The sequence below is a fragment of the Episyrphus balteatus genome, chromosome 4, assembly GCF_945859705.1.
Source record: "Episyrphus balteatus chromosome 4, idEpiBalt1.1, whole genome shotgun sequence".
NCBI lineage: Eukaryota > Metazoa > Arthropoda > Insecta > Diptera > Syrphidae > Episyrphus > Episyrphus balteatus.
Window position 1 is genome coordinate 3,154,822 of NC_079137.1, and position 288,358 is coordinate 3,443,179.

The 288,358-nt window shown below is 29.5% G+C and overlaps 3 protein-coding genes and 1 long non-coding RNA gene across 7 annotated transcripts; 1 reads left to right on the forward strand and 3 right to left on the reverse strand.

Moving 5' to 3' along the window:
* Window positions 1-28,425: 28,425 nt before the first annotated feature.
* On the reverse strand, window positions 28,426-191,137 carry LOC129920075 (uncharacterized). The gene is made up of 3 exons (XR_008773183.1): window positions 190,994-191,137; window positions 42,864-43,093; window positions 28,426-28,536 (listed from the first exon to the last, which is right to left on the reverse strand). It is a non-coding gene; the product is annotated as an uncharacterized LOC129920075 (long non-coding RNA).
* LOC129920072 (uncharacterized) lies at window positions 102,918-227,922 on the forward strand. Of its 3 annotated transcripts, XM_056001238.1 has the most exons (8): window positions 102,918-103,079; window positions 129,429-129,491; window positions 202,996-204,412; window positions 211,053-211,204; window positions 213,170-213,380; window positions 218,217-218,328; window positions 218,425-218,810; window positions 227,441-227,921. In XM_056001238.1, exons 3-8 carry the CDS (start codon window positions 204,217-204,219, stop codon window positions 227,707-227,709), a joined length of 1,326 nt encoding a protein of 441 aa, XP_055857213.1. In that variant the 5' UTR covers window positions 102,918-103,079; window positions 129,429-129,491; window positions 202,996-204,216; the 3' UTR covers window positions 227,710-227,921. The 3 variants fall into 3 exon arrangements, with proteins under 3 accessions (XP_055857213.1, XP_055857214.1, XP_055857215.1); XM_056001239.1 differs by lacking the exons at window positions 102,918-103,079; window positions 129,429-129,491 and adding an exon at window positions 149,797-149,812; XM_056001240.1 differs by lacking the exons at window positions 102,918-103,079; window positions 129,429-129,491; window positions 202,996-204,412 and adding an exon at window positions 210,841-210,929 and having other exon boundaries at window positions 227,441-227,922.
* Window positions 160,990-165,389, reverse strand: LOC129920073 (uncharacterized). 2 transcript variants are annotated; one of them, XM_056001242.1, is made up of 6 exons: window positions 165,197-165,389; window positions 163,122-163,271; window positions 162,978-163,052; window positions 162,482-162,771; window positions 161,496-161,761; window positions 160,994-161,438 (listed from the first exon to the last, which is right to left on the reverse strand). In XM_056001242.1, exons 1-6 carry the CDS (start codon window positions 165,387-165,389, stop codon window positions 161,384-161,386), a joined length of 1,029 nt encoding a protein of 342 aa, XP_055857217.1. In that variant the 3' UTR covers window positions 160,994-161,383. The 2 variants fall into 2 exon arrangements, with proteins under 2 accessions (XP_055857216.1, XP_055857217.1); XM_056001241.1 differs by having other exon boundaries at window positions 160,990-161,438; window positions 162,978-163,271.
* Window positions 227,923-240,629: 12,707 nt separating the features above from the next.
* LOC129918005 (uncharacterized) lies at window positions 240,630-241,489 on the reverse strand. The gene is made up of 2 exons (XM_055998293.1): window positions 241,013-241,489; window positions 240,630-240,955 (listed from the first exon to the last, which is right to left on the reverse strand). The coding sequence occupies exons 1-2, from the start codon at window positions 241,377-241,379 to the stop codon at window positions 240,630-240,632; spliced, it is 693 nt and encodes a 230-aa protein (XP_055854268.1). The 5' UTR covers window positions 241,380-241,489.
* Between the last annotated feature and the right edge of the window lie 46,869 nt (window positions 241,490-288,358).

A 288,358-nucleotide genomic window follows, 5' to 3' on the forward strand; every position in this document is an offset into this window, starting at 1 on the left:
TTAGGTATTAACGGAATCTTTCGGAACTTATTGCAAACGACAAAATCTGTTTTAATGAAAATTTGTATACCTACAGAATTGCCTTTACTAGCCTCAATATTAAAATGATGCAAATTTTTTTTGTATTTTCTATAGGTAAAAATTATTTTTTTTTTTTTTTTTTTCAAAAAAATCAGTTTTTTGAGAATGGGTCAGTGATTTTTTTTTTAATTTAGGTATAATTTCTAAAGGCATGCATTTTTTGACAAGTTTTCAAAAATGTTAGAAAGACTTCTCTGGAGAGGATTATTTTTAGTCGTTGTTATAATATATTTTTTTTAAATTAATTAAACTTTTTTCCAAAAAAAATTTCGAACTCATAAAAAATGAAGTAAAAAAATTGGTCAAAAGATAACCAAAGTGATGACATTTTCTCAATTTATTTGTTTTTCTTTTTTTACATTCATATAAATGAGATAAAAAAAAAAAAATTTGTTCCATATTTGTGTAGACACGTTTTCCTCTTTGTTTTTATATTTTGTTTGATTTTTTTTTATTTCGTATACATATTTGAAAAAAATATATAGATACAATGTAGGTCAACCTTACAATAATTACTTTTCGATTCTTTTTTTTTTTTTTTTCTCATCTGGCATATTAAAACTTATGTTTGTTTGTTCTCGTTGTTTTCTTTTTTTTTTTTTATTTTGTTATATTTTATTATTGTAAGAGGAAAAAAATAAATGAAAGATGTGAATGTTGAGATAAATGAACACGAATGCAAATAGAAAATAAATAAAAAACTTAAAAAAAGGCTAAAAATCAATTTAAATTTAATTAAAATCTGTATTTGTGTATTTATTTTTTTAATAACTGAAGAGTAGAATGTCATATAAAATGATTTTTGTATTTTTTTGTGTGTGTCTTTTTTTTTGTATGGTCAGATGCTAAAGAAAATCAATAAAAATAGATAACTACACACCATCCGTCTCTTATTCGTTCAACCTGTGGATACAACAGAATTTTAGTTGAAATTAGAAAGAATAAAGAGATTCTTAAAACATACAAACTTGGATTTCATAAAATTTCCAGAGGAATAAAGAATGTTATTCATTTGAAACTAAATAAAATACCGTTACTAACGATTACTGTCATAGAACAGATTTTTTTTTATTTATGAATTTTTCGTAAACGACATAGTCGATTTGAACTAAAATTTTTATACAGAAATCGTCGCCTGAGAATTGTTTTGTCGTATACGCCAATTTTGGAATTTTGGGAAATCGCATTTTAAGGTTTGAGCTTTTATAAAAAAAAAACTGGCCGATAGATTTTTTTCAATTTTTAATAGAATATTTTGTGCGATATCTTCTTTATATTTATGTTGTCACAATTGTCACATCAATTTTAGTTTTCAAATTATCAAGGTTTTTATCCAAAATCAGTTTGTCGTAAACGCCACCAAAATCAACTTTTTTTTACATCCCGTACACGTACGACAAAGTAGGCGCACGTACAACATTCCAATACTAAAAAATAAATAAAAAAATTTTCACAGTTCGTTTTTATTTATTAATTAAATATTTAAAAAATAGTTTCTTATTACATAGAAGTAGTATTGGTTTGACTTAGAGGCTCAATTATTAAAATAAATATATCTAAAATAAAGAAAAACCAAAAAAATGACCATAAACATAAAAAAAAATTTAAAAAATGTCTTAACAAAAAATAAAAGTCATCCTATGGCTATGAAATATGAAAGAAATAAAATAAAAATAAACCAAGTTTGGTTAAATTAATATATGGTCATAAATAAAAGTAAATTAAATAAATATCAAACTAAAGAATTTATTCTAATTTTTTGATTTGACGCTTCATAATATTTTTGGTCTGATTTAGGCATAAATATGAAAAGGCTTTTAATATCAATAATCTTATCCTTAGTTATCGAGTTAGATTTTTTAGTAATTTGAAGACTTTGGCTGAAAAAATTTACAGGAGTTGCTATGGTAGACTTTTTATATGTTTTAAATATTGATGAGCTTTTATATTCCACTTTTCTACCGCTCGCTTTATAAAATAGTGTAAAAGTATCATCAGTATCATCAATTTGCAAAACAATAACGCAAATTTAGCGAAGAACAATGGCGCCTTAAAAAAATAATTTTCGACCAGCAGGTGTTTTTTGCGAGCGGGTGCAATAACAAAACTCACAGCAACCCTTTTCCGCTTCGTTCACGACAACGCGCGTGAACGAAGAGGCGCCACGGGCTCGGCGCCCACGACTACAGTCGACTTGTTGATCTTGTGTGTTCGATACAAGATCAATAAGTATACAGCAATAAAACAGCAACCTTTTTTCACTTTACTTCGTTGAAGACAGCGCGCGCGAACGAAGTGACAAGATCAATAAGTGTACAACAATAAAACAATAAAACTGCGACCTTTTTTCACTTCGCTCAAGACAATGCGCTTGAACGAAGCGGCGCCCTCGACCGACGGTCGACTTCTCGATCTTGTGTTCGATAGAAGATCAACAAGTGTACATATTTATAAGCGGTACTTGTGACCGAGGATGAGGTCAAGTATCTAGCGGCAGGAACAAACGACAAGAACCATGACAAAATTAAATACAACATTTGAAATGTCTCTCAGATGCACATTTTTCTTCCTTGCACCTCTAGGAATAGTGCAAAACCTCAAGTAGCGCAAAGCTTAATGCAGCCCTTAGTTTTTAAATTCATTGTCCTTATAGCACATGAAGTTCTTATTTTCAATAAATACTTTTCTAGCAGGTTTATTATATTTGTTTATATTCTATTTGGGTCATATACCTACATACATGTAAGGCAAAACAAGTTCGAAATTTTCTACTCTATCTGTTTTGTACGACGTACGACAAACCAATACTGAAGAAAAAAAAGCTGAAAAATACATAGAATTTTTGTCGTAAACGCCAAAAGTTGGCGCTTACGACAAACCAACGCTAATCCGATGCTTATTTTGTGGATATACGACAAAATGCACACTAATTATCTCAGTAACGGTAAACGATAGGACAAATCTGATAACAGAAATGAAAAGAGAACGTTCTAAAACCTATTACTACATATCCAGTTTAAAAAAGTGCATTTTGGCGTTTACGACAAAACAACTCTCGGGCGACGAAATGTCAAAGTAGTCGCTATACAAAAATTTAAAAAATTAAAAAAAAACACATTTTTGGATTTGTAAAAACTATTTCAATTTTTGTTTTGTTTTGAAAAATCATTATTTTGAAAACAGGCTGATGAAAATTATTGAAGTTGAATAATATTTTCTTAATAAATTTTATATATTATAAATTTTTTTTTTTTAAACGACTGTAACGATTTTCAAAATATATGTCCTATTACTTGGTTTTATGTAAAAGATAATTTAAAAAGGTGTTTAATTAATGAAATAAAAAACAGGTTTAATTCACCGGCACACAAAAAAAAAAAAATGTCATGAACCAGAAACCAGACCTATCTTTCTATATGTTTTTGGGCACGCTGAATCCGAATTTCAAGTCCGTTTGGCCCCATCACCCTCCAGTTTTGAGCTGTGAGTGCATTTTGTTTGAATTTTTATGACTTTTTTGGAGTTTTTTGCATTTTTCTCAAAACTGAAGGGTGACCGGGCAAAACGGACTTGAAAATCGGATTCAGCGGTCCCAAAAACATATAGAAAGATAGGTCTGCTTCCTGGTACATGAAACTTTTTTTTTTGTGTGCCGGGTATGACAGCGACATGTCGCGACAGTGCTAGCACACAAAAAAAAAAGTTGTATGAACCAGAAACCAGACCTATCTTTCTATATGTTTTTGGGACCGCTGAATCCGAATTTCAAGTCCGTTTTTCCCGGTCACCCTCCAGTTTTGAGAAAAGTGTAAAAAAGACCCCAAAAACTACCCTTTTTTGAGTTTTTTGCATATTACTCAAAACTGGAGGGTGACAGGGCCAAACGGACTTGAAATTCGGATTCAGCGGTCCCAAAAACATATAGAAAGATAGGTCTGGTTTCTGGTTCATGACACTTTTTTTTTTTGTGTGCCGGTGTTATTTTTTTAATTACTTATGAAATTCCTTAAAAAAATATATGTAATTATAAATTTCCCTTATTTTGTTTGATAAAAATATTAATATTAGATTATTTTTTACCATATTAAGAGCAAGTACGTGAGATTCAGTCGTGCATTTTATCTATCTTGCTAGGATTATTTATTATTTTATTATTTTATTATTTTTATTTTTGTAGTTTTTAACAAATTTCCGGCGGCTTCCAGTTCCAGTTGACTTAGAAACTTGAAATTTTACACACTATCTGTTTTTGGCCCAATTAGAGGAAATCTGAAAAAAAAATTTTGGAAAAGCTTTTGGTTTTCCAGAAAATTCACGTTGCGTTTTCGCAACGTTAGCCGAAAGGGGTATCAAAATTTTTGAAATAATTTATTTTTACATGGAGTATGAATCAATTTTATTTGAGTATTTTTATGAATAAATTAACCAAATAAAGGTATACTGGGTAATAAATGGTTGTTGAAAATAAAATAACAAAATTTCTAATAAGTTAAACATTATATTTTGATATTTTATGCTTACTAAGAAAGGTTTTTTGTGAGGTACTAATCGATGCATTTTGGATATGAATCAAGATATTACATTTCTTGCAGAAAAAAAACGTATTTTCTGAAACACTTGCGACATCGTTTTGGTGACAGTATGTTTGATGTTGTCAAAAAAATGATAAAAGTTACTACTTCATTCAATTCTTATCGTAGTGCAATTACTTAGTGATAACTTCTCTGAATTGATTCCTTTCAAAAATCGATAAACCAAATCAGCACCCGCCAACAATCGACAATTTATCGGATTCGAACTGATCAATTATATTTGACTATAAAGAAATGTTATATCCCGATTCATCAAAAATACTTCCATGAATACCGCACAAAATCCCATTCTTTGAAAGCATAAAATTACCAAATTGTAATGTATAACTTATAACAAATTTTGTTATTTTATTTTCAACAATCTTTCATTACCCAGTGTATCTTTATTTGGTTAATTTCTTCATAAAAATACTCAAATAAAATTTATTCATACTCCATGTAAAAAAAAATTATTTCAAAAATTTTGATACCCCTTTCTGCTAACGTTGCGAAAACGCAACGTAATGCTTTCATCTTACCTGACAAGCAGGCAACTCAAATAAATTACTTCAGCACTATTTTAGAATATAATTTGAACTCTTATTTACCTGTAGTTGAGACTATTTAGAAAAATTATAATTTTGACTATATTTTTCAAAAGTTCAAAAATTTTACCTCAAAATTTTGAAAAACTCGAATTTTCATAGCCCCAAAAAATCTCGAAAAAACTTTTTTACAAAAAAATCCAAAAACAGGTCGATTAGATAATTTGACTATCTTTCCAAATAATTTTTTAGTTTATTTAAAAATATAATCAGTTATGTTCCACTTTCTATCCTCCTACGCTTTTATGAACTCGTCATTGTTTTTCTATTGACAAATGGACTCTTTTCAGTTTTGTAAGAAATCAAATTTTTTTCTTATTAATGTTTTTTTTTAAAAGAAACCTGGCAACCCTTTTTTCTCTTCGGTAAGACCAAGATTTGATTTCGCTTTTCTAACAACCAGCCTTTAAATTTTTTGTTGCTAGCTCGTACACTTTTATAATTGTTTTTTTTTTTTTTCTGTGGTCATACTAATTCATGAGAATCAACAAGAACGAATAAATTTCAACTATTAGTTCACTCAAGTATTTAAAAACGACTTCCAAAGACGTATTTCTTTTCACTTGTAGTTCTTATTGTATGGAAAGTACTTAGTAAAAGTTGAGGGGCTAAAGGTATTGATTGATAGCCTGAAAGTAATTGAATTCCACAAATACCCTCTAGGTAAAAAATGTTTTAAATTTTCACTTGTTTTTCAAAAAAAAAAAAAAAAAACAAGCTGGCAGACATTACATTAGAATTACAATTAATGAAACCAAATCTATTTTGATGTCTGGCATCAAACGAAAAATTAAGAATATTTACCTCTTAAAAATCTTCACCATAGAATAGCGAGACTCTCTCCAATAATAAATAACAAATTAAAATGTTTTTAACCCTTTTCAATCAACACCATCACCACCATACACTTGCGCTGCAAACCTAATTATTGCCGCAAGTAAATTTATATAATATTAACTAAGTACCCTATTGGCTTAATGGGTTTATATATATCCACCCACGTGTGCTCATTAAAATACATTTCCATCAATTTAATTGGAAACATTCTAAAATTTCCAAAGGCAACATTCGAGTGCATTGACTTCACTTCACTCTGCTGTGACGATGACGATGATCATGATGATGTCTTCACTTCACTCAAAATTTAAGAGCCGCTAGCTCTCGCTATGCTTGTGGTAGAAATAAGGTATGTAGGATAGGGTACTATAACACAGAGCCCTTGAACTCGTAGTAATCAAAATATAGATTCTCTCGTAGTGAAGAAGATTCTTCTTATCCCTTTGAATAATGATATCTGTGTTTGTATACAAAACTCTGCAGAGTATATTGCACTCTTCTGTTCGCATACATAGATTGTTGAAATTCTTTACTTTACCTCCAGCCAGCAGCATCGTGTGTCTTCTATATTCTATGCATATAATTTTGTGGAGAGAAAGATGACTTTGAATGTAGAGTAGAGAGTATATATTGATATAGAAGGATGATGACACTCTAGGGTTCCCACATTTCCAAGTATCATCGATATATAAAAAACAGCGCTAGGGATATAAAAAGGTTTTGTCGCTCGTTAAGGATTAAGTTATCACAATAATTCCTTTTGTGCAGCATCAAAACCATATACCTTAGATTATCGATGGTTATGGTTTTTACATGAAACTTCTTTCGTTTTCATTATTTTTTGAGCAAAATAGCAATTGAAACTTTTACAGGAAATTCTTTAGTTAATTCAATTTACAGAGTAAAAGAAGGAATTAGTTGCAAAAAAGGAAATACCACTTGATACATTTTTGAAGCTAAAGTTACAACATGAAATTGATGCAGCTTATAAGTAGTTGCAACAACCACGAATGGAAATTGACACTAATGAATTTTGTAAAGGATTTTAATGTCATGCTACTAAATTTTCCAGGCAGCACCGAAGAACCGCTACACAATACCAGAATATCAACATCACTATGCCAATACCAAGATTGTAAGATAAAACATGAAACTTATTGGAAGTCTTATCGAAGCTTCAACTTCTTTTGAATTATGCCTTTATTTCTCAGTTTGAAAGTTTCTACTTTCAAATGTTTCATTATTGTAAGTCAAAACATTAAAAAACAGATTGGAAGCCTTATGGAAGCTTCAACTTCTTTTGAAGTTTGCGTTTATTTCTTAGAATTCTTACGGTTATAAGCTCAATGCATTTTGTGTGATATTTTGAAATGTTCCTATTTTAAAATGTTGACTTATTGTAAGTAAAAACATGAAAAGAAATTATTGTAAGTCTTATACAAGCTTCAACTTCTTTTGAGTTATGCGTTTAAATATCAGAATTCTTACGGTTATCGATTAAATGCAGTTTTTGTAATATTTCAAAAAGATTCTACTTTAAAATGTTGACCTATTGTAAGTTAAAACGATAAAAAAATTGAGTGGAAGCCTTATAGAAGCTTCAACTACTTTTTAATTCTACGTTTATTTTTCAGAATTCTTAAAGTGATTGACAAAATGCAGATTTTGTGATATTTCGAAAAGTTTCTACTTACAAATGATGACTTATAGTAAGTTAAAACATTAAAAAACTGATTGGAAGCCTTATAGAAGCTTCAACTTCCTTTAAATTATGCCTGTTAGTTTTATTAACTTAAAATTCAAAATAGTATATGTCAATTAATTGACTCCACTCTTTTATTAAACAAATGAAACGTTTATCTAAAAATCAAACTTTATAGAAGCCTTACAGAAACTTGAATTTGGAAATATCAGCAATTTGCGTGAAAAATAATTCAATAAAGTGGCTAGTGGCTCACAGATTCCCGTGAGATTTATAAAAATGTAGACTCCATGAAAATTTTTAAGATTTTGGTTAAGTGCAGTTCAAAACAAAGAAAAAATTATTGAAGCTTTATAGAAGCTTCAACTTCTTTTAATTTCTGCAAGTTAATTTTGATAGATCTTTAAACATATCCAACCATTAGGTAAATCTATTTGCTTTACACACTTATGAGAAAATTGTCTAAAAATAAAACCTTATAGAGACCTTAAGGAAGCTTTAATTTGCAAATATCAGTAATGTGCCTTTAAAGTAGGTAACTCAATAAAACAGAGATTTTTATAATTGAACTCCTTCTCTCCAAAATTAAACTATAATGGCACATTAGTAACTAAAACAATATTTTTATTTAAGGAAACCTTATAAAAGTCTTATAGAAAATGAGTTTTTTAATAGATTTTCCCCTCTCACTTTCACAAAATTTTATATTCAATCAAGTCATTTTTTAATGACTTATGACAAATGACAAATGATGACTTATAGTAAGTTAAAACATTAAAAAACTGATTGGAAGCCTTATAGAAGCTTCAACTTCTTTTGAATTATGCGTTTATTTCTCAGAATTCTTACTATGATCGAATAAATGTAGTTCTTGTGATATTTCGAAAAGTTTCAACTTTAAAATGTTTACCTTTTGTAATTTAAAACATAAAACAAACTGATTGGAAGCCTTATAGAAGCTTCAACTTCTTTTTAATTCTGCGTTTATTTTTCAAAATTTTTACAGTGATTGACAAAATGCAGTTTTTGTGATATTTCGAAAAGTTTCTACTTACAATTGATAGTAAGTTAAAACATTAAAAAAACTGATTGGAAGCCTTATAGAAGCTTGAACTTCTTTTAAATTATGCAAGTTTATTTACTAACTTAAAATTCGAAATATATGTCATTTAATTGACTCCACTCTTTTATTAAACAAATGAAACATTTAGCTAAAAATCAAATTTTATAGAAGCCTTACAGAAACTTGAATTTGGAAATATCAGCAATTTGCGTGAAAAATAATTCAATAAAGTGGCTAGTGGCTCACAGATTCCCGTGAGATTTATAAAAGTGTAGACTCTTAAAGATTAAGATTTTGGTCCAGTGTAGTTCAAAACAAAGAAAAAATTACTGAAGCCTTATAGAAGCTTTCACTTCTTTTAATTTCTGCAAGTTAATTTTGATAGATCTTTAAACATATCCAACCATTAGGTAAATCTATTTGTTTTACAAACTAATGAGAAACTTTTCTGAAAAAAAAAACTTTATAGAGACCTTAAGGAAGCTTTAATTTGCAAATATCAGTAATGTGCCTTTAAAGTAGGTAACTCAATAAAACAGAGATTTTTATAATTGAACTCCTTCTCTCCAAAATTAAACTATAATGGCACATTAGTAACTAAAACAATATTTTTATTTAAGGAAACCTTATAAAAGTCTTATAGAAAATGAGTTTTTTAATAGATTTTCCCCTCTCACTTTCACAAAATTTTATATTCAATCAAGTCATTTTTTAATGACTTATGACAAATGACAAATGACAAATGATGACTTATAGTAAGTTAAAACATTAAAAAACTGATTGGAAGCCTTATAGAAGCTTCAACTTCTTTTGAATTATGCGTTTATTTCTCAGAATTCTTACTATGATCGAATAAATGTAGTTCTTGTGATATTTCGAAAAGTTTCAACTTTAAAATGTTTACCTTTTGTAATTTAAAACATAAAACAAACTGATTGGAAGCCTTATAGAAGCTTCAACTTCTTTTTAATTCTGCGTTTATTTTTCAGAATTTTTACAGTGATTGACAAAATGCAGTTTTTGTGATATTTCGAAAAGTTTCTACTTACAATTGATAGTAAGTTAAAACATTAAAAAAACTGATTGGAAGCCTTATAGAAGCTTGAACTTCTTTTAAATTATGCAAGTTTATTTACTAACTTAAAATTCGAAATATATGTCATTTAATTGACTCCACTCTTTTATTAAACAAATGGAACATTTAGCTAAAAATCAAATTTTATAGAAGCCTTACAGAAACTTGAATTTGGAAATATCAGCAATTTGCGTGAAAAATAATTCAATAAAGTGGCTAGTGGCTCACAGATTCCCGTGAGATTTATAAAAGTGTAGACTCTTAAAGATTAAGATTTTGGTCCAGTGTAGTTCAAAACAAAGAAAAAATTACTGAAGCCTTATAGAAGCTTTCACTTCTTTTAATTTCTGCAAGTTAATTTTGATAGATCTTTAAACATATCCAACCATTAGGTAAATCTATTTGTTTTACAAACTAATGAGAAACTTTTCTGAAAAAAAAAAACTTTATAGAGACCTTAAGGAAGCTTTAATTTGCAAATATCAGTAATGTGCCTTTAAAGTAGGTAACTCAATAAAACAGAGATTTTTATAATTGAACTCCTTCTCTCCAAAATTAAACTATAATGGCACATTAGTAACTAAAACAATATTTTTATTTAAGGAAACCTTATAAAAGTCTTATAGAAAATGAGTTTTTTAATAGATTTTCCCCTCTCACTTTCACAAAATTTTATATTCAATCAAGTCATTTTTTAATGACTTATGACAAATGACAAATGACAAATGATGACTTATAGTAAGTTAAAACATTAAAAAACTGATTGGAAGCCTTATAGAAGCTTCAACTTCTTTTGAATTATGCGTTTATTTCTCAGAATTCTTACTATGATCGAATAAATGTAGTTCTTGTGATATTTCGAAAAGTTTCAACTTTAAAATGTTTACCTTTTGTAATTTAAAACATAAAACAAACTGATTGAAAGCCTTATAGAAGCTTCAACTTCTTTTTAATTCTGCGTTTATTTTTCAGAATTTTTACAGTGATTGACAAAATGCAGTTTTTGTGATATTTCGAAAAGTTTCTACACAGAGAAAAAATAAGGCTGGGATGACTATGCTTTTGGTATATTTAACTTTATTTCTGGTATATTCAACTTTATTCTGATTAAATATACTAGAAGTAAAGTTATCCCTGGCGTTATGTTTTCTCCGTGTACTTACAATTGATAGTAAGTTAAAACATTAAAAAAACTGATTGGAAGCCTTATAGAAGCTTGAACTTCTTTTAAATTATGCAAGTTTATTTACTAACTTAAAATTCGAAATTTATGTCATTTAATTGACTCCACTCTTTTATTAAACAAATGAAACATTTAGCTAAAAATCAAATTTTATAGAAGCCTTACAGAAACTTGAATTTGGAAATATCAGCAATGTGCGTGAAAACATTCAATAAAGTGGCACAGATTCCCGTGAGATTTATAAAAATGTAGACTCCATGAAAATCTTTAAGATTTTGGTCCAGTGTAGTTCAAAACAAAGAAAAAATTACTGAAGCTTTATAGAAGCTTTAACTTCTTTTAATTTCTGCAAGTTAATTTTGATAGATCTTTAAACATATCCAACCATTAGGTAAATCTATTTGTTTTACAAACTAATGAGAAACTTTTCTGAAAAAAAAAAACTTTATAGAGACCTTAAGGAAGCTTTAATTTGCAAATATCAGTAATTTGGCTTAAAGTAGGTAACTTAATAAAGCAGAGATTTTTATAAATAAACTCCTTCTCTCCAAATCAAACTATAACTGCACATTAGTAACTAAAACAATATTGAAAATGAGTTTTTTAATAGATTTTCCCCTCTGACTTTCACGAAATTTTATATTCAATCAAGTCAAACCCCATAAAATTTTAATGACTTATGCAATTTTTTTGACACAATGTTCTTCAAACATAAAAACAAACCAAATCTTCCCTTATATTTTATTGAATTAGATACCTAAGTCGTATATGAGTAGTAAAAGATTTAAGCACGCACACTCGTTTGCACAATATAATTAGATCCAGCTACGTGTGTTAATTCGTATTCTTGGTGGTTATGAAGACAATTCAATCTTCCCAACATCCATATATCTCACTTTAAGAATTTATAGTACTTATACGTTTGATTGGGTGTGGGCGGTATAGGTAAGCCTGCAACCGAAAACCGTGTGGTAGTAAATAAAATCAAATGTGCTTTATATCGTGTTGCCAAAAGTAGGAATGACTTCCATTAAATCTTTAGCATCTCCCCGGTTTATATTATATACCTCACATCACAAATTGTATAATATTGGACCGATCCAAACGATATGTTGGTAACCTAACATACAAACATATCTTTCAATGTGCGAACAACAACACAATTTCACACACAAAAACACCCCCAAGTGAACGAAATTAATTCACTGTGTCATCAGACTAATAAATTTGATTGTTGTAGATGAAGACCTCATTCACCAGTATCACCATCAACGCCATTATTATCTGTGCCACCTTTTGCAATTTATTGCTACATGCTACATCGTCTCATTCTCTCTCTGACTTTATATAACCCAGAGAGAGATTTTCACATAAAATCGTATCGGTAGTTTCATTTGCAAAATTCCAAAAGGCAAGGCGTTCAATCTCTTGCGGGTAATTAATAGAGACTGAGTTTTTTTTTTTTTTTTACTATCCTACCACCCTCTTATACCCGGAATGGAATATTGGTTCATGTCAAAACCCCAATTCAATGCATATTCTTAAAATGGCAATGTGGGGTAGTGGTGGGCAATCTGCATCATTCCTGTGGTCGTCAAATAAATTTTGGACTTGGCCGTCGTCACTGCCCGTAAAACTTTCTGTTGGATGTGGGTGTGAAATGTCTGTGGCAAAAGTGTGGTAGTGCCTTGCACTTTGTCACATAAGACTTTTGGGGTTAAAGCTAATAGAGCTCGACTCTACGATGACTCTTCTTCTCTTCTAGAAAATAATTTACCCCACATTCACTTCCTAGCCACATGCCTTTAGAATGCAGAAGATTTCATGAACAAAAAAAAAAAAACAATAAATAAATCTCTATCGAATTTCCCAAAGGTAGGATGTCTTCGAATGAAATCGTTATTAAAACCCATTTTTGGTCTTCTTTGATGTAGGACGTAGGAGTATTAAGGATGTGTTGCCATGCCTTGTGCTGTGGGTGGATGATATCGATTGGATTTACTTTATTTTCAAGACCTACTATTAACCCCACTTTAATTAAGGTAACCATCTTAGACGTTTTTACAGATCGTAGTTTGGCATTGATGGAATTTACCAGTTTCGCCCAATAAGTCTGTCCAGCCAACAAGGTCTCTAACTAGTGGACTCCAGGGGCGAATATCAAGATGGCGAATTCTTCTAAAACAGGCTCTCTTCCTGATTTAAAAAACCAACCCTAAAAATCTGATCAAGATCGACCCGTTTCAAATGGGTTGGGGTCCCCCAAAAAAGCGAAAACCCAGAATCCCGAAAATCTAACATCCCGAAAACTAGAATCACGAATAATACCAAAAATCCAGTATCCAGCAAACTCATAATCTTGAAAATACAAAATCCCGAAAGCCCAAAATCCTGAGAATCCAAAATCCAGAAAACAAAAATGTCCCGAACGTGTCCCAACTTATCCTGAATGTAACCCGAACGTGTCCTGAATGTGTCCCGAACGTGTCCCGAACGTTTTCCAAAAGTGTCCCGAATGTGTCCCAAGCATGTTCCGAGCATGTCCCGAAGATGTCCCGAGCATGTCCCGAGCATGTCCCGAGCATGTCCCTACGATGTCCCGACGATGTAACGACGATGCCCCGAGCATGTCCCGAAGATGTCCCGAAGATGTTCCGAGCATGTCCCGAGCATGTCCCGAGCATGTCCCGAGCATGTCCCGAGCATGTCCCCACGATGTCCCCACGATGTCCCGATCATGTCCCGACGATGTCCCGACGATGTAACGACGATGCCCCGAGCATGTCCCGAAGATGTCCCGAAGATGTCCCGAGCATGTCCCGAAGATGTCCCGAGCATGTCCCGAAGATGTCCCGAAGATGTCTCGAAGATGTCCCGAAGATGTCCCGAGCATGTCCCGACGATGTCCCGAGCATGTCCCGAGCATGTCCCGACGATTTCCCGACGATGTCCCGAGCATGTCCCGAAGATGTCCCAAAGATGTCCCAAGCATGTCCCGAGCATGTCCCGAGCATGTCCCGAGCATGTCCCAGCATGTCCCGAGCATGTCCCGAGCATGTCCCGAGCATGTCCCGAGCATGTCCCGAGCATGTCCCGAAGATGTCCCAAAGATGTCCCGAGCATGTCTCGAAGATGTCCCAAGCATGTCCCGAGCATGTCCCGAGCATGTCCCGAGCATGTCCCGAAGATGTCCCGAGCATGTCCCGAGCATGTCCCGAAGATGTCCCGAAGATGTCCCGAGCATGTCCCGAAGATGTCCCGAAGATGTCCCGAGCATGTCCCGAGCATGTCCCGAAGATGTCCCGAGCATGTCCCGAGCATGTCCCGAAGATGTCCCGAAGATGTCCCGAGCATGTCCCGAAGATGTCCCGAAGATGTCCCGAAGATGTCCCGAGCATGTCCCGAGCATGTCCTGAAGATGTCCCGAAGATGTCCCGAAGATGTCCCGGTACATGCTCGGGACATCTTCGGGATATCTTCGGGACATGCTCGGGACATCTTCGGGATATGCTCGGGACATCTTCGGGACATGCTCGGGACATCTTCGGGAAATCTTCGGGACATCTTCGGGACATCTTCGGGACATCTTCGGGACATCTTCGGGACATGCTTGGGACATCTTCGGGACATCTTCGGGACATGCTCGGGACATGCTCGGGACATGCTCGGGACATGCTCGGGACATCTTTGGGACATCTTCGGGACATGCTCGGGACATCTTCGGGACATCTTCGGGACATCTTCGGGACATGCTCGGGACATGCTCGGGACATGCTCGGGACATGCTCGGGACATCTTTGGGACATCTTCGGGACATGCTCAGGACATCTTCGGGACATCTTCGGGACATCTTCGGGACATGCTCGGGACATGCTCGGGACATCTTCGGGAGATCTTCGGGACATGCTCGGGACATCTTCGGGACATGCTCGGGACATCTTCGGGACATGCTCGGGACATCTTCGGGAAATCTTCATTTTCGGGACATCTACGGGACAAGCTCATGACATCTTCGGGACATTCTCGGGACATGCTCGGGACATCTTTGGGACAAGCTCGGGACATCTTCGGGACATGCTCGGGACATCTTCGGGACATGCTAGGGACATCTTCGGGACATGCTCGGGACATGCTCGGGACATCTTCGGCACATTCTCGGGACATGCTCGGGACATCTTCGGGACATGCTCGGGACATCTTCGGGACATGCTCGGGACATCTTCGGGACAAGCTAGGGACATCTACGGGACATGCTCGGGACATGCTCGGGACATCTTCGGGACATGCTCGGGACATCTTCGGGACATGCTAGGGACATCTTCGGGACATGCTCGGGACATGCTCGGGACATCTTCGGCACATTCTCGGGACATGCTCGGGACATCTTCGGGACATGCTCGGGACATCTTCGTAACATCTGCTTACATCAGCATGTCCCGAAGATGTCCCGAAGATGTCCCGAAGATGTCCCGAAGATGTCCCGAAGATGTCCCGAGCATGTCCCGAGCATGTCCCGAAGATATCCCGAGCATGTCCCGAAGATGTCCCGAAGATGTCCCGAGCATTTCCCGAGCATGTCCCGAGCATGTCCCGAGCATGTCCCGAGCATGTCCCGAGCATGTCCCGAAGATGTCCCAAGCATGTCCCAAGCATGTCTCGAAGATGTCCCGAGCATGTCCTGAAGATGTCCCGAGCTTGTCCTGAAGATGTCCCGAGCATGTCCCGAATAGGTCCCGAGCATGTCCCGAAGATGTCCCGAGCATGTCCCGATGATGTCCCAAGCATGTCCCGAAGATGTCCCGAGCATGTCCCGAAGGTGTCCCGAAGATGTCCCGAGCATGTCCCGAAGATGTCCCGAGCATGTCCCGAGCATGTCCCGAGCATGTCCCGAAGATATCCCGAAGATGTCCCGAGCATGTCCCGAAGATGTCCCGAAGATGTCCCTAGCATGTCCCGAGCATGTCCCGAAGATATCCCTAGCATGTCCCGAAGATGTCCCGAGCATGTCCCGAGCATGTCCTGAGCATATTCCGAGCATGTCCCGAAGATGTCCCGAGCATGTCCCGAGCATGTCCCGAGCATGTTCCGAGCATGTCCCGAAGATGTCCCAAGCATGTCCCGAAGATGTCCCGAAGATGTCCCGAGCATGTCCCGACGATCTCCCGAAGATGTCCAGAAGATGTCCCGAGCATGTCCCGAAGATGTCCTGAGCATGTCCCGAGCATGTCCCGAAGATGTCCCGAGCATGTCCCGAGCATGTCCTGAGCATATTCCGAGCATGTCCCGAAGATGTCCCGAGCATGTCCCGAGCATGTCCCGAGCATGTTCCGAGCATGTCCCGAAGATGTCCCAAGCATGTCCCGAAGATGTCCCGAAGATGTCCCGAGCATGTCCCGACGATCTCCCGAAGATGTCCAGAAGATGTCCCGAGCATGTCCCGAAGATGTCCTGAGCATGTCCCGAGCATGTCCCGAAGATGTCCCGAGCATGTCCCGAGCATGTCCCGAAGATGTCCCGAGCATGTCCCGAGCATGTCCTGAGCATATTCCGAGCATGTCCCGAAGATGTCCCGAGCATGTCCCGAGCATGTCCCGAGCATGTTCCGAGCATGTCCCGAAGATGTCCCGAGCATGTCCCGAAGATGTCCCGAGCATGTCCTGAGCATGTCCCGAGCATGTCCCGAAGATGTCCCGAAGATGTCCCGAAGATGTCCCGAAGATGTCCCGAAGATGTCCCGATCATGTCCCGAAGATGTCCCGAAGATATCCTGAAGATGTCCCGAAGATGTCCCGAAGATATCCTGAAGATGTCCCGAGCATGTCCCGAGCATGTCCCGAAGATGTCCCGAGCATGTCCCGAAGATGTCCCGAGCATGTCCCGAGCATGTAACGAAAGTGTCCCGAACGTTACGCGAATACAATCCCGAATGTGTTCCGATCGGATTTTCGAGAAAAATCAAGGTTGCCTAAAAAAAATACATTTTCAAAAATTTCCTCAAATCCATCGAGTGAGACATCAAAAGAAATGTCTCTTTAAAGTCTATTTATAACTGCATTCAGAATTTCAAAATCTACTTCTTAAATGTTTGAATTGAAAACCCATAAAAACTTTTTCAAGGAACCAAAAACTGTCTGCTAAAAAAAAGTTAGAACTGGTCACCCTAACTTGAGCAATTTCAACAAAGAGGTAAGTGAAACGAATATAGCTTTTTTGGGTTTTAATTGTTTTTTGATTTTGTGACAGAATGTGTTTGATAAAGAGGCAAAGAATGAGATGATAGCTATCTTTATCACAAACAAAATGCCTGAGGGCGATTGATTTGTTTAATGGGGAGACTTCTGTACAATTTCTTTGAAATTTTTTTACTCTTCAAGTTTTAAAGCCTAATAATTAAAACACTTGTGATCTCTGGAAAGTCATAAATATTAATTGTTTGGGTAAAAGGACATGGGTGAGTCATTTCGTGAAAAGGTCATAGTGGAAAGTGCTCACCAATTCAATGGTCAAAGTTTATAATGTTATGTCAAACAAAGTCTGTTTTGACACATTTTCGCGGTATCAACTAATAGGTGGTTGACTTAAAATGGACAAAATTAAATTCTGAAAATAAATTTCTAAAAATATCGGCAACAAAAGCCTCCTCAAAATTGTTTGTTTTCATCTATTAAATTTATCATTATGAGTATTATCCTAGACACCTGTACAAATATCAATGAGAAAACCCACTCAAAAAAAATGGCAAACCAAAATTGGAAAAAAAAAAATACAATTTCCGGTATAAATAAAGTTCAAATGCTATTTCCGTGTTTTTCCTTACAAAAAAAAAACGAACAACAAAATAAAATAAATAAACCAAAAAATATTTGAAATCACATATCCCTAAAAATATCAACGCACAACAACGAGCAAAAACGACACAAGAACGGGATGAAAATAAATTGAATTTTACTTGCCTTGAAAAAAAAAAAAGTCCTTGAATTGTTGCGTAGGTAGGATATAAGTACGGTATACGAGTAGACAATAAAATTATGCAAAATTACCACAGCTTCAATTTTAGGTTTCGCATCTTCGCCTTTTGTGGAAATAAGAATACAAAATTGAAATAATGTTGTTAATTTGAAATTTCCCCATAAAATGGCAAAATAAAGCGTAAAATTGCACCAGCTACTACCACCAGCACAACTAATACAACCAAAAAATAAAAGCAAGTGATAATAATACAACGACGTCCTTATATTTTAAAATGTATTTTAAGAAAATAAAGGAAACTCGTAAAACATAGCCTCAATGGCAATTCTAGGGTCCTTGTGGATTGTAGCTCAGCTCTCGTTTGTCTCTGTGCCTTCGTAAAGCTTGCATTTCCTTTAGAGTTCTCCTTATAAGAATATGGTAACCAGTCTTAATTCTTTCAAAATTCAATTACCACTAAGCAGCAGCAGTATAGATACTAAAAAGTAGTAGCAAGGGCAAAAGCAAAATCAGCAACAGCAGCAATGGCAGTAAAAAAAATACCACAAAATCCTTCACGATGAAAACGGAAATTGAAGAAAGTCTTGTTTTTTTTTTTCATTGTATTTGCTTTCTCTCAACGCGAATCTTGAAATCGATTGAAAATTTATTCGCTTTTGAGGGGTGAAATCTTTAAACGGTTTCTCAAATCCTTATAACTTGAACATCAATGTTGTTAAGGAGATTTTAAATCCCCAAAATTGTGTATTAAATCTTTCGGCAGATAATTCGGCCGTAAAGAGAGTTAAGGCAAAAGGATCAATATAAATAAAATAAAGTTGTTTGAGGAAGTTATTTCAAAGTGACAAAAATTTGAAGATATTTTTTTTATTTAATTTTCAACAGACTTTGAAGGACAGTAGTTGGACTATTGAGAGATTCAATCAGAATTTAAGAAGATTGTCTGCATTTTTTGGTTTAAACGAATTAATATTGATTGATAATTTCTAAAACCCTCTCAGTTAAAAAAAAAAATACCTGCATACACTGTTTTAAATGACTAATTAGAGGATGATGGATCCAATTGACAAGGAGGACCTCCGATTTGACGCTGATTATCTTCATCACTTAATCATGCCTTAAAACCTCCTTCGGAGTCCATTCTGGGAAATCTAATGAAATTAGCTTCTTTCTATCTAGGATTTAACCTAATTTTTCAGCTGCACGAGTCCTGTCCAAATTGACAGTTTGACTTTGTCATCAAAAATACATTTCATTCCACTTCATTAGAAAATGTCAATTTAAATTTTCTCAATAAAAGAAATTAATAATAATAAAAAATGTAATTTTTTTTCCTCATACTCGTTCTATTTAATTACATTGTAATGAATGAGTTGGGTATTTGTGTCTCGTTTTTTTCAGATATTTTACGAAAACAAAACATTTGTTTTTTTTCTTCTCAATTTGATATCTTTCGTCCACAAAAGAAAAACAAATTGGATTCAATCCCATATGGCAAATACGAGTATGCGTCATTCTCTATGTGCCATTTTGCAAAGGACTCATTTCCTTTCAAGTTTATTTATTGGTTAAGAAAAAAACAAAAAAATAATAAAAATAAAATAAAACTCAAACGCACACAGACATATTGGTCTGAGAGAAGATTCACTCATTCACTATAGAAAAAAAAAAAAAAAAAAAAAAAATATGTGTATTTTCCAATTTGAAAACGCCAGAGTCGGACTTTGAATAAAAGAAGGCCACAATGTGAAATAAAAATAAAAAAAAAATAAGACTTGCGGTTCAAAATTGTTGATCGGTTTCTTTTATTTTCAAACGAAAATTTAAAACATTTTTATTTTATTAAACTTTAATCCTAGCATAAAGGGTTCCAAGATCTTAGAATCGCACATGTTTACTCTACAACTAATCTAATATTGATACTGAGTAAAAATTTTTAATTAAAGTAATTATTCCATGATTAATATAAAGGAAACTTTTAGGGTCACCGTGGCGTATGCGTAACATTTTTTTAAAGAAATTCTTTAGGTATCCAGTTTTTTTTTGAATAATTAATTTTACGAACGAAAACCACTTCGTTAACCATTTTGTAAGTTTTCAAATAGTTTAAACAGAATACCAAGGTAGTAAATGCGATTCAACAGTCAACACGGCCTCAGATTAATGAAAATTACAAAAAAAAAAAGTCAGAAAAAATATTTTTTTTTTGTATTATTGGCTTATTATATGAAAAGTGATCTTTTTTTACCAACACATATTGAATACAAATAAAGAATAATGTATTTCTTACCAAATTATTTATCTCACTCAAAAAAAAAGAGTGTTAAAAAAAATGGAATCAGAATTCCTTTTTATGAAAAAAAAAATCTCTGAAAAAGGTACTTTGATTTTTATTTTAGTGCTGGTCAGCAAGATTTTTATATAATTTTCTCAAGCCTCAGTTTTTGAAATATTACCGATATAAAAATCAGTTTTTGAGGTTATGATTTCATGTGTGGTAATTTATTTCAATATAATTTGTAACCGTGTCAATAAGAACTGTTTTTTTTTTTTTTCAAAAACTGTATAGATCTTTCTAAAAAAAAATACGAACAGCGATTTTCTTCAAATTTGGTAGTAAACAGTTTTGGGCGATTAAATATTTTTTGTACCTTTATTTAAAGTGAATTTCTCGTTAACGACATAGCTGATTTCAACCAAAACTTTTATACAGAAACGTTAAAACAATCATTATAAAAAAATTTTACAAAATTTTCATCACAAAAATTGGTATTTTTAAAAAATATTGCAAACAATTTTTCTTTAAACAGTTATTGGTTGAAAACAATTTGATGATTTTATCGAAATTTTGTTTTCCTGTGTTGAATATTTTCTTTAAAATGGCATAACAATTTTTTTTGAAAAATGTAAAAAAAAAAATTGTATAGGTACCTACATACAAAGTTATTTTTTTTTTATAAACGATTTTCGATTTTGTTTTTCTAAAAAATTTCTTTTCATACAAGAATTCGAGTGGCAAACTTGGTTTTGCTTAAAAGATTATTTAAACTTTGTCTAATTAATTATTATAAAAACCGATTTCATTTTTTTTCCATTACGAATTTTTTTAAAAATAAAATTATAAAGGAGAATGGGCAATTTTGTATGGAACTTGGACTTTCCGTGGCCAAGAACGATTTTGTTATTTTTTGACGTAGTTAAGTCTTACATACATTGTGCAGAAGTTTTATCCTTCTAACGTTCTTCACAAACGGATAAAATGCATTTTTGCATTTAAAAGTTAATGCAAATTGTCTCAATGTTTAAAATTGAACGTGTATTTTAAGTGCAAGATATGATAATCTGTCATTTTCCCTGAGCCTGGAGAACTTAATCTTGGATATCCAACCAATAGAACCCAAAATATTGGCTTTTTAAAACATCAATTTCGAGTCTATTTTAAAACTTTTTTTCAATTTTTTGTTTGTTTTTTTCCTTTTGAAAACTCAAAAATAAAATCTTGAAGTGGTTGGCTTAAAAAGCTTTTATTTTGAGTTCCATTGGTCGGATATTTAAGATTGATGTTTTAAATCATAGAAAAAATGACATAACATCATATTTCATAATTTAATTTAAATAGTAATTCAATTTGCCCTTCGCACATTGCTCGATGCATTAACAACACTAATATTGCAATATCTTCCATTCCAAATGCAATACAACGAAACGGCCGTAGTAAAAAAATTTCCTACGTTAAAGTTCATTCATTTGATACCAATTTCATTACTGGCCGCCAAACGTCCAATATGCCCATTCTCCTTTTGCCTAATTTTTTTCAACAGAAAGAAAAAGTTTTATTTCACTCGAAAAATTTCAAAAAATGGAAATTATTTATCTTTACAAAAGCGGTCATAACATGTCTCGAAAACGTATCCAATAAATTTTTTGAAAGTGGTATAGGTAGTGTCAATTTTAGCTGTAAATCAGTGTGTTGAAATAAACAGGTACCTGGCTCATTATAGCTTAAAGGTGTGTTTTAAAGAAGAAAAATCACTTTGAAAATAGCTTTATCACCATCATACAAAGAAATTATACAATATGGTAACACGAAACCCTAGGATAACAATTTTCGTGTTTCTACCAGCACTCAGTTCGAGCCTCCGCACAGTGTGGTAATTCGCCAATCTGACTGGACAAAATAGAAAAAAAAAAGTTTAGCCACATGATTTTAAATCATGCGTTGAGCTTCTCAATACAATGGGTAACTGTAATTCATGTTTTGTTTTTTTTGTTTTCATCTCGGATTAGCGTAAGCTAAGCTTGAAAGTTGGTTCTTGTCAACAGTTGGATGGAGATAATACAAAGTATTCAATTTTTCGCTTGAGTTTGGTTGCCGATTAAAAACGCTGTGGTACTTTTTTTGTTGTAATTGTTTTTTTTTTATTGTTAATCTACATTTGGAGGTAAAGTATTATAATTTTTATTTATTAATTACCATTGCAACTATTTAAAAAAAAATAAGTTCTGTAAGAAGGCTAGGAAGTGCAAAAAAAAAAAATCTTTGTTTTTCAAATAGAGGTAAAGTTAATTTTTCCGCATTTTTCCGGTCTGAAATTAATTAATTAATGTTTTGTGGAGTGTTGTCATTAAGATTAGCTATTTACATGTCTCGCGTTTTCTCGACCGCCATACAACTTTTTTCACTTTACAAAATGAAGTCAAGATTTTCAAAAAAAACAAATTTTCGAAAAATGTGTCAAAACTGCCAAATAAGATCGAAAAGACAGTTTGTTTTATCTTTTAATGAGCAGGTATGATCTTTGGAACATTTTTGACGATAAACAAAAATTAAAAACATACCTATATAAAAGTTTTGTGCTTCAAATTAAGCGAAAAAAAGACAAAAAAAAGGTGGAAGACACATTGGACCGCTCTTTAAACATGAATTTCATTTTACCTGACCAATATTATGTGGTAACTAAATAAACAAAAACAGTAGATAGTGAAACAAAAGTAGAAAAGAATTTTTAAAAATTAAAAAACGGGAAATATATAACAAACGGCACCGAAAAAAAAATTTGATAATAACAGCTATCAAATTAACATTTTTCAGTGACAAAAGTCGTCCAACAATTAAAATATCAATTTTGATATTTTATCATATCATTTTGACATTTTTTAATTTCAGATGGGATAGTGAAAATTTCACTTTGAAAATTAAAATATCATATTGACATTTTTTTAAGTTTAAGTGGATAGTGAAAATTTCACTTTGACAATTAAAATATCAATGTTGACTAGATTTTACGTTTTAGTTTATTATAATGAAACCTATTTCTTACTTTTTCTTTTTTATTATTTTTATTATGTTAAGTATTTTCTTTCTTTTTTCAAAACATTACTAAAAGTGATTATTCTTTACAAAATGGTGGTGATATTATTTTTTCTATTATAGGTGATATAATTGTTTTGTTATTTTCTCCCAAACTATGTGAAGTAAAATCTTATTGCCGATCAAATTTTCTCAGTAAATCATACATTTTACTTCGAAAATACACAAAGCGCCTTTAAATTAGTACACATTAAGAATTTTGTATTTAATATTTTTCAATAATTTGGAATGAGAAATTGATATGAAAAAATGATAATAAAATATCAAAAAATATTTCCAAAATGTGACATTTGAATATCATCCTGATAATAAAAATGTTGTTTTAACATTTTAAATATCATAAAACACATTTTATAGAGCATTTTTGGCTGATATTTAAAAAATGTTAATTTGATATTTAAAAAATGTTAAATTGATATTGGTTTTTTTTTTTCGGTGGGAAGGTTAAAAGTCTCCTTAGTGCACCTATCCATTAGAAAATAGTTAAAATCAGTAGAATCGCTCTCCGCAAATTTGAAAAAGCATATTCCAATAAAACCGTAAAGGATTTATCGAAATTTTCTTTGAGTGAAGGATCAAAATGTATAAAAGATTAAGTTTTGATCCTCTGGAACCACTAAACCACTGAAGTTTTCAACTTATGAATCATTATCATTTATGAATGATGCTTTTCTGTCGGAACATCTTAAACAAGTTCAATACAAAAAGCAAGCAAGTGTAAAAGGCCAGAAATAGGGTCACGAAGAAATTTAGAGAATTATTAGCTTGAAAAACATCGAAGGTAATATAAACACAGCTGTTTTTAATAGGCCCTTATGTTTCAAGTTTGCATTGCACAAAAAGGAGTAACTTTTTTAAATTATCTGCAGATATTTTTAAAGGTGATGCCATTTTGTATAATTGTGAAACATATTTAATTAAAATCATTGCTAAAATTTTAATTTAAAGCATGATATTGAGAAAATAAATCATGTATGTCACCTGTCAAAAACGTGTGTAAAAGTTCTATTTCTTAATAAAAACTAATTAGCTATTCTGCCTCTCTTTTTTCGTAAATAGCAATAGAATTTTTATTTATTGAGATTTTTCAAGCGTTTTTTAAAATAATTAAGTATATCCAATCATAGAATATGTTTATGGAAACACAGGTTCAAATACTATAAAAATGCATTTTCTTCATCACTATTTTGACCCACTTTTTGCAGAAATTATAGATTTCTTTTTAAAAAATCTTTCTTTTTTATAGAATTTTATCTATTCACATTCATTTGTTTAAAACTGTTTACAAAAAAAGTCGATTTAACGCGAGTTATTAATTTTGTCCAGCTAGATTCGTGATTGGCCACACTGTGCTCCGTAATGATATGATGACAAATCCGACTCTGTTCCCAGCATCATAAAGAACGGGACATGGCCTATATGAAACACAAAAAAGTTTTATAGGAAATACAAATGTGAACTACCTATATCTCGGTACCTCTTATACCCCCTCACAATCCATACAATTTTTGTGTGGTTTTAATGGTAAGTGGGGTTGTTTATATTTTTTTTTTGTATTATTTGCAATCGAATCGACTCTATCAAATTTTTCATGTTGCTATTTTTTTCTTGATTTATAGAAAGCAGGTGGAGCGATTGATGAAACTCATAAAAATTTCATATAACTTTTATGAAATTAAAATAAGCAACAGCCAGAATGAAGCCCACAACCAGAATCCAGGAATCATCAGAAATATAGTGAAGTGAGAGAGACCCGGAGTGAATGTACCTTTCATCCTTTTGACGTTATTTGGTTCCTATTGAAGAGAGTAAAATCCCTCTGTATAATATTTATGATGCCGTAGTGGGAGTTGTAGGAGTTTCTTTGGTTTGCGTTTGCGAAACCATCATTTTTATTCATCAAATTTGATATTATAAGCTGGCAGGAAGAAAGCAAGAGTGACAGCTGCAAGACATCTCTATAGAAGCGAAAGCGAACCAAATAAATACATATATTAATGAACATGGATTCTGTTCGTTTTTTTTTTTTGAAAATATGTTTAGCTACTAAATAGAAAGCGGAAAAGATTTTCGTTTCCGGAAATTGCGCCTTTGGGATCCTAACACTTAAATATGGCGCAAATAATTACAAAGCCTTACTGAAGACTGGTGTGATACTGTGGCACGCAGTGTGTAAATTCTGATTTTTTTTTTTTTTTTGTTGTTGTTTTATTTCAGCGTGTGTTTGATTATACCTAATGAATTTTATGTCTGCACGTGGGTGGAAGATTCTGGAAATACTGGCAATGAATTAATTACGGAAGGAATGGTGGTATGTAGGTGGATATACGCCATCATGATGGTCGTTGACGCTGTTGTGGGGGGGGGTTAATGAAAGTAAATTTAATCAGTAAGACAAATATTAGAAGAAATGTGTTTTTGACAGAAGACAAGATGCACAGAAGACAACCTTAAGTAAATTCTAATGGCTATATAGTGTAAATGTTAAAGTTCAGGTATTTAATTGTTTGTCCTCTTTAATGGGTGCCAGCTAAGAGTAATTTTTGGGGCTTTGAATACCGGTGTCTAATCTTTAAGATAGTTGTTAAGAATTCTTCTTATGGTAGACTTGTTTTTGCTTTAATTTAATGCAGACTGAACTTTGACCATAAAAATAAAAGTCTGCTTGATATCATCTATAGGACCTTAAATGTGGTTGAAGTCTTTTTTTTTCCATGACATTTTCAACTCAAACAAAAATGCTAGACAAATCAACAGTGGGCGTTAATAAAAAACATATGTTTGAAGAAATAAATTGAATTAAAGGTCGATATTTATCTATTAGGACCGAAATGGTAACGGAGTTACGAATAACAGAGTTACGCGCGACAGAGTTACGGCCGTCAAAGTTACGCGATACCGAAGTTACGAAAAACTAGAGTTACGAATTCTAAAGTTATGTTAAGCTATGACATGTGATTTTTGGGTTGGAAACAATTGCAACAACAGTTCACCACACCAAAATAACGTCTGTAAAAAAAGGGGTGGTTTGGTTATTATTATAATATAAATAATAACAAAGTGGGTATTACAAAATACGCTATGAATAATTATATTAATTAGTTGGACAAATAAGAAGTTAAATTCAATTATGTCCCCCAAACTTACATAAGTATACTCATGTTTTTTTTTTTTATTTCAACGTTTTTGCGATCTTCTCACAAAAACAAAACCATATATTGTATATCTATACCTATCCAATCAAAATTTTACAAGATTAAATAACACCCATTTTCGCTTTACTCATTTAGTTCTGACCAATGAGAAAAATGTTTATCTCTTGTTTGTATTTCCATAATTCCATGTCGTTCCTCGCAATTGTTGCCAACCCAAAAATCACATGTCATAGCTTAACATAAGTTTAGAATTCGTAACTCTAGTTTTTCGTAACTTCGGTTTCTCGTAACTTTGACGCTCGTAACTCTGTCGCCCGTAACTCTGGTATTCGTAACTTCGTCGGTTTCCCATTAGGACCTATATCTACATATTTCCAAAAAGCCAGTGAGAAGCTGAAGTATAGACATCACGTTAAAGAATCTATTAAGTTCAGTTTTATTTTTCGACAAAAATTAAAAAAAAAAATTGACACGCAAAGTCCTTTATTTAAAAATTTTCTTGCAGCCAGGGTATTTATAAGGGCGTTTGTTATTTAAGGATTTTGGCAGAATCATATTCAAAAGTGAAAAAACTATTTCAAAATAATTAAAACAAAATCCCCTTATTTTTGTAGGTTTTTAATTTGGCGGTAGATGGCGCCCCACGATATTTAAATTGTTTTTCTCATTTGAAATAGGTACCTATGTAAGGTAATTTTTTTTTTCGTTTTTTTAGGCTGATAAGTAATCAGATAAAAACATTGAATTTTTCAATTAAGAAAGATCACTAAAGTTAGCTATTCTAAAGAATAACAAAAAAAAAATGTTAAATTCAAAAATATTCAAAATTAAACGTCATTTTTCTCAAAATTTCTTTCAAAACTGCTAAAGATTTAATACAACGTATTTAATTCTGATTACAAATTTTAAAATTTTTTGAGAAAAAAACCCAAAATTTGCTGTTTTTTTTTTCAAAATTTTGAATTGTGGTAGTGACCCCTGGAACTTGTTTAACCTGGAATAAATTTTACCCAATTATTATTTAAGGCAGGAAGAACAAAATGAAAGGGTGTCCCATTAAAACTTTGAAATTAAAAAAAAAATGTGATTTTTGTCGCATTTTTAAAGCGCACATCCTGCTTTCTTATGACGTTATCACGTAAAATTACACTGTGTTACAAAATAAAAATCATGTCAATTACTTTGGAAATGACCTAGCAACGGTTGTAGGTATAACTGAATACATCATACATATTTCGGCACTTGAAATTTTTCCTAGACCCTCAAAATTTCAAGTTATCGTCAAAAAACCGTTTTTTCATCGTTTTGAGATTTCAACGATTTTTTACTCAGCCATTTTTCGGTCAATTTCAGATTTTTTACTGTTCTTTTTGAAATGGAACAATAAAACTGTGTATAAAAAAAAAATTTTTAAACACAAAATGTAGCTTAAAACGGTCTCCGAACTCTAAAAAACTGTGAAAAAATGTTTTACTTTTAGATTGAGCCCATAAAATCTATGCTTGAGCATACATAATAAAATAAATATAAACCAACTTTACAGATAACCAATTTTTAATATTAAGGAACAAAATAACAAATATAGGAAATTTACTGCCTTTAATATCTCAAACAATTTTTAAACAACTAACGGAAAATGAGATTAAAACAAAAAAATTCCAAAACTGCCAAAAAGAGTTTTTCGCAATAGCAAGAAACCAGGGTTTGGGGGTGCTACAAACTTTTATATACAATAACATAAACGCCCTGAACTATTATTCATCGAACTGGTTTTTAAAATAAATAAAAATGATCTACTTGGATTGATAAGAAGGGTGTATTAAATGATTTTAATTTAAAATATTAATTTAAAAGTATAAATAAACTAAATACAAACGTCACTTACCGTACGAAAAAAACAAAATTAAAGAAAATTTCGGCCAACCTGCAAAAAAAAATTCACATTAAAAAATCATTTTCATCACTTCAAAGAATTATTTTATAATAAACATAATAAAATAAAAAAAAAATTATAATAATAAAAATTAATCATTTTTAAACAAAGATTACAAAATACAGACGTACTTAAGTACAAAATGCATAAGCCTGTTCACTGTGAACTCATATCTGCAAACCAAAACTTATTTCAAGACCTTGCTTCCAAGTTATCTGCCTGCGAAAGGGTCCTTTGAAAAATTGCTTATGTAACTAAAATTCTTAAGAAACTATAAGCTCTACAATTCTCTTTTAGGAATCCTATACGACAAATTTCGGTCGTCTTTCAATAATTCAAAAAGTGTTTTTTTTTTTCTTTTCAGCCAAAAACATCCCTTTTTCATAATAACGAAAAAAAAGAGTTTTTAAAAATACCCAACAAACTGGGAACAAAAAAAAAAAAAAAAATAAAAACAACACAAACATTTTTCTAAAAACCACTTTAAACAAAAATTATTTTTGAATTAAATTTCAATTCTAATCTTCTCCATAAATAAAAATATTAATTTAAAGATAAAAAACTAAAATTATTTAATTTTTAAAACACATAACCTGGATTTGAATATCAACCCTTTAGGCAAGAATATTTAAATATTTTACACACTATAAAATAGACCAAAAAAACAATTTAATTCCATACTTTATGTTTCACAAATAAAAATATGTTGATTGCATATCCGGAAGCTAAACTGTTTTTTTAGTTTTCTCAAAACATTACTTTATGTAATCAGATTTAAAAAAATCTTAACACAAAAATATTGTTTTTTTTTTCTCAACTCACATCTTAAACCCAGTTGTCAGGTATATCTCCATTCATAATCTTAAACCCATAACTAAAAGAAAGCACAATTCCTTAAGGGCGTACACAAAATAAGAATATTCTTCATTCTTTTTTTTTGGGCTTTTATTTTTGCCTATACCCTTGGGACACTCATACTTTCTTTCACACACTTAAAAAAAGTAAGCCTATGTGCGCATCATAAATAATATGGGCCATGAACATTATTGACCGTGACATTGTTATCTTTAATTTCACACTGCTGCTGGATAAGGCACATGATCATACGCATGAAGAATTTGAACACCAACAAAACCCTACCCTTCGAATAAATAGCAAAGTATTACTCTTATCAACCCCCCATTTTACACCACTGCATGGATGGATAAGTTATATCCACTGTTTAGACTCTTTGAGGGTAATTTTAATCAAGTCCAGAACATGGTAACTCTGAGTACCTATGTACTTAAAAAAAAAATCATAGAAATCTGCCAAGAAATAGCAGAGGCAAAATGGAGGAAGTCCCCATTTTAAAAGTTCCCTGTTAGATTTAAAAAAATCCTCTTTCCAGCAATTGGATCAAGAAACCTGAGAAAATAAGGACCTCCAAGGACATTTTTTATGATTTTTCTTGAGCTATTTTTTTATATTATTTTGTTGTTTGTTTCGACAAATCACTTTCTCCAGTTTTGAAGCAAACCATACGGTGTATAGTTACATTGGAGATTTGTTATAGAGATAACAGTCCACTACCATGCCGACGGGCATAAACGATTTATAACCATATCCCCAGTATAGCCACCTTTAAGCTAAGTATAATGTGTGTTAAAGTATTGATCATGAAGTTTTTCACGGATTTCCTATGTGGAAGAACGTGAAGGTAAGATTTTTATTTTTTTTTCCTCCTTTCTTATCCTGGATCTCTGTTTCCGAATGAAAAAGGATTACAAAACAACCCTGGTCGACTATATACTTTTTAAGTATAAAAAAATACATATTCCTGATGGTGGGGAGATAGGTAAAGGAAGATACAAAAAAATGGCAAAATAATGGTGCATGACTGGACTGTGTTTGTGTTTTAGCTATATCGTTTTTAAGGAAAACCAAAACAAAAATAAGGTCCTTCAGTATACAGACTGTGTTGTGTTTTCCTCTCTCCTGGTTGGTTTCCTATGGGAATTTCGGTCATAGCACACAGTACACAGGGATAAATACAACTATCTAGTAAATTTTATTAAAGCTTAAACGAGATATTAGCTTCAGACAAAAAAAAGAAGAGAACTTGGATATCTTTTAATGTGTCGTATATATGTTAGATGCGATATTTTGTTGTCGTAAGTACTTGTAATATGGCTTATGAGATATAAATGCAGCAATGTGCCTATAAATCCATGAGATTATTTTCTGATTTTTTTTTTTTCTTTTCGTTGTTGTTGTGTGTGTTTTCTGTCGTTGTTGGTTAAGTAATCTTGATGGAAAATTTGGTATGTGTAAGAAAAGTATTGATAAATTTACCACTAAAGACATTGGTTGTGACCTTTTAAAAATAGAATAACTTAAAGAGTTCTTTAGAAAATATTGGGACTGAAACTATTAAAATATTATTGATTGAATCAGAAACAAGTTGTATGAAAAAAGTTAGTTTTTATTTATAAAGAAAGGGTTCGATTGAATAAAACCAATTATATTCAAAAGCCTATAAGAACCTCTGTGAAATGAAATCTTATTGCTGATAAATTATTTTTCAGCAATTCATACATTTAACTTCGAAAAAACACAAAGCACCTTCAAATTAGTACAAATTTACAAATTAAAAAAAAAAAAAAATCCATCAAAAGAAGGGGTTACCAAATGCATTTTTTTTAACAAAATGTTTTTATGTACCTATACTTTTTCAGGTTAGGGTAACCCTCAAACCATGGACAGACTAGACTTTTTTTTATTAAAATGGCAACTGCTTTCATTTAGGTTTTTAATGTAATATGATTAAAATTTAATATTCTTGTATTAAAAATAAAATGCACGACTGGGTCGCACGAACTTGCTCTTATAGTTAAAGTAGCTTAAATTTTTAAGACTTTTTATATAGAAATTTGGAAAAAAAATAAAATTCGTTTTTTTTTTTTTTTAAATAAAATAAAATCTGAAACCAAGATGCATTTTTACAAAGAAAAATTTTTAAAATCGTTGGAGCCGTTTTTTAAAAAACTAATTTTTTATAAATAATTTTTTGGAAAAAAAGTTTTAAAGCCATTTTTCAACATCTAAAAACAAAATTTCAAAAAAATTCAATGTCCCGTTTTCGAAAATTTGATTTTTCAAAAAAAAATTTTCAAAATTATTTTAAAAATCCAAAAATTATTTTCCAATCTTCCATCGTTTAAGCGATAAATGCAATTTTCTAACGAACTGACACAAAAAAAAATATTTTGAACACAACGGCAACACCTACAATATTTACAGACACGTTTTTAAAAAGTCAGAATCTTATTTCTATCTGTAAAATTTAAATTCACTAAATTTAATCAAGAGTTTTTGAAAGAATAGTGCTAAACTCAAAATTTTGGAAAAAAACGTTTTTAAAAAATTTTAAATGGTTTTTTTTTACTTTTTCGTAGTAAAATATGAATTTATTTTTTGGCCATAAATATTATCAGTTGAATTCCGAAGAGGAAAAGGTAATAAATGTTACAGTTTTGAAAAAAAAAAATATAAAAATTACTTCAATTTCATCGAATTTTCTTGATAAAAACTGAATTTTTGCATTGAAATGATTGAATTTCTCAAAGACTTTGGCAAATAAGAACTTTTGCTATATAACTTTCATGAATAAGGGTAGGTATTGAATGCATAAAAAATAACTTTATATTTAAATGTTGAACTTTAAAAAAAAAAAACAAGTTAAATTTTTTTTTTAAACTTCTATTAAAAAAAATTTCTTCGAAAATGAAATACTTTTTAATTTTTTTCATAAACCGTAATACATTTTGACATTTCCTTTTATAATTTCAAATCATAATAAATTTGGCCAAAAATATTTGAAAATAAATACATTTTATAATACGAAAAAAAATTTTTAAAACGACACGTTAAAATTTTGTCAATAATTTTTTTTTTTTTCAAAAATCTGAGTTCAATTACCATTCTTTCAAAAGCCCTTCATTCAATTAACTTAATTTTAATTTAACAAATATGACTAAGCTTCTAGCTTTTTAAAAATGTATATTTAAATATTGTAGGTGTTGCCGTTGTGTTAAATTTTTTTTTGTTTAAAGTCAATTAATAAGAGAATTGCATCTATCGCTTGAACGATGGAAGCTTGTCCCTCACTCCCATATATTTTTTTTCCTTGAATTTCCTTGAAAATCTTTTGGCATCAATTAATTTATTAAATTTAAGATACATTTTTGAAAAACAATTTTTTTTGTTCACAAAAATCTATAATCTATAGCCTTTAAAGTATTTTTAATTACCTACGTTTAAAAAAAAAGATCATCAAAATCTAAGCTGGGTTCCCTAATATTGCCATTTTTGAGCTTTAGTTACTCCACTATACCTACGAAGATTTTGTGTTTCACTACAACGCACTACAAATTCTCTGTAGGTAGGTACTTAAAGCTGAAAAATTGTTCAAAATTATGATCATTTTCAAAAAATACTTCCTCCAATATTTCAGAACAGCTGTCATTCCATTAAAAACGTTTCAATACTACCGCACATGTTGGTGTATAATTTATAAATCGCTGCTAAATGTGTCACAGACTATTAAATCAATTCCATAACTCTAAATTCCATTCCCCCACAGTTTCGCTGCTTCTGCTCCGCACTGATGGACACATTAAAAGGCATTTCCTCTTCACATCCATGCGATGTGTGCGTTAATCCTTGCTTCAAACACAGGAAGCCAAATTGTCACGATCGTAAAACTCATCTTTAAAATGCCATCAGAGAAAATCCTTTAGATCCCTCACGCTCCAAACATTCATCCATCGTGTTGGTGTCTTTCAAATGTGTTATCGTTTTTTTTTTTTTTTCTTATATTTTTTGTCGGTTGTCTATCCCCAGAGTCCCGATCCCGGTCCCGAACAACTTAAAACTATAATCAGACACCCACAGTGAGCCTGAACAAGTTTAAGGTTGACCTAAAATGACGACAAAAACTAAAGATGAGGCTTTGTTCCTGAAGGCCTCAGCAATAATAATCCGTTTTTCCCAAAATCGGATTAGCTTCCTTTTTCGAGATACCTCCCGTAAACGTGTTTTTATCGAAAAAAATTCATATCAGGGCAAGGCTCTAGTACGATAACTTAGGCGCCGAGAATTGAAAACGGTTTTTAGTAGAGGTAGAAAGTAGTTTCCCTATTTTTCAATTTTCTCAAAAACTAGAAGGCATAGAAACATGTGGTTTTCAGTATTTGATAAGGAATTTATTGAGGTAGTTTACTTTATCAATTTATCCCGTAATGAAACCCAAAGTCTTGACAAAAATAGTATTCAATGTATTTTTTTAAACTTCTTTTTCACAATTGTTGACTTTGAAATCGATTATTTCGAAAACAACTGTTTAAAATAACTTGGTTTAAAAACTATAGTTAAGTGTACAATTCTAGCTTTTGAAAAAGGTATCATTCATAACTGTTAGTGTTGCCATTGTTTTTTAATAATTTTTTATTTGATTTTTTAGAAAATTGCCCCTCCCGCCTAAAGGGGGGGACATAGACCCTCCCTCCCAAAACAAAAAATGATTGTATTGAATACCTCTACTAAAAACCGTTTTAAATTGTCGGCGCCTTAGTTATCGTACTCGAGCCTTGCGTTGATATGAATTTTTCTCGAAAAAAACACGTTTACGGGGGGTATCTCAAAAAAGGAAGCTAATCCGATTTTGGGAAAAACGGATTATTATTGCTGAGGCCTTCAGGAACAAAGCCTCATCTTTAGTTTTTGTCGTCATTTTAGGTCAACCTTGAACTTGTTCAGGCTCACTGTGCACCATTACTAATTTGTTTTTACTTTCGGTGTCCTCATTTTTAGGTTGTTGGTGACAACTTACATTTTCTATTCCATAAATTAATCATATTTTTTAAGGAATGCATTTTCGAGAGAGTGGGAATCTGGGGATAACCATAACTTTACCCTTTTCATTTTTGAGTGTTGGAAGTTTTTCAAAGCAGTAGTGTGGTGGTGTGTTGGATCTGAATGGTTTTTGTATTTTTAGTTTTATTTTCGTTTTCTCTGTGTTTTCAATTAATCCCACCATTTGTTGGTGTTGCCGTCAAAAATGAACATTTTAATAGTCAAATTGTCTGAATATTAAATTTGGTCATGGTAGATTAAAATTAATGTTTCATAAATGCGTATAGTAGTCGTATAGTCGTTGGGTTCGTAGTGGATGGTGCGCGGATGTTTGAATAAGAGAGGTGGCTTTGGAATGTTCATTTATTCTCCTTGTTTCATTGTGTTTTTTGTTGTTGTTTTTTTTTTAAATATAGAGAAGATTTATTTTATTTTGTTTTTGTTTTTTTTTTCTGGTGATGAGATGAGCCCGTAAATTGGATTATTTATTTATTTTTCCACTTTTACACACATTTTATTTTATTTTTATTAAGTTTTTTGCTTGAATACATTTTAATTTATGTTTTGAGAATTGTTATGAGAGGGTTGAAATAATGGGGGCGAATAGGTATATATTGGTTATCCACATGTTATCAACGCTTGGATGGATCATAAAAATTTAAATGTGAATATTTGTAATTCAAAAATTTATAGCTCGATAGATATGAGGCAATGTTTCGAAGCTATATGAATTATATAAGTTTTTATACCGATTGAATATCAGATTTTTAATTGAATTGAATATTTATGATATATGTATAAAATGAACTAATAGAGAATTTTATACTTCATTTAAACAACAGCCATTGTTTTAGCGGTCCTTCAGTCAATTTAATTTTTTGAGTTTTTTTCCTAACAACTTCAACAGATTTGAGCGAGCCAAAAAAAAACGATATTATGATTTTTTTTTTACATTAGTGGAGTAACTAAAGCTCAAAAATTGGCAATATTAGGGAACCCGGCCGAACAGCTTAGATTTTGATGATCTTTTTTTTCAAACGTCGGTAATTCAAAATACTTTAAAGTCTATAGATTAAAAATTGCCGGTGTTGCCGTTTTGATTTTTTAAATTTAATTGAAGATTTTTGTGAACAAAAACAAATTTTTTTCAAAATTTTTTCTTAGATTTCATAAATTAATTGATGCTTAAAGATTGTCTAGGAAATTCAAGGAAAAAAAATGTATGGGAGTGAGGGACAATCTTCCATAGTTCTTATTAATTGACTTCAAACACAAAAAAAAATATTTGAACACAACGGCAACACCTACAATATTCAAATATACATTTTTTAAAAGCTAGAAGCTTATTCATATATGTAAAATTAAAATTAAGTTCATTGAATGAACGGCTTTTGAAAGAATGGTAATTGAACTCAGATTTTTGAAAAAAAAAAATATTGAAAAAATTTTAAAATGTCGTTTTTTAAACTTGGTCGAACTTGGTCGTAATGTAAAATGCATTTATTTTCAAATTTTTTTGGCCGCATTTATTATGATTTCAAATTATAAAAGGAATAACAATATGTATTACGGTTTATGAAAAAAAATAAAAAGTAGGTATTTCATTTTCGACGAACTTTTTTTAATAAAAGTTTTGAAAAAAAATGTAACTTATTTTTTTTTGTTAAAGTTCAACACTTAAACATAAAATTATTTTTTATTCATTTAATAACCCTTACTGTTGAAAGTTAAATAGCAAAAATTAAAAGTTCCTATTTACCACAGTCTTTGAGAAAATTAATTATTTCAATGCAAACATTCAGTTTTAATAAAAAAAAACCATTGAAATTGAAGTGATTTTTCATTTTTTTTTGCTTCGAAATTCAAATGATAATATTCACGGCCAAAAATTTTTTTTAAATAAATTCATATTTTATTAGAAAAAGTTTGGAAAAAAGTCATTTTAAATTTTTCTAATAACATTTTTTTTTTTAATTCTTAGTTTGAGGACCATTTTTTCAAAAAGTCTTGATTAAATTTAGTGGATTTAAAATTAAGAGATATGAATGAGCTTCTGGCTTTTTAAAAATGTATTTTAAAATATTGTAGGTGTTGCCGTTGTTTTCAAAATATTTTTTTTGTGTTTGAGGTCAGAATGTTAGAAAATTGCATTTATCGCTTAAACGATGGAAGATTGTCCCTTACTGCCTTTTATATATTTTCCTTAAATTACCTAGAGAATCTTTTGCTATCATTTGTTTTATGAAATTTAAGCAAAAAAATGGTTTTGTTAAAAAAAAATTAATTTTAATTTTAAAAAACAATATGGCAACACCGGCAATTTTTAATATATAGACTTTAAAGTATTTTTAATTACCTACGTTTGAAAAAAAAAAAATCGTCGAAATCAGAGCTGTTCGGCCGGGTTCCCTAATAATTTGCTTTAGTTACTCTACTAATTATTAAACCTTGGACCCTAATAAAGCTTTTGACCACTATTACATAGCAAAATTAGAGTACTTTTTTTCGGCCATACAAAAGTGACACACCCTAATGTGCATAGAGAAAAAAAGGGCACCTTAAAATAAAGTGCCTTAAAACTATACGATTTCCGCATAAAATAAGTGGAATCCTATTAAATTCTGTAAAATTTAGGGTGCACTTTATTCATTGCAATATATGAATTTTCATCTTAAAAAAACAAAAAAAAATAAATTTTTTAATATATCTTCAGACTTCAGCTTAGTTGCAGTTTATCATACTTTTTTCGAGCAATGAGATATGCTGATGGTAAAGCACTCGCCCAGAGATCCAACAGTTGTTAGATTGATCCCCAGTTGCTGCTAGTTTTTTTTTTTTTTTATTAAAATGTCTCCACATAAAAATGAGATGATTTTCCGCTTAAATTTAGCGGATTTCTTTTAAATATGCGCATTCTAGAAATTAAGATTTTTCCGCTTAATTTAAGACGGAAGTCATCTTATCAAAAAAAAAAACAAACATGAAGAAATCCGCTTAATTTAATGCGGAATCCGCCAGAAGCAGCAGAATACTACCAGAGGCTGCCAAATGTCGTTCACCGGAGCAAGTAACGAAAATGCGAAATAGTTTTGCCTTTTCTCTTAAAAAAGATTACTGAGCCTAGGATCTTCTGGTAAATTAAAAAATCTTTTTTGCCTGGACTGCGTCTCGTAGACCAAAAATTAAATTGTCTAGCTAAACTGCTTTTCGAAATTTAAAAACCTGCGTTAAAATAAACCCCCAAAAATAGACGATACACCGTCAAAATGAAAATATTCTCACAAGCAAAAAAAAATAAAAGTAGAAATTTTGTAGTCTCTTGAAAAAGGACTCAAGTCATAATCTACCAACCCTTAAAATATGCTAAATGAAATTTTCATGCTTGTCAATCAACCTGTTTGTCTCTAAAAAGAAAATCAACTTTTATTAGCAAAACGAAAAACCCGCAGTGCAATTTAATTCCGTAACTTTATCTTTTTTTCCCCTATTTGTACACCATAAACCCTCCAAAGTAACCTTCACACACACACCAAGACTCATTCAAATATAACTCGTAAAGGTGTCAAATATTTATAATTCGCAATTTCATGCCCGTTCCGTGACAACTGCCAACTTTCTTTGCAATTACCTTTATACCGAACGATAGAAGAAAAAACGCCGGGACACATTGTCTGGGGTGAATTTATCATAACACACACACAGCAATACGTAAGATAGAATAATATCACAAGGGTCTATGGGCTTACATGTTTGATTACGCATATGGAAATTACCATTTACAAGTTGGCTTAGCTTATAGTTATTTTTTTTGGGGGGGATCTTGAGAAGTTTCTCACAAAAGCAATTGAACGTAACCAAACTAGAAGACCGGAACAAAGTGAAATAACAGAAAAGATAACTACACACAAACAGACACATACAAAAAAAAAAGAAATACAAAAACCACCCACCCATCACCCTCAATAGTGATAGTGAAGTGAAAAATTAGAACTTTTTCCCCCTTTATTTTTTTTTTTTTGTCAAAAGACATCAAGTGACATTTTGACTGACAAGTTATATATCCTTCTTTTTCTCTCTCGTATTAGTCCTTATGGGTGCTTTGAAAAAAAAAATCCAAATACTTCAAAAGCTATTGGGAACAGCAAAAGCAACAACAAAAATACAAAAAAAAAAAAAAATAAATAAACAAACGAAACCAAAAACAAGCTACCCGAGCTGGATTAGCCCACCCTTCGTGCGTGACACGAATGACAATAAACAAGGATTACGAATACCGTTATTTTTTGTGTGTTATGAACCCCTTAGCCATAAGCCTACAGGCGAAAAATAACGTTCTAAGCTCTTAAACTCGTGTGCGTAGTAATAATGTGTGTGTTTGTAATAGACAAAAAAAAGGGTGTTTTGGTATATCCCACCGCATCATCATTTATCCCAAAATGCACAGGTGAGTTTAGTTTTTTTTTTTTTTTTTTGGCAAGGTGTTTTAGATTTATGTAAAAGATTGTGTGGAATTTGTAAGAATTTGGAAAATATGAGAAACATGTTCCAAAGACACATGTCTCAAAGAATTATGTTCCCGAGACTCAAACCTCCAAGACTCATGTTCCCAAGACCAATGAATGTCTCCAAGATACATGTTTCCAAGGTAGAAGATATAATTCTCCAAGCCACATGTCCCCCAGAAACTTGTCCCAAACACACATGTCTTCAAGACAAGTTTCCCCAAGACACATGTTGCCAAGACAAATGTACCTAGGACACGCGTTACCAAAACCTATGTCAGCAAAACACAATGTTCCTTAAGACACATGTTCCCAAGACGTATGTTCCCAAGACACATGTCCTCAAGTCACGGATCCATACGGAACATGTTCCTAAGTTCCAATGCGTTAAATGTGTGTTGCGAATACTTTTTCTATCTGTACTGTACGAATGTTTATCAACAAATCCCCATTAAATAGAAACACCCTGTTGATAATCTAGACTAGGAAAAAGTTAACTATATACATAGTTCAAAAACATAGAATCAGAAGCAACGTTAAAATTTATAACCATTGTGTATTTTATTTTTGCATGTTAAACTTTAGAGAATCATGTGGCTTGTGTTTAAATCTAGGTACCTACATAATAACAAAAAAAAAAGTTCTACCTTAAGTTACACAAAGAAGATGATTGTTTGTTTGGTAGAGTGGTTTATACCCACTTTTGAAAATATGTTGGTCGCTGAGGAAAATTGTCCTGAGTTTATTATTATTATTACCATTTTTTTTTTTTTTTTTTTTTTTCAAAGTTGCGCCTCCAACTCAAGTCTTCTCTTTTATTTATATAAAATATTTTCCAACCTCTCAAACCCTTTATCTATATATGTAGGTATATTATGTTGCTATCGTATAATGATTTTAAATGGAGCGAAAAGATTTTTGTACTTCCGCATGGATAAAGTGTTGAAACTACTCTCGACATAACTTTCCATTATCAAGAGAGTTCCAGACTGGTGCACAGCAGAAGCAGCAGCAGCAGTGGCAGCAGCAGCGCACACATCAGTTGTGGTTTGGGTTGGAAAGTGGCGATGTCTGTAATTGACAGGACAGTCATTTATGGGTTTTGTTGCAATCCGATGGGGTATTTTTTTTTTTTTTCTTTTTTGAAAAAAAAAAAAATCTAGGAGGAATATGGGTGAGTTGATACTATAGAGATGGGTGAGAAAAAAAAAAAAAGGTATAGACTCTGGTCAAAGTTTGTGAGCTGGGTTGGATTAACAAGTGAAGAGTGATAGAGTTGGACATTGGCGTAGGTTACTGACGTTTATGTCGACACTTGGAAAGATTTGTATTGACTTTTAGAGATTTGACTGTCGGTATATTTCGAAATACTATCTAGAATTTTTTTTCCATTTGGTTACCATAGAATTTAATACAGTAAAACCCGCTTAAGAGAAACCCTCTTAAGAGAAAAATCCGCTTATCTGAAACACTTTTGTCATCCCCAAAAATCTTTTTTTCATTTAAAAGAGGTTCGTTTAGGAGAAAACCCGCTTAAGTGAAAGAGAAATTGTGACATTTTGCCGTTTCACTTAAGCGGGTTTGACTGTAATGGGAAAAAATTGTACATATCGAATCACTGAAACGTCGATATTCATTCGCTCAAAGAGTCTTAGACATTCTAAAGGCTTAATGCGTATTATATTGATAATAGTAAAAATCTGACCGTCTCGTCTTTGCAAAACTCATCAATCTGCTTCACCAGATAGTAGATATGCCGTCTATTGAAGTAAACGGAGAAAGTTATAGAATTTTTCTTGGTGACATACCAAGTGAACTTTAATCCGCCCTTAAAAAAGCTTTTTCACAAAACAGGAGGACCGAAATGACGAATGCGTTTTTTTTTTTTTGGTTTTTCAAGATAAGGTTTTTTTTTACAATAGTTTTTCAGCAAACAAAAAAAAATTTTTAATAATTTTTTACTCATTTTAAACATGTTTTTGTATTAAAAAACCATATTTTGAATACAAAAATATTAAAAAATGGGAAATTTAAATTAAAAACTAATTCGTAGAGTCCTAAATTATAACTTTATCTTGGTTTGAATTACGGTATAAAATAAAGAACAGTGTTTTACCTCCCAAGCCCTTCAAAGCCAAACAAACCATTATTATGAAACAAAAAATTAAAAATGTCTCAAATTTTGTATTGATCAAAACTTCTACCCTTTTAAATATTAGATACTTACACTTTCTCAATACTCTAGACCTAACCATTTTGTATTTTCATTTCTTTAACGCGAAGTCAAAGCTTATCCGGATATTGCCTACAGCTGGTGCGTTTATTCCCCTGGGCAGGTCAAAAGAGGGTGAAAATTTTGCACATAGCAAAAAAAAAAGAAAGAAAAGAATCCATTCTGCAATTGAGTGCCATCGCCAAATTGGAACTGTCACTTGCAGCAATGAGGGATGAGGTGTATTTTTTTTTTTTTGTGTTTTGCTCAAGAAACTCAGTCGGTCAGATATCACCAAATCACTTTTTCCCTTGTGCTCCAAATATGTATATATCCAAAAACCTCCCTCTTTGGTGGCAGGCCAAAGCCAGACATCAGAGAGTGGAATTTATTGATACGGTTCCAAGAGTGTTTTTTTTGTTAGTTGTGTTGTTCAACACAAAACTGTACCTACCAACAAAGCTAGGATTTTTTGGGGGTGAGGGGTGGTATGGAATAGTGGCGCAGCTGTGAGTTTTGTCGCTTTCAAGTGATAAAGCGCATTGATTGAAAAATACGTAACCACTGAAGTGTGACATTGGTATATAAAAGGCTCAGTCACGGAAACAGGGGTAAGCAAACACAAAAAGGTGGTCAACCAAATGGCACACTTCCGGTGTCAAGCATTGATTTCTCTTGATTTGCATTTTTTTCGATTGATTTTTTTTTTTTTGTTAATTTTTTTTTTTTCAATTTTCTTATTTTTTAATTCGTGGGAAGGTGATGATGACGAACTTTGATCAAATTTAAAAACAAATGTTTTATTTTTAATAATAGCTTCCATGCGATTTTTTTTTCTCAACAACTATGCACGTAACAAAACCGAAATGGTTACGTATTTAATTTTTTTCATATCTGGGAACGTGCGTTCTCTCATATCTTCTAAACTACTTGTCACAATTTGTCAAATAAGGTATTATTTAGATCGTCTTTCTTGTCCGCTGGTTATAGGTTTCATAAAAATTGTTAAGATGTCACAACTTAGATGAAAAAGTCACGAACTAAATAGTTAATTTTTAGTCTGTAGTTTTTTAAAGGAGTATTCTATTCCGCGAAGGCTTCCTCTTTTTTTTTTTCGTCAATATCTACTATTTGTTGTATTTTTGAAATTCCTAGACTAATCTCAATTGTTTGTCTTCTTCAAATGCTATCAATTTCTATCAAGAAATTATTTCAAACATTGATTGTAATCTCTTAACCTTTACTACTTCCTCTTTATCTTCATTACTTTATCGTCAATTAATTACTTTGCTAAAACAAGTCTCAATTAAAAAGAAATCAACATAAAAACCCGAAAAACATTAAACCCTCTTCCATACACAAAAAAAAATTAAAAAAAATAACCCTCAAGACCGGAAAGGCCAAACAAAATGAAGTCTTCAGTCTTTATATTTTCTTTCTAAAAATCCTTAATTTGCACAAACTTTTAATACAGGAAGGGACTGACTACCCATCAGTAACCACCCTAATATCTGTATCTTATACCATTCGAATGGAACCATTGGCCTACAAATGCCCAATTTCTTCCGTATTTCCATTAACTCTCATTAAGTAAATAATTTCTATTCGTTCCTTTGATCTGTCATCCATTGCATGCCATTTCAAGGCGTATAGCGTACAGTACACCAAAGACAAAACAAATAAAGAAAAACCAAAAAAAAAAAACTTACCACTCTTTCTCTTATACACAAACTCCCACAAAATACTCTCTAACGTCTTTAATTGACTTCAGTGCTAATTATCCTTCAGCAGCGTTTGTGTTGAATTTCGTATCTCTCTGACATTATGCATCCAAATGACAATGCCACTGAACCGAAGGAGCATGATCCTTGAGAGAAAACCTAGCAACCTCGTCCTCGACAGAAGTCCATGATGTCGTCCAAATATACACACACTATACCTACGAATATATCACACAGTTAACCATTTTTAGAGAGAAACACAATCAAGCAGGAGTGTATGTTGTGTGATGTAGATAGTATGTAGTAGTTTGGTCGTAGTATAGAGTACACATAGTGATGCTTTCTCCCTCACTAAATGCATTAGCATAATTAATGCAGCGAAACAGAATCCTGTTCAGCATACGTAATTTAATCCTTCGGCTGGGAGATAAAAATGAAACTGTGAAAAGGATTAACACACAGGAACCAGGCCAAATAGAAACAACAAAGAAAGGAAATGAAAAAAAAAAAAACGAAACTAAAAGGAGTAAAAACCGGGTTGAAAAAAACTACAAATACCCCAATGGATAGAAGTGAGTATGGTATTACAAGAAGCGTTGCCATATCCTCAAAATACAGGAGCGTTATCTTGATTGATGATATTTCTCAAATTTTCGTCCTGAAAAAGAAATCCAAAATGCGATAAAAATCACGTTAATAATGAATAATGAATAATTAATGAATGAATAATGAATAATGAATAATGAATAATGAATAATGAATAATGAATAATGAATAATGAATAATGAATAATGAATAATGAATAATGAATAATGAATAATGAATAATGAATAATGAATAATGAATAATGAATAATGAATAATGAATAATGAATAATGAATAATGAATAATGAATAATGAATAATGAATAATGAATAATGAATGATGAATAATGAATAATGAATAATGAGTAATGAGTAATGAATAATGAATAATGAACGAGGAACTAGTCATACTGTGAATTTCAGAGAACGGAAAGGAACATAATTGAAGCAACATTTGTTAAACAAGCAACTTGAAATGAGAATAAAATAAAGCTGTAAAATGAATCATTAAAAATTCACGTGCATTCATTTCTGCTAAGTTTTGAAATACTTGAATTCTTCTAAATAAAGAACTTTTTTTTCGAAGAAGGTTGAAAAATTCACAGAAATGATTTCCTATAAATTTTTTCACTTCCACTTTAACTGAGAGGAATTCTAAGAAATAAGAATTGTGCAATAAAAAGTTTTGATTATCGCTCTTTATTTGATATTTCATAAAAAACAGAAATTCCAAGAATAAGAAACACTTTTTCGCTTTCTAATAATTCATAATATAAAAGTTTATTGTACGAAGCTGGCATTGCTCAACACCGCTACTGCAAGAAAGTAGGTAAGTTCATTTTATTCGACACGAATTGAATAAGTAGCTGTGGGATTGACATCCGCATACCTACTTCACCCAGGATTTTAAAAATGATGTTAAGACAAACAACAGTTGTTGGAAGATTTACCCACCCAGGAAAAACCTACGACCATCAACAAAACGAACTATACGCAAAAAAGGACACTCTGAATATTAGAACAAACATCAACAAAACAAAAAAATGAAAAAATTTGGTTTTGTGTCCAAGACGACAACATTGCTATCGAGGCTAACCATCACACAATGATGACTATGACAATGAATTTCATGATGATGATGATGATGCCTCCAGATGAGTCATTGTTCTAAGGTTTTCTTTCATCATCATCGTCAATTTTTTTTCACTCTGGCATAGTGCATCCAGATAGTTAGGGAGAGAGATTTAACAAAAAAAAAAAAAAAAAAAAATACCCTTTCGAATGCTATTAGGGCAGTTTAATCCTTCCACGAAAGAGCTTTAGTTTTCTTTTATTCATCATCAACATAGTTTTCCTTGCTTCTTGGTTGCACTTCTTCTTCGTTCGTATAGAAATAATCCCGTGTTGTCAGGAATTTTATGTTCTTTTCATTTTCAAATTATTTCAGCACGAATCTTTTAAGAAATCTCTCAGCCGAGGATTTTTTTTTTTTTTGTTTTAATTTTGTTTTTTTGTTCTGAGGTATGTTTATTTTACATAAGTTTTACAACAAAAAACATTAATCTGGATTTATTCAATTCAATTTTTTATTTTTTTTTTTCAATTTAATTCTTATAATTCTTTTGTTTGTGGAAAAAGAAAAGGATTTTATAGAGTAAATTGTTTTGAATTATTGACAAGTTTATGAAACTTTTGTTTTTATTTTTTTTTTTTCCCTTGAAATGAACAAAGGATTATAAAAAGCTATGAATTTAAATATCTCACTTGTTGAATGGATCAATCCAAGTCAGAATTTAAGTTCTTAGAAATAAACTGAATGATTTGCGTTAAATGCTTTCAAAACAAAAATTCTTTGAAGATAATTCTTCAGATTACAATTTTTCCGGGCAGGGAAATAAGGCCCAGGGCCATTAAAACCACTCTTAATTTGTGGGGAATGTTGCTTATGTTCCATTAGAGTAGGACATAAGCCCCACAAACAAAATGTAATAGTTATGTCCCACAAACTAGGAATTTTCCAGTTATAAAATTATTTCCGGCGCAGAAACATTAGGACTAGGGACAAAACGTCCACTTTTCATTTAAGAAGCTTATGTGCCACTTGAGTTAAACATAAGGCCTACATTTAATATGTAGCTTATGTTAAACTAAAGTGGGACAAATTTCCACATGGTTTTTTTTAGCTGGGACATAAGTCCCACTCAACTAGGAAATAAGCCCTACATTAATATAAGCCCTTATACCTTGGCAACTAAAATGGCGTTTTTGTTCCCAGTAAAATCCAACAAATTATGCGTCAAAGTTAAAGTCTCTTTATAATTTATTGCTCTTGAAAAAATAATGCTCTTAAATTCACATACTCCAATATTATATGCCATGAATTTTTTAACAAGAAGATAAAATTTGATTTTTTCTGATATTTAATTTAATCTCATTTCCTTTGATTAAATTCATTTTTAAATTAATACACGTGTGGTTGAAGAAAAAAAAAATTTCAAACTGCGAGGTCATAAAGATTTTGACATCTACCGCAATCTTCTTGCTAGCTACCACTCATTCTATTTCTCTCAACGTGACAATCGTTTGAAGGATGCGTCGTCGTCATCGTCATCGTCAAGATTGTTGCTAAGATCGTGCCTAATCAACTCAATCTCGAAAAAAAAATGAAAAAGAAAAACACATTGCGGTTTTCTTCTTGTTGAATACCTTCTTATTAGATATTATTATTATGGCCTTGTTCTGCGAGATTGATTTTTTTTTCCTTAAAAATTCAATTGTTTCTGTCTGTAAAAATCTACTTGTGAGATGTTTTCTCTCTGTGTTGTCAGTTCGATAAGAAATTTGTTCTTTGAATCTTTTTTTCTTAGTCAACAGATTTTTTGTTTTTATTTTTTTTTGTGTGTTTTAAAAGAGATACGAGATATTCAAACTTGAACCATGAAAAAAGGATATTATATTAGATTGTTGCTATGGAGAGAGTTGATTTTATGATAAATAAGCAGAAAATCGTTTTAAGTAAAAATTTAAAAATTGAAAAAGTCGTTGTCAATGGTTACTTCTTTTCATTTTTATTTGTAAAAATGAATGATTAAATCTATATTTTGGATTTATGGTTCCGGGTAAGTATGGACCCTTTATTAGATAACTTTACATAGCCTATAACCAGTGGACAAGCAAGACGCTTCTAATGGTACCTAATTTGTCAAATTATGATAAGTAACTTAGAAGTTATGAGGGAACAAACAAAGTTCATAGAAGTTAAATGGATATCATGAGCAATCGAATTCTTAACAAATCACCGGATAAACATTTTTCGTTGGGTAAATCGATATAAACTTATATCGGATGTAGAATGTAATTTTATAATTGATGAAGTATTTTGTCTGTCGTGACCTTTATTCAAATTTTTTATTTAAATTTCGAAAAAAAAAGAAATCTCACACAAAAAGTTGTATTTCCTATAAAAGTTAGTTTAATAAACACACGCCATCTTTTAGCAATCTTTTTTTCTCTTTTTACTCATTTTTTGTATAAAAAAACTAGCAACCAAGCTATCATCTATCTTGGCTGCAATTTCAACGATTTGCAAAACTTTCATCTTGATAGTAAAGTCCTTAGCATGTTTGTTTATCCATCCAACTTGATGGATTACCAAACTTATTTACATCACATCTTTTCTCGCATCCATCGTTATAGCTATACAGCCGGATACAAGGCATGCTGTTACCGCTTCTATATACAGTTGCGGCGCGCGATGTTGCATTGAAAGAACTCTCTAGAGCCATAATGCATTCTCTATGCACTTAGAGAATAATTTTTCATCCGTCTTGTAGAGATAGATCTACTGATTCTGTTCCTCATTTTTTTTTTTCTACTTTTTCGTACTTTTCCTTCGAAATCTGGATAAAAAAGAGCGAGAAGAAAAGACAAAATCAACAACAATTACAACAAACGAGTATCTATCATATACATATAATGTATCTTTTCACTCAATCTGCACGTTCTATAACTCCCACTTGACGAATTACAATAATTTATCAGACATTTTCTGTTTGAATAAGAAAGGAAAATAAAGAAAAAAAAAAATAAAAAGAACAACAAACAAGACCTTGTGTCTGCTTAACAATAATAATGGTTGCCATATTTTTCCCCATATATAAATTCCAGAAAAAAAAAAAATAAGATAGAAATAGTTTTACGAACAAATGAAAGTTAAAATTAGTTTCATCGTAGTTTTCAGTTTGTTGCAAACTGGTTTCAAATCACTTTTTTTCATAAAATAAAAATTTTAAAAGAAAAATTAATGACTAAAAAGTTTTATGAGCAAACGAATTTTTAAAATTTGTTTCAAACTAGTTGCTAATTGGTTGCAAATTGGTTTCAAATCGATTTTTTACTTTAAATACAAATTTTAATTGAAATTAAAAAATTTCACGAACTAACGAAAGTTGAAATTGGGTTCCAGCTAGTTTCGAACTGGTTGCAAACTGCTTTCAAATCAATTTAAAAGAAAACAATACGATAGAAAAAGGTGTGTAAATAATAAACTATTTTAATTGATTTCGAACTTGTTTCAAATTGGTGTTGCAAATTGGTTTCAAATCTATTATTTTTTTTTTTTTTTTCAAAAAAAAAGTAAGAGTAAGTATGTTTGACGAATAAACGAAAGTAAAAATTAGTTCAAGTTATTATTTTTTTTTTTTCAAGATAAAAAAAAAAATGAAAATTTTTGACCAAAAAAAGCGAGGGCTAAAATTGGTTTCCATCTCATTTCCAAGTGGTTACAAATTGGTTTCAAATCGCTTTTTTTCATAATATACAAAATTTAAGGAAAGAAATAATAACTAAAGAGTTTTACAAACAAACGAATTTTTAAAATTTATTTCAAGCTAGTATCTATTTGGTTGCAATATGGTTTCAAATTGATTTTTCTCATTTAAAAAAAAAAAATTAAAACAAAACAAGTTAAAATTAATAGCAAGCTTATTTCAAATTGGTTGCAAAGTAGTTCCAAGTCTATTGGGAGCTTGTTTCAAATCAATTGCAAATTAATTTCAAGTTAATTCAAAACATTTTGTATTCAATTGATTAAAATTGTATTCAAAATCGGTTGCAAATCAGTTTTTTTTTTTATATATGTTAAAAAATAAGAAAGAAACAAAAGAAAGTTAAAAGTGGTTTCGTACTAGTTTCAAAGTGGTTACAAACTGGTTTTTAATCATTTTTATTCCATTAAATCAAAAATTCAAAAGAAACAATTATAAGAGAAATACCTACATTTTTGAGAAGAAACTCCAATTAATATTGGTTTGAACTAGTTGATTGCAAACTGGTTTCAAATCTTTTTTTTTTTTTTCATGAAATAAAAATTCATACAAAAAAAATATTAAAAAAGCAAGTTTTTGACAAACAACGAAAATTTAAATTGTTTTCATTCTAGTTTCAAAAAGGTTGCAAACTGGTTTTCAATAAATTTTTTTCTTTTAATAAAAAATGCAGAAGAAAAAAAATAAGAAAAATAATTTTTTGAGAAACTAGTTTCAAATTTTAAATGAAATTAAAAATCTCAGAAGTTTAAGTTAGTTTCAAAATGGTTGCAAACTGGTTTCTAATCGATTGTGTTCAAACAAATTGGTCAGTATATTTTTCAATTTGATTGCAAAAAAACAAGTGAAATTTTCTATAAAAAGACAGCTGGTCACCATAACTATTAGCTGTAATTCCAACTTGGTAATATCCTTCCTTCAGACCAGTTTTCGCTCTCGTATAGTTCTGCAACTTGTTTAAGTATCAGAATCTGATCATTCTTTCAAGATATGTTACTTAAAAAAACAAAAAAAATAAGAAAATTCTTTTGGGAAAAATCAGAAAACTCCCAGAAGCTAAGAGTTGCTCTGAACCTCTTTCTTTATACGTTCGTATACCAGTAACATAGCTCTTGTTTTATAATCCGTTTTCTTCTAAGAAACATCATATTTTATACCTCGCAGCTTAGAAAGAAAAGAACTCATCTGCTGCAATGCGAATCCTTTAAGTCGCCACTTGTAATGAGGATATGAGGACGAGATGATGATATCGCTTGCTTGCTGTTATTTTCCACACAGATGATGCTATATACACACAAATCCTCAACATTTTCTAGAAATATAACCATTTTCTAGGAATAACCAAAACATGCGTGTTTGTATATAGAAAAGCTTTTAAAAGCATTTAGCATTCCAAGGGATTATAAAATTTTATGATGATAAAAGTCCATCACCTCAAAAACTCAACTTAACTCATATAAGTATGCATGAGAAACGAAGACAAGTCGAGTTATATGCAAGACTTATAAGAATTTTGAAATAATAATAATTTTAGAAAGTAGCAATGAATAAATAGGATCACCAGACTGTGATAAGTTATCATTTGTTTTTGGGTAGACAGTTGTGTTTTGTGGGTGTAGGGGTGTAAGTAATTCGTCTGACACAATGAATAAATTATTAGGAATGGTAAATTGTATAAATGCGACAACAGTGTTAACATTTTTTATCTGATGAATGAATGACACAAACAAATAAATTGACATTGTAAACACCTTCAAGGAGACTAAGGCACAAACTTGCTTATAAATAGTTTATGAAGATGACATTTATGGCGAGACTTAAGAGCAAACAAAACTTACTTGAGACCCGAGTTGTAAAAAATCATTTTATTATCAATGCATTTGCTCTTCATTACAAATATAAAAAAAAAATATTTATTGCAAATAAAAAAAAATCCATTGAAAAAAAAAAAATACTTATTGCAACTGAAAAATATTTGCATTAAAAAAAAGAATATTTTGCATTAAAAAAAAATTTATTGCAAATGAAAAAAAATGCATAGAAAATAAAATTTTTATTGCAAATAAAAATATTTTCCATTGAAAAAAAAAATGTATTGCAAATAAAATAAAATGCACGACTGGGTCGCACGAACTTGCTCTTAGAGTTAAAGTTGCTTTAATTTAAAAGACTTTTTATATAGAAATTTGGAAAAAAAAAAAAATAAAATTCGTTTTTTTTTTTTTAATAAAATAAAATCTCAAATCAAATTGCCCTCCAAAACAAGTATGCAGTTTTGATTGATATACTAACATGCATTTTTAGAAAAAAAAAAATTCAAAATCGTTAGAGCCGTTTTTTAAAAAACTAATTTTTTATAAATAATTTTTTGGAAAAAATTTTTAAAAATAAAATTGGTATGCCATTTTGTAGAAATCAGTAATCAAAATCTAAAAACAAAATTTCAAAAAAATTCAATGTCCCGTTTTCGAAAATTTGATTTTTCAAAAAAAAATTTTCAAAATTTTTTTAAAAATCCAAAAACTATTTTTTTGGAAATCAAAAAAAGTTTCGTTAAAATCAAATAAGCAGTTTCGGAGGTAATCGGATTTGAAAATAAACGGTTCTTTGGCAGGTACCGTTAATAATGATTTTCCAAAAAAAAATTGTTTATTAGAAGATAACCCTTAGCTTAAAACTAATATATGAATTTTTTAAACAAAATCGTTGGAGCCGTTTTTGAGATATTTCAATTTTACTAAAATCGGTATATGAAAAGTACCGTTATTTTTGGTCCAAAAAAATTAATTCCAAAAATCCCTCTGGAGAGTCGCCAAATAACGCTTCATACCAAGTTTGACATTAATCGGTCCATCCGTTTAGGCTGTAGCTCCTTATACAGACAGACAGACAGACGGACTTCCGGGACACACTTTTTTAGCATTCTCTACCATCGTAATGTCATGGAAAAATGTTATCTCAACTTTTTTTTTTTGTACGAATGCATAACTTGATATATGTATATAGTACCTATATCGCAAGTAAAAATTTCTGTATTGAAAAAAAAAAAATCAGTGCCAATTCGTCGAATTCCCTAAAATTTGGAATATTTGACCATACATTAGGTTCAATTTTTTAGTTTAAATAGATTATATATTTTAAATGCTAAATATTTTTATTTTTATTCCGAAGCCGATATCTTTTGACCAAAGTATCGAAACAAGTTTTGGTTTACAGATATTTTTTTTTTTTTTTCACTTCAGATTCTTTGATGTAGTTAGCTTAGAACAAACTTTTATCTACGAGATTTGAATTCACAGTGAACATGCCTATGCATTACGATAAAAAAAATTACAAATTTATTTTTTTCAAATTTTTGAGAAAAAATCAAGGTTAGCCCCTTGCCAAAAAAAAACTCAATTTTTTTTTGTTTTCTCCAAATTTATCGAGTGAGACCTCAAAATAAAGGTCTCTTGTAGCTATATTCATGGCTGAAAACCAAAAGTTTCTTGGATGTCTTGTTGCTGAGTTATTGGCAGGGATAGGATCTTGTGGACCTAAAAACTTAAAAAAAGGCAAAATAAAACTCCCAAAAAGGCATAAAAAGGCATTTATTGAGAAAAGAATGAAATATAAAAATTAATTGCAGTAATTTTGAACAATCATGAGTTTTTTTTTTAAATTTTCAGTTAACAAGCGCCTGCGATTGTCCCTTAAGAGTGCTCTAAAGGAGCTAAAATATCTCTCTACATCTGTAGAGACGACTGGACCCCAATTAAAGAACTCGACATCGCCCACTTCAACATTCGCCGGGAGCTCTGGGGTCGAACTACGGCATACGTTCGTTAACGTTTTGACTATTTCTTTCTCTATTTAATTAGAAGAAAATGATAGAAACATAGAGCGTCAATACGTTAATGTACGTATGCCGTAGTTCGACCCCTGGATTTGTGCTCCAATGTATTACGCAATTTATTTGTTCAACTCTTTCGAGTCCCTTATTTGCCAAACAAAATTGATATGTTTTTCTCAAAAACATCTTTTGCGACTGCCCCTTTCGCAGCTTCCAAATCTCTCTTGATTATGTCCAAAATCTGGAGAACTTCTTCAAATCGAGTATTGTAAATTGAGTAAGTTAGCTTTTGAACTCTAACACGTGTTGGTTGTCGGCCGCGCAATAGAACGTAGAAGACAATAAATGGTAGCAATAGCAGACAAACAAGCTGCATAGGTAGATCTTTTCATTCGAATTTTGTTTGTGTGGGGGTAATAAGTGAATTTTTAATATAGAATAGATATATTGAGCAAGTAATATACTGAGTAAAATAGCTTTTTGTTTGTATATTTGAGTGTTTTGTGTGTAGGCATTACCTTTAAGACGCTAAAAAGATAAAAAAAACATAGGAAAAGACAAAAAAAGGCAATAACAAGAGAAAAGGCAAAAAAAAGGCAATAACGAAAGAAAAGGCAAAAAAAAGGCAAAATAAAATACATATATTTGGCACTAGGGGGACGTGAAACGTTTTTGTTTTTAATCTATAATGTCGTACGATTAAGCAAAAAAAAAAAAGAGTGTGTGTACACATGTACACGCGACTGAAGTTATACTTCTCATTCGGTATATGTAAATGAATTTCATTTGATATTTTTAACTTCTATTATTAAATTAATTAATCCACAATTCGTTTTTTTACATTTTTATCAAGTGAACAATAAATTAATTCTTTCATCCTCCTTGCGTCCATGTAGTTTTCAATTTATTCTGTGAAATTTACTCATGTTGTGCGGTTCAGAACGTACGGTATATGGTTAACGAAAGTAAATGAATTGCTCATAAAATGTGCGATATGGTAATTTTATGAGAATTGTGTGTGCTTCAGCACTAGTAGTAGCAATATGGAACTTGCAGGGTTGCCACAAAGCTCAAAAGTTAGCTGAGCTCAGCTCACAGCTCAGCTCAAATTTTGAGCTAGCTCACTTTTGAGCTTTGTACTATAGCTCAGCTCATTTGAGCTGAGCTGATGGTTGAGCTGAGCCGTTGGGTGAGCTGAGCTGTCGGTGAGCTGAGCTGAGCTGTTGGGTGAGCTAAGGTAAAGTGAGCTGAGCTGAGCTGTGATGGGTGAGAGGATACATTGATTTTTATTTGGAAAGTACAATGAAATATGAAGATATTTTAAACTTTTATAAAACACCATAGCTTAAGATGTTTGGTTCTAGTTATAAATGGAATTATTTTAACACATGGATATTTTTATAAATAAGACAGATAATTTTTCGTGATCTTTTCTCTTGGTTTTTTTAATGGTAAATATATTTCTATTTTTTTAGTGGTTTTTCGATTTTTTTCAAAATTCCGAGAAAATCGCGTTTGAAAGTTGGGGTAAAATTTTTTTTTCGAAAAATCCCCGTATCTTTGAACGCTCCTGGAAGCTAAACCGCTTCAGAGCAATTTTTAGGAGTGATGCTAAATGATAGCTTGTGTCATAGGCCTACGCTTTGCACATTGTCAGATTTTTAAAAAATCGCCTTCCATGTTAAACCGCCACATCATGCCTATTTTTTCAGAATCGTGCCTATTTTCTTTTTAACTTTTAAGTTCTCCCGGTTTGAGAACGCGTGGACCTACAGGGATGGGAGTTGTACCCAAATGTAGGTTTGAGTCCCCGCTACCTTTTGGCATCAAAAATTTTATTTTCATTTTCTTCAAAATTCCGCGATATAGGCGTGGAACGCTTTGATCTAGAGACAGGAGAGTGGTGCCATATGAAAGGTTATATTCTCAGCTACCCGATAGTGGTATAGTCCGGTTTTTCGATTTTTTTCAAAATTCCGAGAAAATCGTGTTTGAAAGTTTGGGTAAAATTTTTTTTCGAAAAATCCCCGAATCTTTGAACGCTCCTGGAAGCTAAACGGCTTAAGAGCAATTTTTGGGAGTGATGCCAAATGATAGCTTTTGTCATGGGCCTACGCTTTGCACACTTTCAGATTTTTAGAAAATCGCCTTCCATGTTAAACCGCCACATCATGCCTATTTTTTCAGAATCGTGCCTATTTTCTTTTTAACTTTTAAGTTCTCCCGGTTTGAGAACGCGTGGACCTACAGGGATGAGAGTTGTACCCAAATGTAGGTTAGAGTCCCCGCTACCTTTTGGCATCAAAAAATTTTTTTTCATTTTCTTCAAAATTCCGAGATATAGGCGTTGGAAGTTGGGGCACTCACTTTCAGCTCAGCTCAAATGAGCTAAGCTATGGTACCTAGCTCAAATTTGAGCTGAGCTGTGAGCTGAGCTGAAATGTGAGCTTTTTGCAACCCTGGCAACTTGCCACATGTAATTTACCACATGCAACTTGCCACATACAACTTGCCACATGCAACTTGCCACATGCAACTTGCCACATGCAACTTGCCACATGCAACTTGCCACATACAACTTGCCACATGCAACTTGCCACATGCAACTTGCCACATGCAACTTGCCACAGGCAACTTGCCACAGGCAACTTGACACATACAACTTGCCACACGCAACTTGCCACATGCAACTTGCCACATACAACTTGCCACATGCAACTTGCCACATGAAAATGTTACTTGCAACGTGTTGTGTGTTTTATGTTTGCCGTACTGCGGCGTACTGCATTTTTAAATACTAAAGTACTGCCTACTCCAAAGGTAAAACGACAGCCCTGCTACCCAGGGTGATCGCGTCATAATCCCTTTGACATTCTTGTCAAAAAGTAAATTTTCATACCCACCCTCCCATAAGAAGTATAACTTCAAAAAAGGCAAATTCCACAACATCCTATCCCTGGTTATTAGCATCCAAACATGCGTTTTTTAAGCTTTTTTTTCATCAGTTCCACCATAACTTCTAAACTACTAATCATAATTTCACAAATGAGATATCGTTGGAACTGTCTTCTTTGTCCGCTAGTTATAGGTATCGTTACCTAAAATTGAAAAATAGCGCCCTTAAAATGCTGAAGTCCTCTCTTACATCTAGCAGAAAAAAAAAAATGCATTTTTAAAAAACGTCCTCCAAATTCATTGTCTTAGGTATCAATAGGTTTATTTAAGCTCTATTTATGACTGAAAACCAGTCGAACTTTCAAGATAGGAAAGGCTTATTGGCTTAGACCGAGAAGGGTTCAATTTTTCGTCGTAGTTCTAAGGTAATAGGTACCAAGCACAAAAATAAGAAACAGAGTTTTTGTCTATTTTTGATTTCCATTTAAAAATTGTTGAAAATTGATTTCTTCCTGAATTATGACAATAACTGGTTGGGGATAACACTCTTAGAAAACTCGAAACTTGAAAAACAACTACCTAGCTAATTTTCTTCGAATTAAAGACTATTCTAGTCGCTCCTTCCTGATATCCTCGTGTACAGATAGACATCACAGGAAAACAAAAAAGACACAAGTTTCTATTTTTACTTTCAAAAGTAATTTCCCGCAAAATTTATATCAATCAGAAAAATAGGTTCACAAATCTACGTAGGTTGGTATTCAAGTATAATTTTCTGTTATTATTGTTATTTTTAGATAAAAGCTAATTTTACTATTATCTTTTACCTTTTTCTTTTATATTTTGGTATCCTTGCATTTGAAATGAAGAAAGAAGTCACGAACCTTTTGTTTCTCACTTTTTGAGTTTGAGACAATTAGAGGCAAACCGCCGCCGCCGCCGCTATCGAATTCAACACTCAAACAACAGCTCCTATATTCCATTTAATTAAGTTTCTACAATTTCATTGGTATATCCATCAAGTCGGTATCTATAAATGTCTAACCACCACCAGATCCGAAAATAACATGTGTGTCATGGTTTTTCCTTTTGTCTTTGCATCATAAGATGGATTTGATTTTCGGTATCCAAAATCACTTAAACTCTGTGTCTCTCTCTCTGACCTCATTCAATATTATGATGGCGCACATATAGAATAGCTAGCTAGAGCTTGTGGAAGTCTCCAGTAGTTGGTTGGTAGATGGGGTAATTAATTCTTAATCGAGGGCAAGTGGATGAACAACATTCATATTTTATTTTTGGTCCTTTTGTGTTTTTCCTTTGGCTCTCTCACACAAAATTTATCTTTCAATCTGGGATTAAATGGTTATTGGGTCAGACATTGAATGAGCAGATAATAAATATAATATATATTATATATTTTCTGTATATTTATATATAAGGGCGGATGGCATTTATATATAGGATATTTGATTTCGATTTCATGATGAATTTCATTTTCATCTCTTCTCTCTTTTATGGAAAATCCAAAAATCTCTTAACTATTTGTGGCAAAGGAGGGAAAGGTTAAGTGAAAGCAGGTAAAGAAGCTTGAAAGGATTTATGTCAGTGAATATTCTTCATCAAAAAATTGGTACCTATACAAAAATAAATGAAATGTTGCGAAATGATGGAAATTTTACTTTTCTGGCTTAACCGATAAGAAAGTTTTTTTTTTTTTTTTTTTTTTTAATTATTAATAAAGATTAGGTACGAAAGATTGATGTTTAGTTAACCTTGAGAAATCAGTTTTAAAAAGGGATTTTGGTTTTTTTTTGTATGATGATGATGACTTACGACAAGGAATCCAGGAAAGTAGATTGGGTATATATAAGCATTTTGCTATATCAATTTACATTGAAAAGTTAAGAACTGAAACAAAACAAAAATACCAACAAATTGAGTTTTCTTCCACGCGGTTCGTAAGGGGTGGAATTTATAGAAGAAAAGACATTTTGATGGTCAGGATTTCTTTGTGGTTCAAGAGTTTGTTTTGCTAAATCATTACTGTGGTATAAGATTGGAAGAACTTTAAGTATTACCTAAGTAATTCCCCTTTTAACCTCAAACTCTCTGTAGGTTTTAATATTGCAATATTAATTTTAAGGGGGGTTTATAATGCAAAACTTTTAAGTTTACTGGGCTTAGAAATGTTGGGAGTTCGAGTAATCGAGAAAATTATTCAATTTGGGTGCCTTATCGAGCAGGACAAAGTTGATAATTTCTTATGATGGTAAAAACAATTTTTTAATTTACAATTTCTTTGACATACCTATTATCTATTATGTATCACTGAAATGCATTGTAAATATACTCTTGTGTTCCAAAAAGTAAAAAAAAATCGCTTAAAAAAAATAAAAAGTACTTTTTCTTCACAGTTTCACTCGAATTGGTTCTATTTCTTTTTCTTCCACTTTAACACTTCTCTCAGATTACTTCAGAAATTTTGTTTTCGATCATTGTATGTAGATATATTAGTTGAAACATCTTACTCTAGCAACAATTTCTGAAACATCCTGTTAAACTCACCATTGATAAATTTAGAAATTTCCTGCAAGATTAAATTGTGGCGAATTGATTTTTTTTTTTTTTTTAAATATAAATTCACTTCATGTTATTCCAGAAATATTCAAAATTTTTGAAAACTTAAGATTTTTTAGACTTAACTCTTCTATGATAAAAAAAACTCCTCATAATGATGTTCTTAACAATTTAAAAAAAAAAATGCATTTTTTTGCATTGAAATTAAAATAAATTGCACGACTGGGGTAGCACGTACTTGCTCTTATGCTTAAAGTGACTTTAATGTTACCGCTTTTTATTCAAGAATATTTGGGAAAATTAAAATAAAATAAAATCTGTTTTTATATATAATTAAACACCGTTTTAAATAATCAAGTACGCCAGTTTATGTCTTGTATAAAAAGGAATTTAAAAAAAAAATTTTCCAAAATCGTTAAAGCCGTTTTTTAAAAAAATAATTTTTTATATATAAAAATTTTCTAACATTTTTCAAAAAAAAGTTGGTATGCCATTATGAAGAAATAATTGATTTACACATAAAAACGAAATTTAAAAATTTTTTACAAACGTGTTTTCAAAAAATTCAAATTCAAATATTTTTTAAAAATCCAAAAATGTGTTTTTTGAAAATATTCTAAAATTTTAATATTACCTTTACTTGAACGCTTTTGTATTAAAATTTTAGTTAAAATCGGGTTAGTCTTGTACGAGATATTCATAAATCAAAAAAAACGTTCAGTGACAGGTACCGTTAATAACGGTACAAAAAATATTTTTTTTATTTCAAAAGTTGTATCTTATGTGTTTCACTATACACAATCAAAATCGTTAGAGCCGTTTTCGAAAAAAATTTACTTTTCTATTTCCGTTATATGGCAGGTACCGTTAGTTTTGGTCATAAAAAAAAATTTCAATTTCTCCTCTAGGGAATCACCAAAAACTGCTAACTACCAAGTTTGAAGAAAATCGCTCCATTAGCTTAGGCTGCAGCTCGAGGTACTTACAGACGGACAGACAGACAGACAGAATTGCCGGACCCACTTTTTTGGCATTCTCCATCATCGTAATGTCATGTAAAATTGTTATCTCGAGTTCAATTTTTTTTCGCAAGTAAAAAATATATTTATTGCAAATAATAAAAAAACAAATTTGCATAAAAAAAAAAAATATTTATTGCAACTGAAAATATTTGCATCGAAAAAAAAATGTATGGCAACTGAAAAATATTTGCATTGAAAGTAAAATTTTGATTGCAAATAAAAATAATTTTCATTGAAAAGAACATTTTATTGCAAATAAAAAATTTTCTGCATTGAAAATAAAAATCAATGCACTAAATATTTTTTTTTTTAATATTCGTAGAATTTCCTATAATTTTGAATATTAGACCATACCTACATTAGATTCAGTTTTATAGTTGAAATAGCGATATGGTCAAATATGAAGTCAAAATTGTAAGAAATTCGACTAATATTAAAAAAAAAAAATACTTAATGCACACAATTTGCATTAAATTTTTTTTAATGCAGAAAATTTTGTATGTACAATAAAATTTTATTTTTCGATCCAAAATATTTTCAATTGCAATAAAAATTTTTCTTTCAATGCAAATATTTTTCACTTGCCATACATTTTTTTTTATGCAAATATTTTTTTTTTTTTATTTGCAATAAATATATTTTTTAAATTTTTTTTCATTTGTACCTAATAAATTTTTTTTTAATGTAAAATATTTTTTTTTATGCAAATTTTTTTTTTATTATTTTCAATAAATATATTTTTTTAAATTTTTTTCATTTGTAATAAATTTTTTTTAATGCAAAATATTTTTAGTTGCAATAAATATTTTTTTTTTTTTAATGCAAATATTTTTCAGTTAATTGCAACAATTTTTTTTTTATGCAAATTTTTTTTATTTGCAATAAATATTTTTTAAAAAAATTGTAATGGATAGCAAATGCATTAATAATAAAACGATTTTTTACAACCCTGGTTCTGATCCTCTCAAAAGTATTATCTAACAAATTTAACAATTTTACTTTAAGAAAACTTAGTCACGCGAAAATTTTCTTAAACCGTCAAATCGCTAAAAGGTATTGGATTCTTGTATGTAATTTTGTAATAAAATATCCTCTTAAATGCTCAAAGCAGTCATTTTTTTGAATTATGATGAAAATACATATAAAACTCCCATATAACCATATCAAGCTCCCTCATTTCCATTTGAAAGTGATTTATCCATATTAAGCTATGCTACCATAGTGAAATGTTGAAACAACAAGCATTTTGTTATGACATATATTATAATAGAAGACACACACAAAAAAAATAATAATAATAATAAACCGTTTAAAAGCTCTGCATAGAGACGATATGACAACGGGGGCGGCGGCGACGACTTTTGGCGTTGACAGTCCTAATTCAAATTATTCTGCATAATATCTTCCTTCAGAGTCCTTATAACTTCAAGAATACAGTAGAACCCCTCATTCTTCTGTTTACGCAAACAAAACAAAATATTCTTCACTTCGAATTTATTTTAATAAATTTTTTCTTCCAACCCTCCATCACTCTACGCACAGACTTGAATAATATAGGTATCCTGAATATGAAATTAACTGCATTAAGTCAGGCAAAAATGTCATAAATTTGAATAAAATTAATCCTGTTTCTATTTTTGTTTGAATATATTTTGAAGCCCCAAAACATAATCGTCTATAAGATTCTTCTTTTGTTTTCGTTATCGCATTGGGGTGTTACTAATTGGAGTTTCTTTAAATGTATAGCTGCCAAATAATATTTATGAGCCATTTTTTTTAAAATTTATAAACATTTCAAAACAATAAAAAAAGAGGAAGAAAAATAAGTAAAACCATTTACACAAAAGATCCTCGATAGTTAAAAGGGTTTAGGAGAGGGCACACAGCTGAGTTGTTATAGGATGAGTCCTTCAGAATTTCATAATTTATTCTAGTGAGCATCCAAGGTCTCCATTTAAAAAATACACCTTTTTTAGTGTGAGAAACAAGTGAAAAAGGCAACGAAACTCTTAGCCACCACCTCCTGGAGGACTTTATGAAAAAAATTAAAAAAAAAAGAACAATCAAGGGTTGCCATCACTACCTCACCTCAGAGTATGGAAGGAACAAAAGTCATTGCCGAGTGAAGAAGACCTCTTTTTTAATTTCTTTTTGTTTTTTTTTTTGAGAGAGAAAGAGAAAAGATCCTTTAAAATGCTAATTATAAAGTTAAATCCTGCAACAACAGCATTTTTTTCGTGTAACTAAAAAAATAAAAAGGAAACGGAAATGGTGATTAAAAAAAAATTATAACAAACTTTCTATAAGGAAAATTTTCTATGTCTAAAACTGTAAAAGGACGACGACGACGACGGACGAGATTGTGTGGGACGTTGAAACGGAACATAACCGATGACGATGGTGATGATGATGATGATGCTGACTATACACGATGACTACGACGATGGAAAGGACGACTACAAAAACAACAACAACAACAAGAACATCAACGACACGACTACGATGAAGAGAAAGAAACGTTAAACGAACAAGTTGTATCATCTTCAGTTCTTAAATAATTCTATAATTAAGGATCCCTGCCTGGTTGCCTTTTGAATTTAATATTCAGGATAATTAACACGAAGGTTGAACACTGAGTTTGTCTTGTAGCCTTCCGTATTTTTTTTTTTTTTTTTTTTTAATTTTTCCAAAGGGAAGTATTTCTCACCATAATCCTTATCATTTCTATCATTTGATGTGTCTCATAGAACAAAAACTGAAAAGCAAATTGGTGAAGAAGAGAAAATATCCATGAAGCTGTAATGAAGATGGTTTACTTCTTTTTCTTCTTTTTATTTTATTTTTGTTATATATTTTTTAAAATTAGAAAATTTGTGTCTTTGACAGAATCCTTTGATAGTGAAGACATCTTTATAAAGTTAAACGATGGTTGTTTTTTTTTTTTTTGTTGTTAGTGCATCATCAAAGATTTATAGCTATCAAGAGAGAAGTTAAGAGATGCAACAAGAGTTGCTTGCTTTTCTTATAGATGCCTACAAAACTAAGTATTTCACGTTAATGGTATCTTCAATTCATTTTAGTCCCTAAATAAGCTATCTTTAACTGCATACTTTTATTTTTAATACGTTCTTGTTCTGACAAATATGTTTCGGAAGTGTTTTTACCGACCAAGGAAAATTTTAAATGGTATTAATCTGAGATTTTTTTTTTTTTTGAATTTTTTTCGGAGCGATTTCTGTCAAAGTGGTTTTTGGCATTTTGAAAAAGTGATATTTGTAACTTTTTTCACTGTGTTTATGTTTGCCCATTTCTTTCTCGATTTTAACAAATTTAATTACATAATTTATTTTTTACTTTATTAATTAATGGTACTTGCCAAATGACAGAAATGGAAAAGGTTATTGAATTCTTGAAAACTGCTCTAAGAATCTTGATTAAAATATAAGGCACGACTGGGTTGGAACTACTTCCTTCCAGGTTAAGAGTTGCTCAGAATGTTGGAGCTTTTTATAGAAATAAAAAATTTAATGTATTGCAATCCCCAAATAAAGTGTGCTATTAGTACGGTGACCATCCGTCCCGGTTTACCCGGGACTGTCCCGTATTTCTACAGCTTGTCCCGTGTTTTTATTTAAGAAACCAGGGACGTGTAAGTGTCCCGTATTTTGTAATTTGTCCCGTGATTGTCCCGTATTTGCAAATTCTCTGATTTTTTCATTCAAAATTTTAAAAACTTTATACGAAAAACAACAGTGGTTGCAAATTAAAAGTTTTTCTATTTTTTCGTATAAAAACGTCAAGCCTAGTTTGCTGCCAAAGCAAAACGAACATTTTTTTTGAGTATCCCAAAGTAAAAAAAATAAAATGCACGACTGGGTCGCACGAACTTGCTCTTAGAGTTAAAGTTGCTTAAATTTTTAAGACTTTTTATATAGAAATTTGGAAAATGTAGGTACCTACTATATAGGTAAAAAAAAAAAAAAATAAAATTAGTTTTTTAAGAAAGTAAAATAAAATCTGAAATCAAATTGCCCTCCAAAACAAGTATGCAATTTTTATTGATATATTAACATGCATTTTTAGAAAAAAAATTTTCAAAATCGTTAGAGCTAATTTTTTATAAATAATTTTTTGGAAAAAAGTTTTAAAATAATATTGGTATGCCATTTTGTAGAAATCACTAATCAACATCTAAAAAAAAATTTCAAAAAAATTCAATGTCCCGTTTTCGAAAATTTGATTTTTGAAAAAATAATTTTCAACATTTTTTTAAAAATCCAAAAATTATTTTTTTTGAAATTTTGTTTTTGGTTTATATTTAAATTATATAAATGCTTCTTCACAAAAAGTTTCGTTGAAATCGAATAAGCTCTTTCAGAGATAATTGGATTTGAAAAAAACGGTTCTATGGCAGGTAGGTACCGTTAATAATGATTTTCAAAAAAAAATTTTTTTTATTGAAAGATAGACCTTGTCTTAAAAGTAACATTTGAATTTTTTAAACAAAATCGTTGGAGCCGTTTTTGAGAAATTTCAATTTTACTAAAATCGGTATATGACAAGTACCGTTATTTTTGGTACAAAAAAATTAATTCCAAAAACCCCTCTGGAGAGGCGCCAAATAATTCTACATACCAAGTTTGACATCAATCGGTTCATCCGTTTAAGCTGTAGCTTCGTTTACAGACAGACAGACTGACAGACTGACAGACGGACAGACAGACGGACTTCCGGGACCCACTTTTTTGGCATTCTCTACCATCGTAATGTCATGGAAAAATGCTATCTCAACTTTTTTTTTTGTACGAATGCATAACTTGATATACAGGGTGTCCCAAAAGTAATGGATCAAACGAAATATGCTGATAGGCCAACTTAAGGGCTCTCAGAATTTGGTAACTTAGTCATCCCAAATCCTTACGGTTTTCGATTTAATGCAGTTTTTGTGAAATTTCGATAAATCCCGACTTTGCAACAGTATTTTGCTTCCTCCGCTCATAATTGATTTTTGTTTTTTACAATTCTTTCACTAAAACATTGCCTAATAATAAGAAATAATAAATTAATCAAAATATTTTTTATTTCACTCGCCATTTTGCTGCAATCGAATTAACAGTTCCATGTTTTATGAAAACTTAATTTCTCACTTTTATTTCAGAGCAACACCCTGGACAAAATTTTTATGGTGTGACCCTGGTTTATTATTTTGAAAACTTGCCGTGTTATTGCAGATTTCAAAAATGTATAAAAGTTTCCAAAGATGAAATTAGAACGAAAGATATTACAATTTGAATGCAAAAAAACAGAGGTTTTCAGAGCAAAATAACAAACAAAAATCGAGGCTTTTGTTCAAAGAGAAATAAACAAACAACAGTTCGAGAAAATGTGTTTATTTTTGTTTGTATTTTTCTCTGAAAAACCCTGTTTTGTTGAATTAAAATTGTAATATTTTTCGATCTAACTACAACTTTGGAAACTTGTATACCTTTTTGAAAACTGCAATAACGGACCAAGTTTTTAAAGTAATAAACCAGTGTCACACCATACAAATTTTTTTCGGTGTGTTGCTTTGAAATAAATGTAAGAAATTGAATTTTGAGAAAACTTGGAACTGTTAGTTAACTTGCAGCAAAATGGAGTATGAAATAAAAAATGTTTTGATTAATTAATTGTTTCTTATTATTGGACAATGTTTTAGTGAAAGAATAATAAAAAACAAAAATCCATTGGGAGCGGAGGAAGCAAAATACTGTTGCAAAGTAGGAATTTTTCGAAATTTCACAAAAAATGCATTAAATCGAAAACCGTAAGGATTTGGGATGAACAAGTTACCAAATTCTGAGAGCCCTTAAGTTGGCCTATCAGCATATTTCGTTTGATCCATTACTTTTGGGACACCCTGTATAGTACCTATATCGCAAGTAAAAAACTCTTTTGGAGCAAGAAAAATTACCTGCACCGTTAAGCATGAGTGACAAACGATTGAAAACCCTCCAATTATTCTTGCACATTTACGAACAATTATTTAACTCCAGTTTATATTTGCCAGTTTGAAAAGCTCTATCAGGGAAAGTTTTTTCGGATAAAGAACAGAAGAGTTAAGAACCCAGCTAAAATTCAAAAATTTTAAGCACATGTTAGAAGTTTATTTAAAGATTATACAATTTTAAAATCATTTTAAATAAAATTAAAATGTTAAAAAATAGCTCTCACGATTTTGATTGAAAAAATATTTTTTTTTTAGAAGTGATTAACAGTACTTATTAGGTATAAAAGCGCTTTCTTTATTTTGTATACGACTTAAATGATTTCAACGAAAATGCTCCCATAAAATTGTTTAAGAAATTTTTATATCAAAATGAAGCAAAAATTATGAAAACGCATTTTAAAAAATTTAAATTTGTTTTTATTTTTATGTTTTTGAAGAATCAATATTTTTAAAACGATCCGAAAAATTTTGAATGTGTCCCGAGTTTTGCTTCTGAAATATGGTCACCGTAGCTATTAGATTTCTTGACAAAAAATTTATGATTTATTTTTTTTTTTTGGAAAATTTTCAGAGCCGTTTTAAAAAAAAAATATTATTTTAATTTCTTATAATTTTTGTATTTAAAAATTTTCAAAATGTGCCATTTTCGAAAAAAAAATAATGTTTCGAAGACTAAATTATATGTAAAATCATTTGTACAAAAAAAATTCGTTAGGGAGAAAGTCAAAATTAAAAAAAAATACCTTTTATTGCTTTTTGCATCAATAGATGGACCTATAACCAGCGAACGAGCAAGACGCTTCCAACGATACCTCATTTGCCAAATTACAGTAAGAAGTTTAGTAACTATAATGGATGAGAAAATAATACATAATTTTGTTCAAATAGCCGTCAAACATTCCGGAAAATGAAATAGGTACTTCTCGATTTTGGCACTTGTTTCCGCTACTACTTATTATTTTTTACCGACTCTAAAAAATTAGGAGGTATTCAATTCGTCTGCATTTTTTTTTTTTATGTTTGTTACCTCATAACTTTGTACTAAGTGAACCAATTTCGTCCGGTTCGGGATGTATAAACTATGAGAAAAACCATAAAACTCAGTTTCGATCCATGGAAGTCGGTTTTGTTTTTTTTTGATAAAAATGATTATTATTTTTTTAAGTTACATATTAAAGACTGAACCCACTTAACCAAATATTGCCATTTCTGAAAATCTATTCCAATTGCTTAATCTTTATCTCATTTATGCGTAGGGTTTTGCTTCCTGTTCTTGGTACATAAAATGGAAAACAATTTTTCCTTAGAAAAACAGTTTATTATATTTGTTTTTTTGCAATCAATTTTCGATGCTGTCAAAAGCAGTATGTTTTTAGTTATTTAAATTTGTGTGATAAAAATAAAAATACCTCAAATTAATATTTTACTTCATAAAATGGACAAAATATTGTTCATACATCTCGAATATATTCCATATATAAACCGCCTTGGGGTGAATCAATTATTTTTGTTCAGTCATGGTCAAGTCCAATATTAAATTCAAAACTAGTTGATTCCAAATTGTTTTATTTATTCTGTATGGTTTTAAGATTCTGTCTAGAACAGAAATAATTTCTCTCGAAACCTTAAGTTCCTGAAATCACATTTAACTATTGAGAAATTCGAATCCGACGTCAGAAACACTAAAATTGCATTTAAGATTAAATCCGGCCTTTGACCATAAAATATATAAAAATAAAGATCAGAAACAGGTTTGGAGCCATCGTATCGCCTTTGGCATGTGAATTTCATTTTAATCAAAAGCACCACCCTCCTTTTGATATTGATGATGCGGGATTGAATATGCTGAATTTATGAGAACACAAAAAATATAAAAATTCTCTTTCCCAAAAGTTAAGTTTGGACTTGACGTTCAATTTTGAAATTTTTTTTTGTTTTTTTTGGTGCAACAAATTAAATTAAATATAAAATTCAAAATAAAACAAAATATAAAGAAAAAAAAATTGGATGAGAGAAAATACTCATAGTACTCAAAATAAAATGATTCATTTTCGTTTCATTTTTTGACTCAAAAAGAGAATGGGTTAATTTTATAACCCACTTAAAACGAAAAGTGGTTCACCAGCAACATTTAAATTCATTATAGTCATAAAAAAGTTTAAACGGCTCAGGTCGCCCATACTTGTGTTGTTTTTAATGAGTGTGGATCCTTATCAAAAAAATGTTTTCTTATTTCTCTTTTGTATACATTTATTTTTTTTATTTACGTAAATGGTTGTTTTGTTTTAGTCTTGAACTATAAAAATATTTTAAAAGCCAGGAAGTTTTACTTTGTTTATAGCTTATTTTTAGTGCGTGTTCTTTGTTGATGGTACTTTGATGGGTAGCCAGATAACGGATGTGGTCGTAGGTGTTACAAGCTGTATGAAAAAAGAGTGTGTGTACACATGTACACGCGACTGAAGTTATACTTCTCATTCAGTATATATAAATGAATTTCATTTGATATTTTTAATTTCTATTATTAAATTAATTAATCCACACTTCGTTTTTTTACATTTTTATTTATGAACAATAATAGTACAGGAAAGTTAGTAAAAAAACAAGCATATTGTGGAACGAAATATAGGACGGCTGAATTTTTCAAATCTGAAAGAGGGACACTAGAAAAGCTTAAGTCCTGGTTTTCGGGACGCCACCCCCCTGGCGAAATCCGCCATTTTGGAAAACGCGAATCGCTCTATATATCCAAAACTATTTATCCTAGAGAAATGATTTTTGGACCAAAGTTCTTTGAAATTTAATTATCTTTTTCTTTGTAATACATTATTCTTCTGAGCGGCCAATAGTTTTAAGGTTATGTTGTTTTAATTTATTTTTTTTTTCGGTTTTTTTAAGATTTTATCATTCCCGGTATTAGTTACATAAATTTTAATAATGTTAAAGTTATAGACCATCAAATTTCCAATAATTTGGTATATTTTTGAAAGTCATGCGATGTAGAAGTCGAAAGTTATTGATCTGAAAACTATAGTCTAAGTACAGGAAAGTTAAAGTTAGTTGAGAGGATACATTGATTTTTATTTGGAAAGTATAATGAAATATGAAGATATTTTAAACTTTTATAAAACACCATAGCTTAAGTTGTTTGTTTCTAGTTATTAATGGAATTATTTTAACACATAGATATTTTTATAAATAAGACAGATAATTTTTCGTGATCTTTTCTCTTGGTGTTTTTGATAGTAAATATATTTCTATTTTTTTAGTAAAATATTTATTTTTTTATCATAAAAAAAAATTCCGGTACAATCCGGTTTTTCGACTTTTTTTAAAATTCCGAGAAAATCAGTTTTGAAAGTTGGGATAAATTTTTTTTTCGAAAAATCCCCGAATCTTTAAACGCTCCTGGAAGTTAAACCGCTTGAGAGTAATTTTTGGGAGTGATGCCAAATGATAGCTTGTGTCATGGGCCTACGCTTTGCACATTGTCAGATTTTTAAAAAATCGCCTTCCATGTTAAACCGCCACATCATGCCTATTTTTTCAGAATCGTGCCTATTTTTTTTTTACTTTTAAGTTCTCCCGGTTTGAGAACGCGTGGACCTACAGGGATGAGAGTTGTACCCAAATGTAGGTTAGAGTCCCCGCTACCTTTTGGCATCAAACAAATTTTTTTCATTTTTTTCAAAATTCCGAGATATAGGCGTTGGAACGCTTTGATCTAGAGACAGGGGAGTGGTGCCATATGAAAGCTTATATTCTCAGCTACCCGATAGTGGTATAATCCGGTTTTTCGACTTTTTTTAAAATTCCGAGAAAATCAGTTTTGAAAGTTGGGGTAAATTTTTTTTTCGAAAAATCCCCGAATCTTTAAACGCTCCTGGAAGCTTAACCGCTTGAGAGTAATTTTTGGGAGTGATGCCAAATGATAGCTTGTGTCATGGGCCTACGCTTTGCACATTGTCAGATTTTTTAAAAATCGCCTTCCATGTTAAACCGCCACATCATGCCTATTTTTTCAGAATCGTGCCTATTTTTTTTTTTACTTTTAAGTTCTCCCGGTTTGAGAACGCGTGGACCTACAGGGATGAGAGTTGTACCCAAATGTAGGTTAGAGTCCCCGCTACCTTTTGGCATCAGAAAAATTTTTTTCATTTTTTTCAAAATTCCGAGATATAGGCGTTGGAAGTTGGGGCGCTCACTTTCAGCTCAGCTCACTTTCAACTCAGCTCAAATGAGCTAAGCTATGGTACCTAGCTCAAATTTGAGCTGAGCTGTGAGCTGAGCTGAAATGTGAGCTTTTTGCAACCCTGGCAACTTGCCACATGAAAATTACCACATGCAACTTGCCACATGCAACTTGCCACATGTAACTTGCCACATGCAACTTGCCACACGCAACTTGCCACATGCAACTTGCCACACGCAACTTGCCACATACAACTTGCCACATGCAACTTGCCACATACGACTTGCCACATGCAACTTGCCACATGAAACATGTAACTTGCAACGTGTTGTGTGTTTTATGTTTGCCGTACTGCGGCGTACTGCATTTTTAAATACTAAAGTACTGCCTACTCTAAAGGTGAAACGACAGCCCTGCTACCCAGGGTGATCGCGTCATAATCCCTTTGACATTCTTGTCAAAAAGTAAATTTTCATACCCACCCTCCCATAAGAAGTATAACTTCAAAAATGTTATATTGGATTTAAAGATACGGAAGTTTAAAATTTAGGATTTGGTAGTTAAAATTATTTATGCAAACATCTAGAGGGTGAAAACACAAATCACTTGAAAGGTTTCATGGTACATGTTCTAGTCTGTACGTCGAGGTTAGAATATGGGCAAACCTACAGGGTATTACATAAGGAAGAAGACGAAAGTTTAATTTAAAGTGCGGTCTAATTTCGATTGCACTGTAATGAATTAAATTTTGGTTGGACCTTTTCTAAAATAGTTTCTTACACACTAAATAATCTTTTTTTTTTAAATTTATTATAATTTTTGTTAAAAAAAAAAATGATTTAAAAAAAAAAAATTTTTTCAAAAAAAAATAATTTTTTTTCAAAAAAAAATAATTTTTTTTCAAAAAAAAAATTAATTTTTTTTCCAAAAAAAAAAATGAATTTTTTTCAAAAAAAATTTTTTTTTCAAAAAAAAAAAAAAAATTCAAAAAAAAAAAAAATGGTAAGAGCCGTTTGTTCTTTAATAATTTGTTTTGTAAACAAAATTTTTCACTTCATATGCATTTTTAAAAAACAAAAAATAAGCTTTGAAAAAAAAGTTAATTTTTTCGAAAAAAAATTTTTTTAGTAATTTTTTTTTTTAACTTTTCACAATTTTTATATTACTACTCAAACGATTCTGTACAAGAATGTTTGATAAAATAAGTTGAGTCGTTCCCAAGAAAGGGAAAAATTTAGAACAGTTTATCTCAATTTCTGACTTTCTCCCAAACGACTACACTGATTTCTACAATTTTTTTAAAAATAAGGATTTATAGACCATAATGTTTAAACTAAAGAACTGTCAAGAATAATTTTTGATTTTTTTACGTGACGATTAAAATGTTTTGTACATTTTTGTAGAATAATTTTTATATTTTTTTCTAAATTTTGTTTGCTATAGGTAATACAATTTATTTATTCTTATTGGATTTATATTAGGTATGTTCTAAAAGTTTCGCAAAAGTAAGCTACTGAAAAATTTCAGACCATTTAGAAGCTTGTGTTCGGTGTAGACAAAATCAACACTATACCTACTTCTAAATCAAGAGTTAAAGTGGAAATAAACTGAAAAATGTGCTGATGATGCCCTCTCATACTAATAAGTATGTACTTACTTTACATCATTACTTCATGAGAGTAAAGTATACACTTATCTACAAAATAGGTACGATCTAAATTAAGAGCGCACAGTTCTGGAGTTTCATACTATCCAGTTCCAGTATCCACTTACAAAATATAAAAAAAAAAAAAACTATACAAACATAGAAAGTACACCAGATGGCCATTCATCATAAATATTAGCTGCGTTCGTCGTCGTCGTGGGAGTAACAGTAAGTACGTACATCGTACATAAATGAAGTATATATCTTACCCCTTTTTATTTTTTTTTTGAATGAAAATGAAATTTAATCGTTAATGAGTCCAAGAGAGAGAAATAGACTGCAACTTTTATATTTTCTTTTCTTTTTTTTTTTTTAATTTATTTTCTCCAGCTGTATACTTTTGGTATTTTTGAGTTTAGTTGAAAAGAAAAACAAACCGGGTGTTGATTGGAAATTCTATACTGCTGAGAAACGGATATAAGGGTAATTATTATCAAAAGGGGTAATTAAATGCATTTCTAGAAATTGATCCATTTTAAGCGAGTCACTTAATGGTTATAGTGCAGTTTTTGTTGGTGTGTGCGGGTGTATCGGATATTATTTTTATAAAATTTGGGGTTGACTTTTTGTTGATAAGAAGTATAAAAACAAAATGTTTTTTGTTTGTTTTGATATTAAACAAGATGATATGAACATAAGAACCAGAGATGAAAATTCAGTATCAACAATGCAATAACACTGGTCGGCAACGGATAAAGAGCAAGAACCAAACCCTACTTTTCGAGAGGAATTTTGTGTGCTGAGTCCGAATCTGAAGTCAAAATTTCACTGGCACGTCACGTTTTTGAAATAATTGAATATTAATAGGTCAAAAACGCGTTTTTTTGGGTACATTTGACATCAAATTACATCACCGTTAATTATTTTTTTGTAAAACTACTTATGCAATCTCAAAACGCCATATTAAAACGTCCTAAAGGTATTTATATTTTTTCAAAATTATTTTTTTTTTCTCAAAGATATTGAAAAAAGAAATTTATGATAGATATCTCAAAATCTTGATTATTTTTTTTTTCAAAGTAATGAATGGTTTTTTGAATCAAATTTCATCTTGCGTCTTCTGATTTGGACTTATAAAGAGCAACATATTACGGAAAATATATATTTTTGACTAAACATAAAAAAAAACTCAATTAAAAATTAGTTTTTGAAGCATTATAGCGAAAATAGTGATGAGTATAGCTCAAAAACTAGACGTGATAGAAAAAATCTGTAAGCAGTTTTAAATTCAGCACACTAAAGTCAATTCAAATCACATTATAAAGTTCTTGCTCCCGACTTTTTTTAGTTTTTTGCCGACCAGTGTAATTATTTCCAACAGACAGCTTCCACTTGCAATACAAAAAATATTTTCAAAAATTTCGTCAAAATTCGTCGAGTGACACATCAAAACATTGGTCTTTTTTAATTCTATTCATGACTGAAAACCAAAAGTTTGTTGGAGGTCTGGTTGTTGAGTTATGCCTTTAATTAGAAAAAAATCAAATTAGTAGTAATTTCGAAAAAATATAATTTGAAAAAATTCAAGGGGTAGGATCTTTTTTCGAAAAAAATTAATACATCTAAAAAAAATGTTTTGCTCAACTTGTTTTTGATGGAACCTCTACCGTTTCCGAGTTAAATCCAAAAAAAAACGATATTTTCGACACTCAACCTTAAATAACTTTTGTCGCAGGCTTGGGATTGATAAGAATTTTATGGAATTCTAAGGTTTGTACAAATTTTTGGCCTGGTGTAAATTTTATTTATTTATGTAGATATCTTTGACTGAACATTAAATATATCTTCTAATAGACGGTACCTTCAGATACTGGCCTCAATCCCATTCCCATAACTACTCTTTTTTTCTGACGTCTAAAAGATTTTTTCTAAAACTTTGGCTAATACAAAAAAAAAAAACTGGTAAAATATTCAGCAGCTATTTTTCTGCTCCTGCACCTGAATTCCAACTTAATCAACAAAATTTTTATCTGAAAATTAAAAAAAATAAAACTTTTTTTGTAAGGACACTCTTATGCAAAAGATCCCTAAGTATTAAGTTTCTAGGAAAAGAAATTTATAACATGTAGACACAATTAATTTTTCAAAGAATTTATTGTCAGAAATTAATATTTGAAAAATTCATAATTTTTGAAAAATTGGAAATTTTATTTCTTAGAAGAATTCGAAACTCAAAGAAAATTAAAATTCGTCCTTGTTTTTAGGATAGCAAGAAAAATATTTACCCGAATTGAATTGGCCACCTATTGATGTGACTATTCTTTGAAAAAAATTAATTGCGCAAACAATTAAAAAGAACGAAGACGTTGGATAGAAAGAAACTAAGGAAAAAAAAAAAAAAACTAACTGGAGAAAATTCAATGAAGGTAATTCAGAACTTTTTATTAATTTTATATTATTGCGTCAAATTGTCCTTTTCACAAGTTTTTTAAATTTATCTCTACCAAATAAGTTCTTTCAATTAAACAATATTCTATTGCCCAAATTCTAATTTTAGTCCTTGTCTATTTTAAGACTCATTCAAAAAATCAAAATTATATCCTCCCCTCAATTAACAATAATTTCTTGTGTTCCTGGGGTAAACGGGGATGTGTTTCTGAGTGATGCAGATAAGAATAATAATTATAAACAATTTTCCTAAATCACACGACTTAAGTTATGTCACGTTTCTAATTTTTCGTTTCTGGTTGTGAAGCAGAAGAACTTCTTCCATTGCAGAGTTGTGTTGTATGTCCTTTTTGCTCTATTCTTCCTGTGTGTATACAATAACAAAAACACTTTGGCTGGGTACTTGACACTAAATTATCATAAAATATCTAATTTTAAATTTGTCCCCTAAACCCCGACAAGAGCAGAGCATAGCAAGAGAATAGAGTGTATTAATGAGGGAGGAAATATGACATTTTTTTCTTTTCCTATAGGATGCTTATAATTTTCATTACTATATATACTTTACTAGATAGCAAACCTAAAGTTAAGACGGGTGAGATGGTCTTACTACTATACAACACAATGACAGTCCAATCTGTTGAGGCATTTATTTTATTTTTGCCAAGGAAAAGTAGGAAGAAGAAAAAAAATTAACAATGAACATTTCTTGTCATGACACTTTATGCGGGGTGTGACGTATGTGTAGTAAAAGCGACGTGATAAGGATAGAACGGAAACTAAGTATGAATGGGCAATGTATAGTTTAGCATTGTGACGAAAGTAGGAGTTTTATTTTTGCTTCGAATTCTCATGCTCTCTTCTGATTAAAACACAAAGTTTTCCTTCCTAGGGATATTTTTTTTTTTTTGAAGTTATAACTTCTTTAGCGGCGTTGGAGAGTATTGAATTGAATTGAATTTTATTGAGTCTTCAAAGTTAGGTTACATTTTATATCTTATTCTAACAATAGCTTAGATTGTACTGAAGTGGCTATAAAGTATTGCCTTCTTTTTCGAGTATTTTTTTTGTAAAGCCTCGTGGCAGTCTATATTTATATAAAGCTAAATATATGGTTGGTCTGCTCTTGCTCATAAGCATTAAATTGAATTTGTTTGTGACGGGAGTCACGTATACAAATATACAATAAACTTAACCTATCTTAAAACTACATACATACGAATACTGGCCAGTGCAGTGATATGCTTAATATCTAACATATTGCTTTAGATTTCTTTTTTTTTTTTTTTTCGTTTCTTTTTCTTTTTAAATTTTTTTCTTTTGAGTTTATGAAGCGAGAGCGTCATATATACATTAAAAATACAAGTAAAATCACAGTATACGAGAGTGTATGAGCAACATTTTAATATTGAGATATACATTTAAGGTGACTGAGTGAAAGATTCGATTAATGGTGTAGAGAGGAAGATACATTTTGGTATACATTGATGTTGTTTCTCTATCTTTACGAGCGATAGCTCTTCTTAAGTTATAGAATAAAATAGATACATTTAGTAGGAGATACAAAATGAAATAGTCAGTAAAGAAGTATGAATGTGCTCAACACTAATACAAAATAGATCACAGAATTTTAATTACATAAATACTAGGATGAGAACAATAACATTGTAGCAAACAATAAAACATTCAATTTAGATGAAATTAAATCAATTAACTGGCGAATATGTTTTAAAGTATTTTCGGTTTACTAGGGAATAACTTAACCTAAGGGTGTAAGTACTGCCCTCCCATTTATGGAAATGTAAAGTATTTTGATGTGAATGTTTTTTTTTTTTTTTTTTTTTTTTTTTTTTTCCCTTTTGCTGTTTGGTTTTGATTTGTTTTTTTTTTGCTTTGTATTGTTTTTTATTTTTTGTTTTGTTTTTTGTTTTGTTTTTTTTTTTTTTTTTTTTAACGATTTGATAACATTTGTTTTAAAATTCTAAAATTTCGTACGAAATCATGTGGTGGCAGTTATAGTAGGGTGTTAAAAAAAGTCAATTTCTAATTTGGATTAGCCACGATTTTGATTTGGCATGGCAGTTAAGTAAAATTGTGGAGGGGAGATCTCGGTGGGATCAAAATCCGTTGAGAAGATACCGAGTGGCGATAGATAGTTCACGCTGTCCCAAGAGAACCCAGTCTGAGACGAAATGATGTGTTCCACCAGATCATTATCCGAAAGCTCGAGTCTAGAAATGGTCTTCTTCATTTGAAGGAGAGCATATCTTAGAAACGGAATGGTGTTAGTTTCATTATGTAGGTGTACGTTGGAAAATCTCTTCGTTTGATTTTCATAATTTATACCCGCGCAGAGCCTCAGAATCTTTCTCTCCAGCAGCTCCAACTCCGACGCTGCCGTAGGCGAGATGGAGAACCAGATGGGAAACGCGTAAGTCATGATTGGCCTGATCAAGGTTTTATAGAAGAGCAACTTGGATTTTTTATTCAAATCTTTATGTTTTAGGTATGGCATAAGCATATTGGAAGCTTTTCTGGATTTTCCTAGGATGATCCGAGCATGAGTATTGAATTTGAAAAGTTTGTTAAAGTTGACACCGAGATACTTTAAGCTGTTTTTGGGTTGAATGGTATTTCCATCAAGTCTGATGGAGATATTTTTACTTTCTCGGACAACCCCTTCTGGCCCCTTGCCACTAGCGTTTCTGAAACAGATAAATTCAGTTTTTGGGATATTTAGTTTAATACCCCAGGTATTGTAATAATCGTTAATTGTTTTAAGATGCTTTTCAAGTTGGCGAGAGGCAATAATGGGATACTCATGACTGGAATACGCAATGGTGTCATCCGCGTATAGAAGACCCGTTGAAACTTGATTATTATCTGATATGTAATGGGGGAAATCATGCAAGAAGATGTTAAAGAGATGGGGCCCAAGGATGGAGCCTTGCGGCACACCACTGTTGCACTCACAGATTTGGGATTTAGTGCCTTGGATTTGCACAAAGAAGCGCCTGTTTGTGAGAAAACTTTCCAGAATGTTGATTATGTGACGGGGGATATTGAGAGCCACAATTTTGGAGAGGAGACCGTCCCTCCACACGCTGTCGAAGGCTTTTTCGACGTCGAGAGAACAAGCCACAGTACAGCACTTGTTTCTAAGGTTCAGTACCACATCGTTATGTAATTTGAGAAGCGCGTGAAGGGTCGAGTGTCCTCTGCGGAAGCCAAATTGGTAATCTGAGATTGGGTCAACAGGATTTTCTGAGGGAGATTGCATTTTATTCAGAATAATACGTTCTAGGATCTTCCCTACGTTGGAGAGGAGGGAAATCGGCCTAAAGTTGTTAATATCGACATTGTTTTGTTTTTTGCTAATGGGAAGGATTCTAGCCTCCTTCCATTTGTCAGGAAAGTATCCATTATTGATACAGTTATTGAATAAAACTGTAAGAAAGTTGATGGCTAAGTTGGATAGTTTTTTTAAGGCAAAGTTGGTGATGTCATCTGGACCAGAGGATTTTTTAGGTCTGAATTGCGAAATGATATTTTTCACGCTGTCCGGGTTGGTGAAAATTTCAGAGGCTAGTGGATTTAAGGCCGAGTTGTCGGCGTCAAAAATGAAAATGTGCTCAGGTTTGGAATTTCTAACCCTCGCAGCTGATAGTTTAGCAGATTCAGTGACTCTGGAGTTGAAATCAGGTACTCTTTCGCGATAAACATTCTTAAAATGGTTCTCGAAGGCTGAGACAATGTCTGCTTCATTAGTGAACAAGTTATTGTTCACTGAAACTTTGTTGCACGAGAATTTTTTCTTGTTACCAACTAGCTTGAAAATTTCTTTAAAGGCTTGAGGGCCTGGGACGATGTTGGCGAGTCTATCACCGAGCTGTTTATTAAGCCATATGTTAACTTTGTCTTTTATAATGATATTGAGAAGAGCAATTTGAGATGAGAGTTCTCTATACTGAGTATTAACTCTGTTAAATGATTGATGGTATATAATTTTGAGGCGTTTTTGCCATTGATGTTTGATCTTGTACAAATTCTCAATGTCATTCGGAAGATTTCGGTATTTTTTGAAGGAAAAAACATTTCTGGACGAATTGCTCTCAATACAAGCCTCGAGCGAGGTGGTGAAGCTAGAGATGTAACTATCAATATCAGAGTTGGATAGACAGGAGTGGTGAGGGAGGAAGATATCCTGGAGGGAATCATCCAGCTCCTCTTTGAAGGTGTCCCAGTTAGTGCCTTTGAAAGACCTGTTATAATGAGGCTCTTTAATACAAATGTTGGCTTCGTTAAGGCTGATTGAAAGCAAAAGCGGACAGTGATCTGAAAAGGTCGACAGAGTTTTGATCGTGAAGTTAGAATCGATGAAGTTAAGTAGGTGGCTTGAAATTAGAAAATGATCCAGAAATGATGAGCTTCGAGGAAAGGTCGGTGTGTCAGAGGTGATATGAGTTAACGAAGGAAGATGTGATTGTGACCAATTAATTAGGGTATTTCCGTTGGAGTTTTGCCAAGAGTCCCCCCACATGGGGCTTTTGGCGTTTAAGTCTCCGCCGATGATTGCGCCTTCGAAAGTGGATGCTAGCGATTCTATTTTAATAAGTTCGGCTGTCAAGAGTGAAGGTGGACTATTGGTGGGAAAGTATACGGAGCCCAAGAGATACTTTTTGAAGGTGTTGTTGACTTTAAATTTAATAGAGATGAAAACGGCCGGTATGAGCGTAGATTGGAAGTTAATTGTTTCATAAATGATGTCTTTTTTGATGAGAAGGGCGACCCCCTGAAGCTCATCATTTCTGAGAACATTATAATTGTCGATGAAAACTTTATGCCTATTGTTTAAGTGGGTTTCCTGGATAAACGCCACTGAACAGTTGCTGGCTAAGAGAATTTTCAATAATTCTATTCTCCTAGCTTGATTTATTAGGGACGAAATGTTAAAAGTTATGAGGTGTAAAAACATTATTTCGAACTAATAAGGAGCTGGTTTACCAGCTCAAGGTAAGCTAAACGTTTGCTGACTATTGAGTCGAAATTCCCAAGATTAGACATAAAGTGCTCGATTTTCGCAATGAGTTTGCTCATTTCAATACCAAAGAGGTCTTTGGAAAGGTTCATAAAATCGCTTATCAGACCAGCTCCCGATGAGTTGTGATTAGCTTTCGGTGGTTTGGAGCCGCTAGAGAGGTTGAAACCAGGAATCTGCGCATCCTGAAGGTGACTGGCGAAAGAGACACCAGGGGCAACAAGGTTGCCATTGGCAATTGCTTTTGTAAAGGCTTTGGCATTATTGATTTTTTCGTTAGCTGTCCTAAGTTTTAATTTTCTAAGGCTTTCGTATTGTTTGTAAGCCGAGCAGCCCTTGAAATTGGCTGGATGATTTTCTTTACAGTTAATGCATACTGCCTTGCTCCCCTCCTGTTTGGAGACGGTGCAGCAACCTGGCTCGTGGTTGTTTGTGCATTTCACACAGTTGTATTTATTGGCGCAATTTTTAGCCAAATGCCCGAATTGCTGACACCGTCTGCACTGAAGGGAGCCCTTGTTGCCCCTGGGCCTCTCCCAATACACTCGCGTGTTGAAAAGATAGCGAATTTTAATCAATTCGTCGGGGCTAGTACCGGGTTTTAATCGAACGAGAAAAAGATTGTAACGCGTTTTGGCCGCCTTAGACCTTAAGGTTTCAAAAATAGAAACGTTTTCTACGTTGGGGATTTTAACTTTTAACTCGGCCAAAATTTCCGATTCAACAAAGTCAGAGGTGAGACCTCTAAGGACAATGTTTGAAGTACGATCTTCCTTCAGAGTGAAGGAGTGCGCCTCAACATTTTCGGTTTTTCTCAACAGTTCCATCAATTCCCGATGAACTCCGTTGTTATCTACATAAAGTCTACTAGAACTACCACGGTTAATGATTTTGTATGAAAAATGAACCGAATTTTCTCTAAAATCGTCTACTAATTTTTTAACATTAACATTTCGCATAAAAATAGGAGGGCAGTACTTACCCCTCGAGCTCAGAGGCTCGCCTTCGGTATTTCTACTGTTGCCATCCGCTGCTGCTGCTGCTGAGGTTGATGTTGCTGACGTTGTTGCGGTTGAAGATGGTCCCTCGCTGCTGTCCATTTGTCTTATGAGATTTTGAGGCTCTTGAGCGTCAATTTCAATATCCTCATCGTTGAAGGTTGACTGGTTGGCTTGGAGTGCCAAGTTGGGGCACATGGTGGCACTCTTCGAAGGGTGAATTTTTATCCCACAGTTCAAAATGGAGAACTTGTTTTCACTCTGCTCAGCACCCTGAACAGTGTTGCGTTGCGAATTGTTCTTAGCAGAGAACAAAAGTTTGTTACGAGGGGTGAGCCACGAGTATTCATGTTGCTGTGAATCGGGCGAGTCCGTGGTGCGTGGACGCTTCGGAGGTACAATTCCCGAGTTGGAGTTTCTCAGTGCGAGCAACTGTAATGCTGCAGCAACTTTTTTCCTTCCAGGCTTTTTGCCTTTCAGTTTGTCATCGACTTGCCTCATAGGGCAGCTGGTGTCAAATTGGTTTTACTTCGTAAAACTGGTGTCAAAATGTTTTTACTTCGTAAAATTTACTTCGTAAAAAGTTACTAAAGTACGTCTTGTACTAATTTGATTTTGGTTGGATGTAAAACCAGTAAAATGGCGGGATACAGCCAGAGCACGCTTCTTTTTAATTCCAAAATGGCGGGTGATTTTGGTTCTTTTTGATTTTTATTTAATTTTAAGTGAAATTTCAGTAAAACTTTGCAAATTAATTACTTTAAAACTTTTTAGTTAATTAATTCAGTTAAATTTAATAACTTTCGTTTGTAATTTTTAGTTTTAATAAAAAAATTTTAATTATTTTTAATTTTCTTTGCAGAGAGGAAGAACCATCACGTGTCGCCGCCAAAAATCCGGCGTTGGAGAGTAAAAATTTCTTTTTTGACAAGAATGTCAAAGGGATTAACGGTGCTCCTAGTCACATGAAATCAAAACAAAAAACTGTCGGCGAGGTAGTAACTATACAGGGTGATTCAAATAATATTTTTGAGATTAAGGCTGGACCACATGGGAAGGTACGCGGTAGCGGTACGGGTAACGGTATGGGTATGAAAAAAATTCCAAACTGACACAACAACGTTCAGATGTGAAATTTTTTGTATACAAATATCGTTACCGCTACTGCATACCTTCCGATGTGGTCAAGCCTTTACACTTCTTTAGCGGCGACGGATGAAAATTTACTCTTCTGTAAAGAACTTTCACAAGGATTAACTCGTAGTGCCATCTAGGTTATTAGATGGTAGGTACCTATTACAAAATTTTGTTTATTATTTTTTTTTACGACAAAAATTTCAATTGTAAAATAATAAAACAAAACATTTTACTATTTATTTTGGAAATATGTATTAAGCCTTAACTACAATGACCTAAAAAGTGAAAAAGTGGGAAATTTACAAAAGTAACAAATTTGATTTCTCTCTATTGCTATTTGTTTTTGGAAAAAACTACAAAAATTGTTTTTCAAACCAGAAAATAAGCTTTCTGCATCATTATTTTTAATTTTGTTGTCGGAAAAACTGTCACAAAATGAGTTTGAAAATTTTTTGACTTTTTGCAAAAAGTGGCCGTTGTAGTTATACACGGAGAAAAATGAATCTAGTATTTTATACTCCATATGACTAGTAAGGAAATTAAAGTAAAAAGCCCTAGATTTTAAGTAAAATTTACCTTACGTATTGAACATTTCTTGGTTCCGTAAAGTAATTTGTACAAGAAAATTATGGTGAACAAAATAAAGTAGTATATACCTTACGAGTAGCAATATTTTCTTTACGTAGAGTAAAATAAACCTTCATCCGAAAAAGTGTATGACTCTTTTCACTTTAAGATTCTAGTAAAACATATTTTACAAATTTAACTATTCTGTGAATAAGTTTTACCTTACACTAAGGTAATAATATTACCTAATTCTAGGAATTTTCCCCTATACATAGTAATAACTCTTAATTGCTGTCATTGAAAAGTCTGCCATTTTGTCTTCCATGTGTTTTGGAAATTTTTTTTGTCAAAGCTTTTAGGTGTCCGGGTGCGGAATAATTAATAAAGAAATAAAATCTGTGTTTTTCTTTTGGAAGTGAAATGGTTTCATTACTTTTTGTGTTCCTTTATGCGTTGTTATTGGCTCCGTATTTACGGATAGCATATTTTTTTCTTGTGTTAGAATAATATATAGGTATCCATATGAATTAACATCATTCAATCTAATTAATTCATGAAGAATTAGATAAAAATTGGATCAAATAAAGTCAATTCCATTTTTATTGATGATGATGATATTTTCCTAAATAAAATTGTTTGTTTGCACCTTACAAAATTATAATAAACTAGGTAATTTATTTAATTATTGAAAAACATAACAGGGTCATACGTTACTTACTTCTAAATAGCTTTGAGGATTAAGTACGTGATACCTAGTTATGCTTTTCAATAATTACAAAATTCAACATTTTTATTTTAATTTTTGTAAGATAAATGCATACAATTTTATTTAGAAAAATGTCATCAATAAAAATGAAATTGACTTTATTTGATCCAATCTGGAACTTAATTATATACCTTCCATAGAGAAGTTCAATTTACTTTAAAAATCAGTATTTTCAGCCTTATAGTAAGGTAAAATATGTACCTAACTTTCTAGTAATTTCTATTAGAAAGTCATACAAAAAAAGGCTTTACTGTAAAGTTAATCCTAAGCTATAAATTTACTAGAAAAGTAAGGTAAATTCCATTTTATTGGGGAGTCATCCCTATTTAAACTTTACATTAAAGTTAAATATACCAGAAATAAGGTAGTTCATACCTTATTTTTTCTCCGTGTACCTTAACTTTGCACACCAAATTCTTTTTAAATTAAAATCAATAAGACCAACGCACATAGTAGACAGACAATAGAAAAAATAAATGACTGACTTTTTTTCCTTAGTTCAGCTTAAGAAAAAAATCGCTTTGATTTTTTTTCCTTCTCTTTTATTTCGTGGTTTGGAACTTTTTAAAACGTAATTTACACTAAAACTATAGAAAATTCCATCATTAATTTTAACATCGGAAAGCTATTTTTTTCGCTTTAAGGCATGGTCACACCAGAGGGTATGCGGTAGCGGTACGGGTAGCGGTAACGATATTTGTATTTAAAAAAATCCAAATCTGAACGTTGATGTGTCACTGACACTTCAACGTTCAGATGTGGAAATTTTTTCATTCAATTACCCGTACCGCTACCGCATATACCCTTCGGTGTGGCCAAGCCTTTAAGGGTTGACCACACCGAAGGGTACACGCGGTAGCGTTGCGGGTAATTGTATGAAAAAAATTCCACATGTGAACGTTGATGTGTCAGTTTGGAATTTTTTTCATACAAGTACCCGTACCGCTACCGCATGTACCCTTCGGTGTGGCCAAGCCTTTATAGTTTTACACATAACACACTTTTTCTTTCATGAAAAATACTTTTTAAACAAACATGGTAGGTTTCCTCTTGTTTGTGGTGCGCAAACTGCAAACAGTACATTACAATTGACAATCGAATGAGTGACAGTCAAAGTAATTACACAGGGATGTCATATGAAATGTTTGACTTGGTTTACACTGTTTAATAATTCAGTCAGGTTCCATTGCATTATTTTGAAGAACATTCAATTTGGATAAAATATTTTATCTGTGATGATTAATAGGCTGTTTTCACTATAGCTAAAATGTGATAAATCCGCAAATTATCTAATTTCGAAAAATGTCAAATCGTATAGAAATAAAATTATTACCTAATTTGTGAAATTATCTCAAATGGGTACTAGAAGTTTTATAAAATTTATTTTTGGCAAAATCACTGCTTAACATTAATTTTCAATGCATTTGAGTGAAATCCGCTCAAAGCATGCACGATTGTACTAGAAGATTTATAAAACTAATTTTTAGTAAAATCACGGATAAAAAGTAATTTTCAATGCATTCCAAACAAACAATTTTGGTTCTATAAAGCTTCACAGATGCAATCCCGACTAACAAATTTGCTCCTATAAAGCTTTACAGGTGTTAATATTGCTCCTGTAAAGCTTTATAGAAGGGATAATGTTTGTTGGGATTGTTGCTTCTTTAAAGCATTATAGAAGCAAAATTGTTAGTAAGGTTTGTCTGAAACCGGCTTAAAACAATTCACGATTAAATAAAAATTATACAAAAACTGTTTTTTCCAAAAGCACAGTTTAAAGATCATTTTCAAAAGTCCCCTTCTATTGAAGGTGGTCGTTAACTGTAGTCCATTAATTAACTATTCATGCTTTTTTGGCGAGTAGAGGGGAATTCCCAAGTAACAATTTAGCTTTCATAAGGGTCAATGCAAGCTATTTTTTGGCTTTCATAACAAGAAGGACAGATCTTATGCAAATCATTTTGGCGCATTTTACCGAAATTGCATAGGACTTTCTCTCACAGGTAATCCACAAGCTAATAGCTTGTGGCAAACCTCTTAAAATGGCCATACGGAGGTCTTCCGCACAGGGTTTATCAAATGCACTAACCGGATTACTTGCCTAGGATGTTATAATAAGGCTTTATAGAAGTTGTTGAAGGTGTTGTAGAAGAAATTGAATTTATGCATAAAAAAAAAAGAATTTATTGAATTTTATTTCATTTTTTTTTTCTTTATTTCCTTTTGATTTTTTCTGTTTTGCATTTTCTACATATTATTTTATTTATTTTTTTTTTTTTTTTGTTTTTTTTTTCCTTTTTTGGAAATTCCACTGCTTTTTCTGTTGTTCTGAAATAATGAGAATATTATTTTAATTGAAAAAGAACACATTTTTTTATTTTCATCACATGGCCCGGCCAGGAATCGATCCCACGTACCTCTGCATACCAAGCCAGCACCTTACCAGTAGACCATGCTCGAATATTAAAGATAAGTGGAAAATTGGGAGCTAATTGAAACCTCATATTGAAATGCAATGTTTTTTCTAATGCGTTACAAACATTGCATATCTGCAGGATAAAAACTTTGCATACTTACAGGTGAAAACATTGCATACTTACAAGAACCTCTTGGAACAGGTCTTATAGAGGCCTTCTGTCACTTGAAAATAAAAGGCTTCTTTAGAACGGTTCAAACAGGTCTTAGCCCTGTGCCATTGGAGGTGGTAGTTTACTCATGAGTAGATCTAGTACTACAAATAACACACGATCTTCTACTCGAGGAGATACGAAAGTGTAGTTGTTGTAGTAGATTTCTACTCACGAGTAAACTACCACCTCCAATGGAACAGGGCTCTTATAAAGGTCTTCTTTAACTGATATTTACAAGGCTTCTTCTTAACACTTAAGGAGACCTCCTTTCTTTCCAAAATGGATGACTTGCGTAAGTAAGCCTTAAACTAAACGTATACAAACTATAACTTGTCGAAACAAAAAGGACCTTATGCAAGTAAAATTGTTACTTGGGTTGTATTGATTCGTTGAAAGTGCGGTCCATTGAAAAGCTTTAGTGAGCTAAGCTACTGCCTTGCCACCTCCCAAAGTAACAGGGCTAATGCATTTGAAAATAACTTTTAATCCGTAATTTCGCCAAAAACAAGTTTAATAAAACATTAAGTACAATCGTGAAATGTTTTTTACGGATTTCACTCATATGCATTAAAAATGACTTTCAACCCGTGATTTTGCAAGAACAAGTTTTGTAAAACTTTTAGTACAATCGCGAATTATTTTAAGCAGGTTTCAGGTAAATGGATTGAAAATGACTTGTAACCCGTGATTTTGCCAAAAACAAGTTTTGAAAAACTTCTTTTACCCATATGAGATAATTTCAGGTCAGTTCAAATATTAAAATAATTTATTTTTCTATACGATTCGACACTCGAAATTAGAAAATTTGAGAATTTATTTCATCTTATACTATGTTTCCACCTACGCTAAATCCGAGATTTAGCTAAGTAGATTTAGAATAAATCTCGGGATTTATTTTAAATCTACTTCGCTTAATCTCAGACTTGGGTTCAGCTACCCTAAATCTAAGATTTTCACCTACTTTTAAATCCGAGATTTAGAATAAGACTCGAGATTTGTGCTAAATCTACTTAGCTAAATCTTGGATTTAGGCTAGATGGAAACGTAGTATTAGTTTAGTTATAGTGAAAAAAGGTTTTTAGTTTTTGAAGAAAATGAGCATCCTCATATTTCACAGCTATTCAGCTATTTTTGAACACACAGAGCGCGCTCTGAACATGATCAGAACGAAAAATGAGATAAAAAGGAACACAATTTTTTGACTGTTCAGGGTTTCATTTCTGAATTAAATAAGAAAAAAACAAATAACTGACAAAAGGAATCAAATGGGTAATAAAAAAGAATGTATTTAATACTGGGAAATAAAGAAAACAAACCCAGGGTCTACGTTGCAAATGAAAATTGAGAGGAGTAAAAGACTTATAAAAATGACCGCTTTACTTCTTTTGCAGCGTTGGAGTATGAGAAACAAACAAAATTATTGTTAATCACAAGCTCCATACAATTTTTTGAAATAATCCAACCACAATTAAAAAAAAAAAAAACAGAAAAAAATTAGAGTCACCCTGTCGTGCGTCGATAACACAGTTCAAATTGACGTATGGCAAAAAAAACTATTGACAGTTCACAGTTAACAGTTAATTTGTTTGAAAAAAAGTCATATAGAAGACTCCTGCGAAAATTATTAGTTTTGTTATTTCCTCTCCCTTCTTTTTTCGCAAAAAAAAAAAACAATAAAAGAAGAAAAAACAAAAAGCATGGTGAAATGGAATGGTAGCTTTTGGCTACCACTGGCATTGACTTCCCTTCTCCTTCCATCATACATTAACTGCTACGATCCAAATGACATGAAAATCGCAGCCGTCCTTTCACCCGAAGGCATGTTCGAAGCTTTTTATCCACGTGAAATGGACGGAATCCCAAATGGTTCATCGAGGCCAGCTCATGGCCATGGCAGTTTCTTCAAACATCGCAATCCAGCTTAGGTTGATACAAAAAATGCATAGAATACGTTGCATGGCGGATTTTCTTGCTGAATGTGACTAAGTAAGTAAAAAGTAAAAAGTTTTGGCTCAACTTTCCTTTTTATTATTCTGTAGAATGAATTATTCAATGTTGTTATCTTATTGTTAATGAGCCTTATAACTTTATTCGTCGAACAGTTAACTGACTGTTTATTAGAAGATTGAAAAATCTATTGAGACCCTAAGCTGACTGTAAAAAATAAAATCAGAACTCTAGGTGTGCGCCCTTAATGGAAAGTCGCCCCAAAGTTTTTAACTATTTATAGCTGTTCTTTTTTTTTAATAAAATGCGCTACTAGATTTCACATAGGTACTTGCTCTTCAGTTAAAAACAATTTTAATAACATTATACCTAAGTTGTAGGAATTACTGCGGCATTATAAAATTGAATTCTACAACAGAATTCAGATGTATCATTGATACAAATCGCCATCTCCGAGATTGAGTGAGAGTTATAACTTCAGTCGCGTGTACACAGTACACACACGCTTTTTTTTTTTTTTTTTGTCTGCTAAGAAAAAGTTTTTTCCTCTACAATTTCCGGTTTCAGTTTGATAACGATAAATTGATGTTTGTATACGGAATAAAAGCAATGTAGCAACATGTTTCATTGTTGTGTAATATGGTAAGGTTTATTTCACAAGCATTCTAAGAGTTCTAACAAAAAATTCTGCATTTAAAGTTATGCATTTCTTTAACAAATTTCCGCACATAATTTTGTGTTTCCGTAACTAGGGTTTGGGATTTAGGTTTGAGTTGAAGATTAGATAAATGTTTTTTTCTTTAAAAGAGTTCATAGAAAAGTGTCTAATTGAGAAAAATTTTTGTAGAAAACGGATTTAACTAAACGAAATAGAGTCCTCAAATTACTTAGACCGCAAACTTAGCTCAATTTTGAAAAATATGTCCTTTAAAACAAAATAAAACCCAGGTGACAATTAAAAATTTAATACTCCTATTCCATACAAAAATTATTACTAAAAACATTACTTAAAAAAAATTGTTCCATGTGACATATTTTTTATTGAGGACCTTTCTTGTAGCTCCTTTTGGAGTGTCAATTTGATCATTTGCATGATTTTTAAAATTTGTACCAGATAGTTTCCGAATGTTCCAAAGAAATTTTATTAATAAAAAAAAATTGTATATTTTTTTTAACGATGCTAAACGATTTTAATTCATTTTTCTCTAGGTAATTATTTTAAAAATTCAAAAAATTTTTGAATTCAAAAATTTGTTTCAACTTTTTAATATTTATTTATATTAATATTTAATTTAAATGCTCCAATTTTGAATTTCAGTTTTTGTAAAAAAAAGGAAGCCTATGGAAATTGTTGACAATGTACAATGTAAACACTCTATAGTCTTTTATGAATATTTTGTTAAATATTCGAATTCAAAACATATTTTTGGAAAAAAGATCCGAAAATTTTTTTTCGAAAGCGGTATCTATACCTACCAATTGAACGTTACAAATTCCACGACCTTAATTTTTGGAACTTTTGAAAGTTAAAAAATATACACACATGTAAATAAAAAAATTGAAAAAAAAGTGTGCTAGAATTTGGTTTGTTTTCGGCCCAAACTTTCGAAATATGTATTGAACTTAGAGATCCAAAAATTTATAACATTGCTAGGAACAACCTTTAAAAAAAAAAAAAAAAGTTTACCGAAAATTTAATTAAATTTCGAGAAAGGGTCTTCATAGGGCAAAAATATTTTTGGCTCTTAAAACTCTATTTTTGAATGTTTTTGGAAACAAATAAATAAAATTCCGAATAGATCGCGAACAACTTTCAAAAATTGTATTTTTCGGGAATGGATATTGCTATATTCAATGCCTTGTTTCAACGATACGAAACAATTGCTTTTGGTTGTGACAAATTCGCTTACGTAGATTTATTGACTGATTTCAACTATCAGTATTTTCGAAAGCTGTCACAAATAAGGCTCAGATTACAGTTTTTATGGCTGTTTTCGATATTTTTTCCACCATCAAAAAACATATTCGATATTCAATATTATAAGACGCTGCATCAACAACAACATCATTAAAAAATATGGATAGTTTTCAAAATTATTTATTTTTCAATTTTCTCAAAAACTAAGAAACGTTTAAACATGTGGACTTCAGTATTTGATAAGGAATCAATTGTGACACTTTATTTTATCAGCCATTTTTTGTATTGCAATCCACAACCTTGACAAAAATAGTATTTAATGTGTTTTTTTAAACTTTTTTTCCCAATTTTTTACTTTTAAATCGATTATTTCAAAAACAATTGATTGAAATAACTACACTTTAAAATTAGAATAAAGTGTACAGTTCTAGCTTTTGAAAAAAGTATCATTCATAACTGTAAGTGTTGCCATTGTTTTTTAATATTTTTTTTATTATTTAAAGTCATTTTTTAGAAAATTGCCATTCCCGCCTAAACGGAGCCAGATAGACCACCCCTCCCATAGTAAAAAATGATCGTATTCAACTCCTCTACAAAATACTGTTATCAAATCTCGGCTCCTAAGATATAGTACCCTCCCCCATTTTTCCTTCACTTGTTTTGGTACGATCTTTTTTAAAAATTATTTTTCTTTTATCAATTTAAGAAGAATTGAGCAATATAAAACCACTGTTTTTATAGTAAATTTGATTAGGAATACGATAAAAATAATTTTAATTGTTATAAAAAACAGTAAAACATAGTTTTAAGGCTTTTTTCCCAGCATATATCAGTAATTTCGACTTCTAACGCCTGGTAATTAGTCAAAAATATTTTTTTTTTTTTGAAAAAAGAAAAATTGATGTAAGAAGATCTATTGAAACTCAACACTTTTTACTCAAACAGCTTTTCGATTAAAAAATTATTTAAGCTATAAAAAAAATAAAAACTAAAAGAGCTTATTTTATTTATAAAAGGGGTGCGCGCAACCCCTAAACATCATCGAAAAATTCTGAAAAAATTAGGGAAGCATTATTTTGTGTCGAGAAAACAAGTTATCGGTAGAGCAAATTAAAATAATGAAAAAATGATTTTTTTTGGTCCACCCTAATGTGAAGTTTGCAACCGTAAATACTAATTTTGGTAAATTGAAAAAAGTTTTGTTCGTGAACTGAAAAAGAAATCACTTCACACCAGTTTTTAATTAATTGCTACTTTTGAAAAATGTTTGGATATATTTAACTAAGCATGAAGCTTTTCTAGGTGCTTTTATGGCAAACCAAAAAAATTAATGATTTTTACACTTGAAAAAATATTTGTATGTTGTAGTTTTTAAGATGAAATTTCAACTTAAGCTTCTTAACAGGAATGTTATATGAATAACATTCAATCAAGTAAAAAATTTTAAGTCATATTAAATAACACCAGTAGATTTAATTGTTCTTATTTATAAATTTAAAAAAAGATCACTGTGGTGTATGAGTACTCTTTTTTTGGTGTGATCAATACAAACTAATTTTTCTATAATTTTTAAACTAAGAATTAGATAGCAAAAATAAAAATTGGGATATCCTGGGATAGTTTTGGGCAAACAAACCACTAACAATTTTTCACAGGATAAAAAAAATCCTAATTTTCTTTTTTCGGTTTCTAATATGAAAAAAAGTTTTTTGTTGTATCTTTTGAAAAAATAGTGGAATAAAGAAAAAAAAGTTGGGCTATCCTGGACTTTCCTGAACAAACGTTGAGCATATTTTACCATAAAATAGGTTTAAAAACTATCAATTGATAGTTGACATTCGATTGTTTGAGCTAATAATAATAATACCTCCTAGAAATTATTTTTCCATAAATATCTCCAAAAACATGCTTGAATTTATATGAAAACACTAAATAATACTCCAATGTTCTTTTCTGTTAATTAGTCTGAAGTGTGGGCTTAATAAAATACCAAAATTTAGTGTTAACACTCATTTCTGAGTAAAACCATATAAGAATCAATAAAAACAAAACTAATGATTCTTTTTCATAACCACACCATATCCCCCCGTATAACAGAAATATTGTTACAAATACTTTTAAAAACCCATATATCCAGAAAGTTGTTGTAGGTACACCTTCTGGTGAAATTTATTTCCCTCTAAGGAATCAAGTTTCAGAGAGGAATATTTTTCTCCGGGTTGATTGGTGGCTCTGGTTGTTTATATTTTTTTCATATACGAAAGAATGAAAACAGAATTATGATTTGTTGGTCCACCGAAAGGCCCAAAACATCACAACTTAATTATTTATTTCTGGTATATGTATTTCTGCAGGCCAGTTTTTGGATATTTTGTAGTAGATTGGCATTTTTTTTTTTTTTCAAAGAAAAGCATCACCCATTCAGAATTCTTGTGTGTTTCCTTCCTTCCTTTTCGGTATGGAATAGGGAATATTCACCACACAATGAAACATATCCGTTTAATAAATGAAGAAACTTCAATGTTGATGATGAACGTACGACGTACGAAAATGTAGAATTGGACGGGCCTAACAATGCGAGAAAGGAGAAAGAAGTTCGTTATCGTTCATTTTGCTTTTTGCCAGGTTATTAGTAGAGTGTGTTGATAATTTCTTGTCAAATTGTTTTTTTGTGTTTTTTTTTTTTCTATTTTTCTTGTATTTTTCGGGACGTTAACAACACCTTCTTCTAACCTTCTTATATAGAAACCTATAAGTTGGTACAATATGCGGGAAACTAGATTAGAACGATAACGACGAAGAAAGTGATGTGTGTTTGTGTTCCGTTTTCATGAATCATGATTAACACATTTCTAAGGATTTCTCCTATAACTATGTATAACCAACCACACACAAAATCTACCACAGTTTTGCTGCTGGGGGATATTAGTTTTAATTGAGGTTATGCCAAATTATGAGGGAATTTAGGTAAGCAGTTTGGATATAACTTATGTATGTTATTGCCCTATCTTATAGGTAGGCACATTATAGAGGTATAGTGATTATTAGAAGTGAAAAGAGGATTAAAGATCTATGAAAACTGGAGGTTATTGAATTTGGTTGAGTTTTTAATCCTTTCAATTACCACAAAATTTAAAAGTTTCGGAAGAATATTGGTTTCAGTCTTTGGTTTAATGGTTTTAAGTTAAAGTATTTTTTATGTGAAAACTTATTTTTCAAAAAATATTGAATATCACAATGAAAGGTTTAAAAATTCTTATAAGAGTTTCCGACATGTTGATGTTAATCCGCACTCACAATCAAAATCACTTTCTTACCAGGACTGTAAAAAATAATTTTGTTTATTATTAAAAAAAAATATTTATTGCAACAGAAAAAAAAAATTGCATTGTAAAAAAAAATATTTATTGCAACTGGAGAAAATTTGCATTAAACAAAAATTCACTGCCATTTACTGACAAATATTTGCATTAAAAAAAGAAAATTTTTTATTTGCAATAAAATTTTTTAATGCAAAATATTTTTATTTGCAATACAAAGTTTATTTCCAATGCAAATATTTTACAGTTGCAATAAAATTTTTTTTTTTAATGCAAATTTTTTTCAGTAGCAAAAACTTTTTTTTTAATGCAAAACATTTTTCAATTGCAATAACATTTTTTATTAATGCAAATATTTTTCAGTTGCAGCAACAAATGTTTTTTTTTTAATTTCAAATGAATTTTTTTAATTGATATTTTTACAACCCTGTTTTTAAGGGTGACCAGTGCCTTAAGGTGACGCTACAATCAATTTTGGATTCGGGTCTAATCAAAAATCAGAAATCACATTCTCTCCATTGGAACTCCAAATTCCACATCCAATAAATCATTCTTTATAAAATCCTACAACACGATCTTTTTCTAAAAATCGATCGATTAAACCATTTTTGTACCAGGCGCTCAAAGAATAAACAAACTAACACAAAACCGTATGAATTTGTGTGGGAAACTTAATTGTGTTTGGTTTCCCGTTTTTTTTTTCTACCTGTTAAAGAATTTACTGTTCCTCCGCCCTTTTGATCAATAAACATAAATTTTGTATGTTTTATTCTTTTCTCCGCCCTTTTTTTTATTTTGAATGTGTGTGTGTCTTACTTGACCTTTTACTTTAACCATTTCTATTTATTTCTTGAACTATCCCTTCTATTTCGAAAAATATTTTCTAATGCGTTAGAAAGTGACAGAAAAAAAAACTCACTGATACTTTCTGAGAAGGTAAACCAAAAAATAAACATATACTTGCTGGATATTCTGTTCGCTTGGTAATATTACTCGAATAATTAACTCGTTTTTTCGAAGATCTTCGGAGGTCTTTATGATTGATCTATGACAAATATGCATTTTATAATTACCTAAGCAGCTATTAAATGCAAAAAGAATATTTTTTAATGGCTTTGTCACACCAAAAATTATAAAAGTGAGAGTAAGTAAGGTTATGGTTTTTGTTATGCTCCAGTTAAATTAAACAAATTATTAAATGCATTAGGTGAACAGAAAAAATTGTAGGGCTTTAAAATAAAGAAAAAAATAGTAAAAAATGTGTGATTTTAAGAAATTTTGGAGAAAGTGTGTGAGTAGAGAAAAGAGAAAAACTATACACCTCTGAATAACCACACGAAAGACTTTATGGAGAGAGGTAGGTACCTATTATAAAAAATGGACTTACGGGCTCAGTAGAAAAAAATAATTTTGAAAAATGGCGTAGAACCTATGAAGATTTCGAGTAGGTTTTATTATTAGTCGGACACGCCCTATGGGATTTTACGAATATCTAATAATGATATTCTGCAGCCAGTAAAATAGCTTGTGATATTTTGGGAATGGGATCTTTTAGGAATAGTTAGGATAGGAATTAGATTTAACGTCAGCGTCATTTTCTGAATGGAAATTTAGTTAGACGATTTTTTGTTTGATAACTAAATACTAGACACCCAGAACTTGATTTTCTTTGTAGTTCCTAACGTTTCTGAACCTGGAAAATGTAGGTATTTATGTATTTATAAATATCAGTTGAATTCGTGATAGTTAATTCGATTTCGATTTTTTCATAATGTTTACAATCACAAGGTATTGTTCACAATAAGCTGCAATTTTCACCTCAGAAGCCTTTAATCAACAAGTAGAGTAAGGTGGTCCACGCTTGTATGGGAAAAATCGGGCCACCCCCTTGTTTGGTTCATACTGTTGAATTTTCAGCCTTCTATCTTACATAGAAGGGGGTGCTGATCGATATTGAAAAATTGTAATATTTTAGAAAAAAAGAAAAAAAGTAAAACAAAAAAATATTATTTTTATTTTTTTAAGTTAAAAATTTCTTTAAAGTTGTTTTTGTTGTTCTTATTCTGAACAAAAAAAAAAACATCGAAATAATAATTTCTGACGCCACTTTCAAGTAAATTTAGTCAACAGGTAGAAGGTACACCAGACTTTTTATTTGCACTTTTTGCTTATTATTTAATATTAGAATAATACCTAAGCATTTTTTTTTTAGAAAAAAAGGCTCCCGGAAATTACGCCATAGGAAATTGCACCGGATTTTTTTTTTTTTTTTAAATCCCAGAATATTTCTTTTGATCAAAATTGGAAAAAACATCCTGTCTTAATTTCCACAAAAAATTCTGGTTTATTTTCCATTTTCATTTTGGAAAAAAGGCCAAAAAAGTTTTTTTTTTTAATTCTAACAAAAAACTGAAAAAATAAGTAAAAATAAAACTAGCTTTAATCTGAAGTGAGTGATTGTGTACCTACTACGATGGGAGAATGGGGGGCCGGGTCGCGGGGTGCAACTGCTTTGGTTTCACAAAAAGCCGCTGCGTAATCGCACTTCGCGACGCTCCCAGTTTATTTTCTTTAAAAAAATATCTCTTTTTTTCATAAAAAAGCCTACTGAAAGTAATTTAAAAAAATAAACAAACTGAGTGAATTAAAAAAAAAATATTTTTAAATAAAAAATTAATTCAAATGAATTAAAAACCTTTTCTGAGCTATTGTGGTTAAGAAAAATTCATTTAAACTAATTTTGTATTTAAAAATTGTTATTTTTTTTAAATTCACTCAGTTTGTTTATTGTTGAAATTACTTTCAGTAGGCTTTTTTATGAAAAAGAAGTTATTTATTTTTAAGAAAATAAACTGGGCTTTTATAATAAGTGAACTAAATTAATATACTTATTCAGATGTTTTTTTGAATAAAATGATATGAAAGTGAAAAAAAACAACTGAAAAAAACAAAGAAAATTGGGTTTGATGCAAAATTGCGGAGAAACAGTTGTTCGCAAAAAAAAAAGTTTTGGAACAAACATAAACTGTAATAAATTCTTGATTGGTTGTAAAAAATATCTTTCAAATCAGACGTAGTTTGGGGAAGATCTTCTTCTTCCTTTTTCTCGGCGCTGTTATGATCTCGATGTCGAGGGGATCATAACCTTCCCACGTTACTGCTTCACACTAGTGATCCGCCTGTGGGGTTCGCCGGGTTGACCTCAGAAATCGGCGGCAAGCCTCCCGGTTTTGTATTGTTCCGTTTCTGAGGCCAACTGAATGCTGGTGTTTTTGCATTTGCTTGTACCAGGAGTTTTTAGGCCTACCTTTCTTTTTATTTTACGTAGTTTGGGGAAGATAAAGCCAGTTAAAGGAAAAGGGAGCAAAAATTAAAAAAAACCGTAATAAGTCGAAAACGGGACGAAAACGAGAAAATTACCTCTTAAAAAAAACCGTAATAAGTCGAAAACGGGACGAAAACGATAAAATTACCTCTTAAGTTTTTCGACTTAAAATGACCTCCGGAATCCATTATTTTCGTTTGGGGCGGTGACTGTGGGACACCCTGTATATGATCAAAAACCAATATACAAATCTTGAATTTTTATTCTTAAATAATTTATTTATGTTAAGTTTTTATGAAATTTAATAAAAAACAATGATTGAATTAAAAATTGCTGTCCGTAGTAAAATTATTTGGGTTTGTGCTTAGGTATGCCATAATGCCCTAATTTACCCTATTTAAAGTATTTTTTTTCTGGCTCTTTTTCCAAAACAAAAAAGGAAAAAGCACAAGAATTTTTTTTGGAAAAAATGCCAGAAATCTGGAAATATTCCCAGAAAAGTTTTGTACTTTTTGCCTATAGGAAAAAAAGCCAGATTTTGTATGAAAAATGTTTGGGCTTTTTTTCCAAAAAAAATCTGGCGTAATTTCCGGGAGCCAAAAAAAAACTTAAAAAAAAATTTGATCTTCAAAAAAACTTAAAAATATCAAGATTCCGTATACCTAAAACCTAAAAATTGAACTGTTATCAGCACTCTCTTTCGTTTAACGGAGCAAATAGAAATTTCACAACGTTAATGTTATAGAAGTTTAACAAATTTAGCCAAAAATCGAAAAAAAAAATAAATATTTTTTGTACAGTAAAAAGTTTAGAAATTTAAATTTTTAAAGAACAAAATTCGTTTCAAAATATTGAAATATGTACCTATGTATTCTTAAAAGTTCATGTAAAGTCAGTAGAAAAATATAAAAATTTATGGAATAGCAACTTATACCAGTACACTCTAAGTAGGTTGCAGTAATTCAATATATTTCAGTATAAATCTAAGATATATCGACCTACTCTCCATAAGATATGAAAAGAACTTAAAACTTCTGAATCAGAACATAACGTGTGAGGTTTTAAACTTTGTCATGTACAAATGCTGTGCTTTGATGTAGCTACTCGAATCTGGCTCTGTCGTGCAATGCCACTATAGGGTTGGCTTTGGCATATCAGCTATGCATTTCTATTGAAAATGTTTGACATATTGAGTTCAAATTGGTTGATATAATTCTTTTTTTCTCTGAAAATAGTATGTTTCGGTGACAAATCGTCTTTCTTATAAAAGAACTTTTATTTCCATATTAAATTCGAGTTTTTTAAGTAAACTTGAATATATTTTTAAAATTGTGAAAACAAATATAATACAATAAAACATGCTTTGATATTGCCAAAAAAATCACAGTTTTGAGAACTGATTTACAAGTTGTGGCAAGTAGTAGAGAATCAGGCTGATAACATTGGTTAACAAAATTTTTACCAAACATACTAAAATATGTATGATTTTTTTTCAATATTTTTGGAGATGATGAGCTCGAACAAAAGTCAAAAATATTCTATTAGCCTTCATTTTTGAAATATTGCCCTAATATAACGGTAATATATAAAAATTTAAAGCTAATAGAATATTTCTCACCTCGAATTCAAGTTCAACACCCTTAAAACATTCAGAAAACAATATTTTGGTTTTGAGATTTTTTCTCAACATCATGCCTGGTAAAAGACTCATTCAACACATTTCGTCGCCGTTAAGCAAAATTGTTGTAAGTCACAAAAAGCAAATTTTACAGGGGACGATTTTTAAGTTTCAAATTGTTTTAAAACGATAATTTTCTTGTCTCTTGAATAAAATATACAAGTTTACCTCATTAGTAGGTGCATACTATTATTAAATATTTTTTTAAACTAAAAACCAAAAATTGTACATAGAACAATAATTCCTATACAAGTACGTTTTTTCCTTAAATAAAAAGTGGACTTAGAACAAAATATGATGGGACTTAGAACAATCAAGAATACTTGGGCTTATTTTCAAAAGGCTACGTGACTGTTTTTGTCGTTATATGTCCCATTAAATTATATTATCTGCGGAATGAATTTTTTTTTTGACAAAAACGGTTTTCAAATTCGGAAAATTAGTAAAACTGCATCATTAACTCATTTTCGGTAAAAAGTGGATTTAGAACAATTTTGCTTTACGCCGACGCACGATTTGTCGTTTGAATCCGCAGAGGCCTATTTTATTAGATATAGGTACTATAGGGCAAGTTTAGGATTCGTAAAAAAAATCGAACTCGAGATAACAATTTTGCATGACATTACGATGATGGAGAATGCCAAAAAAGTCGGTCTGGCAATTCTGTCTGTCTGTATATATATCTCGAGCTACAGCCTAAACGAGTGAAGTGATTTTCTTCAAACTTGGTAGTTAGCAGTTTTTGGTGATTCCCTAGAGGGGAAATTGAAATTTTTTTTATGACCAAAACTAACGGTACCTGCCATATAACGGAAATAGAAAAGAAAGTTTTTTTCAAAAACGGCTCTAACGATTTTGATTAAAATTTTTATGTGTAGTACTACACATAAGAGCCAACTTTTTAAATAAAAAAAATATTTTTTGTACCGTTATTAACGGTACCTGTCATAGAATGGTTTTTTTGGTTTCTGAATGTCTCGTACAAAATTAACCTGATTTCAGCGAAAATTTTTATGCAAAAGCGTTTAGATAAAGGTAATATTAAAATTTTAGAAAATTTTCAAAAAGTGCATTTTTGGATTTTTAAAAAATATTTCAAAATTTTTTTTTGAAAAATCAATTTTTTGAAAACGGGTTGGTGAAAAATTTTGAATTTTCGTTTTTATGTGTAATTTAATTATTTCTTTCTTGGCATACCAACTTTATTTTTAAAAAATGTTAGAAATTTTTTATATATAAAAAATTATTTTTTTAAAAAACGGCTCTAACGATTTTGGAAAATTTTTTTCTAAAAATGCCTTTTTATTCAAGTAATAAAATCGCATACTTGGTTTTTTGTAAAACATAATTTAAAACGGTGTTTCTTGAATAAAAAGCTTTAACATTAGAGTTACTTTTAGCATAAGAGCAAGAACGTGCGACCCAGTCGTGCATTTTATTTTATTTTGTCAAAGTAAATACCGTAGACTTCAACTCTAAATTAAATATGCATCTTTTAACTTTTTTTTCTTAAGGCTATACAAAGCAAAGTCAAAATGTAAGAGTCTCAATTATTATACATAAAAATAAAAGATCAATATAAGAGCCAAATTTAATAAAAACAAAAATACAGAAAACAAATTTATGTATCCTTATACAAAATAAGTAACTTTTTTTTTGGTAGGTATATTTTTGTGGTGACAAGAAGCCATGAAAACCATTTCGGTCTGTTCATTCGCATTTGTCACTTTGAATTAATTTCAAATAACTTAAAGGTTGACAATTTCTGCCTCTAAGAGTGGTTTATCGTGAGTCACGCTAACTCATTATATCGGTGGCGGTGACGACGACGACGACGGTAAAAAGAACAATAATGTACAATTTGACATGACAAGTCGACAGTTATTTTCAGAGACTTGCATTAAACCTTCAAATTATTCCAAAATAAAAAAAAAAAAACTTAATTCTTTTTTACCTAACAACAGTGAACTTTTTTTTGGAAATTCTTTTATAATTGTTGTTTATATTTGTATACGCATCAAAAGTTACCAAGGACAACATTAATTTAAGTATCCATCTATTTGTTATGTGTATACAGCCATTTAATGCATAAGAATGAAAGTCCTTAAATTAAGCACTGAACTTGAAACTTTAGACCTTTTATTTTTCCATTGTTTTTTTTTTCAGTTTAAGTTAATTGATTGACAGGGTAAAAGGTGCAATCAAGTTTGAAGGCCATTGTCTAATTGCTTTGGGTTTGGAGGATACCTAATCACTTAATTATATTATAGATACCAATTACAGACCGGATGGATAAGAGAGAAGGTGCCTATAAACAAACAGGAAGGATTTACAAAACCTTTTTATAAATAATTGATTAGTGTCAGAAGTGTCGAAGGTGAGAAATTTTTTACTCATTGGTTCCATGAAAAACCGTTAAATAAAATACAATACTCGAAAAAGATCAAATAAGATAATTCTAAGAACTCGATTGAAATGATATATTTGTTTTACTGTATGACATTAGGGTGGTTCTTGTACACTTAAAAATTTCACCTTGATGTGATATAGGTACTGTCGAAAAATCATCTTCATCAAATTTGTCTTGTAAACCATACTGTCAGTCAGTATTCTCAATCACACATTGTTCCACATTCTTTTCGTCCTTATTTTCTCTAATTCGTACAACAAAAATCTAATTTCATCCAATTTCTTTCATATTTTCCCTGTGGTTTTTGTGACAAAAATAAAATCCCTTATATGCTTCAATAAAAGATTTGTTGTTGTGAATTATGATGACCCTTTGCAAAAGATAATATTTGTTGTATATGTGCCTTCACATAATTGACCAGGGAGGATGTTTCTTGAAAAAAAAAAACCAAGAGAAGGGAAGGAAAAAAATTAACAAAGCAATCAAGTTTCGACTCATGTTTTCTTTAAATTCAGTTTACACTCTTAGTATCAAGTGGAAATTGATTTAATGAGACTAACACAGAGCCTTGAAGTTCCTTTACGTGACAGTAAATTACATGTTTCAGTTAGAAAATATATGATACAAAAAATAGCATTTTTGAGAGGTTATAGTACCTAAGTAGTTCCTTTTTTGAAGGCCTCAGTTTTTTTTTACAAGAATAACTCATGTTTATGTAGTTTTTGATAGGTTCTAATAGGTATAGGTTTTTTAATACACCGTTTAGTATTGAACTATTGAGTTAACAGGTTTTTATTACTAATTATTCTTTTGATCAATTTTTTGACAATTTTTCAAAAACTGGAATTTGAGTTTTTTGAAAAAAGATGTTGATGAATAATTCCTACAAAATGATTTTTTTTAATTTTTAAGTTCTTGTTAATAAAAATAGCAGGTATAAAAATAAAATGCACGACTGGGTCGCACGAACTTGCTCCTTGGAAGTTACTAAAATTTTAAGACTTTTTGTATTCAATTTTGGTAAAAAAATTATAAAATTAAAAAAAAATTAAAATTATGGTATTTTGTAGAAATTACTTTGTTTTTAGTTCAAAAACTATTTTTTTTTAATTTAAAATTAAAATTATATAAATGCTTTGGTATAAAAAATTTGGTTGAAATTGAGTTTGAAGTTTGGAAGAAAATCAGAATTAAAAGACAATCGGTTGGCAAGTAGGTACAGTGTTAATAGTGGTCAGGGTTTTAAAAATACCAATTTAAAAAAGAATGCATTTGAAATAAAAAAAAGTATTGCAAATAAAAAAAATTGCATTGAAAAAAAAATTTATTACAACTGAAAAATATAATTTTGCATAAAAAAAAATATTTATTGCAAAGAAAAATATTTTGCATTGAAAAAAAAAATTTTTATTGCAAATAAAAAATTTTCTACATGGAAAAAATAATTCAATGCAAAATGTGTAAGTATACATTAAATTTTTTTTAATACTTGTCGAATTTCTTACAAATTGGACTTTTTGACCTTACATTATCTTCAATATTATAGTTGAAAAAGTTTATGTATGGTCATAGCCAAAATTGTAAGAAATTTGATGAATATTAAAAAAAATATATTTAATGCAAACATTTGCAATAGAGTTTTTTTTTTCAATGCAAAAAATTTTGTATTTCCAACAATTTTTTTTGTTAATGTAAAATACCTATTTTTAGTTGAAATGTCAAACCAAATCTTGTTGCTAAGTAAATAATAGCTCAATTTTGCATTTTCTAGATTTTTTGCTCGTTTATCTATTTATTTTTTAAATTTTTAATTTTTTAAATTTTCATTATTTTATCTTAATAATTTAAAAAAAAATTTTTTATTACTGTTTGTTGTATTTACTCGCCAACACTTTAATTTTACTTCGCTTATTTAAAAATTTATCAGCAGATACAAACAGTTATATCTTTTACGAGAATTATCTCATAAGACAATCTAAACAAATAAATACAAAAAATTTTTTTTTTAAATAATTTTTTTTTTTTTAATAAATAAATTAAAAAAAAAACATTTTTTTTCAATGCAATACAAATTTTTTTTTAATGCAAATATTTTTCAGTTTCAATAAATATTTTTTTTAATGCAAACTTTTTTTATTCGCAAAAAATGTTTTTTTTTTTTTTTAATTTGTAATGGAGAGCAAATGCATTAAAAATAAAATGATTTTTTACAAGCCTGATAGTGGTTTTCGAAAAAAAAATTTTCTAACAAGTAGAAATTGTTTAAAAGCTGTCATTTGAATTTTTTTAACAAAATCGTTGTTACCGTTTTTGAGAAAAAATAATGTATACCGTTATTTTCGTTTAAAAATTAATTCCAAAAACGCCTTCTAAAACCGCCAATCGTGCAATCTACAAGCAGGACTGAAAAGTAAAAATAAAATTGTTCCAAAAAAATTTATTATTATTCTTCAAAAAGATTAAAAATGCATTAATAAAAAATGACCTATTTCTGTGATTCTGTCTGAAAAAAAAATAAAAAAAATTACCTAAATACGTCATTCTTCATTATCTTCAACAAATTGCTCTTCCATCATTCATGTCTAGATGGCTACTAAAAAAGAAACCAAACGCATTTTTCTCTATTCACCCCAGAATCTTTAAATATAGTTCACCAACAGAGTTTTTTTTTTCTCAGATTCTTATTGGAAATGAAAAATTAAATTTTAAACACGCATACTCTCCACGGTTCCAAAAAAAATATATGAAACACAACTACGAGAATGAAAACGAGCCACCCTTATAAGAATGAGAGAATTCCATGAAAATTTCTCTTTTCACCAATGATTTTCTTCAATGTTCTAATTGGAAAAGAGAGAAGTTTCCAACTGGAAAAGAGAAAAATGCAGCAAATATACATTTTTCAACTATAGAATGTAAAATACACTAAAAAATGCCTGGGAGTTTCTTGTGTGGCCAATGACATAGTAAAATGAAAATTCGTAGTAAATTCATTTAAGAGAAATGGAAAACTTGAAAATCAATCCAAAACTCACGCATTTACCTACTCTCTCTCTCATTTTTCATATCCGCCCCAAAAAAAAAAAAAAAAATTCACCCACTACGGCATCAGATACTCTGCCAAAAAAGATACACAATGTTAAGGCGGCACTATAGGGCAAACCATTTATGTTTACCACACTTTAGTTGATGGAAAATGTTTAGTCTCCCGGAGACGTCCTGTACGTAAAGACGTTGCTATTGTAATTCTGTGTACTGACTTTTTCTCTGTGTGTATTAAATGAAAATATACAATCGTCGCGCGAAGTATTCACATTCTTCCAATCTAACGAAATTCGATCGTATATGTACCACAGGAGGTGATACACACTCCATGAATATTAATTAAATTGAAAGAAATTGCGTTTTATGGTTTAAAAAATAAAAAAATATCATTCAAAGGATATTGGTGGAAAAAAATCCAAGGATTTGAATTTTTTTTCTTTGGCGTTCATTGTTTAGTGACAAGTGAAGGCACTTTTATTATGATAAACGGTTCTCGCCTTGTCGGTAAAGTGCAGGAAAGAAATTTATTTTTCCTTACATAACGTCCTGTTGTTGTATATCCTTGCGGTTGTGTATTTTCTTACCACCATTCACCATTATCTTCATCATCTTAACCGCATATATACACACCATCCTTAACCAACCAACAAGAAAATAAAAAAAAAATATATATATATAAAAAAGTGCACACAAATCGTCATTCTTGTTGTATCCTTTTTTTTTTTTTGGGTGGATGACAATCATATAATATTTTTTTCGTCCTTCTTTTGTGAGGGGGCACAAGAAATTATACGATCTGTTCTTTTACACTGCTGACACCCAATCCCAAAAGTTGTATCTATGTTGTTTTCCTTGAAAGGATATTAATTGCCCTAATTAAGTGAAAACACAAAAAAAAAAAAATAATAACGTTGTGCGTGAGATAATTTAATTGTGCTATAAAGTTACACCAACAAAGTAATAAAATAATAAAAAAAAAAAATGTATAATAATGACCAGTGAAAAAATTTAAGGATATTTGAGTGCACAGATGAAGTAATATAAAGGCGAGTTTTTTTTATACTACCCCACACAAGAAATTATATCCTTAGGAAAAAGTTATTTAAAAATTAATTAATAACAAGAAGAGAGTGTTTCCTTTTTTTGTGTGTTTTTTTTTTTTATTGTGTGTGTTCCTTTTTCGGTGTCAAGTGCTAAGGCATAATTATAAAAAAATATATATAAATTAAAAAAAAAAGGAGGAATACTTTTTTCCTTTTTTTTCAATCAATTTGTTTGAAAAAAAAAAAAAAATAAGGATTATTATTAAGCAAAAAAAAAAAACTTGAGAAGGATTGATATCTCGCAATAAACATTTGGAAGCAGAACGAGGATTATATTTTCGTCACAGGACGTTGAACGAGAGCGAAAAGGTTTGCAAATATACAAATATAAATATATTTTTTTTAACCTTCAAATATTTTTATTTTTGTTGTGGACTTAATTGACCTCCATTTTTTTTGCTTTTTTTTTTTTGTTTTTTGAATTCATCAAAAATATTGACAAGGACGAAATACCATCCAATTCCTACCTCCCATGTTCCTTTTTGTACGATTTATGTGACCTGAAGTGAAGAAAGGTTGTGAGTGTTTCAAATGAAGGAAAGGTATTTTTGCGGCAAGTTTGTGCTAACCCTTTTTTTTTTATGAGGGGTAAAAGTGTTGTAACATTTTGTGACCCTTGATATCATTAATAGCACCTGAGTATACGAAATTGTTTCTTTCTTTTTTTGCTGTTCGTCCTTTTGGGTTTTCGTGTGGATGTGTATGCAAAATGACAGATTGCGATGGTTAACCAAAAATAAAGGGTGAATTTTGAAATTCTTTGGTAGGTTAGGAGCTTTCAGTTCTTTTTTTTTATCTTGTGGGAAATTTTGGATTTATGTTAAGGGTTTTCGGAATGGGTCAGAGCTTAATGGATTTGTTGATACAGTGGTGGAAAAATAATTAGAAACACGCTCTTTCTTTTCAAAATGTTTGTATGTTCTTAATATGAATAAAAAATATTAGAAATATTTTTTAAGAGAGGTATTTGAAAAGCTTGATGTTTTACTAAGGATCTCATCTTTATTGCACCTTCTTTTTCTAAAATATAAGGGGTTGGTGTGTCAGGAATATTGTTAAGGACGTTTTATTATTTTTTTGGAACATGTGACATTTTTCGAGAACTGCAACCACGATAACCAACTAATAGAAATTAGTTAGTGATAGTCCTTTTTATTAATTGTACGTTTAATTAATTGACCAAGTTTGGCAAATGTAAATGCTAAAAATCAAAAACATGATATTTCTTAGTAATTTTTCCTCAGTGTTTCTAATTATATTTCCACACAAAATTGGACTATATTTTAGATTTTTTGCAATATTTTTCTTTTGTTGGATAAATTCTAAAATTTTTTTCTTAAAATGTTACAAGGATTATATCATCACTTGTGTTTGCTAAAAATGTGTTAAATATTTTGTATTTATAGTAAGAAAAAAATAACATTTTGTAAACAAAGGACGATGTTTCTAATTATTTTGCCACCACTGTATATCTTCTTTTATTTTTTTGTGTTTCCTCATTTTTGATTTAAGTCACATTAATTACTCATTTTTTAGGATGATTTTGAATATTTATTTAGGTTTTTTAAAGACACATATATATTTTTTTTTTTTTTTCATTGTGAGGTTATCATTCTTATTTAAATGGGTATTTCTGCGCACTTATAATGTACCAACAAATTTGAAACGTAAATTTTATTAGATATACCTTATAGAGAATATAAATGTAAGTACCTACACAGTTTAAGGAAAATAAAATGCACGACTGGGGTCGCACGTACTTGCTCTTGCAGTTCAAAGCACTTTTATGTTAGTCTACTTGTAGATTTTAAAAGCTGGCTCTAAATTTAAAAAAAAAATTGATATTGAGGAAGAGCCGACATTTAGGGCATGAAAAAATTTTTTTTTTGTTATTTGACTTTTTTGAGAAAAAATAAAAATGCAATTTTATTGCCACTGCTTTAAATATTACGTATACAAAGTTTAATCAAAATCGTTAGAGCCGTTTTCGAGAAATTCGCAATATCGTATTTTTTTGTATGGGAGGTATACGTTCTAAACGAGATATAAAAAAACAAAAAAAAACCAACTTTCAGAATTCTATAAAAATCATCTGTACCAAATTTTAAGAAAATCCGTCCACCCGTTTAGGCTGTGGAAATGTGTACAGATGGACGCACAACCGCACAGACGCACAGACGCACAGACGCACAGACGTACAGACGCACGGACGGAATTGCGAGACCCACTTTTTTGTAATTCTCCATCATCGTAATGTTGGTTTTGATTAAAACCTCAAATTTTTTTTTCGACACGAAACCAATACTTGCCCTATAGAGCAAGTAAAAATATTAAATTTTGCATACTTTTTAGTATCAAATAAATACAGGTCGGTACACTGAGGGAAAAGTTGCCATAAAACAACGTAAAATCAATGAAAACCACATTGATTTAACGATTATTCGGAATGATTTTGCTTTGAAGATGAACATTTTAAAATCAACGTGGAAAAAAGGTTAATTTATCATGGTTTCGTTTCTTAAAGTCACATAAATCAAAGTAGTTCATCTTTGAAACAAAGATGTTTCAACTTCAATTTATTTTTTCCCTCAGTGTATAATGGGCAAAATATTGACTTAGCTAAAGCCAAGCTTTTGGAATTTAAATGTTTCAACGAACGCATGGAAATATTCTCCTACCTTAAATCTATTTTTTGTATTTATACAAGAATCTCTATGAAATTAGTTTCTGCTAACAAAAGCTATACTTTAAAAGACAAGAAACGCAAGTGGGCTGTTCAATATAAGAAAAAAAGAAAAACTTGTGGAGGAAACAATAACTAAACTTTTTATATGTATAAAAAATAATTTTCTAAGTCTAATTGGGACAAAGCCACAACAAAATAAAATACAAAAGAATAGTTAGTGTCAACGATTTTCGAGAAGCAATCACTAATTTCTTAGACTGAAACTAGGTTCCTTAGATTTAGAAATGCAGTTTTTGAATAATAAAAAATTGATAATTGTGTCCTCTACAAGTTTTATTTTGAAGTGTTCCTTCAAAAATAGCTCTTAAAAATAACTTCCTGCACGAAAAATAGACTTATGCCCATATAAAAAAATTGAAACTCATCGAGACCTTTTCTGTGATGTTGATCAATATGCGGAAAATAGTGTCCATTTTCCTTTAACCTTTTGATTTGTTAAAAAAAAAAATTTATTACGTCAGTTTTTAAATTATCAGCCGGGGATAGCAATTTCACAGACCAAGAGTTGGGTAATTTTTGTGTTCAAAGCAGAAAAAATGTCCGAAATCTGAAAGGGATTTGTTAAAGATGCCTGATAAAACCAATTCAACCAATTTTCTGGCAGGTTTTTCTCGAGACAAAAATAAATTGTATTGAAATTTTGAATACCTATATGAAATTATGCTTCGTCATTTTAACTCAGTTTGATGAGCTGAATCTTGAAGATCGGATCAATATTAAAAAAGAAATAACCCTTTTAAAAAGAAACATGTTTAATTTTTAGATTGTTTGGTTATTTAGGAACGCTTCAAAAAGATCCGAAATTTTTAATTTTAACAGGTTATATCTTAAGTTATACTGGCTGTATTTTCAAGTTAGTAAGTATTTTATTAGAATGTATTCTGAAATTTATTTCGACTTGAAGTTGGAGCTGATTTTTATTTGAAAGGGTGAGATGGAATTGATAATTTTTAAGGAAAGTGTTCGGCCTTTAATCGCAAAGCTTATTTACGTTTGTAAGAAGGGAGCCCTTTATCAGCAAAACTATTTCAGAAATGACTGAAAAATTGTAAAATCGACAAAAGTACCTAGCTATTTAAAAAACAATCAACAAAATTTTAGAAAAAAAGTCTAAGACATGACGTTGTCAAAAGACACTTGGGTTGTTTGCTTTTTTTCGTTGAATATTAACCTATTTTGGGTATTTTTGACGGTTTGAATTTGATTTTAGGTTTTTTCAATTAAAGTTTTGTATTTAAAGGATTATCAGCTCCTCCAGGGATACGAACAGAAACAACCAAAACACTAAGATTTATAGATTAGCTACGCATAATTATTTTCATTACACGCTTAAAATCGTTAGGCCCGTTTTCGAGAAAAATGAAATTACTCGAAAAATTTCACTTTTTAAAAAAGTTATTAAATAACAAAAAATAAAAAAAACAACCTTGGAAATTAGGAAAAAAATCATCCGTACCAAGTTTCAAGAAAATCCATTCACCCGTTTAGACTGTGGTATCATGTACAGATGGACGCCGCCGCCGCCGACGAAAACCACTTTTTTGAACTTCTCCATTGTTGTAATAATGTTATTTTTGATTAAAACCTCAAAATTTGTATTGGCACGAAACCATTACTTGCCTTTATAAATCAAGTAAGGATACGTATGTGATAAAAACAAGAGTAGGTACCTATTTTGGTATAAGTAAGTTAGACCAGTTGACCTTTAAATGTAGCAAAATTGAAATTATAACCTTGTAATTTCTTATAGGATTGTTAAATGGAATCTATTTTTGTATTATAAAAACAAACAAATTTTTTTCAATTCAACTGTTTTTTATCTCAACCCATTTAAATTCGTACTCATCATAAACAAAAGCTACGACATTATACCCACTTAAAAAGAAACAAAAATCATTTGACCGATAATGCCGCAGGGCACGTTAAATGGTTAATTTCACGGAACATAAACTTTCCCCTCGAATTGTTTTTTAAATGGAAAAAAATAAAAAAGTAATACAATTTTTTTTATCATTTCAGAGAAGATGATTTTCTTTTTAAATAAAATTTAAATTTTGTTGGTATTAAAATCGATTGTTTTGGTCCTTAACTGTTGCAAATCACTTTGATCACATTTTTGCACTATACACAATCTTGCTTTGTCGTCAAATGTCAAACGACGATATTTGGTATACGAATAGAACTCGAGGTGGACAAACGACAGAAATTTGAATTTTTGAAAAAATGTAATTTTTGAGAATTTTAGGGGACTCTGAACTTTTTAGTACAAAATGTCTTTTTTGAATATCTCCTAAATTTAGGGTGGACAAACGATGAATTTTTATTTGTATCCATTTCTCGAGGTGGACAAACGATTGCCATTTGAATTTTTGGAAAAAAAAGTAGTTTTTTTTTATTTGGATACTGTGGTGTATGCGTAACTTTTTTTGCGAATTTTTAAAATTTGTTTTTTAAAAAATATATCCTAAACGCACCATGATTTTTTGTTTGTAACCATTTCTCGAGATGGACAAACGATGGCTGTTAAAATTTTTGAAAAATTAATTTTTGAAAAAAAACAATTAATTTTTAGGAATTTAAAAAACAAAATGATTTTTGAATGAGAGTTGCTATAAAAAAATTCTTTTTTTGAATATCTCCTAAACGGAGGGTGGATAAATAAAATTTTGGGTGGACAAACATGGACAAAAGGTAGACAAGCGAATTAGACAAGTTTGGTTCAAAATTTTTGAGGTCGCAGTTCTGGCTGCACGAAGCTGAAACAATTTAATAATTTCTCCAAAACTTTGGTTAGTTCTTGTTGTTTCGGTGATTTAATTTCATGAAGAAAAAATTTACCAAACATTAGAATCGTGCTTAAATTCAGGTCAAAATTTTTCTTATCACAAAACTCCCAAATGTTAAAATTGCAACAATAGTTATGAGGTCAGGTATAGTTCTGCCTAAAATGTCCTTAGATTCAGTTTAATTTGAAAATGAAACAATTTAAATGAAAAATTTCGTGGGGTCAAAATTTTTGTTTTGCACAGAGTAAAAACAAAAAACATGTCTAATTAATTAATTTTGAAAGTAGGCCTTCCTAAGTTTCCCCAGGAAATTTCTTTTATCAGAGACCATATTAATCGATTTAATAACAGGTATATTCGTGATATTTCCTCATATGTCAACTTTTCATTACCATCAAGCTTAAATAATATTTTTAATCATAACTTCGTATAGACTCCGGATGACACTTAAATGTAATTGAAACACCTTTTCATTGTGACATGTCATTTTACAAAGTGTCAAATCATCTTCCCCCCTCTGCATATGTCAACAACATTAATTGCTACAACCAGAGTGTGGTGTATTGGACTAGAGACACTCCTTTCTTTTGACTAATAGAATATATGAATATCATTTTCAAAGTTTTTTTTTCTATATTTTTCTGTCAAAGTTTATCTATACATGCGAGATAGACTTTAATATTTTTTTTTTTTTTTTTTTTTTCTAAGATCCTTAATGTCCTGTGTGGCTACCTTGATAGGGTTTAATATTCCTCCCTTTTTTGACCTATCGACCATTCGACAAAACCTATTTGCATTCATAGCCTTTGCGGAATTACTCCCTCCTCCTGCCAAGTCCCTCTCTCTCACCTCTCTTGTCGAAATCTTATCCATAATATCAATCTCTCTCTCCATAAACGTGGGCTGTGTTTGTTGTTGTTGTAGGAAGGTATTGTATATGTCCTCCTCCATGTCCTAGTCCTATGTCTTCGTAAACATTATTACTAGTTTGGCAAACTATAGAGACTGAACTCTTCCAATATAATAATAGTGGCTGAACCGAAAGCTCATTGAAGTATGTCGATTGCCTTCTTGATGATGATGATGGGCTCGGCCTGGTTTTACGATCCTAATAACCTACGACAAGGCGATTTGTTTTCATGTACATGTTTGCACACACAGATCCTCAGTAAAAGGATATATCTATGTGTGTAAGTAGTGTGTGACGCGATTGTGTTTTCGTCATCGCTCACTCTATAGCCCGCCGCAATTGCCATTTGCTCCCATAAAAGAAATTATCAAGGATATTGGTTATAAGGCAGATGGACAAAGGGCGACACAGTGTGTGTGGTGGGCCTCATATGAAACTGATGGTAAAATAAAAAGGGAAAAGGTTTTGTTTTCCTTTCTCATTTGCCCATATGTACATGTAGTAGTTTGGTTAGGTAGATATGTGTTTGTTTAGTTAGTCTCAGTGGAATATACCTATGTCCAGTTTTTTGTTTCCTTATTTCTTCTTCTATCTGCCTGGGTTATTTCCTCCTGACGTTGTGGTGGATTTGGGACCGTTTTTTATGCCTTTTGGCGCAAAAGACTGAGTACGGTGGTGTTGACAGAGGTTTTGTTGGTGAAAATTCTTGCGAAACCGAAAGAGAGAATTAGTCGTAGTTATGCAATGCGGGGATAGGGAATTATTTTGTTTTCTTGGTTTTATTTCGTTTGCTTAACTAACATTGATTTATACTTGTATGTATATAGAAATGTCAATACTTTTTCGGTCGGTCAAAGAGGATTAGAGATTTTGTGCTCACTAAGGGATTTACTGGCATACTAGGTGTTTAAGGAAGCAAAAGTAATTTGCTTTAGTTTTATATAGAAATGTTGTGATGAATGATGGATGGTATTAAAAGGGGTTTGCAAATTCGTCAGTTTTATGAGAATTGAAAGTCTGTTGTAGGTCAAACAAATAAACTTTATATTTCTTCAGAGAATTTTCGAAGTATGTTTAAGATGATTTCTGGGTAATTTTTGGCATTTAATGCCAATATGGAGTTGGTTTTTCAATATAAGATCAGCATTTCTAAGGATAATTACAAGTAGAAATGCTTTTAACAATTTCAAATTCGAAGAACTCCCGAAAATTGAAAATTTCTCTTTTGTACCTTCAAATTGCTTATTTACTGTTTAAATGACCATCAACAATAATCTCAACTTTAATTATGGTATTTGTGGTATAGTGGCTAGATATAATTCTTATTAAGTAATTTTGTACTATTACTAACTTCTTCGAATTCAGGTCTGCTCTGCCTCTTATAGTTAAAATTCTAATTAAATTTTAGATTCTTATAATATCTAAGGAACTCATATTCAAGGACTATTTACCTCTACAATTTATATTAAAATTAATGCCAGGTTACCATATAATAACATACTTGATTAAAATCCTGGAATGACCACATTATAATTAAACAATATTTGATTTAATTTTATGTTCTGAAACGTACAATAACTGATTTAAGGTTTTTGAGAACATGCTTTTTTGTGGTTAAAACAAACGAATTGCGACCAGTTTCAGAATTAAGTACTTGAAAATGTGAAAGGTCATCATTTCTTCCGGGAAATTAATTCGATTCATGTTACAAAGTGAAAATTTTTAGTTACGAAGAAAGTAACCAACAATACATCATCCACCACTTAGTCAAAAATCATGATTTTTGGATTTTTCGTGGAGATTGTCCAACAACAAATCTAAGTTTTTTGATTCTGGTAAGATATTGACAAGATTGATATTGAGCTAAAAATCACGTGACTGTTCAAAATACTCTAGTAATAATTTTTTTTTATGTTTTTAAATGTGTTATTGTCTGATTGAGTAAGGAAAAACTTTTTTTTTTAATAGAGCAATTTTTCCTTACGAGCGATAAGTTAAAAGATGCAAAGCGAAATATCCGTATTTTTTAAGACGAAGGTATTTGCAATGTCTGAAGATAAAAAAGTTTTATGTTTCAAAATCTAGATTTTAAAATTATCTAAATAAGTAAGTAAGTTAGTAGTTTATTTTATTTATATCAATATTTCAAAACAAGGTTTGAATACAAATAAAGAATTTTAAAGCTTTGACATAGCAGTCAGCTTAGTTGGAAAATTTTTATTTGAGGTAATTTTACTTTACATATAATAAAATTAAAATGAATTGATTTAAGGGGTTATACCTAGTTGTAATTTTGAAAAAAAATCAAATATTTTTTTTTGTCATATTTTGAATGTACATGCATATAAGAATGTTGTCCAAAAATTTAAATACGAAAATACGTATTTGTAAAGACATTTTAAGTAAGTTTACATGGTTCCCAACATTTTTAAACGAGTTTTTCTCGAAACTGTGTTTTCAAAGTCGGTGAGCAAAATTTCTCCGAAGCGGCTGCAGTGATCGGCTTGAAATATTTACACAATTTTCTTAGATACTTTTTTCAGGTAATGAACGAAGGAATACGGTTTTTGACAAAAATATCGAAACCCAATATTTTTTTAAATACACTGCGAATTCTTTTTATACACAAAATTTTCTATATGTACAAACGTTCTACAAATATTTCCTTGGCATCATATTGATTGCTTTAACCGTTAAGAAGATATTCGTATCCAAATCGCAATGCATACGGTTCATAAGAAAACTATTGAAATCAGTGGGCATTGGTTTGGATACAAATATCTTCTAAACGGTTAAAGAAATCAATATGATGCCAAGGAATTATTTGTAGAACGTTTAAGCCCTTACAAGAATATATTTCGTTAATTTGAAAGTAATGAATTTTAAGTGAATTGGAAAATTTTTTAAAGTAAAAAATGTTTTTATAATTTTTTTTAACTTTGACCTCAAATATCTTTAGAATGGTTAGATTAATGAAAAAAGTTATTAAGACTTTTTTTGTGGAACAATCTATTTCCTACAAGAATATGTCTTGCGCGTTTGATTATTATAATATTTCAACTTGTTACAAAATTAAGAACAAAAAACGAATTTTTAAAGATTTTCTCGATTTTTTTAAACTTAAATATCTATTAAACGGTTAGATAAACGAAAAAAGTTTATAAGGCCTTTTTTTTAAAGCGTTCAATTTCCTACAAGAATATGTAAAGAAATTTGACTAAAAAGTCAATTAATAAAAAAAAAGATTTTTTTTAGTAGAAGAGCTCATATTTGGTGTGTTTATTCTAGAGGTGTCTAGCAATCGATTTTTTGGAGTACAAAATAAAAAAAAAGAATTTCGATTTTTTTTGACCCAACCTAATGGACATGTATTCTTTATGTTTATATAATTAAATGTCTCTTCACAAAAATTCCACAAAAAAGAACGTTTTTTTACACTTACAACTAGATATAACCAGTTAAACGTATTCAGTTGTTATTAGTGGTTTTCTATACTTATAAATTGAGTTTAAAAAACAGTACAATAATTTTCAATTTGAACCATTTACCTAATAATTTAATTGTTTCTTGCATTGTTAACCAATTTTTTCTGAAAAAAGTTCTTCTTTGATGTTTTTAAACTAGACAAATTCTTATAAATTGGAAGGCAATCTTCTTTAGCTCTATATGTTGCAAAGTGTACAAAATTGCTGGAAAATTTCTGTTGTATGGACTGCCATTTAAGGTTAGGAATTCACATCTATGTTAACCTTTTTCTAAATTCATGTCTGTTTACTCAATAAAAATTTCAAATTTTAAAAAATCCTAAATATTAAAATTTTTAAGTTTACCTTTAGTTAAGAAAATATACTAGCCCAAAAAATTAAGGGAACAAAAAAAAATTGTGATTTTTTTTTAGTGATTTTCGACAGGCTGTATCTCATTTAAAAATGATCGCATAATGACAAATCAAAAAGGATATGAAAGCTACATTTTTCTAGTTTTAGGATTTTATTACCAAATATTTTATTTTTAACAGTAAAATAAGTTAATCGTTGGAACTGTTCAAAAACCAACATTTTCAAATTTTTTTGTTTGTTTTTACTTTTCTCATAAAAAAGTGGGAAAATTTTTTGTGTTAAAATGATAATAATTTTTAGAAAGGCTATTTATTTGGCTTCAAGATTATTTTTGTTTCAAAATTCTACGATTTTTTTTAGACTACAATATCAGTCCTCGAACCAAAAAATCTAAAGTTTGCTTTTTAAAAAAAATTTTTTTTCACATTTGATATCAATTTAGAAAATCTATCAAAATAGGCCTTTTTACAGTTTTTTTTTTAGAAAATGTGCTGCTATTTCATAACTATGGGTGATAAGATTAAACTGAGGCTTAATTTATTGAAGCTTAATAGAACTAAAATAAATTTGCAAAGTTTCAGACTTATTCATCAAACAGTTTTCCTGTTGTGAGGGTTTGAATTTTTGAGATAATTTAAAACACCACATTTTTGCAGCTGTAAATGACATACTTCTAATCATTTTTTTATGAGCAAAATCAAATTCTTTTGAGTCTATTTGAACATTTTATTAATAAATACCTTTTAAATTTTAGATAAACCAAATAAAAATCCAAAATTATCCAAAAACGGTATGAATTTTTTTTTTTCAAAATTTAAATTTTTTTGAAAACTTTTAATTTCCTTTGGTTTATCTAAAATTTAAACGGTATTTATTAATAATATGTTCAAATAAACTCAAAAGAATTTGATTTTGCTTTTAGCTGATATAACGATAATGGTAGGTCGTCCTTTGGTGGAATTAAGACTTTTAGTATTTGGGCTATATCTTGAGTAAGAAATGTTCCATTTAAAAGAAAAACCAGCACCTGAATGCCAAAGTTTAAATCCAATGGGTCAAATTTTTTTTGAAAAATCGACTTTTTAAGGAAATTTTTATGATGCTGAACTTTGCACTGGTTTTGAAGCTTCTGTCGCTGCTTTAAAACTCAACCGATTTTTTAAAATTGTTACTACGAAGATTCGACCAAAAGAGTCAGAAAGGCTAAAAACAATGTCGTCTAAAACTTTAGACTTCTGCTACTCCCGTAAAACTCATCCGATTTTCAAAAACTCAACTGTAATCGCTTTTTCTGAATAAATATTTGATACTACGTTTGCCTTTTTTTTTTTGTAGAACACTTTATGATTTTATGAAGAAAAAAAATTAAATTACAGAATACTGCCAAGTGTCTTTTGAAGATTTCCTCCTGTCAAAAAAAAAAAAAAAGTTTCCATTTATCTTTTATAAAAAAAAATATTTAAAAAATAAAGTGGTAACACTATAATACTTTCTGTGACACTTTTCCAATAAAAATCCTAACAACAAACTCTTTTTAAAAACATAAACATAAATTTATAACAATACGCATTACTTTGGTAATAAAATATAATACTTAAATGGCAACACTGACGAGTACTTAGTGTATGTTTGGGTTTTTGTTTTATTTTGTCCTTTGTGCATCGTTATCCTGAAGCTCCTTTGTAGCTCTTAGGTTAACAGTATTTATACTTAAACATCCTGGAATGGGTCTCATTTTCATCCACCTGATTCTATTTTCAAGGACGATTTTTCTTTCTATTTTTTTTTTTTTTTTTTGTTAAGTTTGATGTTGTTATGAGTTTCACGAGGCTCTACTTCTTTCTTACATCAGTTTCAGTAGGTAGGTATACATAAATAAAAGGCAGGAAGGGAATATTTATGAAAAATTTATGCGTAGAGATGAAAATGGATGGCTGTTAGATTGTCTTGATGGTAAAAGATTTACTTTTTTGTTGGTGTTGTTTTTTCTTTGTGTCTCCTCCATTTTATATGTACACATCACAAACATAGGTAACTTTAATGTTTGCAAAAGGTGCAAAGACGAATGAAAATGTTTACCTAAATAAAACGAAAGCCAGAAGGTTGCTTGAGGCACATAGAGTGGTTAGAGAGGTTTGCCTTTAAGCTTCGAGGTTGACAGAAAAACAAATTTTTTTGTAAAAGTCCTTTTAATAAAAATGTAAACAAAATGTGGCATTTTAGGAATCTTTTTTTTTGTAATATTGTTGTTGTTGTTGTCATACGTCCATGTAACTCAGTATGACAAGCTTTAAGAGGTTATTTGCCGACCTTTGCGGGCACATCATTTATTCAAGGCGACCAGGTTTATGACTGATTTTCAATACTGGCGAAGCACCTTTCCTGCTGTTGTTTTTCAGGAGATGGTGAGAATTTTTTGCTGACTCTTAAAGTCACAAAGTATATTTAACTCGTGGAGCTTATGACAGGTCGTAAAATGATGAGATTGACATAAATATGTAACGAGTGTGTTGTGCGTTAAAAAGGGCGAGGAGGCTCTTCTATGTTGGAGGAGTTAAGTGCAAGGCAAACCGCATAAAAAAATTACTTTTTATTCACTGGGATAAAATTTGAACTACAGAAAAAAACCATCGGAATACTCCCTTTACTCACATTGGGGGTAGACGATATCAGCATCAACAACCACACACCATCATAACATACATTTGGTTATCTTTTTTGGAGGGTATAAGGTATCTTTATGGGGCTTTTATGAGTAATGTAATAAAAAAAAAAAGTGCCATGTTGACTTGGTAAAGTAAAATATATGCTGAACAGTTGCGACAGGAAATTGTTGGTGGCTTCTGTTTGAGGCTATATTATATATTGTATATGAGATGAAATGCGCGCGGATATGAGGTGCTTTAAGTTGAGAGTAAAATTTCAATTTCCTTGCATCACATACGGTGAGTCTAATACGCACGTAACTATACCCTATCTAAAAGGTTTTTATTGCGTCGTGGGTAAGAATTATTTTACAAGCGCGAATAAAATTTGACTTTGTATTTATACGAAAAATTTACAGGGCGATTCAGTATGGTGGGGTGGTCACGAAAATGCAATTTAAAAATTACACATAAAGGAAGGTCAATTGTCCTTTTTGTTATACTGAGGACAATTTTTATTAGAAACCGTCTATTGGTTTCAACCTCTCTGAGACATCAGTTTACCTATTTAAAATTTAACTAAACTACCCTGTTTTTTTTTACATTTTGGATGTGGTGTTGTTGAACCTCTGCATTTTTTTATGACTCAAAGATTTATTTTTTTTGTCAAATTTAATGTTCAAGTTCTTTTTAAGTAAAAGCATTTTATACATAAAAATGGTTTAATAAAATATGCATTACGCTGTTTATCTACTCCAGACTCAAGAGATATTAAAATTTGGCAATAAATTGAAAATAGAAACAGATTTAAAAAAAAAATAAAAAAAAGCAGTTAATTTTGATGAATAATAAAACATTAGTGGGAGAATAACAAGTTTTAAAATAGAATGAAATTCTTGAAAACAAAATATTGGCCAAAATCTTTAACTGAAGTTGTTGAATGTGGAAAAAAAGAGAAAAAAGTAAAATATAACAATTTTATCATTTTGATAATTTTCAGAAAGTTCAGCATTGATTTTTTTAATAGGTAGATAATTGTTTATTTTTATTTGTAGGGTATCCGTGGTGTATGAGTAACTTTTTTTTATTAATAGAAATATATTTGACCTTTAAGGGAGTTGAAAGGCAGTTAGGAATTTTTGATTAATATAACTATTTGGTGAACACAATATGGTCGAAAAAAAAAACAAATCGTGATATAGTTGCAACGCCATCAATTTAATAGGAATATCGTTCAAGATCACAATTTCTTAAATCGTAAATAATTCTAAAATTGAAAGAAATTTTGCTTAATTTATGGAAGAAAATAATGAAAAATTTTTCGCCATAAATATTTACAAGTGCAACAGGTGAGGATTTTTAAAGGGACAGCTTGACATCTGTCTAAATTTTGTACCATAACAAATTGACAACTTTGTATTTTTTTGATTTTTGGAAAATTTGTCACAGTTTTCAAGATTTAGATTTATACACAAAAATTTTACGAGGAAACGAAAAATAAAGAAAATGGACATGAATTGTTAATAACAATTCAAAAATCGTAGATGCAACCGATTTCATAAAACGATGTTGTACAATATTTTCGAGTATTTCAGTAATTCAATTTTAAAATGAAGACAAATTTTCAAAAAAAAAAAAATAATTTTTGGAGTAGGTACATACATCTACATTATTTTGAAACTTTGTCAATTTTATTTCTTAGCATAGAATTTAAATGAAAGAAAAAGAAATTAAATGGCATAAGTCCTTCGGAGGTCGAAACTGTTTGAAGAGATGTTTTTGGAATTTGAAATCAAATTTTAGGTATGTTATTTTTTTTTTTTATTACATATTTTCATAATATTTTTTGTATGTTATTTTTTTAAGTTTAAATTAAAAGTATTCATTTATAATTTTTTAAAGTCGTGTTTTTTTAATCAGTTTTCTGAAATTTTAGTTTTAAGTGTTCATTGATAACACTGGTTTACAAGGGTTTTGTTGCCGAAACAAAAATATACTTTTCTGAAGGTTTTCGGTGTGCTGAACTCGAATCCGAAGTCAGAAACAACTAATCAGCTCCCGTTTTTGAGATATTACCGTTAGAAAATGCAGTAAAACGTTTTTTTTTTTTAGTTCTTCGGACCTAATTCTTTTGTAGGTATAAGGAAAATTGTTTGAGCATATTTAGTTACGGTTTCTATAAGAACTGTTTTCCATCTTTCGATACCTTTTGTATTGCCCGAGATATCTTAAAATGAAGTAAGTGGGTTTGGCTTCATATATCATAAAGGAGATAATGACGTTATTAAATTTATAAAAATACCAAACAACTGAGGATATCTCGGGCAGTAAAAAAGATATCGGAAATATTTAAACAGATTTAAAAATGTGGGGAATAGTTCTTATAAAGACCGTTACTAAATATGGTCAAACAATTTTACGTATATAAATGAATAAGGTCCGAAGTACTGCATTTTCTAACGGTAATATTTCAAAAACGGGAGCTGATAAATTTTGTTTTGACTTCGGATTCGAGTTCAGCACACCGAAAACCTTCAGAAAAGTATATTTTTGTTTCGGCAAAAAAAAAGTTTAATTTTATTAACCAGTGTAAATTTTTAATAGTAGAATACTATTTTTTTAATGTTAGAAAATTTTATTACAAATATAAAAAAAAAAACAAAAATAAAATATTACGAGCGATTTGAAAACAAAATATTTGTTATTAGTGGAGTAACTAAAGCTCAAAAATTGGCAATATTAGGGAACCCTGCCGAACAGCTTAGATTTTGATGATCTTTTTTTTCAAACGTCGGTAATTAAAAATACTTTAAAGTCTATAGATTAAAAATTGCCGGTGTTGCCGTTTTGATTTTTTAAATTTAATTGAAGTTTTTTGTGAACAAAAACAAATTTTTTTCAAAAATTTTTCTTAAATTTTATAAATTAATTGATGCCAAAAGATTTTCTAGGAAATTCAAGGAAAAAAAATATATGGGAGTGAGGGACAATCTTCCACAGTTCAAGCTATAGATGCAATTTTCTTATTAATTGAATTCAAACACAAAAAAAAATATTTGAACACAACGGCAACACCTACAATATTCAAATATACATTTTTTAAAAGCTAGAAGCTTAGTCATATATGTAAAATTAAAATTAAGTTAATTGAATGAACTGCTTTTGAAAGAATGGTAATTGAACTCAGATTTTTGAAAAAAAAAATTATTGAAAAAATTTTAAAATGTCGTTTTTAAACTTGGTCGTAATATAAAATGCATTTATTTTCAAATTTTTTTGGCCGCATTTATAATGATTTCAAATTATAAAAGGAAATGTCAATATGTATTACGGTTTATGAAAAAAATTAAAAAGTATTTCATTTTCGAAGAACTTTTTTTAATAAAAGTTTTGAAAAAAAATGTAACTTATTTTTTTTTTTAAAGTTCAACATCTAAACATAAAATTATTTTTTATTCATTTAATAACCCTTACTGTTGAAAGTTAAATAGCAAAAATTTAAAGTTCCTATTTACCACAGTCTTTGAGAAAATTAATTATTTCAATGCAAAAATTCAGTTTTAATAAAAAAAAACCATTGAAATTGAAGTAATTTTTCATTTTTTTTTTCAAAAGTGTGATATATTTTACCTTTTTTGCTTCGAAATTCAACTGATTATATTTATGGCCAAAAATTTTTTTAAATAAATTCATATTTTATTAGAAAAAGTTTGGAAAAATGTCATTTTAAATTTTTCTAATAACATTTTTTTTTTTAATTCTGAGTTTGAGGACCATTTTTTCAAAAAGTCTTGATTAAATTTAGTGGATTTAAATTTAAGAGATAAGAATGAGCTTCTGGCTTTTTAAAAATGTATTTTAAAATATTGTAGGTGTTGCCGTTGTTTTCAAAATATTTTTTTTGTGTTTGAGGTCAGAATGTTAGAAAATTGCATTTATCGCTTAAACGATGGAAGATTGTCCCTTACAGCCTTTTATATATTTTCCTTAAATTACCTAGAGAATCTTTTGCTATCATTTGTTTTATGAAATTTAAGCAAAAAAAATGGTTTTGTTAAAAAAAATTTTAAAAAACAATACGGCAACACCGGCAATTTTTAATCTATAGACTTTAAAGTATTTTTAATTACCTACCTACGTTTGAAAAAAAAAAAATCGTCAAAATCAGAGCTGTTCGGCCGGGTTCCCTAATAATTTGCTTTAGTTACTCTACTATATTCGAGAAATTTATTTTGTAGATTTAAACCATTTAAAAAAATTTTTTCGTCCTTTTTCTATTATTAAATTATATTGAAATCATTCATTTATTAATGTTTACATGAAAAGCTCTGCCTTTCTAAGCATCTTTTACCAGTCGTAGATTTTATCTTTTTAACCAACTATTAGACAAATTTAAATAACTCTTACAACTGCGCAAACTTTCAAAATTATACTTATTTTGGGTAATAGGGTATTTTTTTTTTTTTTTGATAAGGATGGAAAAATCTAGAATTGGTTCTAAAATGCGAATGATTAAAATAATACGCTTAAAAAATAAATACATGCATATTACAAAATATTGTATTGTTTAAAAATATTTTATATTTATATGAACAAGTGCAGTGCAAAAAATTATTTTTGTTTTTAATAATCCAATTTTTTTTCTTAACATATAAAAAAAAATGTAATAACATTTTATTATAAAGCTCATTTACTCATTTACCTAAAGATCAATAAGAAATCATAAATTCTTTAATGTATAAGAATATGTGTTTGTATTAGAAAAACCTGATTATAATGTTCAAAACTGCGTTCAAAATTATCATTAATAATCCGCATATCCCTATTACCTACCTAGCCTTATACCTGTTAAATATCCTACTTTTCAATTCCTCCCTTTTCTCTTATCAAATCATAAAAACGTTTTTCCCAACTTTCCAAATCCCAACCCGACCTATATTATCCACAAAAAACTCTCTCTTTTCTCTCTCTTAACTTGCAATTGCCATAATTGTTAATGATCTACCATAAAAACAAACTATACAAATAACTTGAAAGGATCTAAAATAAAACTCCACCCACACAACATTAAACTTGCATTAAGCAATGCCTCATTATCGTTAATCATGTACCCCGAAAAAAAAAAAACAACAACCAACAACGCTTTTAGCTTCGCACTTTAACTTAACGCATAGGTATTTATACAAAATATGTATATCTTTATACCCAACTTCCTCTCTCTACCTTAGGGTATTTTATACCAAGAAGTGATACAAAAAAATAAAAACAAAAATTCGAATTTCGTTGGGGAAAAAGAAAATGCGAGAGTTCAGCCTCAATTTCTTTGAAATAATAATAATTTAGGTTGCAATAAGTACTTTTTCCGTGTTGTTCTTTTTTTTTTTTTTTGGGATGGAAAATGGTAAATGGAAGAAAAGAAGGTCCCATAATTGCTAGGTCCAGTTTCATATTATACAAAATAGGTACTTATCTTAAGCTTGATTTATATATTTCAGGGCGTCGCGGTCTATGAAATTATTTCTATTAATATCCCCAAAGTGCCTTTTACTTGCGCTAGTAATACAGTACACAAGAGATAGAAAAATAATTATTTCCAAGTTAAAATGGGGGGTGAATCTTTTGGGTATATTGCGTGAGTAGGTGTATAATGTAGGTTTATCTATGTTTTTAGGGAAGTAGGAAGAACTTCTAGGGAAAAAAACACTTTCATTCTTATTTTACTTTGTCTTTCTTTGGAAATTATTGACGACGTAAAAATAACTTTTTTCCTATCTTAACCGGGTAATTGGCCTTACAATATGATACAGTTTTTTTTGAATATACAGAAAAATGGACTTTATTCGATGAAAACTTATTTTTCTATGAAGTCATCATCAATAAAAAAATGTCATCTGTCAATAAGATACATTTCAAAACCATCGTCTCCCTTAAATTTAATAAATTATATAATTTGTCAAAAACCAAAATAACAAATTACATCAACCAAAATGTAATAAAATTAAGAAATTGATCCAACACAATATATATAAATAACAAGACTAATTAATATAATTATTATTATTAGTCCTCCAAAAGACATTTATAAAAAAAAAAAGAGGAAAGGTATCCTTTTATGTAAATTATGAACAAAATTTTACATAAATTTAACATATTTTATCCTCTGTTAGGCAATTTAATTTGATATATTTGTCTTTTCTTGCGAAATATAATCACAGTATCTTTCTATCTCTTCTTGGTAAATTAATTGAATTTTCTTATACTACTTAAGTCCTTTAAAATTATAAATGACACTTTATAAATATTTTTGTAAAATATAACCAAGAAAAATAAACGAGAGAATTTATTTGTTTTTTCTACTTTTAAGAGAAAAATTTACATAAATCATTTTGGATTGGAGTAATAATTTCTTGGAACAATTCATTTTAAACAGTATTTCCATTGCAGTGTAAATGCCAAAGGCATTATTTGCAATTCCACAAACCGTGACATGAATTGAATATTATTTATTTTATGCTTCATTCCTATGAAAAAAAATAAACAATTTAATATTACAAGGACACGGGTAAATAAAGGGTTCAAATTTCTTCGTAATTCCTTGAACTGCTCATTAGCATGTAGGCTTGCAACCTATACTAACACCTCTTTCATACATATATTTTTGTGAAAAATACTACTGACCGAAAAGAAGAGGTTTAATCAATTTTAAACCATTAATTGCTTAAAATTTAATATAGGCGTCTTTTTTGTAGATAACCTGCTTTTCAGGGCCTTAACTCATTTTTGGAGGTCTTTAACATATTTTCATTGGTTTACAAATGTAAAAATTTATAAGAAATTTTAATTTAATTTTATTATTAATCTTATAAGAAATGTTATACAATGTGCTTTAAAGTTTACAAAAACACCTTCCTAAGAGATTTTACCCCCCCCTCTCCTCCCCTCCCAAACGAATTGGTTTCTTACTGGCCCAAAATTCTATTATCTTTAATAAGTCCAATTTCCCCCAAAATCCCTTTATAAGCTTGTTTTTAGAGCGCGATTTTTACATTTGAGATTTTCAATAAAAAAATGTTACGTATACACCCCAGTGACCATTATAATTTATGCTTAGAAAAGGTTTGGCAAGCAAAATCTGGCCATATTATTTTATAAAAATACAAATGTGAATGCTTCTCATTAAATTTTAGCTGAGACACGCTTATATTTAAAAATAAAGGGTTGTATCTCTTCAATAAGGATAAGTGCTCAGAATCCATATTTGAATGTTGAAAAGTACCAAAAATAAACTTGTTTTAGCAATTTTATTTACTTCATGGTTACCGAGTGCTTGTTCCAATTTAAGAAACATCATTTTAACACTTTTTTAACAAAAGTCTGAAGCATATTCCTATTTGATTGAAAAAACAAAATAATAATAATAATTATATTGAATTGGGAAATGAACCGAGACATCCCAAAAATTCTACTCATCTGATCTTTAATTTTACGTAGTGTAGGGTTGCCAGATATATTTTGACGAAACTAGTAATCGAGATGTAAAATCCCGGACTTTCCCGGACAAATGAGGACACAAAAAAGAGTACAAATCTAGGACAAAAGGAATGCATAGTTTTATAAAAACAAAAAAAAGCGGAACAATCTTTTCAAAATTTAACTAAAAATCAAATTTTTAACCCTTGTTCCCGTAGCATTTTTTTCTTATTTTTTTCACAAAAAAAAAAAAAAATAAAAGTTCAAATTTTAGCTAATATTACAAAAGTTGGAATGTACATAGTTACAGTAAAAGAAAATTTTAAATTCCATTAAAATCCAACTGCTCAAAATTTTAAAGGATTAAGAGCCAATTTTTCAATCTTCTGACTGTTTAGTCAGTTAACTGTTCGACGAATAAAGTTATTAGGCTCATAAGCAATCAGATAAAAACATTGAATTTTTCAATCAAGAATAATTTATTCTACAGAATAACAAAAAAAAAATTGTCAAATTCAAAAATATTTAAAATTAAACGTCATTTTTATTCATGATTGTTTTTGTTTTCTTGTGTTCCACTGTATTTTTTTCAAAATTCTTTCAAAACAGCTTTGACAACTGACACAATATTTTTGTTGAGATTATTCCATAGAATAATTTGTATTCGTCTCTGAAAGAAGCAGATAGTTTTATTCTAAGGAATAAGCTATATCTGCTTGTTGAAAAATTGATTTTTTCTCTATCCTTAGGAATAAGTACTAAATGACTGTTTAACTGCCTATTGAAAAATTAGCCCTTAGTTAAATGCTAACAATAAGGTACCTACTGTAATAAATTATAAAATATAAATAAATTATTAAACTAAATTTGTGTTGGTCAGAGGATTCACTAACCAGTACCTCATACGCACATTTTTGAGTTTTGATTATATTGGAACAGAACACAAAAAAGAATTGAGCAGATAATAGACCAAAATAAAAACGCCTCGCTTTTAATGAACTCGATTCGTTTTTTGAATAAAGAATGAATTAAGAGTAGCATACAAAAAGTGAGATTTTTAAAGGCTTCAAAAGAGTACAATCCCGGACAATTGATAGAAACTCTCCCGGACGTCCCCTACAAAGCCAAAAAAGAGTACATGTCCGGGAAAACCCGGACGCATGGCAACCCTAACGTAGTGGATTTTTTTAAAGTTGATAGTGAAGCATAAGGAAGTTCCAACTATCAATTTATTTTTCTTACAGGATTTCATTGTTAAGTTAGAAAAAAAAGACTCAGGTTTGTTTTATAGATCCTTAAAAAATCGTTTTTCATTCAAGATAAGAAATTATCTTTTTTTAATCCCAAATGATGGTCTATACGCTCACTTTTAAGAAGATTCAAAAAAAAAAAAAAAAAAAAAAAAATTATAAACCAACTTCAAGAATAGTTAAAAGGGTCATAAAAAGGACACCTTTTACACTTAATCCGATAATCATAGACTTTCATTTTAAAAACGTCTAAAAACAAAAAAAACAAAAACATCTTTGGCTTTCTTATCTTCTGACATATTAAATTGCATTACCCACCTTCCAGGGACTTTACTGATAAATCTATTTTAAGTTCATTCTTCTATATCTTACTTCACAGAAAGGATATTTTCACACAAACAAACAAAAAAATAAAAAAATCACCCCAACATAATCATTTACATACTTAACTCCTATCTTTGTGGATTCCAAGTTAAGAATTAAAGCTCTCTATATAGTGTTTTTTTTGTATAGTGTTGTAGTCATTACAAATACAAAAAAAAAAAACTTTTGTTTACAAAATAAAAAAAACCAAAGGGATACTTTATTCTCTGAAATAAAGACCAAAAACAAAACTGGAACAAAGATAACAAAAAACTCGACAAAAAAAAAAACGGAAAATTTCAGAAAAACAAGTCAGAAAAAGAATAAAGACAACAACAAAAAAGCAAAATAACAGGGGAGCAACTTCAGCTACTAGGTGAAGACAAACAACAACAGAAATTCTTGAACACAATATCCTTCAGGGGGTATCATACCCTCTTCCACCCTTATTTCAACACAACTCCAGAGATATACCTTCGGGGTTCAGGTAAAATATAAACCTTAACGAAATACCTGGTCCGATATCGATCGATTCCAGGTAGGAGGACAAAAACAAGGAGGAGTGACACCAATGAATGAAGGGACAATCTGCGGGGGTTTGAATTGGGGGAGCTAGAGAGAGGGGGTAGAAAAAATTGTTGTTTTCTTTGTAAATTTCCATGCGCTTTTGTTTGTTTGTTGCTGTTTGATATCATTTTGATAGACCAACAATGCATAGAATAGTAGAACATAAAATCGTCTTCCTTTTAATATAGGTATTTCTGTGTATTCTTTTATTCACTTTCCTTCATGTTTGTCTGAAGGATTCTTTCAGGTTCGGTTTTAAAAGCTTTTTTTTTTGTTTTCTTTTTTTTTTTTGTCTTTCTTCTATGAATAATGTATTAATAGGATTTGAATTCACTCTTGTTCTATTCAGTATTCAGTCACTTGCGGAAATATAAAGGAAGAATGAGTATAAAGGTATTGAGCCATAACGGTAGAGACATATTAGAGACATGTCTCTCTAACATAAATGTGGATATGTCAGTGCAGTAATAAAATTAATTTACATCTATGATTTTGTAGAGGAGATACCACTAACATGGACGACGACGGCGTAGTATATGCTTTGAAAAAGGTAACGAGTTAGTGTTTTATACGGCTATAAATAGAAACACAATTAAAGGAGGCGTTTTGTTTGTGTTTTTTTGATATTCAATTGTTATTTGCCACGTTTTATAGCATTTAGTCGAATTTTATGGCTTTTTTGATAAACAAGTTTTTTGATAGGTAAAAACTTGTTATAAAAAATTTACTTATCATAAAAAAAAAGGATTTAAGTGTATTGTTGACAGCTATTTCTCTAACTCTATTATAGGTATTAAAAAACATGAATTAAGGGTTAAGAAAAAAAAAAAAAACCTTTTGGTTTGATTTAGACAACTCTACTGTACCTACTCATTCATTTTAATGATATTTAAAATAATAATAGTACCAACCGGTAAAATGGGTAGTACAAAAAATCAAAGAATAAAAAAGAAATTGTTACACTCATGAAACTTGGCAAAAAGTTTGCTTTTGGAAAAAGAACCAAGGATCAAAAAAGTCAAAAAAAGGGTGTTTTTTCGTGGACAAAACACAAGAAGGTCAAAAATATAGTTAAAAAAAATTGTTTACGTAATATCATCATATGACACATGTTTTTAAGGTATTCTTTGATGCTGAATCTAATGACATAAGAATTAAGTCAATACGATTGCTCTAAGAAAAGTTATTGCCGATTAAAAATTATTGTGTTTTTTGACCTCAACAGGTAAAATATAACCGAAACCCATGTGAAAAACATGCTACACTGATGAAATTCGGGATGAAGGTGACAAAGGATTTAAAATTATTTTTGGTGAAAGGGTATTTTTTGATGGGTTGAGTTATGTTTGAGAGAGGTATCATAAATACTAACTTAAATTTTATTTATTTTTAAAACTTGGTGAAAAAGTTTTTGTTGGTATAAGAATTAAGAATTAAGATCTTTAAAGTGTACAAACTTATCTTGAGTAAAAGGGTGCTTTTTTTCAAGAAATGATAAAATTCGGAATTAGTACCACAAAAACTGGGACTAAAATGTGACACCAACGAAAATTGGTACAAATGTTTCAATATAACAAAAACCAAAAATCTAAGCAGCTTTTACAAATATTTTAGGTGAAAGGGTGTTTTTTTTTTTTGGAAATATAAGTTCTATAAAATCAATGTTTTTAAAAGTTACCCTAACGAGTCTTGTCTTTACCATGCGAATTACGATTAAAATAACTTTATACATTTTTTTTTCATGTGAAAGGGTGTTTTTTTTTAGGTGTAGAGAAAATATGGGTACATTGGAAAAAGTGAGTAATAATAATGGTACCCTATTGAAATTCAGCAATTAAGTAACTTTTGAGTCTTTTATTTTTTTTTTTTAGTGAAAACAAAACTGATGCACCACCCTAATGAAATTTGGCTAAAACGTTGAATTTGGGATAGAAAGTAAGAATAAAGAGTTTTCGTCAAAAAAATTTAGGTGAAAGGGTGTTTTTTCCAAGAGACAGTAAAATCAGTAATTGGTCCCAAATTACTTGTGACCCTTTTGCATACGAATTTTCATCGTTTCAGTCTTGTAAGTAATCGGAATTTTTTTAAATTTTTGGATACCTACATTTTTAAGACTTTTAAATTTTTTTCTGCGCTCTTTCTTTTTTTCGGTTATTAGGAGACTGACTAACCGAAATAAAAATCATTTATTTTTAAGGAAATCTCTTTAAAGTTTAATGCTTTGATTATATTTTTAATGTTAAAACTTCAAAAAATTGAATTTTGGAAACTTTCTCCCAATCTATCTTTTTAAGCAGTAGCTACAGATCGTCAAAACCTTGAAATAATGGGGGAAAAATTCAAAACTGGCTGAACTACCTATATGCTTAATAAAGGTTTCATGGAATTTACGATTTTTGAGAAAATCCCCATATATTTAAATTTAGAAAGTATTTTCTTTGATTTTTTTTTTCATTTTTGTCAATGTTGCAATATTCCTATAAACCTAAGGAAAATATTCGGATTGGGGACAAAATCCCGAAAACCGAAATCCCGAAAACCCAAAATCCCGAAAACCCCAAATCCCGAAAACCCAAAATCCCGAAAACCCAAAATCCCGAAAACTCAAAATCCCGAAAACCCAGAATCCCTAAAACCCAAAATCCCGAAAACCCAAAATCCCGAAAACCCAGAATCCCGAAAACCCAGAATCCCGAAAACCCAAAATCCCGAATGGGATCCCGAAATCCCGAAAAATTATATAAAATGAAAAATTTGCGCAAATTTTTCATTTTATATAATTTTTCGGGATTTAGGTTTCGAAAACAATCCTAAGTGTGAAATTAAGGTGTTATTACGTAAAAAACAATATATGTAAGTTTATGATTCCGTTAATATCTCTTTTTTACATGATTTCAAGTTCTTATTGTGATTTCAGCAATGCTTTGTAATGATTGAGTTAAGTTGGAAAATCGTTGAACTAAAATCAAAAGAATTATTAGTTTTAATATTTAACTTATAATAATTGTATGTTTAAATTGTTTTTAATTGGTTTTAATTTTATGTTTCAGTTAAAATTTCAGTTAAACACAGTTTTGAAGAGTTTTTTATTTTTTCTGTTTTTTTTCGGGATTTTGGCCTTTCTGGATTTTGGGTTTTCGGGATTTTGGTTTTTCGGGATTCTGGGTTTTCGGGATTTTGGGTTTTCGGGATTCTGGGTTTTCGGGATTTTGGGTTTTCGGGATTTTAGGTTTTCGGGATTTTGGGTTTTCGGGATTTGGGGTTTTCGGGATTTAGGGTTTTCTGGATTTTGGTCTTTCTGGATTTTGGATTTCGGGATTCTGTCCGTCTCCCAAAATATTCATCTACTAATTCAAAGTACAATAGTGCACCTATATTATAGTTTTTCATAGTGTCAAAACATCTTCATCCTCTTTATCGACCTGTCTATGGAAACGGATGTATATTGAAACCTTGTAACATTGTAGGTCTGATTGTTCTCAAGATATAATCACCTTTTAAAGGTATCATATCAATGTGTGTCAGAAGAATGACAAGGATAAGAGTATGAAATTATGTCTTTTGACCTCATTTTACAGCATTTAAAGATATTAATCTATTATATACATTTGCAATACACGCCCTTAAACTGACCCAGTAGCCCAGTCATAAGTGAAAGTTCAACTACTTATCTTGCTATGAGTGCATTTAGCAAAACCTGTAGAACATAAATATAAAAAGTACAAGACAATCATATTTTTATAGTAACAAGTTTTTTTTTTTTAAGAAAACTCTAAATAATTGAATAAGTCAGCACCCAAACAAATAATATTAATCTTTGATTATTCCACAGTAAACACCTCTATATTCCTCCTAGTTCATTAATTTTATATTACAAAAATGTCCTTGACCTACTTATATTCTAAGAGAAGAAGCAAAAAAAAAAAATCAATAAATTCAAATAATTCTGCAGCATTTTTCATATTCAAAGTCAACGTCAACATTTCTTTTTTTTTTTTCATTTTTTGTATCTTTGTATTGTGTTTGTACTCTTTCCTTTGATCTTTTTATAAATTAATTAATGAATTTTCCTTTCTTTTCAGTTTTAGCAAAAAAAAAAAAAACAATTCTTGTCTGACGGATTGTCATTGATATTTTTTTAAAGGGTAAGTTTTTTTTTTATTTCTACTTTTTTTTTGTATTTTATCTTCATTAAATTTGCATAGATATTTACATTGAGAAAAATCCTTTTATATGCTCAAATATCACTGACAAAAATAAACAAAAATTCAAGGACAATGAAAGATAAACATTATTTGCAAATAACTCGTTAGGAGTGTTGATATTAAAATGACTATTTACTCGTATTTTTAATGGTTTTTTGGGGGAAATTGTATTTAAAAGGAAGAAACTTAAAGGATTTTCTTTTTTTTTAAGTAATTTATCATTCTATTTAAAATGTGGGGAAAAATTTGGAGCAAAAAAATTATAAAAAGGACTATTTTCAATGAGCTTTATATGTATATGCAGGAAAAGGAATACACTAAGACAGTATAGGAATGAGGAAATTTAAAACCTCACAGAATTTTTATTTATTTTGTTTCATTTTCTAAAAAAAATATAAAAATAAAAACCCTTACCTCATTGGTTTAGATCATAAAGTATTATCCTTTATCAACTCGCAAACATATTAATGTAATGTATATTTATGTTGATATCCTGATACTCAAACAAACATGTTTTTTGTGTGTACACACAACTCTAAAAAAAACATAGGAAAAAAATCAATAAAAAAAAATACAAAAATATATCTATATTCAATGTAATAAATCCTCTTGAATTGAGAGGATACAACGAAAAATAGAAATTATTTGTAAATTTTTTGTGTAATATCCTTTTATCGAATATTTCAAATATAGCTTATTTTTTCACCCAACTTCAATGAATCATTTTCTATTTCAATGATATATTTTTTTATCAATTAATAAGTCCGTTATTTACTCATACTTGCTGAATCGGTAATATAAATTTATTTAATTTTTTTTATTTGGAATATTTTAAAAGAATTTTTCGAATTCTTTGGAAATCAATTGTAATTAATTTTTTTTTTGTAAGTAAGGTGGTTTCATTATGAAAATGACTATTTTTTACAATTCTACGAAAATACTGGAATTAATGTTTCCACAAAATCAAAGCTGTTTATTTTTTTTTCAAAATTAATTTATAAATCTGGTTTTCTTGTATCTATGGTTTCATGGCAATACATAATACATTTTTCTTAATGAATTAAATCAACCAACAAAAATGTATATTAATTGGTTGGAAAAGAATGGAAAACGCAATCATTTAACAATCATTTTCATAGAACTGTATTTTTTTAGTACTATAACTGCTAAACCGATAAGATGATTTTAATTCTGTATTTTTATTTTAAATATAAACCTTTTAAATATTTTCAATAAAACTATTGGATTTAAAATAAATTGGATTGTTTTTCCTGAAATTTTAATAATTGGAAAAAATCATTAAAAATAAAATTTTCCATGAAAATTTCTTGGAAAAATGCAACAAAATGTTGATTTAATGTTGAATCTGGATAAAAATAAATCAAGGAGGGAGAGATAACATTATGGTAATGTATTCAATGCGAGTTATGTAAAATGAAAAACCTGGAATTGAACTCAAACAAATAATGTGGCGAGGTTTAAGCCTCAAGAGTGACGGAAAAGTTTTTTTTTTATTAAAATGAAAAATTACCAGATACTTCAAATAAATTGAACCAAAAAGTCTGATGATCCAATTAGAAACTTTGAATTCCACTACTGAAAAAAAAAATTAAAGGATCACAGAGAAAAAAAAAATCTCAAATCAAGTGGAAAAATTGATTGCGAATTTAACCTTTTAATTTTTTTTTCAATTCGATTAATTATGAAAGTGGACTAAGTCACTCCTAAAAACACATTCAAATCTATCATAAAAATAATTATTATTTAAAAGGTAAAGTTAATTTGACAGCGAAATTGCAGTAAATAAACTTCCTTACTGCTCCTTCAGTGATTTCAAAAAAAGAAATAGAATTAAATCGTTATAAGAAAATTATTAAATATGTTTTTCTTTAAACAATGCAAAAAGTGGCCACACATATGAATTATAATTTTTTTTTATCTGAATTGAGATAAGTAAAATTAGCACTTCCTATCGATTTTTCAAATGGTTGTAGGTACCTTTTTTTAAAAAAGTTGAAAATCTTGAAATTGAATTAGTAGAATTGAATTAAAAAAAATTTTAATGTTGAACAAAATCAATTGAAAAAAGGAGACAAAATTCTGACTTTTTTAAGTGGTGTTTGAACACAGAAATAATTCACCGTAACAGTAATTACGAAATAAATTATTGCGAAACGGGCTACAAATTTTTAACTCATTTAAATTGATGAAAAAAAAAAAACAAAATTTTGGAATATTTGCTTTGATAAACAAATTTTGAATAAAAAAAATTACATAATCAAATCAAATTACATTTTATAACAATTCCCAAAATTTTGTATTTATAAGAAATTTCAGTAGTATTTTAGGTAGTTTCGGAATCATTGGCTGAAGTCAAATTTTTATTCGAAAAAAGATTTAGGTCCATTTTCCTCACTCGGAGTTGAACAAAACTTGAGAATTTTTATATTAAAAATTCTCAAGTTATGTTCAACTCCGAGTGAAGAAAATTTACGCTGTCCTAAATTTTGCAAACATTCTTGAAAAAAAAAACTATGACTTTTTAAATGTTCACAGGTTTTTCTTAAATAGACACAACAGTGGATGCTGAAAGTTATCAAACCAATTTTCGAAATATCATGTTTTTTTAATTTTTTTTTTTGTGAAAGGTTGATGTAAAAAATAAAATCAAAAATACATTTTTTTTTTTTTTTTCAGAAAAACACTCTGCGAAACTTTCGAGAGTTTCTCTAAGTATTTAATTTTTAGTATACTTCGAAAAATACAATTTTGATTTTTGAAAAAAAAAAAATGTTTTTATTTAGGTAAATACCTACACTGAACCAAATCCTTACGTAAATACAACAAAAAAATTCGTTGATCTAACGAAAATTTAATTAATTTTCAGCCGATGAAAAATTTAATTGGCTCAACGAAATGGCTTTCATACGTTAATGTAGAACTTCATCAATCAACGAAAACTGTCGTATTTTAATGAAATTTTTCATAAACATTTTTGATCGCGAATTAATGAATTTTTACATCACTTTACGAAACTTTTTCATTGATTAACGTAAAATTTAATTAACCACGGTGATATTTTTCGTTAGTCAATGTATTTTTTGATTAATTTATGAAAGAACTTTCGTTAGCTAACGAATTTTTTCGTAAATTTAATGAATATTTTAATTAAATTACGAAAAAAATATTCGTTAGCTAACGAAACTTTTCGTTGTATTAATTTTTTTTTTTAGTAGATTATAGTATAAATATTTATTGGACTTATTAAATTATTATTAATTTAATACAGTGCAAACAAAAAAATGGCGTTTCGACCCGGTGGAGCTCACTTGGACTCATCAGTTGACTTATCCGTGAGGAACCTTGTCAATACGCAAATATTTTTTATATTCAGCTCAACTTACATAGATTTTTAAACAAAAACCTAATGTGAACTATATCCAGCAAGATTCAATTTTTAACCATTAAAACAGAAATGCACCCAAGTCTACTTTTTTTTTTTTGTAAGGCAACGATTTTTTTTCTTTAAGGGGGGGTTTCCATAGCATTTTAATGGAAGACGGTTGACTAATTGTTGTATAACTTTTGCAGTTTATAAGATAATCTTATGAAACGTACTTTTTTGAAAAGGTAATAAACGTACAAATATTTTTGCATCATTTAAATTTTAGAAACATTTCTTGTGCGATTTTTATAAGGGTCGAAAATGATTTTTTTCCTGCAAATTTAGATTGAATCAGAATTTTGGTTGGGGCACCGTTGTTTATAAACTTTTTATTTATTTTTTTTTTGTTTTATAATGATCAAATGTGTTTTCATGCAGTACGCGAAACTGATTTTTTTTTTTTTTTTTTTTTTATTAGAAAAAAAGCTTCGTTAATTTGTTGTAATTTCATGTTTTTTTACTCACTCTTCTTAGAATAACTTTACCGTTTATTAGTGTTTTTAGATGAAACAAAAAGAAAACAATAAAGGGAAATTAGGAGAATCCAATAAAATTTCTAAAATTTAATTTGAAGTTAGTTTGAACGGTTAATTTGAAGGAAAGGTGTCAAAATGCACTTTTTTAGCATTTTGGTCGTGGGGCAAAGCGTGATTATTTTTTAAAATGTTTTTGTATTTTTTAATGAGAAGTTAATAAAGTTGTTCATGCAACCCGTTTGCCAAAAAAAAATATTTTTTTTATTTACACACTAAAAATTTGATTTTAATAAACCAATATTTGCATTCTGTTTTTGAGGAAGGGGCAGTCAAAGCATCCACAATTTATTTTTATTATTTTTTTTCATTATATTTCAAATCAGTTTCAAAAAAAAATATATATTTTTGCTCACAGTATTTTTAATATAAATTGTTGAAAAAGTGTCTATTTTAGCTTTTTTTACTTTGAAAATTCCATTGATCACGCACACATGCAAATTTAGTTCAAAAGAATGCCACGCATAAGCTGGCGCTAATGAACTCTTTTTTTCTGTTCTTTTCTATTTATTGAAAAAAAACTTGCTCTTGCGCTCTCATTTTCTCGTTATATTTTGTTTTTGTTTTTTGTGTTTACATAATATGTACTTTTTTTTTTTTGTTTCCTATTTCCTCACTCAGGCAGGCAGAAATCATTCATGAAATTATGAAGATGCTGCAGAGAGTAGGTAGATAGTAGATATTTTTTACAAGATCATTATCTTTTGTTTTCAAAAAGGGTTGTTTTGTTCTTGTTGACTCTTGGGTTTTTTCTAACAATTCATTTCGTGTTTATAATATCGCACCCGCGGTTGCGAGTTGACACTTTTGGGTTTTTTTTTTGGTGTCAGCGAAATTCTTTGCATTGTGTAATGTCGTTTTCTATTGACTTTTGAGATTTTTGTGTAAAATTCTCAGATTTTCCACTGCAAATAGAATATGAAATCTAGTTTTGTAATTGTGTGAATTTCAAACCAGTTTTCGTCCACAAACACCATATCCATATAAAGATCTATGTAGTATAATACCTACATCCATTTGCATGTCACCCCGCACGCGTGAGTGCGATGGCGATCTCACAAAGAGACAATGAATGAAAACCATAACCAACATCCTGAGAGTAAAAAACCCGAGAATTCGATGGAGAGAGAGCGAAACATGGTATAAAAAAAGAAGGTATGATCATTAGAAAAAACTCAGTATCGAGAACTGTCAAATGAAAGAAAAAAAGATGGCTACTTAGTGTTTTGACAGCCCAGCCCATTGAAATTGTTGTTGTAAACAAATTTGTCTTGGAAATTGTTGTTGCTTTTGACTTTGCCAAATGCCAGACGTCAAAACCTTATTACCCCATTTTGTAAGATGGCGGCTCTAATGATCATACCTTGTCTTTTTATACCATGAGAGCGAAACACATTCACTAATACACACAAATGCTTTTACATGAGATTTGACTTTGCTGAAAAAGGGAACCCAGTCTTAACTCATGTATTTTTTCATAAGCCAATGTAATATTTCATTAGTATATGAAGAATTTTCATAAGCTTATGAAGATTTTCGTTAGTTAATGTTGAATTTCATAAGTTAATGAATTTTTTCGTAACTTAATTAAAACTTTGATTAAGTAAGGAAAAAAATCGTATTTTTGTTCTTTAAAATGAGTATGAAATTTTTCGTTAATTGATGAATCTTTTCATTGAATTGGATTTTTTGGCACTAAAAAGGGAGAAAAAGTGTATGAAATGTTTTCATTAATTGATGAAGGTTTTCATATTACGAAAAATTACATATTTTCGTTGAGCCAACGAATGTTTCGTTGGGCCAACGAAAATGTAGTGTATGAAACTATTTTCGTAATTTTACGAAATTTATTATTTTCAGTGTACATGAAATTTCGATTTCCTGATTACTACGTGTATTAGGTACCTTAATTTTCTTAAATGACAAAAAAAAACTTGTTTAAAAATTAATTAGTTTTTTATGACATTACATTTCAAAATGAAAAAATAAAGGCGTATAAACTACAAAGATATCAGTTTTTATATCGGCGTAGTTCACTTCACATAATTAATCCTTTCACCGAAATTTCCTTTGACTTTGAGAGTGTCTGTGAGAAGTGACTTAATGAAAATAATAAGTTTCTTTCAGTCTGCTTATGTCGTCAATCTGATTTAATTTCAAAAAAAAAAATAAAGTTTTTTAACATCACAAAAGTATTTTTTTAATGAAAAACATAAAAAAAATATATATATCAATTTTCACATGAACTACCTTCAAGTTAACTGAATTGCAGATGAACACTTTTTTTACGAATCCATCGTAAACTTCTTCTTTTCCAAAAAAAAAACAAAAAAAAATACTACTCTTGTGCTGAGTGGTAAAAATTACATTTAATCAACGCCCTTGTGCCCCTTAACTTAATTGAAATCACTTGAAATCATCAAAGAGCTACAACATGGTTGGCACTATTTTTTGTATGTATGTATGTTATCGTTGTACCTACCAACACACACACACATACACTTTCATGTCGTCATGGTCGTTATAGTGAGAAACTTTAATGAAAAATGTTAAAATTAAAAAGTTGATTTTTTTTTCGTCTTTTTTTTTTTTTTTTTTTGGAACAACCAAGGCGAACATTTGGAAAAGTTTTCAACTTCAATAGTGTCTCTCTCGGATGTAGATATCCCATCATGTTAACCACCCACATAATCAGGTACGCAGAATAAGAATCCTTTGGTTGTGATGGCGCAGGAGTTGTAATTTCAGCACAAAAATGTATCCCACGATGAAGGATTGTACCGTTTTATCAGTAAACAGAGAGAGAGAGAGAGAGGTAAAGTAGATATACTCACGTATGAGCTGAGAAAAATCGTATTATAAACTTTTTTCTTTTTGTTTTTTTTTTTTTGGTTGAGGTTGGAAAAATAAATGAATGAGACGTGGAACCATCCATTTAAGTTTGCATTCAACTGTCTTTCTCATTGTGAAATTGCTAAAGGCAGAATCTACACACTCACAGTTGGTTTAAAAAAAAAAAATATATGTATCTGTATCTACCTTTAAGCTTCTATGTCGTTCATCACAATCCCAGGACTCGAAATTGTTCACAATGAAAGCAAAGAAATAATACTAACAAAAAAAACTAGAGAGACTCCCCGAACTAAGTGTAACAACTGCTGCAGAAAATATAATTGAAAAAGCGAAAGCAATTACCTTGGAGATGTGATTCTTTGGTATTTGAGTTCTTTAACAGCGAATAGTGTATAGATACGTTTTTAGTATGGGAACTATTTAGTTGAGTAAATGGATTTGTGAACTAAAAATAAAAATGATAGAATATGAAGAATCTGTCAAGCGGAATTTAAGGATATGAATGAATGAATGACAGGAAGACATATAGGAATTAGTGAAAGGTAGATGGTATCAAAATTTCATCATCTGCAGAATTTCTGTTCAATCAGAAAATATTAATTTTTTTTTTGTTCACGAAGAAAATGAATTAGAAAAATCCTTACTATGAATTTTTAACTTGCAACGTTCACACAAGCTTCGGATTCGAGATGGATTGCAATCACTCATGAAATAACGCTGATAAATCACTAGAAAAAATTCCTGCAACTGTGTTGAGTTGATTTTGTTAAAAATTAGAAATCCGTCAGTAGTGGCATACCACAAGGTGGAGTTCTATCTCCATATTTGTTGATTATATTAGAAAGAGAAGAATTCAAAGTGATTGATAACTGACTTTTGAAACTCTTGTTGGGCTTTATCTTTATTTTCAAAAGTGAGTTTTAAGACATGAAATGTTTATTTATAGTTTAGAGATGAATATTTGTTGGTACCATACCAAACATTTATGAAAAATTTATTATTTTAAATAATTTCTTTAAAAGAATTTTTAAAAATTTAATCGCCAAAACGTAAAGAAAAAAAAACCAATGCATAATTTTTCAGAAATTGATTAATTTAAATATTTTTTTATAAATACACAATTTCTCAAATATTTTTTTATACAAAAATTTGGATGCTATTTAAAAAAAAATAAAAATAAAATAAACGACTAATAAAATAAGCTTACCTACCATTAGAATTTTAACGATTTGGTAGGAATCTGAAATGGAAAAAAAAAATTCAATCATGAACAAATATTATACATTTTTTTGTTTTTAATTTGAATACACAAAATTCTTTTAAATAATAAGAAATGTCAGTTTTCCGAAAAAATGGCAACGAAATATTTCCACTTTCCGATTTTTTTGAGAAAAACTAAAAACGTAGTTTGTTTAGAATAGCTTGGATCCACTTTTTTGGACTCGACATATTTTTACATAAAACGAATACTTGCCCAAGTCAAAACCAATCCGTTTAAAAAAAAAATATTGCTCAGAAAACATTAAAATATTTCAACAAAAAAAATCAAAAATACCAAAGTGTTTTTGAAAATTTTTACATTGATAACTAGCGGACAAAAAAGATATTATCAGCGAAATCACATTTGTGAAATTATGATAAGTAGTTTAGCGGTTATTTTGGTACAGATGAAAAAACAAATTTATTTTCACGCTTAAAAAACGCATTACTCAGCAACCAGAAGAGACAACAAGCTTTTGGTTCTTAATCATGAATAGAATATAAAGAGACCTTTCTTTTTAATATCTCATATGATGAATTTCGAGGAATTTTTTTTAATTACATTTTTTCGGCAAGGGGTTAACCTTGATTTTGTTCTCGAAAAACTGAAAAAAAAAAAAAATAAATTTGTAGTTTTCTCAGTAACCAGACCTCCAAGAAACTTTTGCTTTTCTGATATGAATAGATCTTAACAGAATTTATAAAAAAAAAATCCGAATGATTGCCAAAAACTCTAATAACACTAATTTTCTAAGCCCTCACACTAATTTGTTATCGAGGTATAGCATGGAACACAGATTAACAACAGTCCAAGTTTTGAAGCAGTTACTTCCTATACTTAAAAATAATCCACAAGTTTCAGCTGAGTTTGTAGGTTCGCTAATAGAATATTATTTGAGTTAAAAGCCATTTCATGGACTGAAAAGATAATTGGTTATTAATTTGTTATTCTGGGCTAATATAACTTTGACAACTTTGTGTTAAGAAATTTCACTCAAACTGTATAGTTAAAGGGTCTTATATAGACAGGAGCTTAAAATAAATCTCTTATTGGGCAATACAATTAGCGCGTGTTCACATTTTGGCTCAAGTATTTACATCTAAGTGCTTTTCCGCCACTTCCACTTAATATTATTATTGATTAAAGTACTTTGAGTGCTGTTTGCTACACTTAGTGAAATTTTCTGCCTGCAGTTTAGACACTCCAACAGCTTAAATCTGGCCTCAAAATATTATATTTTGATTTGATTTTAATCATCAATTCGATGAACCCAAAATGTCTATCTTTTGAATCATTTCGTATTTCATTTGAAAATGTTTATCTTCCAAAAACACGAAACCCACAAAAAAAAAAAACGAAAAACCCCGATTTATCTCGTGCTACTTAACCGAAAAGTAGGCAAAGACATAACATGTGCCGCGTGTGAAACAACCAAAAAGACCTTGAACTATGAACTGCTAAGCAATAATTTATTTTAGCTTATATATGTGTATATAGATAATATACATATAGAAAGCTTATTCTTATTCCCAGGATATTATAAGCCGGCATGATACAAAAACGTGGCGGGTATTATTGACAATGAGATAACCGATAAACGTTTTTGTTATGGTTTTTCTGGTGTTTTGGCAAAGATACCACCTAAATACATTCATTAATAGTGATTGTGTGTATTTGGTGAAGGATGTGATGGTAAAAGATAGATACAAATAACATATTGAAAGTGTGTTAATTGCAAAATGAATAACCAGTTAAGGCTTTTCTAGGAGAAATTGTAGGTAGTTTCGGCATAATGCGATATAAATGTTTCGTTTTGTTGGTGAAGTTTGTGTGGGCTTAGTTTTCTTTAGAATTTGTTAAAAGGAAATTTCATGGAACTGTTATATAATGTTGAAGAATTATTTGTTCTTATTAGCCGTCATTCAAAAATTTCCATTTTTGCCGAGGATTTTTTTATTTGTCTTAATCTTTTGTGCAACATTTAATCAAAATTAAATTTGATTTAAAAAAAAATAATCGAAAATTTCATGAATTACCAAAAAGTCAATAAATAACCTTCGCATCAGGAAATACCAACATTTCCATGCTCTTTACCATAGTTAAATTATATTGGCTTGCAACAAAACACTTAAAACTTATTTTTCTTAAGTAAAAACGATCAACGGTGTGTACAATAAAATCAAACAAATGGATGAAAACTGAAACAAAAGAGCTGAGCAGCAAACTTGATAAAATATATTTGTTGCATTTTTACCAACATTCCCTAAAACATTTTACATAATTTATTTTAAAACAAATTTTAACTGATAGAAATACATTTTTGAAAGTTCTTGACTTTAGGGTATGTATATAATCTAAAAAAAAACTTGACTTTATTTAACAATTGCTTGCAATTCTAAGTAATTCCTATATTTGTTTTAAGGCTGTGAGATTTAACTATACTTTCCTATAAAAAAAACATTCATTATAAAAAATATGTGCCTTCATTTAATTTCAAATACCTATACATAAAAAAATTTAAGATAAAGTTTTATTTAAATAAAATCAGCGCAAATCTTGTCAAAGTTGATTTTATTTCTACTTTAAAACAAAATAAAATAAATTAAACTCAGTTTTTAGTAAAAGTTAAAAAAAATACAAAGTATCAAACAAACTTTTCAAAATTTATAACAATCTTTGAGTTGTTATTTTCTTATATTTTTGTTCTAATTTATCAGAAAAGAAGCTTTCAAGTTTGAGTTAAATATGCAGATTTAAAACTCAAATTAGAACACAAAGTTTTTATTTTATTTTCTCTCTCTCTAATAATGTTCTTAAAGTCTTCCGCATAATTCAAACGAAACAAATTCAAACAACAGAAAATTGAAAATCTGAATACCAACTAAAAAACCCACTTTGAAAAATTTATTTATTTATTTTATTTTTGTCCATGAACTTTTTCTTTTAGGAAAAAAAATCAATTTTTTATTTTTGTATTCAAAATGTTCTTTTATTTATTCCAATTTGATCACACTCATCAGAGAGTTAGAGTTTCAAAACACGTGCTATAATTTAATTGAATTCATTATCCTTCGCCGATGCCGAAAAAATTGTATTTTAAAATAAAAAAAAAAAAAAATATGTATCTCATCAGTATTCTCTCTCTGACAACAACGAATAAAAAAAAACATGGAAATTTCAAAACAAATGCAAAATAAAAGATAAGCTCAAACCCTCTTAACAAAGTAAATATCTAACTAGAGATACAAAAATGTGTTTTTTTTAATATTTTTTTTTTCTGTTTTGTTTAAATAAAAAAAAAAAAAAAAGATAAACAAATAAGCTATCTCTAGAAAACTTCTTTTCCAATCAAATTCAAATTGATTAAAGTCCATCCACGCTATCACACCCCCACTGCAATAGCAACGGATAGCTCAATTTGTATCCTGCGGGAATTCATTCCGTCCTGTTTCCGGTGCAGCTAGGCGAATAAAGATAATAGCGAAACAAAACAATTCTTCACGTGAATAAAAAATTGAATTTGAATAAATGACTGTTTGAGTATTAACTTACACTGCGAGTCAATATAATAGGTCCTTTCGAACTGCATTTTTTTTCTAACAAAAAAAAGGTGAGCTTTGAATGCACATCCTTTTTTACTCTATTCAATCGATACGTAGTGTAAGCATATAAATCACCCTTTAAGCCCTTTACAACTGATGCAACCCAACAACAACAACATACCAATACACACGTCGTCGGTTGTAGTATAGAGTATTGGTAGGTAACCCAAATGAATTGAAAATCCGCAGACAAAGCTTTCACTCGTGTCAAAGGATTAATTGTCGCCTACTGTCACAAATAATTAGTGTCGACTTTACGGTTAAGGTTTCATAGAGAAATGTGTAAAGTGCCATGGCAAATAATGCAAACGACACACAATGAAAGCGCAACAAAAAATAAAAAAACAGATAAAAATAGAAAAACACGTTGGTTAAAAGTGGTTGTTGGAGGAGGGGGTGATGATGGGGGCTGATAAAGTTGATGTTGGTTGGTTGGATATGTGTAAAACAAACCCCAACTTTACATCAACAAGATTAATGAGTACGTGATGGGGAAGAAGACACAATAAATGGCTTATCTCGAAATAGTAATGGATGATGTCGAACTAGACTGTAGGAGGTGGAGTATGGATGAATGAAATTTTTTCGTGGTGTTTTTCTCTTTCTCAACTGCATCAGTCTCTGTCAAGTCAAACAAAACAGACGAAAAAAAAAAATCAATGGTGTGTCTTAGAGCTTTTAGCTACTGGGAAATTACTTTGCTTACTTTGAAAGCCATATCCGTTCCTCGAGGGAAAAAAAAACCTACGTAGGTTAGGTATAACTTTGAATTTTCTTCTGAAAAACAACTTTTGATTTGGGTTTTTTTTTTGTAGGTTGTTATGGAAACGTATGTGTCTTTTGAAACAAATGTATGCTTTTATAAAAACAAGCACTAGGAGTATCTATTTCAATAATCAAGGCTTCTATTTTTGAAATACAATTTATGTGTAGGTACCTTCTTCATACATTCAAAAAGACATTTTTTTTGAAAGTCTCATGTTATTGAGAGTGAACGAGACTATTTTGGAGAAAATGAGGATGGGAAACATTAAGATCCTTTCAAAATTGTGTTTGTGCTTAATTTTTTGTTTTAGGTGGGTTGCTAGAGACGTGTATGTACTCCAGAGACACAGACACGTATTATCTAAACAAGCAAACAAAATGCGTGGTGGACTCCTGTAGTCATTCTTTAATAAGTTAGAAAATAATATTTTTTTTTAAGGACAAAAATTAATAATAAAAATAGAAAAATGAAAATAAGTTCATTCTCTTGAAATATAAAAAAAAATAAGAGCTAGCTTAACATTTAGGACAGTTTTTTTTCTATTTCTGACCATTTCGCAAATGACTCTTTAAATTTCAACCAAAATATTAACATTGAAGAAATTTTTTAAAATCATATTTTTTTTGAAAAAAATAAACGTTTTTTTTCCAAAAACACCGGCACACAAAAAAAGAAGTGTAATGTACCAGGAACCAGACCTATCTTTCTATAAGTTTTTGGACCCGCTGAATCGGAATTTCAAGTCCGTTTGGCCCTGTCATCCTCCAGTTTTGAGTAAAGTGCAAACAACTCAAAAAAGGAAGTTTTTTTGCATTTTTTGGAGTCTTTTTAGCATTTTTATCAGCATTGGAGGGTGACCGGACAAAACGGACTTGAAATTCAAATTCAGCGGGTCCAAAACCATATAGAAAGATAGGTCTGGTTACTGGTACATGACACTTTTTTTTTTGTGTGCTGGTGAATTTTTTAAAAATTTGTATACACAAAATCAATTCTTTTTTAAGCTAGAACTACATCGAATCACAAAGGCAAAAAAAGTATAAAAATTAAACAAAAGTACAAAATAACAAAAAAAAAATTTATTTATATGAAATTTAAAAATATATGTAAATTATTCAAAAAATTAGAAACTTTCTTGAATTTTTTTCACTTTGTATTTCTATGTAGTTCAACAAATTTTTAAATAAAAAAAAAAAAATATATATCGTTTTGGGGCCAAAAATAATTTAAAAAGTGTTTTTCCATAATTTTAAAATCAAATTCTATTATATTTATAATTAAAATTAAACTAAAATTATTCATAAAAAAATTCTTACATACAAATCTTAGACATTCTTTTTGGAATATTCTTCTTATTTTTTTCCTATAAAACTGCAGATGAAAAGTGTCTTGTGAGTGCCCACAAAAAAGAGTTTTTGATAATAGACAACCCCTCAAAGTGAAAAAAAAAATGATTTTTTGTACACTTTTAAAGTTTTTGCTATTTTTTTCGCAAAGAACTTTTTTTGGTTATAATTATTCCAAACAGTTTAAAGTGTCTAAAATCCTAGTCCTAGCCCTAAAAGCCATCTTGGTTGAACTACTTAATAAAATACACCAAATTTTTATTTTGGGTTTGTAAATTAATATTATCTATCAATAAAAATAAAATAAAACAAAAAAAATATTTCTCTTAATCAAATAAAACAGTTTTTTTTTTTTTTGTTACAAAGGTTTAATTTACTTTCTTCTAAATTCATCTATTATTGAATTATAATATTGTTTGGTGATTGAATAATTTTCATAAACAAAAAAAAAAAAAAAAAAAATTGTGACGTGCTAAGTAATATCTTATCTTCACAAAAAATCAGGTATAAGCTTTATTTCAGGTATTATTTCTTTTTGCAGACCCTAATTATGATTGTATTACATTTTCAAGACCAAAATCAAATTATTCTCTCATATTTCATGTTGTTCGGTAGGCAAAAAAAAAACAGAACAATTGTTTCAAATATTACGCTTTTTTGTTAGTTTCAACTTTTGCTGTATAATAGCTACATGAATTCAGTAAGTTAATGATTATTGTTATCAAAAAAAAAAAAAAACTATTGCGTGACTTTTATTTTACGGCTATAAGTAATTTCACAAATCGTTTAGCCAAAATTCCTAAAATACACCCAAAATACATTATATTTTCTAACTGACCCACAAGTGAAAGTGAAAAAAGAAAAAAAAAACTCTTACATTGAAAGAAAGTCCAAAACACGCTACTATTAGGTAAATAAACCCCAAAAATAACACCCACTCAATCCTATAGTATAGAAAGAAAAAACCATAAATTATAGACTTTTCGACAAAATATTGTTCCATTTCAAATAATTTTGATAGAATTTTGTTTTCCTTTTTCATGTCTAGACACAATTTACACTTAAATAAAAAAAAGAAGAAAAACTTTGCCAAAAAATACATTCAAGAATCATTAAATATTACAAAAACAAAAAACCAGAAGAATTTATTATTGAAACTTTGCAAACAAATCAATTATATTTTTTCGAGCTTATGACTTTTAATAATTTCAAGTATACAAAAATTATATTCCTCAATTTCCCTGAAATGAAATGAAAAATATCCTAATTGAATATAATTTTCAAAATTCAAACAATTAATTAAACCCGCCATTCAAAATCGATTAAAAAAAAAAAGAAAAAAAATTGATAAATATTAAGCTAATTATAAAAAAAAAGTAATAAACAAAAATCAATGGGGCTATCCATTAAAATTCAAATTTATGATGAAACAGGCTCAATTTGGTTGTTTTTTGTTGTTGTTTTTTTTTATCATAAAGGCTAAGTTATTGATGTTCATGGTAAGGAACCATGAATTTGGTTTTAATATATTAATAATGAAAAATCGATGGTTAACCGTTAATTTTAAAAAGAAAAAAAAACAAACAACAACAAAAAAATCAATTAAAGAATTTAGATTGACTATGGAATGAGGTGTATATTGTAGTATAGCTTTCAGTGGGAGTTATTTAGGTTATTTAGGGCTTTTTGAGAAGGATACAATTTTATGTATGTATTATCCCTCAACGGGGATGTGCTTAGAGAGAAAAAAAAAAGGAATTCACATTTTTTTTTGAAGGTCTAGGAATAATTATTGCTAATTCATTCTTATAGGACTTTTCAAATTAAAAAAAAAATATATATATATCTAAAGATACCATGAAAATAAATGGCGACTCGGTTGAGTGATGAGGGTTTGTTTTAAAGGGGATTTTATTTTTTTTTTTTGTTTTTTGTTACCTACTAAGACCTTTTTTTGACTTTTATTGGATTCAGATAATTTTGCGCTGTGAACTTTTATTGGTATCATTGCCGTTAAGAATTAAATCTTTTGAAAAAAGGCAAAATATCAAAAGTGAATTTATGTGCGAACAAGGATTCTTATATAGATTTTCATTAATAAATTATGTGAACGATGGAAGTAAATATAACTTTTAAATGTCAAATTACAAATTAAAATAATAAAGCATGAAATTGTTTTCGGAATTAATTGAATAGATTCGGAGAATTTTTAAGCTTACATAAATATTTAAATGAGTTTGTTGAAGATAATTTAAAATCCTTGGAAATACAGTCTTTGTAATTCCAAATTTTGAATATATACAAACTTGAAATTTTTGCACTTATTGGTTTGAGTTTATGTTTCTTTGGAAGAAATCATTATAAAAAGATACTATGTACAAGATGTTGTGGGTGCTCAGTTGACTTAAAACCTTGTCTAGTGAAATCCTTATCTAAATGAAGACACATGCAGTTTTTATTCCACTAAAATTATTATTCAAACATTATTTCTAAATTTTCAGGATTACATCACTGTTTGCTGAATACAATATCAGAATTCTATAATAATCTCCACCTGAATTAATTGAATTTTTTGTAAGTAAATTATTATGTCATTCGAAAAATAAATGTTCAAAGTAAATTCGAAAAAAAAAAAATTGTTATCACAATTATGTCTATCTCTCTATTTTACAAACTTGAAAAAGCTTGTTTTTTCTCAAAAACGGCTCCAACGCTTTTTAATAATAACTCATTAAAAAAAATATTTCTTTAACCATTTTATTAATGAACGGTTCGTTAAGGACTTATAGACCAGTGCCAATAATTTTTGAAAATAAAAAAATTATTAGCATATGGGTGGTGGGAAAATTTAGGATACATGGTATATGAAAGGGGAAAAATAAATTGCCCACAAAAAAATTGGGGGAAAGGGGGTGGGTGGGCGAAAAAGTGGGGTGGGTGTCAAAAATCATGGTTTTTTACGATTTCAGTCAAAATTAGACGTCCTATCAAAAAAAGTCAAATGCAAAAGTTGTAGGTAGTATAAATGTCTACAACTTTAATTAAAAAAATTTTTTCTATAACCTCAAAAATATTGGAAAAAACGCAAAAATACGATTGTTTGATTTTTTATTTTTATCTTTTACAAAAATGGTTGGATTTTAACAAAACTTGGTTAAAAACTACTTTGTTATGTTTTCTATCTTTTAAACTATGATTTCTATAAAAAAAACTTTTTGACTAGTGAAATCGAACAGGGCAGACATAATCGAATGCCTTGTTCGATTTCACTAGTCAAAAAGTAATCAAAGTATATTTTTCTAATGGTTTTTTGTGCGCTGAGCTTGAATCTGAAGTCAGAAAAATTCTATCACATCACGTTCTTGACATATTACCATGCCAAAAATCAGAAAAATAGTGTTTGGGACGTTCAAAATTCAATATCTCAAAAACTTTGCATGTTAGAGCTATTCTAGTGCTTGATTCAAATTTAAAAGGTCAATGACCATTAGAAAAGTATAATTTGGTTTCTATGGAAAATTATTTCTCGCCAATATTATTGTCATTTACGGAAAAATCAATCTAAAAAATCGTTTTTTTTGTTTTTTAAAATTTTTCTCAATATTTTCTAAAACAAAAGTATAGTTTTTCCACACAATCTTTAAAAAACGGTTTTAAGCTAAATAATTGCATTCCAAACTTTTCAAAAATCAAAAATTTTCTTGGTAACTTTTTTGATTGAAAAATAGTCTATTTTTTTCAAATTAAATTCGTCAAAAATCCAAAAATTAATTTTTTGCTCAAAAAACATTTTTAATAGATAGAAAACATAACAAAGTAGTTTTTAACCAAGTTTTGTTAAAATCCAACCATTTTTGTAAGAGATAAAAATAAAAAATAAAAAAATCGTATTTTTGCATTTTTTTCAATATTTTTGAGGTTATAGAAAAAATTTTTTGAGTAAAAGTCGTAGACATTTATACTACTTGACTTTTTTCGATAGGACGTCTAGTTTTGACAGAAATCGTAAAAAACCATGATTTTTGACACGAACCCCACTTTTTCGACCACCCACCCTTTTTCCTACCATTTTTTTGTGGCAATTTATTTTTCCCCTTTCATATACATTTATCCTTAATTTTCCCACCACCCTTATGCTGCTAATAATTTGTTCAACTTTTGCCTTCTGAAAACCGGATACGCACTGGTCTATTAACCAATTTCTTAAGTCTTATTTTGTAGTTCCTTGCTTTATTCTTTTTAAGTCTTTTCATATTTATACAGCTTAAATATTGTTATCCATTTTCAAAAAGTCAATATATGCAATTCAAAGCAATGTATAATCTGAATTGATAAATTTTTGAAAATTCATTTCCTCACTTATATAAGACCATGAGGTATTAAACACTCTCTCATAAAGGATGTCCTCTATTAAAAATAGGCCAATTTTTTTCAAAAGTCTCCGTTTGTTATAAATGTCTTAGGGATTTCAATTTCAAGGCTACATTTTTATTTTGTACTTCTTATTCATTGCCTCAACAAAATCAAACTTCATCTTGAATTCAATAACAAAAAAAAAAAAAAAAAAAATTGTCTAGGGAGACTTTCATTTTATTCACATTTTCTAAATATTCTTTCTATGTCCTTGTATAAAAAAACTTCTATATACTCGTTCTTGAATTATTAAACGATATTCGTTTTTCATTGTTAAATTTCCTGTTTGAAAGAAAAAAAAAAAAAGAAAAACGAATAAAAAACCAAATACAAACGGAACTCAACTTGGTCGCTATTAAAATTTGAAACAAACAAATCAGAAAAAAAATAGAAAAATAAAATAGCTAAACCCCAACGGAAACCAAAAGAAAAAATCTTTCAATCTACTAATGAACCGTGTAGTCTTGCTTTGTGTTGTTTATTATTTAACCTTTTGTTTCGAAAGATTCACCCCCTTCCCATCTACCCTAACATTCATCCTCTCTAACAAAAAAATAAACAACAAAACCCAGTTTTTCTAGGTCATGTGAAGGCATAAGCTTCTATTTTTTTTTTTTATTTTTCAATTTTATTTGTCAGGAACACAATAGAATACTCTTTTTGTTGTCCTATATCCATATGTTTCATACTCATATCGTAGGCATCCACACTATGAAGAGTTAAGCACTCTGTATTGCTTGATTTTTTGCTTCATAGAAATAAAAATGGAGAAAGGTCGAAAATGTTTAAGAATTCACCTCCCTGAAAAAGAAGAGGAGCGGATTTTGAACGATAAAATATCGAATATCAATGAAATTCATAGGAGGCTCAAAAATGAGTCCGAAGGGTAAACTTGTTTCTAAGAAAATCTGTGATTTAGGATCAAAAGAACGGGAAATTAGAGGGTTGAGTCCAAAACACAGAATTCAGGTAAAACAATTTCCTCGAATCTTTCTTAACTTCTTGTTATTTCTCTGTTAACTGTTAATTTTCAATGAGAGATACATTTCCCTTTAATTGGCTGAAGGTACTGTATCTAAAAGCTAATTTCTTGCAAATTCAGATCAGCTCAAAAGTAACAAAAACCCACCAGCAACAATTTCTACAAATTTTCAGCTAAACCCTAGAACTTAGGTAATATACAAATTGCCCTTGACCCGGCACTGAACACATCCTCTGAAAGCGAAAATCCCCAAGAATATAAAAACGAAAAAATCTATATAGGTACAAAGCCTCTGTAGACACCACACCGCTATACTACAACCGGAAAAGTGAGATGTGTTTCAGGAAAATATTCGGTTAAATGCCAATATAAGATTCAGAGGTATCGCATATTTTTTGCCAGGGAAAGTGAGGCTTATAGGCAGAAAAAAAAATGTAGGTATCCTCTTTCTCCTTGATTTCACGTTTGGGGTGTTTTTTTTTTCTTCTTCTTTTTTGTATCTATTATTTATTTTTATCTTTTTTTAAGTTTGAGCCATATAATGGCAAAAAGCCACACGTGCCTTTTATTTGAAATCGATTATTTAAGAAAATTGCTTGCCATTATTTTTTGTGTGTTGTCCTAAAATTTAACACGTTTTATACATTTTGGAGTGTATATCTATTGAAGAAAAAGTAAGATGAAACGGTTTTTTTTTTTCTTAAATATTTTGAACAGTTTTTAACCTCATATTTAATTAATACCTACATTTACCCCATTTAAATCCAGAGCATTAAAAAGCATTCCGAATTGTCAGCATGGGGATCTGAATATGGTGAATAGTTAAAAATTTAAGTGCATTGCACAGAACAGGATAAAATCACAAATTTTAAATGATTGATATTTGGCTATGAAATTTAGAAAACAGTTTCTGAATAAAAAAGGAGAAAAATTATTTGTATTTTTAAAAATAATTATTAAACAAATCCTTTTAATACAAATATATTTAACACTTTTTTTTTCCTTTTTTTTCAGTAAGTGCCATAAATCTAAATGAAATTTTTGATTCAATTAACAACAGGTAATAATATTTAATGCATACAAATCTTATCGCAAAAAATAGATTTCTTGCTTTAGTGTTTAAAAATTTCTCTCCAATATATAACCGAGCTAAAATTGATTTAAAAATTAAGGAATTTGCAATTTTTTTTATCAAGTTTTAGTTTAAATAAAAAATATATACAAATACAGCAATTTTTTAAAGTTTGGATCTACCTTAATCTTAAAAATGATTAATTACGTACAAAACCCAAATTTTTGAAGTGAAAACTTCTTTAGGCCCAATTTATTCACTCTCCATTATATTTAAAGGCTCCATTAAAAATTATAAAACTCTCAAATCGCATACACATTTTAAAATTTTCCTTTTTTAATTGCGACTTAAAATTTAATGGAGTGTGAATAAATTGGGCCTTAGTATCGTAGTGATTTGAAACAAGATGAAACGAAAAAGCGACACGAAAAATCAATTGATCATAACTTTTTTGTTTTTATATATAGATGAATGAAATTTATACAGTAGATATTTAATTAAATACATTATGATTGTGCAAAATTTCAATTAATTTCATATTCAAAATTCTGAGATAACTGTGAAAAGATGTTCTTTTTCTAAACACGTTATATCTTTTGATCTAGAGCACATAACAAATCTATTTAACTTTAATACGCATGCTGATAATATTACCTTTCATTTAATATATCACACATAACGGTACGTGCTCTACAAGTTATATAATCTTTAATTGAAAAACTTGAAAAATACCTCAAAAACCTGTGAAGATTAGTTGCCGACGACACGGGTCAACAAAATTTAACTTTTTTTTGCCACAAGAACCAAAATACACTTTTATAGTATTTATAGTATAGGTGCTGAATCCGAATCTGAAGTCAGAAAAATTTTATTGACCTCCGGTTTTGAAATATTACCGTTGTAAAATGCTAAAAATCGTCATTTTGGCTGTTTTCGAGCTTCGGTTTTTATGTTGGGTAATTCATTATAAACAAATTTGTACCGGTGATTATAAAAAAAGATATTCTTCTTTTCAAAACTGTTTAAATTTTCCCGATATCTCTATAATTGCTCGAGATATCTTAAGTTTCAGTTAGTAAGCCAAAGAGAAACTAAATTTAATCTAAAGTTTAAGTCACTGGTCACAGAATTTTTGCCACAAGAACCAAAATATACTTTTCTGAAGGTTTTTGGGTTACTGAACGCGAATACGCAATCAAAAAAATTCTATTAGCCTCCGTTCTTGAAATATTACCGTTATAAAAAAAAACCGTTTTTTGCATTTTCTAACGGTAATATTTCAAGAACAAAGGCTAATAGAATTTTTCTGACTGCGGATTCGAGTTCAGCAACCAAAAAACCTTCAGAAAAGAATATTTTGGTTCTTGTGGCAAAAACAGTTTAATTTTGTTGAACTGTGTTGTTTCTGATTCAAAGACCGCTACTTAAATTTTAAATATCTCGGGCAGTAAAAGAGATATCGGAAAGATTTAAACATTTTTTGAAAGAATAAAACTAGCTCTTATAGGCACCGTTACAAATTAATTCATAATGAACTACCCCACATAAAAACATAGCCTCGAAAACAGCCAAAATGACAAAAACGGAGGCCAATAACAATTTTTTGACTTCAGATTCGATTTCAGCACATCAAAAACTACTAGAAAAGTATATTTTGGTTGTTGTGGCAAAAACCTTGTTGACCAGTGTGACCAGCCAGCAGTAGAGGAAGTACCGTAATCTCAGTTTGAAATTTCGACATGGTTGGCTTTAAAAAATTCTTACTTTTTTTCGTATACATGGTAGAAATATGATTGAAGCGTCATATAAAAGGTGAAATAATAATGATATAAAATTTATTATAGGTTGTCTTTGAAAAAATGGATTTAACGGCGTTAGAACAGAAAAGAGATTGATTGTTTTGCTTTTTTTATGAAAACTAATTGGGTTAAAAAAAAATTCTAGCTCTTTTTGTACATGTTTTATAGACATGGTCGAAATAAATATTTTGAGCTGAAGCAATAAGCTTTCAGATAAAAAAAGTGATGGAATAAAAAAAAAGTTATATTTTTTCAATTTTTTTTAAAAGATTTTTAAGGTTTCACTTTAACCATGTGTGAATTACAAACATGATTTTTTTTATTAATAGTTCCATTTTCCTTCAAGTTTTTCCGTACACTTTTATTTTCGTTATAACCAATTAAAATTGGATAAAGTTTTATTCTCATTAAACAAAATATCAAAATAAATACTTCCAAGTAAAAATAAAAAAGTAAACAAAATGATATTCAATGACAACCCCATGATGGTCTGTGGCGCATATCTCTCTCTCAAAAGAGGCTTAATTTTTTCCTTTTTTTTTTTTCTTGAATAAAATCTATAATTTCAGAAAATCAACGAAGCAAAATATCCCAGATGTTGCTTCGTGACGCAGATTGTGTATAATATAACTTTGACAACCTTCCTTTTTTTTTCAAAAAAAATTCTATAGCTACATGCCGACTATATAAATTGGTTCATCTTCTTCTTGTTATGCTTGGTTTGATGTTGAGATGATGTATCATTTTTTTTTTTATTTTTCGAGGAAATGAGAAAATTTGCTTGAGATAAATGTCACAACAAATTTTTTAAGCCTCCTACTTTGCTACTAACTATGACAATTTGATTGATTTCAAGAAATGCAAGTCATGCGTTTTTTAGCACAGTCACAGAGTGCCTATTAACACTTGTCAACAAGTCGAGTTGAGAAAGACTTGATAAAGGGAGCTATAGGCAACATAAAACTGAAGATGATTTTGGAAAGAAAAATTCAAGGAATTATGTTGCCATATGGTGGTGAGTTCATGTATTCGAAACTGGCTTGATTTTTTTGTATCTCCATTCTATCTGTCTTCATTAAAAAGTGTTCAATTTCAAGTTAAGGAATTTCAAAGTCTGTTAAGACTGTTTCTCAAAAAAGTACACTTTTCGATAGAAAACACATTTTTTTTTTTTTTTTTCATTTCCAAAAAGCTTATTTATTTAAGTTACCATGCTACCATTTTGTGTCGTGTGAAATTTCAAATCAAATTAGACTGTTTTCTGATGAATAAAGCTTTCTTCGAAATTTGCAGAAATCATTTTTAATTTAGCAAAAAGTCAATCTCTTCCAATAAATTGAAAGGATTTAAAATAGCTTTATAGTGAAATTTTTATTAGGTAGTTAATTTTTATGAATTTTTTCTTCTCTAAAAAAAAAGAGATTATATTTTTCCAGATCAACAGAGCTACCCAACAATTTAACCCATTTCTCTCTCATTCTGTTCCTCACGGAAAAATTTCATGTCCTTGGTTTGAGATTTATATAATATTAAATCTGCTGGAAAGAATCCAAACAAAATGACCAGCTTTTTTGGGTTGGTTTCTGTGGTAAAAAAAAAGTGTTGGTTTATATTCCTTTAAATATTAGAAAAAGTGTAAGAATATAAAGAATTTATTTATATAGGAACAACAATTTTATAGAAATAGGTAAGGTAGTGGGTATAGGTAAAAGCGAAAAAGCACACTTTTTATATAAATTTTCTGACAACTTAAGAGCAAATCTGTGTCAGTCTGTGGATGAAAATAAAAAATAAAAAAACAAAATTATATTTAGGCATAAATATTCTCCTTGGGACTGGAGTTTTTTTTTCGGTGTTGGACAGTTGTTTGATATATTTTTTTATTTCTTATATTTTTTATGACCATGACCGATGATAATAATAAATAAACAGAATATCAAGGATTTATCTAAGAAAAATTTCTCAAGAGATTGTTTTTTTTTTTTTCTTTGTCGTTTTTACGTTAGGACTAAAAAAAAGTTAAGAAGATTAAAAGAATTTTGAGGATTTTATTTTCGGAGATGTCCAATGTTGAGTTATGTTATTATAGAAAATGGTGCAATTAATTGTGACTTTTTGGTGCGAATAGATAATAACTTCAGTACTGGATTATAAGAACTCTCCAATTAATTTGTATAAATATTGACAAGGCTGTTATCAGGCTATTATTTCAATTTATGTTAGTTTTAAGAGAATTATACTGTAAAAATCCGTGATTTTCGATCCAATTTTTTTTTTTACCAAACACTTCTCAGTTTAACCGAAGACCCGTAATTGACTCCGGACCAGCAGAATGGAAACCAGATTATGTATGTTCCCTCTAATCTTCAATAATACTTATATAATAATTTGAAAAATGCGATGTTTTCGGAAGCGTCTTGTTTTTCTGTTGGTTACAAGTTATTTTATTTAAAGTCATCATATACGCGAATAAAAATAAAATGCACGACTGGGTCGCACGAACTTGCTCTTAGAGTAAAAGTTGCTTAAATTTTTAAGACTTTTTATATAGAAATTTGGAAAAACTTAGGTACAAAAAAAAAAAAAAATAAAATTCGTTTTTTAAAAAAATAAAATAAAATCTGAAATCAAATTGCCCTCCAAAACAAGTATGCAGTTTTGATTGATATATAAACATGCATTTTTAGAAAAAAAATTTTCAAAATCGTTAGAGCCGTTTTTTAAAAAACTAATTTTTTATAAATAATTTTTTGGAAAAAAAGTTTTAAAATAAAATTGGTATGCCATTTTGTAGAAATCACTAATCAACATCTAAAAACAAAATTTCAAAAAAATTCAATGACCCGTTTTCGAAAATTTGATTTTTCAAAAAAAAATTTTCAAAATTTTTTTAAAAATCCAAAAATTATTTTTTCGGAAATTTTATTTTTGGATTATACTAACATCATATAAATGCTTCTTTACAAAAAGTTTCGTTGAAATCGAATAAGTACTTTCGGAGATAATCGGACGGTTCTATGGCAGGTACCGTTAATAATGATTTTCAAAAATATTTTTTTTTATTAGAAGATAGACCTTGTCGTAAAACTTACATTTGAATTTTTTAAACAAAATCGTTGGAGCCGTTTTTGAGATATTTCAATTTTACTAAAATCGGTATATGACAAGTACCGTTATTTTTGGTCCAAAAAAATTAATTCCAAAAACCCCTCTGTAGAGTCGCCAAATAATGCTACATACCAAGTTTGACATCAATCGGTCCATCCGTTTAGGCTGTAGCTTCGTTTACAGACAGACAGACTGACAGACGGACAGACAGACGGACTTCCGGGACCCACTTTTTTGGCATTGTCTACCATCGTAATGTTATGGAAAATGCTATCTCAACTTTATTTTTTTGTACGAATGCATAACTTGATATATAGTACCTATATCGCAAGTAAAAAGGACACCTAAATATTAATAAAATTAAATATTAATAAATATTAGAAGATTCCCAACTTAAATCCAACCCACTTAATACAAAACGATTTCCGTTTATTTTAAACGGAATCCGCTGAAAATAAGCGAAATCCGCTAAAAATAAGCAGAATCCGCTTTCATTCTTTTTTTAATTAAAATGTTTCGACATAAAAAAGATGATTTTCCGCTTAAATTAAGTGGATTTCTTTTAAATTTGCACATTCTTAATTTAAGACGGAAGACATCTTTGCAAAAAAAACTATGCAGAAATCCGCTTTATTTAATACGAAATCCAATGGTTTGTGGTCTTTTTTCTTCATGTATGCTGTTATCTTAAGACAGAAGTTATGGACTAAAAAAGAACACCTAAATATTAGAAGATTCCCAACTTAAATCCAACCCACTTAATACAAAACGATTTCCGCTTAAAATAAGCGAAATCCGCTGAAAATAAGCGGAATCCGCTTTTATTCTTTTTTTAATTAAAATGTTTCGACATAAAAAGATGATTTTCCGCTTAAATTAAGTGGATTTTTTTTAAATTTGCAGAAAACTATGCAGAAATCCGTTTTATTTAATAGGAAATCCGCTGGTTTGTGGTCGTTTTTCTTCGTGTATGGTGTCATCTTAACAAAGAAGTTATGGACTAAAAACTTGATTTTTATTTTATACAGCAATTCGGCAAATACATCAACTAATTTTAATCCTAATATAATTTAGGGACAAAAATAAGTTCATGTTTATGATTTTTATTTCTAAAGGGCATTATAATGAGAGAACTTTGCATGGCTTATAACTAGCGGGCAATCAAAATCCTTCTAACAATATCTTATTTGTCAAATGATTATAAGTAGTTTAGAAGTTATAAGAGAATATACATGCTCGCATACATAAAAAATCGGTTAAACAGACTTTTGATCAGAAAAAAATGTTGAGTAAAAGTTAAATAAATTTTCTCAATTCAATAGAAAATTCCTTATTACTTATGCATCCTTTGCCTACGCACTTTAAAATTGCCCTCGAAAAAAATCACATTGCTTACACTTTCTCTCTAACAAAGTTCAAATATTTGGGCGCATTTGTCATTTCACATGTTCTCCTCTTAATCGGATTATTTATTCTATCTCTGGCATATCAATTTCTCTGTGAAACTTCCCTCAAACAAAATCATCCGCATCTATCATTTTCAATCCCAACGACAAATCAAAAACCATTTATCTTTTCGTTTTCGTCGTCGTCGTCGTCAGTGTGTTGTAGTCATATCGTTGTCCTAGTCATCGTCATCGTAGGTCGTCCTCGTCAACGATGCCACAGAACAAACAAACACATTCACATAAATTTTTCCTCAATGAAAACATAAACAAAAAAAAAATATGATACACAGGAACAGAAATGAAAACCAACATCACGAACAAATTTTTTTCTCATTTCATTAAAAAAACAAAAATCCCGCGCTATACACAACACAAAGTAAAGTTTTTTTTTCAAAAAATACAAAATCCAGAATTTTTATGTTTTGATATGGTAGGTATCCTATTGCTATTCTTTTTTACCTACAAAACAGATTGTGAAGCCTTGCAGTCGTCAATCAAATTTTAGATATTCCAGTGAGCGAAAAACTGGGAAATGCTAGATACAGTGTGTGCCAGTTCCTCCTGTTCACAGAATAATGATCGTAAAAAAGGAACAAAAAAAAAAAAAAATAAATAAACCCCAACGAGTCCCAGTTATTCCCCATCAACTTGCAGGAAATCACAATCACCGAGGGAATAGAAAACAATTTTCATTTCCCATGAATTGAGCTTTATAGTCTAATTTCCTCTTTCGCTCCTTCTCCCAGTGAAACTCTGTATATATCTCACTTTAGTCCCGACCAATGTTGTAGTTGTTGTTGTGTTGTTAGTGTTGCAAATATATTGCACGAAGGGACCCTGAACCGAAAAAGAACAATCAAAACTATTATGGGACTCTTGGCTGCTAGGGTATAGCTTTGATGGTTCACACACAAAACTAGAACACGTTCGGAACTAGGATGAATGCGCACAAACACAAAAAAAAAAAAGAAAAAAAAAACGGACGGGATTTAACTTTAACGCCAAATGGCCAGCATTGTCCTCCTGATGATGGGCAAGCGAACGAAAGAGATAGAAGGATTGAGAAAATATGGAAATCAGGGCACACGCTGTGAAACTACACACCACCAACACCGTTTGTGGAACTCTGTGCAATTATTTTTGTTCATAACTATCTTCACGGCTCACAACAACTATACTGACACTCCAAAGTGTCCATTTTGTACCAAAAAGAAAAAAAAAACGTGAAATGAAAAAAATGTAGGTAGGTAGAATGACTGGGTTGCATACACTTGCTCTAATGACCCTAGGCCATGACGACTCTTTTGCTCAAAGAACTGACAAATCTGTGGTACTGCTAGGCTACACTATTTGCTTAAAGCTGTTTTCAGAACAAATTGAAGTTGAACAAAGTACAATTAAAGTCGTATGAAAGACAAAGAAGTCATATATAGAGCCTTTTGTTCTGATTTTTTGAAAATTTCTGCTTCTCTAAAAATTATTTCTGACATTCTTCTTTAAGAAGGATTTTAAGTTCATATCATATAGCTCTTCAGGACATAATTCCATAAGGGAATCAGTACATTTTGTTTTTTTTTTTACAAAACTGCATGGAATTAAAAAAGATTTGAATGTGTTTAATAGATTTGTCAGATTTTGGGTATGTGTGTTCCTTCATAACTTCTAAGCTACTTCCGATAATTTAACAAATAGGGTATCGTTGCAAGGGTCTTTCTCATCCGCTAGTTATAGGCTATTAAGGAGGGGCAAAAATAAGGAAATACAATTTTTTTTTAAATTATAACTCCATAACATGCCCAGTACCGCCTTAAAATTTTAAAATGTTCAATTAATTTAAATCGGGTTGTTATGATTTCAAAAAAATAAGGCAATACAAAATTTCGCATCGCAGTATATTTCTTTTGGAAATCGGTTTATTAGAAAAAAGATTTTTTAGGGCATTTTGAATATTTTAACCAAAACTCCGGTATAACGGTTTATACAAAAAAAATTCAAAAATTTAGAGCGGAATTCAGAGTCGTCACTCAAGTAAAATTTTTTCTCAAGCACAAGTTTGAGATGAATTTTCTGAGTGTTTGCTCAAGCGTTTACTTCAAAACTTTCTCATTTGGAATTCATAAGCTAAAAGTAAAGAAACCCTTAGATTTGGCTGAAGTGGCCCAAACGCGAGAACAAATGTTCACTTGAGTAACGATTCTAAATTCCGCTCTTATCGATAATTTGCCGAGAAAATGCGATCATCGCATTTTGATTGAAAAATCGTTTTTTTTGTCGGCACTTTCAGCACATTATTAACGGCAATAGTCCAAGGTTTCAGAATTAATTTTTTAAGGACATTTACTTAAAATAATAAATTAAGAATTTTGTATCGAATTTTGTCGAGAGAAAGCGATCGTCGCACAGATTGCCTAAGAATTTTTTTTAAGAAAGTGGGCCCAATTTAACGGTGCTGGTGGTTACTCAAAATTCAGTAGCCAAATTCTATTTTTCCTATACAAGGCTTAATCAAAAATTTTTGGTACCTATACAAGAAATGAAAGGTCAATTTTTTTTTCAATAGCGATTTAATAATTTGCACTTTTTATCTTGGCGATACATTATAACAAATGTCTCAAAACTATGAATTCGGATCAACGCAATATGCTACAGATCACGTATCATCACAACAGAACTTCATCATTCTTTAGAATTTAGATCAATTAAGAAAAAAAAAAAAAACAAATCCTGTGCCCTATTGATGAACATCAAGAAGATCAAATTTAGATAGAATGAATCAGATTGCAATAAGTTCTTTATGGATACCTTGAATTCTGTTTTATTATCTGGGTCTATTCTGTATTTTTAACTGCGATTGAAATTGTTTAGCAAGAATTTCATAAACCTACCTTCGCCAGTAAAACCATGGCCTAGTCATCGTACTCGCCATCATCATCATCATCAACATTCGCACAATCACCGTTAAAGGTAGGAATATGGTATGACGTTTCGTGCTTAAATAATTCTCGTTATCCACTCTACAAATACAAACAACCTTCACATACTCACATAAATGGAAGTTTAAAAAAAAAAAAAAAAAAACATAACCAGACCAGAAAACCATTTTTTCCAACAACCGACGACGATACATATAGTACAGTTGTAGAGAGTCGAACATCATACATAACATGAATTTGAATGCAGCAGTTATTTTTTATCGTCTAAGCACGCGAGTTATTCTGCTGCTGCTCTGCTGTGTACAAGGACATACTACAGCAGCGCAGAATGACGCATATATATAAAACATAGAAGTATATTTTCACTGCAAAAGGAGGCCAAAATAGGGTTGCCAGTTTAAAGGATCAAAAAAGTTTTTTTTTTGTGTGTTAATTCTTCTTCTATGGCTTTAATTGCTATGAACTCAAAAAATAAAGTTTATTGATAGAGTTTGTGGTATTTGGCTTTTTGAAAAGTAGGTACTCAAATTTTTTTTGCAAAAATGCCTGAATGAAACTCCAAAACTGACAAATAAAATGTTGGAACTTCTGTGATTCTAAATTTACTGAATAAAAAACTAAATTATGTTTTTTTTTAGGGAATGTAGTTGTTTAAATACTCGTATTTGTTTGAATATCTAGAGTTTGTGAGATAAGGGAGAATATTTTAAGTGGCTAAAATAGTCTATTTATGGAAAAATATACGTACTGACTGAAATGTAAACCTTTTATTTTTGATCACATTCCATTTCTATTTGAATTAAAATGAAATTTATTAAAAACAAATATCTCGTTTAGTAGATATTATTATAAATTTTTTTCTGCCTAGGATAGGCACAGTTCTAAATTAATCGAATTAAAAAAATGTTAAGAGATATTCAAATATCAATGGTAAATAAAATTCTCACAATAATGAACAAATATGTTTTTCTAAAAAATAATTTCTATTCCCTTCAATTATAATCGTATAACATAACATTAGACTTTTTATGGAGATCCGATTGCTCAATTTTAATTTTTTTTTTTTAATTTGTTGTTTTGTTTAGTTTTGAATCTATAATCCATATTTTTCAAGGGTTTTCTATTGTATAATGCATACAATAGAAAACCCTTGAAAAATATGGATTACCCAAATAACATTTTGTGGTTAGAAAGCGGAAAATAAACCGGATATTTACTCTGGTTATTTAACGGATAAGTTACTAAACTCGTTAAATAAACGTATTTAAGACGTTCCAGAAACGTCTCCACAACCGAAAATGGTCAGTTATTTTTTAACTTCGTCTAAATCGGGTTTTTAAAAAACCCACTTTTTTCTACAAATACTGGGTTTTTAAAAACCTAATTTTCACGGTTATTAAATAACTGTTTATTTTTAGTCAAAGAAAAACTTGAAATAAACCATTTACGGCTATTTTATAACCGTTTACAAACCGTTATTATACAGTTTAAAAAAAACCTGTACTGAGTTGTTTGACGGTTTTTTTTATAACCGTTTTACTACGGTTATTATAAAACCTGTAATTAACGTTATTACAGGTTTTTTTGAAACCTGTAATATAACAAGTTCTTTTAAAACCTGTATTAAACGTTAATTTACGGTTTTTTTTATAACCTCTTACCTATAGGTTTTTATAAAACCTCTAATAAACGTTATTTGACGGTTTTTTTATAACCGTTTTCTTCCCGTTTTTTTTAAAACCTGTAATAAACGTTGTACAGGTTTTTATAAAACCTATAACAAACGTTATTTGACGGTTTTTTTTTATAACCGCTTACCTATAGGTTTCTATAAAACCTGTAATAAACGTTATTTAACGGTTTTTTTTATAACCGTTTTCTTCCAGTTTTTTTAAAACCTGTAATAAACGTTGTACAGGTTTTTATAAAACCTATAACAAACGTTATTTGACGGTTTTTTTTATAACCGCTTACCTATAGGTTTCTATAAAACCTGTAAATAACTTCGTACAGGTTCTTATAAAACCTGTAATAAACGTTACTTCACAGCTTTTTTATAACCGGTTATTTACAGATTTTAAAAAACCTATAAAATGTTTGCTTACCAACATGCTGCAAACCATAAGATTCTTCCCAGCTGAAAATTTAATATTTGAAATAAGAACGCTGAAATTTAAGTTTAGTGAAACATTATTTAATGAAGTAAAACTAAAACTAAAACTTAAAGTAAAAGTAAAACTAAAACTAAAAATAAAAAATAGCTTAACTTAATTATGTTGTGGATTGCCCGTCAGAGGCAGAGGAGCTGGTGTTGGAACTGGTATTTCTGTAATGAGAAAAATGTTAACTTAAATGTTGATTATAATTTTATTTTTTAACTTACGTGGACGGTTTTCCCATTCGAAATGGGGCTTGCTTCAAAAAGCCTTTAAAAAATGAAGCACCCTCAGCTTCACTATAAGTGGGGTACCTTGATCGGACCGCTTCCAATATAGTTTTATACAGGAATTTGTATTGGCTGAAACTTTTTTTGGCATTAGTCCCCAGCCAAGAATGTTCTGCCAGTAGTGGATCCGTAAAAATGCACTTGCAAATAGTGCGGATCGTTTTCATTCCGTTGGCCCCCCCATAGGAGCTCAACTTACGGACCTGAAAGAAAACAAAAATATGTTTTAAGATGTCGTTTTTTAAACTTTTTCGTAATATAAAATGCATTTATTTTCAAATATTTTTGGCCGCATTTATTATGATTTGAAATTATAAAAGAAAATGTCAATATGTATTACGGTTTATGAAAAAAATTAAAAAGAATTTCATTTTCGAAGAACTTTTTTTAATAAAAGTTTTGAAAAAAAATGTATCTTATTTTTTTTCAAAGTTCAACATCTAAACATAAAATTATTTTTTATTTATTTAATAACCCTTACTGTTGAAAGTTAAATAGCAAAAATTTAAAGTTCTTATTTACCAAAGTCTTTTAGAAAATTAATTATTTGGATGCAAAAATTCAGTTTTTATCAAAAAAAAAAACCAATTGAAATTGAAGTTATTTTTAATTGTTTTTTCAAAAGTGTGATATATATTACCTTTTCTGCTTCGGAATTCAACTGATAATATTTATTAGAAAAAGTTTGGAAAAAAGTCATTTTTAATTTTTTTAATAAATTTTTTTTTTAATTCTGAGTTTGAGGACCATTTTTTCAAAAACTCTTAATTAAATTTAGTGAATTTAAATTTAAGATAAGCTTCTGGCTTTGTAAAAATGTATTTTAAAATATTGTAGGTGTTGCCGTTGTTTTATAAATATTTTTTTTGTGTTTGAAGTCGGATTGTGAGAAAATTGCATATTTCGTATATTTTGGTACTTACCAATTTTTTTTTGAATGCTGCATTTTGATGGAGTTTTTCCTCGATTTCCTCAATTTGTTGGACAGAGGTAAGTGGGAAAATTTCATCCAGTTGCAGTTCCTCATCCACTTCCTCTGCATTCTCTTTTGCAATTTTGGACGCCAACAAATTGACCGAAACTTCGGACTTCGCCATGAATGCCTCCAGCATTCCTTGCATGGCCTGCACCTTCACCTCAGTGGAACGCTGTCTTTCCAAAATTTCGTCTATTTTGGACGACAGTTCCTTGAATTGGGTACTGGTGCTGGGGCCTATAAACAATTAAAAATAAGAGTTATAGTAATATACAAAAAAAAGTAATACGGTTAGTGAAAGAACTAATATGCTATCTCAGCTGTTACTAAGAGGGACTGGGGTTTATCCTATTCAAATAACATTGGATAAACCCCAGTCTAAGATAAGCTGGAGTTTAAAAACGACTTTGAAAATTGTACTAGTGCTAAAATACATTTTTTACCTTCAAACGTGTATAAGTCGGAAATGACATTAGTGATGGTAACATCTTCATTTGGGGGGGTGAACGAGGAAACGTCTTGAAAATGAGAAGTAAGTATGACAAAATTAGTAACTTTGTTCCCATGTTTATACATTTTAAACTTACCAGAATTAGGAATCAAAGTTGACATCAATTTGTTCATATCTGTCATGTATTCCGAAGAATTGGTGTCGATGGTCACTTCTTCCGTATTTTCTTCAGAAGAAGACAAATACTCGGCATCCTTTTCCTTCTGAACTGCTTCCTCCCAGGAACCTTAAAAGGAAATACATGTTTTGTCGTAAATATAAGTGGCATGAAAGGGATACAAGAAAATATTTGTTCAAAAGGTGAAGCGGCTTAAGACCGGCCGAACAGCTCAGATTTTGACGATTTTTTTTCAAACGTAGGCAATTAAAAATGCTTTAAAGTCTATAGATTAAAAATTGCCGATGTTACCGTATTGTTTTTTAAAATTACAATTAAATTTTTTTTGAACACAACCATTTTTTTTCTTAAATTTCATAAAACAAATGATAGCAAAAGATTCTCTAGGTTATTTAAGGAAAAAAAATATAAGGGAGTAAGGGACAATCTTCCATCGTTTAAGAGATAAATGCAATTTTCTCATAATCTGACTTTAAACACAAAAAAAATATTTTGAAAACAACGGCAACACCTACAATATTTTAAAATACATTTTTAAAAAGCCAGAAGCTCATTCTTATCTCCTAAATTTAAATCCACTAAATTTAATCAAGAGTTTTTGAAAAAAATTTCAATTTCAATGGGTTTTTTTTATAAAAACTGAATTTTTGCTTTGAAATAATTAATTTTCTCAAAGACTTTGGTAAATAAGAACTTTAAATTTTTGCTATTTAACTTTCAACAATAAGGGCTATTGACTGAAGAAAAAATGACTTTATATTTAGATGTTGAACTTTAAAAAACAAATAAGTAAAATTTTTTTTCAAAACTTCTATTAAAAAAAGTTCTTCGAAAATGAAATACTTTTTAATTTTTTTCATAAACCGTAATACATATTGACATTTTCTTTTATAATTTCAAATCGTAATAAATGTGGTCAGAAAAATTTGAAAATAAATGCATTTTATATTACGAAAAAGTTTAAAAAACGACATCTTAAAATTTCTTCAATAATTTTTTTTTTTCAAAAATCTGAGTTCAGATACCATTCTTTCAAAAGCTCTTAATTCAATTAACTTAATTTTAATTTTACAAATATGACTAAGTTTCTAGCTTTTTAAAAATGTATATTTAAATGTTGTAGGTGGCGCCTTTTCGTTCACGCGCGCTCTCGTGAACGAAGCGAAAAAGGGTTGCTGTGAGTTTTGTTATTGCACCCGCTCGCAAAAACACCTGCTGGTCGAAAATTTTTTTTTAAGGCGCCATTGTTCTTCGCGAAAAAAAGGTCGCTGTTTTATTGTTTTATCGCTGTACACTTATTGATCTTGTATCGAACACACAAGAACAACAAGTCGACCGTCGGTCGCGGGTGGCGCTTTGTTCAAGCGCGCTGTCTTGGACGACGTAAAAAAAAGGTCGCGGTTTTATTGTTTTATTGTTGTACAGTACACTTATTGATTTTGTCAACGAAGTGAAGTGAAAAAAGGTCGATGTTTTATTGTTTTATTGCTCTTGTATCGATCACACAAGATCAACATGTCGATTGTAGTCGTGGGCGCCGCGCCGTGACGCCTTTTCGTTCACGCACGCTGTCGTGAACGAAGAGAAAAAGGGTTGCTGTGAGTTTTGCTATTGCACCCGCTCGCAAAAACACCTGCTAGTCGTGTTTTAAGGCGCCATTGTTCTTCGCGAAATTTGCGATATTGTTTTGCAAATTGGCTGATGCTGAATTGCACTCGATGACAATGTAATGTGTTTATATAAGAAAGACCGGTCTAAAAAACTTTAATTTCTGTAATAAATCTCATTGTGTAGAATATTATGAAGCGTTATTCAAATATAAAAATATTGAAAGGCCATAACCGCGATTACTTTAAGTATATGAAAGGGGACCTAAAGTGTATCAAAATTAACGTAACTAAGCTGTCAAAAATAGGCCCCCAGGATAAACTGCTTTAAGTTTAGATACGAATAAAATTTTACTTGGAGAAAAGTGGTCTAAGTGAACTTAATAAAAATAAAATAAAAAAGATGTAGTTAAACTTGTATCTTACCGATGTCATCAAATATTAATTTGCATGCTATGCTTTGCCAATCATCCGATGCTGTGATGCAATTTTTCCGACCGCAAATGGAATCTTTCTTGGACTTTGGCCATAATAGCTTCGTTCCATCGATGACCCAATTTTTGGGAACTGCCGTCACGAACTTCCCTTCATCTTCGAGCGTCTCCACAACACAATACATTTTGATTAACAATGTACTAATGGAAAAAAAACAGATTCAGTGTTTGGTAAAGTTATTTTGAAAAATTTAGAGGAAATATTTTCTATGTTATAAAAATTAGGCAAATTTTCTTCTTCATTTGATTTATAAACGCTTAAAAATTTAGAATAGAACGGTTTTTCGTAAAAATTTTGTTTTTGTTTTAAGCTTGAACCATAGATAACTGGGATGCCATGTCGATATGTTGCAAACTCCATTCTAACAATTTCTTCTGAGTTTGTTAAGAAGTAACTATCTGCAAGTGACGACTTCAAAACAAAATGTTGAAGCTGAATTGCTCTATAGATTCCAACACAGTGTTTAATTTTGCATATTTTATTCCTATCTTTCATATAAAGCATAGGAGTTTTGTTTTCATCTACATCAATTAGATCTACATTCTCAAAATCTTCGATAATCCTATTTGCAATTTGTTCCAGGGGTCTGTTTCCAGATCTTATTCGACGTTTTAAATATTGTAAACGATTTTCATATTTGAAAGCACTTATATTATCTAAAGGTCCATGGTATTTAACATCATCTACGACATGATATAAATTGTGAACGTTATAACTTATGTTTTCAGCTCCATAGATACTAGAAAAGTTATATATGAATGATTTGAACAGACTCTGTGCGACATCAACAAAAACTTGTTTATTTTTACTCAAACATATTGAAACAGCACAGTGTAGTTCCATAAAATTGGCATATACTTCTTCATGAGTTTCATTTTGCAAAACAACCGGACCTAAGTACAACAAAAACATACGAAATTCAGTGGCCTTCCAAAAGCTTATCACATCAAGTCCACGAGGTGTTCTATTGAAGTCGCATGGAACATATTTTCGTAGTGATACTAAGGTCTTAGAGATTCTCTCAATGTTTTTTGCCGAGAATTTTGTTTTAAGGGTTCTATTCTTAATCCATGTAACCAACAATTTTTTCATGACACCTAAGCACAACAAGTGCATGTAATCTAGAGGAAAATTCATAATAATATCTATTGGAAGTTTTTCTAATGGAGATGGTTGCGTATGATGATCTTCGTGTATCCCAGCCCGGAAAGAATCATTCGTGCGAAGTGATTTTGATAGGTTTGGAAAACACATTTGGTGAGATTTGTAATTATAATCCCCTTCTACATTACATCTTTCACAAGCAAAATAACCATTATGCCCTTTGATTCCTTTTAAATAAGAACGAGCGGGGGCGTCACAGATGAAATTCCTGATTTTAAAACTTATTTTTTTGGAACCAATGTTCAAATCATCAATGTTAACAGCCTCCTCAAGAAATAATCGCAGAAATTCATTAACACTTGAAGGTTTTGCCATTCCGTAGTAAACACCTATTACTAGCGGCGGCACACGAAAACCATCTGGTGAACACAAAATAGGCCAAAATTGGCCCTTTGAACTTTTGCTAACAGGAATCCCATCAATATTAAAGTCCAAGAATATTACTGTTTGACATGTCTGAACACTTTCAAAAACCTTAGTAAGAGCGCGAACCAAACCGAAATGCCAGTATCTACCAGGTGGAACTTCGATAAAAATTTTCTCAAGGGAAACGCGAGTTTGTAATAATGTTCGAGGGTCTAATGGCAAATAAGGATGAGAATTATGCAAAATGTTAAGCAAATCACGCAAGCAAATATTCGATATGTTATGCTGAATAGCCCATAATACTAAGTTTTTTTTTAAATTTTCTGGAATAGCTTCAAAATTAGTTGAGACAGCGACACAATTGTTTCCAGAATTTTCACTGTCACTTTCATGTTCAGAAATAATATTCGATAGGTGTTGCAACTCTTCAAATTTCGTGTTAGAAAAACCTTGTTCACAATTAGCACTTATTTCATTTTCCGAAAGGTGTTGCTGCACTTCAAATAACCTCTTGCTAAGAAAAACTTGTTCAAGATTTTTAATTCTTTCTTTTTCACGCATTTCTAATATTATTTTTTTAACTTTTCTTTTAAAAGTAGTTCTACTACAAATTTTATTTTTAATGATAGAATACATTTTTATTATAGTGATTTTATCAACAGTCAAGCTTGGAATAATAACGCGGAATGAGAAAGACAAATGAAAAGACGCGCTAAGTTATCTGTATGCCTACTCTCAAGTTATTTTTCAAACTCAGAAGTTATTTTCTAAACTCAGAAGATATTTTTCAAACTCAGAAGTTATTTTCTAAACTCAGAAGATATTTTTCAAACTCAGAAGTTATTTTCTAAACTCAGAAGATATTTTTCAAACTCAGAAGTTATTTTCCAAACTCAAAAGATATTTTTCAAACTCAGAAGTTATTTTCCAAACTCAGAAGATATTTTTCAAACTCAGAAGTTATTTTTTATACTCTGAAGTTATTTATTAAACAATATTTAATATTTAACCCTTCGCTCCCGGAAAAAAATACAAATATCTTGAAAAAAAGTTTTGATATTTTCTAACAACACACTAAAATGAAAAAAATAATGATTGTACTAGTAATAACATTGTATAAGGAATGTTTTGAGCTGAGAGTACAAAAGGAAAAGTCCATTTTGTAGTAAAAAAAACTAACAAAGTAATTAATAGGTGGTATCATGCTGAAACCACTAGGAAGCAAAGGGTTAAAATAAATTATAAACAAATAACAATATTTAAAATAAATTATAAACAAATAACTTACCTCTTAATAATTTTTCACAGACAGATATTTTTTTTTATTTAATTTATATTTTTTCACAAAAACTTTCTCGCACAATAACTTGCTACCACCAGCCACAAAAGAATACTGAGAGATCTGAGAAAAATGAGAGACAAAAATATGATGGGCGACGCGCGACGCTCGAGTATGGTGAATGTGTATGTGTGGAGAGTTGTTGGTTAGTTGAAATTGGGTTGGAACTTAGTTGAAAAATTGCCAGGGTTGTTAAAAGGTAAATAACGAGTTGATTAAAAACTTATACGTACTTATAGTAGTTATTTAAAATCTTACTTTAAGCTTAGGATTTATAATGGATTAATTTTAAACCAATAAACAACTTTCATTGTAAAAAGTCAGTAATTTAAAATCTCGTTTCAAACTTAAGGTCAAATTTGGTTAATTTCTAGTCTATAAATAGCTTTTTGCGTAAAAAAGGAGTTATTTAAATACTTACTTGAAACTTGTAATGAAAATTTGGTTATTTTTTAGCCCATAAAAGACAAAAATAAAGAAGTTAATTAGAAACTCACCTTGAACTTAAGATTTATAATGGGTTAATTTTAAACCAATAAACAACTTTAATGGTAAAAAGTCAGTAATTTAAAATCTCGTTTCAAACTTAAGGTCAAATTTGGTTAATTTCTAGTCTATAAATAGCTTTTTGTGTAAAAAAGGAGTTATTTAAATACTTACTTGAAACTTGTAATGAAAATTTGGTTATTTTTTAGCCCATAAAAGACAAAAATAAAGAAGTTAATTAGAAACTCACCTTAAACTTAGGTTCTATAATGGGTTAATTTTAAACCAATAAACAACTTCCATCTTAAAGTGAGTAATTTAAAAACTCGTTTCAAACTATAGATAAAATTTGGTTAATTTATAACCTATAAATAACTTTTTGGGTAAAAAAAGAGTTATTAAAATACTTACTTAAAACTTTGGGATCAGATTTGGTTAAATTCTAACTTAAAAAAAAACTTTTTGTGCGAAAAAAAAAGTTATTAAAATACTTACTTCAAACTTGGAGCCAAAATTTGGTTATTTTTTAACCCTTAAAACACAAAACTAGAAGTTATTTAAAAACTTATTTATGACTTTGTGTCAAAAACGAGTTATTTAAATACTTTTCCGAAACTTTTGAAGAAATTTGGTTATTTTAAAACCAACTTCAAACTGAGGTTATAATTTAACCAAAAAAATTGGGTTGAAAAAATAACAAGAATGTAACCTGGGTTTAATAAAAGTAAATAAATAGCCAAAATATTTCCTTAGTTTAAAAATGGAATTTTTTAAACTAATTTATGACTAAAAAGTTTATTTTACGTATAATTTTAACCCAAAACAAACCTTCGAAAATACTGGGTTTTTTTTCTAACCTAAAATTAACCACAGACTTTTAACAACCCGTTTATAGCCGCTTTTTGACCGCGGTTATTTGCAGTTATTTTATAACTTTGGTTATTTTGTAACCGAGGTTTGAAATTGTTACTTGGGTATAGATTCAAAACTAAACGCTCTTGACCTTTGAGTTGATAATATTGGATAATTAGAATAAAAATCTAATAAAATGTACGACTCCCACAAACTTGCTCTTTAAGTTCAAGTTGCTTCATTGTATTTTGGTAAAAAAAAAACTTTATTTAATATTTTACCGACAATTTTGAACTCAGAGCATAAAAGTTCTTAAGGGGGGAAATCCCTCCAGACGACACCTTTTTCACAATTTTTTTATGAAAAACTGAAAGCACTTATTGAAATTTGGAAAAAGACAAGATATTACTAACATTATCAAGAATTGAAAAAAAATTTTTTGAAATGAAAAAATAACAAAATGGCGGCTCTGGAGCCTTTCAAAGTTGACGCCTCTAGTTTACGCCGTGCAATGCACAGGTCCAGGAAATCATCTTAAATCAAAAAATTTTTTCCGTTAGATATTATTAGTACGCATTGCATGAACCTAAATTTATTTTTTTTAAATGAAAAATAAAAATTAGAAATAAAAAAAAACGAAAAAAAAACATGTTTTTTTTTACAAAGAAGTAGTTAAAAAGAATATTTACTATATAAATTTTATTCAACTTTTAGGTTCATGTTGTGGCCAATAAGTTAAGGAGTAATTTGCTTCAAATTTCAAGTCGATAGCTTCATTAGTTTTTGAGTTACATTGCATGGCGCGGAAAAAAACTAGTTTCGAAAAAAAATGCGTTTAAAGTTTTCGTTTTCGTACTATGGTAGGTTCGGAGCGCATTGGTTTCGGGACTATCTAATCACTTTTGAGGCTTAATTTAAGGCTAAGACAACTGAAAATAGTTTCTTCGGTTGATAAATAAATTTATCACGCAAAAAAAAAATAATGCAAAATTAAAAAATTCCGGAGGGATTTCCCCCCTTAAGCGTTGTGGAACTTAAAAAGCATACAACTTGATTTCTTCTTATTAGATGGACTTTTAGAAGAATAAATCTGAATGGTTATTTTTTAGAAATATTTTTTTCAAAACAAAAAAAAAACTAAAATAAGAATGCCATGTCATTTTCATTAAAATTGCACAAAATTAAGTGTCCCGCTTTCAAGATATGGATTTAAAAAAGAATGGAGTTCAAAAAAACAAAAAAATATATTATAGACAGATTTCAGATCTCACTCAAAATCTACCAATTGGTTGAGAAATTTCAATTTTAGGCAACTAGTTTTTAAATTTTGTCAGTAAAATGTTTATGTAGGTATAATGAAAAATAATAATTTAAAATTTAAAAATTCACTAAACCTAAATCTTCAAATAAGGTATGTCAGTTTTTGTCTTTTATATCTAAGAGTTTTTGTTTTTTTTTTTTTTGAAAATAACACTGGTCTGCAAGAAAATCCTCCTTTAAATAAAACACTATACTTTTCTAAAGGATTTTTATATGCTGATTCCGAATCTCAAAAACCCATTTTTTTTTTACTGTTTTCGAAGAAATATTTTGGCATAATGCAATATTTTTCAATTAAAATTGTTACGGTTTATAAGAGAACTTATTTTTTTCTTTCAAATTCAGTTTCAATCTTCTCAATATCTCTTTTCTTCTCCGAGATATCTTAATTTAAGTAAGTTTAGTAGGTTTTGGCTTATCTTATCATAAAAAAAAACTGATCTCTAAAAATTAATATATCTTTCTCTCTAGAACAAAAATATACTTTTCTAATGGACTTTAGTGTGCTGATTTTTAATTCGAACTCAAAAAATTTCGGTCAGCTCTGGTTTGTGAGATATTAGTTTTTATTGAGATTTTCTAAGAAAAAACTTGATTTTGTGATACTTTAATGCGAATATCTTAAGATCCTCACGTGATAGAATTTTGACTTGGGATTCCAACTCAGCACATCAAAAACTATAAGAAAAGTATACTTTTGTTTCTAGAAACAAATCTGAAGCTTTACAAGGCAGTTTATCGAATGGTTTATTACAAATAAGATATTTCTAAATAGAAAAATAGTATATAAAATTACAAAACACGTAAAAATTTTGTTTAATGTATTTTATTATGGTTTTCTTTACATATTTGACTTTTTAAATATAATAAGCGTTGATATTTTACATTTTCCTTAATTAAGGTGTATTTGTTCATGTTGGATTTACTAAAAGTTAGTTTCGTTTCGATATTTTTGCTTTTTTTATAAATCAGTATTTTAAAATATGAGTAAACATTAATGTAAAAGGACATATTTGGTGTCAATCGATAGGCAATATTACGAGGAATAAGTCCTCCAAATTTGAGTTCAATGCTACAAATAGTTTTAATTTTGCACGAGTTCAATTAAATCTAAAAGGTTGATTTTTTAGAAACTACCCACATTTTTCAAAAATCACTTTTACAAAAATGGTACCTGATAGAATTTTTCTGAAACCAGATTTAGATTCAAGAAAGTCTTATCTTTCATAATATTAAAAAATTATTTAAAGGAGAAAAAAAAGTCAAATTTCCTTGCAGACCAGTGTAATTAGAGTCGTTAAAAAAATTGCAATGACATTTTTAGGAAGTTATTTTTCTAAATATTCATTCAAAATTTCAAGTAATAATTAATTGATCCATTTTGAAAAAAATTATTTTTCAAAAACAAATCTTAAAATTAAAAAAAAAATTAAATAAAAAATTGACTTTTTTAAATTTTTAAATTAAAGCTAGTTAAACGATATAGCACAAAAATGTTTTTGTAATTTTTTTTTTGACCTCGAATATCTTTCAAATACATAGTTCGATTAATGATTTATACAAAGCTTTCATTTGAAGCAATCTATTTCCTATACAAGAATATTTCGGGTTGGGTACGATTGACCGCATTTTAAAATCTTGTTCTTAAAACCTCGCATCTTAAAATCTCGCATTATGAAATCTTTTTTATCGAAATCTCGCAATTTCAAAATCTCGTTTACCAAAATCTCGCAACATTAAAATCTCGAAATTTATAATCTCGCATTGAAATAAAATATTTATTAATTCGCGCGCGCGAATTAATAAATATTTTATTTCAATGCGAGATTATAAACCTACATGATATTGCTAGCTTAGGAAAGCCCAGAACCTCCCTCTTCTGTTTTTTCGTTTTGTTTTGAAGAGATAAATAGAAAAGGAAAAGGTTAGTGCACTGTCAGACGCCTATGCCAGTTTTTTAATAGTGTTCAGGGTCAACTGTTGAATGTTGGAGTCAAAAGGACTTAATGCATGTGAATTTGTTGTATTCGACCTTCTCTTTTCTTATAATCTTTTGCTTATACATTTTGCTGCCAAAAAAGCAATTTAAATTTAAGATACTTTACGCTCTTCTTTTAATGAGAGATTTTGATATAGAAAGAATTGAATGAACTTGCGAGATTATTTCTAAAATGCGAGATTTTAATATGCAGGATTTTGAAAATGCGAGATTTTGCTATGTGAGATGTTAAAAATGCGAAATTTTGCTTTGCGTGATTTTTGCAAAAATGCGAGATATTGTTATAAGAGATTTTAGTTTGCGATCAATCGTACCGCTCCCAATATTTCTTGCCCGTTTGATTATTATAATTTTTCAATATGTTACAAAAAAAAAAAAATCTTAATGATTTATCAAACTTTGGACTTTTTAATACCTTTAAAAAAAAATATTAGATCTTTTTTGACTCACCCTAATATACAAACTAAACTTTATGTAATTTAAATGTCACTCACTATATTCAGTTAAATGCTGTGAACTCTATAACCAATGCCAAAATTCCTTCAACGTTATCTCATTAGTCAAATTATGATAAGTAGTTTTGAAGCTATTAAGGTACAGATAGATATATAGACACATACATATTTTTACACTCATAAGCTCAAAAACGTTACCGTCCTATTTTACTGCACATAATTGGGTAAAAATAGTAATTAATTTCGAATTATGTGCAAAACACTCAAAAATGAATAATCTCTTTTCAAAATATGAATTTTTCAGCACTAAATGGATTTTAATTAGTTTAGAAAGCTTAAATATTTTTGATTAACAGCTCAAACCCTTAACAGCATATTTTCATACTAAAAAGTGATTAGAATCTCAAAATTTCAAAATATCACTCATACGCCATGCATCTCTCTTTTTGTATTAAAAATTTATTTAAAAAGTAAAAAGGTACAATTTCCAGAACAATAAGCTCTTCAAACTTAATTCAAATGTCAGAATAGTTTAAAATTCCCAGAAATTTTATAGTTCCGGAAGTAGAGTGTTCTCTTATTTTTTCTAATTCAAATTCCATAGTTCTTCATAAATACATTTTTTATTTTTAAAAATCCTGCAAATCATCATTAAATTTTTTGTGTTATTTTAACAAAAAAAAAAAAATCCTAAGACCATCTCTATTTTTTGGTGTTAATGATTTGGATTTATTTAATTTAATTCATTTGAAATCGAAAATTGAAAAATATTCTGCAAAATTCTAAATAAACTTTTGATCCAATAATTTTGAAGCAATTCCATAGAATTTTGAAATAACATTTTTAAAAATTTTACTTGTTTTCTTTCTGGCAAAGCTAGTTAACAACATGGTAACATGGTCAAGTTGTTGGGGAGGAGATATAAATTTCATCCAATTTTCTTCTTGAACCAATCCACTGTTTAACGATATGGGAATATTATTTAAACAACGAAAAACCATAAAGATAAAAAACAGAAGACGTTTTAAAAAGGATGAAAGATATCAAGTAGGCTGGCTATAAAAGTTACCTACCAACCGGTAAACGTATTCTTATACCCACATAGACAAACATATTATAATGTGTGCACACCTTTAAGTAATTTTCTACTCCATTTTTTTTTTTTTTTCATTATTTTATCTTTTAAACCATTTTTTTATATTTTTATTTGCATATAGCATACATTGTATGAAATTTTGTCCCTATACCCATCAGGGTTTTACAAGAGTCGTGCGAGAAAAGTTTTTTTTTTTTTTTGTTTAAGAAAGGCGTAATAAATTGTTGAGAGATGGATTTACTGGATGTATATCTGGTCTGGTATAATAATGAGCTGAGAGTACTGCAATTATGCGACCCACATATTTTAAATGAGAGGGAAAACAGAAATCAAAAGTAGCACAGAAACAAATTTAAGTGAATAATCACACAGAGAGATGTAAGAAAAAAGAGACACAACACAAAAAAAAACCTCATCATTCCCATGAGCTTAAAAATATAAGCAAAAAAAAAAAAAGAGTTAAAAGAATTTCAAAAACTTGAACAAATTGCGTCAATGCTAAAACCGGGATATCCTTGATAGTGGATGTGAAGTGTAGGTGTATGAAAAGGAGGGAAAATATAATTCTTGTTACACAGCAAAGCTGGAAAATATTGATTTAATTTGTTTTCAAGGATAAAGTGTGCCAGAACACAGAGAAGAGAGGTTATTTGTTGTTACTTTTTTTTTGTGTTTTTGTTTGTTTGTCAATTTTGACATTCAAATAATTAGAATGGCAAAGGTCATGGGTACCTAATTTTTTTTTAAAGATTTTTTATGATTTATAAAGAATAAAAATGTGTTAAGGGTATTTTTAGAGATTGAAAGAACTTTATATAAAGTTCAAAATCTTTCAAAGTTTATTTTAGTTTTGAGAAAGTTTTACAGTTAGCAAAATATACAAGATATTGAGCTTAGATAAAAAATTCTTCATAGAATTAACATATTCTTAGAATATCTATTCACCTGAATACCAAATCAAAGTGGTGAGTAGGTAAGTTTAAGACTTTTCAAAAATTGTTGATATTTCCTGGTAGAAGAGGAGGTGTACATACATTAGAATAAACTCGAGTTTAGGATTTGTTTTTAGAGGAAATATTTTGATTTTGATTTTGAATTTTCCAGTGAATGTTCAAACCTTTAAGGTTAAAAATAATGTCATACAAAAAACAAAGTTTTTGACCTAGTTTGTTTAGAATCGTATCTGGATGACATAATTATATGCCTATGTACTAGGAAAAAATATTTAATGTTATCCAAAGCTCATTCTTTCGTTTTGAGGCGAATATTCTTTTTCGAAAATTCATTCATTTTTTTTTTTTACAAAATTTGGCAATAAATTAGGCAGGTGTCCCGATCCCCAACACAAAAAGAATAATTTTTAGCATTATTTTGTTTGTAAAATATTAAAAGAACTCACAGAAAATGGCTGAAAATTGGTTTTTGGTGCATACCAACTTACTGACGCCTAGGACAATAAAGTGTATTAAAATGTGGGTACTTTTTTGTTTTTGATGAATTTTTTGAATTTTTTTTATTAATTGTACAAAAAAGTTGGAGTATCGGCTCCAACTTTTATATTTTTGTAAAAATGAAAACGAAAATATTTTTAAAAACAAAAGTGGTATAATTTTAAAGTTATTTAATTAACATTCTTTTAAATATTAAATTTTAATTTAATAATTTTTTAAGTAGTTACAAATTCAACACCGAAAAATAAAAAAAATATTAGTAAAAAAAAATAATAATAAATTGTAAGAAATTCGGCCAATATTAAAAAAAAATATATTTTTTATTTATTATTATTAAAATGCTTTATTAAATATTTTTAATGCATTGATTTTTTTTTTTTTTTTTTCAATGCAAAATATTTTTAATTTGCAATTACATTTTTTAAATAGGTAATGTAAAATATTAATTTGCAATAAAATTTGTATTTTCAATGCAAATAATTTCAGTTGCAATAACATTTTTTTAATGCAAAATATTTTTTGTAATAAATATTTCTTTTTTTTAATGCAAATTTTCAATACAAATTTTTACTTGCTCAAGAGGGCAATTATTGGTTTCGTGTCAAAAAAAAAATGATGATGATGTCTCCATTGATTGTTGAATAAATAAATAAACCATATATCAATCGAATTTCTTTAAAATTTAGGTATATGAAGACAGTTTTTAAAATCTACAAATTAACTAATAAAAAAAGTGCTTTGAGCTGCAAGAGCAAGTAAGTGCAACTAAGTGGTGCATTTTATTTTTTATCTCATTGATATTTTTAAAAACCTGGCGAGGAAAGGCAAGAAAAAAGTAAAACATTTGATTACCAATCATAATTACCCTTAAATTGAAGTTATTTAAAAATATTTTGAGGCTATCACAAATTCCAATCTTTTTATGCTTTCACTCACACGGACAAAATTACTAATTTATGTGGAAACATAAATTTCCGATGAGCATCATTTTGACTGTTTCTAATGCCAAAAAGTCATCAATCATTTATTTAAATTGCCTCCCAATTGCCAACCAATCATATCAAATTCAAACAATTTAAATTGTTATATTCTTGGAAAAAAAAGTGTCATTTATTTCCACAATTGACTTCACTGTAATTTTAAAATGAAACAAAATATTAACGAATTAAGTCTTTTTTCCGAAGAATTATTAATGTGTATTTTTTATTGTTAAAAGTTAATTTACAATTAATAATTAAGTGGAATATTTTTTTTCCAATTAATATGCAAACAAAAATGGAAGGAAAAAAAGGAACCAGTTAAAACTATACGCCTACAAACATATCAACTTGAATTTATACTCAAACCTATTTGACCCTTTTTTTGTTGTTGTTGTGACACAACACGTTATACAATTTGATATTCCCTGAAATTTGTACTCGTGTTGTTTCCTGAAACAACTGGTAGGTAACATACTCATAAAAAATTATATGATTTTAAATTCCCGACCAGAATTTTTGCACAACATCTGCATAATACACAATATATTCCTCATATACGAGAACATTTTCCTACCTTTAAAAAACAAAAAAAAAAAATAGCAAGCACGTTATTACACTTTGCATATTTTAACTGACACCTACAGATGGATATATGTATCGCATCATGATGGTGTATATGTGTGATATAAAAATTAAATATTTTATTTCACAAATCGTTGTATGATATTATGGAACACACGTTTTCATGATGGCTCTATTGTTAGCTACGCGTTGAAAATAATAATTGGAAAACTTTTGTTTTTCCTCAAAAAAATTGTATATATGTATTTACCAGGTATACCATATTTAAATGATACAAATTCAAAATAAAGAAAAAAAAAATAAAATAAAGGATATTTCAAAAAGTTTGTCCTTTCATCACTTGATTTTTTTGTTGAAAAGATTTTATTTATATTTTTGTGTTTTTCTGTTTTTTTTTTTTTCTTTATTTTTAATTTGTGTTAACAAGTAACGAATTTACTTTAACGTGACAGTAGTCCTTTTTTCCCTTAAACATCCTTTTTTCATATCTGTACATGAATCAGGATGAAAAAACATGAAAATAACAGCCTTCTACCAAATTTTCCCTTAAAATGTAATATACGAGTGTCTGTATAAGGATCTATGATATATACACTCATTTCACAAAAAATGATAGTCCCACTTTTCCTTCTATCATACATTTAACCAGCCCTTAAACATATGGTGCTTGTTCCTTTTTTTGTTTTGTGTTTTGAGTTAGTTTTTAAGTTTAAATCGAGCAAAAACAAAAAAAAATAAAAATATATAGAAAAACATGTGAATTTGTCCTTCAGCTAAATTCTATATCCTTTACCACAAAAAAATGTTGGGATATAGCAGAACGAACGAAAGACCAGGGTATAAAACACGATCAAGAAAAGTACCCTTTTTCTGTAGGAGCATACCTAAAATACTCTCAACATGCTATTCACCTGCATATCGTCATTAGGTAAACCAAAAAACATCCTTTTGTGTCTTTCTTGCTTTTGGTAGCTGGTTTGATGTACATGTGTGGTAGGATAAAAAGTTGTAAAAAAAAAAATTAAAAAACAAAAAAGTAGAACTTTTCTCCCACCTTTTTGACATGAATCTATTTTTCCTTCACAGGTATTATACTTTTTTTTTAGACGAACAACGACGACATAAGCACCAAAGGTGTTTTTGAAGTCCGTTTTTATCTATTTCTTTGTTTTTTTTTTTTTTATTTTTCGAAGGGACGAATATTTTTGAATCACGAGCATCATGAGCGAATTTATGAATGCGTCGTTCCTAATTCCTGGGCGATTGTGAGTGAATGATTTTCCTTCTACCAAATTTTATCAGGAAAGAGCCACTCTTTCAAGAGGTAGAAGTCAAATTGTTAAAAACTGTTGAACTCGAAATTTATAGATTTAAAAAAAAAAACATGAAATAAAAATGCTTAAATTCTTACACCATAGAAAACTACCTTGGTTCATCAAATGCAAAATCCATTCTTGAATAAAAATAAGGTGATAATATATGAAGCTACCACAAAAAACCCGGTGTAGAAAAAAATTACTTTTTTATTTTATTATTTTTCGAGTGAAATTTGTAGATTTTTTTTTATTCAAGTATATACCCCACACATCCTGATGCACATCCTAGTGCATGATATATATGCAAAACTGAAAGGATTTAAATCAGTTTTCTTTTTTTAATGAAAATGATGAAAGAGCATAAAAAATGATGAAAAAAAAAATTAAAGGAAAGATAAAATCGTAGCTATTTAAGAATGTAAGAGGATTAATTATCTTTATTATTTTAACATCTAGGTTCTATTAAATAACACTAATATTCAATAGATGATGCTTTAGAAAATATGAATTTATTTTAAAGGGAAATCATTTGCCATCAAAGACTTACTGATAGTTATTGCTTTAAAGCAAAGTGTTTATTCTATTGAAGGAAAAGAGCTAATATATTTTATTTATTTATTTTTCTTAGAATTTTCAATATGGAAAAATTTCTTGCATCGAATTTATTATTGCAACTTAATGCAAGAAAACATTTTAATAACTTGTCTAAACTAAATACACCATCCCTTCCACCCCTGCTTTTCTACACTTCAAGTTCAAGTTCTTGCATAGAAAAAAATATTACGCATACGTCACAGTGACCCACTTTTATAGAATTAAATTTTCTATTTGAAATTTATTCACCTTCAATATCGTAGAATTTAAAAATAGTTTAAATTATTTATTTGTAACGGTATTCAATGCAAAAAGAAAAATGCAGATGTCTAAATAAAAATATCTTCGGGGGATCATTTGTTAAGTGTAGCTTTTTAAGTGATATGAAGACAGTGATCTCCAGACAGTTGAACCACCAAACAAAATAAAAAAAATGTACTGATTTCTTATATACCAGCAAGTGGCAGTAATGTTTAGTGAAAAGCAATTTTTTTTATATTGAATCTGATTATTCAAAATATTATTTGCTTCAAGTTATGAAAATGCATCTCAAGCATAAAAATTTAATTTTTAAACAAACTTTTTTAAAAGAATGTTGTTTTTTATGTATGAATGGCTTGCATGTTATTACAGTAAACGTTTCATAAAATACTAAAGCTTTTTTCATAAAAAATAATTCTTACTCAAGAAATTGAAATTTAAAAAAAAATACATAAAATTGTGATTTTTTTGTTTTAATTACAAAAAAAATCTAGAAAAGTTTAAAATATTTTTTTTTCATATGAACAAACGTAAAAGTTTAAAAAACTTTTTAAGGAAAATTTTGATGGTTCATTAAAAACGATTTAACAAATTAAAAAGAAAGTTTCAACAAAATGCATTGAAAAATCTTGAACAAAAAAAAAATTATTAGCAAATAACTTTTAAAAAAAATCAAAAATGATTAATTTTAACATTAAAGTAGTTTAATTGGGCTTTTTTGGTCAATTTAGTTTGTTTATGCAAATAAAAAATTAAAACATAAATTTTTGTCCCGGCGTTTTCGCAGGACTTTGTTGTGTAACGAAAACTTATCTCTGTGACTTTAAAACAATATTTTGAAAGAGCATGTTATGAATATCATTTAAATGAACATAAACTGATCACAACAAATTAATCTGTTTGGTTGATTGGCGATAGAAGTTTTTCATAGAAAAAAAATATCACGTATACGCAACAGTGACCATTTTTTCACTATAATTAATTTGTGTATTTATAGTTGAAAATTCTGATTCGATCAAAACGCATGTACATAATTTCAAATGAAAGCAAATGCAACAATCATCATAAAGCTATAAATTTTTCACAAAAAAAAAAATATACAAATTCTGTTTCATAAATTAAATAAAAAATAAATATGTGTTTTGTCTTCTTCTTAATATGATAAATATTATTCTATTTTTTTTTTTTTTTTCATTGGAAGAAATATAAATTATGACATAATGCCAGGTTTAGAATAAAACTTCACTTTAACTTTCCTTCCTTATAAATATTATTTTCTACCGATCGATGTGGTCCCAATTACCATTTTTGTCGTGTTCTCCTCTCAAAAATTTTTCAAAATAAGAATAAAATAAAAAATTCATAGCACATAATCCATCTTTAAGTAGTATGAAAATGATATCCTGACACATACACATCCAAAAAAAAAAGGTTAAAACACCCAACTGGAATTTTAATAATGCAAAAAAAAAAAAAAACTAAACATGGGAAAAGAATGATTTTTATAGAGTAGAATATAAAATAAAAAAATATTCTAGAACACTATAACCTACCTGTCATTGTGTCACATTGACAAAAGTTACCTTAAGGCAAAAATGATGGAAGATTCTCTTAACGAACATTATAACGAAACGATAAACAACATTACGTCGTCATTGGTCGTTCGTTTTCGTTTTTGTCGTTGTCGTTGTCTTTGCTCTGTGTCTAAGAAGATGAGAAGTGACAGATGTGAAATAATGAAATTGAGTTAGCCATTGTGCTGGAGGCATAATATCTACTTGTCTTTGTCTCCCTAACCATCTTAAATTTTTAAGAGATTTTAAAACGGGCAATATGCTTTTATAATTCATCGGTCAATCCTTAAGGAGGATTAAATAAAATTAACATAATTAAGATGGAATTTTTTTTCTTATTTTTTTGAGGAAATAAGATTATGAGCTTGTAAAAAAAAAAATTACCTTAAAAATTAGTCAAGTTCAAGCTGGGAAGGGGAACTTGAGTTGGTAGCTTAGTATTTGAAAAAAAAATTATGACTTAAAATAATTTATTTAATAAGATTTAACGCTGAATGTATTTAATTAATTCATCTGTTTCAGTGGCAATTAAATTTAAAAGAGTGAGAAATTTGCACGTGTCGTAAGGCTTTTGTGTTAAAGAAATTTCTATCGCAGACGAACAAAAAAGACCACCTAAAAACAAGCTGATTTCACATTAAATTAACTGGATTTTTTCATGTTTTTTTGCCACTAAGATTTCCGTCTTAATTTAAGCGGAAAAATCTTCTTAATTTTTTGATTGAGCAAATTAAAAATAAATTCCCCTTAATTTAAGCGGAAAATCATCTTTTTTGTATGTGGAAACATTCTAACTAAAAAAGAAAAACTGGTAGCCACTGGGGATCGAACCTACAAGCTACAATTACTGTTGGGTCACTAGGCAAGTTCCTTACTATCAACTTATCTTACTGTTGGAAATAAGTATGATAAATTGAGCTGACGATAATTTTAAAATTTTTACTTTTTGTCGTTTTTTTAAGATAAAAATTCACATTAAAATGGAATGAAGTTCAACTTTAATTTACCGAATTTTAGCGGATTCCGCTTATTTTAAGCGGATTTTGTCGGTTTTTTAATATGAAAATTCACATTAAAATGAAATGAAGTTCAACTTTAATTTACAGAGTTTAAGCAGATTCCGCTTATTTTAAGCGGATTCCGTTTATTTTAAATGGATTCCGCTAATTTTAAGCGGAAGTCGTATTTCTATAAAGTGGTGGGATTTAAGGTGCGAATTATCTTATTTTAAAGGTACAATCTCTATCTTTGTGGAGGATCTCATTGAAGTTGCCCCTGTAAGTTCTCCTTTAATAGCGAAAATCTGTTTGTTTTTGAAAAAAATAGGCAGTCATTCAATTCGCATTTTTATAGAACTGCCATTTTGAACCTACCACCTTACACCAAGGTTAACCCAAAGTACCCGATAATTTTTTTATATTTCTACCATTTGACACATGTATTCACAAAAATGTTAGTCAGAAAATAAGAAAAAAACACTTTAGGCTCATTTGGTTTATGTGTGCGGTTCTTTAGATTTTTTCTATTACAAAAGTCATTCATCTCTGCAATCTTCAAACAAAAATAAAATCAACAACAAGCGAAACAAAAATGGTATATAAAAGAGGGAAGTGAAGTGATACATTATAACCACCTGCTCAAATAAATCACAAAATAAATTCCTTCATACAATTCACTGATTTCCTCATCTGTTTTCTTTTTTTTTTTGGTTTTCGTGATATCGAAATATAAAAGTAGGTAGCCCTCGACTCCAACTTCTGAAAAAGCTTGTATACACGTGTGTTGGTTTGGTACCAATCCGAGAAACAAATCGTGCAATGAATTCGTAAAACAAAAAAACAAGAAGGCGAGAAGAAAAAAAACCAAAAAAAAAAACATCAAGTGATTAATAAAAATCGGTTGCCATATAATATTCACTTGCTGCGTGGTGGAGAGCGGTCGTCGGTCGTTGGGCGTTAGGCATACCCTCAAGAACCTCAAAGAAACATTTGAGTGTGTCTGAATAGCTAAATCCATCTCTGAAGTTATATCCTCTTTCAGCAAAACGAATGGAAAAAATGAGCATTTTGATGGAAATCCCAGGCAAAGTTAATATTCATAGCTCCCTGGTCCCTGGTTTAGTTAGTTTTTTTTTTTTTTTGTTCATTTTCATTTCAAAAAAAAAAAGATGGAGCATCACCATCATCAGCGGAAGCAAACATCATGTATGAAACATTAATTTTGATACGTTCGCTTAGTTTGTATCTCTCGTCGATACGGATGAACGCATGTGTGCCTGATGCTTTTGCTATAATACCAGCTTCATGCCCATATCAAACATCCAACAACATTCATCGCCATCCAACATCCCTCTGGGGCATTTCAGAATTCACAGAGACTTCACAGAGATACAGCTTGCTACATTCACTACCGCCCCATAACCATCGCATCAGAAAGAGGGCTTCACTTCAACTTTGACAGTCATTTCTGCCATTTGATATTTATATGCGAACGCGTGGGGATTTAGTGTATATCTGCGAAATTGAAATTGTTGATCTCTTTTTGGAATTATCTAAAGTGAATGAGCATCAGAAAGTGCTGTATGCTTAGGTTATATCTTGAAAATAGATTTAAAGGATGTGTTTCGAAATGCAGAAAAGAAGCGTTTTCTTTTTCATTCTTCAATGAAGAGGAATTATGCTTGGCTGATGGGGTTTTGTTTTTTGTTGGTTTGCAGTTGCTTTCCAACGCCAACGGGTTGATTATGAATGAAAGGTAAATACTTTGGGGTTTTTTTTATACAATTTTAACCATTTTTTTTTTTGAATATTTCTTAGGAAACAATCATATTTAAATTTATATTTGTAATCGTGTAACTCTGAAATCTTGAGAATTAGAGTTCCTGCCAGGTATTTTATGGAAATGTCTTCAACAAAATATTATATCAAAGTAATGAAGATTTCTAGGAAATTTGTTCTAAATTTTGGATCATTGATTTTAAAACTTAGTTTGTATAGTTTGTTGGATAATCTTTCAAAGAAAAATGTATATCGTAACTGATGATTACTTGAAATAAATTAATTTTCTTGGAAAATAATTCGATTACTTTAATTTTCTAAAACAGATACATTTTTTTTTTAAATGCAATTTTTCACAGAATCAATATTCTAATAATAACATAATTATGTTCTTGACATTGAAATAAAATACTATAGCAATTTTGTAAATATATTTTAAAATTATTTTTTATCGTAATTTGTCAAAATCGCACCATAGCACGATGCACAGTGGGAAAAAAGTGGAAAAAACTCATTGGTGTGAAAGCTGGATTTTTTTTATATGTTGGAAGTTTTTCTTACAGTAATTATGTTGTAGAATCAGGATGTGAAAGCATTTCTTCCAAAAAAAATTTCTAGATTTAGAAATTTGTATTCAAAGTTGAAAAATTATGAAATCTGTGTAAATACGAGTATTTTTTAAATGATATAAAATCAGTTAAATTTTGACTTTTCACAAAAAATTTTGTAAATATATTAAAAATAAACAGTTTAACAATATCAGTTACAAGTTTGGCGAAAAAAAAAATTTTTCGATTTTTCATTTTAAGAATACTTATAATTTTCCGGAATTTTGAGTTCAAAAATTGTTTTAACTACTTCCTCTGTTTCCCTCTGTGGGCGGACTCATATCATATAATAGTGTTGAATCTCAGCAACATTTGGCACCAAAAATTTCATCCTAGTTCGTCCTAATAAACTTTTTAGAGCAATTTGAAGCTAAGAAAATGTGAAAAACGTATTTTCTAAAAAAGCAGATTATAATAAAAAATGAAAATGGATTTTTTTTTAAAACCATGTTTTAATATGTATTTTGATCCGACGAATTCAAATCTGACGTTAGTTTGAAAATACCTACATATTAAAAAAAAAAATCGAAAAATACATAAAAAATGCACGGTTTTCAACGTTTTGTGCAATTTATTTAAAATTTTCTGGTGTTTACGAATATTATATTCACAGCCATTTGCTGGATCGAAACTTAAGCATTTATGTTCTAGATAAACCCTTATGTGGCAGTTTACGCAGAGGAAAAAGTAGAGAATAGGAGCTTATGTTCAATTTAAATTATTTAAGTTTCGTTTCAGCAAATGGCCCTCAGAGCAGAAAGAAACTAAAATAAAGATATGACTTAAATTATAACCTACAAATTGTTTCTTAAATTTCTTTTTCAATCTTAAACAATTATGCTTGCAAGAAAATCTTATTTTCTGAAAATTTATGAGAAAGAGAGGGGTTAGTAAATTATCATTTCTGAATACAATTCAGTCTAATTTTTCATATTTATTTTTCTCTCTATTATATCTCAAACCCAAACCGTTAGAATTTTGATCGAATGATTTTCTTTGTTTAACAAGATTTTTTAAGTTGATGCAAATTAACAACTGTTATCTTTCTAGTCAATGGTGATGATTATTCAAAGTTTCGATTGAATTCAGCGTGAATATTGGTTTATAAAAATGTCTGTTTTGTTTTCAATTCAATAAAAAAGAGAATACCTTTTATTTTTTTTTTTATTTTTAGATATTCCAACAAGCAACAAATTAACAAATAAATTTCAAAATAAATTTGAATAATTTTCAACACTATTGTGTCACCTTTTTTAAAGTTGGATTTATGAAAAAAAAAAACATAATTAGTGTTCAAACCTTTTTTCTCTTTCTGTTGGCGTGGCAGTGGGCGGTAATTTCTGAAGTTGGTTCCCCTTGCTTTTAATAATCTTGCCTGAAAATTTCATTAAAATCGGTTCAGTGGTTCAGGTTTAACTGAGTTTTTTCCAGTTCCCCATACAACGTAAATAACGGTTTCTATTAGAACTATTTTCCTTCTTTCAAGACCTATTTAAATCTTTTCTATATCTTTTTTATTTCCCGAGATATCTTAAAATGTAGTAAGTGGGTTCGGCTTCATATATCATAAAAGAATTAGTGACGGTATAATTTATATGGTAGATATACCATGCCAAACAACTCAAGATATCTCAGGCAGTAAAAAAGATATCGAAAAGATTTAAACAGGTCTTGAAAGAAGGAAATCAGTTATTATATAAACCGTTACTAAATATGTTCAGACAATTTTACTTATATAAAAGAATAAGGTCCGGAATAGTTTAGAAAATAAAAAACTTTTTTTGCATTTTCTAACGGTAATATTTCAAAAACAGGAGCTGATTAATTTTTATGACTTCAGATTCGAGTTCAAAACATCGAAAACCTTCAGAAAAGTATATTTTGGTTACTACAAGTCACGTTGTCTTCGTTAAATTTCATACAAAAGTACAAGTTTTCGACTTTTTTCAACTTAAATAGCCATTTTTCACTTTAGTGGGCGAGGCAGTGGGCGAAAATTACTGGTGTTGATTTATCTTCTAATTTCCTATTATTCCTGAAAATTTCATCAACACAGAGAAAAATAGACCACATAAAATAGAACAAAAACAATAAGATTTCTCTATGGTTTTCATCCAAGAAGGAAACCTTATTAAAACAATCGGGTTTTCCTTATTGTTTTAAAATCTACAAAAAAAATAAAAAAAACGATGACCAGGCTGGGAATCGAACTGGAGACTTCAAATCATCAGTCGCCCACCTTACCACCTGAACCAACCTGCCATGAAAATATTGATCGCGATTTTTGTTCTAGTGCTAAGTTGCAAAAAAAATCAACTTTTCAGTCAAATTTTAATAAGATTTTCTCTATAAAAATAATAAGAAATCTCCTTAAAAAAACCTTATTAATCGTTGATTTTAATAAGATTTCCTTATGAAATGTATGGACGGTAAAACAATATGGCAATCTGTTAGTTTTTAGCGGGTCATATTTTTCTCTGTGAAAAACGGTCCAGTAGTTTAGATTTTACGGAGTTTTTTCCACTCTCCCATAAAAGGTTCTCCACTGTGATGGTGCGTTTCATGATGTTAGGAGTTAAAAATCATGCCCATATCTTCGCGAAAACTGATAAAACACTGAAGGATAGTTTAGTTTTTGTACAAAAACCTTCTTGTATCTTCAATGTTAAAATTGGGTTGGGGTCGAAATTCTGTATGTTGCGAAATTCTGTATTCAAAATACTGTATGCCAAAATACTGTAAGTCAAAATTCTGTATGTGCAAAATGCTGTACGAACAAAATTCTGAAAGTCAAAATTCTGTACAGCAAAATTCTGGTTGGTCAAAATACTGTATTTCAAAATTCTGTACATCAAAATTCTGTATATCAAAATTCTGTAAAAATGCTGTAAAAAAATATCGTTTTGATAATGTAAAAAAGTGCGCGCGCACTTTTTAACATTATCAAAACGATATTTTTTACAGCATTTTTACAGAATTTTGATATACAGTATTTTGCTGTACAGAATTTTACAAAACAGAATTTTGCATGTCAGTATTTTGTTCATACAGTATTTTGACGTACAGAATTTTGTATTTACAGTATAATGACGTACAGAATTATGGTATTACAGTATTTTGACCCCACAGAATTTTGTCGTACAGAATTTTGACAAGCAGAATTATGACCCGCTCCCGTTAAAATTAAGAAAAATTTAAAAAAATTTTTTTGGATTTTTAAGACAAGTTTTTTTTTTTGAAAAATCAATTTTTTTTAAAGAATGACTGAATTTCATTGAAATTTTGTTTTTATTGTCAATTAATATTTTCATTCAATTGAAGTACCAAATTTTTTTTGAAAGAATTTTGAAAATTTTTAGGTACCTATGTACCTATATAAAAAAGACGACTAACGATTTTCAAAATAAAAAAAATATTATACAAGAAATTAAATGGAAAACTTGTAATTTTGGGAGATTTTTTGCAACATCAAACCAAATTTTATTTTATTTTTAAGTTATTTTATTTTTAAATTTCTTAAAAAAATTCTTTTGTGATTTTTTAAAAAGTTTAACCCTCTGTCGGAACACGTTTGCGAATTAGGCAGGGCAAACATTTTAAAATTACAGATTTTTTAAGAAAGTGTTCTCAAAACAGTTTCATTATAATGGTGATAATATATTTTTAGGAATTGTGAATAAAATATTCGAATTTTATAAAATATTGAAACTGAAAAAAGTTATAACGGTTTGAAAAAGTAGAAACCAAATTCGCACCCGTGTGCCTTTTACGTCACAAAAAAGGCGAGTGTCTAGAGAGGGTTAATATTTTAAGCAACTTATATCATAGGAGCAAATACGTGCCACCCACATTCGTTTATTTTATTTTATTTCAAAATGGTGACTTCAAAACAGAGTTGCAAAAATATCAATTGAAAAAAATGCATTTGAAATTAAAAAAAAATGTTTATTGCAACTAAAAATATTTTGCATAGAAAAAAAAATTCATTCCAACTTGAAAATATTTGCATTGTTACAAAATCGACGAATATTTAATGCACACATTTTGCATTTGCAACAAATTTTTTTTTAATCAAAATATTTTTATTTGCAGTAATTTTTTTTTTTTTTTAAACAATTTTTTTTTCAGTTGCAAAACAAAAATTTGTTTAAACCTATTTGTAATGTTTTCTAAGCAAAATACCTAGGTATTACTTTTGGATTTTTGACGAATTTAATTAAAAAAAAATCATGTGTGCAATTCACACGTGGTAGAAGTGAAAACTTAAAAAATCATTTTTTCTTTTTTAAATTAAACCATTAAAAAGCTTACAAATTTTTTTTAAAAAATAAAGGTATACTAAAATTTCTACAATGCTCAAAAAGTATAAAAATAATTTATTGAAAACAATCATTTTCATCAAAAAAAAAGCGAAAAAACACGTAATTTTATCTTCTCACGCTATTAAATACATTTTTTCCCTAACAACCTATAAACCATCTATTTTACCATCTGAAAGCTTATTGTCCAAGCTCAAAATATATGTATCAATCAGATCTATGAGACATCTACAAAAAGAGCTAGAATTTTTTAAACTCGATGAAATTTCATCAAAAAAAGCAAAAAAAAAACATTTATTTTTATGTTCTCATGCTATTAAATCAATTTTTTTGTTTGACAACTTATAAAAAATTCTATGCCATGTGATAGCTTATTGTTTCACCTTTCATATGACGTATCAATCCCATTTCAAAGATGCCTACAAGAGAAGTAAGAATTTGTTAAAGTCAACCATGTCGAATTTCCAGACTGAATTTACGGTACTTCCTGCACTGGTGGCTGGTCATCGGCATTCGGCAACAGATCTCCACAGGTGTTTTGAGGTATTTTTTAATTTTTTCAATTTAAGATTGTGTAACTTGTAGATCACGTACCGTTATGTGTGATATATCAAATAAAAGGTTATGTTATCAGCAATTTGTATGTGTACTAGACCAAAAGATATAACGTGTGTAGAAAAAGAACATCTTTTTACCGTTATCTCAAAATTTTGAATACGAAATTAATTGAAATTTTGTACATTTATAGTTTATTTAATAACCTATCTACAGTACAAATTTCATTCATCAATCTATTAAAACAAAAATGTTATAACAAGTTGAATGTTCTGTGTCGCGTTTTCCTTTCATCTTGTTTCAAATCACTACGATACTAAAGAAGTTTTTACTTCAAAAAAAAAAAAAAACTATTTTTCAATCAAAAAAGTTAAGGAAAAAATGTTTGATTTTTGAAAAATTTCGGATGCCGTGTTTTAGATTTAAACCTCTTATTTAAAACTATGCAGAAACACTATACTTTTATTTTTGTAAATATTGGGAAAAAGTGGGGAAAAAAAACAAATTTTAGTTCGATTTTTCAGTAAATGCCAGTTTTTGCCACAGAAACCAAATTATATTTTTGCCATGGACTTTGGACTTCTGAATTCGAATCTAGTGTCAGAAATTGTTGAACGTTTAAAGTTTTTAATATATTAAATTTTGAACTTACAAAAATACTAATTTTGTAATGTTTTTTGTTGAAAACAGTGTCAATTTCAGACCATTTTTTTTTTTTTTTTTTTTTTTTTTCAAAATAAAACTTTGATGATTTATCAATTGTATATTCTTTGTATTATTTTATAACTTTTTAGTATTTTAAGTTGTTGGAGATTACCGAATTTAGTAATATTTGGTTATTTTTGGTACCAAGTTTGTTCCCAACTTCAAAAATTGTGTAGAAGAGGCCGCTCACGAGAGAGTACAAAATTTAACCCTGACAAATTTAGTCCCAAGAATTTCTTTAATCAGAAATATGAGTTTTGTCAAATGATAAGTTGACGTATGTCAAACAAATAAATAAAAGAAGAAAACAAATCAAATTGTAGTGATTTTTAAATTGAATCGCTTTAACGTGTTTATTTGCATTAAAAAAGTGTTAATGTTTATCGAATTAAGCATAAAATATGAAATTGTGTTGTATTATAATGGTGTTCAACTCGTTCCAGACTCTTTGGCAGTCTTTCGTAGTTTAATGTAATACTGATAGAATTCTCTTTCAACTTTCAAAAATTTGACAGACTGCCTAATTTAGTGCACACAAAAAGTCTGGAACAGACTTAATGATTTTATTAGCTGTAATTTGTTGTTGTTTTTTTTCTCTCATTTTAAATATTTTTGTTTGTTTTATAAATTTTTTGGAAGTTTCAAATTTTCAAGAAGAATTAGAAAAGTATGCATAATGTGTATGCATAATTTTAAAGCAAGATTATTAACTTTTTGCTGTCAAAAACTCTAAATACGAAGTTCTAGATTATTTGACAGATGCAACTTTTTAGGAGAAAGGTTATTATAAAATTATAAACTATTACAAAGGTTTTGCTTTTGTTAGCTACCTACATAAAATTACAAAATTTTGTAAAAAAAAAAATAATAATAATAAAATAAATGTTTATATGAATACATAATGAAATTTTTTCAAGAAAATAACTTACCAAAGTCTTGAATTTATTATTTCTTTTGAGATTCTTCTATCTCGGTCGCGCAAAAAAATTTACTTCGAAAAACAAAATCTCCTGATTTCAAAATTAAACCTTTAATATTCACACTTTTTTCATTAAAAAAAAAAAAAAAAAAAAAAAAAACAGAAATAAAAACAAATTTCTTAAACTTTTTTAAAATAAAAATAAAATAAATAAATTTTTCTATTTTGACAAAATAATTTTCACAAAATGACAGATAAAACTTTTCTAATTCCAAGCAAAATGATTTATAAAACTTACCCTAAACACTTTTTACAAATTTAATTCTTCAAACGGAATCAATCATCAGTAAGTTTTTCAAAGTCCAATAGTTTTTGTGAAGACAATTAAGTATTTCAACCAAATAAACTATACCAATTTAGAGAAAGTTGCCTCTGATAGCCTAAATAAGGACAACTTAATGAAGTTCTTCATGCACTATTTTACTCTTTAAAGCCGATTATTGTAGATTAATTTCAAGCCAATTCTCACTCAACCCTATAATAGCTTCTCATAAAAGTAGTCTCCTAAGTTAAAAGCCAACTATAAAATTAGACTTAGACTTAATTTGTTATAGTTGAAAATAGGACAGCACAATTAGACTGCCCTTAACTTAACCAGGCTTAACTAATAGGTATTAGACACACAACTTTGTCTATACTCCAAATGAACCCTTAAGTGATTATCAACTTTAAAAAAAATATTACACCCTTATTGTCAGTTTTAAAGTTTTCTTCCCACACCTGTGCATTGTGCATGTCTACAAAAAAAAAAAAGGGAACATCAAAACAGTGTTTTCAAAAAAAAAGAAATAGTTTTAGTTTGAGGAATGGGCTAAATGCCAAAAACCTCATAACCTCAATTCACTCAACAAACATGGGTTTTTATTTTTTATATCATTTTTTTGTTGTCATCGAGGTGAGGTGTATTCTGGTGCTGTTGCTGACTGATGTATTCATTGTTTCATAATCAACTCATAATATTTCCCCAGGATTGACCGACCAGCAAATAAAAACGTAATTTTCCAGTTCATTTGAATGAGAAAGGTGCGGTTTGACCATTAAAGCTTAATAATAATTATATCTGAATTCTGAACTGAACTGAACTGAATATTGGCTAAAGCGAACAAAAATGTTTCTCCCTCCGGCTATAGTAGTCATTATGGTTATATAAAAATCATTAATATTATTGACTTTGAGGTAGAAAATGGTCAAACAAAAATAAGCTATATAATAAAATATAGGTAAATTTTAAAATATACATAATTTTTGTTTATCGGTTTACTGAGCTGAAATAATAAGTAGATTTCTGTGTATATTTGGTTGTTGTTGTTGCTCTGTCTGTCTTTTGGCATTCGATTTGGGATGAGAGAGGAGATTTAATGGTAATTTTTTGTTTTTGTGTATTTTAATGACATATTTTGCGCATTAAACATATTTCTGTTTACTAATTACAACCATCGATTAACAGTCGAATCTCCAATGATTGATGAATTAAACAGAACAGGGTGTTTTTTTTTTCACGGAAAAAATTTCTTTTTGGAAACTTAGTAGAATTCGTACAAAGTTTTATCGAACAACTTGCATATTAAAAAAAGTCTTGTTTTTTGTATAATTTTGTTCTGAAATAAGGTTTTACTAAAAAATGGTAGTTATTTGACGAAGTTAAACAAATTTCTCAAGAATATTAGTGACCGATTAAATTGATTTGCACTTTGTTCAATATTTTTATCAGTACAAAAGAAACAATTTATTTATAAGAACAAAAAAGAGAGATTTCACTGTAAAATATTGTCTGTTTTTTTTTCAGATTTTCGTAAAAAAAAAAAAATGGAGATTTAAAATGTTTTCACGGAAAATAAATATTGATTATGTAAGGAATCGGAGAATCATAAATTGATGGATTACTTGTTGTTTTTTTATGGAAAATTTAAATCCAGGCTTAAAAAAAACATTCAGTCAATAGGAAGACATACAAAAGCATTGCTTGAAGTGGAAAATTGAAAATAAATCAATTTCAAATTAAATTTAAGGTCATGAAATTGAGTTTCCAGATAGTAAAATGCACGTTTTTTTTTTTATTTTATAATAATATGCCTGTAAGACCTAAAGTCTTTTAAATGTATACTGCACGGCACTAGTTAGAAGGAATAAAAAGATAGGAAAGAATTTTTGTTGGTTTTCTTGCTCTTTTGGTAAAAGAAGATATAATGTTAGGGCTATTTATAAACAAATTTAAAGAGTTGGCAGTTTCTATTACCCGAGTAAAAATGGAATTCCGCCGCACCACCGCCGCACCATCGCCGCACCATCGCCGCACCACCGCTGCACCACGTCCGCACCGTTTCATTTTGAAAAAAATGAAAAATATGAAAAAAAATCGCTGTACAATGCAGCCGCAACACGACTGTAGCACGTCCGCACTATTTCATTTTGAATGAAAAAAAAATTCTTTATCCTACTTATACAAATGTTTAAGTCGTTTTCAAAGTTATTTTGACTTAAGTAACAAATTGCTAGTTCCTACAAACATGACTTGGTAGTCGAGTGGTTAAAGCGTTGAACTTCTAATTGAAAGTGCTCGGGTTCGAATCTCTTTCTCGTCGGTAGTTTTTTTTTATGTTTTCAAAATTCCAAAATTTTGCATCATGGTGCGGCGAATTTTTCATACAAAATTAAATAGTGCGGACGTGCTGCAGTCGTGGTGCGGCGGTCGTGCACTGAATTTTTCATTCAAAATAAAAAGTGCGGACGTGCTGCAGTCGTGGTGCGGCGGTGGTGCGGCGAAAATTCCTGCAAACGGCGGCGGTGGTGCGGCGGTCAAGATTTTTTTCTTTAAAAATTCAATTTCCTTTTTTACTGGGGTAGTTCTTTAAAAAAAAATGTTATAAGAACATTTATTGATAACTACTGTGAACACCGTTTAAAAGGTTTTTGAAAAAATATGAAGTTGAGTTAAGAGTTCATGCATGTATTAGCGAAATACACATACTTAACTCCAAGTACCAAAACAAACAAAATATCGACTGAAGGCGTCAATTTATATGTTTTTATTATTTTTTTTTAAAGTCATCTTAAATGGAACCTTTAAAAGGATTTTCAGATTACCTACCATTGAAAAGTTCCCTTACCAAAAATCATCAAATTTTGTCAAAGTATGTGTGTGTTTTTGTGTGGAGGAATAAAGTAAATCACATGATTTAAATGGCAAAGGGGCTTTAATAAAAAATAAAGAAAAAAAAAAAAAACCTTTCAATATCTTAGATAACAAAATCTAAGCTTGGCTATATAATAAAATGCTTAGGAACACATTAAAACGAAGAAGAAGAAAAAAAACGTACTTTACATAAATTTACCTCTTGTGGCCTCATCGCGCCCTCTATATAACTTAACCCTCTCTTAAAATGAAAGTTCCAAATTTCCTTTGCCTACTTAAAAAAAAAAAACAAACATAGCAATAGAAAGGGTTGAAATTTATGCGCCATCCCTTGATTTAGTGGGTTACCCACAAAATGAGGCTTCCCAGCAGCATCGCACGGTCGTAAGATATATTTTATAAAATAAAAAGAACAAAAAAAAAAAAGTCCCTAAAATTGGAATTATTCACGGTTTTGGGTGTTTGGTTTGTTCTTCTTAAATCTTTTTTTATTTATTTATTTTTTTTTTTCTGTTATATGTTTTGTTGGAGAGTTGATCTTAAACCACCATTACTGACTTTCTTTGGAGAAACACATAAAAATACAAAAAAATAAAAAAAAAAAAAAATACGATGGCATATAAATACCTTTAAAAGGTGCCGGATTATCAGTCTTTGGATAAACAGGGACCATGAGTTCAAGTAAATGTTGAATGTATCACTCTATTATTAAAGAAGATTTTTGAGAAGTAAAACTATTGAATATTTAAAAAATATAATCATTTGTATAAAAAAAAAAACAAAACCGACTTATATGGATTGAAAACTGGGTTTTATGTTTTTTCTCATAGTTTCTATTGGACAAAATTGAAATGCAGGCATCAGTTTTCTAATACAAAAAGAATTATCAAAATTGGTTCACTCAGTCAAAAGTTATGAGGTAACAAACATAAAAATCGGTAATCAAAAAAAAATTTATTTCTCTTTGGCAACTGACCATACCTAAACAAATAACTTGAATTTAAGAGACTGGACTAAAAAAATTAAAACTTTTATAACCTAAATAGTACCTACCTAAATTTCAAGAACACAGGTCAACAAAGAAAAGAAGTAGTGTTTCAGGCGCCTCCGAATACAAATATTTCCATAGTTTGGCCCTGTTTTTAAGTAGGTACTTACAAAAACCTATTTCAGCAAAATAAAAAAAAAAAAACAATCCAAAAGCATATAAGAAAGGGCTTCGAAAAATTGTGATGGAAAATTATGTTGTTAGGTTATGCGGTGGGTACATAAATATACTCGTATATGAGTTGAATATCTTGTTTAAGACACAATACCCAAAGAAATAGTGTTCAAAAAGTCATAAAGTGTTGTCAAAAACACATTCATTTCAGGGATAATGGCTTTTGCAATATAATCAAAAAATGTGTTAGCAATAAAATCTATATATGAAAATATGTTAGACATAAAAAAGATTTTTTTTTTCTTCTTCTGTCATATTTCTTTGGTTTTTTCTTCAAGGAAAATTGAGGGTTAAGTTAGTTAGTTGAAAGTTGAAAAGGTTTGATTGTTAGTTTTGATGAAATTATCAAATTTATTGAAATTAATGTCAATTCTCGACTGAAAAGGTAGGTATTATGTCAATTTTGATGATTTTCCAGGAGAGCAAAAACAAACTTCAAAGCTGCCTACCAAAAATTCTTTCAAGAGTAAATTTAATTGTATAAAACATTTAGATGTCAAATTTTATGATCTTTTTTATTAAATTTATTTAAAAAAGATATTTTTAATATTTTTCCCGTTATAAGTACTTAAATACGTTAAATCTGACTTAAGATAGTTTGGCTTTTTATAAATTGTATTTTATATTAATTTCCAACATCTTAAGTTGACATAAGATTATTTGCCTTTTCACACTCTTTCGAAATTTTTCAAAATATTTTATCTTATGTCAACTTATGGATGACTTTTTGTTTTTGCTTGCACGCGCGAAAATATGTTAAGTCAACATAAGATAATTTAAGATTTCACAGTAATAAAAAAGGTCTTAACCCTATATAATCTTAAGTCTACTTAAGGTTTTTAATATGTGTTTTTTGAACATAAGATGAAATTGTTTTTGTGCATAAGAAAGCAAAGGGGTAAGATAGAAAGATGCCGATAAGACAGAACTGTAGGCCTTTAAGATGACACTGAGGTTCAACAAAAAAACGTGAAACATCTTAAGTCGACTTAAGATACTTTACCTTTTCAGTCGAGAATTAGCTTTGAGACTTTTAAAGAAAAAATGTTTTTTACTACAACTTCAAACACAAAAATTCAATTTCAATGCAATGAGAATGATTTCTTATTTATAAGAGATCTTCTATTAAATTTCTTCCTACATCACGATGGACAGAAGTATTTTCTTTTAACTGTCAATCAAAAATGTCAGTGTCAATGAAAATATGATTTTGAAAAAAAAAAAAAAAAAAATCAAAAATATTAAACACTTCACACAACTTGAATGGAAGAAATCAACACAGAGTACCGAGACACTGACACTTGGATGCCAGTGCCCCAAGTCAGTACTTCCTATCAAGCTGCAAGACTACAGCAACCACCCTTCATGGAGAAGACCGAAATATCAAAATCGAAACCACATTTCATTTTAAGATTTCTGAATGATTTTGCTGACATATATAAAATTTAAAAGAAAGATGAAATCAGTGCACTGGACAGACGAAAATATAATATTGCCAGAAAAATTGAGTACACATGTGCGTGTGCAGTGATTCATAAAGATATATATTTGTTACTGAACGTCATAGAAAAAAATTGACAACGATTTATGTGAAGGGGTAAATTTTCAGAACTTGATTTGAAACAAGTATTTTTTGTATGATCCTGAACTTTGTAGACAATTTGTCTGCAAAGTCGCAAAACTCTTCTGATTTTAAAATCGGCAATCGCTTCGTTATATCAAAATCTAAGAACGATACTTTTTGGTTATTTTTTATTTGCCTTAACAAAAAAGTTATAGCCAAAAACAGCAAAAAACACAAAAAATATATGTATTTAAAAAATTTTGGACTTTTGTCACAACTGTAATAGAGGACCGATTTTCATGAAATACATGGAAATCGTTTCGTATTATCACAATCTAGGGGCAATATTATTTAGTTTTTTTCTAGGTATCAAAAAAGTTATGACCAAAAAACGCAAAAAAAAAGTGAATTTAAAAAATCTTGGACTTTCGTCACCACTGCAATAATGGACCGATTTTCATTAAATAAATGGCAATCGCTTTGTTTTATAAAAATCTAGTGGCTTTATTTTTTAGTTTTTTTTTATTTGCCTTAGCAAAAAAGTTATAGCCAAAAACCGCAATAAAGATTTTAAGATTTTATATAAAACAAAGCGATTGCCATTTATTTTATGAGAATCGGTCCATTATTACAGTTGTGACGAAAGTCCCAATTTTTTTAAATTAAGTTTTTTGTGTTTTTTGGCCATAACTTTTTTGTTAGCATGAATAGAAAAAAAAAAAACCAAAAAGTATCGCCCTTAGATTTTTAAAAATCAGAGTTTTGCGGCTTTGGTGGCTCTCTAAACCTCAGCACACAAATTGTCTGCAAAGTTCAGGATAATTTTTTTTTTTTTTTTAAATTTCAAAACTTGAACAGCTTTACAAGAATTTTCAAAAAAAAAAAAATTGGTGAAAGTTTTTCTATGTATGAGTTTTTATTGGAAAGGGTAGCCACATATAAATTTCATTCTTTAACCCTCTGTCGGCACACGGGTGGGAATTTGGCAGGACAAAAATAAAAATTTTTCAAAAAAGTGGTCACAAAAAAGTCTCTTTATAAGGGTGAAAATATTTTTTTTTCGGAATTGTGAATACAATATTCGAATTCCTCGGAATATTCTACATCAATTTCATACTTGATTCTCTATAAAATATTGTGACCGAAAAAAGTTCTAGCGACATGAAAAAGTATAAACCAAATTCGCACCTATCACGTCTGAAAAAAGAGGTGTGCCTACAGAGGGTTAATTGACAATCCTTACCATTACCTTATCTTTCATTTGGAACCAATACGCAGCCTTGAATTTTTACGTATGTACCTACAATTTCTTTTTTTCAAACACATTTCAATGAAAGAGATTTTTAAACACATTCAATTTTCATTTCACTATAAAGGCTTTTTTTTTGCCAAAGTCAAAAAGAAATTAAACTTGGCATCTTAAATCAACAAAAACCAAAAGTTAATTAAGCTCTTCAACAAAAGGTCCTCTTTCTCTCTTTTAACCTTTACACACAAATGTGATGATGACCCAGTTAAAAAGTAAACACGAAAAACTTTTAGCAGATGATATAGGCTTACCCTCATCACCATTTTCATATACCATCATCAGTCGTTTATAGGTGAAAAATTTGTAAGGGTCGACCTTCTCCACATGTGAATATAGTAGAGCTTCTATGTCCTAAAAGCCTAATTATTGTTAATTCCAAAAATTGATTAATCACATTCTTCCGTGAAAATATTTCCCAACTTTATAAAATGAAAAACCCCATTATATTATGAGGACATGCACACTGTGCAACATATATAGAGACTATAAAAGGACTCTCTATACCAAACACACACACACAACCTCAAGCTGGAAAAAAATTTTGAAATATTTCAACGGTCCGTGAATTTAACCCCAATTCAAATAAACTCAAAAATTTCTCTTTTTTAGTTTATTTCGCGAACAAAAATATTGTTGATCCAATGGTTAGTGGTTGGGGAAAAGGGGGTAGTTGATATTTGGTGCGATATAGTGATGATGATGTTGATGGGGAGGTTGGGGATGAAATATTTGAGTGTCATTGGAATAGGGTTTTGAGGTTTTTAGTATTTTTATTTATTGAAAAATAGTTTTGTAGTGAACTTTTTTTGCTTCTCTCGCTGTGTTCTAATTTATAGGTAGATTTGTTTTTTTTTTTTTTTTTTGTTCAAAGTATGCAATTCTGGTTGAAATAGAGGTTATGGTGAATTTGTGTGATTGGTTTAAATTAGGACACAAAAAAATTTACTCAATATCGTTTAAATTAATTAATTAATTAATTGTTTCCATGAAGGATAGTGAAGAAGGTTTATAATATTTGATTTATTTATAATTTTTTAGTTTGCAATATGAATTTAGGTATGGAAAAAGATACTTGAAATTATTATTTGACTGATATTTTGATGATTGAAAAGTTTTTACTATGTAAATAGAGTGCTCTTAAATTAAGAAGTGAAATATGAAATTATTTCGTAGTTCACAAGGACTTAAGCTTTATAATGATAACTTCTCATTAAAATTTACCTATATAAAAAATATTTATTGGTAAAATGTGTTAATTTGCTGAATACATTTATTATTACTAAGTGTGACTTTATCAGTTACAACAAAAAGTATCACAAACGTAAGGGTTTTTAATTTAAGTTTTATTTTCATAGGTATTGAATTATGAGGAGTAGCTAATTGAAGTTTGCTTTTGAGTTGAGTGTCAATTTATTTTACAGTTCAGTTCAACTCATAAGGATTATTTTAAAAAAAGAACTTTTCTTTTTTTTTTTATACAAAAAAACACTTTATTGTTTATTTATTTATTATAATTATTATTGGGATAATCATTAAAATCCTTTTTTTTTTACCAAGGTCTTTGAAAAAATGTTCACAATTTCTACATGTTGTCTACTAGCTTTTTTATAGAAAATAAAAAAAGTAATAGGAAAAAAAAATTCCCAAAGCTTATGTCGTTTCTAATAATGGATATCATTGTTTTTTTTTTTTGGCAATATAGACGATGTTAAGTATTGTACCTAAGGTTGAGTAAGATTTATCTGACATGTCCCAAAAGTACCTTCCTCAAAATATACAAGTATCTAAAAAAAAAGTTCTAACGCAAAACAAAAGTAACATAAATGTAAAAAGGAGGCATCTTGAAAAATTTGTCTATACACATACAGAGTACAGGGTGTTTTAAAATTATTTTATAAGAAAGCCGATAAGCTGTTTTTGTTCGATTTTGATAAATGAAAAGAATAATCATCGGCTATTTAACTGAAATAATTTTGTTTTTTATTTATTTATGTGACCTTTTTATGAAGGGGATAACCATCCTCAAAACGTTTAGCCGAAAATAGAAAATAAAAAATTGACTAAAAGCCTACAAAAGACCATAATTCAAATAATTTGAATGAAATCAGTACTTACTTAAATAAAGGGGGACATATCGAAAATAATTTAGAGTAGGTGATGGCTGCAGAAACTTAAGAGACTCGTGAAATTGGTACAAAAACCACAGCTCTTCCCGATTTTTTTTTTTTCTCATCATTCTTGAATGAAAATTATTTCAAATCAACGAGTTGTAGAAAGTTACGCCTTATTTTCACATTCAGATTTCTTTCGTAACCTTGGTAGCTAAATTTTTTCAAATTAAAGTGAAATTATGTAGGTTTTTTTGATTGGTTTATTGATTTTTAAAAGATACTTATACTTAACATTAGTGGTATCCTCATTATTTGTGATTGGGTGGTTGATTTTCAAAACAAAAATGATGAAAAGCAATTTTTTTGAAATGATGCAACTTTTTTTTACTTAAGTTTTTGAAAACCATCTCAAACTTTTTGGCAAATTATACTTTTCCTTTCAAAGACCGATACCTCGCACCGAAAATTTCTCGTATCGACACCTTGAAATATGGAGGTTAATTTAAAGAAAAGTTTTCAATACCGTAGACCAATTTGCTTTTCGTCAGTAGTTTTTGAATGATTACTGAAAACAAAATTTGCTGAACAATTTTAAAGTTTTAAAGTAATGTGAAATATGACATAAATTAGTTGGCCATATATTAGACGAAGTATGTTTTTTCTTCAATAATTTTTATTTTCAAAGCAAACAATATGTACCATAATATTTTTAACAGAGACCAGAAATAACAGTCAACCTTTATTTTCAATCGGTTTCTCTCTGAGAGTTACCACATTACTTTAAATAGTTTCGGTTAAGGTTTGAGATTTATTTTTTAAAAATCAAAAATAAAGGTTATCGGTTGAGATTTATTTTTTTATTTTTTTAAATATGTCTCAATAGTTGAGATTTTTACAAAAAAATAATTGGAAAAGGTCAACCTTTAACCGTTTTCGCTGAAAATAAATCAAAAACGGTCAATTCAGAAGAAAAAATGTCTTTATATTGCCAAAATAAATATGAAAATGATGTTTTTTCTAAGTTTATGTATTAAATAATGTATGAACTAAATAGACTCTCAAAGTTCTTTAGACCTAACATAATATCTCTTTTCGTTTAAAGTAAAATCTAAAGACGAAAATGTGTTTTCCACTGTGATTTGAGTCGCTGGGACGACAAGCACAACCAATGCAATTTCGAATATTTCAGGAGACCGATGTTCTAATATCTAGGTCAAAGCGTTTAGCTTCCAGAAGCGTTTTCGTCCGCCCAACTTCAAACGGCTATATCTCGGAATTTTGAAAAAAAAAATTAAAAAATGTTTTTGATGCCAAAAGCGGGGACTCTAACCTACATTTAGGTACAAATCCCATCCCTGTAGGTGCAAGCGTTCTCAAGCCGGGAGAACTTAAAGGACAAAAAAAAAGTTGAGCATGATTATGAAAAAATAGGCAGGATGTGGCGGTTTAACATGGAAGATGATTTTTTAAAAATCTGAAAATGTGCAAAGCATAGGCCCATGACACAAGCTATCATTTGGCATCACTCCCAAAAATTGCTCTCAAGCGGTTTAGCTTCTAAGAGCGTTCAAAGATTCAGGGATTTTTCGAAAAAAAATTTTACCCCAACTTTCAAAAGCGATTTTCTCGGAATTTTGAAAAAAATCGAAAAACCGGATTATACCACTTTCATGTGGCACCACTCCCATGTCTCTTGGAATTGATACATTTGCAGATGAGATTTATTTTTTTCTCTCAGCGATAAATCTCACTGGTTGACCGAAACATAAAAAAATACAAAATAAAGGTTTCTCTCAGACCTCGACCGAAATTTTTCATTTTTAAAAATAAAGGTTATTTTATGACCTTTATTGAAAATGACGACAAATAAGAGTTATTAAGGAACCTTTCAAAAGGTCGAGATTTATTTCTAATCTCTGATTTTTAACACTCTTTGCGATATACTTATCCATAAAGATCTTTCAACTTTTAGTTTGGGAAATAAAGTGGTGGGCCATATTACCCGCGTGTAAAACTCCGAAATTGTTTCTATATCATTTTTGTTTTCAATTTTTCATTTTTTGGCACATAAAATTGACTGTTTTTATGTTCACTTCTTCTGTTCCATCATAACTTCTAAATTACCTAATTGTCTGCATTTGACAATCAATGAATCATTGAAAGCTTTATTTTTGTCCATTTTGTGATTTGAGTAGTCTCTTTCAAAATGATACGTTCTCCAGATAATTTAGATTTATTCTAGGTCACCCTGTATTAAACTTCTGACTATGTACTTCCTAAATACTAAAAAAAAAAAAAAAAAAAAAATTCTTTCCTCAGAATTCATCAATTTTACTCATCTCTTTACCCCTCTTTTTTAAGCAGCCATTTAGAAATGAAAATAAAATATTAATCCCTCCATCAAAGGCATAATCATTTATGTGTCTGCCATCATACATGTCAAATCAAAGATCCAATTCCTTTTGTTTGTATCCTCTTTTCTGATTATATATTTTTTTTTGTTTTATTCGTAAAAACCCAACCGAGCATTGTTATTATCATAAAAAAAAAAATATATTCAGAAAATTGAAATATTTATGACTAAATTGCATAATTCTTCTTTCTCATTTCCAGGCAGTCGGCAGGCAACAACAAAACAAAAAAAAAATAATAATCATTCAACCATAAAAAGTCGTGTTGAGAGATCCCCAAACGAAGCAAAGTGAATAATCACGACAAGGACTCCACTGAAAACAAGAGTCAAATTTAATTTCATCCGCATTGCGACATCACACATGCTCTTGCATTATCCTAGTCTCAGAGACAGACACAAATTCATATAAATAATCTCCTTCTCTCTCTCACTCTTGCTCACATTAAAACACCAAGGATATATCAACACAAAAAAAAAAACATAGATACACACAAGCTACAATAATAATTCTACCTACCGATTGTTCCTATGGGCCAAATAACTCATATTAACTGGCTTAATCCGTCTGCACTTGAAAAGGAGGTGGAATTTTTATGCAAATAAAAGAAAAATCATGTTCACTTCTATGATTTCCCAGAACGCGACGCGGCGTCTTTTTTGCTCCTTCATACAACCCAAACAACGCCAACGATTAAATTGATCACAAGACAATATATAAGAAGGCTTTTAAGGCGACACAAAAAAATATGATACTCAAGTGTAAGGATGACATAAGGCTCGAAAGACCAAGGATAAGGGAAATTGCTACGCAAAACTTGACAAAGAGAATCAAGGAGGAAAAACTCCTCTAGAAAACAGCGAAAGTATACGATAACGAACGAAGTGAAAAAAAAAACAAACAAAAGATTCAAAAAGAACTTTTTAAAGTCACAAGAGACAGAGGCTATGACAGGATTCGGATTCAATGTACCTAGATTAATAAAAGCAAAGTGCTGCTGTTATATCAGATGCTTTTTCCTCGACTAAGTTTGCATTTAATTCCCACCTCATCCGCCTCCGCATTTACCACTACCACCAACAAACAAACCAACCCGCTGTTTCGTTGTTTATAATTGTTTATTTGATTGCGCTCTTTGTTTCGTTTATTGTTTGTCTTTGATTTTGTCGACTTTTGAGCATTAAAAGGACATCGCCAGCAATTGACGCGCACAAGTGTGGTGTTGCTTGCACACACACTCTCATCCAAAAAGTAGATATAGCTCTTTAGCACTTAACTTTAAAAGGTGCAGCTTTGAAGAATACTAAATTTAAAAGTGTGGTATAGCAAAAGGATAAGGTGTATCCTTTTTTATTCTCCTCTACCATATTGAATAGAATACACCCACAAAAGCCAGAAGAAGAGCCAAAAGTCAATATCATCGATGTTCCATTCAATAATAGATAGAAATAGACGAAGACATTGTAGATACAATTCAATTCGGATACCGATAACGATACCGCTCTATAGCAAGAGAAGGAGAATAAGGATCAATATAATGGACTCAGTTGTGATGCAATCGAGATGTTTATGGAGCTTTTTACTGATTATTTCGTTTATGTGCAATGGGACATTTTCAGGTGAGTTTTTTTTTTCCAATGGAGAAATAGATATGTTTAATAAATTTTGAGCTTAAAGTATTTGATAAGGATTTCAAGAAGTTTGCTGTTTGTGTATAGAAGAGTTTCTTGATAGGATAAATGATTTAAAAGTTAAATATATTTATTGTTTGGTTAAACTGAGAAAAAGTAGATTTATAAAGTTGATAACAATAAAAAAAAAATAAGAGCTCTTAAACGCCTTTATAGTCCTAGACTTTTCAAACTTTTGCAAGGTCCTTTAGGACTTGCCTACCCAAAATCAAAGTTGTAAAAAATATTTATTTTTTTAATCCATTAAAAATTAAAAAAAAAAATGTATTGCCAGTGAAAAAATAAATTGCATAAAAAAAATTTTTATTACAATTCAAAAATATTTGCAGTGAAAATAAAATTTTTTTAGCAAATACAAATATTTTAAATAATAAAAAAAAATGTTTTTCATTTGCAATAAAAATTTTTTTCAGTTGCAATAATTTTTTTTTTTTACTTTTATTTTATTTGTAATAGATACCTAAATACGAATTTTTGTATTTGCAATAAAACTTTTATTTAATGCAAAATATTTTCATTTTCAATACAAATTTTATTTTCAATGCAAATATTTTTCAGTTGTTGCAATATTTTTTTTTTAATGCAAAATATTTTGTTATTTGCAATAAAAATTTTTTTTAATGCAAATTTTTTTTCAGTTGCAATAATTTTTTTTTTTAATGCAATTTAGTTTTTACTTTTATTTTATTTGCAATAGATATTTTTTGCCAGTGAATAAATAAATTGCATAAAAAAAAATTATTACAATTCAAAAATATTTGCAGTGAAAAATAAAATTTTTTTACCAAATACAAAAAATATTTTAAATAATAAATAAAAATTTTTTTCAGTTGCAATAAAAAATTTTTTTTAACAATTTTTTGTATTTGCAATGAAACTTTTATTTAATGCAAATTATTTTCATTTTAAAAAAAAATTTTTTTAATGCAAATTTTTTTTCAGTTGCAATAATTTTTTTTTTTTTTAATGCAATTTAGTTTTTACTTTTATTTTATTTGCAATAAATAAATAGGAATTTTTGTATTTGCAATGAAACAAATTTTATTTTCAATGCAAATATTTTTCAGTTGTTGCATTATTTTTTTTAATGTAAAATATTTGCAATAAAAATTTTTTTTCAGTTGCAATAATTTTTTTTTTTAATGCAATTTAGTTTTTACTTTTATTTTATTTGCTATAGATATTTTGTTTTTTTTTAATTTCAAATGCATTTTTTTTTAAATTGATATTTTTACAACCCTGCTCAAAATGCAGTTTTTATTTGTTTAAGTCTCTTCAAAATTAATATCTTCATCCAATTATTTGAATAAACAAGACATTACTTTTAACAACCCAAATAACAAGGTTTTAAATGAAATATATATTCACAATATTTAATGGCTTTATGTCTCTATTTTTCCTCCTTGTACCAAATTAAGAACTAATAAATTTTGGCAAACGTGCGATTGTAATTCTTCTCGTATATGAACATTGTACAATATTTAAGCACAATCTACATAAGAATTTCCTTAACTATAAGTGGTTTGTTTATTTCAATGGCACATGACCACCATATAATATGTTATTTCCTACATATATAACAAATGGCAAAATGTGTCGCATTTTATGTATTCTCTCGTTCCATTCAATTTTTCTTACTATATATATGTAACCGAAAATGGAAGTTGTAACTTTGTTTAACAAGCCAAAAAGAAAAATGAAATAAGAAACTACAATATGTCCCCATATCGTAGCATTCGACACGCATATTAATACTTTATCACCATATAATATATTCCCACCCTTGTTATGAATGTCGAATTGAAGAATAGATCCAGAGTTGCCTTGATGTCGAAATCAAAAACAAAAAATAAGCCTTTTTCTTCAGATTTTTTTTTTAAGAATAAATAAGATAGTAATGAAAAATCATAAACCCATTTAAAAATTGAACACACTTCATAATGAAAACTCTACATTCTAGTACCTACTTAAATCTATTTTGGACAAAAATGATACTTCATTTTCAATTCACAATTGACAATTATTGTTTTTCAATTAAATTTTTTAATTGATTGAAAATAATTCATCTAAAAGACTATTTTTTACTATCAACAACACTTGACAACTTTTTATATTTTTTTTTTTTTTAATTTAATTAAGTGGCAACACTGAATTCCCATATTGAGAGGACAATGTGTTTTGTGATTGCCTTTAACTTATTGTGGTGGGTTGTACGATTCAATTGCCAATGTTATGGGAGTTTAATAGTTTCTTGGTTTTTGTTGTTTTTTGTTAATTTGTTTCATCTAATAGTTTATTGAAAAAGGACATCCTTAAATTGTTTGTTTTAGTTGGTTTTGAAGACTCTTCGTATAATGATATCATTATGTTTTTGAAAAGTGTTTTTTTTTTTTTCATGTAACGAAATATAATTAAGGAAAATTGTGAGGGGTAGAAAGATGAAAATATTATTTCATATAAGTTGACACCATTTGAACGTTAAAAAGGAATATTTTCAAAATTAAAAGAGTAAATAAAAGCAGTACCCCTGGCTTTTGAAAGGAGAAAACATTATTGGATTCGTTGGTATTATTTGAGGGGAAGATATGCATTGAATAGAAAACCATTAAAATTTCTTTCTTTTGGTGCAATTAGGAAAGAAAAATTACCTTAAAATAATTTATTTTTTGAAAAAGGATAATTTTCTCACTAAAATATGTTTAATAGTTGAGTCAATTTTCTAAATGACTTTGGAGTCCTTTGACTCAGGGCCAATTTTTCTGTTTGAATTTAAAAATACTGAAATATTTACCTACTCATACTACATACGACTTTTACGTAACATTTAAAAAAATATTTTTTTAGACAAATAAAAATTGTATACTACATATCATGTAGGATGGGTTATCATGGACAGCCCATCAAAGGATAGTTCATCATAGGTAATATTTCATCAAAATTAAAAATGTTTAAGAAAAATAAAAACAAAAACAGAGAATGTCCCTTTCTAAGGGAAGAGTAAATATTAATTAAAAATAAATTTGTTCCAATTGAAACTTGTGATGATATGTCTCATGATGAGTTGTCATAAGATGATATGTGCTTTAAATTTTTTTTTGCAATAAACGTCCTTAGTTTTTGTCCTTGTGTGTCGAGCTATCAAAAATTCAACAAAACAAATGTAAAAAAAAAATAATTTCCCGAAGTAAGTAAAATTTTCAAAAATTTGAGCTCGAATTCTTTCCTGTAGGATAAATGGTTTCGAAAAAATTGGATTTCGAAGAAAAGTTTAAAAAAAAAATACAAACGAATCGAATATCTCCTCCTTTTTGGAAGTCGGTAAAAATTAAATATCTATTTTATTTAGGTATATTTTATCTATATAGTAGGTACAGGTAAAATAGGCATTTATAAAAAAAAAAATTGTTCCACTCATGAAACTTGGCAAAAAGTTTGCTTTTGGGATAAGAACCAAGTACAAAAAAGTCTATAAAAAAAAATTGGGTGGAAGGGTGTTTTTTCGCGGACAAGAGGGAAAGGGTGAAGGTCAAAAATATACTGAAAAAAATTGTTTGTCGAATATCATCATATGACACATGTTTTTCAAGGTATTTTTTGATACTGAATCGAATGACATAAAAATAAAGTCAATACGATTGCTCTAAGAAAAGTTATTTCCGATTAAAAACCAGGGTGCTTGTTTTTTGATCTCAACAGGTAAAATATAACCGAAACCCATGTGAAAAACATGCTACACTGACAAAATTTGGGATGAAGGTTTAAAATAAAACAGGGACAAAGGATTCATAAAGTTTTTAAAAATATTTTGGGTGAAAGGGTGTTTTTTTGATAGGTTAAGTTGTGTGTGAGAAAGGTATCATAACAGCTAACTTATATTTTATTAATTTTTAAAACTTGGTGAAATAGTTTTGGATAGTATAAGAATTAGGAATCTATAAAAAGTAAAAAATTATTTTGAGTGAAAGGGTGTTTTTTTTTTTCAAGAAATGATGAAATTCGGAACTAGTACCACAAAAACTGGGAAAAAATTGTTACACCAATGAAAATTGGTAAAAATGTTTCATTTATAACAGAAAGCAAGAACTCAAAAAGTCTATACAAATATTTTAGGTAAAAGGGTATAAATGGTACCCTTACGAAATTCATTAAATATGTATGTTCTCTTTCCCATTGGAATTACGATTAATGTAAGTCTATAAATTTTTTTTATGTGAAAGGGTGTTTTTTTTAGAAGTAAAGAAAATGTGGGTATATTTGAAAAAGTGTGTATTACTATAGTAATATTAGTGGTACCCTATTGAAATTTAGCGATTATGTTACTTTTAAGATAAGAAACAAGAATATAAAGTGTCTATAAAAATATCATGGTTATTAGGGTGTTTTTTTTTGAGTGAAAACAAAAATGATGGGTCACCCTAATGAAATTTGGTAAAAACATTGATTTTGGGATAGAAAGTAAGAATTAAGAGTTTTCATACAAAAAATTTTGGTTAAAGGGTGTTAGTAAAATCTGTAATTGGTTCCAAAAAGCCAATGATTCGCGTAAAACGTGTAAGAACTTATTTAGAAATGTTCAATTTGTCATCAAAACCATAAATAAAATGAATCATTGGCTTTTTGGGACTAATTACAGATTTTACGGTCTCCTCGAAAAAAAAACACCCTTTCACCAAAATTTTGGTGACTTTTTATGTACTTGGTTCTTATGCCAAAAGCAAACTTTTTGCCAAGTTTCATGAGTGGAACAATTTTTTTTTTTATTTATTGATTTTATGTACTATTTTACCTGTACTAATATTAAAACGAAGAATTCTGAAAATTTTGCCAAATTGAGGAGACGTGAAAGAAGTTTTATTGATACATCTGATTACTAGCTCTTTTTGACGAGTGCCTGGTCCTAATTGATAAGATCCATAACAACTTAGTTCCAATCAGGAGGAGGATAAGTGCAGTAAAAACCACAAAGTTTCAGACCAATCGTTTTACGGTCCTATTAGAGTCTTTTGATTCTTTTAAATAAATAAATAAATACAAAAAAGTAGGGTTATGTGCTTGAGAATCATATATTTTTTTGTTCATGTATTCCATCATAACTTCAAAACCACTTATCGTAATTTGACAAATGAAATATTATTGCAAGCGTCTTTTTTGTCCACTAGTTATATGCTGTGTAATATTATTTGTACAAAACATGCTACATTTTTTATCGTCGAAACAACCTACCCGATATATATTTTTTTTTATATTTAAAACAAATTTAAAGTAATTTTTAAAAATATAGTTAAACCTTAAATCCTTCTAAAAATATTTATGTTATCAAAATCATAAATCCGCCCCTGTTACATTATACATGTCACCAAGCACCACTATGTTGTAGCATAAAAAGAACATTTTATCAAGTTAGGAAAGGCGGAGAGAAGTGACTTTTATTATTTTTATTTCTATACTACAAGTTTCAAAATAGTTCAAACATTAATTCTATCGTATATCCTTTATCGATATATTTTCAATGTGTTTTTAACATGGCCGTCGTTATTTTATCATGGATAAGAGGAGGTGGAAGGAGAATGAAGTGGCACGAATTTTTCTCGTTAAAACGACACACTCGAAAGTTTAATTAAAAAAAGTTACCAGCCACAACATTGATTCAAGTTTTCTACTCGTGTGTCGTGTCGTTGTGTATATATAGTCACAAGTCACAACACATGTCATCTAGGGAATTTGTGATTGCAGTGGTTATTGAAGAATGGTGGTTCTTTTTTTTTTTGTTTACTTTTTTTTTTATACCAAGAATGGTTAGTTTGATGGCAACAAAATTTCTGGTTTTCTGGCTTTTGGAAACTTTTAAATGATATGATTTTGTTTTTTTTTTTCTGTAGAGATTCTTTTAATCTTTTTCTGTGTCCAATCAGTGAGAAAAGTTGAGTGAAATTTGTTGTTTGTTGTTTTATTAACTTTTTCATTCTGTGGAAAATTTAATAATTATATCAAAGAGACAGGAATTTTTTTTCAAAATTAAATAAACAATACCAAAAAAATGAAAGGCTACGTTTTTGTGAGTTTTTAATATGTATGTAAATTCCAATTAATGTTACAAATGGAAGATTGAAAATGAGTTACTAATGAATTTTTGGAAAAAAGTCTACAAAAATATGAGCTCAAGGACAGTAATTTGTGATAATTAAAAAATCATAAAATATTCAAGGCTTACATGAAATCTAACAAATAGAAATTAATGGACTTAATCAACTAGAGTCTCCTTTGCAGTAATTCTTTAAACCAGGAAAATCCTTTAAAGTCACTTTGAGGTTATTTTTATGCTACCTACTTTCGAAAAAACAAAAAAAAAAAGCTCTGTGATTCATCCTTCATAATGAGTAAATTATCGCCCTTAAGGCTGAGGGTATTTTCTAATTAGTACAATTTTATTATGTGTACCATTCTGGTACGTGTCAGAAATCTTCAACTAATTTTTCTTCAAATTCAACAGCTGAATATTTAATTTACTTATATTTTTTTTTATATTAAACAGTTTTTAATTTAAAAAATTCTCAATTTTCTTTTTCAGATATGGGTAAAATCTCATCGGCAAGCATACAAAATCACTTCAGCACCTCCACACAATCACATTTCTCAACAAAAAACAATACCCGGGTTATAGCACAAAAAGGAGGCCTAGCAATTTTGCCATGTGTTGTCAAATTAAATTCACCAGCTACAGTAAGTATTTCATTAATATAATATATTCGTTAACACAAAAACTCAAATTAATTTCATATTTTGACCCAAATTAAATTCATATGTAAAAAGGACCAAAACACACATTCCAATTGCTAATTATATTTTTTGTCTTTTATAAAATTCATGTGTGTTTGAAATGAGAATTTGAAAATTTATTTGATGTGTTGTTAAATAGAAATTCCAATTTATAAAATTTCATAAAAAAAGAAAAATCAACTAATGGAATTCGATTTGAAAATGTATTACAAATAGATTTTTATTGGATTCAAAAGAAACTTTGGGGCTAGTTTCGTTCGTTTTATTTTACATTAGTTTTTTATTGTTTGGTTTTTTAGAATTTGCATGTAGTTACACCGATTTTTTTTGTTTACCGGATATAAACAATATTTTTTCGCTATTGACTGTTTTTAAATATTTTGTTTAATTACCGGCAAAAAAGAGATGAAAACGAATGTACACTATGGCGTATACGTGCTTTTTTTAAAATCAAAATAATTAAAATTCTCATTCTTCCATATATTTTTTTCATTTAATTCATAATTTATTAGTGTTAAACTAAGAGTTTTTTTTACAGATTTTCGTCAGCAAAAAAAAATGATTTTTGAGTTTGGGTTTTCAACAATTCAATTTTCATTCAATTAACATCTAGCTAACACCACCACTTAAATGATTTTCTTTAAACTTTATGTTTAAGAGTTTTGGGTTATTAACCAGGACGAAAATCGGAATTTTTAAAGGACTAAATATTATAAACGTATAGTTTTTGTGGCCCAAAAAGTTTCTAATGATTTTTATTAAAATTTTGTTTATTTTGCAGTTTAATGATGTGAAAAATAAAAAAATTATTATATATATAAAACATCATTAGTTTTGTCTAACCCCGCCCTACATTTTATTTTCTTAAACTAATTTCGTCGAAAAAATTGTAGTATTTTATTTAATAACGCCAATTCTCCTATTTTTTTGCATTTATGAAAATTTTACGTCAATTTTTCGAAAATATATTTTCTACATTAAAAAAAAAAACACACTATCACTTGCAAAAAATGTAAGAGCATATTTTACAACATTTTTAGTAAAGTTGGTAAAAATAACTTTTAATAAATTGTTTTTTTTTTTTTTGTTTGGACTTATCGCAGATTTTCCTTATTTCAAAAAAAAGAAAACACCATTTCACAACTACTTTTAAAGACTTTATTCATTCCTTGTGTTTACCTCATCTTAAACTCCTATCCCAAATCCCAAAAAAAATTGTTCCAAAAAGTAAGAAAATTTCTACGAGCTCAAAAAGTGGATACCTATTAAGATTATAGGTACATTACAAATTTAAAAAAAAAAAAAAAAAATGTTACACATACGCCACAGTGACCGTTCAACTAAACACAAAATCCAAACAACTGATCTTTCTCTAAATTTTAAAAGTCTGTACTTAATTAATTAATGCTTTATGCAAAAAATCAATACTTTATTTTAAAACAATTATGAGTCCAAAAATAAGGTAACCTTAAGTCTTTGTTTATTTCAAAAATAACTCACCTCGACCAAATTGATTTCCATCAATTTTCCTTTTTTATTTTTCCTCAATTTTTTTGATAAACTAGCCTCTTTAAGGTCTAAGGACATTTTGATTCACACCTTATACATTTGTCTATTTCCCCTAGAGAGAGAAGAAGAGCTTATTGGGTCATCTTCTATTAAGGATAAAATTAAACAATTTGATAAAAGCTTCTCCTACAAAAACACACACACCATTTCTATTGAATTATATAAACATTCTTATTCTCTACGTTTAAATCAATTTTAAACAATATTGCTTACCGTAGAAATATCGTTAACCTATAAAACCTTTACCTTTATACCTTTTTTTTTCTGTGTGTTTGGTCCTTTTTTTTCTTCCTTTTTGCAATTTAAAAAAATAAAACATTTTTTTTTTTTCTTTTCTAGGTATCCTGGATACGACGAAAAGATTTTCAATTGCTCACAGTTGGCCTGTCGACCCATAGCAGTGATAAACGTTTTTTAGTTGAACACACCCGCCATATGGGTCACTGGTCGTTACGCATCAAATCGGTCCGTGAGGACGACCGAGGATTCTACGAGTGCCAATTATCTATTTATCCAACACAATCGATATTCATCGAGCTGAAAGTAGTCGGTGAGTTTTTCAAATTGTTTTGTATGTATTTATGTAGTTCATTTGTATGAATTTGTGTGTATATGTAGGGTAAGGTGGTATAAGAGTGCGCATTTTAGACAAAACACCAAATAACACAATAACAAAAAGAATTTAACTACTTTTTTTATATATAGTTTTTAGTTTATAATCCAAGCAACGACAAAAACTTAAAACTGGTAACAAAAATGTATTAATTCAATAGTTATAAACAAAATACCACATTAGGTTTTTTGCGCACTCTTATACACACTATTGTGTAAGAGTGCGCGGCTTAGTTTGTAAGAGTGCGCAGCTGCGTACAGGTGTAAGTTCGCACAAAAGTCGCAAATAAAACTGCCTATCTTTAAATAAACAGACTATTTTTCGACCCATCACTCCTTGCAAGAGGAACAATCAATTTAGTCTTCGATTAATGGTTCCGAGAAAATTTCAATATTTCCTAGTTACTTTCATTCGCTTGTTTTTTGTAAAACTTGTATTTGGTTTCTTTTTGGTTGTAATTGCTTTTTCTAGCTGCTGTTTGCTGGTATATGGACAAATGCCAGTTATTTTGGAGCCTTGGATAGCATTTACTGCTCTTATAACCCGCGCACTCTTATACATCATCATGGTGCGCACTCTTACACATTCAGACATGTAATCGAAGAATATATATGTATTTCACAATGCACTTTATGACCAATCTTACTTGTTCCTCAAATGTTTCTTTTTGTCGACTTTTCAATGTCCCATACTTTGTTTATTGTAATTTTTTGTTGTTTAGCGGAAAACTTAATTTGTTTGGAAAGAAAAATTGGAAAAAAAAGTGCTAAAAAACTTAAACTTAACTAGCACCTCTGTTTACAAACACATTTGCATGAAATTTTGACAGCAGATCAATATCACTTAGGTCTTTCCAAAATAAGTGCATTCAGTCTTATATTCCCTCTCAAATCGTAGAAAATGGCCTTGCGCACTCTTATCAACCGCGCACTCTTATACCATCCTACCCTATATATCGCTGACAATTATTGGATTGTGCCATTTTACCACCTCCCTATTCTATTCATACCCAAATAGAGGTTCTCTCTGTTGCTCACTTTTTGTATAAGTACTTTGGGATTTGTGGGTTAATATGTGAGTCTATTTGTATGTGTGTATGGAGGGTTTGGTCATTCAAAGTAATGGATGTCGTGCTGTATGCAAATTTCTAGTTGATGACAAGTCGTTCTTTATTTTATTTTTTTTTTTTACTATTTTCACTATTGGATTGGAAACTTTTGCCCAACGATTTTATTGAGAGTTTTAATGGAAGGAGGAGAATTCAAAAGTGATATGGGTCCCTGAGTGTTAATAACTGATATTGATACGGGCAATAACTGGATAGTAAAATTAGATTGGGTTTGTGTGGGGGAGGGAGTGCCGAGCGCAGTTTAAGTCACATTTGCTCAATTATTTCTAACAAAATGATGTATGTAGATTGGTAATTTAGAGCAATAGTGATTTTTTTTTGTACATATTCGTTTAGTTGGTTAGTTAGTTAGAAAATGGGTTGGATTTGAATCACCATGACGAATGATTGTGACGATGATTGAACAATAAAGTACTCATGAGAAGACATTAAAAAAAGGGGATATATGGATTTTTTATAAATATTGCTTTTTTATGTTTATGGACCGTTTTGAATATTTAACGATGACAATGAAAATGGTAATCAATGGGGAAAGGATAGTTTAATTGCTTTTGGAAGGATCTAAATCAGAGTTGACTTTAACCTTTTGACATTTAAATTTATTGAAATTTTAATTTATCTTCTTTTGACTTTCCTTATCCAATTTTTAGGATTTTCCAGATTCATAATGAAATTTATCTCATAAAAATAATAACATTCATTGGAATTTGTGGTCTAAAGGGAATTTCCTAAATAATAATTACTTCCTTTTTTTGAGGGTTTCCTACTCGTAATCTTGTAGAAATCTTTAAAAATCAAATTTCATTCTTCGTTGAGTAATTTTATAATTAAATATTTGCCTAACTATAAGGAAAATTGTTTAGTATACACTTTAAGAACAAAACTCGATTGCTTTAGGGGGCTTTCAAAAGCAGCAAAATACTTCAAGTTGCATGCATACACAAAGCCACACTGATGAAGATGATGCCGACGACGACGTTGATCAAATTTTATATAAAACTACTTTATTTTAATATATTTTTCTTGTTGAGCTGTGTATGTCCTCTCTCTGACGAGAGTCCTGGGTTCCTTGTTTTGTAATGAAGAATTTTGTCTTTTAAATCCTTTTCTCTCTATCGTTTTCGTTTTTAGGATTTTGACTGGAAACATATAGAAAATAGTTTGTAAAATGCATCAGATGAGATACAAAGCATTTAGTAGTAGCAAAAGAGAGGGAACATAAACATTTAACCTAAGGCTATCACAGAGGCAGGCAGGCAGAGCGAATGTTATGTTCATAAATTGCATTTAAATTTTTTTGTCGAAATATACCTTTAAGCCTTAAAAGAAAATTAAAGTCCTTAATTTTTGAGGAAAATCTATGTAAAATGCAAAAAGCTCTTTAAGGCAAATAATGTCATTCGCCATCACATTGTCGTTGTCATATACATACACACACACATAAATATTTCATTTGCCAAAATCATTCTACATTCTTCTTCCTCATTCCTTTCATTCTCTTTTTATTTTTCTCACAGAGCAAAAAGTTTATTCATTCATTTTATAGATATATTTTAAGGACGAAAATTCTCGTAATCCCTCTATACTATTACTTGGAAAATTTAAATTGCTTTATGTCTTTGTAAGCCTGCGAAAGATTACCTACAACCTGGGTCAGTTGATTGAGGTAGAATTTTTATCAGAAATACAATTATAAATATTCGGAGATTTTTAATTTAGTCAAAATCCTAGGGTCTATATAGAAAATGAATTCCAATGAATTTTATTTCCTTAAGTCTGGATGAGGTTTGTTATAAAAATTTCAAACCAAATTCTGACAAATTAAAGTTCATTACAAATTCTTAGTTTTCATATTATTTCTCACCAAAAATTCTGTGTCAAAGTATTTAAATTTTTTTGTTTAAATATTTCTGAAGATTTGAGTTCTTTTTTGCAAATTTTTGAACCATTTTCGTAAAATTTTGAACAAAACATTTAAGATATTTTCAGATTTTTGACTACATAATTTGGATCTTCAAGTTTTTTTTACGACAAAATTTTGATGCTATCGGTAGATATCAAAGAAAAAAAAAGTGCTCCAAATTTTTTGATATTGCATTTGATAAGGTTATCAAAATTCTACAGATACCAGAACAGAAATTTTTAAAAACAGGTTATTTGGTCATTTTACTATTTCACCCACTAAATCATAGACACAGTACAATTAAGTTTTAAATAAAAAAATAGAAAGTAAATTTTTGAAAACTTGGCAAAATTTTATGTACACAAAAGAATAATGAATTTTGACAGAAATAGATTGTTGTACATTTTTAACACTATGTAAATTATAAGGAAACTTAATTTTAAATATAAAATGATGAAGTGTAGCATTTTTAGACCAACTGAATTTAAGTACAAGGCTTCAGATTTGATAAAACATTTTGAAAAATTGACTAGGTACCAAATTTAAAATAAAAAAATTTGGGTTGAAGTATTTTAAACGCCGTATTCGGAACACTCTTAATTAGTAATAAAAGATGTTCCTCTTCTCACAATTTGTTCAACAAAATATGGCACAAACAAAATTTCGTATTTAAAATTTTTATTTAAAAACTTGAAAAATCTAATTTTGAGACATTACTTGACATTAACTCTGGTCTTCACACTTTATTTTGAGTGATTATAAAAAAAGTAAAATAATTATATTGACCAAACTTTATGTACTTTCATAAGTTTGAATCAAAGAATTTTCAAAACATAATCAAAATTTAAGTACAAATAATAAACTTAAAAATGTGTATACCATTGCGAGTCCAAGCACATACAATTTTGAATAAATTTACTTCCTGAATACCAAATAATTAATTTTTAACCTCTCAATTTTCAAAACAAAATTCTGGCACAAATAGAGTTATTAATTATTAAAACAGAAAAAAAAATTAAACAAAACTGCAACTGAATTTTGGTTTGTACAAAATTTGAATTTAAAATTTTTTAAAACTGATTTTTTGTACATATTGTTTACAAGTTTAATATTCAAATGAATTTTAAGTACCAACTTGTGGATTTAAAAAATATAAGACTGAATTCAAACAGAAAAACAATATCAATTCAGTTTGAACACAAAATTTGGACGTATAATATTTTTGAAAAAGATTTCGAAAAACCAAATTCCGAACAAAGAATTGTCTTTGATGAATTTTTAGTGCATATTTCTGTACCTACCACATTTTGATTTGAACAAAATAATATTTCTTAATTATAAATTTTATAATCGAATTTTGGAGCATAGGGAATTTGAATTGAAAATCTTAGAAATACTAATTTATAAAACCAAATTTTGACACTTGCAAAACTTTTAATACAAACATGTTGAGTAAAAAAAAAAAAAAAACAAACAATAAAAGTAGGATTAAAGTGTTCATTGAACCAAAAAAGACCTCAATCCAATGATGTGGCGTGTATTTTGAACCTATAAGAAATATCTCCTAATAAATGAGCAAAAAAAAACAGAAAGGAAAAAAAAAAAAAAACAAAACAAACCAAAATCGCATTTCTCACTTTAACCTCTGTCTTATCGTGAAAATTCCAACTTTTCATTTTCATTTATTTTTGTTCTTCTTCTTTCTTCATTTCAAAAAACACACAAAAAAAAAAAAAAACAGAGGCCGTTGCTGAAATCACTGGAGCACCTGATTTACACATAGATGAGGGTTCAGCACTACGTTTGGAATGCAAATTAAAACGTGCCACAGAAAACCCATCGTTTGTTTTTTGGTAAGAGAATAAGAGTATTAGAAAATCTCAAAAATGTTGTTTTTGACTTTTTTTAGTACAGTTTTTTAACTTTTTTTTTTTTAAATTTTTTTTTAGGTACCATGACAATAAAATGGTGAACTATGATTCACAGGATGGTTTTTCTGTAACATCAACAACTGTTAATATGCCAGCATCTGAAGGTGGCAACACCAATACCAACCACAGAGATCGAAGCCATACGAGTACTAGCAGCAGCAGTAGTGGCGGTAGCAGTAGTACGAGCAGTAGTAGTAGTAATAGTTTAAGCAGTAATAGTAGCCATGGTCATGGGAATAGTGGACATATGTCTTCATTAGGATCACAACATCAATCTTCTTACTTACAAGCGCCTTCGACAAGCGTGTTAACAATACAGGAAGTGCATTTTCATCATGCGGGCAATTATACGTGTGCACCGTCAAATGCAAGACCAGCCAGTATAACAGTTCATGTCCTAAGAGGTTAGTGTATTGAGTTGTTGTTTGATGATTGTATTGTATTGTGTTAATTTGAAATTGGATATTGCAATAGGTACTAAGTGTAAATCGATGTAAATCGAAATATATAGCCGGAAATTCAAGATGGCTTCTCTTGTTCACTGTTTGAGTGGATGAGAATGTTCTCATTGCTTTTCTAACTATACCTACATCCTGCATCCAAGTACCTACACTTACCCCAAAGTGAAATCATTCCATTCCACCTTTTGACATCCCCTTTCGTAAGCCGGTTATTGGTAGCATTAACAAAAGAAAAGCTGAATGCGTTCTCATGGAGGTGTTGACCTATATAATTCTATCGATAAGTGAATATTTTTTTCATACAAGGTCCAGTCACTAGGTAGAATAAAATCTATGGTTACAATATTATAAAGGAGTTGATTTTAAGTGTAAAACTCAGTTTATGTTATTTTGGTGAAAAAAAAAGAGTTTTTCAGCCGCCGGAAAACAACTTGCGGTACAGAAAATTTTAAAGGACTTTATTGAAAAGAAACCAAAATAAGTTTTGTCAAATATTTTTTTTTTTTTATATCTTCTATAGAAGCTCCACAACTGCGACTTCAAAATTTTTGAACCAAATTTTTCTAATTTCGTTTGTCCACCTTTTGTTCATTCAAAATTTTCGTTTGGCCACCTTTAAAAAATTTTTAAGATCAAATTCTTTTTTTTTATAGGAAGTTTGAAAAATGTAAATTCGTCTAAAACGTCAAATTTTGAGATAGACATATAAAACCATTTGCAATATTTTGTTCACCTCGATTTCTATACATATCAAATATTATCGTTTTTTAAGGAGATATTCAAAAAACAAATTTTGTACCGAAAATTTTGTACCAAAATTCGATTTTTTTTTTCAAAACTGCTTCAAACTACTGTCGTTTGTCCACCTCGAAGATTTTTGGTATTTCGAATCGCATGGAGTTCTGATTAGCCATATTTTTACTTTCTCTAAAGCTTATATGATATGAACTTTCATTAAGAAATAATAAGTACAACGGCACTCAGTGTTCACACAGTTTTAAATTTACTTCAAAATAGAGTAGTTGCTAAGTTGCTATTGCTAGGAGAAACTCTGCGAATCATTTTATTATTTTTGTGAGGAGTGTGATCCTTTTGTACACACTAACATTACTCGAGACGTTTTACAAAATAAATATAACCTTGAAAAGTTGCATGCACAATTACTCCATCTTAACGAAAAAATCGACAAATTAACTACTTCCTCTATAAAACATACTACGGAATCACATAATGATGAAGTCGAAATCACTGGTTGCAATTCTTTAAATGACACATCAACTTTAAAGCGAAAAATTGACAAAACTGATACCGAATCATGTGAAATAAATCCCTCGCCGAAAAAGCCTGCTACTTCGAGTTCTAACTCCGCTACCTTACCACCACCTACTCAATCGATTACGACGCCACTACCTCCATCTACCTTAGCAACATTAATAGAATCAACTATAGTATCTGAAACCTCAGCATCGAAAACAGATCCCATACAAACACTATCAACATCATCTTTACCTAATATAAAACCTTCTTCATCTCATAATACGCGAAAACAAAGTCTTGTCAATCATTCAATTTCACCCATTACTAGTGGATTGAAAGTAGTAGAAGGCCATCGCACATTATTTATATCTAAACTTGACCCAACTACAAATGCCCTCGATATAAAAAATTTTATTTCAAACAAGACAGGTACATCTTCGCTATTCAAAGTTGAGAAGATGATTCATCGAAATTACTCGAAATATGCATCCTTTAAGATAAGAGTCCCAGATTCAATTTTCCATCTTCTCAATTCAACATCGCTTTGGCCAACAGGGATAATAATACATGAATTTGAAAACAAACAACATAATACGAAAATCTCATCCCATAACCCTTTTCCAATGAACCGGACAATGCAATATCTTCGAAGAAGCAGCTCCAACAAGTTCTGATTTACTATCAAAACGTCAATGGACTAAGGACAAAGATCAACACGGTCTACAAAAATATAAACAATCTCCAACACGACATAATTATATTAACAGAAACTTGGCTTAATAACTCTTTCTTGGATACTGAACTCTTCGACTCATCCTACCAAGTTTTTAGACGAGATAGACACCACTTGAATGACTCACTGACAGTTGGTGGTGGAATTCTAGTTGCGGTCAAAAACTGTCTAATAAGTACTTTAGTTGATGCTTTTGATCTCTCTGACGTCGAAATACTATGTATTAAAATCAAAATGGAAATTGGTTACCTTTATATTATCTCTATATACATACCTCCACGATCTACAAGCTGTATCTACGAGAACTTCGTAAATTTAATTGAAAACATTCATGACCAAATGGAACCAAATGACGAGCTCCTAATCGTAGGCGATTTCAATCTTCCGAACCTGAACTGGACAAGATCAACAGATTTCAATAGTTTTTCGCCTATTAACCCAACTTGTACTAACGAGTTCTTTATCATTGATGGTCTAGCTTCTTGTGGTCTTATTCAATTTAATGGGGTTGTTAACCGCTTTAACAAATTACTAGACTTAATATTTTTCTCGGACACAATAAATGCTGACGTAGCTGTAACTCCAGCCGATGTTATACTATTACAAGAAGACCGTCACCATCCAGCCTTAAATATATTACTGAATATAAACATATGCAATATTCCCATCAGTTTAAACGAAAAACTTGAATTCAATTTTAAAAAATGTAATTTTAACGAACTTATTAATTTGCTGTGTAATGTTGACTGGAATCAAATGCTCTCAAATCGAAATATTGATCATATGTGTTTTGAATTTTATAGTTTTTTATTTACTTGTTTTTACGAAACTACACCATTACGAAAGTCTTGCTATTATTCTAAAATTCCACCATGGTTTGACACTAATTTGAAAAACTTGAAAAATAAAAGAAATAAGGCTTGGCTAAAGTTTAGTAAAACCAGAGCGGATGTTGATTTCAGAATTTACTCCGAACTTATATGTATGTTTGCTGACTACTTCAACACCCTTTATTCAGACTATATTTGTAAAATTGAGGAAGAGTTAAAACAGAGCCCAAAAAACTTTTGGAACTTCGTGAAAAGCAAAAGAAATTCTGACGACTACCCTAACTCTATGTCATATAACAACACATCAAGTCATGACTCTAAATTGATTTCGAACATGTTTGCTAGTTTCTTCAAAGATGCTTTTGATGTTCCTTCTTCTTGTCAAACTACCCCTCCATTCTTTCCTTCCCAAAATTTTCCACACCTTAGCTCACTTAATTTTACCATATGTGAAGAATTAATTGTTCGAAATGTCTCAGAACTTGACGACTGTTTTAGCCCTGGCCCTGATGGTGTACCATCATGTGTGTTAAAAAAATGCGTATCGTATTTATCCTATCCTCTTTATGTTTTATTCAACGAATCTCTAAGGTGCTCAATCTTTCCAGTACTATGGAAAAATGCTTTTATAAGTCCAATTCACAAAAAAGGGTCAAAGAACGAAATCACGAATTACAGACCCATTGCCAAACTTTCTGTTATTCCTAAACTATTTGAGTCCATTATCTGTAGCATGTTATCTTTTAACTGCAAGTCAATTATTTGCGACAATCAACATGGCTTCGTCCAAAATAAGTCAACTATTACTAATCTGCTCCACTTTACTTCTTTTTGCCTTGATTCCTTTGAAAACCGGAAGCAAGTAGACTGTGTGTTCACAGACTTTAGTAAAGCCTTCGACAAATTGTGCCACAAGACTTTAGTCCACAAACTAAAGGCCTTAGGATTTAATGATAAATTTCTAATGTGGATTTCGTCATATTTAAAGAATAGAAGTTATACTGTTACTTTCAGAAATGAGCAATCGGACCAATTTCATGTCAACTCTGGTGTTCCACAAGGTAGCCATTTAGGTCCCCTTTTATTTATTTTGTACATAAATGACATAACATCGATTATAAAAAACTCGTCTGTTTTAATTTACGCTGATGACATTAAAATTTTCAAAATTATAAACTCAATTAATGACTGCTCACAGCTTCAAGAAGATCTACATAGATTTAGGGAATGGTGCAATATTAACCGACTTTATTTGAATATAGACAAATGTAAAACTATGTGTTTTTCACGCAAAAAAACAATTATAACTTATAATTATATTTTAGATTCTTCTTCTCTCTGTAAACTTTCCGAGTTCTCTGATTTAGGAGTTATTCTTGACACTAAGTTGACGTTTACTGACCATTATAACTTTATAGTAAAAAAAGCTAATAAGATTCTTGGTTTTATCAAACGATTTTCTCGTGATTTCTGTGATCCCTATGTCCTCAAGCTTCTTTATATTTCTTTTGTTAGACCTGTACTTGAATACGGCTGCGTAATATGGGCTCCTTACTATTCTGTTCATATAAATAGACTTGAAGGTATACAGAGGAGGTTTTTGCGTTTTTGCCTTCGTTTTCTTCCATGGTCCCAAAGATCCATACACCCACCCTATTCTCACAGACTCTTACTTATAAATCTCCCTTCACTTTTACAACATAGAAAATATATTCAGCTTTGTTTTATTGTCAAATTAATCAATGGTTCAATAATATGTCCATCAACTCTGTGTCGTCTAAATTTCAGCTATAGTCAAACTAGCATAAGAAGACAATTGCCTTTATGTCCGATTTTCAGCAGAACAAACTATGGTGTGAATAGCCCATTAAATCAATTGATTTCAGTCTTCAATAAATATTACTTTTTGATCTCATCTGTAAACGACAATGTCAAAAGCAAAACATTTAAAGAAAACTTTTTTAACATATTATAGTTATTATTTATTTTTTAGGTAAAATTTTATTATTAAAATTGTATGTACATAAATAGTTTTAAATTCTAACGTTAGGCTATTAACGGATTAAATAAATAAGAATCTCTTCAAAAAATTGAAAACCGGGAAGAAAGATGGAAACGGGTCATTATACTGTATTGGGTATTCCTAATTTCTGTAAGTTCAAAATTCCACATTTCAAAATTCTGTAAATCTTAAATTCTTCTTTTCAAAATTCTATAAATTCCCAATTCTTATAAGAATTTTGGATTTCTAGAATTATTAAATGCAAAATTTTGAATCTACAGAATTTTAAAATATAGAGTTGTAGTAAAAAGTGTTTTAGAAAACCGAATTTCGAACAGAATTATGACTGCAAACCTTCAAAGATATCAATAGGCAGGGTATATATGTAAGTCTTACATCTTCACTTTTAAAGTTTTTGATACCAACCAGAAACTAAACTAATCTTTTATTTTGAAATTTAAGTTTTTCAAGAATCAATAAAAATTCATACATTTTTTAAGCAGTTAACATTTTGTATACTATCCAAAATACGCCTTGTCATAAAAAAGCCACAGTTTATCCATATTTATGGGTGTTTGATATCATTTTCAATTGTCAATAACATATTTTGACCTTTCAAAGGTGTATCTATTTTTTTTTTTTTTTATCAAATTTAAAATTCTATCGAACCATGACAAAACTTCCTGTACGTGTCCATGCAAATTTGATTGCCACAAGACCAAAGTTAACATTAAATAATTCACAACAAATGTTTTTCTTATACATCATTTATGAAGGAATATCTTCGAAAGACCATAGATACAGACAAAAACACAACACAAAACTTTTTCGACATCTTCACTGAATAAGAAAATTGTATAATATCAATTCTTTAAGTCCTTTCTATGTAGGTGTATCTCTGACCAATGTCAAAATTTATTTATCCTTTATTTTCTATTGCATTAAATATTTAACAAATCTATATACACACACAAGACACATAGAAATACCTTAAATAAAATGATTAGATTTTTATACTCGAACAAAATTTTCTGTAAAAATAATTCTTCTTTTCTGGGAACGATTTACAAATACAATATTAACGCCTGTTTTTTTTATGTTGACCTTTTGTTAATATTGATAAGGGTCAAACATTTGATGTGAACATAATAAACCACAAAATAAATTTTATTCGAGTTTAAAATTTGTTCATCGGAAAATAAACATTTTTAAGGAAAAGGGATATGATTTTGAATTTTGTTTGACAATGGTGTCAACACATACTACAACTTGAGAATTTCTTGTGTAATTGGTGATAGATTTTGTTTTATTTGACAAAGGCAAATTCATTTCGAAAACTTAAATTGTTTCATGGTTTTCAAAAGTTCTAAATATATTATTCAAAAGAAAAAAGTTTACATGACACATTTTAACAAAATTGTTTGAAATTTGTAGAATATCCAAATCAAAAGGAAACTATCAAGATGACGAAAAGAAATTGGAAGTTTAGTGATAATGAAAGCTAAATTTGTGGTTAACATGAAGGTACAAAGAAAAAAAAATTCTTGAGGAAAATTCTAGGAATTATTTTTTTGCCTTAAAGCATAGGCCTGTTCACTGTGAACTTAGGTATTTTTGTCTCCGAAACTAAGAAAACAAAATTTTGATGCGAATAACTCAGCGACTAGACCTCCAAGAAACTTTTGGTTTTCACTTATAAATAGAGCTTAAAGGGACCTTTCTTTCAATGTCTCACTCGATGGATTTGGAGGATATTTATTTAAAAATGGATATTTTTTTTTGGCAAATGGTTTACCTTGGTTTTATCTCAAAAAATCTGAAAAAAATAAACTTGTAATTTTTACTTGCGATATAGGTACTATATATCAAGTTATGCATTCGTACACAAAAAAAAGTTTAGATAATATTTTTCCATGACATTACGATGGTAGACAATGCCAAAAAAGTGGGTCTTGGAAGTCCGTCTGTCTGTCAGTCTGTATAAGGAGCAACAGCCTAAACGGATGAACCGATTAATGTCAAACTTGGTATGTACCGTTATTTGGCGACTCTCCAGAGTAATTTTTGGAATTAATTTTTTTGGACCAAAAATAACGGTACTTGTCATATACCGATTTTAATAAAATTGAAATATCTCAAAAACGGCTCCAACGATTTTGTTTAAAAAATGTTCAAATGTTAGTTTTAAGCAAAGGTCTATCTTCTAATGAAAAATTTTTTTTTTGGAAAATCATTATTAACGGTACCTGCCATAGAACCGTTTTTTTTTTTCAAATCCGATTATCTCCGAAACTGCTTATTCGATTTGAACGAAACTTTTTTTTGAGGAAGTATTTATAGAATTTAAATATAAACCAGAAAAACAAATTTCCAAAAAAATAATTTTTGGATTTTAAAAAATTTTTTGAAAATTTTTTTTGAAAAATCAAATTTTCGAAAACGGGACATTGAATTTTTTTGAAATTTTGTTTTTAGATGTTGATTAGTGATTTCTACAAAATGGCATACTAATTTTATTTTAAAACATTTTTTCCAAAAAATTATTTATAAAAAATTAGTTTTTAAAAAAACGGCTCAAACGATTTTGAAATTTTTTTTTTTTAAATGCATCTTAACATATCAATTAAAACTGCTTACTTGTTTTGGAGGGCAATTTGATTTGAGATTTTATTTTATTTTTTTTTTTAAAACGAATTTTATTTTTTTTTTTCCAAATTTCTATATAAAAAGTCGTAAAAACTAAAGCAACTTTAACTCTAAGAGCAAGTTCGTGCGACCCAGTCGTGCATTTTATTTTTACCATAATAAGTAGTTCCGAAGTTATTTGGATACAAACATGCGGATGTTTAAAACCCTCCTTTTTTCACCACGCTCAACCGTAAGTATCTTCTTGCTTTAAGAATTTGAGCCTATAAAGACTTTTCACTCGCACGTTTTATACTGCAACACACTAAAATTTCATCGATTTTGGCTAAAACCATTTCCCTTCAACAGGTCGAGGGAGGTTTTATAATAACTAAAATTGGATCTGCTCATTAAGTCCGAATTTTTAAATTAAAAAAACAAGAAAAATGCTAACTAGTGCGAGAGTAACCTACCATTGTTTTCCCCAACCTACGTTCTAACTAACTTTTGTTTGGAAAAATCCTATTGCAACTAACTTTGGCATAATATTAAACCAACTAGCTTCTGCAATAGGTACCTAACTAAACAAAAATTTTTCAAAATTAAAAGTTTAATATTTAATTCATAAAACAAATAATAATAATATTTCTAGTCCGTCCGGTTTGTTATTCGTTTTCCTCTTGGCCTAGCCCCCGACCCATTCCACAACAATAAATTCTGATTTTCCATTAAACTAGATGGTAACAGCTCTTTAATTTACTGCAAACAATTGAACCACAATATAACTGCGCTTGTTATCCGGAAGAAGTGTTCACTTTATAGTATACACTATATACACATTACCCTTTGACCCTTTCTAGCGCGCCTGCAATTCTCCTGCCACACTCCACCACAAAACTATTTTCTATTGTTCTTCTTCTTCATTTTTTTTTCTATAGAAGAGTAAGCTCCCTAAACAACCCTTCTTCATTTCCTATTCCTCTATTTTTTTCTAGTCTTTTTTTTCACAATTTCAGTCCAACTTCAAACCTCTACTACAATTTCAGTCCTAGATTATTTGTTTTTAACTGGGTAATTTATGTTGTCTTTATTTTTTTGTTTGTTTTTTTTTTTTTTATTCTTTCAGGCGAAAAACCCGCTGCAATGCAACACGCCAATCGTAGTATGGTCGAAGGCGAAGGAGGCATCAATAGCAGTGGCGTGAGTAGCAGCAGTAGCAGCATTAGCGTTTCTGCCGGAGCAAGCACCAGCAAAGCCAATAGTCATCCTATGCTCAATCGCATTTTCCGTTTCAGTGCAATGGTCGAGTTCTTATGCTATCGGAAAGGATCATTGGCGTGGCTTCTAACGACAATGTTTAACTTAATGGGTAGCCTGCATCGAATCGATAGATGAAATTTCTTCAATAATGCCCATCACAGACTGTTACGTATATATATATAAATATGGACTAAGTAAGGATTTGAGTAAAAAACAAAAAAAAAAAAAACAAAAATAGAAAACCATTTAAACAGACACACAGCAAGAAATTAAAATAAAAAATAGAAGAAAAAAAAAAACTAATAATAAAAATAGCAAGTAAGAAAGGATAACAATAAGTTTATTTGGTTTTGTTTGTTTTTTATTTATTTATTTTTTGGGTTTTTTTTTTTTAATTTAACACAAACAATTCACACTTAAGACTTGAAAACAAATTATAGCATTTAAGGCCATTGGGAATTAGGGTAGGTTATAAATGAAATTCTTTAACCTTTTTTGTTGGATTTTTTTTGTAGACTTCTTTTGGGTTAGAGTTAAAACGGTTCTACTTTGTGAAAGTGAAACTTTGATTTAAATGGATTATGCGATTGTCAAGGCATCGAAGGTATATTTTTAGGAAATTTAGTTGCGTCATGGTTTTGATATTTTTTTTTTTTTTTTTTTGTTTGGAAACATTTGCTATGAAATTAATTATAAGTAGAGTAACTAAAGCAAATTATTAGGGAACCCGGCCGAACAGCTCTGATTTTGACGATTTTTTTTTCAAACGTAGGTAATTAAAAAATTGCCGGTGTTGCCGTATTGGTTTTAAAAATTAAAATTAAATTTTTTTTAACAAAACCATTTTTTTTTTGCTTAAATTTCATAAAACAAATGATAGCAAAAGATTCTCTAGGTAATTTAAGGAAAATATATAAAAGGCAGTAAGGGACAATCTTTCATCGTTCAAGTGATAAATGCAATTTTCTAACATTCTGACCTCAAACACAAAACAAATATTTTGAAAACAACGGCAACACTTACAATATTTTAAAATACATTTTAAAAAAGCCAGAAGCTCATTCTTATCTCTTAAATTTAAATCCACTAAATTTAATCAAGACTTTTTGAAAAAATGGCCCTCAAACTCAGAATTAAAAAAAAAAAAAAAATGTTATTAGAAAAATTTAAAATGACTTTTTTCCAAACTTTTTCTAATAAAATATGAATTTATTTAAAAAAATTTTTTGGCCATAAATATTATCAGTTGAATTTCGAAGCAAAAAAGGTAAAATATATCACACTTTTGAAAAACAAAATGAAAAATTACTTCAATTCCAATGGTTTTTTTTTTATTAAAACTGAATTTTTGGATTGAAATAATAAATTTTCTCAAAGATTGTGGTAAATAGGAACTTTAAATTGTTGCTATTTAACTTTCAACAGTAAGGGTTATTAAATGAATAAAAAATAATCTTATGTTTAGATGTTGAACTTTAAAAAAAAATAAGTTACATTTTTTTTTTAAACTTTTAGGTATTTAAAAAAGTTCTTCGAAAATGAAATAGGTACTTTTTAATTTTTTTCATAAACCGTAATACATATTGACATTTCCTTTTATAATTTGAAATCATAATAAATGCGGCCAAAAAAATTTGAAAATAAATGCATTTTATATTACGACCAAGTTTAAAAAACGACATGTTAAAATTTTTTCAATAATTTTTTTTTTTTTCAAAAATCTGAGTTCAATTACCATTCTTTCAAAAGCCGTTCATTCAATTAACTTAATTTTTATTTTACCTATATGACTAAGCTTCTAGCTTTTAAAAAATGTATATTTGAATATTAAAGGTGTTGCCGTTGTGTTCAAATATTTTTTTTTGTGTTTGAAGTCAATTAATAAGAAAATTGCATCTATCGCTTGAACTATGGAAGATTGTCCCTCACTCCCATATATTTTTTTTCCTTGAATTTCCTAGACAATCTTTTGGCATCAATTAATTTATGAAATTTAAGAAAAATTTTTGTTTTTGTTCACAAAAATCTTCAATTAAATTTAAAAAATCAAAACGGCAACACCGGCAATTTTTAATCTATAGACTTTAAAGTATTTTTAATTACCGACGTTTGAAAAAAAAGATCATCAAAATCTAAGCTGTTCGGCCGGGTTCCCTAATATTCCCAATTTTTGAGCTTTAGTTACTCCACTTTATGGCGTAAAGTCGAAGTAGAGTTTCAATAACACTTGGAGATAAACAAAGAAGTGAAACTTATTTGCTACCACACAAAAGGTCAAAACTAGAACAAAGAGTTACCAGTGCGTTTTTGATCATCTTTCGAAACATGCTTTGTACACGGAGAAAAAAGACCAGCTAAAAACAAGCGGATTTCTGCATGTTTTTTTGTCATGATAACTTTAATTTTTTGAATGTACAAAATTAATTTAAGATGAAAATCCTCTTTTCTTATGTGGAAACATTTTAATAGATAATAGAAATTTAACAGAATTAAAGCGGATTCCACTTATTTTGAGCGGAAATCGTATTGTTTAAAGCGGGTGTGGTATTTAAGTTGGGCCTTTTTTTTTATGTGTAAGATCTTCAGTTTTATCAATAGATGTTATTAGCTTAAAATTGATTAGTTTTACTGAACATAAGGAGCTTAGCAGTTCCTTAACGGAACCTATTGCTCTGAAAACTTTAGAATCTGCGGACCGTCGATGTTCGGCCTTGTTTGGCAAACGCAAAATATGCCGTGTTTTTATGAGAGTTAAACAAATTAAGGCAAAGTTCTATAAAATTCTTTAAAGTTGTAGGTATACCTTTGTATAGCCTTACAATCGTTCCATAATTTCAATCAACAACGTTACAGGTATGAATGCAAAAACTAATTTGTTCAAGCTTATTTACACAGATATAAAAAAATAAATCGAATTTTGTGGGACTTCTTAAAATTAAAAAAAAAAAAAATATTTTATAAATTTTTAATTATTTTTTTAAACATCTTTAATATTTTTGATTTATTTATTTATTATGGGGAAAATTAATCAATTTTTTACAGCTCTAAACTATGTTTTTATTTTCATTTTTAACATTTTGTCTGTGAAATTTCTTACCAATGTATATGTATACTAACAAAACAAAAAACTTACTTGTAATTAATAAAAACATAAAAATAAAAATTATATTTAAATTTAGAACTTAATTTAAATTAAAAAAAAAAGTATTGAAAGTTATTAAAATTAACAATTAAAAATAATGTAAACTAAAAGATAATATTTATTTTTATATCGACTTTTGTTACTATAATAAAAAAATTTAAAAAAAAAATATTTAACTCCTGTTTTTCTATTAAATATAAAGCATTTAATATACAAAGTCCTTAAATAAATTTCCAATTAAAATTAAAAAAAAAAAATAAAACTAAATCAAAGAAAAAAGATGTATAAAGTAGTTTAAAAGAAATTTAAATATTTATTTTGTAAAAAAAAAAAACGGAAAATATTGTTCAGAATCAACAGAAATAAAATTTTCAAATTATGATTTTATACGAATTTGGAAGTGACTTACATTGAGTAAATGCTGAATTCAATTTTTATTAATTAAATATTATTTTTAACCAATTTAAAAAAAAAAATTAAAAAGTCCTTTAAAAAAATAAAACTCAATGTTTGTTACTTTCAGAATAATTGTATTGTTATTTAAATAACTTTACACATTAAGTACCTATAAAAAAAAAACATAAATTTTGAGATGAAAGTATAACAATACCTGCAGAGTTCATTATAAATTTATTAAACAAAAATAAAGAAAAAACTACCAATTCGTTAAAGTTATCCTAGAAAAATATTACATTTATTTTCACAAAGAAAAAAAATTTTAAAATAAAAAAAAACAGGTCAAGTTAATGTAGAATTAGAACAAAAAAAAAAAAAAAAAAAAAAAAAAACAATTAAATTCGTATTGGTATATAAATTATGCCAATACACTTGTATAAAATTATAATTATTATTGAAAATGAATTTAAATAAAATTAAATTAAAACAAAAAATAAATATATATATGTATACATTTTAAATTTATATATGAGTAGACTCTTTTTCTATTTTACCCCTTAAGAATAAGAATTTACAAAAATAAGAATTATACAAAGAAGAAATAATTAATTAATAGTTCAATTAAAATGAAAAAAAAAAAAAAAAATATTTACCAAAAATAATAATAATAATAAATTAAAGTGTAAAGTAAAAATTTAAACTTGAAATTAAAAAAAAAAAATAATAATAATAATAATAATTATAGTTTAAGCGAAAAGCAGATAGAAATAAATTGATTGTATGAATGCGCCCAGAACTGGATTTTAATGCGCTAAGCAAAGTAAAATAGAACAAAAAAAAAAATTAAACAAAAACAACAACAACAAAAGTTTGAAAATAAATGTAAATATTTTATTTAATAAAAAGGTATGTGTTTTATTCATGTTTGCCATAGTTTACGGAAAAGTATTATCTTAGATTCTGCTGTATGTGCGAAAACCTTGGTTTTTACAAAAATTATTCATTGAAAGAACTTTAATTTGAAAACGAGACAAAACCTAAAAGAATAAATACCTACCTATATCAAAAGCAAGCCAGTAATAGTGTCAGAATTTGGAGCTGTATTCTTGACGTTTTGTTTATTTCGGCAAAACTGTTAGACACAGCAAAATTTTAGAGTGCAACTGAATTAGGAAAGCTTGGTTTGTTGCGGGGTTTTCAGCTATTTAGAAATCTTACTCAAAATGAGAAATTCGCGTTGGATCGCAACAAAAGAAACGTAGACAATAATTTTTTTTATACAAAAATTTTTATTTCTTAAAAAAATCCAAAATTAATTTTTAATTTTTTAATAAAGATTACCAAAAAAACTTTCGTACAAAATTTTTCGTTGAAATCGGTTAAGTCGCTTACGAGAAAACCAAAAACCAAGATTAAGATTCGAAAGAAAGAACTTAATTGCCCAGCACCTACATGCATTTATTTAAATCAAAGTCAATAGATTTTGGATCCCTTCTTGGACTTGAGTTAGATTTTTTAAGAACCCTAAACTTAACTTATAGTACCTATATCCAAGTAAAAAAAAAAATTGGGGTGCCATTCAAAAGAAAAAAAAAAAATAACGTCCACATAAAATCAAAGATTTTAAGAAACGAATTCAAAACAAACAAACAGATCTTATTTATACCTAGTTAAAATCACAATATTTTTATTCAATTCACAACTGACATCTTAGTTTAGTACAATTTAGTACAATAAGTAACAATTTGAATTTAAGTTCCCTTGAAAAATTCAGAATTCATAAATGATATGAGAATAAAGCCAGAACTATAATTGACTGACTGAAGCGTCGGATGAAACGGAGGGGAACAGTGCTCGCAACCGCACTCGACGGATGAAAACTTATCGAAAAGACACGGAAAACAACAACTATTGACATAAGCTTTCGACTGCATCCTCCAATTATAGTTCTGGCTTAAAATAATTATCCCTTTTCTTAAACAACGTACCTACCTGATTTCCTGACCACTACAATCTTTATTAACGAACAATTTTAAAAAAATGTTCTACGGTTGACACGTCTGCACTTTTCACAAGCAGTAACCAAACAGATCTAATTGAGAGCGAGAGAAGTAGGGTATGAGAGAGAGTTTGATGAGAAATAATTCTCAAATTAATATTAACCTGTTTGTTTACTGAACGCACACTTTCCAAATAAATCATCACGCCAACTTTTTTTTCTGTCAAATGTCATTTTTATAGTTTGAGTTTAATTTGTTATTCACAATCAGTAGAATATACATATTTTTGATTTTCGGAAAAAAAATATTTCATTTCATTGTGCGTGTCTTGATAACTGTTCACTAATATATTGTAAATTGTGTTAAATTTTTCTTGTGTGTGTTTTCATTTTTCTTGAGCTAGTCGCCATTTCGTAGTTTTGGTTTTTATTTCGAATTCGAATTGCATGAAAACATTAAAGGGTGGTTCAAATTTTTCGAAATTGTGATTATTTTGTATGTTAAGAAAAATTTTCAAATCTCTGAAAATAATTTTTCGTTTATCTAAAAAAAATTGATTTTTTTTTTTTTGATTATTAAGAAGGTATTTTTATATTGTTCTCTGGACTAGTTTTAAATAAATTGTGCAGTTAAAGTCAAAAGTTTGTCATTTATAAATGTGTTTATCATTATTTTCTTTTAATGTAGGTACCTACTCCATTAAACAGCAACTGGTGTTAACTCTGAACGCAATTTTGGTGGATTCTAGTTCTGTTTTCTTCAAAAATGTTCTGTTTGAATTTGTCATTTCAAGGTATGTTGTTTTTTGTTTGACGTGCTTTCTATTTTTGTATAAAAATTATATTACCAACACAAAATTGATCTGAAAAAAAAAAAAAAAAAATCGATTGCAAATAATTCTGGAACCAGACCTCGAAGAAAATTTTGCTTTTGAGTTATCCATAGAGCTTAAATCTTTCTTATGATGTATCACTCGATGCATTTGGATTAAATTTTTTCAAATTAATTTTTTTTTTTGCAAGGGGTTAACCTTGATTTTTTTCTCGAAAATTCTAGATACTGTGAACTTCATACCTGGAAACCAAACTTGTCCATAGATATTTGCTTAAAAATTCCAGAAAAAACGACCCATGCACCAGGCGGCCATGAATTTTAGAAGGGACCTGCACCTTTGAACTTTTTATTTCAGCAACCGTTCACAAAGAGGAAATCTTACTGTAAAAAGGGGAAGAGTTCAAACTCTTATTCCTCTAAATGCATACGCGTAGGCCTATTCACAATGAACTCATATCTTTATACCAAAACTTTTTTCGAGAATTCTTTTTTAATATTGATTGCAAATTATTCAGCAACCACATTTCGAAGAAACTTTAAGTTTATAGTTTTGCTTAAAGAGACGTTTCTTTTGATGTTTCACTCGATGGGTTTGGAGAAAATTAGTTTTTTTTTCAAAAATGTCCTATGTCAAAATTTAGCGATTTAGAGTTAAGTATACAGAAAAAATAAAAAAACAATAAGCTATTTTCTGGTCAAACTTTCATTCAAATACTGACGGCGCGCGCGTGAGGGCTAATGTTGTTTTCCATTGAAGTAAACCATTCCTGTTAATAAACAATATTATTGATTTCATTTCAATACAAAACGACACTTCGTAATTGATTTGAGTCACTGTGACTACAAGCACAGCCAATGCAATTTCGAATATTTCAGGAGACCGATGTTCTAATATCTAGGTCAAAGCGTTCAGTTTCCAGAAGCGTTTTCGCCCGCCCAACTTCAGATATCTTGGAATTTTGAAAAATTGATTTTGATGTCAAAAGGTAGCGGGGACTCTTACCTACATTTGGGTACAAATCCCATCCCTGTAGGTGCACGCGTTCTCAAACCGGGAGAACTTAAAGGTAAAAAAAAAGTTCAGCCCGATTCTGAAAAAATAGGCATGATGTGGCGGTTTTACATGGAAAATGATTTTTTCAAAATCTGACAATGTGCAAAGTATAGGCCCATGACACAAGCTATCGTTTGGCATCAATCCCAAAAATTGCTCTCAAGCGGTTTAGCTTCCAGGAGCGTTCCAAGATTCGGGGATTTTTGGAAAAAAAATTTTACCCCAACTTTCAAACGCGATTTTCTCGGAATTTTGAAAAAAAAAAAATCCAAAAACCCGATTATACCACTATCGGGTAGCTGAGAATTATAAGCTTTCATATGGCACCACTCCCAAACCTCTAGGAATATTTTTTTCTCTCAGCGATAAATCTCACTGGTTGACCGAAATATAAACAAATACAAAATAAAGGTTTCTCTCAGACCTTGACCGAAATTTTTCTTTTTTAAAAATAAAGGTTATTTTATGACCTTTATTGAAAATGGCGACAAATAAGAGTTATTATGGAACCTTTCAAAAGGCTGAGATTTATTTCCGATCTCTGAGTAAAAGTCATTATTGATTGTACCTAAGCGTTTTTGAAAGTCCTGGATCCAGCCCAGCAGATAGAGATAAATACTTTAACTATCTTGAATAGTAGGTATATGAAATTACAATTTTCCACCAACTTTTATATTAATTTCGCTTTTTGCGAAATTATGTGTGCCCAATAAATCAGCAAAATTGTATCTCTTTTACTTAATATTAGTTGCAATAATCTTATAGTAATCTAGTTTGAAAAACTCTTATGGAAAAAGAAAACAATCAAATAAAATCCATTTCATCTTCATACTCCTCCCAATAACAATAGTTTTTATTTGAAAAATAATTCAATTCCAAATATTAAATCTCGGACTTTAATTTAATTTCAGTAATGGAAGTGTATAGAATAGATACCCAGGTACCTTATACACATACACACAAGTATATCCTTTATTCCTATGAAACTGTATGCCAATATAAAATGTAAATGTATAAGTGTGTTTATATAGAACTACATGGATATAGAACTCAATTTGAAATAGACAAACATTATAATAACAGGAAAATGCTTTTATATTCCTGAAATATATTTTAATATCATGAATGGTTAGTTGGCAAGCAAAAGCATTTATTTTTATTGAAATGTTTAATGATATATGAACAGTTCCAAAATCTTTGAGCATAGTAGCTTATATCCGAGACTAATGTCTAGTCAAAATGTCTAGACAGTGTGATTAAATTAATTATTTTATTATTATTATTTTTTTTTGTATTAAATGGAGATGTTGATGAAAAGAAGAAGAAAAATTGAAAACACTTAAGGAAATGAAAATACATAAATTTATGTATGCAGTTTAGCTAGAAGGAGTTTGAGAATGACCTAAATACATAAATAATAAGCAATAAAATGCAAATCTAATTCAAGGCTATTTTACTGCATATAAAAGACCATTGAAGATTTAAGTGGTTGGTATATTTATTAATGTAATGAAAAAGTTTGATGAAAGTAGGAAAAAGGGTAGCAAAGTGCTTCTTTTGTCCTTTCTTTTCATTGCTCAGATAAAAATACAATTTTTGAAACAAAAAAAAAGGGATCGGGTCAAAATTCTGGCTTCAAAATTCTGCTTTTTTAACGAAAATTCTGTTTTTCAAAATTCTGCTTTTTTTTTATTCAGCTTTTCAATATTCTGCTTTTTAAGATTTTGCTTTTCAAAATTCTGCTAGCATTATACTTGAACAAAAAAATTCTGCCAATTCTGTTTTTTTTTTTTATAGCATATGCGCTGACTTAAGAAAAATACACCTCATTAATGTAATTCAACATATTTTTTAAAATGCATAGACTGACTTTCTTTCAAATAAAATCTAACTTATTGGAACCGATGTTGTTTGATACAAAATATTAATTTTTTTATTCAAATTTTTGAATATTCATCTTTATTTGATAAATTAAAAAAATTTGAATTATTTTCGGAAATGTTTAGTATTAAAAACCTTTTCTTAATATTTCCAAATTTATTCATTTATAATACAAAAATTAATATGCATTCAAAGAATGACAAATTATGTGGGTAAGTTATCAAATAAGGAGATAATTTTTCAAGAAGATGATTTTACAGAATTTTGCAAAATATTAAAAAAGGGTTTGGAAAATGTTAAAAAACGCGCGATTTTTAGCATTTTAATTTTTAGCAGAATTTTGAAAAACAGAATTTTGAAAAGCAGAATTTTGAAAGCAGTATTTTGACAAAAGAATTTTAACCCCGGCAGAATTTTGATCCCAACCCAAAAAAAAATTATTATCGACCCCTTATGAGGCCAAGCCACACAGTGGTCCATATTGACTTTTTAAATTGCAAAATCATAATTTCTTAATTATTAAATATAACACTAAATTTCCTGTCTGGAAAATGTTAAATATCAGAAGGAAAAGCATACAGGGTGTTTCAGAACTTCCTATCTCGCCTAATTTTTTACTTGCGATATAGGTACTATATATCAAGTTATGCATTCGTACAAAAAAAAAAGTTGAGATAACATTTTTCCATGACATTACGATGGTAGACAATACCAAAAAAGTGGGTCCCGGAAGTCCGTCTGTCTGTCTGTATAAGGAGCTACAGCCTAAACGAATGGACCGATTAATATCAAACTTGGTATGTAGCGTTATTTGGCGACTCTCCAAAGGGGTTTTTGGAATTAATTTTTTTGGACCAAAAATAACGGTACTTGTCATATACCGATTTAGGTAAAATTGAAATATCTCGAAAACGGCTCCAACGATTTTGTTTAAAAAATTCAAATGTAAGTTTTAAGCAAAGGTCTATCTTTCAATGAAAAAAATTTGTTTTGAAAATCATTATTAACGGTACCTGCCATAGAACGTTTTTTTTTTCAAATCCGATTATCTCCGAAACTGCTTATTCGATTTCAACGAAACTTTTTGTGAAAAAGCATTTATATAATTTAAATATAAACCAAAAATAAAATTTCCAAAAAAATAATTTTTGGATTTAAAAAAAAAAATTTGAAAATTTTTGTTTGAAAAATCAAATTTTCGAAAACGGGACATTGAATTTTTTTGAAATTTTGTTTTTTGATGTTGATTAGTGATTTCTACAAAATGGCATACCAATTTTATTTTAAAACTTTTTTTCCAAAAAATTATTTATAAAAAATTAGTTTTTTTAAAAACGGCTCTAACGATTTTGAAATTTTTTTTCTAAAAATGCATGTTAATGTATCAATCAAAACTGCATACTTGTTTTGGAGGGCAATTTAATTTTAGATTTTATTTTATTTTTTTAAAAAACGATTTTTATTTTTTTTTCCAAATTTCTATAAAAAGTCTTAAAAATTTAAGCAACTTTAACTCTAAGAGCAAGTTCGTGCGACCCAGTCGTGCATTTTATTTAATTCTTTTTGATGTTCAGTAGAAAATATATATATATTTCCGTTATAAATTTATTTGAGGCTATAAAATATGGCGTTTTGAGATTGCTTAAGTACTTTTGCCAACATAAATTTAACGGCTATGTAATTCCACGTCAAAAGTACTAAAAAAAAATCGTTTTTAACCTGTAAATATTAAAGTATTTCAAAAACATGGCGTGCCAGCAAAATTTTGACTTGGGATTCGGAGTCAACACCAAAAAAATACTTTAGAAAAGTTTGGTTTGGTTTAAGTTCTATTTTCGTTACCGACCAGTGTTATCTAAAAATATTTTTTTTGACAGAAATTGTAAAAAACACACTTTTTCACTAGCCAGTTTTTACTCTAGAGCCACTAAAGATAAATCAAAGCGTCATACAACATGAATAAAAAAAAATATACATACATTTTACAGAATAAACCCAAAGTCCTTAATAGTGATGGTGGAATTATAAAGCTTAAAATTCGAGGCTCAAAAATTTTCGGAATCTGCTGATAATTTTTTTTAAATTAAAAAAAACCACAAATAGTTAAGTTACAAAAAATTTATTTATTTGCCAATAAACTCCACTAAAATCAATAATAATTAGATTTGTGTACAATATTTCTTCCATTTTTAAATTTAAAAATAAACATTTCTCCAATAAAACATAATGTCGCTATTATTAACGCCAATCCTATGAATGTCCAAATCCATTTAAGATCTTCCACCTTTAATGGTTGCAATATCGAGCCCATTCCTGAATTTAACTTTGCAATTTTTCCACAATTAAGCAATTCATAAAAACTCCTTTTCTTCCAAAACTCCATCAATCCACTTGAATGGGTTTCCAAGATATGAAAACTTAAAATCTTTTTATAAATTGAATTTTCATTTATAAATATGGCAAATAATTTATTTTTTAATAAACAAAATTCATCAGACCAACGAAATAGTTGTTGATTAAAGAAATTTTGCTGATTTTCATAATTCATCCAACTGATACTAGTTACTGCAAATGCATAATTGGTATTTAAAGTATCTCGTAAGCGTTTTAAATTTCCAAGATCCGGTTCAACTTGAAATAGATTTGAATAGTTTTTCATGAAATTCGGTCTCAGTTTGTACAAAAACTCATCGATTTCCCATTTTGATAGATATATTTTGAGACCAGATAATTGTAGATCGTCAAAAGATTTTATTAATTTTTCCTTTGGTGGATGAGTCATGAAAGACTGAAGAAATGCATCGTAGGAATAGTCCAAGAGCTAGTGGCACATTTGACTAAAGTAGCTCTTTTAAGGCTGAAAATTCGTACAGTGGTAGTTTTCAGCATGCTTAGTAAGAAAATCTTGGTCTGGCAGGCCTCAGCGGTGCACATCATATATATATTTGACCTTGAAAGTTTAATTTTCAACTTTTTTTGCCCAAAATTTGACTTTGAAATCGATTATTTCAAAAAGTATTGATTAAAATAACTTGATTTAAAAACTAATATAAAGTGTAATATTCTGCCTTTTGAAAAATGTATCACTCATAACTGTCGGTGTTGCCGTCGTTTTTAAATAAATTTTTTTTTATTTTGAGTTACTTTTTTAAAAAATTGCCCCTCCCTCCTAAACGGGGGGAGATAGACCCCCCTTCCCATAGTAAAAAATGCTTGTATTTAACTCCTCTGCAAGAATCAGTTACTAATTTTCTCCGCCTTAGAAAACCATTTTTGGTTCAAATTTTTTTTTTGTATTTTATATTTTTTGGGGAAATTACGATAGCTAAGGCGGGGAAAATTAGTAACGGATTCTTGCAGAGGAGTTAAATACAAGCATTTTTTACTATGGGAAGGGGGGGTCTATCTCCCCCCGTTTAGGAGGGAGGGGCAATTTTCTAAAAAAGTAACTCAAAATAAAAAAAAAATTATTTAAAAACGACGGCAACACCGACAGTTATGAGTGATACATTTTTCAAAAGGCAGAATATTACACTTTATATTAGTTTTTAAATCAAGTTATTTTAATCAATACTTTTTGAAATAATCGATTTCAAAGTCAAATTTTGGGCAAAAAAAGTTGAAAATTAAACTTTCAAGGTCAAATATATATATGATGTGCACCGCTGAGGCCTGCCAGACCAAGATTTTCTTACTTAGCATGCTGAAAACTACAACTGTACGAATTTTCAGCCTTAAAAGAGCTACTTTAGTCAAATGTGCCACTAGCTCTCCTACTAGAAGTTACCATCATTATTCCAAGAAGAAAAACCAACGAATAGATTATTTTTGTGGTTACAGAAGCTTTTCTTTCTTCAGAGAATGACTGTCCAAGAATTCCACGAAAACAATCAATATTTAAGAAGAAGGTAAATTTTGACCCTTCTGAGAGCTTAGCAGCGACTCCAAGTAATAAAGTCAGCAAAATTAATGTCACAATTATTAAACCAAATGCTTCCCAATAAAACACGAAGACAAAAACTTTGAAGATTGGGATATTTGGTTCAACAGGCAACATCACACCCCAATCCAACACTGCAAATGGATATGTGTACCAATTAAATGAAACTTGTGAAAACATGAACATTGAACCTGCAATCTCGATAGTTCCATTTAAAACAAGTTGATTCAAATTTCCAGGTGTAACTAAATTGTTTCCATAAGAAATGTCCAATCTTCCATTATGTTTCTTAGCAAAAGAACTATACAAATGCCCCAGAAAGCCGGCAATAATTGCATTACCTTTAGAGTTTTCTGAAATAATCACTCCTGTTTGTATTCCTCCAAGTAGAATTGGCATTTTAGCACCATGAAGATTTCGCATTCGATCTGGAAAAATACTCGAATCTTTCTTGTTCCAGATGAATTTTTGAACTGTTGTAGGGTCACCAATATTGTTGTAACTGTAATATGCCGAAGTTTTTGAGAAATCTTGAAAAATTGCAATCACGTTAAGCATTCCATTCTCCCAGCAGAAATTGAAAAGACTTTTCAATTCCAAATCATTTCTTGAGAAGCTCTGGAGCGCAAAAATTGTTTTACAGAAACGAAGATGCTGAAGGTGTTTTAGAAGCTTTTGAAGAAATAAGTCACTTAAATTGAATTGAACAATAGTTAAGAAGTTTTCATTGAGCTGTTTCTTTAAGTAAAATGAAGATTTTTCGGTTGTTAGAATCACTGGAATACTGAGTGAAGATGACACGTTTCGTATAAAATTATTCTTGAACAACTGACTTTGTGATGATTTGAAAAGAAAAACACTTTCAAAATGTTCGATTTTGTTAAGATTTTCGATAAAATTCAAAAGTTTTGAGCTAAATTTAGCTTCTGTTTTCAGTAGATTTGCAGTTAAAAGTGCAAGAGAAGCAAACGTTTTGTAATTCATGGCGAATTACAAGTTTTTGATAATTTCACTTCTGTTTGAAATGGTTCGATTGAAAGAACTGAGTCAAGGCTGTCAGTGGTAATAGTTGTTTATTCGCTATTGACTATTAGTTCAGTGACTAATAGTTTGTAATTGATATATTAAACTCATCATTTTTTACTCCCCTACGTAATACTGTTATTTAATGGTTTTTAAATAGCAATTACCTTGCTATTTATATCACTGATTCCACATGTATACATAAATTGTTATTAGAAAATTATAAATAAGAGCTTTTATGCAAATGGATTCAAATCATATTGTTGTAATTTATTTTCAATATGGCGAACTAAATGCAGCTGGCGATTCAAAATAAAGAAAGCTGAGCAATGATATAGAGGACACTGACGGAGGGACATAAGTTCCAAATTTTGTTTTTCAGGACTTACGTCCCACTATAGTGGGTCATTAAGTCCGGAATAGAATTTGGGAATTATGTCTCACCCTGCTGAGACATAAGTTCTAAATTTTTTAGTTGAAAATGGGACATAAGTTCCGAATGAAATAAAATCACTCTTCTGTACATATTTTTACTATTAACACTCATATTAATAAAGCCAATGAAGTGGGACATAAGTTCCGAAAAAAAAAATTTGCTTTTATGTCCCGGACACTTATGTCCTTGTACCGTGAACTTTTTTAAACTAAAAATTCTACTTTTAAATCAAATACATACCTACTTTGTTATGTCCTTATTGTAAACTATTTTTTTTTTATGTAAAGTGGTGCAATTCTAATTCCGTTTTCGAATCTAATCAGTTTGTTTACTGGTTTCTAGGATTAGTTTTCAGTGAATTTCAAATTACAGATATATTTTCTACTGCGGTTGCCGTGCGAAACACATCAGTAGAAGCCTTTCCGTTTTTAGTTTCGCAAGAGGTAAATCTCCAACATGTATTTCTTAAAAAAAAAAAAATGCATGAGATATTTTCTAAAATTAGCTTCGTATTTAACCCAGACAAATACAATACAAAGAAATCTTCAATTTCATTTATTTAATTTACTCTACATACAAAAATTACAAGTCAAAAAGTCGTTTTTCTCTTCCTTTCTATCTCTCTCTTTACTTTTTTACTTTATATGTAGCTTCTCCTTTTTATAAACACAAAACCACATCAGTTCTTTATATAATTTGAAATGCAAACCCACATATTGAAGAAACAACTCCCATCTAGTAACCTAACTACAGAAAATGGATTTACAAATTACCACCTAAAAACTTCTGTGCATTTGTAAGCAAATAAATTTTACTTCACAGTTGCGTTATATATTTTTTTTTTTTTTTTTTGTTGCTCGTTATTTTCTGAAGTTTCACCAATTTAAATAGAAATTTACAAATCAACACAAGCACCACCGACCATGAAGTTGGGGTTTTTTGTTTTTCAATTCTATTTACGAGTATAAAGACAAAAAAAAAAAAAAATAAACTAAACACAAAAACAAGCTTTTTATGTGTGTACCGAAAGAGTTTATAACTTTTTTTTTTTTATACAGGGTGTTTTACATAAAAGAAATGTATGGTTAATATTGTTCTTAATATTTCTGTGGGATAAGTTTTTTTTTTTGGGTTAAATAGTGGAGAGTTTGGCTTAAGTTTTCAATTTTTTTTTTTTCAATTAAAAGTCAAATGAAAACTGTCATTTATTAAAATTTTTATGTAGTTTATTTATAAAAAAAAAAAAAAAAAAAAAAAAACAAATTATTTGAATACCTACCTACCCTGTTTATGTTTTTTGCTTCTAGTTACTTCAAAAATAGAAGTTTTAAGAACTAAACATTGAAAAATATTAAAATACATTTTAAGTGGAACTTTGTTAAATAAAATGCACGACTGGGTCGCACGACTGGGTCGCACGTACTTGCTCTTGTAGTTCACAGTATCTTTATCTTAAATATCTATTGGAAATTTAAGATTTTGTAGAAAAAAAATCAAAAAAAAAAAATCAAAAGTTTAAAAATTAAATTAAAATTTTTTTTTTTCAAAAATGTTTCTAAAAATATATTTTTTTAACATTTTATACTTAATGATCTCTGTAAATTTTAAATAAAATAACTAATGCTTTGATGAAATATATGAAATTAAAAAAAATGTCAATTTTTGAAAAACGACAACGCCATATTTCCGTTCTCAGCATTTTTTGAGAAAAACTAAAAACTCAAAACTTGAAAAGTTCGTAAAATGATTTTAAAAATATTCACTTTTAAACTTTTAGCAAAAGTGGCCTATGTAAAATATGGCCTATGTTAAAAACGGCCAAAAAATTTGGGACAAAAAAACTTGTTTTTCCCGTTATTCGGTCAAAAATCATTTTAAAATTTAAAAATTTGTAAATGCTTGCGCATGACTAAAGCCTATATTTCCTATAAGCTTGAGATTTTTTGGAGGCTTATAAAAATTACAAAAAAATTAAAAACTACTCAAAAATGTCCCTAAAAATTAGTTGTTTTTCAAAAATTCAAATTTCAAAATCCAGGGCCTATGAAAAAAATCCGTTTCAGACCCCCATTTTTTTTTTGTAATATCTTTCTCATGGTGTAACTCAAAATTCTGTGCAAAATTTTGCGTACCTCTAATTAGTCTTTTGTCGAAGGTCTATGACTGCAAAAAAACCTTCACAACTTGGTTTTAAAATTTTTTTGAATTTTTTCAATACCTTTTTTAACTTTTGAATAAATTTGTCTATCATTTAAAAAAAAGTCAACTCTTTACGACTTACCGTTTAGAAAATAGCCTCTTTTTTCAATGTCGTGTTACCCCTATTTACCCTATAAAATCTCAAATTTTGTTTTGCCTTAAACCTTCTCCTTTTATACCTCTTTGATTTAAAAAAAAAAAATAAGAAAATAAGTCAGCCGGTGTGGCCGGTTAGCGAACGTACACAAAACCAAACTTTAATATATATAATAGATTGGAAATTGAATATTTTGGTGTGGTTAAGTTTTGGGAAAAAAAAAATTTGTTTAAAAAGCAAAAAATATGTATGTATTTAAAAATTGTTTTTTTTTTTTAATTTTTTTCTTTCAAAATTATTGTTGTTTAAGAAATTAGAAAACAAAAAATTTAATATAAAAATTAGTATAAAATTTAGTTTAAAGTTATAAAAATATCTCTTTAAACGGGTTTGAGCTCCAAACGTAGCATACCATTAAATTGCTTAAATTACAAAGAATTTTTAGAAAAAAAATGAAAATCTTTAGAGCGTTTTTTTTAATAGTTTTTTTTTTTTTGTAAGAAAATTTCAAATAATTTTCAAAAAAAATTTTAATTCCAAAAAAAAACCACTAACAAAAATTAAGTTTCAATGAAATTTATTTATTCGTTTTTAAAAAAATTGATTTTTCAAAATAAGAAAAATTTTTACTTTTCTTTCAAATTAAAAAAAAAAAATTGTTTGGATTTTTTTTTTTTTATTTTAACTTGATTTCTTAAAACTAATTCTTCAACCAAATCATGAATTTTTGTTCTGTTTTGCTACGCTTAGGTACCATCTTCAAAATTCATCAGAATTTCAAAGTTATAACAACAATCTTACAATTTTAATTTTATTTCTTAAGAAAGATATAAACAAAAATGAAACTCTGATTTCATTTTCAATTTTTAATTCAAATTCGTTATAAAAAAAAATATTTAACTATCTCAATTTTTAAGAAAAGTGAGCAAATTCAAACGTCATTCTCACAAACCAAAAAATAATAATTGCTTTCGTAGAATTTCCTTCAAATAAAAAAAAAAAAAAAAACACAAAAAAAAGGATCAACCTAGTTTTTCAATTTTTAATTAATTGAACTAACCACAGAAATTTCTTTTTTTTTTACTGCTCCCTCACTGCCATTCTAAGAAAAAATAATATTTTTAATAATGCTCAATGCCATTGTGTGGTATTTTTTCTGACTTTATTTCTTGTGCATTTTATTCCAAGAAATTTAAATAAAATATCCTGTCAATTAAATTTGGTTTGATATTGGGGTTAATTTAAGGACAAGTGGACGAATTTTTAACCATTTAATAGTTCATAGACGAAAATGAAGAGACTAGAAAAAAATTTTAAATTGGAAATGGAAATGCTATATCACAGATGCCACACCAAATTTGTCGAATAGGGTAACCCTATAGAATGTCAAACCAAATCTGTCACAACCGCGTTACAACTTTAATCAAAACAAGGACCATTATTTGTTTGTTTTAAATTTTTTTAAGGATTCTGTTTTTATCTTTTCATCAAACAAATTTAATGTAAACAAAAAAAATAACAAGTTTCTTAAAGCCCTTTTTTTAATTTAAAACAAATTTTACAAAAAAACAACAAATGGCCCCTTTAAGTGAATTTTGGTATATTGCATGACAGACATCATTCATTCCCTTAATTGACCGCTGCTGTTCTGATTTATCCTAAGTGCAAGGGAGGGTTTTCTGTTGCATGTTATTGCATAGCACTAAAATTAAAATTATAAAAAAAAACTCACACCCTTGTTCGCGGGTAAAAAAAAATTAAATTGTATTTTATATATTTTTGTGTGGAACAATATAAAACCAGCTGTCACATTTCACTTCACTTGTATACTCTTTTTCAATCTCAAAGTGGTATTGTCATTTTTTTACTCTTTAAAAAAATCAAAGAAAAGGGTGTTTTATTGCACACCGGCACTGGTGACACCACAAAACCACCCCTTGCCCTAAGATACATCAAATCTTAATTGGCAACTCTTGTTTACACTTGTAAATCAGTGCGTAATCCATTAAGAAATGAAAATTCAAAAAAATATCCTTACACACACACAAAAGAGAAAAAATAAATAAACTCTTCTGATTCATAAAAAAGCAGTGCTTTACCACACTCAGTTGGAAACTCGCTGTTAATCTGGTATACAAGTTATGGAATACACAATTACAAGGGCTGTCGTTTTTTGGCAACGTGTCATCTTTTTGTCAAGGGGGAGTACAAACACAAAAAAAAGTACCTATAACAGGGGTCGGAATGACAATAAACAACCCATAGAGAGAGTATCCCAGCAATATATGAGTAGAAGCGAAGAGTATACCCATTTTTACTGATGATGATTTTGTTAGGGGGGGGTTGTTTGGGTTAAATTTGGCATCCATACAATATGAAAAGCTATATGGATGGTAGAATGCGTCCGTCAGCAGTCATGTTTGTTTGATTGTACTTTAGGTGCTACAACATGCCACAAGCGTAAAAATACCAATTTAATTTTTTTTTTACACCAAAAGTAATCGAAATCGTGAGGTCTGGTATTAATGGAGTTTTTGCTTGTCCCAGAGGGGCTGTTTAAAAACCAGAGTGTCAAGGTGTATATATTTTTTGTAAAAATCTGACAGATTTTTTCCAATATCTTTTTCTCTGTTTATTATATGAAAAGTATTCTTCTATCTTACACATACACACGCAGACAGAAAGAGATGTAAAGCTGGGTTACAATTTAAAAGTAAGGGGTCGCGATGGGGTTTGTGGTGGTAGAGTCTAGGGATTAATGTAAATTACTGAGAAAAGCCAAAAGTTGAAAGTAAGGGTAATGCATCTTGACTACAAATACAGAGTGTTTTTTTTAATTTTCATATTTTATTTTTTCATATTTGGCAAAGCTTTAATATTGGTTAATAACAAATAAATTTGAACTCAAAACTTAAAGACTTTTTTAATTTGGGTATGTACCTACATATGTTTCATCATAACTCCTTAAGTACTTATTAGTACAGGTAAAATAAATCAATAAAAAAAAATTATTACACTCATGAAACTTAGCAAAAAGTTTGAGATAAGAACCAAGTACAAAAAAAAGTCTATAAAAAAAAGTTCGGTTTAAGGGTGTTTTTTTCGCGGACAAGAGGGAAAGGGTGAAGGTCAAAAATATACTGAAAAAAATTGTTTGTCGAATATCATCATATGACACATGTTTTTCAAGGTATTTTTTGATACTGAATCGAATGACATAAAAATAAAGTCAATACGATTGCTCTAAGAAAAGTTATTGCCGATTAAAAACAAGGGTGTTTGTTTTTTGACTTCAACAAGTAGGTAAAATATAACTGAAACCCATGTGAAAAACATGGTACACTGATAAAATTCGGGATAAAGGTTTTAGATAAAGCAGGGACAAAGGATTCATAAAAATCTTAAAATTATTTTTGGTGAAAGGGTGTTTTTTTGATGGGTTAAGTTGTGTGTGAGGAAGGTATCATAACAGCTGACTTAAATTTTATTAATTTTTAAAACTTTGCGTAAATGTTTTGGTTGGTATAAGAATTAAGAATCTATAAAGTGTATAAAATTATCTTGAGTGAAAGGGTGTTTTTTTTAAGAAATGATGAAATTCGGAATTAGTACCACAAAAACTAGGAAAAAATTGGTAAAAATCTTTCATTTATAACAGAAACCAAGAATCCAAACTGTCTATAAAAATATTTTAGGTTAAAGGGTGTTTTTTTTTTGGGAAAATAGGGAAAAATCCGCGATAAGTCCGATAAAATCAATGGTATAAATGGTACCCTTACGAAATTCATTGAATATGTTCTCTTTCCCATGGGAACTACGAATAATGTAAGTCTATAAATTTTTTTATGTGAAAGGGTGTTTTTTTTTAGAAGTAAAAAAAATATGGGTATATTTGAAAAAGTGTGTAATACAAGAGTAATATTAGTGGTACCCTATTGAAATTTAGCAATTATGTTACTCTTTTTTTAGATAAGAAACAAGAATCTAAAGTGTCTATAAAAATATCATGGTTAAAAGGGTGTCTTTTTAGTGAAAACAAAAATTATGGGTCACCCTAATGAAATTTGGCAAGAATAAAGAGTTTTCATAAAAAAAATGTTTGGTGAAAGGGTGTTTTTTTTCGAAGAGACAGTAAAATCAGCAATTGGTACCAAAAGCTATATATCTTCCTCTAACACAGTTATCTTCAATATGGCACCATTATTTACCGTAATTCTCACAGAAAAGACTAGATTTTTAATTAAGTTCATGATTTTTTTTTTACTTTTCGGTCCACTAAAATACTTTTCAGATTCTTGGTTTCTGTGATAAATATAACATTTGAACCAATGTTCACTAGTACAGTTTTTTGGTACTAAATTTTGGTCACAGTTTTTTGTTACTAATTCTGATTTTCATCTTTTCTTAAAAAAAAACCTAAAAAAATTTTTAGATTCTTAGTTATTTTTTAAAAAAAAGCTTAAAAGGCTATGGTCCAGTCTTGGGGAAGACAGGTTAGAGGCCCCAAAAAACTTTGGATACAGAACCCTCAAATGGCTAGCTACGCCCCTGAAAAGGACATTTTCACAGAAATATCTCCATTTTACCAATTTACTCATGTATGTTTCTATCCGATACAACTGAGCCAAAATGGAGTCAAAAATAAATGTATTGGGTAGCTAATTTTTTTTCACCTGTTGTAGCAGGCTAGTATCTCTCCCAATTAAATTGAGTACTTAATGATTTTTTGTATAAGATAAAAATAAACAACAAAACAAACGTGACGACTAAAATAAAAAAATAAAAAAAACTAAAGTAACTTCAACAATATAAAAAGTGTTTTGTAAGTGTTGTAAAAGTTTCATTATTAAGCTATTGATTGCCACTTAAGGTAATTGCTTTCTCCACCTTATTTGTTTCCTGGTATAAGTTAGGTATCTACTCTTCCAAGTATATTAACTTTTGGATATAAACACTTGAAACAACTAATTTCTTAAAGGTTCTTCACGCAAGACTTCATATAATAATCTCAATTTACTTTATGGAATGGGGTTAACAAAAGGTAAGAAAGTCAATACTTTCTCAAAGTAAGAAGATATTCTAGTACAAAGTAAGAAAACTTTTAAAAGGATCCAAAAAAAAAAAGCTAATTTTTTAACTATTCTTATTAAAAACAAGTTTGTAGTCTTTTTAATCCTACACAAAGGATACCATTAAACGAGTCACACTTGGTAGAATGCCATTTTTTTGCCATTTTGTCATCAAAAAATGTCAATCATAAGCGAGACAAATCTCTATACATCCTTCGCCATTGGAAGTAACACAACATGAAAATTATGATCAATGGCAAACATTTGTTCGTATCATTTGTCTAACAAATTGATATAATATTTTTTTTTTTTGCTTCATCTTGTTTTATTTTTAGAAAAAAAAAAAAAAACACAAAAAAAACCCTTGGTAATCCAGCAGGATGATGAGAAACGTTTTCGCGTTAAGTGGGTTGATTTAACTTCATGATGATGGAACGCATTCTATTACTCTTTTTTTAAGAGTCCTTTTTTGAACGAAAAACGTAAGAAACTTAACACACACCCTTAAAGATTCTGCAACTATGTTTTAACAGCAGGAGATGGCCAAAACAACAGATTGAAAATAAATCACGTCATAGTTAAGAGCAGATTCCCAGAAAAAAGACTTATCTTTTTCTATAACGAGGGTGTTATCGGGTGAAAATATGTTCACTTCGAAACGTGTAGGAGTTATAGGTCACCATAATCAATCAGCGGAGTATATAAGCTTTCAAATGTTCCAATACAAAATCTATCGATTTTCTATAGAAAAATTGATAAAAATTAAAATTAAATATTCATTCAACTTCATTAACTATAAATTTCTCTTTCGCTTGAAAATAAATTTGTCGGTCGCCATTTTCCAAATAATTGGCTTGTATGATAATTTCTGACATCGTCGTCATCGGTCGGTATAGTATCCATGAAGGTAATATTATTGCATAGAGAAGTAGAAAATTTTCTATTCCATTGATGTTTGATTTAAATCGATGTCGATGTCAAGAATATTAAGTAGTTTTCTACTACTAGCTGGGGATTTTACAAATTCGAAATTCCAATTTCAAATACAAAATTCAAAAGCAACAACTCATTTTCAGTAGTAGCAAAAACCGAAAACCAAACGAAAGGTGTGTTAATTCTTCACTTGAAAACAAACATCATAGAGTTTTGACAAAGTTTGCAAAACAGGTGCTAATGAAGGTAGAAAGGTAGTTGTTTTTTTGTAAAGTTGGAGTTGGATATGTTTGTAAAGGATGTTTTGTTAAAATATTTACATTTTGTTTCAAATTATGGTAGATATGATTGTGTGTTGTGGAATGAATTTTTAATTAGAAAATATATGCAATAGTTATAGTTGACTAATAAACAGTTTCTTGAATTTTTTTTATTTCCAATCTTTTCAAAGTAAAGTAATGTGTCAGCAACTGTGACAAGCTACATAGTTAAAAGCCAGTTAAAAGCTTTAGTTGATGCCATGAAGGTCTGTAGGAAGTGAAAAAGTATTTTAATATAATAGAGAGAGAAAAATAAGGAAATTCTTCTTTCAAGTTATTAAGGAATTTATTTTTTTCCAGGAATTATTGTGGGGGTTTTTGTTTCCCAATTTAATAACTGTTTGATATTGAAGGGTACGCAAGTCTAAGATTAAAAAATGTGCATGATATTTTTTACTGAATTTGTTCTTCTTGGAATTATTTAATGTTATCCATCTAGTCTAGATGGTATTTTTAGTTAAGCTTGCATGCTTGCTTTGCTTGTGTGTCCAACTTTTGAACTTTAAACATTGAAAATGAAAAAAAAAAAAGCTGGAGAGGCAGCTGGGTTTAAGATCGTATGATTTTCTTAAGAAATTATTATTCGACACATAAAAACATGACTGAAAACCAAAATTTCCTTGGAGGTCTGGTTCTTGAGCTATTTCCTACCAAACATTTTTTTTTCTTCTCCCAATGAATAGGCCTATGCATTTATGTAAAAAAATTACAAATTTACTGTTTTCGAATTTTCGAGAATAAAATCAAGGTTAACCCCTTGCCAAAAAAATAGGCATCTTGAAAAAATTCCTCCAAACCCATCGAGTGAGGCATCAAAAGCAAAGTGTATTTAAGCTCTATTAATAACTGAAAACTAAAAGTTTTTTTCAACTTCTGGTTCCTGAGAAAATTCCAAACAAACATTTTCATTCTTTTCCTTATACTTATTCCGAAGCCTATATCTTTTGACAAAGTCTCAAAATAAGTTTTGGTTTACAAATTTGTGGTTACAGTGAACATTACCTATGCATTTAAGTAAAATAATTACAAATTATTTTTTTTTATCAAATTTTTGAGCAAATATATCAAAATAAAATGCACGACTGGGTAGCACGAACTTGCTCTTAGAGTTAAAGTTGCTTAAATTTTTAAGACTTTTTATATATAGAAATTTGGAAAAAAAAAATAAAATTCGTTTTTTAAAAAAATAAAATAAAATCTGAAATTAAATTGCCCTCCAAAACAAGGTATGCAGTTTTGATTGATATGTATATTAAGATGCATTTTTAGAAAAAAAAATTTTCAAAATCGTTCGAGCCGTTTTTTAAAAAACAAATTTTTTCTAAATAGTTTTTTCGAAAAAAAGTTTAAAAATAAAATTGGTATGCCATTCTGTAGAAATTACTAATCAACGTCTAAAAACAAAATTTCAAAAAAATTCAATGTCCCGTTTTCGAAAATTTGATTTTTCAAAAAAAATTTTTCAAAATTTTTTAAAAATCAAAAAATTATTTTTTCAAAATTTTATTTTTTGCTTATATTTAGATTGTATAAATGCTTCTTCACAAAAAGTTTCGTTGAAATCGAATAAGCATTTTCGGAGATAATCGGATTTGAAAAAAAAAAACGGTTCTATGGCAGGTACCGTTAATAATGATTTTCAAAAAAAATTTTTTTCATTGAAAGATAGACCTTAGCTTAAAACTAACATTTGAATTTTTTAAACAAAATCGTTAGAGCCGTTTTTGAGATATTTCAATTTTACTAAAATCGGTATATGACAAGTACCGTTATTTTTGGTCCAAAAAAATTAATTCCAAAAACGCCTCTGGAGAGTCGCCAAATAACGCTACATACCAAGTTTGACATTAATCGGTCCATCCGTTTAGGCTGTAGCTCCTTATACAGACAGATTGACAGACAGACGGACTTCCGGGACCCACTTTTTTGGCATTGTCTACCATCGTAACGTCATGAAAAAATAATATCTCAACTTTTTTTTCTTTCAAGATCTATTAACAACTAAGACCTAAAAGTTTCTTGGGGGTCCGGTTGCTGAGTTATTTGCATCCAAATTTCTTAATTTTTGCAATTGCTTTAAAAATTATGAGGGAAAAAAACTTAAAACTTCGTTAAAATGAAGATGGTTCAGTATTGTAATATCATTTTTATTCGTTTAGAATTAAGGCCGAAGGACCAAACAGGGCATTAAAGGAAGCTTTAAAAAAAAAGATTAAACGTGAACGTAATTGCTTCGATGTACACGTGGTATAATTTTGAACCACCCCTTAATCATCAAATTATATTAAAGGTATGCATGCAACCTCGTAATTTATACAAAGTAGAGCCTAACTTAGTGAGGTTATTAAAAACATGTTCACAGGAAGAATGCAACTTTGACGACTAAAAACGAGCTGCAAAGTCACATGCATATTGAATACAATAAAGTCTCCTTAGTAAATATTTCGACCTTCTAAATCATACTTATAGGATCATGAAACACACAAAATTGGCTTAGGTATATAATGAAAATTATGAAATCTAAAATAAAAATCTTATGTTTTCAATGAAAAACTGCATCATATTTAACTTTATCCGCTAATGAATTTATGATTTACGGACTTTTCAAATGCAAAGCTTTGAAAAAGCATACATAAGCAAAAAAAAAAAAAAATGTTTAACCAACACAAGAAAAGTTAATGAATCTTTGATATCATCAGAAATATTATTTATTTTGGTCTAATATTTATGAAAAATTAATACAAATAAACCCCCTGAATTTTCATCAGCAAAACTGCTATCACAGCAGCAATATTCGTTTCCATTAGACATATGTAGCCAATATCTCAACCCATCACCGGAAATTCCGGTCTTTTGTCTTCAAGAATTTTTCTCACACAATAATCCAGTTTATCTTTATATATCTATCCTTTTGGAGTTTAGTTTTTTTGATTGTTTTCCCCCTCAATTAAATGGATGCCTTTGTCACAATGTTGTCATAAAACAAAATTAAACCAGAAAAAAAAAAAATATGTCACAGAGAGCCGCATAGAGGACATCAAATCACAATAAGTTACATATTTCACAAAACCACTATCGTATAATCATCATCATACAATACATCCCCTTGCGAATATCAAACCGCATACAATACATCTATACCATTTATCTCGTATCAATTTGATTTCGATCTGCTGTTGTATATCTAATAAATAGTCGAAGAAATAATATTGCTGATATTGATGTTTTTGCACAATAGTTGTAGAGCTGTAGCAGGAGAATAGGATGGTGATGACAGTGTTTTTGTGTGTTTAGTTGAGACAAATATAAACCAAGGATTTAACCAAAGGATAATCGCCTGGAAGTTATGAGCTTAGCTGGGGAATCAACATAATGCCTGCGCTGATGTTTTTCTATTTTTCTATTTTTTTTTATTCGCAAATGTCAGTGATGATAGTGAATAGGATTTTCTTTATTTGAAATTTTTTGTCAATGGATGGAATAATATTTGTATAATGGACAGAACCAATTAACAGTAAATGGGTTTTTGTATATATATATCTTTCATTTAGTAAATTAATTTAACTTAAATTCTTAAAATAAGATCATTTAAATCCTACCGATTAAAAAAAATACGATTTTCGCTTAAAATAGGTGGAATCCGCTTAAATTCTTTCAATTTTCGAGGTGAACTTCATGTCATTTTAATATGAATTTTCATCTTAAAAAACACGACAAAAAATGAAAATTTAAAATTTATCGTCAAACTTAAGCTTCAGATACAGTTTATGATACTTATTTCCATCAGTGAGATACTCTGATTGTTAAGCACAGTGGGTACCATTTTTTTTTAATGAAAGTGTTTCCAAAAAAAAAAAACAGGATCATTTTCCGCTTAAATTAAATGGATTTCTTTTAAATGTACGTATTCAAGAAATTAAGAAGATTTTTCCTCTTAATTTAATACGAAATCCACTTGTTGTTAGCTGATAATTTTTCTCCGCTTACAACAGTGGTGAGGCCTTGATTTTTTGAGAAATTATTTTTCAAGATTTTTTATTGGTAGGTAGCTACTTACACTGAGGGAAAAAACAACTATTTTTCGGAATGATTTTGCATTGAAGTCGAAAATTTTAAAATCAAAGAAGAATATCGTTCGTTTAAAGTGGTTTACCGTTATAAAACATCTTTAAGGGGTTATATCTAGTTGTAAGTGCAAAAAAAAACTTTTTTTTGTGGATTTTTTGTGAAGAGGCATCTAATTATATAAACATAAAGAATACATATCTATATAGCAAATTTAACGTATTAACCCTCTACTGCATGAATTAATATTAGCGGACGAAAAAATTTAAAAATGCTTTACATGGGTTCTTTGGGTTGTTTCAAAACGGTTTTCATTAAAAAAATTTGTTTAAATTAATTTGTTTAAAAAATTTGTTTATAAGCCAAATTTGGCTTCGTATGCATTAAGGGGTAAGAAGTTTTGTTAATTTAATTTATTCAGATTATGTAAAGAATACAATTAAAAATATCAAAAGATAAATATTTATCATTTAAAAACAAAATAAAGTAAAATAAATACATTGCATTACAAAAGGTTAAAAATTAATTCAAATTTGGCTCATTTTAAGCCATGGAACCGAGAAAAGCAATTTGTTCTTGTCCGTTATATATATTTTTTCGTGTTCACATTCTTTCCACAGTCGAAGTAAGTCTTGCACCAACATTTTCACCCACTCCCAGATCTTACAAAATCTAAAAAGTAATACAATTATTGAAAAATATGATAGGTGAGCCCCCTCCCCCTAAAATTTTTGTGGTTACGCCGCTGGAAATAGGGTTAACATGAGAAAAATGTGTCTAAAAGCGAAGAGGCTCCATTTCTGAAATAAAACATAGCTTCCAAGCAAAATAAAAATGTAAAGAACAAAATTTTCCAACAACAAAATTTACCAAATTGTGTAGATTTACAATCCCTTAATGCATACGAGGCCAAATATGGCTTCCGTACTTTTTGCCCTCCCAAGACCAGGCCAATAATATTTTTTCAATAAAAATTGGTTCATAGCATACACAATAACACAATCGATCAAAAATAAATTTTTAATTCCACTTTACTTTCCAAACAAACGCAGTAATTAACACTTAAAGTATGAACAAATTCTACACTCTCGATTTCATTGCACACGACTGATCGACTCACCTGTGATCATAAAATACACCTTTATTTTGTGTCGGACACACGCAAAAACTATCTCTATGGGTTCTCAGAAACACAAAGAAGAGGATTGTAGTTAATGTTTACCATTTTTTTGTGACAGAGAAGAGAAAAGTGCATACAAACAGACAAAACCATATTTGGCTTCGTATGCAGTAGAGGGTTAAAAGAATTCGCTGTGTATTTAAAAAAATATTGGGTTCCGTTAGTTTTGTAGTAGATCTCATAGACGACCTCCAAAAAAAAGGTGTCTGGCGGTGAGCCAGACACCTTAGAGTGATAAAATGCAACAAAAGCTGAAGTCCAACAAAAATAAAATAAAATGCACGACTGGGGTCGCACGTACTTGCTCTTAGAGTTAAAGTTGCTTAAATTTTTAAGACTTTTTATATAGAAATTTGGAAAAAAAAATAAAATTCGTTTAAAAAAAAAAATTAAATAAAATCTGAAATTAAATTGCCCTCCAAAACAAGTATGCAGTTTTGATTGATATATTAAGATGCATTTTTAGAAAAAAAATTTTCAAAATCGTTAGAGCCGTTTTTTTAAAAACTAATTTTTTATAAATAATTTTTTGGAAAAAAAGTTTTAAAATAAAATTGGTATGCCATTTTGTAGAAATCACTAATCAACATCTAAAAACAAAATTTCAAAAAAATTCAATGTCCCGTTTTCGAAAATTTGATTTTTCAAAAAAAAATTTTCAAATTTTTTTTAAAAATCCAAAAATTATTTTTTTGGAAATTTTATTTTTGGTTTATATTAAAATTATAAAAATGCTTCTTCACAAAAAGTTTCGTTGAAATCGAATGAGCAGTTTCGGAGATAATCGGATTTGAAAAAAACGGTTCTATGGCAGGTACCGTTAATAATGATTTTACAAAAAAAATTTTTTCATCGAAAGATAGACCTTAGCTTAAAACTAACATTTGATTTTTTTAAACAAAATCGTTGGAGCCGTTTTTGAGATATTTCAATCTTACTAAAATCGCTATATGACAAGTACCGTTATTTTTGGTCCAAAAAAATTAATTCCAAAAATCCCTCTGGAGAGTCGCAAAATAACGCTACATACCAAATTTGACATTAATCGGTCCATCCGTTTAGGCTGTAGCTCCTTATACAGACAGACAGACAGACAGACAGACAGACAGACAGACGGACTTCCGGGACCCACTTTTTTGGCATTCTCTACCATCGTAATGTCATGGAAAAATGTTATCTCAACTTTTTTTTTTTGTACGAATGCATAACTTGATATATAGTACCTATATCGCAAGTAAAAATGTCTTACGTTGTTTAAATTTTATTTTGAAGAAGTTTCAAGTTAATTTTTTCAACATTAAATCAAAGTTTAACATTTTACGTTGCGTTTTTTCCCTCAGTGTACACTGACCCAAAAAACAACTTAAAATCAATGGAAAATCACTACATTTTTAACCTAAAGTGGAAAATGATTGAATCAAAGTAGCACACTTTAAATCTAAGTTGTTCACACATTAAAAAAAATAAAAAAAAAGTAAAACTGGCATCTGCTGGGAATCGAACCTGATATACCTGGGTTGACAAGCTTGTGCAATTCAATTTTTCAATTCAATTCATTTTTATTTTTCATCAACTTAAAACTATCTTAAAGCTAGACAAAAATTTATAAAAACTAGCCTACTTATCAATTACTTACAACTAACTTACTGGCCCTATACGGGCACTCTAAGTTATAATTCAATTTTCTTAATACTAATTCTAATGCTTTTCGGCCTTATAACTATTTTTATACTAATATTTCAATGGTTTTTATTTTTCACCAAGAAATAATTTTAAAAAAACTTGGAATCTTATCTTTTTTTTTTTTTTTTTTTTTTTTTTGACAAGTTTGTGCCTTACCACTGTGCCATCTCACTTATAAAAATTGATGTGACAAACTGTAACTTAAGCATAGGACGATTTTTAGAAAATTAATGAATATATTTTTCACCATTGATTCAATGTAGAACGTATTGAAAATTACTATGCGTTTTTTCTCTGGGTGTAATTTTTTTTTTCAGAGAAAAAATACAAACAAAAATAGACGCTTTTGTTCAAAGAAAAATAAACAAATAACAGTTCGAGAAAATGTGTTTATTTTTGGTTGTTTTTTGTTCTGAAAAACCCTGTTTTGTTGATTTCAAATTGTAATATTTAGCGATCTAACTGCAACTTTGGAAACTTTTATACTTTTTTGAAAACTAGAATAACAGGGCAACTTTTAAAAATAATAAACCATCCGCACACCGTACAAATTTTTTTGCGGTGTTGCTCTCAAATAAAAGTTAGAAATTGATTTTTTATCAAACTTGAATCTGTTAGTTAATTTGCAGCGAAATGGTGTAAGGAATACAAAATATTTTGATTAAATAATTGTTCCTAATTATTTGGCAATGTTTTTGTAAAAGAATTTCAAAAGACAAAAATCAAAGATGGCCGCAGGAAGCAAAATACTGTTGCAAAGTAGGGATTTTTCGAAATTTCACAAGAATTGCATTAAATCGAAAACCGTAAGGATTTTAAATGAACAAGTTACCAAATTCTGAGAGCCCTAAAGTAGGCCTATCAGCATATTTCGTTTGATCCATTACTTTTGGGACACCCTGTAGAACCGTTTTCTTGGTTTCTGACTTTCCCCTAAACAAATGAACCGATTTCATTGAAAATTTTAGTGCAAATACTAATTAGAAGCGTTTATTTAAAAATAAAGAAAAAATTAAAAAAGTCACTTTTGCATTTATAAAAAAATATTTATTTTTGAAAAATAATTTTTTTTTTTTCAAAACGGTTGAAATTTTGTTTGATTATGTGATAAATAATTTCTTGCAAATGACATTCCAGTTTTTTTTTTTTTTTAATTTTCAAAAATTTTTATTTACAAAAAATTATTTTTTTAACGCGAGAAAACAAAAAACAGCAATTTACTTTAAAAAAGTAGGTATACAAGAATATCTAATTGTACAAGAGACCTTGACACAACATCTACCTTTAAGTTGTGTCTCAAATCTCAGATTGACGTGAAATTGAAAAATCGGCATCACTTCCGGTATACAACATTCTTCATGGCAAATTAATTCGCATCCTTATTATTCACTATCAAACTATTTTTAAAAATTTTCTAAAAATATAAAATCTAAAACTTGCTTAGAGATTTCTATCCCGAAAAAAGGACAACAGCAAAAAAACAACTACTTTTCCGCTTTCCAGTTTTTGATGAAGGTACACACAGCAACTAAAAATATAGATGAAAGTTATAGCTGAAGACAAAGATAAAAATAAATGAAGGACACATCATCTCGCATCATCCTTGAAGCGACAGCAGCGGTTAAATGGTGGCAAATCAAAAACTTTCAAAAAACTTTATTTTAATTTTTCATAAATAATTCATGAGATCATTTCTCTTTTTTTTTTAAATTGTATAGGTTAGATTGTCGGGTTGTATGTGGGGTGAGTGTCTATCTGTATATCAAAACCTTCTATCACTATCCTATAGAGAGAGGTAGGTATCTTCCTTTATATCCTTGATGAATACTCTGCCACTAATAATTGTGATAGAAAATTTTGTCTCCATTTGCCAGACTAAGAATATTAAATAAGCTGCGATGGGATGAGAAGACGGAAATGATGATAACTACACTTCTTGGAGATGTTTTTTTTTTTTTTTTTTCTGAATACAGGGTCATAAGTTCATAGACATCAAAAATTTATAATGGAGTAAAATACTTTCAGTTTGTCAAGGTAGTCCTTAAAGTTTGGTTATTAATGTAGCTTGGTATCATTTTTTTTAGAAAATCCTTCCTTGTCAATTTTATTTTTCTAATTTTGGAATTTTCGAAAGAAACATGCTTTATCCTTCAATATCTTCTTCATTATTCTTCCATGTCTTCAATTTCAAATTAACTCAAACTTGAAAAATCAACTTATTACCCTGCACAATTTTTTTCTTTTGAAAGGATTGCATATTTGTAAAAACATTTTTTTTTTTAGTAAAAAACCAAGTCGGAAAATAGTATATAAAAAAGCTTTATAATCGTAATTGGTTTTAAGAGGGGGATATGTTGAATGTGAAATGATATGACGGAAATGAATGAATAAATTGGTCTTTGCCTACACACAGAAAATAGTGTGTATAGCATACAGCAAGGTTATATTCGCAGGTACAAGGAGATTTATATAAAAAATAGGTATATTCACTTTGTTAAGTCCTACATTTCTTTATATGGGTGCCTTGGTTTTACTATGAGAGAAGTTTTTGACTCAAAAGCTTTAATATGCAATCGGTTCAGTTCAGTGTCATGGCATTGGGGTTTGACTGTATTTTCTTGTTTAGAAAATTTTGTTGCATTTGAATAGCAAGGTTTTGCTTGATAGCATTGAAATGGAATCTTTGTAGGAAAATACTTAATGGCATAGAAAAGAGGTTGAGGACATTAACGTTAGTGGTAATTTATTACAATTTTTTAGGTTAAGTTCATCACACGGATTTGTTTAGAAACCTGTCGTATATAAGATCAAAAACCAACAGTCTTATAAGCTGCTAAAGAGAAAACGTTTTGTCTACTAGCTGAGTTTATTTCTCTATAGCATTAAGAATACATAGAAGGTAGAATTTTAGGTAAGGTTTCTTGAGCAGGATCCAGCAGCGATTTACCAGCTTCGATTTCGATGGACCAGTTTCGGCTATGTTTTACCGGTTTCATCGGAGTTTTACCAGCTTTGGCAGCAATTTACCAATTACAACTACGATTGATCAGTTTTGACCAGGTTTACAAGTTTCAGCAGCGATTAAATAGATTTGGCTAAAATTTATCAATTATCGCTACCAGTTGTTATTTACTAGTTTCGGTAGCGATTTACCAGTTGTAGCAGCCAGTTTCAGCTTTTTTTACAAGTTTCTGCTGTGATAAGTAGTTTCGGCTAAAAATTACTAGGATCGACAGCAATAAGACAATAATTCGGCTATATTTCACAACTTTCGGGTGCAAGTTACCAATTTCGCCTGCATTTCACCCATTTCGGCAGAAATTTAACAATATCCGTAACGGTTGACCTGTTTGCGACTAATTTCGGACACGATTTACAAGTTTTTTCTTCAATTAAGCAGTTTTGACTGAAATTTATAAAAATCGGCTACGATTTACAAATTTTGGCTTTTATCAAGTAATTTTTACTGCAATTTCCCAGCTTCGGCGGCAATTAAACATATTTGGTTTAGTCAGGAAGAGCTGCGATTTACATGTGTTTTGAGAGTTTCTGTTGCGATATCTCAGATTCAACTCGCCTGCGTTTCACAGCAATTTAACACTTCGGGTCCCATTTGACAGTTTTAGCAACAATTTAAAAAATTCAACTGCAATAATTGCTGCAGATCAATTATTGATCAGTTTTCTGAAGCGATTAAACAATTTCGGCTAAAATCAACCAAAAATCGGCTACGATTTAACAGTGATCTGGCAGTTTCGGCTGCATTTTACTATTATCGGAAGCGATTTTACAATTTCTGTGGCAATTGAGCTGTTGATTAAGATTGATTTTGGCCGCGATTTAAAAAGATTTGTCAGTTTCGCCTAAAGTTTACCAGAATCGGCTGCGATTTATCAACTTTGGCTGCATTTTACAAGATTCGGCTGTGATTTTCCATGTTTGAATGCGTTTTACCAGTTTCGGCTTCGATTTATCTGAGACTTGATTGCGTATAAAAAGAAATGACCTTAAACTAAAGATTTGTGTCTATTATCAAAACGCTCTTAAAAGCAAAATAACGGGTTGTAGTGTACTATTTTTATCATTTACTGATACTTTATTAAAATTGTTATTTCACTGACCGTAAAAGTAACTATCTTTTTTAAAGCACTGAGTTTTTTTTTCATTCACTAGTCAATCTACCTCATTATTTTATTTCCCTAATTGACTATTATAAACTTATCAAGGAGTTACGAATAACTCATCACTATTTTGCGATTATTAATATAAAAATGTCAACAAATAGTTTTGTCCATAAATTACACTTGATTGTTGTAGGTACCTTCACTTGACAAAGAGAAAAATCTTCATCATTTGTTTACCTTGGCAATGCTGTTAAGTCGACAAACATTACAATATTTCAAAACTTTAAGCCCCACTCTCGCACAAACATCAAAAACTACCATCTACGAAAGAAAAGAAGGGTAATATTCATTTTTGAGTGAATTAATGGACAGAGCCACATAAAGCTCAAGTTGAAACAGCCCACAGAAATCTAAAAGTAGGAGAGGAGTAAAAAAAAAAAAAATATTCCTTAACTTCCTGTAGAAAAAAAAACTTTAAAAGAATTTTCATTTCCTTTTGTTGCTGTAGGTAAAGGTTGGTAGGTAAGGTAGGTAGATACCTATAAAGGTACTTTACTCCTTGATGCTTGCAATGTCGGGACTATAATATTATTAATACGTAAGGTAAGAAAAATTGTTATGTAAAGGACTTGAAATTTAAGTGATGAGAATCCTTGAAAGTAATTTTGACTTCATAATGAAGATAGTTTTCCTTGAAAACAAAGTCGTCGTTGTTATGGAAAACAACTACACTAGTATCCTTCTATTTTGTTGCTATTTTTTTTTTTTTTGTGTTTGACTTAAGTGGTTGGGTACTTTGCCGATATAAAAGATAACAACAACAACAAACAAAAAATTACATAAATGAAGGTATAATATAGAGGGTTTTACATCTTTAACCATTTTGTGGGTGTTGTCCCTTTTTTCCTTTCTATATATTTGGGGTCTGAGTCTGGGACTGGGTTTTTTTTTTTTATAACATGGACCAATTTGTCCTTTTTTGAATATTTTCTTTAAAGGGTATTCTTTTGTTGTTGTTATTGTATATAAGAGAGGGGTTCTGTGTGTGCGACTTAATGATTCTTCTTTGAATTGCAAATTATGTGGTATATACATTTTCGGTTGGGATATTATTTTGGCCATGAAAATTTTACAATCAAAGGATCTTTGCTTATAGATAGGTTTAAAAGGCAAGTTTAAGGACATATTCTTAGAAATTAAGTAAAAAAAAAAGGGGATACAACATACACAACAATATTTTCCATACTTAATGATTGTTTAAAGAAATGTTTGGGGATTTTGTTTTTGAAATTAAATTATTTTCTTAGTAAGACATTTCTTCACTTTTATGATCAACCCAAAAGTGGCACCAGACCTCCAAGAAACTTTTGGTTTTATGTTATAAATAGAGTTTGAAGAGACCTTTCTTTTGATGTCTCATTCGATGGATTTGGAAGAATTTTTTTAAAATCCAATTTTTTTTGATTTTTTCTCGAAAATCAGAAAAAAACTAATTTGTATTGTTTTAATGAATAAATAGGCCTGTTCATTGTGAGCTCGTATCTATAAATCAAAACTTGTTTCGACACTTTGATCCGAAAATATCTGCTTCCGAATGTAAAAAAAATGTATAAGAAAAATTAAAAAAAAAATTTTTCGACTGAAAATTATTCAGCAACCAGACCTCCAAGAAACTTTTGGTTTTCAGCCTTTCTTTTGATATCTCATTCGATGGATTTGGAAGAAATTTTTTAAAATCCAATTTTTTTAGGTTAGGGGTTAACCTTGATTTTTTCTCGAAAATCTGATAAAAATAAATTTGTGGGTATTGTTTTAATAAATAAATAGGCCTGTTCATTGTGAGCTCGTATTTGTAAATCAAAACTTGTTTCGACACTTTGATCCGAAAATATCTGCTTCCGAATGTAAAAAAAAATATTTCGATTGAAAATTATTCAGCAACCAGACCTCCAAGAAACTTTTGGTTTTCAGCTATGAATAGAGCTTAAAGAGACCTTTCATTTGATGTCTCATTCGATGGATTTGGAAGAAATTTTTTAAAATCCAATTTTTTTAGGCAAGGGGTTAACCTTAATTTTTTCTCGAAAATCCGAAAAAAAATAAATTTGTAATTTTTAAATAAATTCATAGCCCTGTTAATTGTGAACTTGTATCTGTAACCCAAAAAATTGTTTCGAGACTATGGTCCGAAAATATCGGAATTTAAAAAAAAAATATTTTGACTAATTTAAAAAGTTTCAAATTTAGTTTAAACTCTGAAAATAAGAATATTTTATGAATGAAGAATTGCTTCATCTAAAACGTATTTGATATAAATGTTATATTTCCCTATGATGAATCAAAGTTAGGTCATTTATAAACCACAAAACGGTCCTCCAAACAACATAAAAAGTCTTAACCTTTTAAAGCAACAAATCTATCGGAACTTAGCCTTTAAGCGACACAAAAGAAGAAAAAATACAAATACAAAAAATACACATAATTTATATACACAAAAATGATTCCTTTTTGGTAGAAAATTGCCTTCGGAAATATTATTTCCACACAAATGGGTGCGCACACCAGTAAATTATATATATCATTGTAATTCTTTATTACATTCGTCGGGCCCATAAAAAAGTCCACTGCCATTTCCGTAGTCCATCCGAGCGGATACCTTGTAACAGGAATTTCTTCTTTTTCATTTATTTTTTTTTTTGTTTTTGATTCGTTAACATTTTAAAAGGTTTGAAAAAGAAGAATTCAAGTATCATGACAAAAATATGCAAATGTATCTTTCAAAAGAAAACAAAAAAAAAAAAGACAAAAATCTTGGAGAAACCTTTGAGAAATCCTTATTAATAGTTGTGCGATGAGTTTTTACTTAAAAACAACAACAACAAAAAAGAGAGAAATATATTTTTCCAGCCTACACACACTTCGTTCAATCAAGTTTCTGCTTACTGCACACCGTTTCGGGGAGTTAAATATTATAAATAGGCAATTTCCGACCTTTTTTTTTTGCTATAGATACCTATTCTATGCATGGTCCAGGTTTTCTTCTTCTGTCATAATATCTACCTTAAAATGCAAACGTTGTGGCAAACTCAAGGACTCATGGAAAAACGTTAGATATGGCCTAGTGAATATATGTATTTTGTTCTGTTTTTAATAGGTGTTTTTTCTTAGGGTCACGTGATGGAATTAAGTGAAGACATGGGCAAGCGTGACTAGGATCCTAAATAAGCTGCTTAAATTGCAAATCATTTAAGAAGGATCACATCCTTACGTTTAAAGGTTAAGTTTGATGCAAAACAACAACAACAACAACAAAAATTGATGCTGAATTGTGTTTTACCTTTATATATTTTGGGAGAATTTTTAAAGTTATGATTCATAAAACTAAAAACATATGCATTGAACTTTTACTGCCCCAAAAATAGCTATTTAACCATTTTAGTAGATATCAGCTGCAATAGACTATCTTCACCCAAACATAAACTATAAAACGACTACACGGAGAATGAATAAGATGATGCATACTTTAAATACCACAGCACCTTAAACAATAGGATTTCCGCTTAAAATAAGTGGAATACACGAAATTTCTGTTAAATTTAAGGTGAACTTCATTTCATTTTAAACCAACTGAAAATTGTCGTCAAATAACATGATTTTCCGCCTAAATTAAGAGGATTTCTTTTAAATTTGTATTTGTACATTAAAGAAGTGAAGAATTTGTCCGCTTAATTTTAGATGGAAGCCATCTTGGCAATAGAAACCATGCAGATATCCGCTTAAATTTATTGCGGAATCCGCTTGTTTTTAGATTATCTTTTTTTCTCCCTGCAGTAATCGGCGGTTATTCGTAGCCCCGTACTACTTCGTAGCTTAATAGTTACTGAGATGGACTTTTAAGTCAGCAGTGGTTCTGGGTTCAAATCCAGTCTTTACCACCTAGAAATTCAAATGAATAAACCTTTTGCAAGGAATTAATAAATTAATTAATTATTTTGGAGAAAAAAGAATACTTTTTCGAAAAATTGCTCCTAAGAAAACCTCCCAAGTAACAAGGCAAAAATTACACTATTCAATATCCTAGTTTCATAATTCCCTAAAGTACATCTCTTTTGATTTAATTAAACACCACTTTGTCAGAAATCAAATTCAATGGTCATCAATCAAAAGTTCTCTGCAATAAAAAGCTGAAAAATATTAATATCTCCTCAAGTTTGCACAATTGAATGCAAATAAAAAAAATTTCTTCCTTTTTATGCTGATAATTAAAAATTTCTTGTGGAAGAAAAACTTATCTTATGCTAAAGTAGGTTTAACGAAGATACCTATACCTAACCTATTTGTAATCTTTTCCTCTTTTTTTCTTGCAATATGATCTTATAGACAGATATAAGAATGTATACATCTATAATAGTTTGGTGTGTTTAATGAACATCTGTTTCCATTTAAGTTATCTGTTTTAAGTGAGCATCAGTAAGGCATTAAAGTTTCTCATCTCTTAAGTTTTTTTTTTTTTTACATTTTTTTTTTTAATTTCTTTTGAACGATATCTTTATTTTTTTCTCCCTACAACTAGAATAGAAAAAAAAAATACTACCATTCCTTCAACAGACTGTTTTTACTTAAGGAATGGAAGAAAAAAAATCATGCAAACGAAGGAGAAACAATTACGACTATAATTTCAAAGATATAAAATGAGAGACACAGCAAATGAGAATTTAATTGAATTCTGTTCCTATTTTCTAGGATTTGTGTTTTATTTATTTTTTTTTTTTTTTTTATTTAAGACTTTTTTTTTGTGAGATGGTTTTGAAATAGAGCATTTGTGAAAGAGTGAAGTGTGATAAATTGTTATGAGCCCGGAGCAGATTTTTTCTTAACTTGATAATCTTGATTCTGAGAATACTTAAGAAATATAAGACAATTTTTTTTATGACCTATCGACACCATTTTTCAAGAACTATCTAAAAACTTAAGTAAAGTTTAATTTGTCATTGAAACAATAAAAATAAAATGAATCATTATGTGTTTTTGGGACTAATTGCATATTTTACCGTGTCTTCGAAAAAAAACACCCTTTCACGTAATTTTTTTTTATAAAAACTCTTTTTATTGATTTCTATATCTCGAAATGCAACGTTTTTACGAAATTTCATTAAAGTGGCCTGTCAATTTTGCTTTCACTTAAAACCATGATATTCTTATAGACAATTTAAATTCTTGTTTCCAATCTCAAAAGTAACATAATTGTTGAGTTTCACTAGGATACCACTATTATTACTTAGTTTTTTCAATATACCCACAATTTTTCTACACTTAAAAAATAAAATGCACGACTGGGTCGCACGAACTTGCTCTTAGAGTTGAAGTTGCTTAAATTTTTAAGACTTTTTATATAGAAACTTGGGAAATGTAGGTACATAAAAACAAAAAAAAAAAAAAACAAAAAAAAAAATAAAAATAAAATTAATTTTTCAAAAAAATAAAACAATATCTGAAATCAAATCGCCCCACAAAAGAAGTATGCAGTTTTATTTGATATATTAAGGTGCATTTTTAGAAAAAAAATTTCAAAATGGTTACTAATTTTTTATAAATAATTTTTTAAAAAAAAAGTTTAAAAATAAAATTGGTATGTCATTTTGTAGAAATAACTAATAAACATCTAAAAACAAAATTTCAAAAAAATTCAATGTCCCATTTTCGAAAATTTGATTTTTCAAAAAAAAATGTTCAAATTTTTTTTAAAAATCCAAAAATTATTTTTTTCAAAATTTTATTCTTTGCTTATATTTAAATTATATAAATTCTTTTGTATAAAAAATTTCGTTGAAATACAATAAGTAGTTTTGCAGAAAATCCGATTTGAAAAAAGCGGTCCTATGGCAGGTATCGTTAATAACGATTTTCAAAAAAAAATTTTTTTTCTTCGAAAGATAGACCTTGTTTAAAAACTAACATTTGAATTTTTTAACAAAATCGTTGGAGCCGTTTTCGTGAAATTAAACTTTTCCGAAATTTTTGTATGACAGGTACCGTTATTTTTGGTCCAAAAAAATTAAGGGGGGAAATCCCTCCGGAATTTTTTATTTTTGCATTATTTTTTTTTTGCGTAATAAATTTATTTATCAACCGAAGAAATTATTTTCAGTGGTCTTAGCCTTAAATGAAGCCTCAAAAGTGCCTAGATAGTCCCGAAACCAATGCGCTCCGAACCTACCATAGTACGAAAACGAAAACTTTAAACGCATTTTTTTCGAAACTAGTGCAATGTAACTCAAAAACTAATGAAGCTATCGTCTTGAAATTTGAAGCAAATTACTCCTTAAATCATTGGCCATAACATGAACCTAAAAGTTGAATAAAATTTGTACAGTAAATATTTTTTTTAACTACTTCTTTGTAAAAAAACATGTTTTTTTTCGTTTTTTTGATTTCTAATTTTTATTTTTCATTTAAAAAAAATAAATTTAGGTTCATGCAATGCGTACTAATATCATCTAACGGAAAAAAATTTCCTTTTTGATTTAAGATGATTTCCTGGACCTGTACATTGCACGGCGCAAACTTGAGGCGTCAACTCTGAAAGGCTCCAGAGCCACCATTTTGTTATTTTTTCATTTCAAAAAATTTTTTTTTGAATTCTTGATAATGTCAGTAATATCTTGTCTCTTTCCAAGTTTCAATAAATGCTTTCAGTTTTTCATAAAAAAATAGTGAAAAAGGTGTCGTCTGGATTGATTTCCCCCCTTAATTCCAAAAATCTCTCTGGAGAGTCTCCAAAAACTGCTACATAGCAAGTTTGGAGTCAATCGCTCCATCCGTTTAGGCTCTAGTTCCTTTTACAGACAGACAGACAGACAGACTGACTGACAGACTGACAGACAGACGGACAAACAGACGGACAGACGGACAGACGCACTTCCGGGACATTGTCTATCATCGTAATGTCATGGAAAAATGTTATCTCAACTTTTTTTTTTGTACGAATGCATTACTTGTTATATAGTACCTATGTATATCGCAAGTAAAAACACCCTTTCACATGAAAAAAAAAATCATAGACTTAATTCCCATGGGGAAAACAACATTTCCCATGGGAAAAAAAAATATTAATAAATTTTGTAAGGGCTCCATTGATTTTATCGGACTTATCGCGGATTTTCAGTATTTCACAAAAAAACACCCTTCATTTAAAATATTTGAATAGTTTATTTCAGAAACAGCATAAGTCCATTTTTCCAAAATTTTTTTTTTGGAGATTTCTTATTTATGTATAGTTATTCATCTTCTGGAAAATAATTAAGTATGTCAGACCCCCCCCCAAATACGAAAACTGAAAGAAAAGGGTTCAAAATATATGGAAATATTTCACCCGGTGACAACATTTTTGACTGCTAAATACTTGACTTTTTACTAGTTTTAAGTTGTTTTGGCAGCAATCTTGACACGCACGCCCTTTTGTTATACGTCTTTAAAAAGGTAAGGAATTACTCTATCTATATCTATTTAATTCATTAAAATTGATCTCAGGGTTCAAAAGTTATAGCCAGATTTACTCTTGAATATATGACATTTTACCAGTTTTTAATTATTTTGCCAGCCATCATGACACGCAAGCTTTAAAATTATACATCAATAAAGAGGTAAAGATTTAATCTATCTACTGCTATTTTATTCATTAAAATCAGAAGCAGGGTTCAAAAGCTATAGCTAGATAAAAATAAAAGTTTTACCAACAAAAAGTTGTTTTTAGCAAAAACGACATAAGTCCAGCGACTTTAAAGGCTTAAAAACCCGCTAAGACTTGAAAAAAGGTTTATATTTTAAAGGTTTTCAAATTTGTCTTTAGCTAGATTATAACTCGGCATACTCTAAATTTAAAGTGTTGTGGAGTTTTAGCATAAAAAACAGTTTTTTGTTGCTCCTGAAAAGTTAGCGCTCATGGACTTATGCTGTTTCTGAAATAAAATTTTTTTAAAGACTGCTTTGATTTTTGTTGAATTCTGTTATAATTTATAAATGAAATATTTGTACCAATTTTAATTGGAGTAACATTTTTGTCTCAGTTTTTGTGGTACTAATTCATCATTTCTAAAAAAAAAAACACCCTTTCACTCAAGATAATTTTGTAGGCTCTGTAGATTCTTAGTACTTATAAAAAAAACAACATTTTGTTACCAATTTTTAAAAATGAACAATATTTATCGTCGGTCTCATAAGAAAACCTCGTAACTCCACTTTTTTTCAAAAATTACTTTTGAATGCCATTCTTTAGAAAATATGTCAGCGGAGCAACCCAGAAAATTTGGGATCATTCTGAAAACTCTAAATAGACTTAAATTCAAATTTTGCACAGCGCGTTTCTTCCCAACTACTCTGTTGTTTGTTTACTCTTTCGTCTCTCCTGTAAAATTTTGATTTTGGGAGTTACGAGGTTTTCTCATGAGACCGACGCACAGTGGGGCAGAATAGATCGATTTGTGATATTAATTACTTCTACTAATAATGAGACATTTTTTGTCACTTTATTTGGTTTTGTAGCTAAAGTTAACAGACTTCTTGAATTTTATGAACTTTTTTCCATTGAAATTTTTATTTTTCTCCAGGAAATTAAGTAAGGGGACAAAATATTAATACATTTGAAAAAACCTATAATTTTTAATTATGTTTTTTTTTTTGTTTAAAAAGTGAACTTTATTTAAAGAAATAGTTCTTCAGTTAACCCTTAGAAAAAAATTGTATGGGAAGGGGGCTGTATCACCCCTCGTTCCGGTGGGAGGGGCAATTTTCTGAAAATTTAAATAAAAAAAAAATACATAAAATCAAGAAAAAGACATAGAATACTGTGCAATAGCTTTTTTGAAAGCTTATTTTGTATTCCTTCAAATGCTTTTCGATTTAAGTAGTTTTCGCGAATACTTTTTGTGAAATAAAATTTCAAAGTCAAAACTTTGAAAAAAAATGTCAAATTTGATGTTCAAGTTTTTTTTTTTTTTTCAAATTTGCTTAGTGAGGTGGGATTTTTTTTTCAAAACCTTATAGCCGCATTAATTTTAATACGAAAAACATTAATAATAAATTAAATTAAAAAATATTTTAATAAAAAAGTAAAAAACAATAGCACTAACTTTATATAACAAATCGCCCTGTCTTATAATAAAATAAAAAAAAACAACTTTTAAAAAGAAAAAAAAAAAACATTGTTTATAAGTAATCAGTGCATGATTGTCAAAAAAGAATGATTTTGTAATTTATTTTAATAAAATCAAAAAAGCACTTTCTTTAAAAAAACCGTTTTTTGATGTACAAAATTTGATTAAAAATATTTTAGGCAAACTTTAGCAAAAGTGTTTATATAAGCTTATAGAGTAATTGCACATCATGCTTTCTCAATTTTTAGACTTGCTAAATATTTGCCTAAACAGAAGATTTTGAGAAAAAACTTTAAGATGCGTTTCAAAAAATTCATTATTTTCTCATTCAATTTTTAAGTATAAGAAATTTTTTTTTAATTTTTTTTTTCAGAAGAATAGTAATTTACATACTTTTATCTATGCGAGAAATTTGTATTTTATTTTTTTCTCAAATAATTTTGAGTTTAAACAAATAAACAAAAGAACACCTTTTTTATTACTTATTAAAAACTGAATTTTTGCTCTAAAACTCTCAACTTCAACCCCATGAATAAACATAAATCAAAGACTTTGAACAAAACAAATATGCTCATTTTATCAATTTTACTGTTAAGTTTAGAACTCGTGATTTTTTTTCGCATAGCTTTAGTTTAAAAAAATAACCTTTATATCACCACACTATATGGGTCTGCCCCACTGTGCGACGTTATGTCAGCTATTATGATACCTTTTTTACACATAACTCAACACCTCAAAAAAAAAACATACCTACATCAAAAATTTGATTTTCAAAAAATGCATTTTTAGATTTTTATAAAATGTTGACTTTTCAAAATCGAATTTTATTTATTTTTTGAAATTTAAGTGTTAATTAAAAATTTCTACAAAATGTCCCAAAGATATAAATTGTTTTTTAAGAAAAATACATCTCAATAAAACAAAACTTCGTAGCTAAAAATTCTAAAAAAAAGAACCATTTTTCTTATAAAGTTTTTTCAAACTCTTTTCAACGATGAGTATTAAATCTATGCTCTCTCATCCATTTGTCATGTTGTCACAAATCTAAAATGACAGCATCACTTTTAAAGTTTAACTGTGGGAAAATTGTTTTCTTTCAAATTTCTTATATAATAACATTCCTTTATCTAGCCCCAAAAAATATTTGTCGAAAACGATACACACACACACTTTAATTTAACGCAAATATGCACATAAATTAAAATAAAATGTTGGAAAATTCTAATATTCTGTTTCAAAACCTTATATACAATAGCTATTATATACCTTAGCAAAAGAGGCCTCGTTTAGAGTGAATCTTTTGCCAACATCATTTTGAGTAGGGAAAAATAATATTCTGACATAAAATCAACAACCAACACGAGGAGAAGAGTAGGTATGCAGCCTAGCTCGTGTCCCACTTGAACCCATGTCATATATGAAGTTTTCTTATATTCATCCTCTCATTTAGGATAGATATTGTATCTGTACATACACATCGCCTTTATAAGCATAGTGGTCCTTTAAACTATTTAAGAATTCCATTATTTTGCAAACTCGACTGGACCTAATATTCAGAAAATTGCCATTCCATTGAGTAACGCATAATGTTCATTGGGTATTGTGTGAGTATCTTCGGTTTTATTTTTCCAAAAAAGTTTAGAACGGTACCCAAAGATTGAAATAGGTTTTTATGTGAGCTCCACTCAGCATTTAAGTGAAAATTTCAATTCCTACAAAATTTCCTACCTGGGAACTATTAAAATTTTGGTTATCCTGTCTATGAAAAGCTCTTAGACTATCATCATTCTAATATTCGGTACCCACACAAAGGCTCTGAAAAGACCAAAGTCGATATAAATTATACTAATCAATTAAGCATCTGTAGTCTTTCCATTGTTCTAATGGACGTGCTTTTAAGAGTATCGACTATATTTATGCACTAAATCAAATTATTTGCCTCTTCTCGTTTATGCCCAAATAGAGAGCAATAAATAATGCATCATTCGAAAATGCGGGTCTAAATTGGTTTGAACAAGTTTCGAACACTTTGTGTTGTTGACGGTTTCAATATTCATGGTTCTTCTGGTATTAGAAGGTACCGAAGTTGTATATATAGCTTGTATAGAGATGTTTTATAGGGATACAAATTTTGCACAACAAACTGGCATTATACCAATGAAAGCGCATTATATCCACTTTGGTCTTGTCGCTGCCGTTAATATTTTCTCTGTAAAAAGGTCCTTCGACTATAATGCATTTTCGTATACAAATTCAAAAAGTCTCCGCTCATGTTCGTGTGTGCATTTTCAATGGAAATGGATAAATTACAAAAGAATTCTCTGTGTGCCATATTAGTGGAAACTACGACGAAAGAGTGAACGTTTTTTGGTTAAAATAATCCCAATTCCGTTGGGGTTCTTATAAACCCCTGAAACGGGTGAACGGATGTGATAGGGGTGATACACATTTTGGACTTAGTTTGGTTTGTGTCCTTTGCCATTTGAAAACACATAACTTACACACGCTTTGGCGTAGCGTAAAATTATGTCTTTCCTGTTTATATGTTTGGCGCGAAGACTTTGTTTTAAATTTATTACACTCTCGCCAAAAAAAGATTTGAGAGTGCGGGGGTTATTATGTGTGTCGTTGATGGTTTTTTGGATTCTTTAGAAAATTCTGCAAAATATATGTACTGTTGTTGTTGAATTAAGTTTTGGTGGAAAGGATTTATCAAAATATTATAAAAATTCGAAAAGTCAAGAGGAAATTATTAACAATAATTGGCATCTGCTGGTTCGGAGAAAAATAACGATTTCTTGTCAATTTCACAATTAAATTATTGATGTAATAAATTTTCGATAATTTTTTTTTTTCATCAGAATTTCTGGGATAAATGACATTCAATATAATTTATCAGAAGACTAACGTACCATTTAGTTATCAGTCCATTAAAGTTTACCTGGTGAAGGCTTTAACAATCTGCTGAACAGTTGGAACATGTCCTTTGGTATTTGGATGTTATTGATTTTTTTTCAGATTTTTGGGAAAAAGCCAAAAAAAAAATTCCACTTTTATAAATTTCCTCCAAATCCATCGAGAGAGACATCAAAAGAAAGGTCTATTTAAGCTCTATTCATAGTTGAAAACCAAAAATTTCTTCGAGGTCTGGTTGTTGAATTATTTGCAATCGAAATATTTTTTTTTTTTTTTATTCGGAAGTTTTGGATCAAAGTGTCAAAATAAGTTTTGTTTTACAGATACAAGTTCACAATGAACATCAAAAGAAAGGTTTCTTTAAGCTCTATTTATAGCTGAAAACTAAAAGTTTCTTGGAGGTCTGGTTCCTGAGATAATTCCAAGCAAACCTATTTTTTCTGTCTTTTCTTTAAATTCCGAATTCTTTTTCGTTTTTGGGGGTCATGTGCCCCAATAATGGTGTACCTGTCTGAATATGTCTCTGCCATTCTACTCGCTTTGATTGAAGATCTCGCAACTGACGAGTTTAAATTCCAGATAATGATCGAAGGGTCTTTCAAGTGAAGATTTCCTAAAGTAAAATCCTTTGCCAGGGAACCCAATTAAATATTATCAATCTTTCCAGAAATACACAAACGAGCAGTAACTCTGATTTATCGATTAAAATTAAAGACAGATCTCTGTCTTTGATAAAGAACTGTCATGGTTCTCAAGTAGCTTTTTCATTTCGATGTTTTTTTTTTAAGTCTTGTGATGAATTTCACAAAGAGGCTTCATTTTATATCGCAGATGCATCTACCTTATCTACTACTTAAGTTTCTTTTATTTTTTTTTGTATATTCTCAGAAGCGCAACCACTTTTTGAGAGCATCAGAGCACTATACGAGTGAGAGATCCTTTTAAAAGGTTCACCACCAAAATGATTTTACTCGAGAATGCACCCAAATACCTTTTCGTACACCTATACTATACCCATACTGCTCCTATACTGATGATATAAATCATGATGAAAAGCAAAAAGCAATGGAAATGTAAGCCTATTGTTTTCCATAAGTGCATCTTCTGCTTCTCCGCTTGCTTTTAATCTTTATCTTTTTTTTCGTCATACGAATGGTGGTTGAGAGTAGGGGGAGGTTCAATGGTCTTTTATTCAACAAGGTATATATTTATATGCAATGCCTTTTACTTTTGCTTTTGGTGGTAACTGGTAAGTGTACGATATTCGAGTTGTTACGATATTTTTGTATACTATATCTACTATAACAAATAACATGCAACATATCAACATTCACATGCATATCTTTCTTTCTGCTGCTGCTCTGCCAAGTACATTTCCAAAAATGAATAATTTATGTTGTTGACATCGTCAAGGATTATTATTCAGGAACACTGAGTGTCACTCATTCAAGCCTGAAAGGGTGTGCACTCACATGCAGTTATTGTCTTGTTGTTTTCATGTTAATCCTTGGCAACAATGAGTAATTAAAAAGATTCATCTGGATTCACGGTGCGTAAATTATTATGATTTCACTTATTAAAACCGAAAGATATACGCTCCGCTACGACGACTACGCTGGTTGTTCTGTTACATCGAATGATGATGTCGCATGCAATCAAAAAAAATAAAAAAAACAAAAAAAAGAGAAATCATTATCATGGTAATGGAAATAAATTACCTATACGCGAACACAAAAAAACAAAAGGAAATATAAGATGAAATATTTAAATCTGTAATGAAGAGAGATTTTTTCATATAAATATTTTTAATGTTTTTTGTTGAATGAAACAAAATACTTATAATGTAAGTAGGAAGAAAGAATTTTCTTTTGATATAAACGATATTATCGCTGAAAGGTAGTGTTTCAATATTTTCAATAAATGGAAAATAATATTTATAGGTCCTCAACATCACCAAAGGACTATGTATCACTTTGTTTAAGTTTAAAATCGGATTTTCTTCTTTAGTACCTATTTGTTTGAGGACCATTCAAAAATAATACAAAGCTTCCAGAACTTATAAATAAGAAGGTACAAAAATTACGATCATGAGTATCCTGTCCAAATAAATTTTATTTATTTAATAATCCAGTCTTATATTCTACCTTACGAGTATAAATTCTAAATTTGAACAATTTTTATTTAGAGAGAACAAAACACGATTATTTTTGGTAGTTGTTGAATCTGTTTAGAACAATTTTTTTAATAAATTTTCTTTAATAAAAATTGATCTTTTTTTTTTCTAAGATCGTCATAATTTTTAGAAATTTGTCCTTTTTCAACTTTTTTTTTACAAAAATGGCCAGAAATTTTTGCTACATTATTTGTGTTCTGTTTATACCTTATTTTATATGTACCTAGGTATTCATTTAGTTTTTATTTTTTCAAAATTCTTTTTTAAACGGCTCAATTTATTTGATAATCTAATGATTTTATTTTAATAAATTGACCCAATGCGTTTTTAAGCTTGAACACGTTTTACAAACAATAACATTTTTTTTTAACAATATCGAGTTGTAACTTTTTTCGAAATGTTAAAGAACCCAACTCTTGATACAATTTAAAAAAACACCTAAATTTTGTTTTATTTTTAATTATCTGAACGGCAATAAGTTTCTAACAAAAACGACTCACATTTGGATTTAATTATTTTCTACAACGAATTAATATTTAATCCTTTTGTTGTTTAAAAAATTATTTTTTTAAAGACCCACTTATTTTTTAAACATTTTTGTTTTTTTTTTATGAAAAAATATTAAAACTGCCTAAAATGTTCATCTCGCTAAAATTTAATTTTTCTAGCCTTTTTTTCATGGTCCAAAATATTTTTTTTTTTTTTTGACTTTTTAATATTGTTTTTTTTTTTTTTTTTGTTACCGATAAAGTACAAATGCTTTTTTTTTTGAAGAAACAGATCCTTTTTTTGAAAATCATTTTGGATGTTTGAAAAAATTTATATTTTTTTGTAGATTTATATTACCTACATATATGTATCATTTTATTGTATCATTTCAATTTGCATTTAGAATCAAATTGACCAAAATAGCCTGCATATAATAAAAATCTATAAGTAAACGTTAAGAATCACTTGAGATCAGATAATTTATAACTTTTATTTAATGTGTTTTGCACATTTTTTTTTGCAAAATTATCAAAAAAAAAAAGGGAATTTTTTTTTATCAAAACTGCCATTTTTTTACGAACAAATTTTTGTTTAACCAATCCGATCCGATTTTTTTAGAAGAAAAGAGGCAACCATTTTATTCTTCAATTCAAAAGTCAAAATTTTTCTACAAAATTGTTCTTACTTCTTCATTTTCACTTAATATGGCAAAGGTCAAAAACCGTTGGTGTTCTTAGAAACAATTTATCTCATCAATCACCAGTAGAAATGCTAAATATAAATGCTTGAAATATATTTTATCTTCATTCTGTATAAAATACTTTTGACCTTAATTATTCAACGCCAACTCAATACACGCGCAGCTTTTATATTCTCTCAATACTAATCACTATCCCCATAGCACAGTTAAATTTCTATTCAATATTTGCAACTTTTGCATTCGCATCAAACAACTTCCAAAACACCAAACTCGCATTGATCTCATCAATTAGTCAAGTCATGGATGCGAATAGAAGATATCTCTTGCCTCTATAAAATCCTTCTCTTTTTTTTTTTTTCATTCGACTATGAAGGTAGAAAAAGATATGCCTCGAGAATCTTTCTGTTTTTGTTTTTTTTTTTTTTTTGTACTATTTTGTACGCCAATACAGCGTGCATTCAATCAGAACAATCCCTTCTGCAACATTTTGTTTCCACATTTGCCAGCACTATACTCGTCCTGGATGGTGGCAAAAGGATGCCTGATGCCTTTTTGTGTTTGCTTACGCTTGTTATTGATTCTCCCATATACCCACCACCTTGAATTTTCTATATCATCCTTGGACGGATTTTTTTTTTTGTACAAAACAAGGACGTTGAATTGAAAATATCGCTGCTTGATGGCAAAACTGAAGGAAACTAATTTATACCCGCAATAGAAAAAGTGCATCATCACACGGAATCAGTGGCGGATCCAGGATTTTTTTCTGGGGGGGGGGGCACAAGGGACGGATTGGCAAAATCAGCCAATCGCCTTATCGCCATGTCGCCATGTCGCCTTGTCGCCATGTCACCTTGTCGCCATGTCGCCTTGTCGCCATGTCACCTTGTCGCCATGTCGCCTTGTCGCCATGTCGCCCTGTCGCCATGTCGCCTTGTCGCCATGTCGCCTTGTCGCCATGTCGCCTTGTCGCCATGTCGCATTGTCGCCATGTCGCCCTGTCGCCATGTCGCCTTGTCGCCTTGTCGCCATGTCGCCTTGTCGCCATGTCGCCTTGTCGCCATGTCGCTATGTCGCCATGTCGCCTTGTCGCCATGTCGCCTTGTCGCCATGTCGGCTTGTCGCCATGTCGCCTTTTCGCCATGTCACCTTGTCGCCATGTCACCTTGTCGCCATGTCGCCATGTCGCCATGTCGCCTTGTCGCCTTGTCGCCATGTCGCCCTTTCGCCATGTCGCCATGTCGCCTTGTCGCCATGTCGCCTTGTCGCCATGTCACCATGTCGCCTTGTCGCCATGTCGCCTTGTCACCATGTCGCCATGTCGCCTTGTCGCCATGTCGCCTTGTCGCCTTGTCGCCATGTCGCTATGTCGCCATGTCGCCTTGTCGCCATGTCGCCTTGTCGCCATGTCGCCTTGTCGCCATGTCGGCTTGTCGCCATGTCGCCTTGTCGCCATGTCACCTTGTCGCCATGTCACCTTGTCGCCATGTCGCCTTGTCGCCATGTCACCTTGTCGCCATGTCGCCATGTCGCCATCAGAGAACCAAACGAGTCGAGTATTGTTTACGAACATCGAGTGCTTACTCGAAAAAAAAACGATCTCGAACAAACAGAATCAACACAACTCAAATATGTTCGAGCTTTCCTGTTTAGGAGTATGATGACTCGTACCGTTTAGAAGATAATCGTATTCAAATCGCAATGCATACTTGTCATAAGAAAACTATTGAAATCAGTTGTCATTGATTTTGATACGAATATCTTTTTAACGGTTAAAGCAATTAATTTGCTGCCAGGGAAATTTAATTTTTTATAAGAAAAAATGAACAGAAATTTTTTTTACTTTGATCGTCTAGCAGTTCTGTTGTAAAACATCATATCATGTATAAAAATAAAAAAAAAACCGATGATAGACCTCTTAAAATTTTTTTTAACGGCTCAAATTTTCACCAAATTTTTTTTTCATCATCCTGAACAAGATTTTCGAAGTAACTTTCAAAAAAAAAAAATATTTTTTTTTTTTTGGCCCAGTCTAATATACCTACAATAATTTTTTTTTTTAGAATACCATTCATACCTTGGTTGTTGATGTCCATAGGTATCAAAATTTTTCACCAAAATCACTTTGAAGTAAAAAAAAACACTTAGAAAATTGAAAAAAAATTTCGTGTTTAGTTATTCCTTTATTTATTTGTGAGGTGGTAAAGGGATGCAACAAACAATAAAATTCGCATTTCCAGCCAGAAATAGACAAGAGTTTCACTCAAGTACTTTCTGTAATTATTCATATAATTTAACAACTCTATTAATTTGATTTGCTTAAAGTATGAACCAGTTCTGGGGGGGGGGGGGGGGGCACGTGCCCCCGTGCCCCCCCCCCCTGGATCCGCCGTTGCACGGAATCACACAACACACATCATTCCTTTTGTTGTGTATCTTTGTATCTTTTTTTTTTTTAAAGGTGTTAGCTACCAATTTATTGAAAGTATCATTGATGTTTATATGGAGATAGAAACCTTTTAACCTTTGAATAGATTGCCATAGGGGCTTTATGGATTTGACTTTGATCAATGATAATTTGTGATTGCTGTTCGATATACTTTTGTATCTGAAGGTTAACAATCCAAAATAGAAAAAACTTCAATTTGCCTTGCAGACATGACAAAAAAAAAATACTCCCAAAAGATTCACTTCAGTTCATTGTCAAAAAGGTTAAATAAATTATAATTTGTGCCACTTTAACAAGAAGACTTTTTGCGAGCGCAACAAACTTGCTCTATTAGAATTAATTTTCAAGTCTCTTTTTTTGTACAAAAGAGAGTAACGACGAACAACCCAACAAAGAACTAAAAAAAAAAAAAAAATTATAATAATAATTTTTGTCCTATTTTATGCATTAAACTTTCGTAAAATTTGTTGAAACGAAAATTTGTTTCAACACTAAATTAAGTGGAGGAACTTTTTTTCTTGCGTTTTCGTTTCTATTTTTTTTTTGTGTCGCAAATTTTGCGTTAAAAAGTTTAGTTTTTATTTTTACTTTTTTTTTTTGCAGTAAAGTAAAAGTTTTTATCGATAGCTTCTATTTTTTTTTTATTTTTAGTTTATTTTTGTTTTGTTTCCTGGGGGAACGTAAAAAAAAAATAAAAAACTGAAAGAAAAACCAAGTAGAAACTTCATCGTGTTGAGAGTGTAAGGTTATTTACGAGAGTTTAGTTAAGTTCATCTGCAATGTAGGTGGTTACACTCTACATACCAAAGAGCCATTCGGTATATTATATAAGGGAAACCTGTTGCCAAGGAAAACATCGAGCTATAAATATAATTTCTTTGTATCGATTGGACGGTCGATTGTTCGATTTTAATGGCTAACCATATTGTAAAATAATGTGGAAAACGCAAGAGATGAATCAAAATTCGAGATATTTTTATAACTTCAAATATAAGTAGGTTGCTTGGAAAATTCAATATGAAATATACATATATTAGTAAATATTTGAAAATAACAAAACAAAGTATTAAATTTCGACGGAACAAATATTTTTTAAACTCTAACAGGGAAGAATTTATTTTTAGATTGTTTTCGAAGTTTTTTTTTTTATAATAATTCGCAATATATCAAATTGAAAATTTAAAAATATTACTCGATAAAATTATGTCTAAGCTAGCTAACTTTTTGATAAGACAAGAAGAATTCGAATTGAAAATAGCAAGAAGTAAATGATGAAAAGGTTTTAAAAAACTTAATGTCCTAACTTAAAATTTTGAAAAATTAAATTAAATTAAAATTATAAGAAAATAAAAATAGCAAAAACTACTTTTGTTTAAAAAATACAATTGATTTATTTTTTATGACAGTGAGTGAGATAAACTTTCCTTTTATAATACAGTGATAAAATTTTTGGTTAAATATGTTCAAATTTTTTTCATCTGGTATAACTGACTTAGATTCCCTTACATTTTTTAAGGCCGATCGGACTGAATTTTTTTGTGCAGGTTAGTAATACTATTTTCAGTGAAATGCGAAGAATTTTTTGGATATTATTATGGTACATATTGTATTATATAGAATTTTAAAGGTAGCAAGTAAAGATTCTGACTAAAAAAATTTTTGTTTTTAAAATTCAGCTTTTTTTGCGAAAATTCTGTTTTTACAAATTTTGCTTTTTTTCCATTCAGTGTTTTTAAATTCTGCGCACGCTTTTTAACAATTGCCAAATCCTTTTTTCCAGAGTTTCTTAAATTAAATTATGAATAGCATGATTTTGAAAATCAGATTTTTGAAAAAAAAACAGAATTTTGAATGCAGAATTTTTTGTAACAGAATTTTAAAAGCAGAATTTTGACTTTAGCAGAAATTTGACCCCAATAAAATATAAAAGTGATATGTACCTAGAAAAATGAGATGTGGCACCCTATTCTCCAGGATTGTGTATTCGATCCGTGGAAAGGTCTTTTTGGTTAAAAAGTAACCAAATTATAATAAAAAAATGCAATTTTGGTATATTTTGTTTATTTGTTTTGTTGGTTTTAGGTTGGTGTTTGTTTGATTTTTTAATCTTTTTTAAAATATGCAGAACTTACGAGGATGAAGAATTATTTTTAAATTATGTATTCTTATTTGGAAGGATTATGGTTATTTATTAAGATTGATGAGAAAATTGTTTAATACAAAATAAAGCACGTATACGCCACAGTGCATGTGCAAATGATGTGAATTATAACTTTGGCCTAGATGCAAACATAACCAAATTATATAACATTAATATGTTTGCACCTGGGCCAAAATTGAAAAATAATAATCAAATTTATATAAAAAAAAAGAACTCTATAGATAAAAATTAATATTTTCTAATAGTCAGAACTTGGCCAAATTGAAATGGGACCAAATACAAACAGAATCATCAAAATCGGTTCAACCAGTCGAAAGTTTTGTCTGAAAATCGAAAAAAATTTTAAGTGTTAAAAAGTGTATGGTTCAAAATTTGTATTTGTAACCTATTTCAAAAGTGAGAGCCTTTAGAACTGTTTTCGAAAAAAAGGTAAATTTTCATTATTCATATTTCCATTCTGGGCTTTTTCGACTGTTGCAATGTATCAAAAAGACAAGACGAGGATTTTACTTTCTTTATACCTGATAGAAGCTAAAAAAAAAACTGTTTTCCTCGAAAATGTGCACTTAGTAACCAAAATAAAATTTCTTCAATTTAAAAAACCTTAAATAAGCCACACTTAAAAACTTGATCTAATAGTTTAATAGTTAATTTTTTTTAGACTTGAACATATTATATAAGCAAAAAAACATATATCCCAAACACAACATAACTTCAGCATCCTTAAAGTGTCCTTTTCTGTCCTTAATTTCGTTTTTGTTGTCCACTTGACATTCCCTACAATATTTCTACAAAAAAAAAAACACAACTTTTTAAAATCAAATGTAAGTTATTTCAATAACAAAAAAAAAAAAAAACGGAAAAACTATTTCAAAGAACATGCCGGATATATAAAACGGAAAAAGTCACCGTCATTCCTTTTCACTAAATCACACTGTATAACACAAAAAAAAAAAATCCTTTTCATATCAACTTTTTTTTTGTATAAGAGCATGTGAATTCAAAAGACAAAAAAAAAAATGAAGCTTTTTTTCATTTTACTGAAGTACCTTACCTACCAACTACAGGAAATGCAGTTGTTACTTTACACATTGCTAAAGTAGTCTTTTGTTTACATCAGGCATTTTTTTTTTTTTTTTTTTCAAAGAAAAAAGTACAAAAAAAAACTAGGGATGCTTGAAACGTATAACTATCTCCGGGTTTTGTGGTTTATTGTCAACTCAAATGAAAAGGGATCATACATTTTTATAAGAATACTCCTTCTCTCATCGTCACAATGTATAGTCACAATGGTAGATTGAATAGAAAAATGCAGTCGAAAGGATATAATGCCGCAAATTATTATTATTTTCCATATCGTTCTTGACGTCTTTCTGGGTAAGGTTTTTGAGTGAAGTAGACAAAGGATATTCAAGACAGACTCATGTAAACCAAAATACCGCAAAAAATGAAAACCTCTTTTGAAAGAGGTTAGGTCACAGAAGTCAGACTTTCGATGTCAAATCAGTCTATTCCTTAAACTAATGAAATCAGCGTCACTCTTTTCTATTAAAGTAGATATATAAGTCCTTCAAGAACATTTGGTTAATTAATACTCTTGTCCTTAAAGCTCCTCAAATCATGTCAATTGAAAGCATCCATAAGAAGTTTTAATACAAATTAACAAAAAAAAAAAAATGAAGGACACATTTGCCATTAAATTCAATATTCACAAGAAAAATAATACTGATTTTGCATTATCCGTAAATGTCCTTAAAACGTTTACATGCAAATTTTTCACATTGGTGTAGTATCCTTAAAAAAAAAAAAAAAATCACAGATTTTTCAGATTTATTTTTTGTTTGCTTTAAAGGTTGAAAAATACAATTTCTTTCATTTGCAATCCCAATTCCTGCAGAGGACAAACAAAATGTGAATATTTACGACTCTCCGAACGACTACGACATCTTAACTTTTACACGCGAGGCTCGTGCATTATAGATGAAAACGAAACATTTTCTTCTGGATTTTTTTCGTTTTTTTGTATTTTTTTGCCAGAAAAAATATTTATAGGAGGAAAATAAATTCTTTGCTTACTTACCAAGCTATACCACCTTTACCTTCATAAGCCATGATTATATGCTCCAGACCTTCCGCATCCGATCGATGTGGTTGATGGTAGTGGTGGTGGTAGGTTGTTGGGAATTAAAGTGATATCCTTGTACGGTACGACTACCTACCACAGCACAGTGCGGAATATATATATTGTTTTGTCCTGAATATTCCCGTCGTTGGTGGCTTTCATTCATACACTCAAGATGGTTTCCCTTCTCTTTCTCTCTTCACCAAAATATATATAGGCCAGGGACGTGGATTTTTTAATTTAATAAAATTTAAAGGTAAATACCCGCATATTTTCATTGTGATGTTGCTTAACGAAATTATCTCAAATTATTCTGCATAATTCCTCTCTGCTATGATGGCTCCTGATGCTTTCATATTGTTTACAGTACCTATACTTGGAAGTTTGCTTATCGTTGTGATGGGATGCTAATATATGCAAGAAGCTAAAGATAGCTTTGACTGTGAGAGCATCACTGCGAGGCAGAGTTTCATGATGATGATTTAAGGTTGTTGAAATTATGAACAGAAAAAAAAAATGTTATGATAATATTCGCTTTTATGTATATTTTTATTTTCAACAATTAAGAAATTGTTGAATAATTTGTAATAGGTTTTACGATATTTCAGATAAATGTTATCGAATTTAAGATTTACAGAAATTTCAGGTAGTACTTTTATAAAACTATTCATTAAAAGAAAGAATTTTGTAATGAAATTTTTATGTTTGAGGTAGGTACTGACAAAGGATGTTTCAGCTTTTGTAAGGCTTCTTATGAGTTTCGATTAAAAATAGTTTTAATTTTGTGGAATATGAGTCAATGTCCTTGTATTAAATTGAGTTTTGAGAATCGATGTAGGTTTTAAAAAAGACTTATTGAAGAAAAGAAATTAAAAAAAAATATGTTTGCTTCGAGATATGTAAGGAACCAGACTTCCAAGAAAATTTTGGTTTTCTGTTATGAATAGAGCTTAAAGAGACCTTTCTTTTGATACCTCTCTCGATGAATTTGGTGGAAATGTTTAAAAATTGAATTTTTTTTTGTTTTTTCTCAAAAATCTGAAAAAAATAAAATTGTAATTTTCTTACCTGAATGTTTACTGTGAACCAAAATTTGTTTCGAGACTTTGGTCAAAAGAAATCGGCTTCAGAATGTAAAGGAAATATCTGCTTCCGAATGAAAAAAAAAATCAAGTGGAAATAACACAGCCACACAAAAAAAAAATTTTATCTGACATTTTTTGAGGATATCTCAAAAACCTGACGTGATACTGCAAAAAAGACTTCAGATTCAGTTTTAGTGACCCAAAAAAAATACGACTAACATATTCGCATCCCCAGATAAGAAATTTTGTTTTTTTTTTTTGGTTTTGATAATTTTTTTGAGGATATCTCGGAAATTTTAGGTGATAGGGCAAAATTGTTTTTGAATCTGGATTAAGATCAGAAAAAAAAATTTCGTGACATTTTTTAATTTGAAACAAGATGAAACGAAAACACGACACGACTTCAACTTGTTATAACTTTTTTGTTTTAATAGATAGATGAATGAAATTTGTACTGTAGATAGGTTATTAAATAAATTATAATTGTACAAAATTTCAATTAATTTCATATTCAAAATTCGTAGATAACGGTAAAAAGATGTTCTTTTCCAACATAACCTTTTATTTGATATATCACACATAATGGTACGTGCTCTACAAGTTACACAATCTTAAATTGAAAATTTAAAAATACCTCAAAACACCTGTGGAGATCTGTTGCCGATGACCAGCTACCAGTGTAGGAAGTACCGTAATCTCAGTCTGGAAATTCGACATGGTTGACTTTAAAAAATTCTAACTTCTCTTGTAGACATCTTTGAAATAAGATTTATACATCATTATACAAGGTGAAACAATAAGCTTTCACATAATATACAATTTTGTATAGGTTGTCAAACAAAAAAATTGAATTAATAGCATGAGAACATAAAAATAAATGTCTTTTTTGCTTTTTTTGATGAAATTTCATCGAGTTTAAAAAATTCTAGCTCTTTTTGTAGATGTCTCATAGACTTGATCGATATATATATATTTTGAGCTAAGACAATAAGATTTTAGATGGTGTAGGTTGTTATAGGTTTTTATGGAAGAAAATAGATTTAATAGCGTGAGAAGATAAAAATACGTGTTTTTTCGCTTTTTTTGATGGAAATTGATCGAGTTCAAAAAATTCTAGCTCTTTTTGTAGATGTCTCATAGACCTGATCGATATATATATTTTGAGCTTGGACAATAAGCTTTCAGATGGTATAAAATTTTGTATAGGTTGTTAGGGAAAAAATGCATTTAATAGCGTGAGAAAACAAAAATACGTGTTTTTTCGCTTTTTTTGATGGAAATTGATCGAGTTCAAAAAATTCTAGCTCTTTTTGTAGATGTCTCATAGACCTGATCGATATATATATTTTGAGCTTAGACAATAAGCTTTCAGATGGTATAAAATTTATATAGGTTGTCTTATAAAAAACATGGATTTGAACGTGATAGAATAAAAATAGGTAGATTTTTTCTATTTTTTTTTTTTTTGCAAGAAAAATGATTTTTTAAGGTTTCACTTCTACCACGTGTGAATTGCACACATGATTTTTTTTTTGAGGTTATCTCGAAAACCTGGGTAAAACGGACTTCGGATTCGGTTTCAGCGACCCAAAAACTATATGAAAAGCATGTTGCAGCCCCAGGTCCGAACTTTTTTTCTGTGCGGCTGTGTAATTCAGCAACCAGACCTCGAAGAAACTTTTGGTTTTCAGCTATAAATAGAGCTGAAAGAGATTTTTCTCATTCGATAGATTTGGAAGACATTTTTGTTAATGTATTTTTTCTCAACAATCTGGAAAAAAAAAAAAAATTATAATTTTTTGACCAGAGTGCATAGGCCTGTTCACTGTGAACTCATTTCTTTAAACCAAAGTTTGTTTCAAGACTTTGGTCTAAAGATATCGGCTTTGGAATGTAAGAAAATGAAGGAAAAAAAAAATGTTTAGTTGGAAATATCTCAGAAACCAGATCTCCAAGAAACTTTTATTTTTCAGCTATGATTAAAAAAATGCTTTATGACTTCTGTCAACTTGCCAATTTTTGTTTTTAATACCTTTTTTTTATTTTTTAAAAACATTTCAACTGTCAAACAGTCTTTACCAAAACAATATAAGATCAAGCACACATGCGAGTTCTACGTGTAATAATAATAATAATTTCTTACAAATGTTTTTCCTTGGAATTAATTACTTCCTTGAATTCGACAATAACAAAAAAAAAAAGCCCTTAAGGCAGGCCAATAACAACAATAACAAAAAAAAATTTCTTTTCAATTTCAATTTAAACCATTCCCACACAAAGTTAAGTTTTTTTATTTTATATTTTTTCTTATGTGATATTATAAATTTTAACATTCATGTCACCTTGAGAAACATTCATAATGGAAAAGTTCTTTTTCTTGTCTGAATGACACAAAAAAGAAATACCGATTTTTTCCTCAGATTTTGGCGTTGTCAGCAGAAAATTCAATTTTTCACACTCCAGGAACTCCTCTCTTTCTACACGAGTGTTCATTTTTTTTTTTACTTTCTGCGCCAGTAAATTCGTTCGGCTAAATGAAAATACTCAAGCAAGGACATTATTTTTTTTTTTTTACTTTTTCTTTTTTATTGTTAAGAGGAATGTAAAAAAAAAAAATTCAAAATGAGTTAAATTATAACAGACCGACAAAATGAGGTTGTAAGTGTGTAAGTACATGTTAAACGAAAAATTGAGATGAAAAGAAAATACAGACAGATTTTCGTTTTTTTTTTTTTCTGTAAAACTATGTAGGCTCTACTCCAAACCAATTGATGTTAAGTAAAATTGTGTGTTCAAGAGTATTTTGTGAGGCATTTTTCGAAATTGTCAGTTCTTTTTCATTTTTTTTTTATAAATTGTTATACAAATGAGAATTTTGAGAGGGGCTTTCAAATTTAATTGAAGAAAAATAAATAAAAATTGTACATGAACTGACCGGATATTGAAGATTTTCTTGGTGATGCTTTTTTGATTGATAATGAGGATATTGAAAGTAAAATTAGTTTAAATCACTCATTTTCCTTATCTCAAAAAACATAATTTTTTATTTTAGCAGGATTTTCAAAAAACAAAATGTTTACACTATAACAGGGTTGTAAAAAATAATTTTTTTAATGCATTTGTTTTACTTTACAAATTAAAAAAAAAAAAAATATTGATTG

What these genes read in the sequence shown, in the direction of transcription:
- LOC129920072 (XM_056001238.1), top strand. Translation starts at nt 204,217, where the DNA reads ATGTTCCATTCAATAATAGATAGAAATAGACGAAGACATTGTAGATAC. An exon ending in AACCCATCGTTTGTTTTTTG is followed by an intron (nt 218,329 to 218,424) that starts GTAAGAGAATAA and finishes ATTTTTTTTTAG; the next exon opens with GTACCATGACAATAAAATGG. An exon ending in AACAGTTCATGTCCTAAGAG is followed by an intron (nt 218,811 to 227,440) that starts GTTAGTGTATTG and finishes TTATTCTTTCAG; the next exon opens with GCGAAAAACCCGCTGCAATG.
- LOC129918005 (XM_055998293.1), bottom strand. Translation starts at nt 241,379, where the DNA reads ATGCTTAACGTGATTGCAATTTTTCAAGATTTCTCAAAAACTTCGGCA. An exon ending in TGGAACTATCGAGATTGCAG is followed by an intron (nt 240,956 to 241,012) that starts GTTCAATGTTCA and finishes ATCCATTTGCAG; the next exon opens with TGTTGGATTGGGGTGTGATG.
- LOC129920073 (XM_056001241.1), bottom strand. Translation starts at nt 165,389, where the DNA reads ATGTATTGTGTTGTGGAGACGCTCGAAGATGAAGGGAAGTTCGTGACG. An exon ending in CAGCATTCAAAAAAAAATTG is followed by an intron (nt 161,762 to 162,481) that starts GTAAGTACCAAA and finishes GTTTTCTTTCAG; the next exon opens with GTCCGTAAGTTGAGCTCCTA. An exon ending in CGAATGGGAAAACCGTCCAC is followed by an intron (nt 161,439 to 161,495) that starts GTAAGTTAAAAA and finishes TTCTCATTACAG; the next exon opens with AAATACCAGTTCCAACACCA.